Source organism: Cupressus sempervirens, chromosome 10 (assembly GCF_028749045.1).
Source record: "Cupressus sempervirens isolate cs-2001-9-10 chromosome 10, ASM2874904v1, whole genome shotgun sequence".
NCBI lineage: Eukaryota > Viridiplantae > Streptophyta > Pinopsida > Cupressales > Cupressaceae > Cupressus > Cupressus sempervirens.
Window position 1 is genome coordinate 696,997,515 of NC_143127.1, and position 288,358 is coordinate 697,285,872.

The following is a 288,358-nucleotide window of genomic DNA, read 5'->3' on the forward strand; positions in this document are numbered from 1 at the left end:
TTGTTTTGTATAAACTTTTTAAAAAACTGTTTAGTAAACTTGGTTACATGTTAGGTTTATTTCTCTTGGGTTCCTGAGTGGGGTGTTACTCATTTGGTAGATATGCATTCTGATGCAAGAGCATTGAGATTGGATTTTGGTGGAGTTATGATTTTCATGGTTAGGGATGTGTTGGAAACATATTGGAGAACCTTTCCTCGTGATTGCATAGAGATTAGATGGATTGAGTTGAAGTTTGAGTCATTTCACCTTGTTTCTGGAGATGTGTTTTTAGGTGCCTATTGCAGGCTATGTAACTAATTTTTTACAATGAGTTAGAGGATGAAAATTTTGGGGATTGAAGAGGGCCTATAATAATACCTATAGTTTGAAGTGCAAGTTTTAATTCAATTAGAGCTAGGAGATATCATGATTTTACTTAGGTATCAATTATTTCTATTTAATTGTTGTTGGAGGCCGACTTTTGGCATTTAATTTATGTATGGGTATTTAATTTGTGTTCTAGGCTGACTTGTGACTTAGATTGGTATAAGTAGGGGTTGTGGTGGAGTCTTTTATTCATTCATTGATGGAGTGATTCATTCAAAGGAGGAGGAGTGAGTGTGGAGAGCAGTTGAAGGGTGAGTTTTCCTGAGTCTATGGATAGAGCACCAAATGTGAGGCAGTTTACAATAGGATTGTAATGGAGTTGTGAGTCTATGGACAGAGTGTCAAATGTGAGTTAGTTTACACTTGGATCTTAGATGAAGTTGGAGCAGAGCTAGTAGTTGTGACTTGGAAAACAAAGAGATTGTTGGTGGGCTTGCGAGCACAAGTTGAGATCTTCCTTGGAGGTTTCTACCAGAGTGTGGATTTGGACTAGCTAGGGTTTGGATTGGATCCTGATGGATCTTACAAAACTATTATTGTAATTTCTATTGTAGTTGGCCATAACTAAGAAGGCCTTATAGTCCAACACATTTCATGTAACTGTTATTTTATAAATAAAGAGTTGTGATTTGGTATCAGATCTTGTGTTATTGCTTCTTACTGTTGTGTTTTCATTGTGTGGTTATTTTTTGGGGGCTATGAAATCTCCTCTCAAGATTCTCCCTACCTTGCACTACACCAGGTGGTATCAGAGTGAAGGTTTTTCTTGAGTGTGTAGATAGATCGCCGAAGTTGAGGCAGTTTGCACCAAGACTTGGGTTGGAGAAGTAGATTTGAGTTGATCTTGATTTGGTGGTGGATTTTCTCTTTGGAGTCCTAGATCTCTTGGTTGCAAGGTGGAAGATTTTGGTTCTGACTTGCAATTATAGAGGGCTTTTAGATGGATTGATGGATGCAAAGATGGAAGTTTGATCTTGTTGAGGCATGATCATAGAGAGTTTGTGGATTGCAGATTCCTAGTCCTAGACTTGTGATGTGGTTCTTGATTGTTCATGCGAGGTAGTAGGTTACAATCTGACTTGCAAATAATCCAATTTTTTCACAAGGAGCATGGGAGGGATTTGTTTTAGTGGGTTTACAAAGATCTTTGGAGATGGCTTTGAGAGGATTGGACCCTGAGATGATTGCAAATCTCTATGATGTGGTGGAGAGGAATTTTTCTAAGATGTCTGCTTGAGTTGAAGCTAGTTTAGCTAATCAAACTAAGAAGGTGGTTGCTTGGTTTGAAACTAGTGTAGATGATCAAGAGAAGGATAGGATGAGGAAGAAATTCCCTAGAGTTTGTGGAGCTAAAGTCTATTGATCTAGAAGAGATTTGTTTGGTTGGCTAAGAGACTTGTTCAAGAAAGAGGATGGCATAACAAGGTCGAAGTGGAAGAGGTTGGTTTTGTCAATTAGTTTGTAGAGCCTGATATAGAACCTAAAAAGAAACTAGATATTGTTGTTGAGTGTATTCCTAACCTTTTTGATGTTGGGATAGAAGTTTGTTTTTGTGATCATTTGGTTGGGTTTGACATGGAAATTGTAGAGCACTTGATCATAGATGATCTGATTATTATTGGTGATGAGTTGTGTGTTGTGGAGCATGTTGCTATGAGAAATGAGATTTCTAGTGTTGTGAGTTTGGCATGTGTTAATGGAGATCTACATGTTACTGCTGATGTGGAGTTTGTTGTTGTTGGTGTGGATTCACTAGTTGTTGATGTGGATGAGGGTTTGTTGATGAACCCTTATGTTTAGTTTGTTCCTAGGAGTGAGAATCTAATTAGATGGTTGAGATTCTAGTGTTTAATAGAGTGATGTAGATGTGGATGATGATCATATTGGTTTTCTTATCCTTGTTGGAGTGGAAGCCTTTGGTGAATATGAAGATGGTTGTTGCTCTCTCTTTGGGCATCAAAGTGTGGGACACACTTTTCTATTTACCTGAGGAGTCTGACGCAGGAGTATTGAGATTTGATTTTGGTGGAGTTATGATTTTCATGGTCAAGGATGTGTTGGAGAAACATTGGATAACCTTTCCTCATGATTTCATAGATATTGGATGGATTGAGTTGAAGTTTGAGTCATTTTACCTTGCTTCTAGAGATGTGTTTTTAGGTGCCTGTTGCAGGCTATGTAACTAATTTTTTACAATGAGTTGGAGGATGAAAATTTTAGGGATTGAAGAGGGCCTAGAGTACTACCTAAAATTTGAAATTAAACTTCTAATTTAATTGGAGCTACGAGATATTGTGATTTTACTTGGGTATCCATTTTTGGGTATTTAATTATTGTTAGAGGTTGACTTTTGACATTTAATTTGTGTTCTAGGCCTACTTGTGGCTTAGATTGGTATAATTAGGTTTTGTGGTGGGGTATTTTATTCATTCATTGATGGAGTGATTCATTCATTTAGAGGAGAAGTGAGTGTAGCAGCTAAAGGGTGCGTTTTCTTGAGTTTGTGGATAGAGCACGAAATGTGAGGTAGTTTACAACAGGATTGTGATGGAGTTGTGAGTGTGTAGATAGAGTGCCAAATGTGAGGTAGTTTACACTTGGATCTTAGATTAGTTGGAGCAGAGTTAGGGTTGTGGCTAGAAAAAAAAGAGTGAGGTAGTTTACTCTTGGACCTTGGATGAAGTTGGAGTAGAGCTAGTAGCTGGGGCTTGGAAAACAAGGAGATTTCTTGGTGGGCTTGCAAGCACAAGTTGAGATCTTCCTTGGAGGTTTCTATTAGATTGTGGATCTAGACTAGCTAGGGTTTAGATTGGATCTTGAGGGATCTTGTAGAACTATTATTGTAATTGCTATTGTATTTGGCCATAACTGGGAAGGCCTTACAGCTTGACACATTGCATGTAATAGTTATTTTATAAATAAAGAGTTTTGATTTGGTATCAGATCTTGTGTTATTGCTTCTTCTTGTTATGTTTCTACTACGTGGTTATTTGATGAGGGCTAGGACATCTTCTCTGGGGATTCTCCCTACCTTTCACTGTATCACATTCTCTAAGAATTTACATTTTGAAGGTTGAAGAGCTCCCTTTGCATGCATACAATTTATTAGGAACTCATCAAAGAAATATCCTAATTTTCTAGAAGAATGTTACGATAAAGCAATAATGCAAATAAGAGGAAAGAACTATCTTATCTTACTATAGTATGCTAGCATTGGTCTGTGTGTGTGTGTGTGTGTGTGTGTGTGTGTGTGTGTGATCAATCTCTCTCTTTTTGGCTTCCAACAATAAGGGCAAGGCGAGAAGTTTCTTGTATAGCATTTGGAGGTTAAAGAGGCTCCCATGTGAACAAAAAGACAGTATAGGCACAAAAATGCATGAAATATTGTTAGGATCTTTGGGAGGACTAATGATTTGCATTGTTGGAACTTTTCCAAATAATAGTCAGATTTTTTTTGTTAATCTTGTATTACAAGCTAAGAAATGTATCAAAGGAAGTTATGAAATTCCTTAACTACAACCTTATATATGAAAAATGGAGTTTAAAAATCATAGCACATATAGGATTTAATCAGAGACATTTATGTAATACTCTATGACACATCATGTAATCGAGGAGACTCAAGTCTTAATCATTACCTTGACCACAAAAATGGGAAAAATGTAAACAAGATTGTAAATTTTATTTTACAGGGAAAGATTAAAATTTTTCTTTGATCAGCTCTTTTCTACTAGTGCCTCTAGTGAATTGGGTTGTAAATGGGTTTAAAAATAAGAAAATAATAGGGCTTTGGCCTTTCACTGAGCAAATTTTCTTATATAAAAGATGATTATTTATTTATTATTTTAGAATTTTAAAGATATTGTCTTTGTTAATATATTTTGAAATAAAAGAGTTTTTTTACAATTATATTTTGTTTGATATATTAAATTTTCAATTTTAAATCTAATTAAATTAGTTTCAAAACTATTTTATATTCTTAATTTTTTCAATTTAATTTTTTATATTGTATACAATAGTTGATATATTAAACTTGTCATTCACATTCTCTATAAAGATTAATACACTACCTACCCTCACTATTGACTCTAGCTACTTCTCATGTCCTCTAGTAGTGAAATTGGGTGTTTTATGTTCATTTTTGCTTCTACAAACACTTCATCTTTGGATGAAAAATCTTATCAACATCATCAAGCAACCATCAAAACTATTTACATTATCAAATTTTTGTGAATTATCATAACTTCTTCTTATATCATCGCCCACTTTCATTTTTATTGGTGTATAGGAATCCCTATTTTATATAACACTTCCTATCATTTGATAAGTAGGAGATATTTTCCATAGCAAGTCAAATTATGGTATTTCTATCAGGATTCAACTATGCAATTTTTTGAGTCAAACTCGTAGACCCATGTTTCATGAGTAGTGGTTCACAATAACCAATCTCTCATCATAATGAATAAAAAACTCAATGCTAATTTCATCTAGGGGATGCTCATAAAGGTGAAACACAGATACTTCCAAGGAGGTCACCTATCTCAATACTACTCTAGGTCAAGCACATTGAACTACATAATTTCCTATGTCAATAAGAACAATTTACTGGAAAACTAATTTGTAAAACTTTAAAATATCTCCTAGTTATCAATTGGTAAGATAAAAGGGTCTTCCTGATAAATAATTCCTAAGGCACAATATTGCTAAAGGATTTCTAAGTGAGGTTGCAAGAAGAGTGGGCTTAACTAGGGAATATGCCTTTTAGTTAAGCGTTCTCAAGATGGAGTAGTATTGGGATTGGAGACCTCTTGAGGAGTCCCATCGCTTCACCTTTGTGAGCATGACCTAGATGCAATTAGTGTTGAGTGTTCCATTCATTCTCATGAGAGATGGGTGTTGTGAACAACTATTCATGAAACATGGTTCAATGCGTTTGACCAAAAAAACTACACACATGAATCCAGATAGAAATATCACATTTCCCTATCATTAGTGAACACAATTTGGTGAGTGGAGGTGTTTAACAAGGAAAAACATGTGTTAAAAAAAAAAGCCTCTTTGTGTGTCATACATATTTTCAACACCTTTTAGGGAAAAATCAAATCTCTTATTGAATTGCTAATACTGACATGATTTTATAATTTAATCACAACACTAACTACTAGTTTATATATTTTACAATTTTCATTTTTAATCACAATAATAATTAAACAAAAAAAATTAAACTTATATATAATTGATAATTAACTAGAACATCACCAATACAAATTTATATGCAATCATAAAAATAAGATACAAGCATCACATTCCCCTTGAGCGAATAAATAAGAAAGAAGGTGAAAAAAAATTCTAGTCTTGAATAACATGGATTTTGTGATTTTTTCCATTTGCAACCAACTGTTTCTTTGTCTTGTTTTCTCCCATATGTATATTATAAACTAATTTTTATCTAGATAGAATAAAATTATTGGTTACACTAAAAAATGAGTTTATAATATATATTATAAGAGTTTCATGCATAATTTTTCTCATCAAAATTCACTCTTAATTTGGAATGAAATTTTTATGTAAGCATTATTATTATTAATATAATGTATTTGTGTATAGGAATCCTTATTTTATTTAACACTTCCTATCATTTGATAAGTAGGAGATATTTTCTATAGCAAGTCAAATTATGGTATTTCTATCAGGATTCAACTATGTAGTTTTTTGAGTCAAACTTGTAGACCCATGTTTCATGAGTAGTGGTTCACAATAACCAATCTCTCATCATAGTGAATAGAAAACTCAACACTAACTTCATCTAGGGGATGCTCATAAAGGTGAAGCACGGATACTTCCAAGGAGGTCACCTATCTCAATACTACTCTAGGTCAAGCACATTGAACTACACAATTTTCTCTATCGATAAGAACACTTTACTAGAAAACTAATTTGTAAAACCTTAAAATATCTCCTAGATACCAATTGGTAAGATAAAGGGTCTTCTTGATAAATAATTCCTAAGGCACAATTTTGCTAAAGGGTTTGTAAGTGAGGTTGCAAGAAGAGTGGGCTTAACTAGGGAATATGCTTTTTAGTTAAGTGTTCTCAAGTTGGAGTAGTATTGGGATTGGAGACCTCTTGAGTCCCATCGCTTCACCTTTGTGAGCATTACCTAGATGCAATTATTGCTAAGTGTTCCATTAATTCTCATGAGAGATGGGTGTTGTGAACAACTATTCATGAAACATGGTTCAATGTGTTTGACCCAAAAAACTACACACATGAATCTAGATAGAAATATCACATTTCCCTATCATTAGTGAACACAATTTGGTGAGTGGAGGTGTTTAATGAGGAAATATATGTGTTAAAAAAAATGCCTCTTTTTGTGCCATACATATTTTCAACACTATTTAGTGAAAATTCAAATCTCTTATCGACTTGCTAATATTGACACGGTTTTATAATTTAATCACAATACTAACTACTAGTTTATGTATTTTACAATTTTCATTTTTAATCACAATAATACTTACACAAAAAAATTAAACTTATATATAATTGATAATTAACTAGAACATCATCAATACAAATTTATATGCAATCATAAAAATAAGACACAAGCATCACATTCACCTTGAGGGAATACATAAGAAAGAAGGTGAAAAAAAATTCTAGTCTCGAATAACATGGATTTTGTGAATTTTTTCCATATGCAAACAATTGTTTCTTTTTCTTGTTTTCTCCTATATTTATTTAGTTATCTCTTTGGGTTTCTTCCATAACAACATAGACATAACATAAATAATTGAGAATGAAATTTGAGTGGATTCATAATATAACAAACTTCTCATGACTATATTCTGTACACATAATATAATATTAGAGCATGTTTGTAGTATCACATCAAATCTAGATTACAATCCACTTGAACCTTTTAATCAAGAGAATTTGTTATTTTTGTTGATTCCACAATGCTAATCTAGAATATTTTCACAAACATCTATTATCATGCATTCTTATGGTATTATTTTGGTGGATTATCCTAAGCATTTCTAGAGCATGTGAAGATTGGTAAGAATGATTGATATGTTGCATTCATGACTGTGTTTATCATTGATGACAACATAGTTTGGTTTCTGTGAAGACTGGCAGAGTAGTAGATAGTGACCATGGTTGTATGAATAGAGGTTTGATGTTTAGGTCAAGAAAGGTTAAGCAAATGTTCTACACTATGTCCTAATGACAAGGTTAAGTGTGTATCAAGTAAGTCAAAGATATGCATGATTTATAAAGAGTAGTATACAAACAAAGTATCTAAGAATCAGTTTGTGATGAATGGAGTGTATCTCCTAACAAAAATAGAATAGTGATATGCAAAGTCAGACAGTGATAGAAGACAACCTAATGATGATGTCAGTGAGTGCACAAAGTTTGGAGTCACACGTGTGAGAATTTGTAAAGACTGTGAGCCAATAGTGTTGTGTAGTTGTGAAATAATTAATTATCTTAATGTGGTTCTATTATAATTAATTAGGAAAGCCTCAAGGGCAGCTCAAGGAATTTTTTTGAGGATATGGTATAAAGGAAAGATATTTTCCTTGTTTGAGTAGAGTGTGTGAGAGTGCATTGTGTGTGAGTGCGAAAAAGAGAAGAGTATTCGGTAAATGCATGTAAGCGATCCAAAGGATTATTGCATGCGAAGTTGGTGAAGTGGTATCAATATTAGAAGAATAAGAGTAGTTTAAGAAGATGAAGTACAATTACAGTTCATTTCTATTATTTTGTAAGAAATAATACAACGATCATTTGGATAGTGGGTTCGTTGGTCTTTCCCCTGAAGCTATTTGGACAATGGGTCCATTTTCCTTTTACAACTCCTAATAGGGATTCAAAGTCTCCTAACAGGGATTGATATGTACTAGATGTATTTCATTGACTCCTAATAAGGTCCATCCTCTAACAAGGAATATTTATATTAGTACATCATTTTGTGGGTACCATCCCCAATGGGATTTTTCCTCTGATCAAGGGTTTCTCTAGCTAACATATCTGGTGTTATTGTGTATGAGTATCTTGTTATGGTTGCTGATTACATTTCTCATATGGTTAAGGATTAATAATGTTGATAATTGTTATAATAGTTGTATAACTGATTCAAACCCCCCCTCTCATTTATATTTGTGGACTTTACATTCTAACAACATCTTAAACTCTTTAATTGAGTTTGGACCAAATATTTTGAGATCCAATTGTTAAATGGTTTATCTTGAAACAAAATCTCTCTCTCTCTCTCTCTCTCTCTCTCTCTCTCTCTCTCTCTCTCAATAAAGTCCAATACAACTGGGGAAGGTGGGAGTGAATCTATTGTATGCTTGATACAATTCTAACTTAACTTATCGAATCCAACTTCAATAATAATAATAAAAAGGAACAATGGCAATAGATATAACATACACAATAACACAATAATTTGTTAACTAGGGAAACCCTTGATCATAGGAAAAACCTCGATGGGGGATGGTACCCACAAAATGATGTACTACTATAAAATTTCCTTGTAAGAGGATATTATTTGCCTTAACTGATAATGCTATTAATGTATGTGAAAGAGTCATATCAATTTTTATATTGTCATTGATGTCAAGCCTTAATTGGTAAGACATTGTGTTAATTTAGTAGATTTCTAATACATGTGATAAGTTAAAGCTGATAAGTATGGTATTCAATGGGAACTTGAATGAGTTAGATCTCAACAATGTAATGTTAGTTTGATAATTTTACAATTAGGTAATGTTTGTGATTAAGTATTGAATATCATGTATGTTTAAGTTACACCAATTGAAATGAGTGGTGAATGAAGGAAAAATATATGAATCAAGCTACTATAGTTGATGATTAATGAGAATAAGGGTGGTGTTTGTGTTTTGGAGATGACCAATTTAGGTCTTATATTTTTAGAGGATATAATGTTGGATTTAGAAGGAAGGACTAACATAATTGAGGCTACCCTAAAGAGTATTGCTAACCAAAACTGTAAGATTATAAAAGCCTCAAATAAATGCATCAAGATTCTCTTGAACAAGATGGATATCTACTCCTTGGACAAGGATATTTTTGGATGTTGTTGATGAAGATGACTCCCCAGTAGACTCACAATTTTGGCCTAGAAAGAGGACTACATCCCATACTAGGAAGGAGTCCCCCTACCAAATGATGTTAAAGAGCTAAAGAAGTTTGTTGGGGAAATGAAGAAATTGGAGCTTGAGGAAGTGGAGTTTCTAAAGTTTCTAAGTTAGTGTTGTTTTTTCATGTCCTTTCTAGTCTTTTGGTCTTTTTGGCTATCTTTGTGTCATTCTAGTGTCTGGTTAGCTTTTGTCATGGCCATGCATATTTCTTGCTTGTTTATGTTTTTGTGTATAGACTCTAATGGATTATATCTCTAGCTCTATGGTGTAAAGGGATCCATAAATCCTTCAAAACCTATTTTCATATAATCAAAAACATTATTTGTCACATACTAGAATACATATATATTGACATCAATGATAAACTAAGTCATGAATGTAGCACATAAGAAATCATTCCAAGTGCCAATCACTCAACCACCTCTCAACGATCTCTCCCTTTAGTATATACATAAAATTCATGCTAAAATTCTCCCACTTTGGCATTGATGGCAACACATGATGAAAAACCATGAATGCTAAATGATCTTCCCTATTTGGATTGATGGATAAAAAAAGATCAGTATTAATTGGAATACTCCCCCATAGATATCACTCTTCTACTAAAAACTCTTCCCCATTCATATATCATCCATAAATGAATTTTGCACATGTTACTCTCCCCCATTGACATCAATGACAAAGGTTACATTATGCCAATCTAAGAATATGAAGTCTCTTGTTGTTATAATCATCTCCAAAAAAAATTGCAAAAAGGCAAAGAACCAACAAAATCTATTATAGTAAGATTTTGCACAAGAGTTCTTCACTAACTCTAACCAAAATAACTAGTGCTTCTCCATGGGAGTAGCATCAAGCATCTAGCCTAGAATGAATAGTGCTTTGATTATACTATATGGATGTAATTCTTGCATTAATTACTCTAAAATAGGTTGGGGAATTACCCCAAGAATACGTTTATGGTACTCAAAAGCATCTTTATCCAAAGGTTAAGTTAAGATATTTTATATTTGTTCCTTTGTACTGACATATTCTAATTTGATTTCCTTTTTAGGTACCTTTTCTCTTAGAAAATGATACTTAAAAGAAATGTGTTTAGTCTTTGAATGTAAAATTGGAATCTTTGATATACTTGCTGTACTTGTGCCATCATAATGAATAATAATAGGTTTTTTAAACTCAATACCTATGTCCTTTAACATCTTCTTCATCCAAATGACTGGATTATGATTATTTTCTACCATTACATAATCTTCTTCTATTTTATATTGTGAAATGCAATCATGTTTCTTGATTAGCCATGAAACTAATATTCCTCCCAAAAAGAATGCACCACCACAAGTACTCTTCCTACCATCCATATTACCTTCCCAAACTACATTAGTGTATGCACATAAAGTGAAATCATGTGATCTGTTATATCATAATCCATAATTTGATGTACCCTTCAAATATTTGAATATTCTTTTTACTATTGCTAAGTTAGTTTCTTTAGGATATTCTTATAATATTGCAACAATATGAACTATATTTTCTATATTTGGTCTTGTATGAGTTAGATATTGCAATCCTCCTATAATTGATTCATATCATGTTTTTATCATATTAGGAGACTCATTCTTACTTGACAATTTATAACCTCTAACCATGGGTGTATCAATTGGCTTACAGTTCTCTAGTCCAAATCTTGTTAATAAATCCTTTTGATACTTGGCCTATGATATGAAAATTCCATCCTCACTCCAATTTATTTGCAATGCCAAAAAAAATTCATCTCTCCAATCATACTCATCTCAAATTAATTCTTCATTTCCTCATCATTATTATTAAGGGGTGAAATGGAATATCTTTAATGGGATTTAGTCCTACACTTAGTGCCACTAAAGCATTCAAATTTGATGAAAACTCCTTTTCTTGAATGCTTGAATGCCTCAACTTTCTTTAACTCTTTGAATACAAAGTATTAGTGTAGCATATAAGTTGGAGATTAGATCATGGTTGGAAAATAAATCCTTCAAGTTTCCTTATATACTAGTTTTTTAGTGGGAAAATAATACAAGATGATCAAAGAGCAAGAGTTAACAATTTGGAACCCCAAGACCTTTCAAGCCCCAATCCCCACAATTAAGGGGAAAGAGGCCAATGTAGGTGAACCTCTTTTAGATTAGGTTAACCTGGATTGACCTATTCCTAAAGAGGGGAGTAGACAAGCCTCAAAAAACTTAGGATAAATGGATAGATACTCAGGAAAAGGTGGAAGAAAATTGGATAAAGAGGGGGGGACTCAAGAAAAAATCTATATGTGGTCCAGGAAGTCAGTATGAGATAGGTGCTAAATGGTCTTAAAAGATAAATGCATCAATTTTAAGATGGTACATTTAGCCCATACTTTAGTAGGAGTATGATTTGCCTCAAACTCACAATAAAGTAGATCAAAACCAAAGAGTTGATCTTATCATGACTTAGGATATAAAGACATCATCAAACCCCCAAGTGACTTTAGTCTTCATCATATCCAAAACCATAATAAGAGAGACAAAACTACAAAATGGGTATAGTTACTTTTCCAACAAGGTTGTGTGCCTTATTGTGAACCACACAAGAAGGTAAAAAATGAAAGGGGAGAAGGTCTCTAAAGGAGACAACATTAAATAGTCTAGCAAGTGTGTGTGGCATGCTAGTCACTCCATCAAAAGATTCAACTTCAAGGGAAATCCATGTCCCAAAAATAAGAATTAAAAAATGACCTAGGCACAATGATTTTTGTGTCCTGAAGGGATAAAAAAAAGGCCAGGATTCCCAAATCGTCTATATTCCAAAGAAGGATAAAAAGAAAGGATCAAGCCTCCCAAACCATCAATATCTTACAAAGAGATCCAAAGAGACCAAACCCTCTAAAATTTTCAATAGCTCTAAGAGACTGATACTACACAAAAGGAGATGAAGGAATACATGAAGCAATAAGGCATAGATTTGAGGATAACCTAGAAATCACACCAATCATACAAGGCTAAAGTACTCTAAGCCATACTCAAAATCTGCATTTGCTACACCATGCTAAAAAGTGAGATGAACATAGTGTATATCCCCACATTAAACTGATTACAAACACCTTAATGAGATAAATGACACTAACAAAAGCATACATGCATCCATTAAATATATTTCCACTATGAGATGCCCCCAAGGGAAAGAACATATCAAAGGAATGGATACATAACAAAAATAGAGAGCAAAAAGGGGTATACCTAATTTTGGGGTTAGTATAATCAAATGGTAATGTGCAATATTATATCAAATATAAAATATCATCATTCCTCAAAGGAAGTGGAACTAAAACATAATAGAGGAAAGGACATGTAGTAGTTAGGAAGAAGAGTCTTTTTGGGCTAGTAACATGGAGACCAAAAAGAATATGTGTCATCATGTCATAAGAAACTAAGAAGACTAAACAAGATTACTATTATGAACAATAGCACATGTACAACACAATATGTAACAACATATAGAAGAAGGGAGATACTAATAGAAGAGAGTGTATGATAGGTTGGATTACTTTATCCTCTTGCACCAACATAGAAACAAGGACCATCTAAAGCATTCTAAACAAAACATATAATAAAAATTACAACACAATGGAAAAGACATCATGAAAACACAGAGACTACCATGCTAAAGGAATTCCACCTCAAGCATTATGTGTCCCCCCCACCCCCACTCTCACTCTAAAATGCTAGGAGAAGGATGGAGACACATAAGAGAAATGACATCCAACACATTAGGAATCACAACTAGCTCCAAGCAAAGACTATAGTGAGAGTTACTATGCTCATCACTAGAAAAGATTGTGAGCTATGTAGAAATCATATTAGGAAAATCATAATCAATATCAATATATTCATCATCACTAATAGCATGTTCATCTTCGAGACTATCTTCCATAGCAAGATTAATAGAATCTATAATGCAAACAAAATCATCATGTTTATCCATTTACATAGTTTTTCATTGATTAAGTTATTCTAAAGAATCACACATGGTTTGATCAAAGGAAGGTAAAGGTTGAGATAAAAACATGGTCTAAGAAGGAAGAGAATGAGTATTAGCCTTAGTTTTAGCTTAATGATTCTTGTGATACTGACAATCATGTTGTTTACAAATGATTTTGCAAGATAAACTAGAAGGATTAGGATAAAATACCATAGGCTTTGAAGAGAAACAACTATAGGTTTAGGAATACTAGTTGAAGGAATAAAAGAAGGTAAAATTGGTTCATAAGTAGTGGCTAAAGATAAAAATGGACAATATAGGTCTAGGAGGATCACCTTTAGGAAGGATGAGCTCAAGAATCTTGTCTACCTTGTAACATTAATAAAGGCAATAAATAGGATTAGGGTACATGTGATTTTTTAATCTTAGCATAATCTTGAGGACACAAAGGTTTATAAAGGGAATGATTAACATTGACAATTTCTCCATTATGGAGAAACTTAATGCACTTATTAATAGGAGAATATATAAATTGCATGGAAGAGAGTCACAAGTTACCAAGATTAACTTAAAAATGATCATAAGTAGGGATTTAAAAAAGGTAGTATAAATAGCCATTTTTGTGAGAGTGATAGGAAGAGTAAAAGAGCCTTGAGGATGATAAATAAAAATATCACAAGTTTTAATCTATAAGGGAGATGTCTCATAAACATTTATTATAAAGATGTTCTTTAGTGATCACATTCATAACAAAGGAAGGATTAATCAAAACACCACAAGAAGTAAAATGAGAAACCCTAGCAATAATATAAAGAAGACCATTAGGTGTCTTATACATATTAGACTAAATAAAGGTGATAATAGGTATTTTCTTAGGTTTAGGAAGAGATGAAATCAGAGGTTGAGGTTGAGACTCAACATGATTGGCCTCTTATATCTTATCATCATAACTAATGTTAGAAGAAGAAGGTTGAATAATGACATTTGTTGAACATGAAGGAAAAGGATTACAATAAAATTACAAATTCTAGTTAGGAGTTGCAAAAAAAATATTTTTACTATTGACCTCAACATCTATAGATAAAGAATTAGAATTAATGAGGTCTTGAGTAACATTCTTTAAAGAAAAACAACTTTGAGTTTCATGACCCAGTTGATGATGATATTGACAAAAATTATTTGAATCAAATGACTTAGGCATAGGTTTTCTTATATCAATAGGATGGATAGGAGGAAGCTTAAGAATTCTAGCATGAATCAATTTAGTCATCACCTTAGATAAAAGTTTAGATAATTGAGTGTACTTGGAATCAAGGTTATACATAGAGGAAAAGGTAGTCATACATTTAGATGTAGTAGCCACTTGATAGAAACTGCATTGGTTGAATTTATTTTAGTGAATTTTTTGGGTTTGGAGAACTTGTTTTGATTACCATAGGCATCACTATTATCACTAGACACATGATCCATCAAAGTAGAGTTCTCAAGTTGACTCACTTGTAACTGGTAATGGTGAAACACTACACAACTATGTGAAAATAAGGTATACTCAACAAGGAGAGTCTTATCTCTAACATCTTTCTATAAAAAATATATAAAGATACATTGAATATCATGATTAGGAACATGATAGGATATTTGAGCATACAAGTGTTTAAATCTACCAATAAAATCTATAACTTTCTCATTAACAATTTGTTTGCAATGCAATAACTTAGTTAAAGAAACTTTTGAATCAATATTATTGTAAAATTGTTGAATGAAATCATTAGCAAGCATTTTAAAAGAATCAATAATACATGGAAAATTTTTATCCATAAGCCTATAGTCATAATAAAAGTCACTACATATAGTATGGAAAGTCTTGACATGAATTACATGATCTCCCTTATCATTATAAATCTCAAGATGAGGTACCTCAACTTGTTGTGGTATAACATCATGAAGGATATGTAAGGAAAGGGGATTAACAATGTCACAAGAAGGAATATTATACTTAGATTGAGTGAATTGAGCTACTTGTTGTTACAATGTAGTGACAATGTGAACCAAGCTACTAACATTAGGATTAGAAGATGCAATAGTAGTCATAGATATATTAGAAGTGTTAGAAAATCTATAATAAGAAGGAGGAAGGTGCAAAGATGTTGCTAGAGGATTAGAAGGAATGTGTGAAGGATTGGAATAGGTAAAAGGAATTGCATAATATGAAGGTAATGAAGAAGGCATGGAAGTAGGAGGAACAATCAAAAGAAGTGAAAGGTTAGGTAGACTAGCACTTAGAGGAGTGAAGACTTGTGTAGAATTCATCATAAGAGGTGTAGCATACATAGTAATTCTAGAAGGAGTAGTGGATATTAGAATAGAAGGTTCAATGGTTGTAGAAGGAGGATGATATCCTAACTCTTGAGAAGATTTTGTCAAAGTCTTAGAATGAGAATTGATAAGGTGAGATATACCATGAAAAATAGAAATGTTATTACTATCACTACTAAAAAAAGCTTATTAATAGCATCAATAGTGACACAACTCTCGAGATTTTGATGTTCTTTCATAAGAGAAGTTTCTAATTTATCAAATTCATGAGAGAGATTATCAACTTGTGAAGGAGTAACTCTCAAGGATTTATCTTCATCACATTATGAGTGAGAAGAGTTATGCTCCATTAGAGGACTAAGATCTTGACGAAAGATCTTAGTCTCATCATGAGTCCTAGGGAGAAAAGAGGAATCATGACCAAAGGAGCCCATTAATTGATGGATTCTCCTAATGATAATGTTATAGGTTGGACTTAGTGTAATTGAGATCATAAAATGGAAGATCACAAAAGGAAACTTTGATGAGAACTAACCACAAAAATTTGAAAAATAGCATAAAAAGAGAGGTCTAACCATACAAAATTTATAGATAAATCTATCTTTGAGATCAAAGAGAATGTAAGGGTTCACCAAAATAATGTAAAGACCTAAAGTTGAACAATCTAACTCCAAAAATAAGGGGGGACAAGTCGAATTCACCAAAATGTTAAGAGGTGAAATAGAAGTGCATGAATGGGATGTAGGCCTCCACTTCACATCACTAAAGCATTCAAATATGTGTGTAGGGAATGACAAAACCTCCAAATATGATCCTTTTTTAAATCCAAATTAGATTGGCAAGGCCCAAAAGGAAAGGCTATTAATATTGAATTTGAATTGTGGAAAAGAATGTAGTATAAAGAAAGACTTTCTTTGACATGTTTATGATATTGTGTATGCAAAATTGAACTAATTGCTGAAGTAATGTAAATCTACATGTCAAGTGTATACTATTAGCCCGATTAAGATACTCATGTTTATACTAAAATTGTGAATTTAAATGAAAGATAGAAAAATCACATTGAAATATGTAAAGGAAGTTGTATTTTATCTCTAAAAAGTGTGGATCTAAACCTATAACTGAAGATCTAACTTTAGATACCTAAGTAGAATGAAAAACCCAAAAAAACCAAGAAACTAATTTTTTGGCTAGGGAGAAAGGAAAGGCTGACTTGCTGGTACTTATTTTGAAATAATTCCCACAATGTCACCATGTTCTCAAGGAACTTCAACAAGGTCAACCTAAATTCATTAGAAATATTTTAGAGAATTGTTTCCAAATCTACAATCACAGTTTTTATTTCTTATTTTTGTACACATAAAGTAGAAGTTTTTGTTCTTTGGTGGATAATGAATTTCCTTGGTCAAGCCCTATATTAAGGAATCAACCTTAAATTAAGAATGTAAATGTATGTAACTGGAATAAGATAAATGTAAGGATTCACCTTTATTGTAAAAACCCTTGTCATTAAGGATTTTTCCTTGTTGTATGTTGTAGATGTTGGATTTGGTATGCAAATTCAGGATATCTCCACAAGTTACAACAGATCTACCAATATCACATCATGGAGCCACAAATGTAAATGTGAATTAATGAAGAAGATGATTAATTCCTCAATGTAGCTCTCCTCACTTGATGGCCAACACTATGCTAGATCATGAAGAGGAAATGCTCACAAAGAATCCTCTAGTGCTTGATGAAAACTCCTTTACTTGAATGCTTGAATTCCTTGATTGTATTGAACTCCTTGAATGAAAAGTATAAGTGTAGCATGTAAGTTGAATATTAGATCATGGTTACAAAATGAAGCCTCTAAGTCTCCTAATATACTATATTTCACATGGGGAATAATAGAAGTTGATTGGAAAGTGATAGTTAACAATTTGGAACCTCAAGACCTTTTAGGCTCCAAGTGCCATAATCATTGGTGAAGAAGTCAACATGGGTCAACCTTGTTTGGACTAGATCAACCTAGGTTGACTCATTCCTAGAGAGGAGAGAATATGAGACTCATAAAGCTTAGGATGAATGTAAAAGGATTTAGGAAAAGGTGGAAGAAAATAGGAGAAAGAGGGCATCGAGCACAAATCCATCCATGGTCTAGAAAGTCACTACGAGATGTGTGCTAAAAGGTCTTAAAATACAAGTTTGTCTATTTTAAGATGGTACAATTACCTCCAAAGATAATATCATGTACAAATACTTCAATGATTAACAAACCATCTAAATCTTCCTTAATTAAGTACATGTTACTATTTGTATTACCTTTCTTGAATCCCAAGATTATCAAGTGCCTGTTTTAGTCCATATAATGCCTTGTTTGGTCTGCAAATCTTGTCTTTTTCTTTAGTAAGATGAAATCCATTAGATTTTAATGTAGACCTCTACCTCATGTTAATCATTCAAAAATTTTGACTTAACATCCATTTGATATATCTTGAAGTTCTCATGAGATGCATAAGTGAAAAACACTCTTATTGCTTCAAGTCCTACAATAGGGGGAAAAGTTTCTTCAAAATCAATTTCTTCTTTCTATGAATATCCATTAAATATAAAATTTTCTTTGTTTCTTACAACTTCTCATTGTTCATTCATCTTTTTCCTAAATACCCACTTAGTGCCAATAACATTCTTATCTTTAGGTGTAGGGGCTAGTTCCCAAGTCTTTTTCTTTTCAATCTAATGAATTTATTCTCTCATTGCCTTCATCCAATATTAATCTTTACATTCCTCATTTGTTATATTAAATTCAACTTTTAAATCAAAAATAATTTTAATTTACTTTATTAATTATCATTACTCCCTTGTTTGTGCTTCTAATAATCTAATCTATAGGGTGAATTCTTTAAACATATCTAGGTATTCTCTACTCTGGTGTCCTTTTCTCTTCCCTATTCTCTTGTTCATGTTCATTACTAGGTTCTTAATCTATAAGAGAAAATAATTATTTGTCTCATATAATATTTCTTTTTCCATATTATAATTGTTAGGCCTTTGACTAGTACTAGATTCATTATCTAAATCATAATCGATTATCCTTTCTTGTATCCTAAATTTTTTGTCAACTCTTACATTTTCACTTTCATTAAGGATTTTTCCTTGGTGTATGTTGTAGATGTTGGATTTGGTATGTAAATTTAGGATATCTCCACAAGTTACAGTGGATCTACCAATATCACATCATGGAGCCACAAATATAAATGTGCATCAATGAAGAAGATGATGAATTCCTCAATGTAGCTCTCCTCACTTGATGCCCAACAATATGCTAGATCATGAAGAGGAAATTATCACAAATAATCCTCTAGTTTTTGATGAAAACTCCTTTACTTGAATGCTTGAATTCCTTGATTATATTGAACTCCTTGAATGAAAAGTATAAGTGTAGCATGTTAGTTTAATATTAGATCATGGTTACAAAATGAAGCCTCTAAGTCTCCTAATATACTATATTTCTCATGGGGAATAATAGAAGCTGATTGTAAAGTGATATTTAACAATTTGGAACCTCGAGACCTTTCAGGCTCCAAGCCCCATAATCATTGGTGAAGAAGTCAACATGGGTCAACCTCTTTTGGACTAGATCAACCTAGGTTGACTCATTCCCAGAGAGGAGAGAAGATGAGACTCATAAAGCTTAGGATAAATTTAAAAGGATTTAGGAAGAAAATAGGAGAAAGAGGGCATCGAGCACAAAACCATCCATGGTCTAGAAAGTCACTACGAGATGTGTGCTAAAAGGTCTTAAAATACAAGTGTGTCTATTTTAAGATCGTACAATTACCTCCAAAGATAATATCATGTACAAATACTTCAAGGATAAACAAACCATCTAAATCTTCCTTAAGTACATGTTACTATTTGCATTAATTTTCTTGAATCCCAAGATTATCAAGTGCTTGTCTAATCTCGCATACCATGCTCAAGGAGCCTGTTTTAGTCCATATAATGCCTTGTTTGGTCTGCAAATCTTGTCTTTTTCTTTAGTAAGAGGAAATCCATTAGATTTTAATGTAGACCTCTACCTCATTTTTATCATTCAAAAATGTTGACTTAACATCCATTTGATATATCATGAAGTTCTCATGAGATGCATAAGTGAAAAACACTCTTATTGCTTCAAGTCCTACAATAGGTGGAAAAGTTTCTTCAAAATCAATGTCTTCTTGCTATGAATATCCTTTACATATAAAATTTTCTTTGTTTCTTAAAACTTCTCATTGTTCATTCATCTTGTTCCTAAATACCCACTTAGTGCCCAAGTCATTCATCTTTAGGTGTAGGGGCTAGTTCCCAAGTCTTTTTCTTTTCAATCTAATTAAGTTATTCTCTCATTGCCTTCATCCAATATTAATCTTTACATTCCTCATTTGTTATATTAAATTCAACTTGTAAATCAAAAATAATTTTCATTTACCTTGTTAATTATCATTACTCCCTTGTTTGTTCTTCTAATAATCTAATCTATAGGGTGAATTCTTTAAACATATATAGGTATTCTCTACTCTGGTGTCCTTTTCTCTTCCCTATTCTCTTGTTCATGTTCATCACTAGGTTCTTAATCTATAAGAGAAAATAATTATTTGTCTCATATAATATTTATTTTTCCATATTATGATTGTCAAGCCTTTGACTAGTACTAGATTCATTATCTAAATCATAATCAATTATCCTTTCTTATATCCTAAATTTTTTGTCAACTCTTACATTTTCACTTTCAACTACTATTTATAAAATCTTATTATAACATCTATATTCCTTGTTTTTCAATGAATAACCAATGACTATACGTTCACCACTTCTAGGATTATACTTTCCTATTTCCTATTTTCTCTTGATATAATATTTGATTCCAAAGATTATAAAGTATTTTGCAATAGGTGTATGCCCAAAAAAAAAATCATAGGGTTTCTCACCAGTGCTTTGTCTAATGTAACTTTTTTTTTTGTATATACTATTGTAGTAACTACTTTTCTCTAGTAGATATGTGGCACATTTCCCTTAATAATCGTTTCTCTAGTTGCCTCACTTATTGACTTGCTCCTTCTTTCTTCTATATCATTCTATTGTGGTGTCTTAGGATTTGAAAGATGTCTCTTGGTTCTTTTATACTTACAAAAGATGTTAAATTTGTTTGATGTAAATTCTCCTCCTCTATGTGATCTTAAAGAGTTAATTCTATATCTTGGTTCATTCTCAATTTTAGCTTTCAAATATCAATCTCATTAAACACCTTAGATTTATCTCTAAGAAATTCTACCCACATCATTCTTGTAAAGTCATCAATAAAAATAATGAAGTACCTTTCACCATAAAATTCTTTAGTTCTTGTAGGTCTACACAGATATGTATGAACAATTTCCAATTTCTTTGATGTAGTGAATAACTTTCTTGGAAATGAGTTTTTCTTCATCTTAGCCATCATATATTCCTTGCCAATCATGTTAAAAGGTTTTATAATCTTTGGAAACTCTCTTATTACACAACTATTATATACCTTCACAATGTTATAAAACTTTATAGAAAAAATTGTCTTGTGCCATAGCCAAATGTCATCAATCTTAGCAACCAAAAATGTCATCTATGTAGCACTCAATTGAAATACATTCCCTCTAGTTCTTATACCAGTTCCAATCATTTTACCATGCTTTTCTTTGATAATACACGTCTTATGAGTTAGTTGCAAAAGATATCACTTGTGTAAAAGCCTTCCAACACTCAAATGGTTATGTTTTAATCTATCAACAAAATAGACGTCCTCTATGCTAGTTTTACCATCAAGTGTAATAGATCATTTTCCTTTAATAAGACATGGAGCATTATTTATAATTAAAACCACTCCACCATCATAGCTTTTGAATTCAAAAAACTTCTCTCTATCACATGTCATGTGATGTGAGTATCCACTATCTATTACCCAATTAGAATTTTTCTGTTCTACAAGTGATACAAGTTATTTTTCTTGTTTTACACAACTTTCTTCCTTTGTAGCAAAAAATCCTATTTCATCTTCATCATCAATGTCCAGAAAGTTTATCTCTTTGAAATCACGTTCATCATCTTCATCAACAAATAAGAAATCTTTCATAATCTTTGAATTGTAAGGCTATAGAAGCTTCACCTTCTATTCTCTTTTAAGACATTGATATGAAAAGTGACCAAATTATTTACAAGTCTAAAAAGAAAAAGCTTACTTACCTCTTCAGTCCCTTCTTGAAAATAGTGAAAGATCTTCCTCAATATTCTTGTCTTATGCACCTATGTTTGGCAATATCCTTACAATATCTCAACTACTACTTGCACTTTTAGTTAGTACTCTTTTATCATTTTTCACACTTGGTCTACAAGCAATTAGATCTAGATAAGCTATGTTTCAATTTTGATTCATATGCTTACAATTTCCTAATCAATATTTCTCTATTAAAATTTTGCATGATTGGTATAATCACCTCAATAGATAATATCACATTTTCATAAGAAGGGGTCAAAGATATCAAAATTTTATAGAATACCTTAATCTCAATCATAGATCTCCAAAAAAATTTAATTCCTGTAAAAATCTAAAATACTCTTCACATAAATGGTCTAACTGATTCATCTTCATGTACATAGATCTACTTAAATAGTCCATAATCCATCCTTTGCAAGGAAAATCTATACTTGATAGTGATCTTATTTATCACTTAAGCATCAACACATATCCTCCATTCTCCATTTTCCTTTGTTGCCAATATTTCTAGTATGACACATTTACTCAAACTCACACAAATCAACCCCTTCTACAAGAACCCATCTACTTGTCTATTTATTTCTCCACTTATCGCTAGAGTCATTATGTGAGTGACCTTATTTACAAAATTGGATCCTAAAACCAAATTCATCCAATGACTATTATTTCTTATAGGTGGAAACCTATCAAGCTCATTATCATATATAATATCCTTAAACTCATCCAATAAATCTATAACTTCTGTAGGTACATATTCTACTTCCTCTTTACTAGATTTTAGAATTAAAGAAAAATACATGTTGCTCCTTCAGTCTTTGTAGATCATGTAGCTTGCTCCTTAGCATCTTGGGAAGGTTGTTGCACATACTCTACCATTTACCCCTCCTTTGATGCTTCATCAGTAGCCCTTGGCTCTGGTTGCTCTTGTGGTGATGATTCCTTTTGAGCTTGTTCCTCTTTTGAACTCGGAGGTAGGGGAGTTACTAAACCCTTATCTACCACCGTAATCTATGGTGGAGATGGAGGAGTAAGATTAGGACCTTGTGAATCTGGCAGCATCTGCATCAAGTATTCCTATTGGAATTCACCTGTAGGGGTGTCTCCAATCTTATCGCCAAACAACTATATACCCATGGGCATGAAATCAAAATCTGTCATGGAGAAAACATCCTCACCTCCTTCCCTTTGCTCATTCACCCAGTGCTACACTTCATCTTCCAAAGAATAGAGTTCTAATGGTTATACTTGGGTAGATGGTCGGGTACTCATAGCACTCTTTCTTCATTCTAACTATGTAGCTTTTGCTAACCAAGTTCTTCTTTGTACGGGCACTTGTTCCTCCTCCTCTTTTGATTCTATTTCTTCCTCATCTTCTTCTTCCTCTGGAATAGTTTTAGAAATAGATGAATTAGGTACTAATATTCTACTAATTCTTTTCCTTTTCTTCATCTTAAACTTGATCCTTTTATGTTTATTGGAGATGAAAGGAAAAGGGGGCTCTTCTTGTACAGGAATAATGGAGGCTTCTAGAATTTCTCCCTCATTTGGTTGGCTTGACACAATAGGAGGCAACTAAGGTTCATCCTAGATTTGAGTAGCTCCAATACCTTATGACTCTTTTGAGATATGTTCCTATTGCTAAGGACACACATGTTCTATTTGAACCCTCTAAGGAGAGGTCCTCTTTCTGTTGTTCTTCCTTTTTGGAGGGTGATAATATCCAACTGGGCGATCAAGCTAGTAGACTGTCTCTAGCCTAATAGGAGACTGGAGTGCAAAGATAGGAATTGTAAATTTCCTTCCTTTACCCCTTTTTGGGTGAGCATGTGCATGGAATATTATAGTATTAGGAATTGGATCAAGTGGAAAAGGTTTCTTGATCCAATCCTTTATCATTCTAATGACATGTCTCGCTTGATGATTGATTTCATATTCTTCCTCTTTGTCAACCTCTACATTTAGAATGGATCTTTCAATGACTTTATCTACATTGAATATGGGATCCAGTATTTTTTTAGAGTCTTGTAGCCTTATCTCATTAGGGATATTCAAATGGAGAGCCTTTTCTACTAGATACAAAGTTATCCTACAATAGTCCCTGATGTAGACATCATAGTCATTTGTGGCATTCATCCAATGATCTTCAATGTCATCCTTATGGTGGAAGTCCTTTCTTGCCAAGCTTTCCATTTTACCAACATTGTCAAAGTATGGCTGAGGAGAGTTGTATTCTTCAAGAGGATAGTTCTCCCATTCCCACTCGAAGGTCAGAATATCCTATTTCTGCCTCACTTGATACGACCCAATGACCATCAGCCATTCCCAACATGGTCTCCATTGCCTTTTTATCTTCTCATAGTTTAACTCAATTTTCCTAGAGATCTCCAATAATACCAACTAGTCACTTGGGTATCTCAAAAGCTTCTTAGGATTGATGGATGCACCACCTACTCGAAGATATGCGAATATCTTGAACTAAATGAAGTAGGCTTCGAGAGCCATGATCTATGCTTTAGCTTCATCAGATAACCTCTTCCCATAGTCTCCCTCAATGAATCAAATGATTACAAAGATAAATGCATCATTCATGATTATGTACTCCTTACTCTATGTTGAGAGCTTCTTCTTCACCAACTAAGGGTAGACTATGTATGACCAAGCATTTTGGTCTTGCATACTACCTTTCTTGTACAAACCAAGATAGTTTTTTTCCTTCACTACAAGTAGGTACACCATATAAGAAGTCATATAAAACTTCTTCTTGTCCTTCACCATCCTCAATTGCTCACACAATTTTTCACTTAGTGTGGTGGCCCGATCCAGTGGTATACTTGCATGTCTTATGGTCTCAATGAAGTTGATCATGGATGTAGTGAGATGACTCTACTTAGGAGAATGATAGAGTATCTGATGTCATCCTTCACGTATCCTCGAGTCATATCCACTTTGCTGGTTATCTTTCCCCAAGGAGGCTTCTCAATGAGGTGCAAGGATTGTATAATGTAAATGGCCTCTTGTTGATGCTCCCTATACCATTTCTCAGTCACTTCATAGGAAAGTCAAATGAATAGTTTTGCTCTTGGTAGGTGAAAAAACTTCTCAATATTATTAGGTCACAAATCCAATACCACTTCCCTTGTGATGCTTTTGACCACCCTCTCATCGGGAACAAAATACTGTGATAGGGCCATGATTAATTCAACCAACTGCACTGACATGGGATGTGACGCTACACTCACTAATTCGAAATGGATCAATGCAGATACCAAGGCCAACCTCTCCATTGGTTTGTTACAAATTCTCAAGAAATCCCCTAAATTCGTGTGTCTGAGGTCGGTATCTCTGATCTCAGCTCTTTGATCTCAGCATAGTCATCATGGAATCTTGATTTTGAAAGTATGCCTTGGAACTTGAATACAACCAGCTTGGGTGCTACTTCGGCTTTGGATTCCATTTGGTTACATTACCTACACATTGCAAGAGAAAATGTTATTAGTCCAAAGATAGCTTGAAAGTTTACGCAAAAACATAAGTAAAAAAAAAAAGGTCCCCTTTGGGTGATTTTATTTTTATTTTATCTCCCTTTTGATTTTTTTTTTTTTTAAATATTTAAAAACATTTTATATATATATTTTTTAAAACATTTTTTTTTTTTTTTTTAAACATTTTTTTAGAAAAAGCAAAAACAAAAAAAGAATGGCGTGCAGTGCCATGCTACGGGTGAAGGAGGGAGCACTCACCATGTTTCTTGAAGGAGAATGACAAAATGATGAAGGGGGAAAGGGGGAGAAGGGTTTTTATAACCCCTCTCTTCCCCCCGTGTGCCAAGCAAAAAGGGCATCGTACCTTGGTGTGCATGTCGATGCACAGTACATACCTCGCTCGCGTGCACATGGGGTGAGAACAAAATTTATTATTATTATTATTATTTTAAAAATGTTTTTGGTGTTTTCTAATTTTTTGTTATTTTTTTTGATTTTTTGAATCTAAAATCTAGCTTTACCCGAATTTTCTTCTCTTGACTCTCAAACTGTGAGTCTGAGAGTCAAAAAAAGTAGGGAGTCCCCATTCCTAATGAGGAATGGGGCATGTGTTGTGAACACCACAATAAATAGCCTCAAAAAAAGGAAAAAATGACCAAGGCATTTCTTCATCAACAAACATTCTTCCAACGTGTGTCAAACACCAACCAAACTTTGAATTTCTCGAGTTTCTTTTAGATGACTCTTCAATTAAAATCTCAGAATTTGAAACCTTCAAGCTCAATGTGTGCATTGTGTATTCATTCCCTTTGATGTGCTAGGATGTAGTCAATCAAAGTTTTTTGACAACTCAAAACAATCTTCCACTCCTCCTAGCTCATCCATTCAGAATCTCCACAAAGACTTTTTATCAATCAATTGCTTAACTAGATGAGAGAATCAGTTCGAGGGCTCTTGACGGGATGCCACGTTCTTTTAATTTTTTGCCTTTTGAACAATTGCTTCATGTCATTCAAAATGTTACTTTTGATAAGAAAATGCTTTGAATACAATATACTTTGTTTTGAGAAAATATCTTTTGCCATTTTAGATCTTTAGAATCCTTCAGACTTAACACCATATTTTCTCCCTCTTTTTTTTTTCTTTTTTTTTTCTGTATCTTGACTATTCTTAGGCTATGTAGTCAAGACATCAATGTCATTTCTCAAATTAAATCTCTTGTGAACATCCCTTGAATTCCTCTTTTATAACTTTTTGGAAACTCTCATGCCAAAAAATGATCTTAAGAACCTTTCGAGGAAACCCCTCCTATTTGAAACAGTCAGAGTTTGGATCATCTCTCGTCATCTTTGATTTCAAATTGACAACACCTAAAATAATCAAATTGAGAACTTGTTGGCCTAGAGCTTCTGATTTCCAGACTAAAAATCTCCTATTTCCATAAGAAATATTCATTGCTTGCTTGGTATAAGGCACACAATTGTCCAAATCTTTTGACAAAGAAATACCTCTTCTTGAAACTGGAACCAAAGAGTGGTTAGTGAAATCTTTGAGAAAATCTCAAGTACACCTTACTCCCTAGGACTAACACAACTTTGAAAGGAAACACATGATTGAAAGCAAACATGCAACATGAAAAAAACCACACTTGCAGAAATAAAAATTCTAAGCTAAATGCAGAAAGAAAATCTAACTAATTTTTTGTTTTTCTTTTTTTCTTTTTTTTTAGGCTTCAAAATAATGTTTCAGAAATTACCCATTTATGGGTAAGGGAAGAAATTCCCCCTATAAATAACTAAGCCTAAAAGTGTTTTCTCCCAAAAATTTTGCGATTTGATAAGGGCCTATCCACAAGCGTTGAAACTTGGTATGGTTGCCTAGCTTTTCTTTTGCCTTATCCCAAAGTAGAACAAGGTTAGAAATCTTGAATGATTTGATCGCAACCCTTTTGTCGAACCATCTTTTCACAACAGCCTAATGTTTAGCCATATGCTCCAACACAACTGCCCATTTTTCATCCATCTCTAAGAGATTCATCAATCTAATTTGTTCTTTGTCAACATCTTCAGCATACCCACTCATGAATTTCAAAATCAAAATTTTGAGATTAAGTGGGAACATTGATTCTTGCCTGTAAATAAGCAAATATGGAGGAACTCCCCGAGGCATTTTTTACTCTCACTCGATCTATCCATAGGGCCTATTTGAGTTGCGTATGCCAATTCCCAGGATTCTCCTTCAATAAATTTTTTTATTACTGTGATCATGTTCTTGTTTGTAGATTTTGCTACCCCATTTCCTTGTGGGAAGTACTTTGAAGAGAACTTGATAATGACTTTGTTTTCAAATGCCCATTGGGTCAAGAATGAAGATGAGAAAGAAGATATGTTATCACACACAAGGGCAAATGGAATTCTAAATCTAGTAACAATGTGTTCTTCCAAAAAGTCTATCACCACCTTTGCAGTGCAATTTCTAAATGTTTCTGCTTCTGTCCATCGTGTGTAGTAATTAGTAGCTGTGTAAATAAATTCATGTCAAGTTGATGATGGTGGGTTGACTAGACCAATGAAATCTTGCCCCCACTTTGCGAAGGGGTGTATTTTGTACACAAGTTGTAAGGGCATTGTCAAATTACTTTGTTAGCACTAGTTTGATAGATATGACAAGAGCGTACATGCTCAAAAGTGTCTTTGAATATCGAGGACCAAAAATAACCTGATCTTAGAATCATATGGGTCATTGATTCTACCGAACCATGTCCTATACCATACTTATCATGAAAGTGTTCCAAGACTTCTTTTGCTTCTTTACAACCTAAACATTTCAGATAAATCCCTTCATAGTTTCTCTTGTACAACTTGTTGTCATGGAACATATAAGATTCACACTTCATTTTAAGTCCCCTACATTGTGAACTATTCATCCACTTTGGGTATTGGTCTTGTAGGAGATAATAAACAATATCTTGATACCAAACATCTATCACCACTCCCTAATTAATGTCAACTTGTGATACAACCATATTCTTTTGATCATCCTCATTCATTTCATTGTCAAACTTGAATTTCTTTTCATACACATCTTGGTTATCAACTATCATTTTTGACAACCCTTGACCCTTACTAATCTCATAGATTGAATTTTGAGATTGAATTCTTGAAGTATGGCCATCCACTTTCCTCTCCTTTCACCAAGTTCATTCTGCATCAAAAGCATCTTTAATGTTGGATCAAGTACAATTGCATACACCTTACTTCTAAGTATATAATGATGGAACTCCTTTACTGCCTTGATCAATGCAAAGGACTATTTATCAAGGTTTGAATATTTCAACTCTAAATTCTTCAAAGGGCAACTCATAAAAGCAATTGGTCTCTCATCTTCCTTTTCCCTTTTCTATGTCAGGATCCCTGCACAAGAATGTTCAGAAGCAAAGGAATAGATCCTGAAAGGTAACTCGTTATCTAGACTCACCAAAACTGGGGCCATTGAAATGGAAACCTTGATATTTTCAAATGACTTCTTTATCTCAGACACCCACTCTGTCTTAGCCCCCTTTTTGAGTAAGTCATTAAGGGGACGAACTATCTCTACAAATCCACTTATGAATTTTCACACAAAGTTTATCTTTCCGAAGAAAGACTTCAATTCTTTTTGACTGTGTGGAGGTGCTAACTTTAGAATGGATTCAACTCTATCTGGATCAATGGAGATTCCAACTTCAAAAATAACATGTCCTAGGAGCTTTCCTTTAGTAACGCCAAATGAACATTTGTTGGGATTGAGAGATATGCCATATTTACAACATCTATTGAATACCTATCTTAGATCAACAATGTAAGTACTTCGATCTTTTGAAAAGATAATCAAGTCATCCATGTAGATAACTATACACCTATTAATCAATCCTTTGAAAGCTTCATCCATCGCACATTGAAATGTAGCTCCTGCATTAATTAGTCCAAAGGGCATCCTTTTGTAGGAAAAATTTCCCCACTTAGTCATCAAAGTTGTCTTCAAATGATCTTTTCATCAACCATCACTTGGTTGTATCCTGAGTAACCATCCAAGAATGACATCATTTTTGAACCATTAACAATTTGTAATACCTCATCTAGAGAGGGTAGAGGATAGTTATCCTTTTGAGATGCTAGATTTAGGTTATGAAAGTCAAAACAAAGACAAGTCTCTCCTTTCTTCTTTCGCATGGGAACCAAATTTTCCACCCATGTGGAATGCCAGATAGGAAATATGATCTTAGCATCTAGTAACTTCTTTACTTCCTTCATGATTAGTGGTTCAATGAGAGGATTTATCGGTCTTTGTCTTTGTCAGAATGGTTTGGCATCGAGCTTCAATGAGATATCATGTGTGATAATATTAGGATCATACATCATTAATTCTTCATAGCTCCAAGAAATGACATCTTTATATTCGGTGAGTAGTTTAATCATATTCTCCTTTTCAAGTGGGTTGCACACTTTTCCTATTTGTACCATTCTTGGCTCCTCTTCAGTACCCAAATCGTATGAGTCACATTCTTCGATTCCCTTTTCTTGGGTTTCCTTTCTATTGAGCACTAATTCATCACGATCAAAGATGTGTTCTAGTTCAACCATTCCTTTTAGAATAGTGTTGGTTTTTAAATTTAGAATCCCATCTTCATCTTCAAGTTCATCATCTTCAAGTCTATCATCTGGTGTATCATCAATTTCTTGTCCCTCAAAATGGTGACTACACATGATAAACTCAAGTATATGTTGATTATCTTGAAAGACCTAAAAAATTTTGATATTATCAAGGATGGATGGAACAACAACCAATTCTACTAAAAATCTTTTCAACTCGGTTCTTTCAACTAGTTGCAATGCACTAGCTGAGATGGCAAGAGCATCCGCTACCATGTTCTTTCTTCTTGGAATGGACTTGATGTTTAAGGCTTCAAAGTCATCCAATATATCCCATACCCTTTTCCTACAAGAAAGTAATCTTTTGCCGTTGCAAGAGTATATGGATTTTACTTGTCGTATGACCAATTGGGAATCCCCTTAGATTTTAAGAGTTGTGACTCCTTTCTCTAGTGCAAAGAGGAGTCCTCAGATTAATGTCTCATATTCTGCAGCATTGTTAGTGCATCTAAATTGTAATCGATACGCGGCATAGAAAGACCTACCTTTTGGGTTGACCAATTCGATACCTACACCGGCTCCCATCTTGCACCTAGAACCATTGAAGCAAAGTGTCCAAATTGCATTTTCCTTGGGTTTTTTGACTTTATGCTTATTTGTCCTTAACTTCTCTTTTACTTGAGCCTTAAATGATTTTTTTCTTAGGAACCCATTGTAACTTTCTACATGCAGGACTTGATGAGTCCCCTTCATAATCTATAGATAGAGGAAGTGTGTACTTTTCTTGTTTATCTTGAATTTCCCCTATCATTTCTTTGATTTCCTCAACTTTAGGTTCAAGATGAATGACTACTGAAGTCCATCCTTTACCTCTCACATATCATCTTCTTCTTTTGACTTTGATCATCCCTAGAGGAGGAGAAGACAAACCTCCACCATATGAAGAGGTATCACTATATGACACATTTAGATCTTCACTTTCCTCTTTGATCTTTTTAGCAAGGTTGGATGAGTTCATTAGATCTTGGCTTTCTATGAGTTTAGCTATTGAGATCCTTTTATCCTTTTTTTCCATTATGTGTGTCAGTACCTTTGCAACTACTTCTTGGCAAGATGGGCATTCAAACTCAGAGTGACTAACTTTGTGTAACCGAAAAAATCCTAGAAGTAGGAGAATGCTAGGATCATCTTCTTCTCCTAAACATTGTAAATTAGTCACCATACTATCTATGAACTATGTCACAGTTTCACTTTTGGGTACTGGTACCTTGGATTCTTCTTTCTAATCTTGAAGTGTATTGTTTGGAACCATGTCCAATACCATCACTTTGTATGAACCCAAATCCGATTGTAAGAATGCTATCTCATTTGGGGCATTATAATCTATGATCATTGTTTTCAATTTGGGTTCAACATCTATCTTGATTTGATTGTTCAATCATTTCCATGGCAACCATAATTGAGTGAAGTCTGTAGAAAACCATCCTCTCAAACATTTCATCCATTCTCTGCTTAAAAGAAATCCATAAATTTTTGGGATATCTACCACATGTATGTCAATAATATCCTGGATCTGAGGGTCAACTATTAACCATATCTACACATCTTTCAATACACCAATGACTTTCACCTCTATTTTATCCAACTATATCACCACTTGATTAGAGGGTTGAGGACTAACTCTTAACCTTTGAGCTATTGATAATGGCATTACATTACATGAAGCTCCTGAATCAATGAGGAAATTTTGAAGGTTCTTCCCATATATCCTAATGCTAAGCAAAAATTGGGGTACCTCAACTTTGTGTTTGAACATAGTGGGCATCCCTTCTGCAGCATTCACTTGTTGTGATACTGTCCTTTGAGGGACAACATTTGTATTGTGGGAAACCTTTGTATTATCCAATGTTTTCATGAGTGCTTCTCTTTGTTATGATATTGTTGTCCTCCCTTTACTGGTCTTAACAGTGGCAGATTGTTACTTGCTCTTGGATGAGGTGGAGTTGATTGCAAACCTAGAGGAATCCCATCTGTTAAGGGATACTTTCTATTTCTGAGATTGTATGTATTCCAATTGTCATTTCAAAAGGCAAACATCTCATCATGTTGAAGGTCAGGTTCTTGGCTAAACGAGAATGAGAATTCCTCATTTTCTTGTTGTTCCACTTGTGGATTCTGTGTAAAATCATAGGATTCCAATAGCATAGCATTGAATTGAACAAAAGGAGGATTGTCATTTACTTGTGATTTTTGATTCACCTCCTAATTACCATCATTATTAGGCACATTTTGGCTATTGTCATACTGATTGATATAAACATATTGCATGTTGTTGTTGTTGTTGTCACCAAGAATGCTTCCATTATTGGGATAGGTGTTCCATTGTCAATTTTTCCTTTGGAAGCCATTGTTGCGATCAAGAGGATTGAAGTTGTTTCCCCCGCCATTATTTCCTACATTGTTGTTGTTATTCCCATTGAAGTTCTTATTGTAATTCTGACCAAAATTGTTGTTGTAGGGGCCAACGTTATTTATTTGGAAGTTGTTATTTTGTACATGTGACAATCTAAGACATGTCAATTCATTATTCTTCTATGACATAGCCTTCTTCATTTGATGAACTTCCAAAATAAGATTGTTATCTGTTTCCACAGGAACTGTTGCTTTCTGTTCAAAGAAAGCTATTTTTGGAGGCTCATATCTTGGATATGTTATCGCTTGATTTTGTGGAGTGGGTGCCTATTATAATGGAACTAGATTCATAGATATGAATTGGCTCAGCACTGTCGGTGCTCCCATGTGGTATGTTGGTATTGTAGGACTGCTTATGTTGGAAGCATCATTCCTCCTCCATTAGGATTGGCTTGCTTCGTAAACATGATTGCTTCTGCAAAGACTTTATCCAATGTGTCAATATTTGTTGCAAGAAGTCTTCTCAAAAAGATCACCATAAGAGGGTCCATAGCATTCAAATAAATCTAAATAGTAGCTTCAAGTGGTATGGTGTATGGCATTTCCAACTTGCGGTAGGCCATATGAAGCGATGGTTGAAGTGGGAAACTGTCTCAGCTGGGTCCCTTTTGATTGATATGAATTGTTGATGTATCACAACTGGATTGATGAATGTTTTGAATTATTCCAAGAATAATTTTTTGAATGTATCCCAATCTCTAATGCATCCAAGTGGTAAATTGATGTACCAATTGAAGGAAATTTCACCCAAAGAGTAGGGAAATAAATGAAGAACCATGCCCTCATTAGCAACTTGCTTTTGGTTGCAAATCTTCTTGAATACTTTGACATGATCTTCAGTAATTCAAGTCTCACCATAGATGAATCTTTTGCAAAACTTCTCAGGATTCTTTGGGAGGTCATGGAGTGCACCTCTCAATTTTATTGGTGAGTCTACAACATTTGTGAAAAAGGCCATTGGAGGGTTTGGTGGACCCAATAATGGTTGTTGAGGAGCAGCTATTAGAGCATGTAGTGGTCTACCAGGTGGTTGGAGTGGAGGTGGAGTTGAACAAGATGATGAAAGTTTGAATGGAACTGGTTGAACTCGAGATGTTCCCTTGTCACTACGTGGTTTACAGAAGTGGGTAAGCTTGAGGAACTTGTGTCTACTTGGCGTAGACCTTAATGCTTGCTAAAATGGGGATTTTGGATCAATATCCTCCAACTTCCATCAATTCTAGAAAAAGCACACCTCTCTATAGTACACTTTCTCACCTCTCTAAATTTTGTGCACCAAAAAGTTTTGTGCACCTACGCACTTATGAAGCTACAAATCTGCGTAGTTGTGGAACTATGTACCTACAAAGCTGTCGACTTGAATTTGTCAAAAACTCATGAAATTTTTTTGAACTTCTGTGAAGCACAGATTATTATAGAAGTGCAAAATTTTGAAACTTTAACAAATTTTCATCCTTTTTGGGAGTTAAAAGGGGCCCTCCTTCTAGCACCACTTCTGTTGGGTGGTCATTTTACACGAGGTCAATGGCAAGAATCCATTGCACAATTCCTCTCTTGAAAAGCTAATCTTTTTGGGATCAACTCCAAGGTTCAGTATTTGTCTTGCGATGTACCAAAATTTGCTTAGTTGAAGATAAATGTGATTATTCATGAGGAAGCCATTGCTAGTTTGATTATGATCTCAGAATGATGTAAATTTGTTTGCTGTCTCAAATTCACACACAAAAGAACAATATTTTTGTATTTTCTAGTTTTTTTATGAATGCAATTCTAATAATGCAACTAAAATGAGTTCCTATTCTAACAAGGGGTTAGCAAAGCAAATAACAAAACTGAAAGAAAATAACATGAAATTTAAATAACTTGAAATTGAAACCCTAAATGGACATATGCTACAGAAAACAACATGTTGTGAGTTAAACTTTTAAAGAAATTGATAGGAAACCAATGAAAATAGGAGCAGCACTTCCTAGAATCCATTAATACAATCGTCAATGAGAAATGTTAACAATCGTATGATATTTCACGTTTCATCAAATCACAAGGCTATAGAAAGTATGCTCATGCAAGACAAAAGGCTATGTAGGCACAGTTTCATGATCTCTTCTCAAGCTTGTTACATTAGCAGAATTCGTAAATCTATAGCAAACACCAGAACTAAAAGATCACACAACCAGAAACAATGCAATAAACCTTTGCCTTAATCACAATCTCATGAATAAAATTCACAAAACAATGAAACATTCAGGAAAGAATCACTACACTCCAAATGTGAGCACCAAAAGCATAATTTTATTGCATAATAATGGCAACCCTTGTTACATTTTACAATGGGGTATTTATAAGAAATCGTATCCTCAATTTGAGTTGAGAGTGAGAGATATCTTCATGCAATATAATGCTTTTAAAACATTAAAACAAACTAAATATATACAAACTAACAATTAATATGGTGCTTAAAGGGACTCCATCTATATTTATTCATTAATTGGATGCATGTGCCCTTAAAATGTCAAAAATAAAGAAAGCATGAGAGAGAAAGTAGGAGGAAGCCATCAGCCGAAGTGGAAGTGCATGGAGGCGCCAAAAATAGAAGTTGGTCCTTCACTAGGTGTGTGTCGAAGTTAAACTATGATTAGAATGCACTCTCGATGCATGGAAGGTACTATTTTTGGAACTAGCAGTTAATTATCGATGCACTTCTAAATTGCAGAGCTATGAACTTGAATGAAAATGTAGACCTATAGAGCTGCAGAACTACAGAGCTACATGAAGATGTAGACTTGCAGACCTCCATTGGGTGAAAAACTCAAAATTTTACTAAGTGTCAAAATTGAAATTTTGGCATCTAGGTTTTGTTCTTCTTCATCCCAAAGCTATGTTTAGATATTTGCCCTTGAATTTCTCTATCATCTCAGTAATTTTAGCCACATTTGGAAGATCTAAAGACTCATATTTATCCTTCACCTTTTGTCTATAGTTGTCCACCTCAATTCAAGTCTTTGCAAAGTCTCCAAGTTTGGTGTCCAACTCTAACAGTGCTTCCTCTATCCTAAAGGCTTGTCTGATATCTTCATCACTAAATGCTTCCTCTAATGTCTTCTTAAAATTCTCTACTACTATCTCAACTGGCAATAGCTTCTCTCGTTCTTCATCTTCAAAAATATCCAAGCATGCATCACTGTACAACTTTTTTGCTTCCAAAATTTGCTCTCAGGCTTGGTCCTTGAGCCAAGGGATCTCCTCATGTAATGTTTCCATCACTTTATCATCATCTGCTATCTTCTCTATCCAATCATCAATCAAGTCTAGCTCTTCTCTAGTATATACATCGATCAAAGTGCGGTACCTTTTTCCTTTTATGGCTTGTAGAGTCTACAAATCCTTGCTCCATGCCTGTACCTCATCCATTATACTAAAGTCCTATCTCAAAATTGCTACTATCTTATTCACATTCTCCTACATAGCATGCAATAACTTCAAATTTATTGTGATTGTGGTAACACCTCTATCCTCAAGGCTTTCTTGTCATTCCTAATAAGATTTCAAAAATGGATTGAGCTATACACCTTCCCCCTCTCTAAGAATGGTATTTAGAATCCCCTTGGGGTGCTTAGGATCAAGAGGACCAATGACTTCAGATAGATATCCCTTTAGGATCTCGACTTGCCTTTGAAGTGTTCAAAGTTCAATCTCATCTTGCTCCATGTGCTTAAGGACTTCTTTGACTCCCATAGTGATCATCTATCAAGCTGAGTCCTGTGTAGGCCTTCCTAACATAACATCCTTTACTTCATAATCCTCAAGGCTAATGGCTTCTAGATTTGTACCTTCAGGAGGGAGAATCACTTGTAAAAATAAATCCTAGTTTCGTATAGTAGTGACAAATGTGCATGGTGTTGCATCATGTAATGGAGACTTAGGTTTGTTCAAGATCTCTACAATATCACAAATATCATCCTCTGAAGCATGGAATTGAGGCTTAGCACTTCTCATTATCTCCTTTCGAAACCATCTCGAGATGTATTTCTCTATGACCTTAGCTCTAGATAATGAAGGGGTGTGTTCAACTAACTCCTTCCCTTTATTGCTCTTGCTTGGAGTCATCTCCTGTTGTGAGGACTCTCCTTTTGTAACTTTAGTGTAGATCCTATAGCTTGCTCCTCAACATCTTGGGAAGGTTGTTTCACATACTCTGCCATCTATCCCTCCTTTGATTCTTCATCAGTAGTCCTTGGCTCTAGTTGCTCTTGTGGTGATGGTTCCTTTTGAATGTGTTCCTCTTTTGAACTTGAAGGTGGGGGAGTTATTGAACCCTTATCTACCACCATAATTTGTGGTGGAGATGAAGGAGTAAGATCAGGAACCTATGTATCTGGTGGCATCTACATCCAGTCTTCCTATTGGAATTCACCTGTAGGGGTGTCTCTAATCTTATCTCTAACAAAATCTGTACCCATGGGCATGAAATCAAAATCCATCATGGAGAAAACATCCTCACCTCCTTCCCTTTGCTCATTCACCCAGTGTTGCACTTCATCTTCCAAAGAAGAGAGTTCTAATGGTTCTACTTGGGTAGATGGTAGGGTACTCATAGCAGTCTTTCTTCTTTCTAACTCTGCAGCTTTTGCTAACTGAGTTCTTCTTTTTAGGGGCACTTGTTCCTCCTCCTCTTTTAATTTTGTTTCTTCCTCATCTTCTTCTTCCTCTAGAATAGTTTCAAGAATAGATGGATTATGTACTAATCTTCTATTGATTCTTTGCCTTTTCTTCATCTTAATCTTGATCCTTTTATGTTTCTTGGAGACGAAAGGAGAAGGGAGCTCTTCTTCTATAGGAGGAATGGAAGGTTCTGGAATTTCTCCATCATCTAGTTGGCTTGACACAATAGGAGGCAACCGAGGTTCATCCTGGATTTGAGTAGCTCCAATACCTTGGGACTCTTGTGAGTTGTGTTCCTATTGTTGAGGAGACACATGTTTTTTTTGAACCCTCTGAGGAGATGTCCTCTTTCTTTTGTTCTTCCTTTCTGGAGGGTGATAACTTCCAACTGGGCGATCAAGCTAGTAAACTGTCTCTAGCCTAATAGGAGATTGGAGCACAAAGATAGGAACTATAACTTTCTTTCATTTACCCCTTTCTAGGTGGACATGTGCATAGGAGATTACAATATCAAGAAATGATCAAGTGGAAAAGGTTTCTTGATCCAATCCTTTGTCATTCTAATGACATGTCTCGCTCAATGATTGATGTCATCTCCTTCCTCTCTGTCAAACTCTGCATTTAGAATGGGTCTTTCAATGACTTTATCTGCATTGAACAAGGGATCTAGTAATTCTTTAGAGTCTTGTAGCCTTATCTCATTAAGGATATTCAAATGGAGAGCCTTTTCTGCTAGATACAAAGTCATCCTACAATAGTCCCTGATGCAGACATCATAGTCATTTTTGGCATTCATCCAATGATCTTCAATGGCATCCTCATGATGGAAGTCCTTTCCTACCAAGCTTTCCACTTTACCAACATTTTCAAAGTATGGCTGAGGAGAGTTGTATTCTTCAAGAGGATAGTTCTCCCATTCTCACTTGAAGGTCAAAATATCCTATTTCCACCTCACCTGATATAGCCCAATGACCAAAAACCATTCCTAGTAGGGTCTATGTTGCCTTTTTATCTTCTCATAGGCTAACTCAATTTCCTAGAGATCTCTAATAATACCAACTTGTCAGTTGGGTATCTCAAAAGATTCTTAGGATTGATGGATGCAGCACCTACCTGAAGATACGTGAATGTCTTAAACTAAATGAAGTAGGCTCCCAGAGCCATGATTTGTGCTTTAGCTTCATCAGATAACCTCTTCCCATAGTCTCCCTCAATGAATCGAATGATCACAAAGATAAATGCATCATTCACCATTATAAACTTTATGTAATTGGTTAACATTCTTTGTAATAGTCCTAGATCTTAGTAATCAAATTAACTTCCCCTATGATGCTTTTGACCACCCTCTCATCAAGAATGAAATGTTGTGATAGGGCCATGATTAATTCAACCGACTGCACTGATACAGGATGTGATGCTACAATCACTAATCCAGAATGGATCAATGCTAATACCAAGGCCGACCTCTTTATTGGCTTGTTGCAAATTCTTAGGCAATTCCCTAAATCTTTGTGTTTGAGGTCGATATCACTGATCTCAGCATAGTCATCGTGCAATCTTGATTTTGAAAGTATGCCTTGGAACTTGAATACAATTGGCTTGGGTGCTGCTTTGGATGTGGACACCATTTGGTTATGTTACCTACACATTGCAAGAGAAAATGTTATTAGTCCAAAGATAGCGTGAAAGTTTAAACAAAAACAAAAAAAAAGGTCCCCTTTGGGTGATTTTATTTTTATTATATATATATATATATATATATTTTAAACATTTTATATATTTTTTGATTTTAAAACATTATATATATATTTTTTAAATTTTAAAACATTTTATATTTTTTTTCTCTTAAAACTTTTTTTTAAAAAGCAAAAACAAAAACAGAAAGGCACGTGTAGCACCAAGCGGCATCGGCGCACGGCTGAGTAGCACCCAGCACATGCAGTGTGGGCATGGTGTTGGTGCACACAGTACTGAGCATGTAGAGCACGGATGAGTGGTGCCCAGTGCATGCATTGCCCAACACACGCAATGTAGGCATGTGGTACCATGCTACAGGTGAAGGAGGGAGTGCTCACCACGTTTCTTGAAAGAGAATGACATAATGATGAAGGGGGAAAGGGGGAGAATGGGTTTTATAAACCCTCCCTTCCCCCCATGCATCAAGCAAAACGGGCACCATGCTATTGTGCATGCGCGGGTGAGCACAAAATTTTTTATTATTATTATTTTAAAATGTTTTTGGTGTTTTCTAATTTTCTATTTTTTTGTTATTTTTTTCATTTTTTTGCTCTAAAATCTAGCTCTACCAAAATTTTCTTCTCTCAACTCTCGAACTGTGACTCTAGGAGTCGAAGAAAGTAGGGGGTCCCCATTCCTAATGAGGAAAGGGGCATGTGTTGTGGACACCACAACACTACATACCTTTTCTTCTAGTCTCTCTAATGACTTTATCTTGTGTCAAATTTCATCGATATTTCTTCTAATTTCTTCTAGTCTCTCTAATCACTTTAGCTTGTGTTTTCTAATTTTCTATTGTAAAGTTATTTTTTTGATTTTTTTGCTCTAAAATCTAGCTCTACCAAAAATTTCTTCTCTCGACTCTCGAACTGTGACTCCAGGAGTCAAAAAAAGTAGGGGGTCCCCATTCCTAATGAGGAAAGGGGCATGTGTTGTGAACACCACAACACTACATACCTTTTCTTCTAGTCTCTCTAATGACTTTAGTTTGTGTCAAATTTCATCGATATGATATCATTGAGTACCTCACCATGGTAGCTCTCAATGTTGAAATCCACCAAGGAGTGTTCATTGACCATGACCTTGTAGTCATCCTGTACCTAAGCAATCTGATATGGACATGGGTGATACTCTCTCTTGAGCTTTAACTTTGTGACTATCTCCTCTAACACCAAATTATTAATGCTCACATTATAAATAATCAAATCACAACACTTATCCTCACACTTGCACCTAGTGCAAAACAAACTCTTTTTTTATCTAGGTTTGTTCTCATCATTTAGCAAGACATTTTTGAAACTAAGACTTTTCCTCTTTCAACATCATTATAATGTGATGCTTGACATCTTCATCTACATGTGTGACTCTAGCCTGGCATTTATCTCTCATATGTATCCCTCCTTGGTGTTGAGGACATTCATAGGCTCTATACCCTTCTTCACTACAATGAAAGCAAGTTCCACAAAATCCTCCTCTACTTGGCCCTTTCCCTCTTCCTCTTCCTCTATGATCCATATTATTCTGAGCAAAGAAATGGTTAAAATTATTTCCCCTTTGATTCTGATCAAATAAATGTTTCATTTTTTTTCTACACTATACCTCTTCAATATTGGTCATTAGATAACTAGACTCAAATCCTTTTAAATATTTGGGCTCAACCATTAAGGTAACTGAAAATTTTCTCCTTGTCAACTTTTGCATGATGTGTCCGAATGACAACTCGATACAACTCTTCTATACACTCCTACACAAATATTCTTTCTTTCTTGAACTCTTGCATTTTCTTCAGAAGATTTAGCTCATAATCAACATGAATGAATTATCACTTCAATTTCTCCACCATTTGATCCCATCTTGTGATTTTATCTTTTCCTCTTCTATTTTTCTCCAAATGAATCTCCTACCACAAAATTCTTGTATGCCCTTTCAGCTTGGTCTTCACAAATTTGACCCTCTCAAGATCTTCAATTTCTTCATAATTAAAATATTCTTCTAGATCATTGATCCATTCGATCAAATCCTTTAAGTTAATATTTCTAAAAAATGTGGGGACTTCAATCTTATGTCTTTTTCCAATCATAGAAATGGCTTTGAAAAGCCTTTCATCCTAAGGATCCTTAGTTTCTTCTACTCCTTCCTATTTAACATGTCCTTCTTCGTCAAAATCCTACTTACTTTCATCTCTCACTACAATATTCACTCCTTTAAAATATCCTCTTGTAATTCTTTCACTTGTCTCTAGAATGCTCTAATTAAAACCCTCATATGTCACACCTTTGTCTATTCTTCCACAATTTCTTTATGGAGGCATTTTTGTGCTTATCACCCAAACACTCAACCATGGTCTTGGTGCAAACTACCTCATAGTTGACAATCTATCTACACACTCAAGAAATCCTACTCCTATAATGCTTGATGAAGGGAACTCTCCTTAATAACACAAACACATAACTAAAATAAAGAAATAATAAGTTATGAGAACATAAAGTTAGCTTCATATTATCTCCAAAAGTATGGAATTAAAATTTTAAAAAATAAGGCATGTAGAGCCACATGGACATTTTCCTTAGATATTTTTTAATGAAAAACCACCACCAATATCCCAAAACTTTCCTACACCCCTAAAAACCTTCTTTATATAAGAAATGTTCAACCACCCAAAAAGGTTCTAGAAATTTAGCCCTAGATGTTGAGGCCAACCAATCCTAAATTAATTGTATTTTTCATATTTTATTTCATTATAGTAGGCCCCAATAACTTTTGAAACTCAAAATAAATTTCATTTTCTTTGATTTCAAGTAGCACAAATTTTGGAGACCATAACTAGTCACCAGTTGTTTTGATTAATTATTATTAGCTCACTTCATAACTAACACAATCCAATCTACAACAGTTATTTTGCGCAACCTCCAACTAGCTGAGGTTTGACCCCCTTTAGGAGCCTCTAAAACCTTCAAAACTAAGTTCAATTTCTTTTTTTTGATCAGTTAGAGGCCAAATCCAAGATTCATTATTATTATTATTAGGTATTAATCTTGAGTAGATTCAAAACCAAGACCTCCCACATAGGAGGCTCACAATTTACTGTTGTGTTGTAGGCTCTTGCCTACTAAGTTCAAACTTTTTATACCCTATTGTCAATACAAAAAAAATTCAATAACTTTACAAATACACTTGATATTATAATAAAAATTTACTTATTAATTGATATATCTCAGTTGAACCTCTAGGGATGAAATTAAAACATTTTGTGCTCAAACGACCAACTTACTACAAATAGTAAGCATCCAGAAATAGTAATTCTGCACTAAGATAAGGGTATGTGCAAGATCCTGGTGTGCCAAAAAGTGGCAATGTGAAAAAGTGGAGTTTGAAAATTTCTAAAAGTATTTCAAAATATGCTCTAACTTTTTTCCACCCATCCTAATACCAAGCCAAAATGGTTGGGTCAATTCCCATGAATAGAAAGTGAGTCTTCATTTTTTCCTTCTAAGTGTCATAGTTTTCTCCATCAAAATTCAAACTTTCCTTCTTGAATTCCATGGATCTCCTTATGTTGTTCAAATTCTTGATCAAGGACCTAATTCTCTAATACCAGTTGTTAGAAAGTAAAGTCCACCAATACAACTAAGGGGGGTGAATTAGTTGTATGCTTAATCAAATTTAAACTTGACTTATCAAATCCAACTTCAATACACAATATTAAGAATAATGTCAAGAGATAGAAAATACAAAATGACACATTGATTTGTTAGTTAGGGAAGTCCTAGATCATAGTGAAAATCCTAGTGGGGTTAGTACCCATAAAATGATGTATTAATATAAAAGTCCTTGTAACAGGATATGACCCTATTATTAGCCAATTACATACAACCAACATATATGATACCTTGTTAGGAAACTTTGAATTTCTGTTAGAAGATTCTAGCCATCTTAGGAGCAAAAGAAGACAACTAAACCCATGATCCAAATTGCTTTGGAATTGTTACAAAAAATAGATCTCTAGGATAACATATCCCAAGTAGTGAACTGACCAATACAAAAACTTATTTTCTTGAACAGTTCCTTTTAAGTTCTCAATCCAATCATGTCATCATCCTTTGCTTATCTATGATCAAATTCACATCCTTAGCACTAATACACTTTCACAAATCACAATTACACTCTTACAACTAAGGAAACAACCTTTCCTTTATTCCTTGTCCTAAAAACTAATTGGGTCAACCTTGATGGCTTTCCCAATATACAATGAGTAATATAGGACCTCAATATGATATTATAATATGGTTTCACATGCTACAATACACTTTACAACTTCCAAAATAAATCTTAATACAAAAGTCAACTTCCAGTGAACATGTTACACATTTCACTTCAATGACCTCTAAAAAAAGATCTCCAACATCTACTATAATAGACATAGCAACATGTCTTCAACCATGATCTAACATCTCTTAAATTTATTTCATCTTACCTAACAGATATAATTGAATTACCAATAAATTGTTTCCCACAAATGGGCTTGCAACCAACCTTCAATAAATTAAATAACTCATCCCAATCTTCATACTAACTTGATCAAACATAGATGTAGCATCTGAACACATCCATAAATATGAATCTAATCCCATGTAGCTTAACTCATTATACCCAAACCTTTCTAATTAAATATATCTCGATGATGCACTGAACTCTATCTATTATATACCAAATTACATATATGTTAACATCAATGAAAAACCAAGTCATGAATACAACACATAAGTGATAAATCCAAGTGTCAACCACTCAACCATGTCTCAATCATTAGATCTACCTTTGGTATATGCTTAACATTCATGCTCTCTCTCTCTCTCTCTCTCTCTCTCTCTCTCTCTCTCTCTCTCTCTCTCTCTCTCTCTCTCTCTCTCTCTCTCTCTCTCTCTCTCTCTCTCTCTCTCTCTCTCTCTCTCTCTCTCTCTCTCTCTCCCCCCATATTATATACATCTCAATGTACCCATTCCACATATGAGTATAATTTCTAATTTAACATCCATTCTTCAATAATATGTTCTTATCTTATAATTATGATGAATGGTACTCTCCTTAGTAACATAGAAACATAGCAAAAATAGATAAATAACAACACGCTGTGAGAACATAGTGTTGGTTTCTTATTATCACCAAAAGTGTCAACTTAAAAATTTCAAAAATAAGATATGAAAAGTCACATGAGATTGTTTCTTACAATATTCTTTAAGTTAAAGCCATTGTCAATGTCTTCGAATTATCCTAGACAACCATATGTGCCTTCCTCATATAAGCAATTTTCCACCACATAAGAAGGTTCTAGAAATTTAGCCCTAAACCTTGAGGTTGACCAACCCTAACTTATTATTATATTTTATATTTTATATTTATTATATTAGAGTAGGCCCCAATAACTTTCAAAACTCAAAAGAAATTTTAAAGGTTTAACCCCCCTATATTGTGTAAGCTCCAGTAAGTTGAGGTTTGACCCCCCTTTCGGAGCCTCTTTTGTCCTTCAAAAATGAGTTCAAAGTTTTTATACCCTATTGCCAATACCAAAAAGCTTCAATAACTTCACAAATACACTTGATAATGCAATGAAACTTTATTAGTAGCCTGATATATCTAAAATAAAATCCACAATTGAAATCAAAATATTTTGTGCAAATGACCAACTTACTAAAAATGGAAATGTAGACACTTAAAATTGTCCTAAACACTATATTAATTGATTTGAGATCTCCCTTGACACTATAATTATTTATTTATTAATTAATTATATTTTGTCATATTCATCTACTTATTTAATTAAATCTACTTAATTAAATAGGTTCACTTCCCTAATATATTTGGATTTTTTAAAATACTTCTCTAATGTATTGAATTCATTTAGTACATATTTCCCTCATAAACCCTCTTTTAAATAAATTTCAATTTATTTAAATTCATCCACTTTAGTAAATTCTCTAATCCTATTTAATTTAATTCTAAACCTAGAAAAATCACATTTTTAGCCCTAATTAGTTGCTCACACATGTGTGAAATTCAAACCTTAGGGGGCCTTTTTTAATAGGCTTTGTCCCCCACTCATTTTTCTCTTTTATTGACTTTGTTTCCCACTCCTCCAAAGTTTCTCACATGTCTGTTAGCACACCTTGAGCCCCTCAAACCTTAGTGGATTTTGTCAACTTTTGCATGGCTTGTCCCCTAGCCCATGTGTCACCCTTGTGGATCCTATGTGGATGCCACCTCCTCAAGGTCTCCCTCAAGCCTATAAATATAGCCCTTGTCTCAAGCATTGATAATCTCCCTTCATTGTATTGCTATCATGCTAGTCTAATTCTTGAGAATCTTAGAGATTTTATTCTTAAAGCTAACCTTTGGTAGTTGTTTACATTATTTCAATTCTTGCATACCTTCATAGTAGCATAACATTGATTAGTTTACTTCTTGTATTCCATTTTTCATCTCACATCCTTTAGAATCCTCTTGAGAGAGAATTACTCATGGTCATCTCTTGAAGCATTATTGATCATTAGCATAGGTTCATAATTGCATTCTTGCATTCATTCAAGCAGATTTGATAGGATTCTCTATAATTGTGTTTAGGAGAGCACATCCACATCCCTCAATCTTGAGCACACCAAAAAGGTCTCTTGTGGGTGCCCTTTTTGAGTTGTTGTGATGTTGTGTGGGATCTTTTCATTGGTTGCATTATTTATAAAACTCAAGAAGACTAGTTGTATTTTGGTTTATTTGAATCTTGATATACATGTACAACTAACATTTTCTTGTTTACACATGCTCCCAATAGAGAAGGATTTTCACGTATACATTTTGGCACACCCGATGGGACGAACTTAACTATTTTGCTTCAATTTTGTTGTGGAATTTCTTTTATGTTTTACAAGTCTATAAGTTCACCTTACAGTATCGCATGATAGTATCTTTGAAGGAGGGTGACACATTCTTAGTATCACATGATACTATCTCAAATAGGAGGCGATACTTTCTCAAAAAAGCATCACTTGACCATACATAAAAGTATCGCCTGTCAATTATAGTTTTTATCATCTGCCTTAGTACAAAGTATCACCTGGAAATATTGTATAGTGTGAGCATGTAAAAAGTATTGTGTGATAGAGTATCAACAAATAGAATTGTCTGGTCAGTTTTAGTTGATTGTTTATGTTTTGAGCTTGATTTTTCAGGTCTTTGAGTTTCCATTTCTTGAGATCTCAAGTTTTTTATAGGCCTAACCTCTTGTTTTGTAGGGTTACTTCATTTTTGTTGTTAAAAAAAATTTGCTAACTAGTGCTTACAACATATGGGCTATTCTAAGTTGATTTATGTATATGAAAAATAACTAAAAATGTTAAAATAAAATTTCTCATAATTAAGCATTCATTTTGGGGATTTTTGGGTGATGTTAATCAAGTTGTTTGTTTGTAGCATTCTAGAAACACCTAACCATATTTCTTGCAAGTTTTTATTAAATTTTTATTGCTCTTGGGAAATGAATGCTAAAATACAATCTTGAGTGCCCTAAACAAAACACATTTTCATTGGAATGAATGTTAACACACAATCCTGAATGCTTAAAGGTTCAAAGAACATTGCAATGAACATTTAGACTTGGTGCTTTAAATGATTACACTCAATCTTGAATGACCTAAAGCAACTTTCTCTATCCATATCAATTTTTTATGTTGACGTCGATCGATTTATTTTTGTTGATGAACTTTTGATTTCTTATGTTGACGATATTGTTAAGTTGGAAAGAACATTGTATGCTATAAACACAAGTATCTTCAAGAATATATTACAAAACCTAAAGCTCCATTGGGAAAGAACATATTTCTTTTAAACCCAAGACCACTTATGTATTCACTCCTCTCATGCCTTTGGGTGATCTTGAGTGCACAAGAAATAAGTGGCCTTGTTTTACACTTTTTTAGGTGGCTTGCTTGGGGAGTTCATCACCCCTTGGGATGACCTCAACTCTAGCATTCTGACAAAGTATAAATATCAAGAGGTGAATAGAAAGACACCTCTCTTGGAAGTATAATCTTGTCATTCTTGGCTGAGCCCTTAAGAACTTTATACCTTTTTGAAGTGAAGCTAGAGATTTGGTTACTGTCTACTACTGACTATGTGGCATTATTTTCTTTCATCTATAGATTTGGGCCTCACGTACCTTGCATATATCAAGGACACCAAGCTAAGCTTTTATATCCTAGTCAAAACCTTATATGATTGTTGGTGTGTTCGAAATTCTTGAGTGTTCAAAACCCTCCCCATTTGAAGGGGACAAACCATCTAAACTTTTCTTGTATATATTTCATTGTATGCTTTGCATGTTATGTTTCAAAAAAATCCAAAAACATCATAAAATTTCAAAATCCAAAAAACATTTCAAAAAAAATTAAATAAATAAATAACAAAAAGAAGCTCTTGTTTTCCACATCACTTCTTCTATTCATCCATTTCATCACACTCTTCAAAATCTCAACCATCCTAATCACTACCTCATCTTCTTAATCATTCAATCAAATCTCTAATCTTCATCCTAGTCATGATTCAAAATCCAAATCAAGGTCCAATTCCCTCATCCAATAATTCATCCTCATGATTATTAATCTAATCCCTTGTAAAATTCATTCATTTCTTATCAATTTATAATTCAATCCATTTACATCTTCATCCAAAATCAATATTTCTAATTTCATCTATTCAAATATTCTTCTAATTCATTTTTTCATAAAATATTCCACATTGGACATAGGAGTGCCATCATAAACCATAGACTTTAATCCTCACTATCATGATTGATTCAAATCAATATCATCAATCATCGTTCTCCTTAATCAAGATTCAATCCAATCTTTAGGTAGAAATATTTTTCCAAAGTCTAATATTAAACCTTCATCCTTAAGAAAACTTGTCATAGTTGCACTCTCTCACTTGGGATCATTTGTCCATCACCAAGTAATGAGTCATCTATTTTGTATCATAGTCTTACTTGGGATCATTTTTCCATATCTAAGTGGAAGATGATATCATTATTCAAATCCAACATTCACTTTGTTTGCAATATCATAAGGTTTTTATTTACATCAAGGTTATCTCAAACCTTCATCCAATATCAAAACAAATACAATCAAAATCAAATCAAACACAAAGTCTAAAGTTTCTTCTAGTCCCAAGTTCATATTTTATTTCTCATAAAATCTTTCATCCCTCCTCATACTAAGTTCCATGGATAAGAATTGACTTAATCAAATGGTAGGTGATTTTCAAAGATAATACAAAGTTACACCTCCAACACAACCCCTATATCAAATCAATCCTCAAAATTACATTTCCAATTATAATCCATCTCACATTTATTATTCATCTACCTTTGACAAGGGAAATCTACCTCATTATGATTTATCCACATATAATTCCGGTCATAGCCCACATAATTCCTCAAACAGAAATGTCATTGCCAAAGAAATTGAGGAACTCAAAAATTCTATCTTGAGCCTAACAAGTCAAAAGAAAAAGTCTACCTTCAAAGACATATGTCCTCTTCCCCCATGCTTCCAAGAACATAACCCTCATGTCCCATCCAACCCAAATCCACCATGTAATTCCCCATACTTTTAGTGTAGTGTCCAAAACCATCATCCCAATTCCCTACCCATGCCTCAACCTCCACACAATCCTAATTCTCCAAAATCAACATCATCCCCACCTTGTAATAGGTTTATCTCACTAGAAACCTTGTCTAAGTACAAAAATAACAATAAAGTGAGTGCATCACCCAAAGCCATACACCCAATTCCATCTGAAGAACTTGTTCCAAAGCATGTAATTATGGATTCACCCTCTCCTTTAGATCCAAGCAATTCCCCATCCCATAATTCCCTTATCCCTCAAAATCCATGTATCCCTCTTAATCCATCTCATGATCCTCTTCCTAATCAATATCAAGACATTCCATATACCACACCCATTAATGATTTCATTTGTCTATATGCCTGAGATATTAGCAAAAATGCAAAGGTAGGTCCAAACAGAGGCCGAGGAAGTGACAGGAAGTGGTGATGTGGTGCTGACATCAGCAAGTGGTGAGTCCAAATTTGATGAGAAAATAGCCATCGAGGAAAAAAAAATCCATAAAAAATGACCCTTATTGAAAAAAAATTCAACCATCGAAAACATAGAGCCAGGAAAAGGGCCAGTGCCAGAAAAGAATTGGGTGGCCAAGGTAGAACATGTCTTAAAATGTTCACAAACTGCCAAAAAAAAAGGCATGTGATTGAAAAACCCTACTCCAAAAAGAGATGGAAATAATGCTAAAAGAACTAGTGAAGGATTGAAGAAGCCTCCAAACTAGGGAATGTTCTAGAAAATAGGAACAAAGAGTGATCATGAAGAAACATTAGTGAAGAATGAAGAAGCTGCAAACTCTATCAAAAAGATACTGTTGATCTATAAAACCTCCTCTAAAATAAAATCTGACTGGGTATCGAAAACTATAATATGCATCAAATCAAGAGGCAAACAAAGGCAAAAAACTGAACTCAAATATACAAATGGCATAAAACACCAAAGCTTGAAGAGCTGATCAATCAAAGCAAGGAAGCATGGGAAACAATAGAGGAACCCCCCAATGTAGACAAGGGTGAGGTGACAGGTGACTGAGAAGGTGGGCCAATATCTCTTGCAAAATAGAAAGAACCAAGAACATCGAGAGTGACGAAGAGGTACAGACACCTATAAAGGCATGTGTCATTGACACATCATGGGGCTAATATCATGGAAGGGACGCTCACTTGAAAAAAATAGAGGGCACTAAAAGGCAAACAACTATCCCCCCATGGCACTTTATAATGTAGTGTGAGTACAATAAGTCACAATGAAGAGAAAGATCTTGAAAATGCAAGGAGTGGCACTTTATCTCAGTGCATTTGCATAAACATGCTTACAAATAATATAAAAAATAATCCCAAAGGACAAAGAGCTGATATAATAGATAGTACAACCCAAAAGAAGAAATCCCATGCCACGAAAATGATCTTCGGACCTAAAACACCCAAGATATCCACCATAGTACAATAAAGAAAAAACCATAATAGAAAGAGCTTGGAGAAGAATCTGGAATACAAACTAGAATTTTTGGAAAGAGAACTAAACCATCTTTCAAAAAATATAATGTTTTTAAAAAACGGAGATGGGACACTCAAGTTATGCCCTTTGGAGTGAAAAATTGAACACCTAGATTTGACTACCCAAATAGGAACCAAACTATATCAAAACCAAAAAACTCCTACACCACTATCTTTGTCTTAGAACTAGCTTTCTAGTGCTTCTTTTAGATTAAAAAAAAAAGATGTTTGTATGCTCAAGTTACAACAAAAAAACCAACATGGCCACTGGAAATACATCAAAAAGATTAGTATTTTTAATAAAAAAATAATTTTAAAAACCTTTTAAAAAAGTTTCCACTGGTGAGCAGTAGTGGAGCGACGCTTTGGGTGGTGGTGGTGGGAGGGAGGTGCACTGTGAAGTAGGGCCACGGTGGTAGGTAGGAGGCATGACTGGTGGCGATGGCTCGCTGAGCAACATTGTCACTAGGAGCCACTGTGGTCAATGGGACCGCTGGTGGTTACCACCAATCACTAGTGGTCTCTATGAACGCAATAGCCAAACATGCCAAAAAATTCTTTTTTTTGTGATTTTTCACAAAAAAATTGCCTTGGAGTGCTTGCAGGAGGTCGTACAACCTTCTATGCAAAATGTTTTGCCCCTCAGATTAACATTGTCCAAAATAGACAAAATTTATATGGAAATGAGGGTTTTGATGCCTTCTAGATCTATTCATAAGGTTTGTTTGGCCTCAATCTACTTTGAAAATTAGTGATCCCCCTATTTTCTCAGGAAATACCTGAAAAACTCCAGATCTAATCTATCAAACCCTCATTCTCCCTTTTTCTCCAAATACCAACAAGCTACAGTAGATCTAGCTCTGATACCATGAAGGATTTGAGAAAATACACAATTCAAATCCATGAAGCCCTTGAATATCTATATATAAAAAACCTGTCACAAAGAAGAAAAAGACAAGAGGAGGCAAGGGTTTTCTCTGAAAACATGAAAATTGTATTCTTAGAAAGAAAATATGTAGAATTACAAAGAGATTAATCCTTATAAAAGGATATCAGAACCTTAAAAAGGTCTATCCTAGGTTGTATAATAATAATTAATAAAATAATTAATTATTATATGCATAAAGTTTAGCTTAAGAAAACTAGAGTTAATTAGGAAATATCTAATTACTCTAATAGATGTTCCTTCCACTTCATCCACTACTAGTTATCCATGTCAAGATCAAATCACTCCATCTCATGGTTCCATTTCCTCCACTCCATTATATGATTTCATTCCATCTCAAGAGTTAGCATCCATAGATTCTTCACTTCATGAAGACATTTCTTCTATAGAATCCACTAGCTCTCCTCCCTATCAAGGTCAAATTGTTCCATCTCATGATTCCATTCTATCCACTCCATTATATGATTTTATTCTATTATATGATCCAATCATTCCTTCCATCCCATTGTGTGATCCTCTTTTAAGTCAAGATCAAAGTACCTCTTCATATGCATTTCATGATCCCAATCCATCTCATGATCCTATTATCAATCCCTCTTGATTCCTCTCATGATACCAATCCTCCACAAGACTTTACCACACCTATCCAATCCACTCATGAACCCTCTCTATATGGACTCACATCTTGTATTGAAAATGATAAGTATCCCATTGAAGAAATAATGTCTCAAGATGTTGATACACCTTCCACTCCTTCCAAATCCCAAATTTCTCCATCCAAACCTAAGTATTCCCATCATCCATATTTCAAGTCCATTTTGGGTCCTTATATCCATATTCCTATTCCTTCCTCAATTCCATCCATTTTGGGTCCTTATGTTCCAAATTCAAACCCTTCATTCCTTCCATCCATTTTGGGTCCATACATGCCTTTGTACACCATATCCAATTATTCCATTTCATCCCCTCATGATCCTAATAAATATCAAGAAAGGAACACATCCTTGAATTCCTTCCCATGTTCACCATCCATAAGCTCTCCATCTCATATTTCCTCATGCAATGGTACCATGGCCAATGGAAGAAAATTGGATAACAAAGATAAAATGAATCAAGCCAAAAATCTACAAAAATCCAAGGATCAACATGTCCCCTCTAAAATACATGTTCAAAAAAAGAAAAATATGATCCAAAACAAAGAAAAAATCCAAAGGCCATAAAGGCTCAAAATTCAAAATTCAAAAATCATGTGGATTCTGAAGCTATTTAAAGAAACAATGATTCTGAGAGAAAGATTCAACATGGCATCCAAATTTGCTAATCCAAAGGTTTCCCTCATTCATAAAACCTCCAAACAACCATTTTCCAAATCCATTTTGGGTCCTTATGTACATATATTCACAATCCTAAATCCATCATCTCCTTCATCCATTTTGGGTCCTTATATCCAAAAAATTCAAACTTTCTCCATATCCTCCAAGATTTCCTCCTTTCCATCACCTTTCAAGTTGTGTGTCAATGATGATCTTTCCACCTCCTTCATCTCCTTGTTCACAAGTCTTCCAACCCAACATCCATCAACCATGTCTTCATCCAAATCACTCCACCCACTTAATCTAAACTTTGTTGTAATTCCTTGACCTCCATTTCCCAATCCATTTCATCCTTCTTTTCACTATTCCACCAAAATCTATGAGAAAATAGTAAAAATTGTTGGTCTTGGATTGTTTTTGACAATTGAGTGTCAACACACTTAACCAATTTTCATATAGAAGCTGAGTACACTATATGTGCTCAGCCAAAATTCCAATAGGTGTCGAGCATGATACAAGTGTTGAGTGACTTCAGGTATTCAGTGAACCATATGAGCCAATTTATATGTAGGTGTTGAGTCACAGTTGATACCAAGCAAGCCAGAATGCAATAGGTGTTGAGCAAACCAGAATCATATATGTGTTGAGCACCAATAATCCAATATGTGTCAAGTAACACAGAATCAACATATGAGTTTGTACCTTCACAAACTCGTATGTAAACTAATTTTGGATGAATCATGAAGGGATTAAAAGATAAGATCAAATCTTTTCATTTACCTATGCAATCAGCATGCAGCCAATAAGAAAAATGGAGAAGGCATGCAACCAATAAGAAAAGTGCAAGGAATGAGCAGGAAATTGTAGATTCATACCTAACCCTAAGTCTTTGAAATCCTTAAAAGGAGGATGAAACCCCATTGTATGTCTGGAAGAGAGTAGTGTATGGGTAAACTATAGAAAAATTCAAAGGGAAGTGTGAAATACTTAGAGGAATGGAGAAACGTTGTAGTATTCAGTTGATTAGAATAAAGCAAGGGCATTGAACAGATATTAGATCTTAGAGCATCAAGATTTGAGAGAGCAGATCAAGTGCCTGAATTCAGCAATCAAGGATTGTAAACTATCAGGTTTATTAATCTAATACTCTCTAGCAATTGTATTGGAAATAAAATCCTATGTTGATAGGTTAGCTTAATAGCTAGGTTGTAGAACCTTTGACAAGGTGATAAAATCCTTTAACAGGGTGACACTTCATGTAAAGTGTTTGTAAATCCTTTAAATAGGTCACTATTGATATAGTGTAAAGCCTTTAATAGGGCAGGCCTTTAACAAGGCAGACCATCAGAAGTGGTCAAACATTATTGCTAAAGTGATATTTTGTGGGTATCATCGCCACCCCAGTTTTACCTTCTCATTTTGGAGGGTTTCTGGGTTACCAAATTTGGTGTTATGTGTGTTGATTCATGTGTTTACTTTATGCTTTTTTGATATGTTTACATGCATACAATTTATTTTCAGTTAAAATTTTTTAAGGTTAAACTGTGATACTTTTGATTCACCCCCTCCTCTCAAAAGTATTTTTCCCATTTGATTATTCCAACAATTGGTATCAGAGCCTAGTTTCTCACAAGGAGAAGCCTAATAGCCTAGAGAAAAGATCTAAAGATGGAAGTCTTCAAACTTGGGAAGGTCATAGAGAATCAGGTGATTAATGTGCACCTTGCCCTACACAACTTGGAGGAAGCCAGAGAAGAATTGAGAAAATCCTTGAAAAGATGGAAGGATATAGCCATAGCTGAAAATGACACACACTACAAGGAGATTGACACCTCAAATCTATTTTCAAATGGACATTCCAAAGAGTTTGATGCAACAATAGTAGAGCTGATGGAGAAAAATAGAACTCAAGTAGAAGAAATCAAAATACTCAAGCTTGAACAAGAATCAGAAGCCATGATGCTTTGTGAAGTAACTGAACAAAAGAAAAGAGCCATTGAAGAAAAATCCATGATAGAAGATGACAAGAGAAATATCACTAATAGACTAGAGGAAAAGACAATTCAGTTTGAAAGAATCTCAAACATGCAGCTAGACACCCTAAGCCAGATGATGAATGCACATCATGAGCTGAATATGAAAGACATTGAGATCTCTACATTGAAGATGCAGAATGAACAATCGCAAAATGACCTGAAAAGGGAAAAGGAAATTGAAAAAAGCTTCAACAAACCCAATGAGGTAATCAAGTACTTTGAGCAGTTACTGAAATCACCAAGGGTCAGTAATGATACTTCAGGACTTGGTTACACCAGCACTGAACAAGGAGAATCATCCAAAACTGTAGAAGAGAGGAGTAACAAAGGTAAGAACACTAAACCTACTTGTCATTTTTGTGGTAAAAAGGGACATACTTCTAATGTATGTAGGAGCAAGAATGCCCATCAGCATGATAATCCTAAGAATGCAAGACATTGTCATAAGTGCAAAAAGCAAGGACATCAAGCACACAACTGCAGGACTAGGACTATCAGAACACCAAAATTTGAAGGTCACTACTACAATTGCAAGAAGTATGGACGTAGAGAATTTGAGTGGAGATCAAAGCCTATGTGGACATTAAATTAGGCAACAAGAGAAGGTAACCATGGTCATCACTATAATTGGGACTATAACACCAGGTATAATTGTCATTACTGTCAGGAATATGGACACATTCCTGAAAATTGCATAAGGACACATTTTAGAGGGAACTACAACAGATGGTTAAGTCAAACCACATGTTTTAGTTGCTTGAAGACTGATCATATCAGAAAGAATTTCCCAAAAAAATCAAAGTCACCCAAGTCAAAAGTCAACAAAGGAAAAGAGAAGGTAGATGTTGAACACATTAGAGGACAAATGAACAAGACTTGGAAGAAGAAAGATGAGTGCAGCTCATCAAATGAAGGGATCACTTCACCTGATAGGTCAAGTGGTCACACCTCCTCCAACTAAGCATGGATAGGTGTATGGGACTAATATACAAAGCTACATCATACATTAGTCCCAAGACAAACAAGCACTACAAAGAAGAAAACAACATGAGAAAAGATGCAAGGTTAAAACTTAAAATTTCTACAAGTGTTGTTGAGTTGTCCTCAGATGTTGAGTAAAGTTCCAATGCATGTCAAGCAGTTAGTTGTGATCGAGTTGATAGTTAATGCTGAGTTGGGGAATTTCAATGGAAGCCAAGTGAAGAGTAAATCTAGTTGAAGCTGCGTGATGGAAAAGCAATGGAAGCTGAGTTATGTTGAAATCTTCAAGAGCCGAGTGTATAGTTGTATGCACTAAGCATTTAATACTAGGTTCAAAAAGAGTATAAGGTCAATTTTTTTATCATTTCTCATCATTCAAATGTAGAGAAAGAATGAGAAGAGCACAAAAGTGATTGACAAATAGCATTGAAGCCTTTTGCATAGATTTCAACACAGATCAAGCACAAATTTCATCGATCTAAGGTATTCTTCAAGTGTCGAGTTGCAGAGTCATAAAGTTTTATATCTTTTGAAACCCTAGATTTTCAAAATGGATTCTAGTTCTAAAAACCCCAAGGAAAAGGAAGGTTTTAAGGTTTAGTTAGTTAGCAATGAGGTCAAACAACCAAATTTTAGGCCAATTCCAGAAGTCACTTATAAAAATGACCTTGCCGACGCATTATCCATGATTCAACCCAATGTCATAATGATGCAAGATGTCAGGAAATATTACAATTATAAGATAGGAGCAATAGGAGACCTAAAAAAATTTCAAGCATATGATAAACTGTGTGATAATAGAGTGTTGAAGGAAGAATTTCAAATAGTTAAGAAAAAGGGTTTAATCCATGCCCTAGTTTTCCCCACAATTTTCAAAATTGAGTGGATCAAACTTGTTCTTAGCCAAATTCATGATGGTTGTTTGTGGTTAGAAGGAAGACTTGTGAAGATAACGAAGAGAATAGTGTGTAGGGTTAGAGGTTTTCCAACCCTAGATCGGCATAAGACCCTACATAGTGATTCTAAAGAAGCCATTAAAAAGAACACCAGGGCTAAATGGAAAAAAAGGGGCATGACTATTGATACAATCATAGATCCCCTTCTAGACTTTGCTATAAGAATCATATCTCACAAATTCTATCAATCTAGCAGATTGAATAGTGTTCCTTGCATTGTTGTGGATGTGCCATATAAACTTGTCAAGAAAGATCATACATATGATCTAGTAGAGTTGTTTTTACAGCAAATCATGGAGAATCTAGGAGCAATTAAAAGATCCAAAGGTGCTCAGTGTAAATTTGGTTCAATTCTAGTATACATGTTTTTCTATGTTTTGAAAGAGTTTCCTTCTATTGGGAAAGTTAATTGGAAATCAAACAAGTTAGCCATTACTCAAATCAATGAGTACATTGAGCAAATGGGTGACAACTTTGAGGCTCAAATGACATGTTATTTTGAGGATTTCAAGAAATCCATGAAACAAAGACTGAGGATACCAGTTTCCCTAGTGGAACAACACATCAATGACATATGCTTCTTAGTTGACATTGATCACACTTATATCCAAGTAGCAGTTCCAGGTGTTAGATGGCTAAGACCATTGGGATATGAATTAAACATTGATGAAGCATCAACAGCAATCACAACATTGCTGGCATAAGACATTGATAATATTGCCAAACCTTTTAGAACATATAATGCTGTAAAGACCAAGGTGGAAATGGAGCTCAAGATAACCCCTATAATAAAGAGGAAAGATAAACTGGTGAAGAAGATAAATAAGAAATTTGGAGAAGGAATTGATGGGGTAGAAGAAGAAGAAGAAGAAGATGTCGAGGAAGATGATGATGAATAAGATGAACAGGGGCAAGGCCCATTGGAGATAACTCAAGGCTTAGGTGAGGATAAAGAGGAGGAAGAAGGTGCCGAGGAAGAAGAAGTTGAGGAAGCACCAGCTCAAGCCAAACTAAAGAAGAGAAAAGCTAAAGCTCATACTATAGCCTAGCCCAAAGCCAAGAAGGTTACAAAGCCAACTCAAGCCAAGCCAACTGTACCAATGACAAGAGCCTCAACTCAAAAGGCAAAATAACAAGTCAAAGAGAAGAAGAAGGCTATTGAGTAGACTAGTGCAGTGTAGAAGAAACCAAGGAGGAAATATGTTGCACAACCAGAATCTGATGATGAGGAAAGTACAAAATCAGAGGGCATTTACCAGTTTAGAGTGGTAAGCCATCCTCCCAAGTTAGTTATTGATAAAATCTGTGATAATGTTAGAAAGAATGCATATTTTTCTAGTTTGAAAAATGTTAATTTTAAGAAATTAAGTAGAGAAGATCAGAATAAGGTAGAAGAATCTGTATATGTCATGATGGCAGAATTCAAGAATACACCTCTTGAATTGGACAATACAATGCCTAAAGAATTATATGATATTATTGAAAATAAATGGCATTATTGTCTAAAGATGGAAAAGGAAATAAGAGAATCTACCTTGGCACAAGTGATGCCAGAATTGATTAGAGGTCAAATTGCGAAGGCTAATAAGAAACATGCAAGTTTGCACCAAAGGGTAGAGCCTTTAGCATTTTACAAAATAAAATTGAAGAAGTTGTCAATAAGTCCACAAAATTGTGGAAGTCAACATATTACTTGACAAATGACAAGGATGGAGAAGAAGAGGAGGATGCAGAAGTAAATAAGGTCGAGGCTAGGGAGAAGGAGAAGGAAGAGAAACAAAAGGAGGAAAATGAAATAGAGAAAGGAGAAGAAGAGAAGAAAGAGGAAGAGGAGAAATAAAAAGGTGAAGAGAAGATAGAGAAACAAGATGAAATGGGAACAACCAATGAGCAAGAAACTAATTAGAGTGTGCAAGACACACAATTGCCACCTCCTAGCCCTCCTCATATCATCACCACATCTGTAGATACTATAACTATGAAGGATGTTATTGAAAAATATTTTTAGAACATCAATCCTTTAACTGTAGATGATCTCAAGAAGATCCTTCACCAATCAACACTACAAGCACAATTATGCACAAATCCAGTATTGGTGAGTGTGGATGAGTTGTAAAAGGTAGTAGTAGATCTAATTAGAGATAAGGTGAATCCATAAGAACCACCCTCTACAATCCCTATAGCTAGAAGAGTTCAACTTCTCATGCCTCCAATAGTTGACACAGTTGATACCATGCAATAGAAGCCAAGTGTAGAAGTGGAGAAAGATATATCAACAGAGAAAATAGGATAGATTGCTATATCTAATCCTATAGTATAGATAATAGATACACCACAAATAATTTTAATAAATCAGGGGAGATTAGATGAGGAAAAGGACACATCAAAAGAGGAGGAGTAGGCCCCAATACAAACATTAGTAGAACTACCAACTACTGGCACTCCTACACAAGTCCTTTAGAAGCCGAGCACTGATGTAATGCCATTGCAAATTTTTGTAGAAAAATCAAGATCTACAAAAGTAACAAGGTTACTTCACTATGGAGACCCTGAGTTAGATGAGGAGATAGTCATACCTAGTTATGACTCAAAAACAATAAGCATTGAGCAAATCACTAAAATGCAAGAAGCATTGAATAAGAGAAAAAGACAAGAGATACTCAAGAAGGAGTATAAACAAAAGCAATCATTACATGAGATCAAGGACATCTTTCTAGATGCCTTCATCTTGCAAACACCTAATGAAACCAAGCCAATAATGGAACAGTTGTCAGATATTGTAGAATAGGTGACTAATGAAGACCAGGAAACCAATGTAAAACTCATGGAATGGTTTGAGAAGAAATTCCAAGGAAATTTTTATCCATTACTTACTGGGGGCAACAAGTTAGCACACTTACCACAAAAATCCTTCAAAATAATTTGGGTGTGCCCAGACCTCTCCAATGTGTATATATCATTTGTTCCATCATGACTATGAAACCTACATCTATGTTCCTAAAGTCTCTGCTATGTTGAGGGTCTAGTCCATGCAAATGAATGTTGTCATCTACGCTACTATAGCATTTGATGCATAACTCCTCTTGCAATATCAAACTAGGGTATGCTCTCCCATATAAACGCAACTGAATCCATCGACATCATGTAGTTAGGCTTCATGTAGTATAGGGATTCATTGTGAGTTTTTTGAGAAAAGGGTATTGTTTAATTCTTTTTCTTCCCCTTTTCCTTCTCGTGTCTATTTTTGAGAAAATGGGGCAAAATATATTCCTTTTTTTCACACCATTTCCTTGAGGGGGTACCCTCCTTCCTTGTCGTCACTATGACACAACTCTTGTGACTCCTCTCCTTGTTGGGACAACCTATATTTTCTTTCTTTGATGCAATGTTGTCCTAACACTACATCAAAGAGGAGCAAAATGTAGACACTTAAATTATCCCGAACACTGTATTAGTTGATTTAATATCTTCCTTGACACTATAATTGAATATTATTAATTAATTTTATTTTTTCATTTTTTTCTACTTATTTAATTAAATTTACTTAATTAAATAGGCTCATTTCCCTAATGTATTTGAATTTAATTTAATTACTTCCCCCTAATGTGTTAAATTCACTGAATGCATAGTGACCTCATAAATTTCCTTTTAAATAAATTCAATTTATTTAAAATCTTCCACATGCTTAAGTTTCTTAAAACCTAATTAAGATTAATCTAATTTAATCTTAATCTAACCTTTCCTCCACCAAAATTAATAAATGGTTTCATAAAATCATTTATTCCTCTCTTATCCATCCAAACTTTTAAAATGAATTTCCAATTCATTTATATTTTCCTCCACTTTAGTAAATTCTCTAATCATATGATTAAATTAAATCTTATTTAATTTAATTCTAAACCTAGCCTAATCACATTTTTAGCCCTAATTGGTTGCTCATACATGTGTGAAATTCAAATCTTAGGGGCCCCTTTTTTAGATGCTTTGTCCCTCACTCATTTTCCAAGGTTGCTCACACATGTGTGAACACACCTTGAGCCCTCAATCTTAAAGTCTCTTTTATTGACTTTTTTCTCCACTCCTCCAAGGTTTGTCACAAATGTTTGTAAACAAACCTTGAGCTCTTAATCTTAAAGTCTATTTTAATGACTTTGTCCCCCACATCTCCAAGGTTTATCACACATGTGTGTGAGCACACCTTGAGCCCCTCAAACCTTACTGGATTTGTTGAATTTTGCATGGCTTGTCCTCTAGCCCATGTGTCATCCTTGTGGCACCTATGTGGATGTCACCTCTTCAAGGTCTCCCTTAAGCCTATAAATAGAGCCCTTGTCTCAAGCAATGATCATCTCCCTTCATTGCATTGTTATCATGCTAGTCTAATTCTTGAGATTGTTAGAGATTTTATGTTTAGAGCTAACCTTTAGTAGTTGTTTACATTTTAATTTTAGATCATTCTCATTCTAGATTTGCATTGTTAGTTTGTTTATTTGCATCCACATTCACCTCCTTTAAATGCTCTCAAGAATGGTTGCTTTCATAGCCATCTCTTGAAAGCATTCTTGATCACTTAGCCTAAGCTCATACTTACATTCATTCAAATAGATTTGACGGGATTCTTTATAGTTGTATTTGGGAGAGCACATCCACATCCCTCAATCTTGAGCATACCAAGAAGGTCTCAATTGGGTGCCCTTGTTGAGCTACTCTAAGGTTGTTTGGGGACTCTTTTCTATTGGTCGCATTAGTTGTAAAACTCAATGATACCTAGTAGTTCTTTTTTTGATTTTAATCTTCATAAATGCTTATGCTACTAACATTTTCTTGTTTACGCGTGCTCTTGAAAAATTAGGTTTTCACATATACAAGTAAGCCACTAGAAATAGTAACTTTGCACTAAGATAATATTTATTGAAAAATAAATCTGAAATATTTGTGGGTGATGCAAGATTACCCTTACACCCAGGATGATCATGCATCAAACACCTGAGCTAATTTGAGAAGTGACCCTATCACATCTTAGGTGTTTAGAAGAAAACCAAGATGGTTAACCTCCTCTATTGTTAGTCATGATGAATCTTCAATACATATTCCTTTCCATTTGACTAGATATTCTTCACATGTCCCATATCATGTGTTATTTCCAACACGATAGTCTAAAATACCTTCAACCCCTTATGTAGCTAAATTAGTTAATAGAATACTCCATTGTGCTCATGTAACCTCATCCTCAACACTTCCTTTATGTTACTATGTGTAAGATACCTCCTCGTATGTAATTATCAAATATAAATTCTCTATTAAAATCGTTATAGGAGATTGAAATGGATATGAAGTAATGTTTTATGTTGTGAATGCCCTAACGAAAATTGAGATCAGTTGATACATCTATGTTTTAATACTTAGTGATTCGAGAGCTACTACATTATCTCAACTATTTAAGCTTTAAAATTTCACTAATGATGATACAAGGCATTTTCACCCAATGATGATGACGTTGATTATGGTACCTCAATGATTAGGTTATATGCATTTAGATAGTTCAGTATTCCTTAATTGATGATGTTTATGATGTTTAGGTATATGCATGCTTGATGATGATTATTTTAGTATTTTGTTCTGAATTAATGAATAATGTTATATTGATTATGTAATTATCGATGACTAAATGTGTGTGTCAAAATTAGAAAGGGTTATTTAAATGAAAGATTTATGTTTTGATTTATGCGACTATCCAAATAAGTTTTAAATATATGCATGTGATTTTTTCGAGCTACTGATGTGTGAAATGAGTGTGCAAGATTTATTAGCTAGAAAATCTAATAGAGAATCAGAACTGGACCCTATGTATTGTTTGTGGAAACCAGGGTTGAGTCTAATAAAAGATGCAGACCTCATTGTTTGTATTTTATTTGTATCGTGAATTGAATGAATGTATCATTCTGTAAGCATTAAGTGTTAATGTTTTGTAATAGTGATTTTATAGTAATGCTTGACACTCATGACTCGTATATGCATTTTAGCTTGATAGTTAGGGTTAACCAAGTAACCTAAAGATCTAAGTTGGACTAGGTTAGTTACCTTTTGGCTAATCGGGTAGTAATCGTGATTAATTACCCTATCAAGATTAGTGATTAATTTGCATTTTTGAGGGTTGTTAGGAAGTCCAAAATTTACAATTTTTTTGATAGGTCCCTAAATAGTCTTAGAGGCCAAAAATCATGAGAACTAAGTACCTAAGGAGTATAGGTATGGGTTGGGAGCATTTTCTACCTCTCTAGCCCCTTGTGTTGACTTTTATGGTCCCCCAAATATCTCATTTTTGCTTTATTGGGAAAATTGAATGTTTCACCATGAGTTGGTTAAGTTAAACTCCACCTTAAGGTTAGCCTTATGACAAGTTGAGTTAGAAGTCTCTAGAACCTTAGGCAAGTGGGGGAGTTATTACATTTTGACGGTGGTTGAGTTAGTATCTTATTTAGAGGCAAATTTGAGAGAGAATGAGTGTTCACCCAACCTCTAGTTTTAGAGAGCAGTTTAGGATTGAAGGAGAAGGAGAAGGAAGGGAAGCTCATCTCAAATTGTTCAATTGTTATAACCATATTGTGAAGATAGGAATCCCTCAGCTCATGTTGTTCATGTTGTGCTTCATGCTTAATCCATTTTGTTTACATATGTATGTTCGTGTGTTGGTTGAATATGTTTGGGAGGGATTGAAATAGTTTTTTCCTTAAATATTTTCCTTTGTTTTTCACTTCTATTTTTTGAAGGGATTGTATGGATTGTATTGGCATTACTCACCTTCAGATAGGGCAAAAGTGGCCATGTATGGGAGGAGGTCTTTAGTTGGACTCCGACAGTGCAGAGTCTCAAGACGAGGAGAGGGAAAAAGAGTAGGGTGTTATGGGCCCCTACTCGTCAGCGCAAACCATGTTTTGAGTTTTGGAATTTAAGAAATGGAAGAATGGAAGTTCTTGAGTTTATAGCCCCGAAAGGGCACCTGTTATGGTGTTGTGACCGACGTCTCCTGTTGGAAAAATCCACCTTCTCCCTAGTCTGGTTTAATGATGAACTTGTTGTGCAAACCTGGATGGGAATGAATGTTTGAAATTGTCTTCATGTTAAATTTGTTTATCTCTCGATCAGTTTTGTTCTCTCCACAGTTACCTTGATGTGTTTGTAGATTTTCAAAATGGCTACCCAGTTATGGAGCCAAGCAAGGAATTGAGAGTTCTTATTTAAATTCAAATATGTTGGGAGTTTTCTCCTCGTGATATTGATCCTATTGTAAAATGTGATTGTTAAACTTATTGCAAAAATGACTACGATCTCAGGTTTTCTTCCCTGTTTCTTTCCCAAGGGAGTCCTTGAATTAGATGATTGAATTAAAAAAAATTGAGTATGTTCCTTTCATATGATATTTCTTGCAATTCAATTATATGCATATGTTTATTTGAAATTGGATGAAATGATGTCTTACTTTTACTATGGCATTTTTATACTTCGAATTTGTATTCATTTGATTAGTGTTAATTAGACGAAATGATGAATATATATAGACTTCCCTATAAGTTCTTGTTAAAGATTCAATATTCAAATTTACGCTTTCAACTACATTGCATTTTACTTACTTGGAAAATTCAATGCTTAAAATGACGGACTACAATCCTAATTGAAACCATTTGTAAAACTACCTTAAATCACTCCTCAACTATAGGGAAATAAAAATATACAATTTAAATAAATCCACAAGAAAACTTTAGTGTGAAGGAAAGAATGTAGATTTCATATTCTTAGTATTCTCATTTAGTTACTAAATGCAATTATAGATAGGACCCTATGGTTCTTGATTAATCCAATGCACATTCTAATACATGTATTTAATTGCTCATTTTAAACTTGGTGGAATAGACCCACTTAATAAACCCCTAAGAGCAAGAAGACCTAGTAGAACTAATATTTTTAATCCATTGACCTCCTAGTTGTTGAATTGATTTTCCAATTCCTTGAAAATTAAATGGTGCATAGCAAACTTCTATTAGCCTTATGCCCTTCTCAACTTACAAATCCAAAAGTTATGAAAATGCTATCTAGGAAAGAAAATAAAGAGAGCAAGGGAAAGCCCCACAAAATGAATATTTCTCATACATTTCCTCGGAGAGCACATTTTCTCTTTGGAAAATGTATGGGCAAATATTAATGCCACCAAAAGTTAAATCACAGAATATCCTATGAAATATCCTTTCTTAAGTTTAGAATAGAAATAAATTAGAAAGCAAGATAAATAAAAAAATAAACAAATGCAAAAAAAAGAAGAGATTACTACAAAAAAAAAAAAAAAACTTTCAATCACCTTTTCAAACTCACCTATAAAACTTTAAAACCATAACTTCCCTTGTCCTTGCATACTTGCAAGATGACATCACCTTCCACTCCATAGTCCTTCCACTTTATGGTACATTGACTTGGAGAGTTGTGATGTTTGTTTAAAAAAGACAGCAAAAAAAAAGACAATCTCCTAAAATCATTAAATCTTTGCAAGCAAGAGCCCATGCATTTTCAAGTCATGTGGGGTAGATGGGTTAGGGGTAGTTAATGTTAGATAATAGTTAGTTGTTAGGAAAAGTAAGTTAGTTTTAATTTGTTAAATGCTAGAATTAGAATTAGTTGTTTATTATTATTATTATTATTTTGTATTATTATTTTAGTTAGTTAAATAAATTGCTAGTGAATTTGTATGTGTAAGAGTAGTTAGTATGTTTTAGTTGATGGGTTAATATGAAATAAAGTTGGTTGTTAAAGTGAATATGGGTTAAAGTGTTAGTGTATAGTAAGTTTAATTTAGAGTTAGATGTTAAATTAGTGGTAATTGTTAGTGAGTTAATAGTTTCATTTTAATTTTAATGTTAGACGTTAAGATAGTTAAGTTAGTAGTTAAGATTAGTCTTAGTTAGTTTTGAGTTTATTTATTAGATAATGTTGGTAGTTAGTGTTTTGAAATTAGATTTTAATAAGTTTTAAATTAGATAATGTTAAATAGAATATGTTAGGTATTAGAAATTAGTTAGTTATGTTATTTTTTTTATTATTTAGTTAAACTTAAGTTTTAAATAATGATTGATTTGTAGGTTTTAAATGTGTTGAAAGTTAAAGAAAAAAGAATTATTTTAAACTAAAATGGATTTGTTTGTTTTAGGAATTAATTAAAATTTAGATTGGCTAAATAATAATTAGATTTAATTCTTATTATGCAAGATATATTAGAGTGTTTTTTTAACTAAATCATGAATGAAAGCTTTATTTATAAAATCAATTGTTAGTTTAGAATTTAGATATGTTGTCTTGTAATTTTTGGAAAGAAGAATAGAGGGATATAATTATATATTAAAAAAAAAATTAAAAAAATTGATGGTGTGTTTTTGCCTGGTATTTTGGGCATGGCACTATGTTAGATCTAAAATTTTAAGTACTAGTGAAATATTCAATTTGTTTGGCAATTCTACTTCATAGGAAATTCCTAAATTATGCTTGTTCAGTATCTTGCATGGTCCAAACCTCTTCATCTTTAACTTATTATATGTTTCCATTCAAAATATTTCCTTTCTCAAACAAACCATGGCTTCATCTCCAATATGAAATTCCTTATGCCTCTTTTTTCATTTTCCTTAGCCTTGTACTAGTGGCTGATCTCTAATCTGCAACTCTGGTCAAGATTCCTTTGAAATATAAAGATCACCTTGTTGTGATAGATAAATCTTTGTTGTCCCTTATACTATTTATAGCCTTCCTCATTTGCACTATTGCTCATCATATGCTTACACTTCTTCATATTTGGATGTGATACAATACATTACATATATACCAATCCAAAACACAATTCATCAAAATCAGCTACACTACAAGTTTCACCAAAATCCACAAAGTTGGCTCAACTGCTAGCACTCGAGTTATAAAGACAAACTCGATGAGGTTCTGATACTCAACAACCATTGTTAACACTCAACATCATCATGCTCTCGATAGATGTAGAAGCTTGGTTCATACTAATCACTTCCAAGTAGTCTAAACTCGGTCAACACTTGTGACTCGGTGAACACTGTGAAACTCAGCATCTAAACTGAATTACTTGGTTGACACTGCATGGATTGGTCAACACTAATACTAAGAGCTTGGTATAAATAGAATCACTTGGTTGACACTCCTTGGCTCAGTCAACACTAGTTTCACATCACTGAACTGCAAACTTGGTAGACACTAGAGAACACAGTTGACACTTTGCAACTCAGTTAATACTATGAAGCTTAGTTTGTATTGTCACTGATGAACTCGATAGATATTGCTCAGTGTGAACTAAATGTAGATTTTGAAACTCGATAGAAACTGTAGAACTTAATAGTGATTGGATTACTCGATTAACACTATAAACTACCTAATAATCTTGGTAGTAGTTAACCAATTGACTAAGTATGAGTCACTAATAAAAAATTTAACCTTAATGTTAATGATCTCCCCCTTTGGCATTAATGTCAAAAAAACTTATCGATCCAAAATTGAATACTCAAAATTTTTAGGTGAAAACATTCCTTTTATCTCCATCTTGTGTCTTCAACTCAGTAACTGATGCAAGGAGGGATGAATAACTAAGGCCAAAGGCACATCCTGCTATCCAAACCACCTTGCAAGAGTTAACACAGTAGAAACACAACACACTGAACAACAACCAAAGGAGGAAGAAGAGAAAACACTTATTGATTCATCAAATAATTAGCATACGTGCCCAGCTATAAGGCCTTCTGGGTTATGGCTAGATACAAAATGTATTCAATATCAAAGATCCAACATCAAATTTGCAACTCCAGACACATATGCAACAAACTTTCCAAACTTTCACATTCTACTCCAAAATCCTTTCAAAACTCCTTAACACTAAGCCTAAACACTCTATATACTTGCCAAAATAGCTTATAGACCATTCTAGAACATTACATAAGAGGAAGGCCAACCCAAAAATTATCTAGACACATCCCAAGAAAATATCTTAACATAAATGTCATGATCAAAATAAATCTCGCAAGTCAGCTCGTGGAAATCACATCCAAATGCTAACACTCAGCATAAATAGGAAAACTCGACACATGAAGGGTCACTTGGAATACACTGGTTAACTTGGCACATGAATAGTCACTCGACATACACTAGGTAACTCAACACATGAAGGAATCTTGATCAACACTAGATTGCTATAGTAACTTGGCATCTACTAAAATTCAGCATCTATTAGAGCTACAGTAACTCAACATCCACTAGAGCTACAGTAACTTGGCATCCATTAGAGCTACAGTAACTCAAAATTCACTAGAGCTATAGTAACTTAGCATCAACATGCAGAATGAACAAAAATGAGTAGGATAACAAGGCAATACAGGATGCTCCTACATCAAACAATCGAGGTTGAAAGAAATGATTATACTGAATCATTGAGATGTCACAATTTGAATTGAATCCAACTCAAATTGAAAAATCCATGAAGCATCTTCAATAAGCCTATTCTTCCACTTCACCAAATATTCGTAGTAATCCTTTCCTCTTGTGCTCTTGTCAACTCTCTGATCCAATATCTATTAAACTTCTTCAATCTGTTTCTTAGGATAATCTTCTTATACAACAACTTCATCATCTAACTCATGATACTTATACAAATAAAAAATATTGAATATAGGAGATATATCCATGTCATTAGGTAACTTAACTTCATAAGCATTACCACTGTCAAACTTCTTCAAGATCTTACAAGGTCCAAATTTCTTCATCTTTAGCTTACTGTATGTTCCAATAGGAAATCTTCCTTTCTTCAAATGAACCATCACCTCATCCCCAACTTCAAAATCATAATGTCTTCTACACTTATTAGCATTCTCCTTATACTTTTGATTACTTTATTCCAATCTTAACTTCACTTCTTTATGCAAGGACTCCATAAAATCAGAAAATTCTTCTCTTGCAGTGCTTCTCTTTTTTCACTATCAACATCTCTCAAATATGATATACCTCTAGGCTACATTCTAGTAATAATCTCAAAAGGTGTTTTCCTTGTGCTCCTATTCACAGAATTTTTATATGCAAACTCAGCTTGTATCAACACTACTTCCTAATTACTTGGCTTATCTCCAACTAAACATCTCAACAAGTTACCAAAGCTTCTATTCACAACCTCTATCTATCCATCTATCTTTGGATGGAATGTAGAACTAAACTTCAACTCAGTACCCATCTTCTTCCACAAAGTCTTCCAAAAATAACCAACAAACTTACTGTCTCTGTCAGAAATAATACTTCTTGGTAATCCATGCAATCTCACAATCTCTTTAAAGAAAAGTTCAGCAACATGCTCAACATTTGATGTCTTCTTACATGGTATGAAATGAGCCATCTTAGAAAATCTATCTACCACAACAAATGTAGAATCATACCCCTTCACTGTCTTAGCTAGTCCAAGAAAAAAATCCATACTAATGTCACTCCATGGTTTCTTAGGAGCAGTAATAGGTGTATACAAACTAGTATTTTAACTTACTCATTTTGCAACTTGACAAACTCCACAACTATTTACAAATTTTTTAACATCCTTATACATCTGTGGCCAATAATACTTATCTTTCAATAAACTCAATGTCTTATCAATTCCAAAATGTCCAACCAATCCACCACTATGTTTTTCCTTAATCAAATTCAACCTTGTTGAACTTCTAGGAATACACAACTGAATGCCTCTGAACAACATACCTTCTTGAATGAAATACTCATCATACTTACTAATGTGATCTGTTAGATTTGGTGCTCTACACTCTCTCCATGCCTCAAAAAAAATTGGATTAGCATCATACAACTCTTTCATTTCATCAAAACTAAGAACTTTAACCTTCATCTTAGTCAACAAAGAACATCTTCTACTCAGTGCATCAACAAATCTATTTTAGATTACGGTAAAAACATTTTTGAAGGGACCCTGAAACCCTTTCACATTCTCAAAAAAGGAAAAAACAAGTCATCCATCAAGGAAGAGTCCTTATACCTACTAGAAGTAGAACCAAAATTAGGTTTTATAGGGACCTGAAACCACTAACAAAGTCTGAATAAAGAACCCAAGTTTTACAAGGACCTAGAACCATCAATACAGTTTAAAAACTAAAAGCCAGAAAACAAGACCAAACACAAGAACTAGAAGTAACAACCAGCAAATAGGACCTAAACAAGAACCCAACCAGAAAAGAAGAACCAAGAAACTATTGCAATTCTGTAATCATCTTAACTGCCTCCTTACCAATCTTAGCCATGTCTTGCATGGAGTTAGTAGCCAAAGAAATAGCACCAATAAAATCTTTCTTCCTCAAACTCTATCTTGTCCTCTTGCTAGGGCCCTTCGAAGATATGGTTCCTTCATTTTCTCTTTTGCCCAATGTCGTTGTAGTAGCACAGATGCTTGAGGTTACCTGCTCCATTTTTGTTCCACTTTCCTTGATAAGCATTCTAAGATTCTGCTCGTAATCCTTAAGTTTTTTTGGGATATCACCCATTTGCACCTCCATGTGTTGAATAATAGCCTGGTCAGCCTCTTGGTTATGTTGCAAGGTTTCCACTTTCTTCTTCAGCCCCATTATTTCATTATAAATCCAGGAGTCGACCTGAAGGAAAGAGTCAGCTTTTTGTTTGGCAGAGTGTAGGAAGGAAAGTTTGGTTTCCCTCTCCAGGGAGTCACCCGCATCATTAGTAGTGGTGTGTGCTAAGGGGCCAACTTTATCAATTTGTACCTCCCCATCCAGCGGCTCCTCCTCACCAGACTCTGCCTGGATATGTTTTCTTGGGACCTCCTTATCTTGTCCCTCAGTCTCCTTTACAAGAGTGAAAGCAATCCCCATATTTTCCTCCTCACTCAAAATGGCTAGATCATTTATCAAATTTTCTTTTCATTTATCACCTCTCGCAGATACAATATGAGTACCCTCATTATTAGACTTTCTCTGTTCTAAGTTATCCTCAGTAGTATCATCCTCTCTCCCTTCCTCATTTTTGTCTTTCGTATTCGGATAACCTTCTAGGTTAGAGCTAAACTCCCTAGCATCTGTCCCTTCCTCTTCCTTAAGGACATCCTTATCTGAGCCTTTAGTACTCTCCACCTCCATATCCTCTTCCACAATTCATCTTCGAGAGCTGGAGGGTTTTAGTTTAGCTTTAACTTTCTCTTTAACATTCTCATCAGTTTTACCTTTTAAGGGTTTAGGATTCTTATGTTTTCCAGTGGAAGGAGACGAAGCAATGGATTTATTTTTACAAAAACCCTCAATGAGCAAAATCATACCTTCATGTAAGATGGGTTGAGACTATTTCTTTCTATGGGCAATTAAACTTTGGAGCAAAGAAAACTGCAAATAGAAAGGGAAGGAAATTTTGTCCTTGTACCTGAAATGGTTAAGAAAGATAAAGTGAAATTTGTGCACCCTTTTATTCCTACCATCAAGGATAAAATACTCATGAATACAACCAAGCACATCACACCAAATACCTTTAATCTATTGCACATCAAAGAAGTCTCCATTCTTCTCCAATTGCATCTCTTCTTCATCCATCTTCGAGATTTTTTTGTAGGCTGCATTAGAAATATTGGTCTGCTTCGAGAATTTGATAACTTTCATGGGGAGACTAGTGACCTCGGAAATGAATTCCTCAATAAGCTTTACAGAGACTCCATGTAAAGTAACTTTGTCATCCACCCAATTTTTGAAGAAGGAGGTGGTGACATAGGGTTTGAATCCATGCAACCACTCCACATAGCTGAACACCTTCCCTTTCTGGAGAATCTTCCAAATTTCCTACCTAGCCTTCCATCATCACATTTTTTGGGCTCCTACTTCCTCGGTTCACCCTCCATATTACAGAGTGAACAAAAAACCAAAGACACCCAGATATCGATAGCAGAGAGGTTGAAGTGAGACCAATTTTTTGTGACATGATATCAAGGTTTCCTTTTTGATGATACGTGCAGAGAACACATTACCTTCACATGAATGTACCTCCTCAAGGATGGTAATCTAATAGTCATAAGGCCACTCCCACAAATCATTAAATTTCTAATCCAAGCAAATATTTCCCCCTTTGGAATGAATAACATCATAATTAATAATCGCTTTAAGATCGACATGCTTGTTTAATTCATCAAACCACCTCATCTTTTGCCCTGTTTGAACTGCATGATTTTCTATCCAATCAGTTACCCCATTGGATTCTCTATAAGTATGGGAAATGACCAGTTTTTCAAAATTTTGAAATAAGGTTTTTATTTTTATAACCATTGCCTCTATAGACCATGAGATAGAGTTTTTATTATTAAGGATATTAATAATATTCAGAGAATCACCTTCCAACCATAATTTGGAATACCCCAATCAACAGCTAAAATAGTGGTATAAAGGGTAGCAGTAGCTTCAGCAATATGGCTATTCGAGTGACCAATAGGGATAGCAATAGCATCAATTAAAATTTCCATATGATCTCTAAGAACACCTCCACATCCTGCTCTTCTCGGGTTACCCTTAGCAAGTCCATAAAAATTCCCTTTGATCCATCCATTAGGAGGAATAAGCCATTTTATAATCGATCTAGGATTATCAATTTTCAACTTAGATCCTTGAGATCTTAAAGGGTAATTAAGTTGGAAGGTTTGAGTAGGTTCCCTCTAGGACTTAAAATTCTCATTGAAGGCTCTGATGATATTCTAACCAAACACCCATCCTGGAAGATCTTTATTTCTAAATATATTGTTATTTCTTTCTTTCCATATGCCCCACCAAAGGTGGGGGAGGGTTAGTTTCCAAAGAAATTGAGCATCAGGATCCTTTGAGGGGCATCTCCAAGTCTTGAAAGAAAGATCCACATTGTTTTGATGGATCCATGTCATACCCCAAAAATTCAAAATCTTAGTCAAGACTTCCTGGGTATAAGAGCACCTCAAAAACATATGATCTCTATCTTCAAGTCCCTTTCTACATAAAGAACACCTATTTACCAAATTTATACCTCTTTTTTGCAAGTTGTCAAGGGTCGGAATTTTGTTTTGGAGAAAAGTCCAAAAGAAAATGTTAATTTTGGGTATGAGACCCTTAATCCAAGCTTGTGACCAGAGAGGTTGATTACTCTTATCCTTCGAAGCAAAGATAGAAGAGACTTTAAATTTCCCACTAGGATCAACATACCAGATAATCTCATCCTCAAGATAAGGGTAAAGAGAGATAGCATTTAGGGATAATTGGGTAATATTGAAGCCTTGATCAACATCAGTTAAATACACCCATGAATCATTATGCTAGTAATGACTAACAAGAAGGCCAAATCTCTGCTTGCATTGATCAATTAAGGCCTTCTCATGAAAATCTTCAATCAAGGGATGGTCCATAAGCCAGGTATCCTCCCAAAATTTCACTTTTAGCCCATTACCAACTTTCTAGGAACAACCTTTTTCTAAAGTTTTCTTGGTCCCTTGAATAGCTCCCCATATGGAGGAAGAGTGAATAACATCAGGAGAGTCAAGGTAATCTGGAATGGAATAAGCATTGAAGAGATACTTATGTTTCCAAATGGTACTCCACTCTTTGTTGTCATGGTGAACTCTCCACCCCTGTTTGGCTAAAAGGGCTTTATTCAAACTTCTAATTTTCTGAATTCCCAATCCCCCTTCACTGCAGGGTTTACATACTTGATCCCAAGCAATTATAGGCATTCTCCTTTTTTCCTTAGAGCCAGTCCATAGGAAGTTTCTTTGAATTTTATCAATTGACTCAACAAATTTAAAAGGAATTCTGAAAAGACTTAGAGCATAAGTAGGAATTCTTTGGAGACAAGCTTTGAGAAAAGTTAACTTACTAGCTTGGCTTAAAAGAATTCCTTTCCATCCTGCCAACTTTTTGCTGAATTTGTTATTAAGATCTTCCTAGAAAGCATCAGGGACCTTCAAGCCTAGGGGGAGCCCCAAGTAAGAGGATGGGAGAGATCCTATAGAAAATCCCAGGATTTTAGTAATTTTAAATTGTCTGTGGATAGGGGTGTTAATGAAGAACACAACACTTTTACTCTAGTTAACCCCTTGTCCGGAAGCAGCAGAATATAAGTGAAGAGCTTGCTTTAAAATCCTAGCTTCCTTCACTTCAGCCTTACCCATGAAGATGGTATCATCAACAAATTGTCCATGAGAAAAAATTAATGGATGGGAAGATGGTTGTAAGCCCTTAATCAAACCTCTTTGGACCAAGTCCCCAATAAATCTCCCCAAGCAATTAGCCATAATAACAAAAAGGATGGGGGATAAAGGATCACCTTGTCTCAGCCCGCGAGAAGGAAAAAAGAAAGGAGAAGAGCTACCATTAACCAAGTCTGCAATAGAGACAGTAGAGACCAATTGACAGATCAGACTCACAACCTTATGATCAAAGCCAAAAACAAGAAAAATATTGCAGAGGAAAGACCAATCCACTCTATCATAGGCCTTAGCAATGTCCACTTTCATAATGAAGCCCTAATTGTTAGAACAAGACAAGGAATGAATATTCTCATGAGTAGAGATGATAGAGTTAAGGATTTGTCTTCCAGGGACAAAACCATTCTGTTGTTCTGCAATAATCAAGGGGATCACCTGAACAAGTCTAGAAGTGAGAATTTTGGAAATGATTTTATAGAAAGAATTACATAGGTTGATTTTTCTAAATTGATCCAGAGAATCAGCCCCAACTTTCTTAGGAATAAGGCACAAAAAGGTGGAATTGATTTCTTTAAGCATCTATTTTGCCCCATAGAATTCCTTAACAGCATCACAAACATCTTTACCAACAACTTTCCAAATCTTTTGGAAGAAAAACATAGGGAATCCATCAGGACCAGGGGCTTTATCTCCTCCTAGAGAGCTAACAGCTTTGAGAATTTCATCATCCTTAGGAATTGAACATAACATTTTATTTTGTTCCTTTGTAATCAGTGGAGGAATCACTTTGAGGAATTCAGCCTAACTATCCACATTAATGTTGGAATTAGTCGTTGTAAGGGAGGAGAAAAAAGTCACCATCTCATTCATGATTGCCTTGTCTTCAACAATTTTCACATCTCCCTCTTTAAGATATGATATGTGAGTTTTGGCCCTATTTTCAAAATGGAGAGATGGAAAAACTTTGTATTTTTATCTCCTTCCCTCAACCATATCAATCGTGATCTCTGTCTCCAATAGATTTCTTCTTTAGTGATGATGTCATGGTATTGAGCGAGCTTTTCATTTTCTTCAAGGAGGAGATCAGAAGTATAACCTTCCTTCCAAATTTTTTCCTGTATATATAGAATTTCCTCCTTAATAGTAGTTTTATTCTCAAAAATGTTCCCAAAGCTGTTCTTGTTCAATTTTTTGACTTCCCTTTTAACATTTTTAAGCTTGGAAGCAACTCTAAAGAGGGCAGTGCCTTCAAAATCAATATTCCACCATTCTTTCAATTTAGTTTCAAACTGTGGGTGCTGCATCCACATCTTCTCAAATCTAAAAGGAAAGTTCTTCTTCAGGTTAATCTTCTCAGAAGTGAATATAAGAGGGAAATGATCCAATCCAATTTTTTGACAAGCCTCCAGCTTACAAATGAAGTCTTTAGTCCAATCAGGAGAAATAAGAGCACGGTCAAGCCTAGCTTGAATACATTGATTACCAACTCTCTTGTTGCTCCACGTGAATTAGATTCCATAGAGGTCCAAATCCATTAAGCCCTCATTATTTATGAATTCCATTAAATCCAATCTTCCTTCCAACTGAGTAGTGTTGCCTCCCATTTTCTCATGGTCATAAAGAGGGACATTAGAATCTCCCATAATGATCCATCGACCAGAATAGTCTTTACTTTTAAAATTAGAAACAAAATCCTAGACCTATTTCCTTAGATGCTTTGAGTTTGGAGCATAAATATTCACAATATACCAATCTTCCTTCTATTCTGAACTAGTAATTTTGGCTATCATAAGGTGTTTACTAGCAATCAAAATTGCTCTAGAGAAACAGTTCTTCTTCCATAACATCAAAGTTCCCCCTGATGCCCCTTCTAAACTGCTAGCATTTATTGAATAGTTTTTAAAAGCTTTAATTTGTTCCACTTTCTCTTTATTCATCTTAGCCTCTTGAAGCAGGAGAAAATCAAGATTTTGTTCTCTAACAAAATTCTTAACAATGTCCAGTTTATGAGTACTGTTCAACCCCCTAACATTCCAAGTTATGATCTTCATATCCAATTTTTAGGAGTAAAATTCAGAATAGTTTCCTGCCTACCATTAGCAATATTCTGCATACTTTCTAACTCTCTAGTTTTCTTAGTAGATCTTCTTCCAAGTTTATCCAGGGAACTAACATCTGGTTTCACCTTAGTGTGTTGTTCTATTCTTTTCCCAGTTTTTTTTGGATTAGAAACAGGAGGTTTTGCCTTGATATGCTAATCTATTTTGCTACTTCTAGTCTCTACCCCCTTAGTATTGTTCTTTTTTTAAGCCCTTTTCCTTTGGTTTGGTTTATGAATTGAGCCATTTTCTTTCACATCATCCAAGAACCATAGAAAGTTCATTTTCTTCCTGGGTTTGCACCTGAATCTCCCTGGATTGAGAAAAAGGAGTATCTCCTTCCTCAGGTAAATTTCCAATATCAGCCAAGATTTCACCATCCTTAAGCACAATTTTGTCATCAATATCTCCACATTTTTCTTCTATCCTCTGATAAATAATGATTTGTTTTGATATATTTGCCTGATTTTCCAATTCTTGTTCAGGTAAACTAGTTTCAGACTGTAAACTAGGACCTTCTTTCTCAGAGTTGGCATCCTCAGAAGCGAGCTCTTTCTTTGCCTCAACCTATGGAACTTGAAATTTTTCATTACTTTTTTGTTCTTGGCATTGGCCTTCTTTGGGTTTCCATACTTTCTTATGTTGAACCTTGTTTTTTTTCCTTCCAAACCACTGCTAGCCTAGTTTTTACTTTTGGAAGGGCAGTTTTTAACCAAATGCCCCTGCTTCTTACAAGCATAGTAGGAATTAGGCATATCTTCAAAAAGGATTTCTTGAGTTCTTTTACCCAACTTGGAAATCAGATCCACCTTTTCTGGGAGGTGATTCAGGTCTACCACCTTAACAAAAAGTCTGGCACATTGAAGTTTGGATCTAGAAGCCATAGCATTATCCATAGCCACTAGTTCTCCAAAAGAACTAGCGATACCTTTAAAGATGTCTTCATGCCAGAATTCTAAAGGAATTCTAGGAAGTCTAGCCCAAATGGGAGTGGTTAAGAAGAAAGAGACTGAAAGATCCATGTTGGGTTCCCATTTTTTAATGGTGAGAGAACTTTTACCAAAAGACCACGACCCTCCACAAAGAACTCTATCCATGTATTCTTTACAATTGAAGATAAATGAAAAGAAGCCATTCAACATGAGGGAAATATCTACCTCTCCTCTAATAACCCATTTCCTTTTCATCATATTTCTAAGAGATTCAAGATCTGGTCTAGCGCCTAAAAAGTTTCCCACTAAAGTGAAATCCATGGAAGACACGAAAAAATCAACTAAATGGTCTGGAATAAAAACTTGAAACTCACCTTTCTCCCAACAGGTCTTGGCAGTCACTAGTGGGAAGAGAGACTTTCTAGTTGGTTTCTTGCCAAACAGGGATGACCAAGTTTTTCATTCTGAGGCCCCTTGCTTCTGCCCTCCAAAGGACTTTTCCTTGAAAGAAACAACATTTTCTTTCTCCTTCTTGAGATCCTGTCCTGACACATGAAAAGCAGACAAGGAATCCAAAGGTGGGACACTGACCCCACACAAAGGTTTAGAATCACCCAAAGACTTTCCATTGTCCACATCAACCAAAGATTCTGACCTCATAAACTTCTTAGCATCCTCTATCATTCCCCCAAGGTCTATACTGCCAGCCAGATTCTCCCTGACCAGTTTCCCACCTGCATGCAAACCAGCTAATTCAAATTTTGAAAGAGCACCCATGGCTCATGCTGCTATTGAAAAGGAAATATTAATGCTTCCTTTGCACATATGTTGAAAATGCATCAACAAATATGTTAGTAACTCCACTCTTATGCTTAATAACAAATGTGAAACTCTATAAGTACTCAACCCACTTCATATGTATCTGATTCAATTCACATTGACTTTCCAAGTATTGTAAAGCTTTATGATCAGTATACATCACAAACTCCTTAGGAATCAAATAATGTCTCCACTTCTTCAATGCTTGAACAATAGCATAAAATTCTTGATCATACACAGAATGCTTCCTTTTAGCATCATCCAACTTTTCACTAAAGGAAGCAATAGGTTTACCTTCTTGACTTAATATAGCTCCTATTGCATTACCACTTGCATCATATTCAACTTGAAATACTTTGTTGAAATCAAGCAAAGTTAATACAAGTAATTTTGCAACCTTTTGTTTCAAAGTCTCAAAACTCTTATCAGCTCTATGTGTCCACATGAATTATTTTTTATCTCCCCTCATTGTCTCAGTCATAGCATTACAAACAACACTGAAATTATTTATAAACTTTCTATAAAAACTAGCCAAACCATGAAATGATCTTACCTCATCCACATTCTTAGGTGTAGGCCATTCCAAAATTGCTTTAACCTTCTCAGGATCTATCTTCAATCCATCAGCTAAAATAACAAATCCCAAATACACAATCTCCTCTTGCATAAAAGAACACTTTTTCAAATTAATCAGCAACTTTTCCTCTTTCAACCTCTGCAATATTTGTCTAATATGCTCAAGATGTTCTTTCATTAACTGAATATTAGAATATCATCCAAATAAATAATCACAAACTTACCCAAGAATCTTTTTAGAACTTCATTCATTAACCTCATAAAAGTACTAGGTGCATTAGTCAAACCAAAAGGCATAACCAACCAATCATACAAACCATCTTTTATCTTGAAAGAAGTCTTCCATTCATCACCTTCTCTAATTCTAATCTGATGATAGCCACTCTTCAAATCAATCTTTGTAAAATACTTTGCTCCACTCAAACAATCCATTATGTCATCCATCCTTGGCATAGGAAACCTATATTTCACTATAATTTTGTTAATAGCTCTAGAATTAGTACACATTCTCCATTCTCCATTCTTTTTAGGTGCTAATATAGTAGGTATAGCACATGGACTCAAGGTTTCTCTGGTCAAACCTTTTTGCAACAACTCATGCACTTGTCTATAAAGTTCTTCATTCTCTGTAGGTGTCAATCTATATGGTGCTTTGTTTGAAAAACTAGCTCCAGGAATTAGATCCATACAATGATTTATACTACTTACTAGAGGTAAACCATAAAGTGTATCATCTGCAACAATCTCTTTATACTCATTCAACAATTCTACAAATTCTTCTGGTACTTGGTCAATACTACTAGCTGTCAATCGGTCACCACTGATTGGCACTCAATTAACACTATTTTTTGGCACTTGGTTACTATTGACACAACTTAGTTTCTTTGGAATTATAGCAAAATAAACCTGATTCTTTTTCATTTCCTTTTCAAATTATTTCCCATTAACCATGCAAATTTTTACAATAGTACAATTAACCTCATCTGGTGTTTCAATTAAAGGAAACAATATTTGTTTCTTCCCATTCACCCAAAGAGTATATTGATTCAATCTTCCATCATGTATAGCATATCTATCATATTGCCAAGGTCTACTCAATAGAATATGACAACAATCCATAGGTATAATATCACACAAAACTTCATCAAAGTAATGTCCAATCTTGAACTTCACAAGGCATTGCTCACTTACCAATATCTTATGCTCATAATTGATCCATGAAACATGATAGGGTTTAGGATGCTTCAACCTTTGCAATTGCAACTTTTTAACTAGCTCTTCTGATGCCAAATTTGGAGAACTTCCATTTTCAATGATCACTTTGCAACATTTTCCAGCCATCTTATATCTAGTCTTGAAAACACTTCTCCTTAAAACAAGTTCCTCATCACTTCCCTTATTACATAAGATTCTTCTCACTATTAGATTTTCTCCAGCCTCAGGTCCACTTGGTGAGCCCTCATCATATCCTTGAATCACAACATTTCTATTACCTTGCCCACTTTAAAAGGATCTACATTCAAAAGATCTATGTCCCTCTTTACCACATCTGAAACAATTACCATGAAATCCACCTCTAGAATAAGAATTACCTCTTCCTCAGTAAGAATTAGTACCTGCTCGATAAGAATTGCCACTTTACCATTCGATCTTGCCTTTTTCATCATTCTTCCACTTAGATTTTCCTTTATCTTGTACAAAATTGTCAGATTTGCTACCTTCACCATAAGATCTACCTCTACCTCTCTGGAATCTACCACCTTTACCTCTTTGTCTTTGTTCATGCTTCTTTGTCAAGATCTCCTCAGTCTTCAAGGCATATTGGTATGCTTCTTCCACAGTTTCCAACTTCACAAAACTTATTTCATCTTGTATTCCAAATCTCAATCCATTTATGTACCTTGCAATTTTCTCAACATCATCATCCACATGTCTACATCTAATGTCCAAACTTTAGAATTCCTCAGTATACTCCTTCACACTCATGTCTCTTTGCCTCAAATTTTGCATCTTTCTCAAGAAGCTAACTTGGTAATCACTATAAAGGAATTTGTTCTTTACTTTGTTTACCATCTTTGGCCAGGTTCTAATATTTTCCTTTCCTCTCCTTTGTCTATCAATTTATAAATGCTCCCACCATAGTGAGGCATGAGCCTTTAACCTTGTAACAACAATTTTCACCATCCTATTATCAAGAGTGTTTTCATACTCAAAGAACTTCTCCATATCAAAGATCCAATCCAACACAGCATTGGTATCCAATTTTCCATCATAAGGAACAAATTCTATAATAGGCTTTGAATTTTCCCTAGACAACACTCTCAGCAACCTTTCTTCATCTTGGTCTTCTTCAAGTTTTGGATTAGGGTTTGGTGCTACTACTTCATCATCACTTACATAATCTAGATGTGCTCCTCTCCTCTGGGCTATCTCCATAGCATCTAATCTAGATGCAATTTGTCTCAATGTATCTAACATTGCATTATCAATATTTCCTCTACCTCGAACCATCTTTACAAATCAAGTTCCTACAAGATCGTAACCCTCTGCAAGTTATAGATCAAATCCATAGATCTGTAACCCTGCAACCCAATTCACTTAGGATTCTCCACAATCCAATCACCACAAGGAAAAACCTCAAGCTTTGATACCACCTAACACAAGGAGGGATGCATAACTAAGGCCAAAGATACATCCAGCTATCCAAACCACCTTGCAAGAGTTAACGCAGTGGAAACACAACACATTAAGCATAAACCAAAGGAGGAAGAATAGAAAAAACTTATTGATTCATCAAATAATTAGCATACATGCCTAGCTATAAGGCCTTATGGGTTATGGCCAAATACAAAATATATTCAAGATCAAAGATCCAACATCAAATTCACAGCTCTAGATACATATGCAACAAACTTTCCAAAATTTCATGTTCTACTCTAGAATCCCTTCAAAAACTCCCTAACTCTAAGCCTAAACACTCTAGATATACTTGCCAAAATGACTTACAGATCATTCTAGAATATTACATAAGAGGAGGGCCAACCCAACAATGGTCTAGACACATCCATAAAAAAGATCTTAACATAAATGTCACGATTGAAATAAATCTTGCAAGTTGGCTCATAGAAATCATGTCCAAATGCTGACACTTGGCATAAATAGGAAAACTCGGCATATGAAGGGTCACTCAGCATACACTAGGTAACTCGGCACATGAAGAGTCACTCAGCATAGACTGGGTAACTTGGCACATGAAAGAACACTCGATCAAGACTAGATTGCTATAGTAACTTGGCATCCACTAGAGCTACAATAACTTGGCATCTATTAGAGCTACAGTAACTCGACATCCACTAGAGCTATAGTAACTTGGCATCCATGAGAGCTACAGTAACTCGACGTCCTCCAAAGTTATAGTAACTTGGAATCAACATGCAGAATGAACAAAAATGAGTAGGATAACAAGGCAATGTAGGATGCTTTTGCATCAGTAACATACTCTTTTTTTGAGATTTTTCAAAATTTCTTTTGTAAAAGATGTTTTCTAATTATTTGTACATATATTTGTATAATATTATGTTGCTCCCCCATACATATGTCACATATATACACATAATATACTTCTTCTTAATATATATACATAATTCTCCTCCTTATATATATATATATATATATATATTTATTCTCCCCCTTTTTGACATAAATGCCAAAGGTGTATTCTACATGTTGATGCCAAAATGTAACAAGAAGTTAGAATGTACCTTCAAAATCAATGCCATTATCTTGTCCCAATTTTCTTGTAACACCTTACTTGCATGAAATGTAATATGTACTTTTGTTGATAACACCATCGTGTGATCAGCTATGAAGAAGTTATTGTCATGAATGAGAGTCTTGGCATGTGCAATGTGCTTCTGCAATGCATCCATGTTTGGAAGAATCATACCTTGCATGTCTGCATGTGTGGCCCTTATCTTGGCTTCTTCCCTTAGCAATTCTACTTGCAAATTTGTTAGATATCTGATCTTTGAATAGTGAGAAAAACTATAGCTTGGGTCAAGTGACAACTGATGTGCACTTGCCTTCAAGTCTTCATCTATCTTAGATAATATATCTTTGATTTCTTGAGTGAAGATAGATGTATCACACAATTTTTTGAATAATGAAGTAACATTATTTGTAGAGGTTTCTAATGAACTAAGAATACTAGAAAATTCTACTTGATTTATTGCAATTTTAAGTGTCAATTGTTCCAATACCTTGTTTTCAAATTTCCTCTCTACTCTTTGTAGCAACTTTTCTTGTCCATTCAAATCTTCATTCAATTTATGGACAAATTCTACTAATTGAACCAAAATAGGTTGTGTACTGTCAACCTCAATACTTAGTGCATCTACAAATGTGTTCTTTACATCTTCAAGCACTTGGTTTTCTCTACTCTTCTCTTCTCTAAGCTTCTACTACTTAGTTCTCTTTTTCAATAATTCATCCATGATGTTCATTTGATCAAAATTTAGAGTAGCGATATCCCAATTTAGATAACTATATCCTCATCTAGATCAATGTCTTATTCTTTACCTTTATCCTTACTTGAAACTTTAGTGCTCGTTTGAGACTTGTTCTCAACTATCCTTGTACTTGCTATATGTACACTTGGAATAGTAACAATAGTAAAAATAGAGGGGATAGCAACAAAAGTAGATATTTCACTGACAATAGAAATACCTTGTTGTTGTATTGTCAAATCTGATGATGGTGGAGGCACTAGTTACTCGGTAGATGAAGTGTTGATCACTTCAGTCAATATGGTACTCAGTTGAATAGGTACAAAGATTGGTTGGGTGCTTGGTGTTGCAGTGATTACCACAACCAAATTAGTGAGGCCATTATTGTTGTTTCTATCTTCTTTGGGTCAGTTTCCTCAATACTCTAAATCTCAGGGAGGTTCTCCTCTGTAGCTTTATGTTCTTTGTCCTCATCATCCAGATTTACATCATCTTTAGTTTCCACATCTTCTTCACCATTATTGTTTTCATCCTCCTTATCATCTTCATCATCTTTATTAATAACATGAACAAAAAAATGACTTGGGTGATGAAGGTTGTAAATGTTCTTCCATGTGGTAGTAGTTGTCTTCACCATAGATTCTATGTCTCTCATAACACAAGACATGTATTGAACTTAAGAGAGACTTTCTCCTCATTTTTCTTCATGGAATATTTCACCTCTTTATCATTGAGACTCAGCATGAATTGCCTCAGAGTTTTTTCATATATATCTTTTGTATTTTTCTTAGCATTTTCCCATCTTGGCTTGATTGCTTTCAAAAGATCATTTGGAATTTGTTGTGCAAGTTGATCAAGAGAGAATTTCCAGTTACCTAATTTTGACATCATCATGTCTTCAACTTGTTTTTTCTCATCTGCAGTCCTAGTTTTATATCTGAGTGCTTTGAAGTTTTCCATTCCACCTCCTCTTTCTATTTCATTTATCTTTTCTTGGAATATAGGTGGAGGCTTTTTGAAAATAATTTCCTCAACATCCTCCACACCTAACTTCAATTTCTTTCTAGATCTTAATGCTCTTCTAGTGAATACTATAGTAGATGACTTAGTAAGTCTGGTTATGATAACCTCACCTTTCTTCCTTATAGGCTCTTCTTCTTCAAACTTTTATTCTTCTACTTCATCCTTTGCTTCATCTTCTTCCATATCATCTCCTTTTCCTTTAGTCAACAAGAGAGTAGAACTTGCTTGCCTCAATTTTGCTATCCTCTTCTTTCCTTTGCTAACTACTTATGGAAGCTTAATTTCAAGTTCTATTATTGCCTTGGCTTCATCATAAGTACCAAAATATGTGGTCTTGGGATCCACAGGTTCATTCAGCAATGCCTCAATGATATCCTTGGTGTCATCAATGTTAACCTCATATCTTAGAGGCTTAACCCACACCACTCTAGGCCTGACTGCTTGAATGTACACTTTGTCACAGTCTACCATAAAACAAACATTATAATCTTCTACAAGTTTCTTTGGAATTTTATATCTGTTATTCATTTTTTCCTTGAATGAATCAAAATAGTTGTCCATGATACTAACAAAGTTTTCACCCGTCACTGCTATATATTCATTAGTCTGATATAACATGGTACATCGTTTCTATATACAACTGTGCATTTAGAAGGGAAAAAAAATTTGCACATAGAAGAATAAACAAGTCAAGAGTGAACCAAACTTATGCAAATTGTTCTTTGAATTCCTATTGCTCTCCATGTTCTTATTGAAATGATTCAGAATTAGCTCAGCAAGGTTGAAAGACATGTTGTTCTTTACTACCTTGAGAGCCAGATCAACTGCCTCACATGACACACTATTGAGATAACTAGAGTTATATATCTTATGGGAGATCAGATGAATTCCAAATTTTAGCTCCATGTTAGTTACATTGCTGATCTTCATTCCTCTTCCATCCCACTTAGTAAGAGTCTTCTTTTCCTGTTCTACCAAACTTAGGGTTTTGGTGGTCTTGGCTTTCTTCAACATCGAGAGCCCTATGATTCTATGAATCATTTTCTTTGAGATTCAAATAGGCTGATCCAACCATAACTACTTGTTGCATATATGGTTGATGATAAAATTGATCCATTTTATTTCAAAATCTCGGGGCATATATGGAATGTGTGTTAAACCTTTGGTCTCCAAATATTGATGCTCGAGTTTCAACACACCATTCACACATAACTTCTTCAAAGACTCATCCATCTCTAGGGTTACAAGTTCTTGAATTCAACAACATAATGTGAACGGATATCATTAATGAGTAATACCTTAGGTGGAATATGTGATAGAGCTCCAGTTGGGTCAAGCACTTATGCAATTATCAGACTCAACTTGAAGTTTGGTGCCTTCCATTCAATTCCATGAGTCAACATCTTGGATCCTTTCCTAGTTTTTCTACTGGAAGATGCCATGCTCGATAGGGTTTATGAAAACACAAAAATCTTTAGCAACAAACACATAGATTGCTTGGAAGCACATAAATTGCTCTTTGCAAATAGCTCTTCAAAAATTCATGTTGAAAAATGAATTTGATTTCCTTCCTTTTGACAAATTTCACTTTTGAAGTGCTAGAAATGCTTGGTACCATCGCTCATTTGGTGAAAAACTATCTTCCACTTGGTTCAACCTTAATGCTTGGAAGATTCATTCATAGCTCGGTGTCCACACAATGTTTTAGTGTATCCCGACCTCACTCGGTAGGGTTTTGCAACCCAACCTAGCTTGGTAAGGTCTTGAATTTTTGCAATCACTCGGTGATCCCTTTGCATCTTGAATGTTGATATCAATCTCTTCTTCTTACTGGTTGGAACTGATGTGAGATGTCTACTTCAAAGTCTTAGTTCCAGTTATTCCTATGGGAATTCAAGTTGAGATGCTTGAGTCACCCAACTCTTGAGTGACATCTGCTTCATGAATCAGACTTGCATTCTCATAAGCTTTTAGAATCCATCGTTGCATCATCTACTTTCTGATATTGTCATCTCTAACTTTCTTTTCATCATCAACTCTTCTAGTATTCATACAGTTCTTGGCAAGGTCTCCAATTCTATACAAATAAAACATGTCCTAGTGGTGTCTCTTTTCCTCATGTGATGTTTTACACAATTTGCTCCAATGTGCCCAAATTCTCCACAATAGTGGCATCTACACCATGTGTTGTAGTCCCATCCAAATATAGCTTTTACAATTTTATATGTTGGTTTTGCATTCAGAAGATTTGTGTCCTTGTTTGTTGCACTTGTGACATTTACCTTCAAACTTAGGTTTCTCCTTGCATTCACTTGCTCTATGACCATGCTTATTGCAATTGTAACACTTTCCATTGAATTTTGCTTTACCACTGCTCCAACATTTGTTTGATGCATGACCTAACTTACCACAATGATTACAAGTATGACTTTGATTCTTTTGAGCTCCTTGCTTGCATGATTCACCTTATTTTGTGTATCCTATTCCAACTTTGTCTTTGTGTCTATATTAACTTTTCTCATTCAATTAATTCATGTTTGCTTGAGATTTCAACATTCTTTCATTGGTTTTATTTTCAGTATTTAGATCATTTTATAATATTTCATTCTCCAATCTTAGATTCATGATTCTTTATTTTCATTAGTTGGTTGATCAATAAAGTCTACCTGTTGAAGGGATAGATGTTGAATTTCATTTTTCTTTCCTTCTATCTCTTCTTTGGCTTTGTCGGGACTTCACGTAGTCTTATTGACTAGATTTCTTTTTCTCTTTTTAGCTTTTTAACTTCTTGAAGATTGCAATTCTTTTCTAAAAGGTCTTTAATTGCTTCATCTAAATTTCTTTCTGGATAGATATCTTCAATTTTTTCTTCAGTGTAGAGATTCTCATTCATTTGTGCTGCAAGATCTTTTCTTCTTTTCAATGATTGAGAGAGTTGCTCCTTTTCTTTCTTTAGTTGACCAAAGGCTAATTCCAAATCCAACTTTTCATTGTCAATAGCCTTATCTAGCCTATATACCTCCATTGCCTCTAATATTTACTCAAGTTGATAAACTTTTTTTCTAGAACCATAAAGCTCTGATACTAATTGTTGGAAGTATGAGGTAGGAAACATTATTGAGAGGGGGGGGGGGCTAAATCAGGAACCAATAAAACTTCAACTTATTTCATCAATTAATCCTTCATATAATATTTTGATCTAATTGTATGCATGAAAAAATGAAAGCAGTAAAAAATTCATAACACTTTGACACAAGATATTGTAACCCAAAAACCTTCCAAATAGAAAGTAAAACTAGGGTGGGGATGATACCCACAAGCTTTAGTAATTCAGTATAAATTTGGCCAGTTAAGGCTTATAATTGATCACTTATGATGATCTATCCTGTTAGTAGTAATAAGAATTTCTTGGTCCACCTTGTGAAAGGATTTACAAAACATACAATGAAGTATGCACTCAATAAAGAGATTTGCAAAAGTATATTAAGTCTACCCTATTAAAGGATTTAGCTGATACACCTATTAGGATGAACCAGTGGCTAATCTCTAATCTGTAACTTTGATTTGCTGGGAGAGATTCCTTTGAAATATAAAGATCACCTTGTTGTGATAGATAAATCTTTGTTGTCCCTTATACTACTTGTAACCTTCTTAATTTGCACTGCTTCCAATCATATGCTTATACTTCTTCATATTTGGATGTGATACAATACATTACATATATACCAATCCAAAACACAATTCATCAAAGCTAGCTACACTACAAGTTTCACTGAAATCCACAAAGTTGGCTCAATTGTTGGCACTCAAGTTCTAAAGATAAACTCAATGAGGTTCTGATACTCGATAACCATTGTCAACGGTCGACATCATCATGCTCTCGGTAGATGTAGAATCTTGGTTCACACTAATCACTTCCAAGTAGTCTAAACTTGGTCAACACTTGTGACTTAGTGAACACTATGAAACTTGGCATATAAAATGAATCACTTGGTTGACATTGCATGGCTTGGTCAACACTAACACTATGAACTCAATATAAACTGAATCACTTGGTTGACACTCCTTCGCTTGGTCAATACTAGATTCACATCATTGACACTACAAACTCGGTAGATACTGGAGAACATGATTGACACTGTGCAACTCGGTTAATACTGTGAAGCTTGGTTTGCACTGTCACTGATGAACTCAATAGATAATGTTAGACATGAACTAAATGTAGATTCTAAAACTTGGTAGCAACTATAGAACTCATTTGTGACTGGATTAGTTGGTTAACACTACAAACTACCAAATAAGATTGGTAGTAGTTAACCAATTGACTAAGTGTGAGTCACTAATAGAAAAACTTGACCTTAATGTCAACAAGGTAATGACTGATATAACCCTATATTCTACTTTTCTCCTTTTTCCATCTAACATACTCTACAACTCTATACAACCTTCTTGATATCTTTCTATAGCTACAACTAGTAATAATTTTCACTAACCAGAACAATGGTTTTATCTCAACCAAAATGTCCAGTCAACCCTCTACTATGCTTCTCTTTAATGAGATTCTCTCTCATAGAACTCCTTGGAATGCACAATTGACTTCCTTTGAATAGCATACCATCTTGGATACTAAAATCAAACAACTTAGTTTTGTCTAGAATAATAAAAGTTGTACAAGCTTCACCAAAATTGGGATCTTTTGGATACAAACTCTTGAGTTAATTGAACCCAACAACCTCAACTTGCATCTATGTTAGAAAAATCTATCTCCTACTTAGAGAATTTAAAATCATGTTAGACTTCCCACTCTTGTGTTTCAAATTGAATATATAATTATATAAAAAATCAACTCTTTTCAAATGTTTTTGATTCAGTTTTCCTTGACTATTTAGATATTTCAAAGCTTGACGATTAGTATATAAAAAAACTCTTTAGGAAGAAGATAATGCCTCCACTTATTCAATACCTAGAATATAATACATAAATTTTGATCATAAACATAATATTTTATTTTGGCATCATTTAACTTCTCACTAAATTAACCAATAGGTCTACCTTTTAGGCTCAAAACAACTCCAATTGCATTACTACTAGCATCATAGTCTACTTGAAACACGTTATTAAAATTTGGAAGTGCTAAAATAGGGTGTTTTGTAACTTTGTATTTGAACAATTCAAAACTCTTGTCTTCTCCTTTAGTCCACTTAAAATTCTTCATATCCCCTCTCATTGTTTCAATCAAGGGTCCACAAACACTAATAAAACTCCTGATAAAAGTTCTATAAAATATAGCCAAACAATGAAAAGATCTTACCTCACCCAAACTTCTTGGAGTAGGTCATTCAAGGGTAGCCTTCACCTTCTCTAGGTCTATTTTTAGACCTTATGTTGAAATGAAAAATCCTAGATATATGAATTCCTTCTTTGCAACATTGAACTTCTTCAAATTAATCAATAAGTTATCTTCCCTTAGCCTCTAAAAAATGCTACAAATATGCATTATATGCTCCTCAAATGTCTTATTGAAGATTAAAAAAATATCATATAGGTAAATAATGAAAAACTTGCCCATAAATTATTCCAATGCCTCATTTATAAGCCACATGAATGTGCTCGGTACATTGGTTAGCCCAAAAGGCATGACTAACCACTCATACAATCAGTCCTTTATCTTGAAGGTTGTTTTCTATTTGTCTCCTTCTCATATCCAGATTTGGTGATTTCCGCTCTTCAAGTCTATCTTTGTGAAATACACAAATCTACTTAAATAGTCCATAATCCATCCTTAGTAAGGAAAATCTATACTTGATAGTGATCTTATTTATCACTTAAGAATTAACACACATCCTCCATTCTCCATTTTTCTTTGGTGTCAATATTTTTGGCAAACACATGTACTAAAACTCACACAAATCAACCCCTTCTACAATAACCCATGTACTTGTCTATTTATTTCTCCACTTACCGCTAGAGTCATTATGTGAGTGACCTTATTTGGAAAATTGGATCCAAGAATCAAATTCATCTAATGACTAATATTTCTTATAGGTGGAAATCTATCAAGAACATTATCATATATAATATCCTTAAACTCATCCACTAAATCTATAACTTCTGCAGGTACATATTCTACTTCCTCTTTACTAGATTTTAGAATTAAAGAAAAATACATGTTCTCATGCCTTATACCTTCTAGAAACTTTCTTCCATCAATTAAACAAATTCTAGCACTACTACATACCTTTTCTTCTACTCTCTCCAATGGCTTCAACTTGTGTCAAAATTCATTGATATGATATCATAGAGTACCTCACCATGGTAGCTCCCAATCTTGAAATCCACCAAGGAGTGTTCATTGATCATGACCTTGTGGTCATCCTACGCCCAAGAAATCTGGTATGGACATTGGTGATGCTCTCTCTTGAGATTTAATTTTGTGACAATCTCCTATAACACCAAATTATCAATGCTCCCACTATAAATAATCACATCACAACACTTATCCTCACACTTGTACCTAGTGCAAAACAAACTCCTCTTTTGTCTAGATTTGTTCTCATCATTCAACAAGATGTTTTTGACAGCTAGGACTTCACCTCCTTCAACATCATTAGAATGTGATGACTTGACATCTTCATCTACATGTATGACTCTAGGCTAGAATTTATCTCTCATATTTATCCTTCCTTGGTGTTCAGGACATTCATAGGCTTGATGCCCTTCTTCACCACAATGAAAGCAAGTTCCACAAAAACCTTCTCTTCTTGGTCCTTTACCTCTTCCTCTTCCTCTCTAATCCCTATTACTCTAAGAAAAGAAATGGTTAAAATTATTTCCCCTTTGATTCTAATCAAAGAAATGGTTCAATTTTTTTTCTACACTTAAAAAAATTGGTATGCCTCTTCAATACTAGTCATTTTAACTAGACTCAAATCCTTTTGAATATTTGGGCTCAACCATTAAGGTAACAAACAATTTTCTCCTTGTCAACTTTTGCATGGCCTATCCTAATGACAACTCGATAAAACTCTTAAATACACTCCTGAACAAATCTTCTTTCTTGCTTCAACTCTTGCATTTTCTTTAGAAAATTGAGCTCACAATCAACATGAATGAATTATCACTTCAATTTCCCCACCATCTGATCCCATCTTGTGATTTTATCTTTTCCTCTTCTATTTTGCTCCAGCTAAATCTCCTACCACATAATTTTTGTATGCCCTTTAAGCTTGGCCTTCATAAATTTGACCCTCTTAGGATCTTTGATTTCTTCATACTCAAAGTATTCTTCAAGATCATTGATCTGTTAGATCAAATCCTTCGAGTTATGATTTCCAAAAAATGTGGGGACTTCAATCTTATGTCTTTTTTTTATCATAGAAATGGCTTTAAAAAACCTATCCTTCTTAGGATCCTTAGTTGCTTTTGCTCCTTCCTATTCAACATGTCCTTCTTCAACTTCCTCGTCAGTTTCATCTCTCATTGCAATATTTATTCCCTTACATATATCCTCATGTAATTCTTGCACTTGTCCCTATAGGGCTCTAAAACCCTCATCTGTCACACCTTTGTCTATTATTCCATAATTCCTTCATGGAGGTATTTTTGCACTTATCACTCAAACCCTCAGCTATGGTCTTGGTGCAAATTGCCTCATAGTCAATGATCTATCTACACACTCAAGAAATACTACTTCGATAACACTTGATGAAGGGCACTCTCCTTAATAACACAAACACATAACTGAAATAAATAAATAAAAAGTATGAGAACATAAGTTGGCTTCATATTATCTCCAAAAGTATGGAATTAAAAAAATTTTAAATAAGACATATAGAGCCACATGGACATTTTCCTTAAATATTTTATAAGGCAAAACCGCTGCCAATATCCCATAAGTGTCCTATACACCTCTACAAACCTTCTTTATATAAGCAATTTTCAACCACCCAAGAAGGTTCTAGAAATATAGCCTTAGATGTTGAGGCCAACCAATCCTAAATTATTAGTATTTTTATATTTAATTTCATTAGAGTAGGTCCAAATAACATTTGAAACTCAAAAGAAATTTCAAAGAAATTTCATTTTCTTTGATTTCAAGTAGCACAACTTCTAGAGACCATAACTAGTCGCCAATTGTTCCGATTAACTATTATTACCTTACTTCAAAAATGACATAATCAAATCTACAACAGTTATTTTGTGCAACCTCCAATCATCTAAGGTTTGACCCCCTTTAGGAGCCTCTAAAACCTTCAAAACTAAGTTCAAACTTTTAATAACCTATTGTCAATACCAAAAAAAATCAATAACTTTACAAATACACTTGATATTGTAATAAAACTTTACCAATAACTTGATATATCTAAGTTGAACCTCTAGGGATGAAATTAAAACTTTTTGCACTCAAACGACCAACTTACTATAATACTATAAATAGTAGCAATTGTAAAGAAAAGGAAAAGGGAAAAATAGATGGATGTTGAGGGGGTTTCAAGGTCAGGGTCAGATATCTTTATTATTCCTCTTTCACCTATTCATCCCCAGGAGCAAGAGAAGGAGAACATTGGAGGAGAGGGTGGAGAAGTGATTATTAAGGGTAGGAAGAATGCATGGAGAAATTTTAATGTCAGAACATCCAAGATGGGGATTGTTAGGGAGTTGATGAATCCCCAAATTCTGGAAGAAAAATAGGGCTAGCTCTAGTTTGAAGAACTTATCGATCTAGCTATGGTGGCAATAATGGATAATGCTAGAGAAACATGCATGAATCTATTGAACAATGCTCATAATAGAATGATTGACAACTTTAGGTCAATCAAATGGCTTTATCATGAATTGGGAGAGGTGAGGGAGAAAATTAGCCAAATGGAAAATAGTAGGATGGAGCCAGGTCTGGAAGATCAAAAGAATAAGGAGGGTAGAATCAATTTAGTTGAGAAGAGAATCCTAAATTTGGAAAACTATAATCACAATCTGGCAAACCAGATGATCTCTATCCTCAATTCTATCAATGATAACATTTTGTCCCTTACTAGAATGTTAAAAGCCATAGGCCTGTTGGACGAGAGTGAGAATAAGGATAGGGAAAGAGCTAGGGGGGAAGAGGATGTGGTGACCAAAATTACTTTCAGTAGCCTAGATCAAGAAGCCCAGAAGAGTCAGAAGCAGATTGCTGAGGAGACTCACAAAGTCTATTAAGTAGCTCAGACGATGCAGGAGATGGAACGAAAGATAGAAGAGTAACTAAGTTTTATTTATTCCTGTCTTTAGCTATTAGGTTACCACTATTTTTTATTAAGTTGGCCTTTTTGTGTTCTTGTTTTTTGATGTAAGTTGAAGTAGCTTTTGTGTTGGTTGGGCTTTCATGCTTATTATCAGCCGTGTGACTTGTCTTTGTTTGGTTGGGCTTTATATGCTTATTATCAACCATGGATTTTGTTTTAACATTTGGGTTTTAGGATCCCTAGAAAACCTATTTTCCTTATCAAAAACTTACTACAAATAGTAAGCCTCCAAAAATAGTAACTCTGCACTAAGATAAGTGTATGTGCAGGATCATGGTGTGCCAAAAAGTGGCGATGTGAAAAAAGTGGAGTTTGAAAATGTCTAAGAGCATTTCAAAATCTGCTCTAACTTTTTTCCACCCATCCTAATATGAAGGAAAAAAGGTTGGGCCAAATTGTATCAATTATTTGATCCATTATTATGTATCTAATATCATATTGGGTATCTGATATGATATCAAATACTCAAAACTTGCAACTAGGAATTTAAAAAAAGTCGAGAGCAAATAAGGCATTTGTGACCATAGCTTGTTTGTATTGCCTCTATTTCAAGCATCAGATATAGGAATGGGTATACGTTATAGGTATCAATTAATTTGTTTTTTTTTTGGAATGAATTTTAATATAAATTAGGTATTTTTAAATAGAAATTGTTGGAAATTAGGTTTTTTTAATTGAAATTGTTGAAAATTAGATTTTTTAAAATAGAAATATTGTTTTACAATTTAATAGGTATGGTTCACCTGAATGATGACACTAAGCCATGAAACAATGTTCCTCGAAACCCTCCACCAAACAATCCAATACCCCCTCAAAACCGTCCACCAAACGATCCCCTACCCCCTCAAAACCCTCTTCAAATTGAAGATTTAATAGAAGAAAACCTCACTGAATTGAGGGGTTTACAAACCACATATAACACTATACTTGCATTGGCTCCCATGTTATCCATGTTAAATACCATAGTGGATAATATTCAAACACTTACTGATGAACAAAATGCTGCTCTTCACTAGCGTGAGGAAATGCATGAGATGTTTGATGATGGGTTGGACTATGATGAGGTTGAGGATTTAAGCATAACTAAAGATGGTATAGTTAACCTTTTTGTGGACCCAAAACTTGGTGAAATAGTAGACCACAAAAAGCCCAAATTGTCAATTAAAAGGTGCACACATGAGGCTATGCATGTGAACTTTTGGGATCATTGGTGAATATGATCGTAGGCTAGCCTAGGATCCCATTCGACCCATTGCATGGTGACATGTGTCCCTAGGGGTTGTAGGACCCCGAGGGACATAGGGTAATTGATCATATGGGTTGAATGGGGTCATAGGCTAGCCCACGACCCCATTCAACCCATTGGATGGTGACATGTGTCCCTAGGGGTCCTAGGACCCCTAGGGACAAAGGGTAATTGATCAAATGGGTTGAATGGGGTCATGTGCTAGCTCACAACACCATTCGACCCATTACATGGTGACATGTGTCCCTAAGGGTCCTACATAGGGTAATCAATCAGATGGGTCAAATGGGCTAGCCCACAACCCCATTAATCCATTGCATGGTGACATATATCCCTAGGGATCCTAGCTACCCTAGGGACATAGGGTAATTGATGCAATGGGTAGAATGGGATTGTAGGCTAGCCCATGACCCCATTTGACTCATTGCATGGTGACATGTGTCCCCAGGGGTCCTAGGACCCCAAGGGACATAGGATAATTGATCGTATGGGTCAAATGGGGTCATAGGCTAGCCCACAATCCCATTCAACCCATTGCATTGTGACATGTATCCCTAGGGGTTCTAGGGCCCTTGGGACATAGGGTAATTGATCAAATGGGTTGAATGGGGTCGTAGGCTACCCCACAACCCTATTCAAACCATCATGTCGTGGCATGTTTTCCTAGGGGTCCTAGGACCCCTAAAGACATAGGGTAATTGATCATATGGATCGAATGGGGTTATAGGCTAGCCCACGACCCCATTCAACCTATTACATCATGACATGTGTCCTTAGGGGTCCTAGGATCCCTAGGCACATAGGGTAATTTATGGAATGGGTTGAATGGGGTCATAGGCTAGCCCATGACCCCATTCGACCCATTACATTTTGACATGTGTCCCTAGGGGTCTTAGGGACATAGGGTAATCAATGCAATGGGTTGAATGGTGTCATAGGCTAGCCCACGACCCCCTATGACCCATTGCATGGTGACATGTGTCCCTAGGGGTCCTTGGGCTCCTAGGACCACTAGGGACATATGGCAATCGATGCAATGGGTTGAATGGGATTGTAGACTAGCCCATGGTCCCATTGGACCCATTACATCATGACATGTATCCCTAGGGGTCCTAGGAACCCTAGGGACATAGGGTAATCAATCATATGGGTTGAATGGGGTTGTAGTCTAGCCCACAACCCCATTCGACCCATTAGATGGCAACATGTGTCCCTAGGGATCCTAGGATCCCTAAGGACATAGGGTAATCGATCAAATGGGTTGAATGGGGTTGTGGGATAACTTACGACACCATTGAATCTATTATGTGGCAACATGTGTCCTTAGGGGTCCTAGGACCCCTAGGGACATATATAATCGATCAAATGGGTCGAATGCAGTTGTAGGCTAGCCCACAACCCCATTCAACCCATTACATGGTGACATGTGTCCCTATGGATCTTAGCTACCCTAGGGACATAAGGTAATTGATGCAATCCATTGAATGGGTTTGTAGGCTAGCCCATGACCCTATTCAACCCATTGCATGGCGACATGTGTCCCTAGGGGTCCTAAGACCTCTAGGGACATAGTGTAATCAATGTAATTAGTTGAATGGGGTCGTAGGCTAGTCCACGACCCTATTTGTTAGATTATGATGACTGATCAAGAAAGTACTGTACATACTTCATAAATAGTGGAAAACAAATTTGGGCCATGGTCGACATGATAGCTGACATATTATGGCCGACATATAGCCGACATGTTATAACCCTAAAGCGGTTTAATACTTGTATAAAAGGGTTTAGGGTTGGGTATTTCTTATTAATGTTGTGATGCGAAATTGGTTCTTGTGGTGGTATTGAGCTGTAAGGGATTACAGATTGTAATCAGGTTGTAATCACTGGATTGTAATAAGATCGGACTTGTTGTTTGGTGGACGTAGCCCAGGGATTGGGTGAACCACATTAAATCTTGGTGCCTTGTGTTCATTTCTGTGTGATCTATTATTTTTCTATTATTGGTTATATTTGCATGTATTTTTATTGTTTTATTTCTATCCATGGTTTATTCTAACAAGTGGTATCAGAGCCTAGTTGTCTTTCAATTATCCTCTGCAGGAAAGTCTCACAGTTAAGTGGGAGTCTCACAGTTGAGTGGGAGCAATGGCAAATGAGGGTAAGTTGAGGGTTGACAGATTTAATGGGCAGAACTTCCAGTTATGGAAGATGCAAATGGAAGACTATCTATATCAGAAGGATTTATGGAAGCCATTGGAAGGAAAAGCCAAGAATCAGGGAACTATGTCAGAGGCTGAATGGGATCTTTTGGATAGAAAGGCACTCGAAAGCATTCGGTTATGCTTGGCACCATCGGTGGCATTTAATATTACAAAAGCAAAGATGACAGAAGATTTGATGAAAACCCTAGCGACACTGTATGAAAAGCCCTCCGCTTCAAACAAGGTATTTCTCATGAAGCATTTATTTAATATGAAAATGGCAGAAGGGGAATCTATTGCAGATCATTTAAATGAGCTTAATACTATTACTAGTTAGTTATCTTCTGTGGGTATCAATTTTGATGAAGAAATCAGGGCTCTCTTGATTTTGTGTTCTTTGCCTGAAAGCTGGAATGGCTTGGTAATGGCGGTGAGTAATTCTGTTCTTGGATCTAGTACCCTAAAATATGATGATGTGATCGGTGTTGTTTTGAGTGAGGAAACTCGTAGGAAATCCTGAGGTGGATCTACATCAGGAAGTGCTTTGAATGCACAAAGCAAGGGCAGAACAACTGAAAGAGGAAGTAACTCTGGAAATCGTGGAAAATCAAGAGGAAAGTCAAAGGGGAGGAGGTCTCAATCGAGAGGACCAAATGATTGCTGGTACTGTGGGAAACCAAGGCACAAAAAGAAAGATTGTTGGAATCGAAAGAAAAATGAAGGAGATAAATCAGATGGAGACAAGGAGGCAAATGCTGTAAGTAACAAATCTGAAGAGGATGCTTTGCTTCTGTCTTTAGAGAGTGTTGATGATTCATGGGTTTTAGATTCTAGTGCTTCATTTCATGCTACACCTCATCAAGGTTATTTCATTGATTATGTCCAAGGGGATTTTGGGCTTTTTTATTTGGGGGATAATGAACCCTGTCAGATTGTTGGAAAGGGAAAAATTAAGATTAAGTTGCAGAATGGGAATCATTGGCTACTACATGAGGTAAGACATGTTCCAAAACTAAGTAGGAATTTAATTTTAGTAGGGCAACTCGGTGATGATGGTTGTGTAGTTACTTTTAATGATAAAAATTGGAAGGTTTCAAAAGGTTCCCTTGTAGTAGCAAAAGGTTTGAAAGTAGGCACCTTATATCTTTGTACAGGTCATATCGTTCCTTCTACTTTGATTTTTTCAGAGAAAAATGAATGTTCAGGAACAATTGCTGCAGTTGAGCAGGGAGAACAAATAGCTATTGTAGATTCTGATACAACGTTGTGGCACAATAGACTTAGGCACATGAGTGAGAAAGGTATGAAAGTACTTCATTCAAAGAAAGTTTTACCAGGTCTGAAATGTGTGAATATGGATTTCTGTGAAAGTTGTGTATATGGAAAACAAAAGAGAGTGAGTTTTGTAAAGACTGGGAAGGAAAAAAAAAAGGAGAAATTAGAGCTTGTGCATATAGATGTATGGGGACTAGCTCAGGTATCTTCTCTTGGTGGCTCTCATTGTTATGTTACATTTATTGATGACGAAACTAGAAAAGTATGGGTTTATTTCCTTAGACAGAAATCTGATGTATTTCAAACTTTTAAGAAATGGAAATGCTTGGTTGAAAATGAGACTGGTAAGAAATTAAAATGTCTCAGATCTGATAATGGTGGTGAGTATTGCAGTCATGAATTTGAATATTATTGCTTCACTAATGGTATTTGTAGACAGAAAATTGTTCCAAGGACTCCACAGGAAAATGGAGTGGTTGAACACATGAACAGGAATATAATGGAGCACGCAAGGAGCGTGAGGTTGCATGCTGAGTTTCCCTTACACATGTAGGTGGAGGCTATCAATACTGCAATATATTTGATTAATAGAGGTCCCTCTACTCCTTTAGGTTGTGGTATTCCAGAGGAAGCATGGACTGGTAAGAAGGTGAGTTATTCTTTTCTCAAGACCTTTGGTTGTGAAGCTTTTGCTCATATAGACTCTGAAAATAGAACCAAGCTAGAAGCTAAATCAAAGAAATGTGTCTTTGTTGGATATGGCATTAATGAATTTGGTTATAGGCTTTGGGATTTTGAAAATCTTAAAATTGTTAGAACTCGGGATGTCATATTCAATGAGAAAGTGTTGTACAAAGATCTATTGCAGCAACATGAGAAGAAAGACGATGATTATGTAGTGCTGGATGATACTCCAAAAGTTGATGTTCCAGCCATTGCTCATGATGTACAACAACTGCAACAACAAATACCACACACACTAGTGAATGTTAGACAGTCAACGAGGCAAATTAGACCTCCACAAAGATTTTCTCCCTCTTTGTATTATATTTTACTTACTGATGCTGGTGAACTTGAAAGTTATGATGAAGCTGTGCAAGTGGATACTAAGATTCAGTGGGAGTCTACAATGAAAGATGAAATGGACTCTTTGCTACAGAATAAGACATGGGATCTGTGCAAGTTTCCTGCAGGTAAAAAGGCTTTACAGAATAAGTGGGTTTACAAGTTGAAAGAAGAGGAAGGAGGTAAGAAAAGATTTAAGGCCAGGTTAGTTGTAAAAGGATTTGCACAGAAAAAGGGAATTGATTTTGATGAGATATTTTCTCCTGTTGTTAAAATGACTTCTATTCGTACTGTTTTAAGTCTTGTAGCTACTGAAGATTTGCATTTAGAGCAGCTAGATGTTAAAACAAGCTTTCTTCATGGTGATTTGGATGAAGAAATATATATGGCTCAGCCACAGGGTTTTGAGGTCAAAGGTAAGGAGAACTTAGTGTGCAAATTGAAGAAAAGTTTATATGGCTTGAAGCAAGCACCTCGGCAATGGTATCTGAAATTTGACAATTTTATGCATGAGCATGGATATAACAGGTGTCATTCAGATTACTATGTTTATTTTAAGAGGTTGGATGATGATAGCTACATTATTTTATGTTTATATGTTGATGATATGCTTGTAGCTGGGTCTAACATGGATCATATTAAGGGGCTAAAATGCCAATTAGCACATGCATTTGCTATGAAGGATTTGGGGGCAGCAAAACAAATCCTTGGTATGAAGATTTGTAGAGAGAGGAAGAACAGAACATTGATGCTATCTCAAGCTGATTATGTTGAGAAGGTGTTGCAACGTTTCTCTATGGAGAATGCTAAAGCTGTCAGCACACCTTTACCTGGTCATTTGAAATTGACTAAGGAGATGTGTCCCAAGACACAAGAAGAGGAGGATAAGATGTCCAAGGTACCCTATGCTTCAGTTGTAGGAAGCTTGATGTATGCTATGGTATGCACTAGGCCAGATATTGCACATGTAGTGGGAGTCGTTAGCAGGTTTATGAGTCATCTAGGATTTGAGCATTGGAATGTTGTCAAGTGGATTCTTAGATATTTGGGAGGAACATCCAATAAATGTTTACACTTTGGGGGCTCTACTACTGATTTACAGGGCTATGTTGACTCAAATTTGGCTGGGGATATTGATACTAGGCAGAGTACTACAGGTTATGTCTTTACTATTGGTGGGGCAGCCGTGAGCTGGGTTTCTAGGTTACAGAAGATTAATGCTCTATCCACTACAAAGGCAGAGTATGTTGCTGCTACAGAGGCAGGCAAGGAGATGATATGGCTTTAGTTCTTCTTGGAAGAATTGGGACATTCTTAGAAGGATAATTATTTGTTCACTGATAGTCAGAGTGCCATTCATCTTGCAAAGAATTTAGCTCTACACTCTAAGACTAAACACATACAGTTGCGGTACCATTTCATTCGGTCAATTTAGGAGGATGGACAGTTAAAGCTAGAGAAGATACATACCAATGACAATCCAACAGATATGTTGACAAAGGTTGTAACATGGGAGAAGCTGAACTCCTCTTCAGCTTCGGTTGGTCTTTTAGACTGAACATGAATAAAAGAACAGCAGAGTCCAGGGTGGCTTTATCCAGTGGGAGCCCCATGTGGTAGTGGTATTGCTACAGGATCAATCTCCAAGTGGGAGATTGTTTTTTAGTGTGGAGCCTGATCAGTCCCCAAGTGGGAGATTGTTAGATTATGGTGACTGATTAGGAAATTACTGTACATACTTCATAAATAGTGAGGTTCGGGGCATCACCCCGAAAATTTTTTTTGGGCCGTGGTCGACATGGTAGCCGACATATTATGGCCAACATATAGCTGACATGTTATAACCCTAAAGCGATTTAATACTTGTATAAAAGGGTTTAGGGTTGGGTATTTTTTATTAATGTTGTGATGCAAAATTGGTTCTTGCGACGGTATTGAGTTGTAAGGGATTAGAGATTGTAATCAGGTTGTAATCACTAGATTGTAATAAGATCGAACTTGCTGTTTGGTGGACGTAGCCCAGGGATTGGGTGAACCACGTTAAATCTTGGTGCCTTGTGTTCATTTTTGTGTAATCTATTATTTTTTTGTTATTGGTTCTATTTGCATGTTTTTTTTTTTTTAAATTTCTGTCCGTGGTTTATTCTAACACTATTCGACCCATTGCATTGGGACATGTGTCCCTAGGGGTCCTAGGACACCTAGGGACATAGTGTAATTGATCATATGGGTTGAAAGGGGTCATAGGCTAGCCCACGACCCCATTTGACCCATTGCATGGTGACAAATGTCCCTAGGGGTCCTAGGACCCCTTGTGACATAGGGTAATCGATCATATCGGTTGAATGGGGTCATACGCTAGCCCATAGCCCTATGCAACCCATTGAATGGCGACAAGTGGTCATAGGGGTCTTTGAACCCCTAAGGAAATAAGGTATTTAATGTGGTCATAGGCTAGCCCATGACCCCATTCAACCCATTGCATCACGACATGTGTCCCTAGGGGTCCTAGGACCCCTAGGGACATAGGTTAATAGATGGAATGGGTCAAATGGGATCTTAGGCTAGCCCATGACCCCATTTGACCCATTGTGTTGTGACATGTGTCCATAGAGGTCCTAGGACCCCTACGGACATATGGTAATCAATGCAATGAGTCAAATGGGGTCGTCAACTAGCCCATGACCCCATTTGACCCATTACATCACGACATGTGTCCCTAAGGGTCCTAAGACACCCTTAGCAACATAGGGTAATCGATTAGATGGATCGAATGGGGTCATAGGCTAGCCCATGACTCCATTTGACCCATTGCATGGTGACATGTGTCCCTAGGGGTCCTATGGGTCCTAGGACCTCTAGGGACATAGGGCAATCGATCATATGGGTCAAATAGGGTCATTGGCTAACCCACAACCCCATTCAACCTATTGCATGGCAACATGTGTCCCTAGGGGTCCTAGGACCCCTAGGGACATAGGGTAATTGATGCAATGGGTCAAATAGGGTTGTAGGCTAGCCCATGATCCCATTCAAACTATTGCATCAGGACATGTGTCCCTAGGGGTCCTATGACCTCTAGGGACATAGGGTCATCAATGCAATGGGTTGAATGGAGTTGTAGGCTAGCCCATGACCCCATTTGACCCATTGCATCATGACATGTTTCCCTAGGGGTCCTAAGATCCCTAGGGACATAGGGTAATCGATGCAATGGGTTGAATGAGGTCTTAGGTTAGCCTACGATCCATTCAACCCATTGCATGTGACATGTGTCCCTAGGGGTCCTAGGACCCCTAAGGACATAGGGTAATCAATCATATTTTAATTTAATAAACTATATAATACTATGCAATAATTTGTAATACTATGTAATAATATATATTTTAACAATATATCTAATAATATATATTTAACGTCTAAGGGATTTAGCTTATTTGGTTGAAGCAATGAGTTCTCATTATGGAGATCCTAATTCAAATCCGAAGAGGGACATCTTTGTGAAATTCTAAGTTGTGACTCTTGGTCTTCTATTGGTTTTATTTGTCTCATTGTAAAAGGTGGATTCTAAGTTGTGACTCTTGGTTTCCAAATGTTGTTTCTATTGTCCAGTTGCTTGAAAGGAGCTTGAATAAGTTTGTAATTCTCATGTTATTGCTTGAATGAGCACAAGATTTGTAAATGATATATATATATATATATATATATATATATATATATATATATATATAGTAGTATGATCCTAATATACTATCTAATCATATTTAATATTATATATTATATTATAACAATAAAATTGTTATATAATATAAAATAAAAATAAAAAATAATAATATTCAAATATATCATTATATATTAAATGTGAAAACATATATAAATATGTTTGTTCACTTTTTGTTTAAAATGTACAATTAGTTGCCACCTTCTCAATTTTTAAACTTTTTTGTTTTGCCATCACATTTCAAGTACTTGATTTATACCTAATCCACCCAATTTAGGTTTGGTATTTACCAAACCTCTTTGGTCAACTCAAAAAATGTGTTTGAGACTTCGAGTAACCATTTGACATTATTTTTTTCATCCAAATTCAATGAAATGAAAAGGGTTTTTTGATAACACTCTCAAGATTCCATTGATATAATTGGTGTTCAATTATGAGTTCGATAAATATTTATTAGTTAATTTTTAATGAAGATGCCTATAAACTATTGATTGACATACTGTTTGAAAAATAGATATAACTTTCAAATGGTGTAACAATTTTGAAATCCAAAAGTTACATCACATTTTATGCTTTGCCTAGTATAAGAAATTTTTTAAAATTAATTTTGTAAAGTTTTCAATTAGTTAAGGTGGTCAGACATGGGAGTTTTTTAATTCTGAAAAATTTATAGTAGAAAATTCATATTTAATTATTTATTTGGAATAAAAATACCCAAAAATATGTGTCACATCTAGGCATGAGTCTACTTTTTATATCTATAATTATATTAAAAAGTATTATCATTTTCTTTTGATTAAGGTGGTCAAACATACACCTACTTGTTATTTTTGCCCTAAAATTTGTGTAGTACTGCATTAAAATCTAAAATTTTGACAAATCAAATAAATTTTTCTCGAGATAAGGTCTAGTAGTTTAGAAACTACATTCGATTTCCTACATATTCTTTTCTTACAACTTTTTGATATAAAGCCCATAATTACTTTAAAATTATGTGTCACGTTAACATAACCCTAATTTGCTAGTTTTTCATTGCCACTTAAGGTTATAGTTTGGTTGACCATGATCTTGCACATATCCATACCCTTATTGAAAAATAAATAAAAAATATTTTTGGGTGGTGCAAGATTACCCCTGCACCTAGAATGCTTCTATATCTTATTTATTCATTTATTTGATATACTATTAGTAATTTAACACTATTCTTCAATAATAAGTGCTTCTCTTCTTATTAGTCTTTTGCTTTTAAAGGAAGGAGACTACAGTTTTGAAGTGGCTATTTTCAATTAATCATCAGTCAAAAATCGTGAATACATGTAAACACTCCCACAAAATTATCCATCATTCAATATTATCTATTTAACATAAATTCAAAGTTGAATATTTTAGATTTTTAATTGGCAGATGACTTTATTCTCAATAGACTTTTACATTTTTTGCAGCAGAAATTTCACAAAAAATACGAACCTAGGAGTTATTGTTAGTCGTGACAAGAGAATGATGCATGATAGAAACGTTTCCTATGCAAATTAGTAAATGTGGCTTCTACATGTTGTCATCACGAGCATGTGGAATTTTTTGAATAGACATGGCCACTGCATGGTTCCATGTTATGCATACATTGTCATTATTAAAATGTTCCAATTCAATTTATCATTTGTTGCAATAACAAATTTACAGAGACTTGATTTAGTTTTATGCAATACTTATTTCCTTTTCCCTTATTCAAATGTCTTTGTTTCTTTATTTGAATGAAAAAATTTAGACATGTTTTGAAATATTTTGTTAGAGTAATTTGAAAATTTTTCTTCCTTCCTCCCTATAAGGAAGCATAGTTTATTTCTCTATCTTGTTTTGGCTTTTTTGAAGTTTCTAAATATGTAATACATTTGTGCCTATCTAAATCTTATGACCTGATCCATGTTTAAGTCCAGCAACAAATTTGATACACTTGTGTCGCTACAAGAGGTGCGGTTAATTGTGGGAAAAAAATATCAGGGAAACCATTATATTCTAGTTAATTGATATTTTTAGGGTCTTGGATGTGATTATGTAAAAAATTAAATTTGAAATGAATGTAATTACTTCAATTGTTCCCACTAATAGTTATCTTCGAAGATTTGATTGTTATTTTATGGACTTTATATTTTTAATTACAATTTTGTTCTCATTAAGTATTTTATTTTATTTTTACAACAAAATTTTCAATCTTTGTCGAATAATTCAATCTCAATATGTATTCTTTGTCTAACACATGTTTAGTGTTAAGTATTCTTTCTTTGAATTTTTGTTAGGATTATTTGTATATAATAAAATGAGTTTATTCCTATTATCATCTTGTATGTTTGCAATTTGCCATTGTGGTGGGCATTTGAAAAAAAAAACTATTTGAGGATGAGAGAAGTAATAGAATGAACCTCAAGATGACTGCAAAGTTAGAGGGTATACTATTATATTTCTATTTTACTTTTATGTTTTAATACTAGATGTATTTAGGAATGTAATCTGATGAAAAATGGGTAGATTTATGTGGGCTTTTGCGTGGGATTTTCAATGGTGAGGCTGAATGAATTTATGGGTTGGCTTTTAATTCAGTATATATTGCTCTTTGAGAAAAAATATCACTTTGATTATGAATCAAACCATAATTTCTTTTTAGAGTTGGTTAGAGTGGGCCTTTTAATGGTGAGCCGAAATGAATTTATGGGTTGGTTTTTAAATTCAAGTATATATTTAGAGTATTGCTCTTCAACCTTTGTTTTCAAGGAATCTTGATGCATTGTTTCTTAATACTCATAGGTCTAATGACAATTGGAGTTAAAACTTATCGCAGGCTATTTCATATTGAAAAATGATAAACTCTTATTTTCATAAATCATTAATGCAATTTGTTGTGATCCCACAAAAGCCAAGAAATATCTACCACAAGTTCAAATAAAATGACAGAGGAAATGAAATAATTTTGCATGGTGTTGATATTGGCATTAGTAGTGGGCATGGAAGAAGTATCAACAACTATAATGGGCATAACATGTATGGTAGTCATTTAGGATGAGCCCTCGATGATTTTGATTGTGACTATTATGATGACGATGTGGTCAGGGATTGGGCTATTTTTGTTAATCCATTTATTTTCTTCAATGAGACTACAATTGAACTTTTCTCAAGCTAAAAAATCTATTATGCATGTACATATGATTATGTTGGAACATAATACTAAAATGCATATCTTATCAAGGAGGGACACTTGTTTATTAGTTAGTTGCCTCTTGAAAAGCTCTAAATCTTTCACACAACATTTTATTGTTTGAATTTGATATATTAAATAAGTTCTTCCATTTATTATTCACAACAATTTTCAATGAGTTCTTCCATTGTTTATTGACAACAATTTTCAATTGTAAAAATATACTGTATGTACCATGATCATATATATGATTCAATTGTTCAAGTTAAATTTGTATCCCTTCTTCCATACTTCCTTTCCACTCCCCCAACTCCCCCCAATGACTCTAGCTGCTTGCTCAACTCCCCCCAATGACTTTACATTTTTTCTCTATTCTCTTGCACTCCTCATCCTGATGATGGATCATTGTGTGTGATCCGAAACGTTGATGCTTAAAAATTACGACACAATCAAACTCCAGAAATTCTCATGATATTGCTCAACCCTTGTTTAATCATTCTCTTCACTAACTAACAACAAGGACTTACTAATTTGCCAATTTTAACCTAGCTAGGTTATTTAACTACGCTTGACCTCAATTAATGCGAAGTAAAGTTTTATTATCCCTCTAAAAGATCACGTATTCCCCTTCTACAATATCAAATGCTAGAAAGCTCTTTTTCCAACAAAGTGTCTTTTTCCAACAAAAGTGTCTATTTATTTATTTTATTGTTTGAATTTGATATACTAAATAAGCTTTTCCATTTATTATTCACAACAATTTTCAATTGTCTATGTACCATGCTCATATATATATAGTTAAAATTTTATCCCTTCTTTCACACTCCCCCTACGACTCTAGTTGCTTGCTTGCTAGCTCTAGTTGACTCATTTATTTGACACACCATTATAGTATTTCTCTTGGCACTAACAACGAAGACTTACTAATTGGTCAATTTTAACCTAACTAGATTATTACTTATTTAACTAGACTTGATTGGCCTCAATTAATTAGAAACAAAGTTCTATCAACCCTAAAGAACACATATTACACCTCTATAATACTAGAAAGCTCTTTTTCCAACAAAAGTATCAATTTATTGCACAACATATAAAATAATATACGGGAGGTTATCATAACTGATTTGGTGGTCAAGGTGGGACCGAGCGCCACCTCCAACACCCTCCAAATCTCTTCTTCCACAAAACTTGTCAACGTGTTTTTGGTTTGATCAAACGGCAAGTTTCCCCTCCTAATATCATGATTTTCTATTATATTATTATAATACTTCTAGATGACTTTCAAATATATACCAAATTAGGTCCTATTATCACAGATTCCCAAGCATCTTTACAAAATTAAAAAAACCTAGATATAAAAATATAATTAAAAACATTACTCGCAATTTCATATATATACGGATAAGGTCATGAAAAAGCACATAAGCTTTAGGTGAGATGACGTATGAAATCACATATGGCACTCCAGTGCACCTGAAAAAGCATCGTACCTATTGGCAAACTTTTTTGATTTTGTCAAGATGTTAATACCTCCAAAAATAATTGTTGAATCTGAGATACTTCATTCACACTTCGATTATTTCTTCTTCGTCAATCAACTAGTTATATGTGATCTTGTTTGAGCTTATCTTCGCTGAATTTTTTATTGGGGAGGTCAGGCTGCGAGGGCAAGGTTGGTTCTGAATCTCATTCTATCGCTTGGTATTGTGAATAAAATTCATCAATCAATCAATTTGTACTGTGATTCTTCAGATGATATCAATAGAGTAGAGTTCTCATTCTTTCAGGGGTCAGGTAATAACATGCCCATTATGCTGTATCTCTGCTTCTTTGTTTTTAAGGATTCTTGTCTGTTTTGCTTGCAGTCTGATGAGATTTGAGATGAGATGCGTGTTCAGGTCCTTTTGGCTAACTTGGTCTGTTAGACCTTTTGAGGTATATTTGTCTCCTTAGAAGATTGTTTCTATTGGTTTGCAGTTCTGGAATGATTCCTAATTGTAATGGTTGCTTTTTTAGATTCAGCTTTTCTCGAAAATGGTTGTTTAATTGCCTATATTGAAATTTCTTAATTGCCCTGATTTGACATTCTTTAAATTGCCTTGATTTAACATTTCATCTACTAGGCAGTTTTAGAATTTTTCGGTCGGTGATTGATGATCAGGTGAATTGTACATAGCGTCAAAATAAAGGTTTCAGAAGTAATTATGATTTTCTTTTCGAGGTATATTCAATGGCGCTTTTGTGGTCGGTGATGCCTTTCGCATTGTGGTTTTGCAGGGCGCTAAGTTGGGTGTGTCTGAATTCATTTCTTGCGGGTGCGTGTCTAAGTTTCTTAATTGTCCAGCATTTCTGTCCATTCGGGCGTGCAATTTTTTTCGTAATGGAGAACCAGGGTACCCAAGAAGGGAGGGAAATTGTTGGAAGACGTATTGAGCGCCTAAGCTCTCACTTGGGAGCGCGGGCCTTGATCAATGAGAATCAATTAGCCATGGTTTCGTGTGCCAAAGTAATGGTGAAGTTTCCTGTGAGCTCTGTAGTTCTAGCGGACTACATGAAGGGTAATCATATGGGTATCCAGGAGAAGATTTTTCAGTATTTCAAAGATCACCCAGAACTACAAACTCCGGTTGAAATATCCAAGGATGAACACAGGGAGCTTGCAATGAGACAGCTCAAAGGGCTCGTCAGAGATGCCGGGATTAGACCTCTCAAATATCTTCTGGAGGATCCAGCTCAATACTTCGCAATCACTGAGGCTGCAGGTGCCATCGATCTTTCTCTCGGAATAAAATTGGGGGTTCAATTCAGGTGTGCCTTTTTTCTCCATTTACTTTACGTGTTGATTCTATAGAACAGTAGATCTGTTTAGTTTTTTAATAGGAACTGAATGATTATGTAAATTGTATCTCAACTGGGGAGAAATTTTCCAATATATCACCATTGTGATTTCACTATGCCATTGATATCTACCGTCTTACTTGGGCTAAACCCTAGCAAAACTTCGCATAATATAAGGCTATAATTCCAATGTCCAGAATGTACCCACTCACCTATTTGGTCTCCACTTCAAGAATTTGGTAAGCTTTGTTGTTTAGTGAATTTCATAGTTCCGTCAAGTTTTGGATCTTTGGCACACGTTTTGCAGACAGGGCCAAGGAATTTGATTTTGGGATGGGAGGGAGACGGTGACTGGCACAGTGCCCTTTGCGTGTTTCCTATCCCAGTACAAGGCAGGGTTGAGGAGCAGAGCCTCCACCGCCAAGCTTAATTAAGGCCTTTGAGACCACATGGACTTTTATGGTGAATGCCATTTTCATAATTTGATCACCATTTTCTCCAATACCAAGTCGTATATCTGTCCTTTTAACCAAATCTTCATTTTTGAGAGAATTAATAATGAAGTCAAAGAATCTATCTTGTCTAAATGATTAGGGCCCCACAATTTATAAAGCTTTTTTTGTTGTTTAGAATGTGGATAGGGCCCATTAGACATTTGAGATTGGGCTTTGTGGCCCAAATAACTAAATGTTAACCGTCTTTCTTTAATTATTCTTCATCTGTTAAATGCTAGTCGTGAGGGGTGGCTGTAGGTTTCCAGGACTTTCAAGGGACATTGCTGTGTGGCCCAAGGGTCCTGGGGATGTCCCAATGTCCCTCAACATGCCCATTAGGATTAGGTGCCTTAGAAACATCCCTTTTCTAAGGGAGACATCGTTGGGATGTCTCCTACTAGGGGGGTGGGGGCTGGGGCGGGTGGGGGAACAGCAGAAGGCTGTCCTGGGAACATCCCCATCTAGAAATGCCATTTTTCCAGTGGGCAGGAAGGGGCTGCACGGGAGGACTTGAAACATTGAATTGCATCTTCTAATTTGGGTTTTTCTGTATCTCTTTGTTTTGGCTCTTTCTTGTTCCACTTGACTCTGTAGTCAAGATGAATGGAGCACTTAATGTATTCGTTTTCAAATATTTGCCTCTTGGAAGTGCTCTTGTCAATCCTTGGCTTTATGGGAGTTAGTATATATAAATAAATAGAAATGAGAAATTTTCAGGTCCTTGACACCAAAATGACAATAACCTCTTTACCAGGACATTTTTATGCTTTTGCATTATGATGATATTATTAGGGTTTATTCCACTAAACATTTTTGTAGCTGTCTTTTTGTAACTACTTAAATATTCATATATTTGCCAGAGGTACCTGCTCTGATCAATCGTGATGCATATTAGGCATTTCTCCTTATTATCATAAATATCTGATCTTTTGATGACGTCAGTAGGGTTTATTGCAACAAACATTATCAGATCTGTCCATTTGTAACTTGTTTCGAATGCACATATTCACCACAAGTGCCAGCTCTTATTAATTATGATGCACATTTTGACAAGTGAGGCTATCAATGACCCTCAGACTGTCATCAAGAATGTACCATTTCTTCTTTGTAAGATCTTTCTTCATTCATCTTTTCTGCTAGAGTGTCGTGCCAAAAACACAGCTATGAGCATTGGCATCCTTCTCAGACAGTAGTCATTTTCACTAATGCTCATAATTACCAAACCCCCGATAGAATGTGTAAAATTTCATGAGACTAACATTAATGATCGTGTTTAGTGAGTAGCTGATTCCATTTGTCTAGATTGACCATATGTTCCAGCTTTTTCTAATATATTTATGGAAAACAAGGCCATTAATCACCTCCTTGCTCTCTGATCGTCCAGTTTTTTTTCCTGTTTGAAACTCCATTATTGAATGTTTCTGGTACTCTTCTTTAGGAAATACCTAGGGTTTCTTATCTGTATGTGCTATTTAGTTACAGATTTCCCATCTAAATGTGCTAATTAGTTACAGCAGTTATTGTATTGAGCTATGAACTTTGTGACGCAATGCATCATTTATATGGGATAATTGAATTTGGGCAGTAGTGGGATGTAATGAACCAAAACCCTTAAATTTTTAGGAAACTTGATTCAAAAGGTCTCACCAATTATTGTCTTATTGTAAAACTTCATTGGATGCAGTCTTTGGGGTGGAAGTGTGATAAATTTGGGTACTCAGAAACACTGCGACAAATACTACGCTGCAATTGACAATCTGGATTATACAGGTTGTTTTGCAATGACTGAATTGCACCACGGTGGGTATAATAGTAATAATATTAATGCTTACCTGTTGGATATTATTCATGTAATTATATCATATTCATCATGCTGTAAATCCTTCAGGTTCAAATGTTCAGGGCATTCAGACGACTGCAACATTTGATCCAAACTCAGACGAATTTGTCATCAACACACCAAATGAGGGAGCAACTAAATGGTGGATAGGTAATGCTGCAGTCCATGGAAAGTTTGCCACTGTATTTGCAAGGTTGATCTTACCAAGTGAGGAATGTGCTCACGGTCTTGATATGGGAGTCCATGCCTTCATTGTGCCTATCAGAGACATGGAGTCTCACAAACCTCTTCCTGGGGTTGAAATCCGGGACTGTGGCTACAAGGTCGGCCTGAATGGAGTGGACAATGGAGCATTGAGGTTTCATTTAGTCAGAATTCCACGAGAAAATCTGCTCAATAGATTTGGTGACGTCTCTAGAGATGGACAGTATACAAGCAGCCTACCAACAATAAATAAAAGGTTTGCTGCAACACTTGGAGAGCTTGTTGGGGGAAGAGTAGGCCTTGCCTGTGGGTCCGTTGGGGTTCTCAAAATGGCTGTTACAATAGCAGTCCGCTATTCATTACTTCGACAGCAGTTTGGTCCTCCTAAACAACCTGAGATTAGCATTTTAGACTACCAATCTCAGCAACATAAACTCATGCCTATGCTTGCCTCTGCATATGCATTTCATTTTGCGACAGCATATCTGGTAGGAAAATACGCTGAGATGAAAAAAACACTAGATGAACAGGTCATTGCAGATGTTCATGCACTCTCTGCTGGTCTAAAAGCTTATGTGACTTCCTATACAGCAAAGTCTCTGAGTGTCTGCAGAGAAGCATGCGGAGGGCATGGGTATGCTGCAGTTAACAGATTTGGAATTTTACGGAATGACCATGATATCTTTCAAACCTTTGAAGGAGACAATACTGTGTTGTTACAACAGGTGAGATTTATGTTTGTACTGTATCTAGGCCCTTGAATATCTGTTACCAGTAGCAAGTCATTTACAGGACTATTTGTTGTTTCATGCAGGTTGCGGCTGATCTTTTGAAGCAGTACAAAGCAAAATTTCAAGGTGGGACATTTAATGTTACCTGGAACTATTTGAGAGATATGATGAGCACATATCTCTCAGAAGCAAACCCAGTTATTGCTCGACGAGAAGGAGAGGATCACTTACGAGATCCCAAATTCCAGCTAGATGCATTCAGGGTATTTCTATAATTCTTGGAGTCTTTTTATAAAATTTATCATCCAGAGTGACTGTTTTCCCATTGAAGATCCACCCTGCTTATTACTCTTTTGCATTTCTGTCATTCCAGTACCGGACATCAAGATTGCTACATAGTGCTGCAGTGCGTCTCAGGAAACACTCAAAGACTCTTGGCAGTTTTGAGGCATGGAATCGATGCTTGAATCATTTGCTGACACTTGCTGAATCACATATAGAGTCTGTGATACTTGCAAGATTTATAGAGATTGTTAACAGGTAGGCCTTTAAGAACAATAAATATTTTACACCATAGTTCTAGTTAAGTCTCAATAAGAGCAGTCATTCCAAATACTTATAAGCCACCTTATAGTTTCAAGATTCTAACCATACTTCTGGCTATGCAGCTGCAAGGACAGGAATGCCCGTGCAGTATTGAAGCTACTGTGTGATCTTTATGCTTTAGAACGTATTTGGAAGGATGTTGGAAGCTATAGGAATGTTGATTATGTAGCACCGAACAAGGCTAAGGTAGTTTCTTTTCTGTGTACATTTTAAAAAATAACTGAACTAGTTTTGTAGGCAAGTCTCAACCCCACTGTCCATTTTGTGAATATGAAATTCTTCACATTTCTAACTGTAATATTTTTTGGACTGGGTCATTTTCCTTGTCTGCAGGCAATTCTTCGACTTACGGAGTACCTTAGTTTTGAAGTGAGGAGTGTGGCAAGAGAACTTGTTGATGCATTTGGAATTCCTGATTTTGTTTTGCGTGCACCTATTGGCATGCAATCTGGGCAGTACACAGAATACACACAATTTGTTGGTTTCTGATGTAGAAATTGAAAGTTCAACAATAGGTTTAACTGTATTTGAACATTGGCTAGTTTTCCTCCAAAAGGTCATAATTTTAACAAAGGAAAAGAGGTGAAGATATGTGTTCTTCACAAGCATTTTGTCTTTATAGTTGTATGAGAAATTTGGCTATATTGTAGAGGAAGCTTGGAAACTGACCGGTGAATCTGATAGGTACTATGAAAAATGACCCCTTTAAGCTATGGCAGTTACAGACTACCTGTTTGTTAATGTACTTTGTACCTTGTCTTTGCCCATTGTGTTCACTTTTCCTGCAATATTCAAGATAAATAGAACAATTGTTTTTAGTTTTCTCTCTGTCACTGTTATGTCTCACATAAAAGCTTGGCACATGGCTAAACTTCATCTTGATCCTGATCCAAAATAATATCCATCAAGATTCAGTTGGGCACTAGGTTAGCGGTATTAGAGTAGGCCATCTTCATTGTGCGCTACCTAGTGGTATTAGAGTAGGCCATCTTCATTGTGCACTACCCATCAATTTAATTAGTGTATCGAAGAAGTGTCAAGCCTTGAGAATCATTAGAATACCTCTCAATTTTTTTGTGATGGCCAAACCAATGCAAGAGGAGATGCATATGGAAAAATCAAAAGCAAAATTGAAAAATCATTAATGATTTATAATCCATTTTCGGAAACTTCTTAACTAGGTGGTGTTGGGTGTTTGTTTTGCATGAGGTTAACGGCAGGAATCCATTGCGTAATTTCTCTCTTGAAAAGCAAATCTTTTTAAGGATCCACTCCAAGGTTCAGTATTTGTCTTGCGACGTACCAAAATTTGCTCAGTAGAAGATAAATGTGAGTGTTCACAACGAGGGCTTTGCTGGTTCTAAAAACTCTTTTATCTTGGAATTGAAGTAAAATTTGTTCGCTGTCTCAAAATATCACACCAAAAGAACAATATTTTTGTATTTTTCTATTTTTTCAATGCATGCAATTCTAACAATGCAGCTACTATGAGGTCCTATTCTAACAGGGAGTTAGCAAATCAAATAACAAAACTGAAATCAAATGACTTGAAATTGAAATTTCTAAACGGACATAAGCTACAGAACACAACACGCTGCGAGTTAAACTTCGAAAAAATAGGTAGGAAACCAATGAAAATAGGAGCAGCACTTTCTAGAATCCACTGATGCAATTGTCGGTGAGAATTTTTTAACAAATCGAATGATGTTTCACTCTTCATCAAATCGCAAGGCCACGGAAAGTGCACTCATGCAAGACAAAGCTATGTAGACACAAATCGGGTGATCTCTTCTCAAGTTCGTTACGTCAGCGAAATTCATATATCTGTAACAAACACCAGAACTAAAAGATCGCACATCCAGAAACAACGCAATAAACTTTTGGCTCAATCACAATCTCATGAATAAAATCCACAAAACAATGACACATTCAGGCAAGAATAACTACACTCCGAATGCTAGCACCAAAAGCATAATTTTATTGCATAATAATCGACAGCTTTGACTACATATTACAATAGGGTATTTATAAGAAATTGTCTCCTCAATTTGTGTTGATAGTGAGAGATATCTTCATGCAATAAGATGTTTTTAAATTAATAAAACAAATTAATTATATATAAACTACCTATCTAACTGGTGCCTAGTGGGACTCCATCCATTTTATATTTATTAATTGGATGCATGAGCCTTTACACGTTAAAAACAAAGAAATTATGAGAGAAAAACATGCGAAAGCTTCGAGTCAAAGTGGAAGTGTCTGGAGATGCCAAAATTAGAAGTTGATCCTTCACAGGGCGTTAGTCGGAGTTAAACTGTCGTTAGAATGCGTTTTCGATGCATGAAAAGCTCTATTTTTTAAACTAGCAGTTAACTGTCGATGCACCTTTGGAATTGCGGAGCTGCGTACCTACACACCTGCGCACTTCGGAAGCTCAATTCGCCAAAAAATCAAAGTTCTCAATTTTGAAAACGGTTTTTGGGTTTTGCTCAAATGTGGTTTTAGATCACTTTTTGTGTACACATTTGCCTTTTTTTGATGCACATAAACTTGAACTTCTGCTTCTTCGATCTAAAATCCCAAGGCCCCTGCGTTGAGTCTTGTCATTAATAGCTACATAAGATGAGGAACCTGTTCCGCTTCATGTGTCCAACTTGTTAGTGTAGTTTTTTATTTTTCCTATTTTGTTAAGTTTTTTTTACACTTTTAATAATCTCGCTTAGGTTAATAAAGCATGTCTTATTAGGTGAATGGTTGTGAGGTGTCACCTTCCTACATGTGAGCATCCATTAGCTATCTTGGGAAGATACTTTGCTATCTTTAGTCCAATAGATGGTTGCTCCTCATTGGTTGGTGTTGCCACCTCCTCCCTCTTCCTAGCCTATATAAGCATGCTATCTGGCTTGTATTTGCATATCTTGTTTTTGCATCCTCTTAAAGCTATTTTTCTTTTAGCATTTGCATTACTCTCTTAGAGACTAACTCTGTGTTGCTATTTTGATTTTGTATCATTTGCATTCATAGTTTAGATATTTTATTTTTTGCACTAGTTTTTTGGGTTATTAATCTTTTCAAATTTTAACACAATTTTTGCATCTTCGACCTTTGTCTTCTCTCCAACTGCCCTATTCTTCTTGGCGAGAAACCAAACGATCCAGATGATCAAATGTTTGAAACTTTTTCATATTTTTTCACAAGTTTTTCTAGGCATTTCTAAATAGCTTTTTTTGGAGGTCTTTTGCTCAAAATTTCAAGTTGAAACCTTCGTCGGTCCCTAAAATTGGGCAGTCGCAGGCTCTCTATTTTAGGGATTGAAATTAGATCTTCAGTTTTTCTTTCCAACAGTGTAACTAATTCTGCATTTCGAGCTCTAGGTCAAAAGTTACAACCCTTACAAGTTGAGAATATCTTTTTTACCTTAGTGACAACACCCAAAAATTCAAAAATTCTTCTAAGTAACAATTTTCCAGTTTTAGAATTTTTTTTCAACTTCAGAATCTTCCAGAGTTAATTTTAGTTTTTTTTTCAACTTTAGAATTTTCCAAAGTTAGTTTTTTTTCTTTTCAACTTCAAAAATTTTCAGAGTTGGATTTTTTTTTCAACTTTAGAATTTTCCAGAGTTAGATTTTTTTCCAACTTCAAATTTTTTTAGAGTTAGATTTTTTTTCCAACTTCAGAATTTTTCAGAGTTAGTTTTTTTTCTTTTCAACTTCAGAATTTTCCAGAGTTAGATTTTTTTTTTTTTTTCAACTTTGGAATTTTCCAGAGTTAGATTTTTTTCCAACTTCAGAATTTTCTGGATTTTTTAATTTTTTTTTTTGTTTTCTCAATTTTTTATTTTTTATTTTCCCGAATTTTGACTCTAAAATTCTAACTCTAACAAAACTTTCTTCTCTCGACTCTCAAACTGTGAGCATGGGAGTTAAAAAAAGTAAGGGGTCCCCATTTCTAGTAAAGAATGGGGCGTGTGTTGTGGACACCACAACAAATAGCTTCGAAAAAAGGAAGAAATGACTAAGGCATTTCTTCATCAAAAAACATTCCTCCGATGTGTGTCAAACACCAATCGAACTTCGAACACTTCGAGTGTATTTCGGATGACTTTGCAATCAAAATTTTAGAACTCAAAAACTTACAACTTAGTGTGTGCGTTGTGTATTCATTCCCTTTGATGTGTCAGGATGCAATCAATCAAAGTTTTCTAACAACTCGAAACAATCTTCCACTCCTCCTAGCTCATTCATTCAGAATCTCAACGAAGGCCTTTTATCAATCAATTGCTTGACCAGATGAGAGAATTAATTCGAGGGCTCTTAGTGGTATGCCACGTTCTTTTAAATTTTTGGATTTTTGAATAATTGCTCTATGTCTTTCAAAATGTTACTTTTGATGAAACAATATTTCAAACACAAGATACTTTGTTTTGAGAACGTATCTTTTACCATTTTAGATCTTTAGAATCCTTCAAGCTTAACACCATATTTTCTCTTCTTTTTTTCTTTTCTTTTTTAAATTCCTTTTTTCTGTGTCTTGACTACGCTTAGATTGTGTAGTCAGAATATCAGTGTCATTTCTTGGATTCGGTCTCTTGTGAACATCCCTTGCGTTCCTCTTTTAGAACTTTTTTGGAAACTCTCACGTCAAATAATGATCTTAGCAACCTTTCAAGGAGACCCCTCCTGTTTAAACTAGTCGGAGTTTGGATCATCTCTCGTCATCTTAGACTTCAAATTGAACAACACCTAAAACAATTAAATCTTTAAATTTGCAAAGTGTTGAGAACTTGGTGGTTTAGGCTTCTAATTTCCAAACTGAAAATCCCCTATTTCCACAAGAAATATCCATCGCTTGGTTGGTATAAAACACACAATTGCCCAAATGTTTTGACAAAGAAATATCTCTTCCTGAAATTGGAACCAAAGAGTGGTTAGTGAAATCTTAAGAGAAAATCTCAAGTACACCTTACCCCCTAGGATTGATGCAACTTTGAAAGGAAACACATGATTGAAAGCAAAATAGACAACAAAACCCAAACAAAAAGACTCGACTCAAAGAAAACTAACACCTCACTAGAAATACTAAAAAAGACTAAGAAAAAACAAAAACAAAAACTTATCTACAGAAAAACTTGAATAATAAGAATGTAGGGTAGTTGTCAGTAGATTTCTCATTATGTTCAATAGTAATGAACCACCCCACATAGTTCTCAAAAATGTTGATTTGTCTTTGTACTCAGAAAAATAAAGTTTGGACAATCTTGGTTCAAATTTCGAGCACAAATCACACAAAATCAAAAGTTGGGGTAACTCTTTATGGCCATGATTAATCCACAAACAAGTTCTCATAACTTTAGCATCAAATTCAAATTGAAAATCATCAAACTGAGAGGGACAATGGAAAGATATCACCTGATCTAGCGAGTCCCCCACCATAGGGGTACACTCACACATTGTAATTTCTCCTTCTGGTGGTCTCATCTCATAGTACACCACTTCACGTACACATGGAAACACTTTAGATTCCATTATAGGCTCCCTTGGACTAGAAAACTCAATTACCATCCTCCCTTTCGAATTACAGGATTCATTACTATCATCAACCAAGATGTTTTCTACCTCATATCCCAAAGAAGCTTGTTTAAAATCATACTTTCCCTCCATTGCAATCTCCCAAGTGAACAAGAAATCAGGGAAAATTTCTTCTGAATGGAATCCAAATGGATGGATTCTACATGACTCATTTATTGTATGGTTTGCTCTATATGTGGAATACCTGCAAAGAGACATTTCCTCTGTCAAGCTTGAGACCAAATTGAACACTCTTTCCATCTCTTCTAATGACATATCTTGCTTTGAAGGAGGCAGCTTATCATTATCCAATGGGGAACCAATATCACCGCAAGAAGAATTGGTGTCTTCTTCTTGATGACTTTGTGATTCAAAAATCTCACCAACCTCAGGATCTTCTGCATTTCCATCACTTTTTGCAACTTCATGGAGTTTTGGAACTTCAAAATTTCCCGCACCCTCAAGATTTCTTGGCATATCCACACTTATTGTGACATCAATACTTGGAAGAATTTCTTCATTGAATGGGAACAAAAACTCCTTTTGACCATCTTCATCATTTAGTCCTCCTATAGATTCATCATATGATTCAAACATCATTGCACTAAACTGCAAAGGTTGTTTCTCCATGATTTGGGGAGGCTGATCCGAAAAATCATTGTACCTGTATCTATTTTCACTTGGACTCATGCCTGGAATACCATTATTCTCATTGTTGCTGCTACTGTAAAGGCCAAAATTTTTGCTCTGATTTTGGGAATAGTTGTTTCGGGCAGAAAGTTGTCTTCAACAATCGCCTTGGTTTCTTGAGGAATTCAACTTTATTCTCACAAGTTCACTGGATAAAAGAGACATCATTTCCTTCATGGCCTTAAAATCTCTAGCCATATTGCTTTCTGCTTCAACGGATGCAACTGCCTTTTGGGACTCATACCTGGAATATGTAACTGTTGACATTGCAACAGCAGTAACCTGTTTTGTGAATGCAATAGCCTCTTTGAAGACCTTTCCAATGGTATCGATGTCTCTAGGTGGGAGCCTTCTTAAAAAAATAGAAGTTAATGAATCTATTGTCCCAAAATAGATCTAGATGGCAACCTCTTGTGGTATAACGAAGGGAAACTCCATTCTTCGATACATCCTATAAAAGTGATGATGAAACTGTGAAATAGTCTCATGGGGATCCCTCTTAATTAGGATGAATTGGTGATATAATATAGCTGGATCAATATAGATCTTGAATTGTTCCAGAAACTTTCTCTCAAAAGAGTTCGAATCCCTTATTGATGATGGTGGTAGATTGAGGTACCAATTGAATTCCATTTCCCCCAGAGTGTAAGGAAAAAGGCAGCATACCACATCCATATGCTGAATCTGGTTTTGATTACAAATCTCTTTGAAAATTTTAAGATGATCCTCTGCTGTTCGTGATTCTCCATAGATGAATCGTGGGCAAAACTTTTCGAGATTTTTGCGCAAGTCATGTAATGGTCCAGTTAGGTTCAAAGGTGAACTTTGGACATTGAAAAAAGACATGGTGCATAATGATGGAAATGTGTGAAGTGAAATGTAAAGTGAAAAATGATGATGAAATGTGTAATGCAAATGGGTGGAGTTCTTGGAATCCTTTTATCACTGTGATGCTTGTGAAAGTGACTAAGTTCTAACAACTTGTTTTTATTCTGGAAAAGCGCACCTCTGGAGAAGCACACTTTCTCAAAATAGTGCACCACAAAATTTTGCACACTTGTAGAGCTGCAAATCTACAGAGCTGCGGACCTACGTAGCTACGCACCTGCGGACCTGCGCACTTGCAGATCTGCGGACTTGCGTACCTGCGGATCTGAATTTTTGAAAATTTTAGAAGTGATTTTTGAACTTTTATGGAGTGCAGATTATTGCAAGGGTGCAAGAATTCCGAAACTTTATCAAATCTTCCTTGTTTCCAATAGTAGGTTCTTTGTTTTACAGCCCTCCTTCTACCGCCATTTCTGTTGGGCATTTGTTTTGCACGAGGTCAATGACAGGAATCCATTGCGTAATTCCTCTCTTGAAAAGAAAATCTTTTTAAGGATCCACTCCAAGGTTCAGTATTTGTCTTGCAACGTACCAAAATCCGCTCAGTAGAAAATAAATGTGAGTGTTCACAAGGAGGCCTTTGCTGGTTTTAAAAACTCTTTTATTTTGGAATTGAAGTAAAATCTGTTTGTTGTCTCAAAATATCACACCAAAAGAACAATATTTTTTTATTTTTCTGTTTTTTCAATGCATGCAACTTTAACAATGCAGCTACTATGAGGTCTTATTCTAACAAGGGGTTAGCAAAGAAAATAACGAAACTGAAAACAAATAACATGAAATCAAATGACTTGAAATTGAAATTTCTAAACGGACATAAGCTACAGAACACAACTTCAGAATTTTCCAGAGTAAGAGTTTTTTCCAACTTTAGAATTTTTTAGAGTTAGGTTTTTTTTTCCGAATTTTGACTCTAAAATTCTAACTCTAACAAAACTTTCTTCTCCCGACTCTTGAACTGTGAGTCTGGGAGTCAAAAAAAATAGGGAGTTCCCATTTCTAGTAAGGAACGGGGTGTGTTGTGGACACCACAATAGGTGGTTCCATTGACCTTGTCATCAAGTAAAGCTTTTGGTGGTTGAATTCTCCCTATTTTCAACAAAAATTAAACATTCCTATAACTAAGATATATATATATATATATATATATATATATATATATATATATATATGCTTCCATAAATGGCTTTCCCCGTGTAGAGATAATCGAGATTACACTCTTACATAATCTTTTTACCCATCAACAAGTGGTGGTAAGACATTTTTGGAGGAAGACCATATAAGAGGTAAATTGGATCCAATATGGGATGAATTTTCAGAATACTTTAAAGATAAGTGTTAAAGGTGTTTATGTTAAGTGTTGTAAAGGTGTTTATGTTAATTGCCACACACATTGTGTTGATTTTTGTTTTTCTTGTAGCTTGGAAGGTGGAGTTGCTTTAAAGCAATCAAGTTGGATGTTTAGCAATAGCTTTAGTTTTTATTATTTAAATAGGATAATTATGAGTTTGTGAGGTTGCATAAAACAAGAGTTAGCAATAGCTTTATTTTTTATTATTTAAATAGGATAATTATGAGTTTGTGAGATTGCATAAAGCAAGAGTGATTTTTTTTGTTTTGAAGTCAAATAAAGCAAGAAAAATTTCTTTCCTTGCTTGCTAAGTAAAACAACTGGACTCTATATATGTAAAGTTGTTGTAGCAAATTCTATTGTATTCTTGAAGAGAAAGTTTGTTGTTAGGTTGCATAGAAGATCCAACAATTGCAAGTTTTTCCCCAAGCTGGGGTTTCCTATGTGTGTTATTGTCTAATTGTGTTTGACATTTGTTATTTTTCTTTCGCTATTTAGTTTCAATAAATTAACCTAGAGTATTAATTGTTATAAATCATATAGAGCTTCTTTGTGTGAATTTATTGTGTAATTGATCTATAATTGGGTTATAAAAAATTAAAATGGTATTAGAGCTCTAAACTTCATATACAGAGCCAAGATTTGTGATGCAGATTTCAAAAGAAAAAGAATCAGTGTTTTTTGCCTCCAAGCTTTCTTGTGGCCATGGCAACTATTCTTCGATACGAGGACAAACCTGAGGGTGCCTCTAACTTCCTACAATGGAAGGTTCAAATTACATCTTTTCTCAAGGATAATAGGTTGTGGATCTATGCTAATATATCAGTGACTCCACCTATGAATGATCATATTGCTTTGGATTTGCATGAGGTCAGGGAGGCCAAAACTCAAAGAATCATTCTTGACAGAGTAAGAGATCATTTAATTCCCCATCTATTGGGGAAAGACGATGTCATGAAGAAGTGGGATACACTTACAAGACTATATTAGAGCGTCTACCAGAGTCATAAGATGACGCTGAAGGAAAAATTGCATAATACCATGATATCCAAAGGTGAGAGTGTGACCACTTATTTGTCCAAGATGATACAAGTCAGAGATGAGTTTGCTACTATTGAAGAGAATTTTTGAACATGAGTTGGTGTGTATAGCCTTAAATGTTTTTTTGAAGCACTAGGAAGTTTTTGTCAAGTGCATGGTTGTCAAAGATTGACTACTTGATTGGGCAAGACTTTTGGATGAATTTGCTTAGAGGAAATCCACGAAGGTTCTCATCAAGGAGACTAGACAAAGAAGGGTCAAGACAAAGAAAATCTCACTCTTATAAGCAAGGGTAAGAAGAAGTCTAATAAAAAGAAAATAAAAGGTTCTAAGAGTGAGCACAAGAAAGATTTGAGCATGATAAAATATTTTTGCTGCCATCGAATGGGTCACTATGTCAGTTGACATCTGAATAAGAATAAGAAAAATAAGGACAATCAGAAGAACCAAGTTGTTGCTACAGTCGAGGTGGAGGAGTGTGCATCATGATTTGAGAATGAGTTTTCACTCATCTCTTGTCTCTCAAGCTCAGTTGCCAACATGGTTTGGTAAATGGACATTTGGGCTTCTTGCCACGTGATGGGAGTCGGAGATTGTTTCACCAAGTTGGAGGAGAAGAAGTTGGATTTCTTTATTGAACTCAGTGACAATGCCAAGTACCATTCAACTAGTATTGGCACTGTCAAGTTTTAGAGGGAGTCTGGCAAACCCTTGTTGGTGGACAATGTGTTGTATGTTCCTGGCATTACAAAAGAATTTAATTTTAGTTTTTACTTTTGAAGACAAGGGTTACATTGTAACCTTTGAAATGGGAAAATTTTATGTTCCTCCCAAGGATTCCAAAGTTGCAAAAATGATTGGAGCTAGACATGGTAGCTTGTTCTGGTTACATTTTGAAACTGCATAAGCATTGCTAAGCAGTTGTAAAGGGAAAGGAGAATTGTGGCTTAGGAGGAAAGCTCATCTTCACCATGGAACACATAAAGTGCTTAAAGAAATTGTTACGGGGCTGCCTGAGATGACAGAAAAACACAAGGTGTGTAAGGGTTGTGCTCTAGGGAAATATGCTAAGACCAATTTTCCAAGAAGTGACAGTAGATCTGAAGGGATTTTGGATCTCGTACACTCAGATGTGTGTGGGCCTATGTCAACAAGATCCTTAAATGGGTATTCGTATTATGTTACTTTCATTGATGATTTCTCTAGGAAGACATGGATATATTTTATGAAGAACAAGGATGACGTATTTGGTACATTCAAAGAGTTTAAGGATCTTGTGGAAAGCTAGACATGGAGAAAGATCAAGATGTTGAGGTCCAATAATGGAGGTGAGTATACCTCGAATGCCTTCAAAGATTTTTGTATTCAAGAAGGTTCAAGAAAGAGTTGGCAGTTCCATACAACCCTCAACAAAATGGGGTTGTTGAGTAGAAGAACATGGTTATACTTGGAGCAACCAAGGCCATGCTTCATCATTAGGACTTGCCTTGGTTCCTATGGGAAAAATCTTGCAATACAACTATATATTTGCAAAATAGGAGTCCTCACAAAGTGTTGGGAAAATTTTCTCCAGAAGAGGCGTTTAGTGGTAAGAAACCAGATTTGGGCCATATTTGCATTTTTGGATGCCTTGTGTATTTTATTTCCCTCTAGGTGGTCAAAAAAGCCTTTTCCATATTCTTTAATAATTTGTTCATTTTTTGTGTTTAGAGATAAACCTAAATGGTTATAAGACAATCCATTTGCTTTAATATGTTCTTGCTTTTCTATTTCATTTGAAGGGATATCAATTATACACTATGTATTTCTAGTTCCTCTATTATAGTTGCTTATGGAGAAATCTTTTTCATTTTAGAAGCTTCATCAGGTTTAAGTCATTGCAACAATTTCTTTCATACTTCGTTGTGCATATAGTGAATTCGTTCATCATATCCCTAAAACTCTCATATACTCTTCTATTTATTGAACAATCTCTACCTATGGGTGAATCAAATTATTCATGATGGATGTGGCATTAGTGTCACAAATTCCTCTAATATCCTATTCCTCATTCATTTATTCAAACCTTTTTGCTACCATTTCTAAAATATCATTACATAGATTTTTCATTCTTACCTGCAATTTTGTATTTGGTTTTATCAATAAGAGGCAAGTGACCATTTTTTATTAATTCAAAATTATCTACAATACCCTATTCAAGTGCAAGCACCAAGGGAAAAAGAACAAGGTTCAGAAAACCCTCGGTGTAGCTCGAAACAAAAGTCCTCTACAAATAATAATGTCATATTAAGAGAATTGAAGAGGGAATACCCTCTTTTACAAATTATAAGAAATGTACAGTTTATAATTTGGTTAAAATACATTTAGAAGCAGTGTTACATTGATCTCTTTAGTAGAGAAATTACATAGTATCTATGTTCAACATAGACATTAACCCCTACTTGATATCCTTTATAACGTCTTCAAAGGTCTTTGAAGCCATGTGAAGAAAAGAAAACTGACAGTTGATCCTGAGATACAACCAATACTTGCCAAGAAATAACTACAACAACCCTTTCTCCAAACTTGATAGAATATTAGAGCCTTAATTTAAATCCCAACTTTGCAAATAAAGAAGCTAGCTATTAGATCCATTCATTATCCGAGCAATATCCTTAGAGAATGATCAAATTCCACATATATTGAATTTAACTTGTAGATTCCAACTCTAAGCATAAAAAATTTAGAGTATTTTTAATTTTGTAGTTAAAGTTTAAACTAAATCAAGATTCAGAGCTAAGTGAGTATACTATTGTCCTTGAGTATACCATCATAGGAAGAGCCTTAATATTGTGAATGCAATAATAATACTGGTCATCCATGCCTTCTGAGATATTTTTTCTATGTACATACATATATTATTCCTTAAATAGCAAGAGCGTTGTAATATCAATATTTCTGATAATGGGCCATCAATGCACTCTTCTTATAGGAAACCAAAGCAATATGTAGAGACAAGACGAATCTAATGCAAGATTTAGTAAAATGTATTAAATGAGAATTACTTTGTACAAGCTTCATGTAGGAGCATCCTGGGTTTAAGGGCAATCTTGCATTACCCAAAAATATTTATATTTCTAGTTTTCTTGATTTTGTGTTTTCAATAAGGGTTATTCCTGTACAAAGTTGCTATTTGTGGGAGCTTGTTAATTATAGTGAGTTGATATTGTATGCTTAGATTGTTCTAATATCATACATGGAGGTTCAACTTTGAAATATCATCTTGCCATATGAATGTTATTGTCATATCATATGTATTGATGCAGTTAGTGCAGATTTTTTGTATGAATTTTGGTTATCCAAACTTCAAGTCTAGCGATGAAGGCCTAAATGGTTCTGAAATGAAGCAAAACCTTGAAAGAGACACTTGCATATATGGTTGTTGTACATCGCTAGCTAAGGATTTTGGAATGGGGTTATAATAGCTCATCGGTTCAACAGATTGCTAGTTATGGTCTCCAGAAGTGGACCTATCTGGAAATGTAATTTATAAATTTTCTTGAGTCTATCTTATGTAATAAAGTGTAATGAAATGAGATATAATATGAGGATGGTCATCCTCATGAGTTAGAACTTTGTGCCTAGAACCTTCTTGGGTGATTAAAAGTGCCTATATAAGAAAGGCTTATAGGTTGTCTAAGGCAATTCTAAGTGATAGTCGTAGCTCTATCTTACAAACTATTGTAAGGAAGGTGCCCCAATTTGCATATTATAACTCTATAATTTCGCATTTGCGACAATAATAAGAAGCCCATAATTTGTTCTCTCAATTTGTGTCATTCTTTGTTTCTGTTGCTTCTTGTCATATTAAGGGGAACACCCTTCATAAAGTGGTATCAGAGAAAGATTTTCTAAGTGTGTAAACAAATCACCGATTAGGTGACAGTTTGCACCAGGACTATTGTTTTGGCTAAGCATGTGGACATATCATCGATTGTGAGGCAATTTACACTAGGGTTTCAATAGAAGCACAAAAATACCTCAACGAAGAGAGCATGGTGGAAGAGTCATAGGTGTTATGCCTGAGGGTTTTAGAGCCCTCTAGAGACAAATGCAAGCATTGGAAGAACAAATGCATAGAGGAATAACTCTTGTTGTAAGACATGAAATTTTATAATATATAGTCCACCAATATAACTGAGAGGGGGGGTGAATCAATTATCCAAATATTATCATCAATTATCAACCTTAATAAAACTTAACCATATGAGTAATATAATAAGAAACCTCAACAAGATACTCATGCACAATAACACCAGATATGCTAATTAGGGAAACCCTTGATCAGAGGGAAAACCCCAATGGGGATGGTACCCACAAGATGATGTACTAATATAAATAGTGCTTGTTAGAGGATGGACCCTGTTAGGAGTCTATAAAAACATTCAATCCATATCAGTCCTTGATAGGAGACTTTAAATCCTTGTAAGAAGATTCCAACCCTGTTAGGAGTTGTACCAAACCTATTAGGAGTTGTGGAAGACAAATGGACTCACTATCCAAATAGCTTCAAGGGAAAGATCAATGAAACCATCATCCAAATGATCTTTGTATTATTCCTTGCAGAATAATAGAATTGAACTGAACTTCTACATCCTCTTTCTATGTCTTGTCAACCAAACTTCTGCTCCTCCTAATCACAATACTAGATCATGAACTTTGCATCCAATAATCCTTTGGATCGCTTAATTGCATTTTCCAAACATTGCTCTTGTTCACACCTCATTGATCACTTCACAAACTTCATATATATTTACAAACAAGAAAAACATTTTCTTTTATACCAAGTTGTCAAAAAAAATCCTTGATTCAATATTGAGGCTTGCCCAATTAATTATCATAGGACCACAATAAGATAATTAATTATTTTTCAATCATGATAGCATAGTTAGCTCATAGTCTATACAACTTCTAACACGTGCGGCTTGAAGACTTGCCCACTTACAGACGTTATTATTACACTATCCTCTACAATTGTGTTACTTTATGTCTCTAGATTATATCTCTATTAGAAGATATAATATGATCATCAGAACTACAACTATGTAACTTTGCATCTCAAGATCATATCTATGTTAGAAGATATAATACGATCATTAGAAACTACTTTTCAGGTACTCTATTTTTGCACTTACTCTAAGTAAATCACATAAAATTTCTGTATCTTTTCGACTTAGGTTACGTGCACTTAACCTTGTCATCGAGACACTGTGTGGAACATGTCCTTGACTTCATGTCATCTGATTGTCAAACCTTTGTCCATACAACCATGATCTATCTTTGCTACTATGTTAGTCTTCACTAAATTATTGCTATGTTGACATCAATTACAAACATTGTCATGAATGCAACATGTCAATGTTCTCCAATGCTTAGGATACTCCCCCAAAGGAATACCATCAACATTCATGCTAACATGAAAGTGAGGATGAAGAAGAAGAAGAAATTGTTGAAGAAGAGGTTGCTTTGAACCCAAAAGAAGAGAGGCTTTTTAGGGTCATTTCCAAGATTGGGAAATCTTAACTTAGAGGAATTGATTGATTGGATCAATGAATTAGAGGAATACTCTAAGAATGAAGATATTGATGATCTGAATAGGGCAAAATTTGTAAAGTCCAAACTGAAGGGTCATGCAAAGATTTGGTGGAAGGAGATTCAGTTGGAGCAAAATAGAAGAGGGAAAGAAAAAATTAGAAGATGGGACTGGATGATAGATAAATTGAAGTGACACTTCATACCTATGGATCATAAGCTTGATCTATTGAAGAAAATGCAAAGGTGGAAGAAATCAAGAAGAACTATTCAAGAGTATATCGAAGAGATTTACCGAGTTCTCATCAGAAAATGTCATGTACAAGATTACAAGAAGAAAGCTGTCCATTATCTTAATGAGTTGAGGTTGAGAATTTAGGAGCAATTGAGTTTGGTTTGAATGAATAGTATTGAAGAGGAATACCAGTGTGCCCTAAGAGTTGAGGAAAAGTTTAACAAGAAGTTTGATAACAAAAATAGTGGAAGACCTAGTGAATGGTCTTATGGATTTCGAAATGATGATCAAAAGAATAAGGATTAGGCCAGTAGTAGCAGTTAGAAATAGAGGAGAAAAAATCCAATCATTTCCATGATCAAAACAATAGAGATCAGAAAAGAAGAAAAAGACGGCAAGGATCTACAAGAGGAGGTTTCAATGGAAAATGTTTTCACCGTGGAGAAGAAGGGCATAAAGAATTTGAGTGTTCCCAATGCAAAGTAAGGACTAATAGAAGAATATAAGGCTAGACTAGAGTAGTGAATGTTGATTAAGATACCAAATCATCACACTCTGAAGATGTTGAAAGAGGGGAAGTTCTAGTTAACAGAAGAGTTTTTATGAGTGGTGAGAATGAACCTAATCAAAGGAGTTTGTTTTGCACAAGGTACAAATATGAAGATAAGTGTTGTGATGTGATCATTGATGGTGGAAGTATTGATAATCTAGTGTCAAAAAAAGGTCAAAAAGTTAAATATGAAGAGGCAAAAAAACCCACACCCATAGCGTATTCCCTAGGTGTAGGATGACCACAAGGTCCTAGTCAATGAGCAATTCGTAGTGAATTTCAAGATTGGGAGTTACCAGGATGAGGTGCTATGGGATATCATACCTATGGACATGTGTCATATGTTTTTGGGTAGGTCGTGGAAATTCGATAGACATGTTGTACATGATGGGCATGCAAATACCTACACTCTGACAAAGGATGGAGTAAAGCATAAGTTGAAACCATTGAAGGAGAAAGAAGAAAAGGTATGTAGTGTTGCTAGAATATGTTTTTTTGATGGAAAGGAGTTTCTCAAGGTATGAGGCATGAGCATATGTGTTTTTTTGTAATCCCAAAAGATGGTAAAGAAGAAGTTGAGGAGGTACCTGCAGAAAATTAAGATTTGTTGGGAGAGTTTCTTGATATTGTGTTAGATAATGTACCCTAGGTGCAAAATATCTATCACCAAATGGACTCGATTCCAAGAGCCACTTTTCAAAACAAGGTAGCACACAGAATGAGACCAACCTAAAGTTAAGATTTGAATAGACAAGTTCGTGAGTTATTACAAAAGTGGTTGATTTGAGAGAGTCCATTTTTTGTATTGGTAGTATTGCCACCTAAGAAGAATGGAGAATGATGTGTACAGATTCTTAAGCTATCAACAAGATCATGTAATAAAGTACAAATTTTCATTACCATGGATGGATGATATTATAGACTTGTTTGAGCAAAGCTATGCATTTCATAAAGGTAGACCTGAAGGGTGGGTACCATCAAATTTTCATTAGAGAAGGTTATGAGTGGAAGACTGCCTTCAAGATAAGGGAATGATTGTACAAGTGGTTAGTCATGCCTTATGGGCTAACCAATACACCAATCACTTTTATGAGGCTCATGAATGATGTACTAAAGGATTTTCTAGGTAAGTTTTTTATTGTTTACCCAAATGATATTTTGATCTCTAGTAAGACATTGGAGGAGCATTTGATGCACATTAGTGAGGTGTTTGATAAGTTAAGGGAGGAAAATTTGATGATAAACTTGAAGTAGTGTAGTTTTGTGAAGGAGTTGGTGTACTTGGGTTTTTAGTATCAGTATGTTAGTGAACAGATTTTTCCTTCAGAAAGAAATGTAGATAATGACTCAATATGCTCGAAAAGAAGAATAAAATGTACAATAGTTAGATGATTTAAAAATATTGATAACTCTCCTATGAATTAAGAGATACAACTCCCTCTTAGAAAGATTTAAAATGAGTTAGATGACTGGTTATGCTTTTTACCTAAAGGCATGAAGGTTTTCTGACATTTGGTCATCACTATGGGATGAATGCGACTACAAAGATTAAAACTAGAATAAAGAGAGAAGGAACAACTAATAGTCATAAGACCATTTATTCAATCCCCTATATGTCACATAGAAAATAGAGAAAAAGGTTATTTTATTTTTTAATTATGAACAACCACAAGATTGCATTCAAAACGTGAAAAAAGTAACCATATGATTGAGTTCAGTCCAAGAAATGGATATTTAGACCATAGGATCTGATACATATAAATCTCTATCCATTTTGCACATATAACAATAAAAACCAAAAGGTTGTCTTGTCCCCGTGATTACAAATGAACTACAAAAAATAAAATTAATTCCCCCTATCCCCTTTTACAATTAGAAAATAATTCTTCCCCTAGAAGCCTATTGATTTCTAAAAAAGAACCCTCAACATTCCAAACTCTTCCCATTATATAGTCTCTTTTGTGAAATCTTATTCAGTTTCATTTGTAACTGAATCTTGGGAACTTCCCTATTACCCATTTTCAACTTCACTCTTATGACATAGTAAATGTAGTTTATAATGTTACAAATATGACACTCGTATGATGCATACTTTTGTATCTAAACAAGTGGTAACACTTTATTTGTTGCCCAGAAAGCTATCTCATAGAAATATTGTTGCTTGTATGTCTCACTGTCACAAGCTTATGGTCAAGGCTCCTATAATGACACCTTGCCACATCAATTACTCCATTGGACTCTTAAAAAAACCCCTCATATTCTGCATACCATTTCTATGAAGTTCCATGACCATATGTGTCACTGGAATCCTTGTATCAAGTCTATGACCCTATCTTTTATGCATCAGTTAGCCTCTACTTTGATTTTTGCAATCATGTGTTTTCCTTCTAAATAATCAATCTTGGGATGCGAATGAGCTCATTGATCATGACCATGATATGTTGCACTCTCAAGATTGAGGCCTTTATCATTCTCCATTAATATTTTAAATTACTCTCAATATATAGTGGTATTAAATGTGGTGTTACACTGTGTGTTTCAAAACTTGATGTTGCATAAGGCATTCTCAATAGGCGATTTATATGATCCTTCATTATTCATCATTAGTGGTCATTAACCACAATGGTGAAGAGAATGAATTTATGATTTTTGATGTTTTTTTGGATGTGTTATAGTTTAGGGAGAAACTTCAAACTATATATACTTGTACATATGTCAACTCCTGCCCTCATAACCAATAGAGCATAGAAGTTGCATTGACATTTTTTCAAGCACTTCATTGTTGTTCTCCATGCAAATATCACCAATTACTATTGAATGTCTATCAGGCTTCTGGAATACCTCGTTATTGGATATGGCTCGACATTATGTCAAACAAGTTGCAATTCACCTCTATGTTCCATCATAGTTGATTGGGCAACCTTTTGTTTCGAGCTAATACCACAGAATGGTCTTTGTGACTGATTTGTCAAATATATGTTGCTTTCACATAAATGTTTATTCAACTTCTTCCATATTTTTAGGTAGCTTCTCACACTTTACTAATATTGAGGGGTCAACATTGGAGTTACCAACATTATGGGCATCACACAATCATCTTCAATGATCTTTTTGATGCCATCAATTTTTGGTATTGGGAATTAGTCAATTGTGTTGATCATTTAATCAAATGGTTATTATCCTTCACATATGAGTAACTAACCACCTCATATTTACTTATTCAAATTTGTGCTTCTATGTTCACATCTCGAAATGTGGTGGCTCTGTGATGGAGTTCACATATATCTTTATGAAAAACATCTACCATGAGAGAGTTGGCTCTTCAATCGATTGACACTTTATCAAGCAAATAGCAAGTATCCTCCACATGTTCCCAACCCCAAGCATTCCTTTTCATTTGAGAATGGTTTGGTGAAAATTGCCTCCTCTTAAATCTTTGGTGGTTACTATAGTGCAAGGAGTAATTTCTAGGGTCACTACACAATCATAACACAAACCTTATTGAGGAAGTTGTCGATGAAAAGATAGAATCAAGGCTAAGTGTCAATGCATGGTGAAGATAGTCGTAACATCTCTCATTGTCAATCATTACTATTAGTGCCTTTATGAAAAGTTATATGCACTTGAAATGTGGCCCTCTTTGAATCTTTTGAATTGGGGTTTTCCTTAAAATTGAAACCCAAACTGGTTCTCTCATAGCCTCTTAGCCGAGCCTTTCCCTAATTTGATTATTTCCATCATGTGTTTACTATGGGATTTAGTTTATCAATTGTGACCTTGCTTGTTCTCATATTTTCCACTTTTGGAGAACATAACATCACCTTTCTTAAAAGTGAATGGTTAAGCTCTCTTCATACTACCTTTGATGACACATTATATTGTCTTCACTATATGCATTTTTGCAAAGCAATCCATTTTTATGCATGCTCTTCAATTAGAGAACTCTTATGATTTTGAAGGATCACAAGTCAAAATTAAATTTGAACCACAACTTTGAACTCAAACCAATGAAATTTGAACTCTGGTGTGTGAACTTGAATGTTGTGATTCTAAATTGAACCTTGAGTCATTATCTTTGCATTGTCTTTTCCTTTTGAACTAGGATTTGAGCTCAAACTCCTGAACCCATGAATTTTAACATTGAAGTTGAACTTCTCAAACCAATGAATCTACATCTTGAACTTTGAGCTTTGAACTTTGAAATTTGAGGTTCAAGTTCAAGTTCAACATGCGCATAGAACACTTCTTCTTCATAAACCAAATTTTTATAAAGGAATTGTTAGTAGCAAAAACCACAAGAAACTAAAATCAATTCTCCGTAGAACCAATTTGCAAAGTTTAAAAACATAAGTGCTAAAAGCATGCTTAAAGCTGACTTTGACTGGGGATATGGGCCATAAGGGACATGAAGAATCTAGAAATCCTCTAGTAGGAGACTAATGCTTGTCCATTGGGGAACAAAGTCTAGAGAAATAAAGGAATGGGGGCTACTTGCAGAGAGAGAGAGAGAGAGAGAGAGAGAGAGAGAGAGAGAGAGAGAGAGAGAGAGAGAGAGAGAGAGAGAGAGAGAGAGAGAGAGAGAGAACCATATACCACCAAAATAACCAAAGCTACTGGCAAGCCAAAAGCAACTAACTAGCTACACTAAACACCACCAAAATCTCAAAGAGCAAAAATATTTACAGATATATACAGGTGAGAAGATCTCACCACATGATCAGAGCTGAAGAAAACTTACACAAATCCATTCATTGGCTGCGAGAAGAAAAATCCTTTTCAGAACAACGAATTGCATCAACATGGCACAACCCAACACTGCCTCCATTTGGAAAATTGTCCATCTTGGTAACTCAAACTGATTATGTGTAGGAATCTTATCAACCAGTCACCACACACAAAGAGCCACATCTCATCATGAAATTCTCAGTTTTCTCAGGCCTTCTGCAAATAATTTTCAAGCCCCTTCCCAACAACCCACTAAAACAAAACTTGTTCAAAAAATTTTGAGTTGAGGATTATATCATTTTCAATATATATTTTCTTGGGTTCAACACAAGTAAGAGGCTTTTCATAATTCAAAGCACCCTCAAAATAGAAGTGAGCTTCTTCAAACATAGGGTCAATCTTGGCCAAGATAAATTCATCATCCTTTGTTGCTAATACGTCTGAAAATTGTTTATCTAAAATAGAGAAATTGGAAGGGCTTATACTTGGAGTTTCATAAGAGGAATTCTTCCTTCATTGACTAAGATAAAGTGGGACAGAACTTCTTCATCATGAGGCAATATATTTTTTGAAACCTTCAATGGTCCTTGAGATTGTATTACTTTGGAGACATTAAGCTCTCTCTACTGTATACTTGTTTTAGCATTCTCTATTCTGAGAGGGAATAAATAATCCTTCCCACCTGAAGGTGATTCCTATGTTTGGAAAAGAGGATTTTCTCTAACAGTGACATCCTCATGAAACCCCATTGGTAGGTATAGTGGGTTAAGCTCACTCTGAGTCAATTTATCCTCTTGTTCCTCTAGTATTTTAGGTTGTGACCATTTCTCTAGAGATGACAAATACTGAAATAAAAAGGATTCATATTCTACCTCTCCATCAACTTGAAGATGCCTTTGATTTCTTCCCCATGAATATTCCCTTTGTGATGATGATCAACCATACTTTCCTAATCAATGTTGATGACTAAAACTGCATTAGGAGCTTCAAAAGAAAAAGGTCCAAATATTGGATAAGAGGTAACCATTGGTAAGCTTGCATTCAACTTATTTTCATTGAGATCTTCCTCTATAGGAGGCGCACTTAGACAATTCATTAGAACATCTTATTGAGAAATATGTCTATCATTTCTCTCAATGCATAAACACCAACTCTTTTCCATATCAAAGGAATTGTTTTCAGCGGATGTGGGATTTTGAAAATCCTTGTCATTGTACTCAACATGTAGATGATATACCCCAGACACACTATTGGGACTGTTTTCAATTACAAGAGGTATTAGCAAATCTTATGCACTAAAAATTGTCGTATTTTGACAAATAGGGGCAGGGGGTGTTGACTTTGTTGTTTCTAGAACAAGCCTTTTTGCTTTAGGGTTTACCTCCAAATGATATTATTATTCATAGATAAAGTCCTTCCTACAAAGGTTTATCACATTTTGTTCCACTAATGATCATATCATCATCCAACAGTGTACCATGAATCAAAGGTTCTCTACTATATAGTTTTTCTCTTCCTATCTTATAACAACCATCCACTGAGGACTTAAAGTTATCACATATAAGCTCATCTTCTAATTTCAAATTCAAACCTGAGACTTTTGTGATATCATTTTGTTGAAACCAAATGGATAATAACAAATTATCCTCAATTACAACAACTTCTTGCTTAGAAATTTCAAAATCACACGCCTTACTCCTTTTGAGATGGAATCTAACCTCTGGATGCAATGCCACAATAAAGATTGACAACAAGTTAGCTTGGTTGGGTTGGTTAACTTGTGGATTCTTTGTCAAAGTTCGGTTGAATCTATCCAAAAAAATTCTTATCTCCTCATATTCTCCTTTCTGAACCTTGAAAAGTTGTAATAATAGGTAGCCTACATCAAATGACAGTTTAAATCTCACAAGGAATTTATTTTTCAACACACTCCAACTAGTGATGCACCCACTTTCCAAATATTGAAACCAAATAGCAGCATTTCCAACAAGGGATCCAACAACTAGATGAACATACACATCCTCCTCTAAAACACAAAGAATCCCATAGGCTATGTTAAATGTTGGATCTTGATCACCTCATCCAGAAAACTCAGGAAAGTATCCTTTTGATCAGGTAGGCATGGATGTAAAATGAAGCAAACCAAAAGGACCAAAATTTGGTTGTCATGATTGAGTCACATTTAAGGCCATGTTTATATTGGACTTCTTTTACCAAGTAGAATCAGAACCACCAACCTTCATCCTCAGGAAGGTACCTTCAGATATCCAAGGAAAGAAAGCAATGGAACTTCGTTTTCTCTCCCTAGTAGAGTTGCCAAAAATCTGTTGGTGAATAGATTTGTCCTTCGGAAAGAAATGTAGATAATGAATCAATATGCTCAAAAATAAGAACAAAATGTACTAACAGTTGGATGAGTTATCATTCATAACACTTCTCTAAATTGAGAGGTACAACTCCCTCTTAGAAAGATTTACAATGAATTAGATGACTGATTATGCTTTTTACCTAAAGACATGAAGGTTTTGTGACATTCGGTCATCACTATGAGACGAATGTGACTACACAGATTAAAAATAGAATAAAGAGAGAAGGAACAACTAACAGTCATAAGACCATTTATTCAATCCCCTTTGCATCACAGAGAAAATAGAGAAAAATATTATTTTATTCTGCAATTATGAACGACCACAGGACTGCATTCAAAACATGAAAGAGGTAACCGTATAATTGACTTTAGTCCAAGAAATGGATATTCAAACCATAAGATCTGATAAATATAAATTTCTATTCATTATGCACATATATCAAATAAAAACTAAAAGGTTGTTCTATCCCTGTGATTATATATAAACTAACGGAAATAAAATTAATTCCCCCCACCCTCTTTTACAATCAGAAAACAATTATTCCCTCTTGGTAGCCTATTGACTTATGAAAAAAGAAGAACCCTCAACATTCTAAACTCTTCCCATTATATAGTCTCTTTTGTGCAATCTTATTTAGTTTCTTTTGTAATTGAATCTTGGGACTTCCTCGTTACCCATTTTCAAATTCCTCCTTATAACAGTATAAACATAGTTTATAATGTTATAAGTATGGCACTCGTATGATGCATAATTTTGTATCTAAACAAGTGGTAACACTTTATTTGTTGCCTGGAAAGGTATCTCATAGAAATATTGCTACATGTATGTCTATTTGTCACAAGCTCATAGTCAAGGCTCCTAAGATGACACCTTGCCAAATCAATTATTCCATTGGGCTCTCAGACAACTCCCTCATATTCTGCATACCATTTCTATGAAGTTTCATGACCATATGTGTCACTGGAATCCTTGTATCGGGTCTATGACCCTATCTTTCATGCATCTGTTAGCCTTTATTTTGATTTTTGCAATCATGTATTTTCCTTCTAAAGAATCAAGCCTTGGATGTGAATGAGCTCATTGATCATGACCATGTTTGTCACACTCTCAAGATCGAGGCCTTTATTATTCTCCATTAATATTTGAAATTCCTCTCAATGTATAGTGGTATTAACTATGGTGTTACACCGCGTGTTTTGAAACTTGATGCTGCATAAGGCATTCTCAAATAGGCGATATATAATATCCTTCATTATTCATCATCAATGGTCGTTAACCACAATAGTGAAGAGAATGAATTTCTAATTCTCGACGTTGGTTTGGATGTGTTATAGTTTAAGAAGAAACTTCAAACTATATGTACTTCTACATATGTCAGCTCCTGTGCTCATAACCAACAGAGCATAGAAGTTGTGTTGACATTTTGTCAAGCACTTCATGGTTATTCTCCATGCACATATTTTCAATTACTATTGAATGTCTATCAGGCTCCTGGAACATCTCCTTATTGGATATGCCTCGACATTCTGTCAAACAAGTCGCAATTCACCTCTATGTTCCATCATAGTTGATTGGGAAATCTTGTGTTTTGAGATAGTACCACGGAATGGTCTTTGTGATTGATTTCTCAAATACATGTTGCATAATTTTCATTCAACTCCTTCCATCTTTTTAGGTATCCTGTTGCGCTTTACTAAGATTGAGGGGTCAACATTGGAGTTACCAACATTACGGGCATCACACAATCATCTTCAATGATCTTTTTGATGTCATTTGACTTTGGTATCGGGCTTTGGTATTGGGAGTAAGTCAAATTGTTATTATCCTTCACATATGAGTAACTAACCACCTCGGATTTACTTATCCAAATTTGTGCTTCTATGTTCACGGCTCGACATGTGGTGGTTCTGTGATTGGTTTCACTTGTATCTTTATGAAAAAAATCTACTATGAGAGAGTTGTCTCTTAATCTATTGACACTTTATAAAAAAATAGCAAGTATCATGCACATCCATGTATTCCTTATCGTTTGAGCACAATTTGGTGACAATTTCCTCCTCTTCAATCTGCGGTGGTTCTCGCGGTGCAGGGAGTAATTTCTTTGCATTTAGCCTTATTATGATAACTCATTCTATCCTATCAGGTCCACTTGTGATTCAACATTGAAAACTACTCTGACTAATATATGTCCAGGGTCACCACACAATCGTAACACAGACCTGATTGAGGAAGTTGTCGTTGAAAAGATGAAATCAAGGCTAAGTGTCAATGCATGGTTGAGATAGTCTTAACATCTCTCATTGTCGATCATTACTATTACTGCATTTGTGAAAATATAATATGCACTTGTTGCATAGCCCTCTTTGAATCTTTTGAAATGGGGTTTTCCTTAAAATTAAAACCCGAACTGGTTCTCTCATAACCTCTTAATTGAGAATTGCCCTAATTTGATTATTTCCATCGTGTGTTTACTATGCGATTTTGGAAGAACGCAATATATGCTCCAATCTTAGTTTATTAATTGCGACCTTGCTTATTATCGTATTTTCCATTTTTGGAGAATATAACATCACCTTTCTCAAAAGTGAATGGTCAAGCTCTCTTTAGATTTCCTTTGACCACACATTATATTGTCTTCACTATATGTGTTTGTGCAAAGCAATCCATTTTTATGCATGCTCTTCAATTAGAGAACTCTTATAATTTTGAAGGATTACGAGTCAAAACTGAATTTGAACCGCAACTTTGAACTCAAACCAATGAACTTGAACCTAAAACTTTGAATTGTGTTATGTGAACTTGAATGTTGTGATTCTAAATTAAACCTTGAGTCATTATATTTGCATTGACCTTTCCTTTTGAACTGGGCTTTGAGCTCAACCTCCTAAACCAATGAATTTGAATATTGAAGTTGAACTTCTCAAACCAATGAATCTGCATCTTGAACTTTGAGCTTTGAACTTTGAACTTTGAGGTTCAAGTTCAAGTTCAACATGGGCATAGACCACTTCTTCTTCATAAACCAAACTTTTTAAAAGGAATTGTTAGTAGCAAAAAACACAAGAAACTAAAATAACTTCTCCACAAAACTAATTTGCAAAGTTTAAAAATTCGAGTGTTGAAAGCATACTTATATGGTAAAAGGTCTAAAAATGGACCTGAGAAAGTCAAGGATATCCTTGAATGGCCTACTCCAAGGAGTTCAACCAAGGTAAAGATCTTTTCATGGACTAGTTGGTTTTTATAGAAAATTTATCAGAGGTTTTCATAGTTTTGAACATTTGACTGAGATAATGAGAGCAAATAGAAAAGAATTTAAGTGGACTATAGGAGCAGATAAGAGTTTCAATTTGTTGAAATTGAAAGTTATCGAGTAACCTGTTTTAGCACTTCCATATTTTAATAAGGTGTTTCAAGCAAGCTATGATGCTAGAGGTATTGCAATAGGAGTTGTTTTGAGTGAAGAAGGTAGACCTATTGCTTATTTCTATGAGAAATTGAATGATGCCAAATGAAAGTAATATGTTTATGACCAAGAACTTTATGCTTTATCTTAGGCATTGAAGAAGTGGACATGCTATCTTCTTCCTAAGGGGCTTGTTTTGTATACCAATCATCAAGATTTGTAATATTTGAATAGTCAAGGAAAATTTAATCAAAGGCATTTGAAGTGGGTTGAATTTTTATAGAGTTATACATTTGTATTAAAACATAGGAGTGGGAAGTCTAATAGAGTTGTAGATACTCTTACTAGAGGACAACTTTTGCTGACAGAAATTCAAATTGAGGTGGTTGGTTTCAAGGAACTCAACAATTTATATATGGAGGATCTTGATTTTGGTGAGGTTTGAAAAGCTTGTACAAAACCTATTACACTCAATGGGATAAAGTGGTTAGATTTCATAATCCAAGATGCTATGTTGTTCAAGGGAATTCATTTGTACATTCGTAGAAGTTCCATGAGAGATAATCTCATCAAGGAGAAGCATAGTGGATGATTAGTTGGACACTTTGGTAGAGATAAAAACATTACTTTGGTTGCTAAGAATTATTACTGGCCACATTTGTAGCAATATGTGAAGAATTTTGTACAAAGTTATAGAGTATGTTAGATGGAAAAATGAGTAAACCAAACTACAGGGTTATATCAGTCATTACGTGTACTTGAGAAGCCACGGGAAGATGTTAGCATGGATTTTGTTCTTGGTTTCCCAAGGACACAATGGGGGCATGCTTCAATATTTGTGGTGGTTGATAGACTTTCAAAAATGGTACATTTCATTCCCTGTAAGAAGACTAGTGATTTGCATGTGGCAAAGTTGTTTTTTAGAGAAGTGGTAAGACTACATGGTCTGTCCAAGAGTATAGTTTCTGATCACGATACCAAGTTTGTTGGGTATTTCTTGTATACATTGTAGAATAAGTTAAAGATAGATTTGAAGTTCAATTCATCCCATCATCCACAAACTTATGGACAAACAAAAGTTGTGAACCAAACTTTGGGAAATTTGTAGTGATACTTGGTTGGAGATAAGACAAAGGGTTGGGATCTGATTTTACCATAGGTAGAATTTGGATACAATAATTCTCTCAATAGGAGTATTGGTGAGTCACCATTCTAGATTTTACATGGTAGCATCCCCATAAATGCTTCTAAATTGAGGCAGTTGGATAAAGGAGATTTAAGTAGTGTTGAAGCAAAAGATTTTGTTGAACATTTGAAGAACGTCTATGAGGAGGTGAGGAAGCACATTAATAAAGCTAAGGTTTTTGTGAAAAAGAGGTATAATTAATTTCATATTGGTGATGAATTTATGGTTCATTTGATGAAGGAGATATTTCCAGTTGGTACATATAATAAGTTGAAAATGAAGAAGTTTGGACCATGCAAGATAATGAAAAAGCATGATTCTGGAAATGCTTATGAAGTAGAGTTGTCTGCTGAATAAGATATTTCACTAGTATTTAACATTTTAAATTTGTCACAATATTATGAGGGAGGTGATGGAGATGAAGTTGCAAAAGCAAAGTGGAGTATTTCAGCATCTGCTTCAGGTGTACAAGAGATTGAGGAGATATTGGACAGTTGTGAGGGAAGAAATATAAGGAGCAGAACATATGAAGAGTATCTAGTCAAATGGAAAAGGAGACCAGTGGAGGATTCATCGTGGCTAGCATAGGAGGAGGTTAACCATCTTGGTTTTCCTTTAACTACCTAAGACATTACAATGTCACTTCTCAAATTATATTGGGTGTCTGATATGGGAGCATCATGGGTGTAAGAGAAATCTTGCATCGCCCAAAAATATTTCTATTTCCATTTTTCTTGGTTTTGTCTTTTCAATAAGGGTTACTCATCTCAGATTTTCTATTTGTGTGAGCTTGATAATTGTAGTAAGTTTATTTATATGCCTAGATTATTCTAATCTCAGATGTGTAGGTTCATCTTTGACATATCATCCTACAAGATAAATTTTATTGTCATATCATATGTATTGATGCAGTTAGTGCAGATTTTTTCTATGAATTTTAGCTATCCAAACTTCACATCCAATGATGAAGGCTTAAATGGGTCTGAAATGAGGTGAATCCTTGACTAGTAGGCAATTTCCCAATCTGAAATTGTTGATCACTAGCTGAGGATTATGGGATAAGCTTATAATATCCCATCAGATCAATGGTTTTCTAGTTATGGTCTCCAAAAGTAGACCCATCCGAAAATGTAATATGTAAATTGGCTTGAGTTGCTCTTATGTAATAAAGTGTAATAAACTGATATAATATGAGGTTGGTTGGACTCAAGAGATAGGATTAGTTTATAAAACCTTCTCTAGTGGTCAAAAGTGCCTAAATAAGGAAGGGTCATAGGATGTATAGGGCAATTCTAGGTGATATATTGGAAACTACAATTGAGACAATTGTTATATTGTCATTGATGTCAGACCTTATTGGTAAGATAGTGCTATCTGATTTGAGTGCCATATCAAGATGATTGATGAAAATAATTTGAGAAGATATACATAACAAAAGGACCTAGAAGAAAGGTTGAGTTATGCAAGGAGCTACAATAGTTACTTGATTAGTTAGAGTTTGATAAGATAAAGTGATTGTTTAATCATGGTACAAGTAAAGAAGAAATTTGTACTGAAGCCTAGAAGAAGTGATCAAAGAATTATCAAATGTGTATGCTTGACTAAGAAAAAGAGTAGAAGATTAAAGAACTTGAATTTTATGCTGAGTAATGCTAGTGTTTATCGAGTGCTAGTATAAGCTGACCAAATATATTGTTGACTAAGCATCATTATTGACCCAAGTGTCAGTGTATGTGTTGAATAGAAAAGTTAGTAGCAATTGACTAACCTAGTGATGTCTGAGTGTCAGTATATGTGACAAACAAAAAAGTAAATAGTGACTGAGTAACCCAGTGATGGTCGAGTGTCAGAATATAGTGTTGGTTGAGGGACAACATTTGATAGAAGATGAGGAAATCATGATTTCCAACTGACATAGTTGATTTATTTGAATATGTAAAGTATGTTGAAGAAAATGATGGATGACCTAGAACATTTAATTCAATGGAAACTATATTTGAGCATTCCTATGCAAGAATTCAAGGCAAATTTTGGCAAAGTTTCTAGAAGAGAAAAAAGGAGATGAAATGTTGGAAAGATTTAATGAATCTCACCAAACCCTAAGATCTACGACAGTGTTTAAGCAAAAAAAGACCGTAATTACCTATTTAAGGAGGTATAAGGGTTGACCTAAAGAGAAGTTTGGAGTAGTTGATGATGCTATTGATTAGAAAACTCGAGAAGAAGGTTGAGAAGAGTTAAAGTGTGATTGCTTGAAAGAGTGCCAAGAAGTTCAAAGACAGAGATGACAATGGAGACTAGTTAGTTGATCAACATGTGAATTGAACTGTGATCTATATTTGTAAAGTGAGTTATATTTTTTAGATCAAACCTATTGTTACTTTCTAACCATTGTATCAGTATTGAAACCATTTAATCAAGGTTGACCTAATAGTCATATATAAATCCTTTAATCAATGGTATTCTAGTGGAATGTTCTAAAGTCCTCTAATAAGACAACCCCTGATAGGGTGATTAAATCCTTTAGCAAGGTCACATTTAACAATGTTTTTTGTAACCTTTAAGTGGGATGGCTCCTAACATAGCTCACTTCAAAAGAGTGTAAAATTGGTGACATGTTATTAGTGTTTTTTCCCAAATTGGTTTCCACATTAAATCTTGGTGTCATATTTGTGTGAATGTCATTTGAGATGACATTAAAGTTTGATAATTATTAGGACAATTGACTACAAGTTTATGTTATGTATTGTTTACTATAGAGACAAAGCTAGTGAATGTTTAGATCTAAAGTATTTGAAGTGACTAAAAGTTCAATTGGTACATCAGAACCTTGGATAATTGATTCACCCCCCTCTGAGTTATTCTAAATTATTCTAACAATTGATATCAGAGCATTGGTGCTTATAGAGAAAATTTTGAAGGCACTTGGAACTAAAGATCAAATGTATAGAAAGGAGGTGCCAAAGTTGAACAAAGAGAACTTCCCTGCATGGAAAAGTTTGATGAAGTTGTGTGTAACAAGAATTGGAGATAGTGCAATATACTTTATAGAAAATGCATATGTGGCAATAAAAACAGTTCCTATGATAGCTCAATAGATGAAAGAGAAGTAAGAATACAAGTAGACTATGCTAGAGATTGCATCAGCCATCAAATATATAGAGTTTGATGACATAAAGGATTGTACTAGTGCAAAGAAAATGTGGGATATGCTATAGACCATCTATAGAGGAGACACAAATGTTTTGAGAGAAAAGTGAGAAAGCTTGAGAGGAAAATTTGATGAAATGATAATGATGGAAGGTGAGAATATTGTACAATATTGTGGAATAATCAAAGATGTGGTAAATGATAAAGAGGAGAAAATGGAAAAGTTGATGATGAGACTATGATTAGAAAGGTATTGAGAACTCTACTTCCTATCTATGCTATTAGATTTTTTGCAATACAAGAATGGATATGTATCCCTAGTAATAACCTAACCTTGGAAGGTATAATTGGTAGGCTTACTGCTTTTGAAATGTCAAATTTTGGTAATTTCACTCCTACTTCTGTTGAATCTACTTTTAAATCACAATTGATTATTAATAAGAAAGGAAAAGGAAAATGTGTGAATAGCGACAATGATGCTTCTGATGATGAACTTGATGAGTTCGAAGCACTTACGGAAAGAAGAATTTTAAGAGGAAAAGGAAATACGAAGGTAAACTTCCTCTAATCTATTTTTCATGTAACAAAGTTGAGATATTGCTCCAAGGTGTCCTAGCAAATAATACAAGTATGAGAGAAGGGAAAGCTAGTAAAAAGGAAGAAGAGATGACCAAGATAATAGGAAAAACAAGGACTACAAAGACAAAGGTAAAAAATTTGTTACATTCATGTAGGAGAAACTAATAATGAGTCTAAAAGTAATGATGAAGAATTTTTTTATGTTTCTATGAAAGAAGATTCTAATGAGGATGAGAAAATTGAATTAATTTCATATGTGAGTAAAGGTGATAGATGGATAATTGATTGTGGTTGTTCACATCACATGATTGGTGATAAAAATAAGTTTAAAACTATGGAACCATACAAAGGTAGTTGTGTTAAGTTTGGTAATGATTTACCATTTCTTGTGAAAGGTAAAGGATCAATACAACTGTCTGACAAGATCAAGTGTGATAATGTTTATTGGGTTGAAGTACTTAACTATAACGTGTTGAGTGTTTAATAGTTGAACAAATTAGGATACAAAGTTGAATTTCATCACAGAAAGGCCAAGATATTTGATGCTATTAGTGAACTGATTGGAAGTGATGATTGGACAAGAAGTAACTTGTTCTATTTAGATTTATCTGATGAGACATGTTTTTTTGCACAAAATGAAGATATATTGTTATGGCATAAGAGGTTATGTCATGTAAACTTTGATAATTTGGTAAGCATTAGTAAGATGAAAAGAGTAAGAGCGTTACCAAGATTGAAGAAACTTGATAATGCTATGTGTAACAATGCCAATTGGGAAAAATGACTAATTCTAGTTTTAGAATCAAGACCTATTCATCTAATAATATTTTGGAAGTTGTTCATGTTGACCTTTGTGGACCTATTGGTGTACAAAGCTATTGTGCATACAAATATTTCATTCTATTTATTGCATGACTATTCTAGAATGATGACTGCAATGTTTCTTAAAGAAAAATATGATGTTTTTAGTTGTTTAAGTGGTGTTTGGCTAGAGTTGAAAAGGAAATAGGTAAGAGTTTGAAGTTCTTGATATCTGATAGAGGAGGAGAGTTTAACTCGAATGAATTCAACATATTTTTCAATGATAGAGGAATCAAAGGACCCCTCCCCAAAATGGAATAGATGAAAGGAGAAATAGATCAATCATGGGCTGTGCTAATGATGGAGAAGAATATATCACATAAATATTGGAGAGAAGTTATAAGTACAATATTTAATACTTTGAACAAAGTACAAGTCAAGAAAGGTATAAATGTTACATCCTTTGAATTATGGTATGGGTATGCACCTAATGTGAAGTATTTTTAAGTTTTTAGAAGAAAATTCTATATACTGAAGGATAATAGAAATAGAAAAATTTATACTAAATTTGATGAAGGCATATTACCATGATATTCCACTTAAAGAAAATCTTATAAGTGGTTGAACTCTAGCACTAACAAATTTGTGGAAAGTGCAAATGTGAAAGTTGATGAATAGGAAAAAAAGAAGTTGAATGTAGGACAGGACCTAAAGATTACAACACATTCATTTATATGGATGAAGGTGTTCCCTACACCTTACCTACGAAAGAGAATAAATTTATCGAGTAACAACAAACAATGAATGTCATGCTGCAACAGCAGGCTACTGAGCAATAGATTGTGGGTGCCAAACATTAGTAGAATGATGCCAAGAGACATGTAGTAGATGTTGAACATCAGGAAGACAATGTCAAGCAAGTAGAACCTGAACTAGATCCTGAAGAAGAGATACAAAATAAACTTGATGTCAATTTTCAATATGAACCTGTGCAAGAAGAAATAAGGAAAGAACTTGTACTAGAAATATATGTGAGAAGACACCATGCACTTGAACAAATCATTGGAGATAAAGACTCTAGAGTTATGAAAAGGAAAGGACTTAGAAGTGATACATGTTTACTTTCTAAAGTTGAACCTAAATCAATAAAAGGTTCTTTGGAGAATGAAGATTAGATTCAAGCAATGAATGAAGAAATTGAATAGATTGAGAGGAACAAAACATGGGCATTGATACCTAGACCAAAGGACAAGAATGATATAGAAACTAAGTGAGTGTTCAGGAACAAGATAAATAAAAATGGAGAAGTCACAATGAACAAGGCTAGAGTGGTATGCAAATGATTTCACAAGAAGAAGGAATTGATGAAGGGGAAACATTTGCTCTAGTTGCAAGATTGGAAGGAGTTAGAACACTACTTGCCTATTCTTCTTACAAAGGATTTAAAGTGTATCAAATGGATGTCAAATCTACATTTCTAAATGGAATACTTGAAGAAGAGGTTTCCATAGAATAGCTAGAAGGATTTTTAGATCCTGGTAAGAAGAACATGGCATGTAAATTGCACAAATCTCTATATGGGTTGAAACAAGCCCCTAGAGCATGGTATGAAATGTTGCACAATTATTTGATAAAGATTAGATTTGCAAGAACTAATGATAAAAAAAAATTGTACTTGAAGACTGGAGGTAACAATGAGATATTGCTAACTAAATTTTTTGTTGATGATATCATATTTGGAGGAAGGAATGCATTATGAAAGTCATTTGCAGATGAGATGAAGAAGGAATTTGAAAGGTCTATGTTTAGTGAGATCAAATTCTTTGTTGATTTACAAGTATATCAGATGAAGTTAGGGATCTACGGTACTAAATTAAAATGCATCAAGGAGATACTAAAAACATTTGGAATGGAATATTCAAGACTGGTTAGCACACCTAAGGTTATAGGACATAAGCTATCTAAAAATGATGTTTCATCTTATGTGAACTAGACATTATTGTTGAGATCTTATTGAAAAGATCGCTGCTGAGAGAGATTACTGAAAGAGGGAGATTGTTGTAAAAGACTATGTGTTTCAATCATTATTTTGTCACTAATGTCAAACCTACTATTTGTTGGTAATAAAATTTCTTATAAGATTCAACTACTATTACTTAGTTGATTGATGAAGAGGATTTGATCAATAAGAGGTAACAATAGCACCTAGAGGAAAGGTTGAGTTATGATTATGTAATGAAGTACAAGGATTAGTTAAAATAGTGATGACATGATGTATCGATAATCTACTTAAGGTTACAAAGGCTGGTTACACTTAGAAACTTTAGAAGAACAAGTTACAAAAAGTTTGTCTTCCAAGCTTGATCGAATGTATAGTAGGTGCCAAGAAAAGTCAATGCAAGCCAAGTAGAAATTCAATTGGAGCTGAGTAAAAAAAAATCTAATGTATGCCAAGAAAATTTTAGTTGATGCCTAGCATTAGTAAACTTTAGTTGATGTCGAGTGATTACATGATTGATGCTGAGAAACGTAGTATGTGCTGAGCATTAGAAGGTTGATAATGTTGAGTTACTACATTATTTAAAAGATCAAAGATTCACTAAATTTGAGCTAACAAGTTTGTTTTCTTGAATTTTGTGAACTAGGAGGAAGATAAGGATGATGAGATGGTGGCATAGAATTTGAGGTAAACCATTTTTTAGGCAAATTCAAATGGATTCTAGAAGAAGTCTCTAGAAGAAAGATGGAATATGGGGTTGATAAATTGTATCCTACCCAATCTATCCAAACCCTAAAATGGACAATGGAAAATAAGCAGCAAAATATCTTAATTTCCTATTTATAGGAATGTCTAGTCATGAAGCAAATAAGAGAGAGGAGAGAGTTATGTACGAGAACCTAAGGGAGACAAGGAGTCAAGGGTTTTTCTTCATCAAGTGACCTAAGAGAAGAATTTGCAATGACATGCTAAGCAAGAAGGCTTAAGGAGATTAATGCTTGAAGGGTGAACAAGCTATCAGAGCTACAAAGTATAAAAGCCAAGCAGAATTGAGGATTGAATAGAGATCCATAATCTGCAAGAAAAGTTGTAAGTTGTATCATATCAAATCTCTATTGTTACTCTCTAACAATTGTATCAGTCTAGGGTAAATCCTTTGCATTAAGGTTGACCTAATAGTCATTTTTAAATCCTTTAAATGGGTGGCATTCCAAGTGAATCACCTAAAGTCCTCTAACAAGGCTCACTCCTAATAAGGTGATTGAAATCCTTTAACAAGGTCATATTTAATAGTGTGTATTGTAACCTTTAATAGAGTTGGCCTTTCATAGGGCATCACTTCAGAAGAGTGAAAAGGAGTAGCATGTTACTAGTGGTTTTTCCCAAATTGGGTTTCCACATAAATGATTGTGTCAAGTGTGTTAATGAATCTGTTATCTTTCATGCTTTACATTTCTACAAGTTGATTTGATAGTAATTTGTAAGTTTTGGTAACTACATTATTCTATGGATGCATGCATAAGTATGAACATTTTATGGGTTCACTAAGTGAAGAGAAAGTTTTATTTATACATATGGGCCTTGAATAGTTGATTCATCCCCCTCTCATTTATTCTAAAGAATTTCAATAATTGATATCAGAGCCATCTGCTTAAGAGGACTAGTTTGAAGGTACTAGAAGCACAAAGATCAAGATCTCAAAAAGAGATGTACCCAAGCTTAATAGAGATAACTTTCCTACATGGAAAAGTTTGATGAAGCTACACCTTGGAGGACTTGGAGATCATGTGCAATCTACCATCTTAGTGGAGCATGTAGATCCAACTGGAACCCTAACTACTAAAGATATCAAGAAGAAGAAAGAACACAAGCAGGCGATGTTAGAGATTGCCTCTGCCCTAAGCTATGCCAAATTTAATGATATCAAAGGCTATGACACTGTAAAGAAAATGTGGGATGCCCTCCACACTATCTATGGAGGAGACAAAAATGTTCAAAGAGTCAAATATGAGAGTCTTAGAGGTAAGTTTGATTATATGAGAATGGAAAAAGGTGAGAATATTTCTCAATATGTTGCTAGGATAAAAGAAGTTGTTAGTACAATAAAAGGAGGTACTAGTCATATAGATGATGATAATGTGCTAAGCAAAGTCTTGAGAACACTACTACCTATTTATGTTATTAGAGTTTTTGCAATTCAAGAATTGAGATGCATTCCAGGAAATGATTTAACTCTTGAAGGTCTGGTAGGTAGACTCATTGCTTTTGAACTATCTAACTATGACAATTGCAAACCTTAGAGTCTTGAATCTATTCTCAAAGCTAAGTTGTTATTGAAGGATTCTAATGAAAAAAAGCAAAAAAAATAAGAGAAAGATAAAATATGTGTCTAGTGATAATGATATAGATGAGGAAGATGTTGAACAATTGGAAGCACTACTCGCAAGAAGATTCCACAAATGTAAAGGCAAGTTCAAAGGTAAGTTACCTATCATTTTTTTCAATTGCAATGAGATTGGTCATAGTGTTCCTAGATGTCTAGAGAAGAAGAACTACAGAGGTGGTGATGAATACAAAGGTAGAAGAAATGAAGACAACAAGGATTACAAAGATAAAGGCAAGAAGTCATGCTACATTGCTGAAGAGGAAACAAAGGATGATTCAGATGATGAAGTAGTGTATGTTGCCATGAAGGATGAATCTGATGAAGATGAGGCAACTGCACTTGTGACTTGTGTGAACAAAAATGATAGATGGATCATTGATAGTGGATGTTCACATCATATGAATGGAGATAAAAGTAAGTTCATTACCTTAAATTGTTATGATGGAAATAGCGTAATATTTGGTAATGATGTACCATGTTTGATAAAAGGCAAAGGTTCTATCAAACTCACAAATAAGATTTTATGTGATAATGGTTACTACATTGCAGGACCAAACTACAATTTGTTGAGTGTGTCACAACTAAACAATATTAAATTTGAAAACAAGATTGCTAGGATATATGACACAAATGGGAAACTAATTAGAAAAGATGATCAAACTAGAAGTAATCTATTCTATCTTGATATAGAGGATGCTAAGTGTCTTGTTCTAAAATTTGATGATGTATGGTTATGGCACAAAAGGTTATGTCATGTTAATTTTGATAACTTGGTTAGTATCAATAACATGAAGAAAGTTAAAGGATTGCCTAAGTTGAAGAAGATTGATAACGTAATGTGCAAACAATGGCAACTAGGCAAAATGACAAAATCAAGTTTTCAAAGTAAAACTTATACTTCTAAAGAAATACTAGAGATTGTTCATACTAACTTGTGTGGAACAATTGAAGTGAAAAGTTACAAGGGAGATAAGTAGATAATGTTATTTGTTGATGATTATTCTAGAATGATGAAAGTCATCTTTCTGAAATAGAAATTTGATGGTTTTCAAATGTTTAAATGGGACCTAGCAAGAGTTGAGAAGGAGATAGGTTAAAGTCTGACATTTTTGAGATCTGAAAGAGGAGAATTCACATCAAATGAGTTTGAGATATTTTGTAATGATAGAGGAATCAAAAGACAGACATCAGCATCCAAAACCCCTCCACAAAATGGGATTGTTGAAAGAAGAAATAAGTCCATAATGGACTATGCTAGAACTAATACTACATTTAACCTCAGTTTTATACCAAAATTTTTGACCATCAATTAGAAAGGTTTAGGTTGGTCAGATTGTAGAAGGAAAACTTTCATTTTTTTAAAATCTAATGGTCGAAATTTTGACCAAGACGGGTTTAACTTCAAAATGAAAAATCATTTTTGATTTCATTAATGTTTGATGGAGCATGGGAAGGAGCTAGAGCTGGAGCATGGTGTAATGGTTTCCTTGAATTTTCCTAAAATATTCAGAATCCATACACTTGAATCCTCAGCATACTTATTAGTATCCTGCATTGATTTGATTAGTATAACAAGTTACTAAAGTCTTACCTATGATTCCTCTGTAGCATATCATGATACAACATATCATCATAAGGAACTTGGGAGTACACCTCACAATTAGTGTTTTTGTTGGATAGCCCTTTTGATGCCCTTGGGGAAAAATCGTGTCACATTCTTATGCTACCTGGAGTAAACCTTATATTTAGTTTAATGACATCTTGATATTAAATATTTGATCTGGTGAGATTGAAGGATGGACATTAATTTAAAAAATGTCACTTCTTGCTTAAGTAATTGCTGATATAACATGCAAGTTTAACATCCTCCAAAAAAGTATCTATGCACATTTTCTTTTGACATTGTGTGCATGTGTAGGTATATAGTAGGGAGGATAACACTCGAACCAACCCGTGAAATTTCCTTTGGTGATTTGTGTCCCAAAGCTCAAATATGGATGTGGTTCCCTCTAGAGGGATCTAAATTTACTCCTCCTCATTAGTCCATTGAGTTTAGATAGAAAGATTACTGTCCTATTATTTGTAGGTCAGTTGTTCTTCATACTTAACTGTCTAGGCTTCTGATTTTGTAGGGATGAATTTTGCATGGTGTACATACTGATAAACGAATGTCATTTCCATAACGATGCCATCTTCAATGCAAGAATATGTTCATTTGTGTTTGGCTAGGATAATACTAGTATATGTTGTATATAATATATTCTTGTAAACCCTATTTAAAGATATTGTAGGATGTTTTTATTGAGTCCCAATTTTGCAATTATAGATGCATATATTTATCTATTTGATTGTTGTAGAGCCTAAGTAGTGTTGGTGTTATTAATTTTTCCTTGTAATGGGAGAAAAGAAGAGTAAAGATTTTTTCTTGAAGATATCTAGTGGCAAAAGGTGCAATGCTACTATGAATTAAATTGTAGAGTCTGTGTCAAAGGGAAAGTTGGAAGCACACATACAATACACTTAACTTCTTTCTTGACTTCTTAAAGAACTCAAATGTGCTAAGCACTTTTTTTCGTCACATTTTTGTTTATTGATATTTTGCAAATATATTACAATATCTTATTGGAGGTTTGAAAGTGGACCTCTATGATACATGCCTTAATTTATTTTTTCATGCATTGAGGAACTTGCATCTTAGAAGGAGAGTAATATAGGGTTCAACTAAAGAATACATGGAAACTTGAGTGTTTTAATCATGAATGCTGGTAGATAATCAAGAAAAATAAAAATGAGAAGTTTTCTATGCTTGACTCAATCAGAATAGCAAATATGATATTGCATTGATAATATTGTGATGTAGATAATGCATTTGAACAATCGATCTAGAAGTTTTATGCACGCTTTTAACCAATGTTTTCTAAGCTTACATGATTTCTTATATGATATCCCATGATATAATTTTGTTTCTTCTTGAATTAAAATGTTCTTATTTATGTAGGGTGAATAAAAAACAAACATGTTTGTGTTCCCCTCCGCCTACTGCTAGTCTAGCGATGGTCCAAGAGAGTTGAATTTCTTTTTATTTTCCTAATATTTGTTGTCAATTGAAAACAATGCTGAAATGGATCTATCTTACTGCCTTCGTACACTTAAAATAGGTGATATGCTAAAGGTTATCATTAAAATGTTTTCCACATAAAGTGGAGTATCATAGATCCATATTACATCCACAAGCACAAGATGATTAGTGTTTAAAGGATGAGGATTTCTATTTAAATCACACATGAAATTACCTCTATTACATTACCCCTACAACTGATCACTATGTGCATGGCTGAGCTTCTTTCTTATGCTAAGAAACTCAAAGGACATCCTAAACATAATTAGTAAGAAGCTAATCAAACCTATATGGTAGTTGACATGGTTGAGCTTCTTGCCTATGCTAAGTACTCAAAGGACATCCTAAGCTTAATCATTAAGATGCTAATCAAACCCATGGTGGTGGGGGTTGAGCTTCTTGCTTATGTGGTGTAACTCAAAGGACATCTTTAACTTAATCATTAAAATGCTATTCAAACCTATGGTTGTTGCATGCCATGTTTTTTAGGTTTTTTAGTATTTGGCATTGCTTAATTGGGTAGGTGATGTAAATCATTACATGCACAAGCACAAGAGGGTTCATGTTTAGAGGATGAGGGTTGGTATTTAAATCAAACATGAAATGACCTTTATTGCATGGCTCCTATGTCGAGTAACTCATTAGGTGCATGGTTGTGGATGGCTCCTATGCTAAGTAACTCATTATGTGCATGGTTGTGCTTTTTGCCTATGCTGAGTAACTCAAAGGGACATCATAAACTTCATCAATAAGATGTGTGATCAAATCTATCAAGTTTGTGGTAGTTGCAGGGGTTGATCTTCTTTTGTATGCTGAGTAACTCAAATGACATCGTAAACTTCTAATCAAATCTATGGTAGTTTCAAGGGTTAAGCTTCTTGTGTATGTCGAGTAACTCAAATGACATCTTAAACTTAAATCATTAAGATGCTAATCGAATTTGTGGTATTTGTGGGGGTGTTTTTAGGTTTCTAAATATTTGACCAACCTTAGTTTGGCAAGTGAGCTCTAGTTAAATGATATTATTACATCCATAAGCACAAGCGAGCTATGATATATTATCAAGAGATTGACTGGGCAGATGAAAGTAGGGCATTTCTAGATTGAGGACATTTACGTAGCAGTGCTAAGTAGGAAAAATGTTCTTTCCTCTACTACCATAGAAGATGGCATTTTTTCACTTGATTATGCATCCATAAGTTGATTGCCACATTGCAATAAAAATAATCTCCATAACTTTTGCAAGAGGATTGGTTGAGAAAAATGTAAACACTTCCATCATTTTAAAAAGGGAAGATATTTTTTTGAATATCATTGGAGAATAAACGAGGTAACTCAAATTTCTAGAAAGCTAAATCTGGTTGTGTTTTTGTTTTTGGTTTTGATAATAGCAACATTTTTTCATAAACCTATCATAGGTAATCATGCTTAGGATCATTAATGTACCATCTGTCCATGTGATTTTTCACTCAATAAATTTTGACCTATATAAGCATATACCTAGTCTGGTACACCTTATGATTGGCCTTGAACATATATCAAGATGGTTGTTGAATAGTGAATGCACATAACCTTGTACATTCAAACATATTGATTTTTGAATTGTGAATGATAATATATTGAGACACCTTTTGCATGCTTTTTGCTAGTCTCATTAACAAACTATATTTCAATGATTCATTTTTTAGTTCATGGATCCATTTAATGAATATATTTCAAGTGTTGGAAGTGGCTTGATCTGAATAGGACCTAATGGATTATTATAGGCTTATAAATCATTTGATATGATAGATGGATCCAAAACCAATCATAGTCCAAAGTTTGGATTTTTACAATGCTTGTAAAGCAATTCAATAAGAGTTAGAAATTCAAATTTTAGAAATCTAATGACTAGTTCAAGATTATGAGGGAAACTTGATCTAAGGCCTTTAATGAGTTTTTAATGAATCGAAACTTGCATGGATTGGTTGGGACAATTGAGAGACACTTAACATTGCATGGTCAAGGCATGGGATGAAGGGGAGTGCAAATTGGATTGGAATTCAAATGCAATATAGCAATTGATTTTTGGAAGGCATGGGATGAAGGGGAGTGCAAATTGGACTAGGATTCAAATGCTATAAAGCAGTTGATTTTTGCATTTTTCCTTTGTGATTTTGATTGGTCATTTGTTTCTCATGAACTTCTAATGGTTAAGGAATACTAGTAGACTTTCCTAGAAGCATTGCATGATTTAAAGACACTTTAAAAGCATTTTCCTATCACTTGTTGTTGACAAGGTTAAAAGCATTGCATTTGAATAATATTTTTGTTTTTTATAGAAAGCAATCATTCCATGAGTGTATTGATATGTTTGACATGGAATGATCATAAAATGACATGTATGATATGATACTAATTAAATTTTTCAAAGTAATGTTGAAAGTTGGTGATCATTATATGTTATCTAAAATTTGAAGTTCACATGTAATCAAGAAATTCATTGTGATATGGGCTCTTATAGGGTTTTAAATGCAGTACCTCGGAGTCTTAGTTGAGCAGTTATGAAAAATTATTTTTGTTGAGATAATCCTCATAAAATGCTCTTTTTTAATACCATTTATCAATGTTTTATAAGCCATTTGTAGATCCATATGCAGATCATTGGGTATCGTGAACTATAAAAGATTCTTTCTTTTTAATCCCTACAATTTGTTATGGCAGTAAATATTCGATAAGTGTAATATTTGAATATTTTTGCATATATAGATGCATGAACCATCAAGTATGCCATTTTCTTCTAATTCAACACTTGCATATCCATAATTTCCCCAGTCAGAGTGGATGTAGATGCAAACATGATTGTCCTGCAATATGGAGGAACCTAGAGAACATGCCCAGAAAAAAAGAAAAAGAAAACACTTGGCCCCTGTTGAAGGCTATGGAGAAGCGAATTCTCAGGTACTTTAAATCACTTTACTACAACCATGTTAATCTTATCAGATTTTTGCATTTCATTTGAAATATAAATTTTTAGTTTCTGGATTTGATTGTGTATGTTTTTTAAGCGTCAACATTTCGGATCACACTCTGTGATCAATGTTTTGGATCACGGAATATGATCCGAAACATTGATGCTAAAAAAACACACAACCAAATCTAGAAACAAATAAAATTATACAATCACGTTCAAAATATATTGATAATGGATTTTTTAAGAGGTACAGAGACACTTAACTAGTTTTTATATGAATGTTTTCTAACCTAGAATTCTCTCAAATGCCAAATCTATGGGATGATGAACTACAAAGTGTTTTTTAATTAGGGCTTGGGAAAAATATGCAACTTGCATTCACCCCTTAACGATTTCAAGGTCTTTTCATATTTTTGACTCTGAGTAATTGGGTGTCCATTTATCTTTGTCTTCAATACAGAGCATCTTATATTGTCTTCAATATAGAATCTCATTATATATTGAATGACTTGCAAATGCAATATTTGATTTTGTAAGACATATATTTGGATATGTTTGTGAATCAATTCTATATGGATTGGATGAGTACAATTGCAACCTTTAAACGAAATAATCATATGCTAATTGCAACTTTACAAAATTAAATATCCAAGTTTTACTACTTTCTGCACTACACACAAAAAGCAACTTTACAATTTGAATTGGTGATGAAGAGAAAAAAGGGTTTCATGATTGGTTGAATTCAATTGTTTTTAGTATTGTCAAGACTGACAAGATGAGAAGTAGCCATTGTAGGCAAGAAGAGTATACAAGGAAAATGTTCCTTCCCTGTTCATTCTCTTAGGAGTTGCTCTACATGTTGCACTTTTGCTTTTGATCTCCATTCTTCTACTCTTTTGTGGGCTATCAACATTTTCTTCATTAATTTCTCTTCTAAACTTGATCTCATCTTTTCCATTTTCACCTACCACACACCACAAATTATGACTTGTAGAGGATTAGGGTTTTAAATGGTGTAATACCCATTTGCAAATGGTTGTGAATGAACTCTTGTTCAAGTGAAAAATGGATGTTACTATGAATCTCTTTATTGATAAATCTAATACATCTACAATGAGAATGTAATAGAGTATGCTTCTTTTATTCTTGATTCCATCTACTATGTCATCGATGCACATGGGAATAGGTAGTCATTGTTATGTTCATGGAAGTGGACACATATGCTTAAAACTATGTCGACCATGGAAAACTAATGCTCAGAGTTTGAGTAATATAAATGACTTAAAAAAGAATGCACAATTTTACCTCAAGTTTGCTTGATTCAAATCTGGCTTTGGTAATCTAGAGGTTTACCCAAGCTTTAATTCTTGCTTCTTCTTTTGAGTTACAAGACAAGTCCAAAACTAAGCAGGGGAGAAGCCATAAATCCATCATGTGCCTTCTAATTTTACTTCCTCTGGTAGGAACTCTTGCCTTTTCTCTGTTGTTGGTAGGGATTTTTTTTGTGGAAGCATCAAGAGAAGGTGCATGTGGAGGAGGAGGAGGGTTTTGGGACATCTCCCATGATGTTCACTTTAACAGAGTTACAGTTAGCAACAAAAAATTTCAAGCATTTTTCCTCCTACAACCTATGGAAATATGGCCATATGGATGTCTCCCATTGTTATTATCTCTATATTGGCCAGATTTCCATTGCATCTCTTATGAAAAAAAAGAAAATCATCCCAGCTTGAAAATGATTTCACACTTTTAAGATCAAATAGCATCCATTTCATGGGTAGATTTGTTACATAATGCACACAGAAGCTCATCATACAAGTTGAGCTGGGGAAGGTCCAGATGATCTTTGTCATCATTATGGCTATGATGCCATTGTTGATTATGAGGAGTATCATCAAAAATGCTACCACCAATATACTGTGAATGTGATGATGAATAATATGGGCTGAATATGATATCATTCTTCATTTCAAAATTATTTGAATCATCATTGTGATGGTAGACCATAAAATGTGATTCAAGCTTCTCTTCTATAATCAATTTATTGTGATATTAATTGATCATAGGTCCAAAACATGAAGCTTCTATTTCATGTGCATTATAGAGTTGATTACATTGTTTGCCTGCATTAAAATCTTTAATTTGGCATTGTGAGGGGCTAGCATTCTATTATAAACTCTTAATGCACATTCCTTTCCACTGTATGTATCAAAAATTCATGACAACATAGTTACTTCTGTAATGTTACAATTCAAGGGAACTTTGACGCTTCAAGATTTTCTTAGTATTGGTTCTAGATGACTTGTCCTATAACTTGGAGTAGGAGGGATAGTCTACTAAGTGTTTGTCATTATTACTTCAGTGGTATCAAATAAAAAACAAACCAAATCATTGCTGACAATTATATGAGAAAATGCATTAATTGAGACTGGTGTGTTTACAAAATAATGTATCTTCCATAAAATTGTATCGAGGCCTTTGGGCTTGAGAAGAGTTGTACAATTTATTGTGTTGAGTATTTGGTTTGTTGCTTGAGCATTTTTTTAGAGAGGTTGTCACAAACTACTACAATAGCTTAAGTGTTTGACAAAATATCCTTGCAAGAAATTGTGTATAATTTGGTTCAATTATAGACGAGAATCTTATACAACCACACATATATGATAGAATAGGCCTTTTATTGTCTGTTCATTTGATTCATAACTAATGATAGGTACATTTACTTCTTTTTTTTCCTAGACCAATTGCACATCCAAGCTGGCACAGATTATTGCAGCAATGTATAAAGCCTAGAAAATTGCAGTGTCTACATTTTTGCAGGGATAAAGTTCTTCAATAATAAATCCTAAACATTTGACATGCGGCCCCAATGTTAGAGTTGGCTTCTATTTGAATTGGGGGATGTAACTGGAAAGGTTAATGACAATATTGACATCATATATGCCTACGTGAAATACATACACAGATGAGAACAATATATATATGGTCTGCTATAAATTCCAAAGTTTCTTTTGAATTGAAAGCCTCAATACATTTGAATCTAGGTTATAAGTCCCAATTTAAAAATTTTGTTACATTATTATAGTATCTATGATAAGAAGTATTATTTCTATTTATTGTTTATTATATATGATTTTAATTATGGAAACTGATCTGTTGGAAAAATCACATGTGTGAAACATAATGGCATCACTAAGATTGTTGTAAATTGAGATAGCAAAGATTAATTTAGGCTTGCATTGTTCCAACCCGTACATTTAATTTATGGTTGTCTAATTATAGTTCCAAAGGTTAGGATTGCAGAGCAGAAGTCATGTGAAAAAGGATGATAGAATATAATGAATTTATGTGACATGGTTTTTTAATTAGATAGAGGATTTCTTTTCACTCTCTTAGCATACACCTTGACAACTTGTAACAATTTAAGAAACAATTATAGGACAACATTTTCCCAATGGATGTGGAGACTTGCTCTATGCAAGAGGATGCTTGTAAGTGGTCTTCTTGTTGCAGTTGCTAGAGTAAGGGTTGGAAGTTTGATATGCCCCCCTTCTTCCAATCCCTTCCTTTTATATTCCTAAAGAGGTGGGCTCTTTTATATTGAGGTGGAAAGGAGGTTCACATAGAGGGAGCAGTTAAACTTTAGGGGTGACCCTACTCTTATGGAAGATTTTGGGTACCATTTTAAAACCCAATGTTAAGACTGAGGGAACCTTTCAAAATTCCCTTGTTTTTAAGGAAGCTTAATATTTCTATTGAACATGTGCCCCTTGTGGCCTTAACTTGTAATACCCAAAAACCATGTTGATATGTTGGTGGTAGCATTTCTGATGATACTCCTCATAATCAACAATGGTATCATAGCCATAATGATGACAAAGATCAACTGGACCTTCCTTAGCTCAACTTGTATGATGAGCTTTTGTGTGCATTATTTAACAAATCTACCCATTAATTGGATGTTGTTTGATCTTAAAAGTGTGAAATAATTATTAGGCTAGGGTGATATTTTATTTTTGTCATAAAAGATGCAATGGAAATCTGGCCAATATAGAGATAATACCAATGGGAGACATCTCCTACAATGAATAAAAGATGTATATGGAAATATGGCTAGAAGAAGTATCCAACAACCTATTTCTTCTTAGGGCTCTACATGTAATAGTTAAAGAGGATGCGATGCTACCCCTAATTGGACATTGAAGAATTGCTTAGTCCATAGCCATTAGATCAATAATGTTGACCAAGATAAGATTAAAACCTTATTCAACATGCTTTCACTTATTTTTTCTACTTCAACTTCTACATCAGCACTCACATAGGGGATAGGAGCCCACAACAAAGATGAAGACCATTGGTCTATAGTGTAAGTTAATCAGTGATGAAGTGAACAATGAAGAAGTTCCCTCTCCATAGCCCTTACAACCATAATGTTGACCTCATGGAGATTAGAAACCTTATATTAATTTGTGGCTTTGACCCCAAAAGCTTTGGCTACATTAGCATCACTCACATAATTGATCGTGCCCTATGTATAAATGTCCATTTGTTCTAAGTTGTATCAAGAAATTATTTCTTATCCTTTTAAATCTCTGCAAAAATAAAGTTGGAGAAGGAGAATTTTTCTTCTCAAAGGTGTCCTCTGATTGTAAAGCATCCATTCCAATATCTATTGTTGCAAATTAAATGGCTTGGATAAGAAACAATTGCTTGATATAGCATTAAAAAAAAATTGACCAAACATTGTGGAAATTTCTATCAATTCTTGAAAGATTTCTACAAAGAATTGGTCAAAATTTCCACCAATTATTTAAAAAACTTGACCAAACATTGGTGGAAATTTTAACCAATTCTTGATAGTTTTCTACCAAGAATTGGTCAAAATTTCTACCAGTTCTAAAAAAAAATCAACCAAAAATTGGTAGAAATTTTGACCAACAATGACAAATCAGAGCTAGCAAAAATTAAAAAGATTTGATGAATGTATTGGTAAAAATTTCAACCAACCTGTAGGTTGGTCAAAATTTTGATGAGAAAATTTACCACGAACAGCTTGGTTGAAATTTTGACCAACCTAGGTCAAAATATCGACCAAAATTCATCAAAAATTGAGTCCAAATTTACTAGTGAATGCTCATGATAGAGAAGAGTGTTTCTCTGAAGTACTAGAGAGAAGATGTAAGCATAGCTATCTATACCTTGAGTTGTGTGCAAATTAAGAAAGGTACTCATTTAACACCTTTTGAACTATGGTATGGATACTCACCCAATGTAAAATACTTTAAGGTATTTGGAAGCATGTGTTACATTCTTAAATATGTTAGGAATGGTAAGTTTGATACGAAAAGAAAAGAAGGTATATTCCTTGGCTACTCCACAAGAAGTAAAGCTTATAAGTGTTTGAATACTAACACTAACAAAATTGTGGAAAGTGCAAAGGTGAACTTTGATGAATATACAGAAGTACATGAGGATGAACCTATGAAAAGGTCAGAAGAATACAAATCATTTGTATACTTTTATGAAGGAATGTCTACTGAAGAAGATGTTGCAAATCAAGTTACAAATCAATAGCAAGTTACACTGACTTTCAAGTCACAACCTATGAGTATCGAGTTGCATTCAGGAACTGATTTGCATTAAGATGCCAAGTTACAGAATGAAGTAGATGCACATTTTGATTCTAAAGCTAGTATACATGAAAGAGATGCTAAGATACCTAACGGGGATGCACTTAGTGATTCTGAAGCTGAAAGAGAAAATGAAGAAACAAGACCTGAGCTAAGAATGTCCAAATATGTTGAAAGACATCATCCTACTACTCAAATCATTAGAGATAAAAAATACAAGACCAATGACAAGAAATAGATTGAGAAGTGAATCATGTTTTTTGAGCATGAAGGAGCCCAAATTAGTAAAAGATGCATTAGAAGATGTTCACTGGACAAAGCCATGGAAGAATAGATTGAACAAATTGAGAAGAACAAAATATGGAGTCTAGTTCCTAGACCTGAAGACAAAAATGTGATTGGTACCAAGTGGGTATTTAGAAACAAGCTAGATGAAAATGGTGAAGTCATAAGGAACAAAGAAAGATTAGTTTGCAAGGGATATGCACAAGAAGAAGGAAGTGACTATGGAGAGACATTTTCCCCCATTGCCAGATTAGAAGCAAGAACTCTTCTTGCTTATGCTACATACAAAGGTTTCAAAATTTATCAGATGGATGTTAAATCTGCATTTTTGAATGGCATATTAGAGGAAGAAATTTACATAGAACAACCAGAAGTTTTTGTTGATGTTAACAATAAGAAAATGATATGTAAATTGCACAAAGCCCTATATGGTTTGAAACAAGCACCAAGAGCATGGTATGAGAGACTTCACAAGTATCTTATGAAGATTGGATTTGAAAGGACTAATGATAACATTAATATGTACATAAAAATGGAAAAAGGAAAAGGTATTTTGTTATCTGAAATATTTGTTGATAATATAATATTTGGAAGTCAAGATGCTTTATGTAAGGATTTTGCAAATCAGATGAAGCATGAATTTGAGATGTCTATGTTTGGAGAGATCAATTTTTTGTGGAATTGCAAGTATAGTAGCTTAAACATGGTATATACATCACTCACTCAAATTATGTCAAGAAAATATTGAAAACTTTTGGATTGGAGAACTCAAAATCAATAAGTACACCTATGGTGATAGGACAAAAGTTGTCAAAGAATGATAATTTTACTGAAGTGAACTAACTAATGTACATGTCTATGATTGGAAAATTGCAATATGTTGTATACAATAGACTTGATATTACATTATCTATATGGATAGTTGCAATATTCTCTGCAAATCCTAGGGAGAATCATTTAATGGTTATAAAGAGAATAATGAGATACCTGAAAGGAATAGAAGAGTTTGGTGATGGGGAGGCTTGGGATATACTAACTAGCCTATGCTCCTGATCCTTAATTAGGATCTAAGTGTTGTTCTGACACCTCTAATGATGTCTAAGTCAAGAATTTCAACTTCTCAACATTGCAAGTTTGTTCTCTAGCAACCAACTCCCTAAAGGATTATAAGGGTCATCTAGGTTTTTGCACCTTTACAAGTTCTAACAGGGATTTTAATGAGTTTTAAGGAGGTTTTACAACCTATTTCACATGACCAAAGTGATAGAAAAGTTGGGTTGATACCTGGTTGAAGACTTTCTTCATAAACAAGGCTACTAGAGGAGCCCCAATTAGGCCTCCTTGCAGATTTCTAGGACATTTACCAACTTTCCCTTAAGGTTTCATCACAACTAGTAATAAAAACAATTTCAAGAAATGACTCATTCTCAAAGATTTTTGGGGTCTCAGGTCTTCAAATAACCTACAACAATGATGCCAAAAACAAGGATTTTTAAGGGTTTTGTAGCCTCCCTATTGTCCCCACTTTTCCAACACCTTCCACAGCTTTCAAGACCCCTCCTTTACAACATAACACCTACTAACACCATTCTTGAATCCCTCCAAAGGGCTTGGCATGGAATCGATTCCTCTACCTGTTAGGGCTATTTTTGTGCTATCTACTCATTGGTCAAGTGTTGTTGCATGCACCTAGGGCAAGGAAAATAAATTTCTTGCACGTGCATCCAAGGGCCTTACATTTGTATATATAAAAAATAGGGTTTTCACTTTAAGATTCAAAGGATTCCATGGTTTTTCCACAATGGAAACTAAAGATACAACCCCTTCTTTACGTGACCCACCAAAACTGGCAGAATACTATATAAATGAAAAGAATTTAACAAAATACTTGCCAAAACTTGAAAGATCTAAAATGCTTGCATAGGGAAGTATTAACATTGTACACACTATTCCATCCAAAAGAGACCACAAACACTTCTCTATTCCCCTCAAAAACTAAAATAAACTAGTAACTATCATTGTTATTCAAGGCACAATCTATTGTTCTATACAATGGCATTCTTGAATCCTTGGTTTAGGTTTTCTCATGACTTTAATAGTCTTCTCCATGGGGTGAGTTCTTGGTTAGGGCTTCTTAGCCTCTTGGTATGGTTAGGTTACATTAATGAGACTGTTTCTTATCAAATGAAAAAAAAAATTGACACTTTTTAAGAAACTTTTGTTGCTTAAAGCAACCTTGCTTCTATGCTTCAATGACCCCTAAGGAAAGCCTCCTAAAGAACTCTCATGTGCTCAAACTCAACCAAAAAAAACCTAAGATCTAAACCTCAATGATTTCAAGATGGCAACATTCCTTGAATCAATGTACCATTTACATGGGAAAGACCATCTGAACATCTAGGATCTTGACTAAACCTAGACACACACAAAATGAGCTTGAAGCTCTTATTCTAATTACATACTTCATATGAGAAGTTCAACACAACAAAAATGTGTTTATGGGAGCCCTTGGAAGGGTGATCCTACACCATTTGGTCTATATTATGAGAAGAATAAAAGGTTTGAATTGAGAAACTACACTGATGTTGACTGGGCTGGAAACATAGATGACAGAAAAGCACCAGTGGAGGAGCATTTTTCTTAGGCAAGAGACTAGTTACATGGACTAGTAAGAAACAAAGTTGTACTTCACAATCTATTGTTGAAGCTGAATATGTTGTTGCTATTGTAAATTGCACAAACATTGTATGGATCAAGGAGCTACTTAGAGGAATGAAGGAAGAGATCATAGAACCAATGATACTTTATTGTGATAATATAAGTGCTATCAATATATCAAAGAATCTAGTAATGCACATAAAGACAAAGCACATTGCAATCAAGTATCATTACTTGAGAGAGTTAGTTCAAGATAAAGAGGTGAAGATGGAATATATTAACTCAAAGGATCAAATTGTTGATCTCTTCACAAAACCATTACCTAAGGATGATCATGTGTATCTAAGAGGTAAATTAGGGGTGATACCCTATCAAAGGCTATCTAAGAAACAAGAGGATTTCTCTAATCAAATAAGTTGATATTTATATGTTACACATTGATGCAGAGGACCTTACTTTAGGAGCTTCTTGAAGTAATTAAAATGTTGAAACTTCAAAATAGTCACAAGCAAGGTGACAAAGGGAGTAATTGAAGAAACTACAAAAGCCTATATCTGCATATGAAAAGATTATATGTCTTTGGCATTGTTGTCAAAGAGGGAGATATTGTACTGACCAAGAGCTAGTAAAGATAGGGAGATATTCTATAAATCAAGAGCCAATAAAGATGGGGAGATATTCTATTGATCAAGAGCCAGTAAAAATAGGGAGATATTCTATTGAGCAAAAAGGACAAAAGAACATTAGATTGATCATCATCAAAGAAAGTGTATCAGAGGAAGAGTATCAAGAGATTTTTATCAAAGAGATAGAGAATATTATTGATCTTAGAGGGAGTTAATTTTTTATGTTTTTGATCAGAAGAAAACACATGCATGATGAGGAAGATAAAGAAAAATGTAAGAAAGAGGGAGAAATCACAATTCACCTAGTAAGAAGGAGATACAAGATGAAACTTAGAGGGAGTTATAAGGAGTTTTGTAACCTAATTAAAAGATGGAATTTGCTGATAAAGAGAGGAATTTTGATACAAGTTTTTCTTTTTGGTATTGTCTTACTATTTTAACCTAGTCAATTTAGTTGAACAAGATGTTCATCATTTGATTGACTTGGTTCATCAGTTTGGTTTGCCATCATTGCTAAAGAGGGAAATTATTGATTTCTGATTGAAAAGATCATTGATGAGAGAGATTACTGAAAGAGGGAGATTGTTGAAGAAGACTATGTGTTTTAATAATAAAAAATTCATTGATGTCAAACCTTTTATTTGTTTGTAAGAATATTGCTCATAAGATTCAAGTATTATCACTTAGTTGACTGATGAAGAGGATTTGATCAGTAAGAGGTAACAATATCACCTAGAGGAAAGGTTGAGTTATGATTATGTAATGAAGTACAAGGATCAATTAAGATAGTGATGATGTAATGTATTGTTAATCTATGTAAGGTTACAAAGGTTGGTTACACTTAGAAACTTTAGAAGAACACGTTACACAAATTTTTTCCATTAGATTGCAGTGACTGATTAGGAAAGTACTATACATACTTCATAATTAGTGGGGTTTGGGGCATCGCCCCGAAAAAAAAAATTTGTACTATTCACCATTTGTAGAAATTTTTTTGGTACTATTCACCATTCGTAGATTCGCCACTAAAGTTATGGCTAATTATGGCCGACATGTTATAACCCTAAAGTAGTTTAATACTTGTATAAAAGGGTTTAGGGTTAGGTATTTTTTTCATTATGTTGTGATGCAAAATTGGTTCTTGCGGTGGTATTGAGCTGTAAGGGATTATGTATTGTAATTAGGTTGTAATCACTAGATTGTAATAAGATCAAACTTTCTGTTTGGTGGACGTAGCCCAGGGATTGGGTGAACCACGTTAAATCTTGGTGCCTTGTGTTCATTTCTGTGTGATCTATTATTTTTTGTTATTGGTTATATTTGCATGTAGTTTTTTATTTCTATCCATGGTTTATCCTAACAAGTGGTATCAAAGCGAGTTTGTCTTTCAGTTATCCTTTGCAGGAAAGTCTCACGATTAAGTGGGAGTCTCACGGTTGAGTGGGAGTAATGGGAGATGGGGGTAAGCTGAGGGTTGACAGGTTTAATGGGCAAAAATTCCAGTTATGGAAGATGCAAATGGAAGACTGTCTATATCAAAAGGATTTATGGAAGCCGTTGGAAGGCAAAGCCAAGAATCAGGGAACTATGTCAGAGGTTGAATGGGATCTTTTGGACAGAAAGGCACTCAGAAGCATTTGATTATGCTTGGCACCATTGGTGGCATTTAATATTACAAAAGGAGAGATAATAGAAGATTTGATGAAAACCCTAACGACACTGTATGAAAAGCCCTCCGCTTCAAACAAGGTATTTCTCATGAAGCGTTTATTTAATATGAAAATGGTAGAAGGTGGATCTATTGTAGATCATTTAAATGAGTTTAATACAATTACTAGTCAGTTATCTTCTATGGGTATCAATTTTGATGAAGAAATTAGGGCTCTCTTGATTTTGTGTTCTTTGCTTGAAAGATGGAATGGCTTGGTAATGGTTGTGAGTAATTTTGTTCCTAGATCTAGTACCCTAAAATATGATGATGTGATCGGTGTTGTTTTGAGTGAGAAAACTCGTAGGAAATCCTCAGGTGGATCTACATCAGGTAGTGATTTGAATGCATAAAGTAGGGGTAGAACGACTGAGAGAGGAAGTAACTTTGGAAATCGTGGGAAATCAAGAGGAAAGTCAAAGGGGAAGAGGTCTCAATCAAGAGGACCAAATGATTTCTGGTACTGTGGGAAACCAGGGCACAAAAAGAAATATTTTTGGAATCAAAAGAAAAATGAAGGAGATAAATTAGATGGAGACAAGGAGGCAATTGTGGTAAGTAACAAATCCGAAGAGGATGCTTTGCTTCTATCTTTAGAAAGTGTTGATGATTCATGGGTTTTAGATTTTGGTGCTTCATTTCATGCTACACCTCATAGAGGTTATTTCATTGATTATGTCCAAGGGGATTTTGGGCTTATTTTTTTGGGGGATAATGAACCCTGTCAGATTGTTGGAAAGGGAAAAATTAAAATTAAGTTGCAGAAGGGGAATCATTGGCTACTACATGAGGTAAGACATGTTCCAAGGCTGAGTAGGAATTTAATTTCAGCGAGGCACCTCGGTGATGAGGGTTGTGTAGTTACTTTTAATGATAAAAATTGGAAGGTTTCAAAAGGTTCCCTTGTAGTAGCAAAATGTGTGAAAGTAGGCACCTTATATCTTTGTACAGGTCATATTGTTCCTTCTACTTTGATTGTTTTAGAGAAAAATGAATGTTCAGGAACAATTGTTGTAGTTGACTAGGGAGAACAAATAGTTGTTGTAGATTCTGATACAGCGTTGTGGCACAACAGACTTGGGCACATGAGTGAGAAAGGTATGAAAGTACTTCATTCAAAGAAAGTTTTACCAGGTCTGAAATGTGTTAATATAGATTTCTGTGAAAGTTGTGTGTATGGAAAACAAAAGAGAGTGAGTTTTGTAAAGACTGGGAAGGAAAACAAAAAGGAGAAATTAGAGCTTGTGCATACAGATGTATGGGGACCAGATCAGGTATCTTCCCTTGGTGGATCTCATTATTATGTTACATTTATTGATGACGAAACTAGAAAAGTATGGGTTTATTTCCTTAGATAGAAATCTGATGTATTTCAAACTTTTAAGAAATGGAAATACTTGGTTGAAAATGAGACTGGTAAGAAATTAAAATGTCTCAGATCTGATAATGGTGGTGAGTATTGCATTCATGAATTTGAAGATTATTGATCCACTAATGGTATTCATAGAAAAAAAATTATTCCAAGGACTCCATAGGAAAATGGAGTGGCTGAACGCATGAATAGGACTATAATGGAGTGCGCAAGGAGCATGATGTTGCATGTTGGGTTGCCCTTACACATGTTGGTGGAGGCTATCAATACTATAGTATATTTGATTAATAGAGGTCCCTCTACTCCTTTGGGCTATGGTATTCTAGAGGAGGCATAGACTGGTAAGAAGGTGAGTTATTCTTTTCTCAAGACCTTCGGTTGTGAAGCTTTTGCTCATATAGACTTTGAAAATAGAACCAAGCTAGAAGCTAAATCAAAGAAATGTGTCTTTGTTGGATATGGCATTAATGAATTTGGTTATAGGATTTGGGATTTTGAAAATCATAAAATTGTTAGAAGTCAAGATGTCATATTCAATGAGAAAGTGTTGTACAAAGATCTATTGGAGCAACATGAGAAGAAAGAAGATGATTATGTAGTGTTGGATGATACTCCAAAAGTTGATGTTCCAGCGATTCCTCATGATGTGCAACAACTGCAACAACAAATACCACACACACCAGTGAATGTTAGCCGGTCAATCAGGCAAATTAGACCTCCACAAAGATTTTCTCCCTCTTTGTATTCTATTTTACTTACTGATGCTGGTGAACCCGAAAGTTATGATGAAGCTGTGTAGGTGGATACTAAGATTCAGTGGGAGTCTGCAATGAAAGATGAAATGGACTCTTTGCTAAAGAATAAGACATGGGATTTGTGAAAGTTGCTTGCAAGTAAAAAGGATTTACAAAATAAGTGGGTTTATAGGTTGAAAGAAGAGGAAGGAGGTAAGAAAAGATTTAAGGCTAGGTTAGTTGTAAAAGGATTTGCACAGAAAAAGGGAATTGATTTTGATGAGATATTTTTTCATGTTGTTAAAATGACTTCTATCCGTATTGTTTTAAGTCTTGTGGCTACTGAAGATTTGCATTTAGAATAGTTAGATGTTAAAACAATCTTTCTTCATGGTTATTTGGATGAAGAAATATATATGGCTCAGCCATGGGGATTTGAGGTCAAAGGTAAGGAGAACTTAGTGTGCAAATTGAAGAAAAGTTTATATGGCTTGAAGAAAGCACCTTGAAAATGGTATCTAAAATTTGACAAGTTTATGCATGAGCATGGCTATAACATGTGTCATTCAAATTATTATGTTTATTTTAAGAGGTTGGATGATGATAGCTATAGTATTTTATGTTTATATGTTGATGATATGCTTGTAGCTGGGTCTAACATGGATCATATTAAGGGGCTAAAATGCCAGTTAGCACATACATTTACTATGAAGGATTTGGGGGCAGTAAAAAAAATCCTTGGTATGAAGATTTACAAAGATAGGAAGAAAATAACATTAATGCTATCTTAGGCTGATTATGTTGAGAAGGTGTTGTAACATTTCTCTATGGAGAATGCTAAAGTTGTCAACACACCTTTACCTGGTCATTTAAAGTTGACTAAGGAGATGTGTGCTAAGACACAAGAAGAGGAGGATAAGATGTCCAAGGCACCCTATGCTTCAGCTGTAGGAAGCTTGATGTATGCTATGGTATGCACTAGGCCAGATATTGCCCATGTAGTGGGAGTCGTTAGTAGGTATATGAGTCATCCAGGATTTGAGCATTGGAATGTTGTCAAGCGGATTCTCGGATATTTGAGAGGAACATCCAATAAGTGTTTACACTTTGGGGGCTCTACTACTGATTTAAAAGGCTATGTTGACTTAGATTTGGCAGGGGATATTGACACTAGGTGGAGTACTACAGGTTATGTCTTTACTGTTGGTGGGGCAGCCATGAGCTGGGTTTCTAGGTTATAGAAGATTAATGCTCTATCCACTACAGAGGTAGAGTATGTTGCTGCTACAGAGGCAGCCAAGGATATGATATGGCTTTAGTTCTTCTTGGAAGAATTGGGACATCCTCAGAAGGATAATTATTTTCACAGATAGTTAGAGTTTCATTCATCTTGCAAAGAATTCAGCTCTGCATTCTAAGACCAAACACATACAGTTGTGGTACCATTTCATTCGATCAGTTTTGGAGGATGGATAATTAAAGCTGGAGAAGATACATACCAATGACAATCTAGTAGATATGTTGACAAAGGTTGTAACAAGGGAGAAGCTAAACTCTTGTTCAGCTTCAGTTGGTCTTTTAGACTAAACATGAATAAAAGAGCAGCAGAGTCCAGGTTGGTTTGATCCAGTGGGAGCTCCATGTAGTAGTGGTATTGCTACAATATTAGTCTCCAAGTGGGAGATTGGTGTTTAGTGTGGAGCCTGATCAGTCCCCAAGTGGGAGATTGTTAGATTGTGGTGACTGATCAAGAAAGTACTGTACATACTTCATAATTAGTGGGGTTCGGGGCATCGTCCCCAAAAAAAAAATTTGGTACTATTCACCATTCGTAGAAATTTTTTTGGTACTATTTGCCATTCGTAGATTTGCCCCTAAAGTTATGGCTAATTATGGTCAACATGTTATAACCCTAAAGCGATTTAATACCTATATAAAAGGGTTTAGGGTTGCGTATTTTTTCATTATGTTGTGATGCAAAATTAATTCTTGTGGTGATATTGAGCTGTAAGGGATTACGAATTGTAATCAGGTTGTAATCACTGGATTGTAATAAGATCGGACTTGCTATTTGGTGGACGTAGCCTAGGGATTGGGTGAACCATGTTAAATCTTGGTGCCTTGTGTTCATTTCTGTGTGATCTATTATTTTTTGTTATTGGTTATAGTTGCATGTAGTTTTTTATTTTTGTTCATGGTTTATCCTAACATTGTCTTCCAAGCTTGATTGAGTGGATAGTAGGTGTCGAGAAAAGTCAGTGCAAGCTAAGCAGAAAGTCAATTGGAGCCAGGTAAAAAAAATTCTAATGTATGTCGAGAAAAGTTCAATTGATGTCAAGCATCAATAAACTTTAGTTGATGTCGAGTGATTACACAGTTGATGCTGAGCAACACAGTATGTGTTGAGCATCAGAAGGTTGATAATGTCAAATTGTTGCATTATTTAAAAGATCAAAGATTCACTAAATCTGAGCCAACAAGTTTTTTTTCTTGAATTTTGTGAACTAGGAGGAAGATAAGGATGATGAGTTGGTGGCACAGAATTTGAGGGAAACCATTCTTTAGGTGAATTCAAATGGATTCTAGAAGAAGTCTCTAGAAGAAAGATGGAATATGGGGTAGATAAATCGTATCCTACCTAATTTGTTTGAACCCTAAAATGGACAAAAGAAAATAAGTAGAAAAATATTGTAATTTCCTATTTATATGAATGTCTAGTCATGAAGCAAATAAGAGAGAGGAGATAGTTATGTGCGAGAACCTGAGGGAGACAAGGAGTCAAGGGTTTTGCTTCATCAAGTGACCTAAGAGAAGAGTTTGCAATGGCATGCTAAGCAAGAAGGCTTAAGGAGATTAATGCTTGAAGGGTGAACAAGATATTAGAGCTACAAAGTATAAAAGCCAAGTAGAATTGAGGATTGAATAGAGATTTATAATCTGCAAGAAAAGTTTTAATTTGTATAAGATCAAAGCTCTATTGTTACTCTCTAACAATTGTATCATTCTAGGGTAAATTATTTGGATTAAGGTTGACCTAACAGTCATTTGTAAATCATTTAACTGGGTGACATTCCAAGTGAATGGCCTAAATTCCTCTAACAAGGCTCACTCATAATAGAGTGATTGAAATCCTTTAGTAGGGTGATGTTTAATAGTGTGTATTGTAACCTTTAACAGGGTTGGCTTTTCACAGGTTGTCACTTCATTAGAGTGAAAAAGAGTAGCATGTTACTTGTGGTTTTTTCCAAATCTGATATCCATGTAAATAATTGTGTCAAATGTGTTGATGAATCTATTATGTTTCATGATTTACATTTCTACAAGTTTATTTGACAGTAATCCAAAAGTTTTAGTAACTGCATTATCCTATGGATGCATGTATAAGTATGAATTTTTTATGGGTTCACTAAGCAGAGAGAAAGTTTTATTTATACATCTAGACCTTGAATAACTAATTGACACACCCCCCCTAGTTATTCTAAATAATTTCAACAATTATATAGATCAATGATTGGAAAACTCAATATGTTGTTCACAACAGACCTGATATTGGCCTAGCAGTTGAAATTTTCACAATATTTTTTGCAAACCCTAAAGATAATCACGTGATCATAGTGAAAAGGATACAAATATATCTTAAAGGAACATAAGACTATTGCTTATATTACAAAAAGAATGACAAGTTTGAACTGAAAGTATACACTGATTATGATTGGGTATGCAATGTTGATGATAGAAAGAATACAAGTGGTGGAGCTTTCTTTCTAGGTAAGATACTAATCTAATGGACAAGAAAGAAAGAAAATTTCATTTCACAATTAATAGTTGAAACTAAATATGTGGAAGCAACACTAAATTGTTCAAATATTGTATGGATCAAGCAATTGTTGAAAGGTATGAAGGAAGAGATCATTGATCCAATTGTTACCTATTGTGACAACACAAATGCTATAAATATATCAAAGAACCTTGTAATGAAAACAAAGACCAAGCATATTGCTATCAAGTATCATTACTTGAGAGAGCTCATTCAAGAAAAAGAACTGAGACTGGAGTATGTGAACACTAAGGAGAAAATAGCTGATATTTTCACAAAGGTTTTACCTAAGGATGCTCATGAATATCTAAGAGGTAAATAAATGGTGATTCTTGTAGCTAAGGCTACTTAAGATTAGATGGAGATCTACATCAAATGAGTTGATCATAATATGTTGCAAGTTGACGCAGGAAATCATACTTGAGGAGTTTCCTAAAGTAGTGAAGGAAAATGAACATAATATAGTATCAGTCATAAGACCAAATGAGAGATGGTGAGTAAGATTCAAATATACTGACATGAAGACATCTACATGATGAATATGTATGAAAAATATGAAGCATTTTTGGCATTTTTATCATAGAGGGAGATAATATTTAGATACTATTGAGTAATAAGAAAGTGGGAGAATGTGTTGTGGTTTTATAACGCATGCCCCATTTATCTTAGAAATGGAGACCCCCTAGTATATATTTTTTATCTTTTTAGATCCCTTGTCTAGGGTTTGAGTCTTTTTTAGGGTTTTACCAGGAGTTTTTTCTTAGTCCAACTCTCTGCTACAAAACCCATTTGTGAATATTCATAAGCTCAAGGATCAAGCCCAAGAGCAAAATTTGGAAGTAGAGAGACATTATAGCAATGTGTGCCTAGACATTTTTGAAGATGATTCAAGGGATAAACTTATGACTATACAATTAGTTGTTAAACAATTTTAGAGGAATTTTGGAGAAGTTTCCACTGATCAAGATATCAAATAGGCATTTAAGACTGAAGAGGCATTGTTAGAATTGGATGTGAAATTGGGAGATTTTACAGAGACTCGCATAGAGATTGGCAACTATCAACAAAAAGTAAAGGATAAATATGATGCTTTATATTTTTTGGATGCAACCCAAGTGATGGATATTATAGAGAAATTCAAGAGCAAATACCTAAACATAGCTCTGGTATGAAGGGGAAGAAAACTCGGAAGCTAAAAATTTAGTTTTCTCACTTGGTAAAATTTTGCATTTTTTTGGACCTATCTTCCAAGGTGTGCGAGGTGCACTTCTTCCAAGGTGTGCTTCTTTAAAGGTGTGTTGAAAGTTTTTGAAGAAGATAGAGGTGCACCAATAGTTAACTGCCTGTTCCAAATTTAGAGCTTTTTGTGCATTAGAAACATATTCTGACAGTAGTTGAACTCCTACAAACATCCATAGAAGGTTGAGCTTCTATTTTTTTTTATCTCTAGAGACTTCTACATCATCTAATGCCTTTATTTTTCTTATTTTCTCATGATTTCTTTGTTTTAAGATATGTAAAGGCTCATGCACCCATTAAATAATGTAAATAAGGGTGGAGTCCTACTTAGCACCAATTAAAGAGTCAGTTTCTACATAAATATATTTGTTTTATTAGTTTAGAAGCATATGTTTGCATAAAGAGATCTCTTAGTCTAAACACAAATTGAGGAGATGATTTCTTATAAATTCAGGAATGTAATATGTATTCTAGACCATTATTTTGATGCAATAATATATGTTATTGGTGCTCTCATTTAGAGTGTAGTTATTGTTGCCTGATTGTGTTATATTTTGTGAATGTATGTTCATGGAGTATAACGGAGTTAATATTTTTGTTGTGTTATTTTTTTTGAGTGATCTTTTAATTCTAGTGTTTTCCATGTGTTTACAAATTCTACTGATGTACTTAGTTAGAGAAGAGATCACCCTGTTGTTCTTGCATAGCTTTTTGTCTCATGTGAGCACACTTTTTATGGCTTTGCGATCTAATGAAAAGTGAAACATCTTACAATTGCTAAATTCCCATCAATGATTGCATCAGTGGAATTTAGGAAGTAATACTCCTATTTTCATTGGTTACCTATAGATCTTTTCAAAGGCTTAACTCACAAACATGTTGTTTCCATGGCTTATGTCCCTTAGGGATTTACTTTTCAAGTCATTTTCTTAAAACTCTTGTTACCTTATCTTCATCATTTTCTTTTAAAAACACTTGTTTCATTTAGGAATTCATAGAGTTGCATAATTAAAAATTGCATTCATTAAAAAATAGAAAAATAGAAAAATATATTTATTTTTGTATGGTTACTTTTTTTGAGATAGCAAGAAGATTCAATATTTTATTTGAAATTGGTCAGAACCAACAAAGGCCTCCTCACAAACACTCACATTTATCTTCTATTGAGCATATTCCAGTAGGTCACAAGATCACCCAAAACCTTGGAGTCGATCCCAGACTAGCTTTTCAAGAGAGGAGTTCAAAAGTATTCCTGCAATTAAGCATTGTGCAAAATGATAGCTCAATAGAAGTGGTGCTAGAAGGAGGGCCCTAACTATTTGAAATAGAAGAAAACAACTTGTAATTTCAAATTTTTCCATTTTTTACAAGTTCAAAAAAATTTCTCAACTGTCGAGGTTTTGAGGTGCACAAGGTTCCAAGGTGCGTCATATTTTTTAGAAAGTGTGCTTTTGCAGAGGTGCATTTTTTCCCAAATTGATGCAAACTAGAAGATCTTGATCCATCATCTCCATTTCAATGAGCTTTAAAATCTTCACCCGGTGCACATGATTTCCTCGAACTTACCCACTTTTGCAAGCCTTGCAATGACAAAGGATTCCCTTGAATTCTACCACTTTCATTCAACATTTCATCATCTTCCTCAGTTCTGCCTAGACAAAAACCACCCATTATTCCACCAAATCCTCTAATGGTCTTTTTTTTTGCAAATATTGTAAACTCACCAATCAAGTTGATAGGTGTACTCAACGACCTTCCTAAGAATCCTGAGAAGTTTTTCCCAAGGTTCATCTATGGAGAGACAAGGACTATTGAAGATCACATCAAAGTATTCAAGGAAATTTGCAACTGAAAGTAGATTGCTAATGAGAATGTGGTTCTTCACTTATTCCCCTACTCTTTGGGAGAAGTTTCCTTTAATTGGTATGTTAATTTACTACCTGGATGTGTTGGAGATTGAGATACTTTCAAAAAATTATTCTTGGAACAATTCAAAACTTTCATCAACCTAGCTATGGTAAATCATCAATTCATATCAATCAAAAGGGACCCAACTGAGACGATTTCATGCTTTAACCATCACTTCCATATGGCATACCACAAGCTAGAATTGATATACACTATACCAGTTGAAGCAGCAATTTAGATTTATCTGAACGCTATGGACCATCTTACTACTCTTTTCCTATAAAGACATCCTACAGTGAATATTGACACATTGGACAAAATCTTCTTGGAAGCAATTACCTTTACAAAGCAGGCCAATCCTAATGGAGGAGGATTGATGATTCTAGCTCAAGCTATTAGAATGATTGCCAAGATATCCTTTTGGAGCACCTGTAATGCCTAGCCAATTCATACCAATAAATCTATTTCCATCATAGCAGGCACCTGCTCCACAAATCCCAACTATAACATATCTAGGATATGAACCTCCAAAAGCTGCTTTCTTTGAGAAAATGGCAACAATTTCTGCTAAAGCAGACAACAATTTTGCCTCTAAGTTTGGTCAGATGAAGAGAACCATGTCTCAAATGAATAATGAGATGACTTGCTTGAGGTTGTTTCAAGGATAGAATAATAACTTTCAAAGAAATAACATTGGTCCTTACAACAACAACAACAACAATTACAGTTAGAATTACAATAGGAATTTTAGTGGGAACAACAATGCGGGAAACAATAATGGAGGAAAAAATTTCAATCCTCCCAATCACAACAACAGTTTCTAAAGACAGAATTGACAATGGAACACTCATCCAAACAATGGAAGCATTCTTGTAGATAATAATAAAAATAATGCTCAATATGTGGACATCAATCAGTATGACAATGGTCAAAATGCACCTAACAATGATGGTTCATATTAAAATGGAAATCAAGAAATGAACCAGAATTCACAAGAAAATCATAATGTGCCTCCAATGCAATTTAATTCTATGCTACTAGAATCCCATGATTCTACATAGAATATAGAAATGAAACAACTAGCCAATGAAGAATTATCCATTCCATTCAGTCAGGAACCAGATATGCAACCAAAAGAGATGCTTTCTTTTTTAAATGAAAATCAAAATACTTACAATTTGCAAAGTTGAAAAGGACCTATGACAGAAGGGATTCCTCGAGCATTACAACTGACTCCTCCCAATCCAAGAGCGAGTAACAATCTAGTACCAATCAAGTCCCCCTATGGAGGACAACAAAATCACAATCAATGAAATGTGCCTACAATCTTGAAAAATCCCACCTGGTCTACTGAAAAGTATAGTGTGGTGGAAGATTTGAAATGAACGAAGGCCAACATGTCCATGTTTGACATGCTACAAAATTGTCCTCATCAATGAGATGCACTAATGAAAACTCTTGATCATAGAAAGATATCATATAATACAAGTATTGTTCCTCAAAAGATAGTAGCTCAAAAAGTCAATACTTCGGAGGAAATGCCAACTATATTTAAAGATGAGGTTGAAGTGCCCCCATTTTCGCTTAGCATCAAAATATATGGGAAGAATCTTCATAATTGCCTAATTAACTAGGAGCTTCTTGTAATGTTATGTCACTATTGATAGCACAAATGTTGGGAGTCACTCCTTAGGCTTCTAATTGAATAGCGATACAATTGGATAAAATGGAAGTAAAATTTATTGGTGTGTTGAAATATGTTTGGATACAACTGATAGTTGATTCCTAAATTCAAGACATCATTGACATATATGTGGTTGAGATTCCTGAGACATACAGATTTCTACTAAGCAAAGAATGGAAAATTTTTCTAAGAGGATGGTTTTCTATGGATTTTACTCAATTATGGTTACCATGGAAAGGGTCGAATTATTATATCAAGATAGATGTGGAGCCAAAGTTAAAAATAATGATTACAAAATATAATGCACCAAATTAGGTTGCATTCTTACAATTAGATTCAAGCTCTTATAAAGTAATGGCTTTTGATACAACTTCAACTAATCACAATGGAAGATCCACGATTCCCATCTCAAAGGAAGAAATTGTGATGCAATTCATAGATAGTATACGACAAACTTACAATTCCTAGGAGAAGAAGTTGACCCCAGTATTCTACTTCTCCCAAGATTTTGTAGATTGTGTAATGTTAGTCATTTAGAGTTTGAATATTTACATTGGCAAGAAGCAATTGCTAAAGTATTGATGCAGATAATGGAATAAAGAGTGGTAACATTCCATAAAAAATATCCACAAAAAATCAAATTTCTATGCACATATCTAAATTTGTGGAAAAAGTTGAAGAGGAAATTGAAGATCTAAATGCATCATATAGTGATACTTCTTTAGATGGTGGAGGTTTGTCTTCTCCTCCACCAGGAATGATCAAAGTCCAAAGAAAGATATGATATGTAAAAGGTCAAGGATTGACTTCAATATTCATTCATCCTAAACCCAAAGTAGATAAAATTATAGAATTAATTGGGGAAGTTTAGGATAAACAAGAAAAGCATACACTTCTCATATTGAGGAGTAATGATGGAAAACCATCAATTCCACCCTACGAGAGATTACCGTGGATCCCCAAAAAATAATACTTTCAAGCCCAAGTAAAGGAAAAGCTAAGAATGAATAAGAATAAATCTAGGAAACCCAAAGAAGAATTGATTTGGACACTCTACTTCAATGGTTCCAAATGCAAATTAGGAGTTGGCACAAGTATTGAGTTAATCAACCCAAAAGGTAATTCTTTCTACAAAGCATATTGATTAGATTTTAGATGTCCTAATAATATTGTAGAGTATGAAGCATTGATCCAAAGACTTCTTTTTACACTAGAGAAAGGAGTCGCGACTCTCATAATTGAGAGAGATTCTTAGTTGGTTATAAGCCAAGTGAAATCGGTATACTCTTGCAATGATAGGAGGTTGCTTGCCTACAAAAAAAAGAGTATGGGATCTAATGGATGATTTTGAAGCTTTCAACAAAAAGTCCATTCCAAGGAGGAAAAACATGGTAGCAGATGCCCTTGCCATTTTAGCTAACACATTACAACCAGTCGAGAGAAAAGAATTGAAAAGATTTCCATTAGAATTGGTTGTTTCCCTGTCTATCTTAGACAATATTATGAACTTACAAGTCCTTTAGGATGATCAACATATACTCAAATTTATCATGTGCAATGCCCACCTTAAAGGGTAAGATATTGATGAAACTCCAGATGAAAAACCTGAGGATTATGAACTTGAAGATGAAGATGGGATTCTCAACTTGAAGACCAACACTATCCCTAAGGGGATGGTTGAATTGGAATGCATTTTTTTATCATGATGAATCAACGCTTAACAAAAGAGTGGTCATAGAAAAATGGATCAAATAATGCGATTCATATAATTTGGGTACCGATGAAAATCCTAAAATGGTAAGGGTCGAAAAGGAATGCAACTCAAAGTAAAGGGAAGATATGCTCAAATTTCTTATATAATATAAGGATGTCATTGCTTGGAGCTATGAAGAGCTCAAAACATATGATCCTAAAATCACTACGCATGACATTCCATTAAAACTAGATGCCAAACCCTTTTGTCAAAGGAAAAGACCTGTTAATCCCATTATTGAACTGTTAATAATTAAGGAAGTTAAGAAGTTTCTTGATGCCAAGATCATATTTCCCATTCACCATTCTATGTGGGTGGCTAACTTGGTTCCTGTGTGGAAAAAGACTAGAGAGATTCGACTTTGTGTATATTTTCATAATTTGAACCTAGCATCTTAGAAGGATAACTACCCTTTTCCCTCACTAGATGAAGTACTATAAATTGTTAATGTTTCCAAGATGATGTCTTTCTTGGATGGATATTTGGGATATAACCAGGTAATGGTTAATGAAGAGGATATTCTAGAGAGGGCCTTCATGACCAAATGGGGAACTTCTACTTATAGAAGAATGCCTTTTGGGATGATTAATGTAGGGGCTACATTTCAACAAGCCATGGAGGGAGCTTTTTAGGGATTAATAAACAAGTGTATAGTCATCTACATGGATGACTTAACTATCTTTTCAATGGATCAAAGCACTCACATTTCTGATTTAAGATATAGATGTCATAAATATGGCATATCAATCAATCCCAAGAAGTGTTCATTTGGGCTTACTAAAGGAAAGCTCCTTGGTCAAATCATCTCTGAAGCCAAAATCTCCATTGATGCTGATAGAATTGAGGCCATTCTAAAGTTTTCATCTCCTTACAGCCAAAAATAACTTAAGTCTTTCTTTGGGAAGATAAATTTTGTGCAAAATTTTAGAAGTGAATTTGTAGAGATAGTTTGCCCCCTAAATGATTTACACAAAAACGCAGCAAAAAAAAAATGGGTTCTAGAGATTAAGAAATCATTTGAGGATATCAAAGTGACCATTTCCACAGCCTTAGTACTGGTGAGTCTGTATTATGGACTACCTTTCAAAATATACTCTTTTGCTTCAGAACATTCATGTGGCAGGATTCTTACACAAAAGAAGGATAAAGAAGATGAAAGGCTTATTGCCTTTATGAGTTTCCCTATGAAAAATGCTAAGTTAAATTATTCTAACCTCGATAAATAGTATTTTTATTTAATTAAAGTGGTAAAGAAATTATGCCATTATATACTAAGGAGTAAGGTATATGTGATCTCATGGTTAAGACATTACTAATCCAAAATTAACTAGGTGAAAGGTGAGGAAAATGGATGGCAATCCTTCAAGAATTTGATTTAGAGATTCAAACCATGAAGTTCATAAGAGGGCAAAGATTATAAAAAATGATAGCTGATAGCTAGATTGAGGATGAGAAAAAATTCTAATTTGATGGTGAAATAGGGATGGAAGATCAGAAGAAGATTATAGTATCTCAAGTTGATATTGACCAAGGTATAATAACTGATGTTTGGTACCAAGATATTGTTTACTATCTTGTACAAAATTAGTATCCCAATTGGATGAATAGTTCATAGTGTAGAGAACTTAAAATGAAGTGTGAATCTTACATGCTACATGATAGAAAACTATACAAAAGGAACTATGAAGGGATTTACCTAAAGTTCCTAGGATGTGAAGAAGTAAAAGAAGTTTTGAAACAATTTAATGATAGGTATGGTATAGGGCATGGTTCAATAGAGGCTATGGCCCATATGATTTTAAGATCAGGTTATTTCTAGCCCACAATCTTCAAGGATACTTTTGAACATGTGCATACTTGCCACATTTTTTAGACTAGTACTAATAGAGAAAGACATCCTACAATGCCATTAAAACTAGTATTCAAGATAGGACCCTTTGCAAAGTGGGAGTTGGATTTCATTGGTCTAGTAAACCAACCATTGTTAACTAGACACACTTTTGTTCTTACAGCTACTAATTATTGTACCCGTTGGACACAAGCTGAGACTTTCAAAAATTGCACGACAAAGGTGGTTACAAATTTCTTGGAAGAACACATTGTTACCATATTTGGGATGTCATTCTTTCTAGTGTGTGATAATGGATCATCTTTTGCATCGATATTCCTTAATCAATGGGAACTGGAAAACTAGGTTATTATTAAGTTCTCTTCAAATTATTATTCACCAGGAAATGGTGTGGCCAAATCTACAAACAAGAACTTGATCATGGTAATAAGATGTTTGTTGAAGGAAAATCCTAAAGATTTGCATACTCAACTCAAATATGTGTTATGGATAGATCAAGTCAAAGCCAAGAATGCTTTGAGAACATCTCCATATTTTCTCATCTATGGACAAGAGCCAATATTCCCACTTAACCTTAGGATTCCTATTTTGAAATCCATGAGTGGGTACACTTAAGATGCTAATAGGGTTCAGATTAGACTAATAAATCTCTTAGAGATGGACAAGAAATGGACAACCACTTTGGGGCATATGGTGAAACATCAAGATGTTGTTAAGAGGTGGTTCAACAAGAGGGCCATGATAAAATCTTTTAGAATATCTGACCTTGTTCTACTCTAGGACAAGGAAAAAGAAAAGTTGGGAAGCCACACTACGTCTCAATTCTTGTGAATTGGTCCTTATAAGATCATTGAAATTTTGGGAGAAAATACTTTTAGGATGAAATTCCTTATAAGGGGAATTAGTTTCATTTCTAGTCAATAGAAAATTCCTGAAACATTACTTTGAGGCCCAAAAAAAAAAATCCCTTTTCTGCAAGTGTGTTTATTTCTGCAAGTGTATTTACATTCAGTTGTGTGTTTGCTTTCAGTTGTATGTTTTCTTTCAAAGTTGCATTAGTCTGGGGGTTAGGTGCACTCAATATTTTATCTTGACGTATCTCATTTAGACCATTTTGGTTTCCATTTTTGGGAAAAGGTATTTCTTTGTCAAAACATTTAAATAATTTTGTTTCTTATACCAACCGAGGAATGGATGTTACTTACAGTAATAGAAGACTTTCAATCTTGAATTCAGAATTGCAGATCAACAAGTTTTCAACACTTTGCAAATTTAAAGATCGATTATCTTAGGTGTTTTTGAACCAAATTTGATGGCAGCAAGGGATAGTCCAAACCCTATTAGTTCAAACAAAAGGGTCCTCTCAAAGGAATTTCTAAGATCATTATTTGGTGTGAGAGTTTTCATAAAGTTCTTGAAAGAGGAACAAAAGGGATATTAACTAAAGATTGAATCTGAGAAATGACACCAATGTCTTGGCCACACAATACAAGTGTGATCATGGTATAGAAAGAAGAAAAAAATGGAAATGGTGTTAAGAATGAAATATTCTACAAATTATGAGAAAGGTAATATAACTATAGGGATATGCACTCTAAATAAGCTATCTAGTATCAAATCAATTGCTACATCAAAGAATCAAATGTTGACATGCAAGTTACATGAAGAAAATATTTAGAAGGTTACCCAGGACTTCAAAAGGAAAGTGATAACCCATTAAGAGCCCTCATGACTAATTCTCTCGTCTAGTTAGATAAGGGATTGATAAAAATCTTTTGTGAGGATTCCTAATGAATGGACTGGAAGGGTGGAATATTTTTCCCAAATTGTCAAAATCTTTTGATAGATTGCATTCTAAGATTTCAAAGAAAATGGATACATTGAACTTGGAGATTCAAGATTCTAAGGTTTTAACTATGAAGTGACTCAAAATATGCTTGGAGTATTTAGGATTCAGTTGGTGTTTAACACATACTAGAGGAATTTTTGCTAATGAAGAAATGCCTTTGTCATTTATTCCCTTTTGTCAGGGCTATTTATTGTGGTTTCATAATGCATGCTCTATTTCTCCTAGAAATAGGGACCCCCTAGTATATTTTTTAGCTTTTTAGATTCCTAGTCCAAGGTCTGAGTCTTTTTTATGGTTTCACCTGGCTTTTTTGCTTAGTTTGACTCTCTTCCAGAAAACCCATTTGCCAAAAACTAGAAATTTTGAGAGAAAATTGGATTTTTTATCTAAAGGTGCACACTAGCACACCTAGCAAACATAGTGCATCTTTTAAGGTCTGCTAGTGCACTAAGGGCACTAGTGTAGTAGCATTTCTCTTTAAAAGTTCTCACTTGCACACATATGTAGGTGTGCACCTCCAAAGATGTGCTCCATCTTGGGCCTATAAAAGCTAGGGACCCCGCCCCTTTCCTTCCTTTATTTTCTCCCTCTATCCTTTGGTGAGTGCACCTCCACACCTCTAGAGGTGCATTATATTCTGAGACCTACACACATAACAAACACAAAAAATAATGTTAGAAGGTGCACACCTATCTAATATGCACACCTTTTCTCCCCTAAACACTTAAAAAAACCTTATGACACAATCACCAATGAAAGGTGTGCATGTGCGCACCTATCCAATGTGTGCACATGTGCACCTTTCAAATGCAAAGCATCCCCTTATGCAAAGTAAGGGTGTGCACATAACACATCCCATAAGGTGCACTATGTGCACACCCTTTTCAACACAAAGGATTTCTTTATAAGGGTTCGCACCTAGCATACCCCAAAAGGTGTGCTATGTGTGCATCCTTAGTATTGAGGGATGCCTAGAGAGATAAGGAACACCTAGCGCACCCTATAAAGTGCACAAGGTGTACCAAATTTTCTCCATCAGAGCTTAAAATAGGTTTTAGGTGTTTTATGAATAGTTTTTAGGATTTAGGATTTCTGGGTATGCTTTTGTCATAACTAGTGTTTGTTTTAATTATTTTTTTCAAACTTCTAGAATAATGGATGTCTATTTTGGGCAGATTAAATGGCTTCCTCCTCATCCTCCCTCACTACAAAGATAGCTCCAAAATTGGTGGTCTTCAAATTTTAAGGTGTTCCAGCAAAGTCACGCTTTCAAGATGCATATTTAGAGATCCGAGACATTGAGCTAGGCCATATTTACTAGAATGCATTCTTAGTCCTATGCAAAAAACCAACCGAGAGGTCTCCAATGGTATCTGCACTCATCAAATCGGGGCTAGTAAACATAGTGACACACCCAGTTTTAGTATGGTCTTCTGAGTTGGTTATGGCATTAGCAAAAAACTATGTTTTAGAGGCGAGATTTGTAAAAAGTATAATTGGAGAGATCATCCTAGATTTGAGGTCTAAGAACATCAAGAAAGTTTTCCATGTTCCAAGGGAAGATCAATAAATAAGACTAACATATCATCAAGTAGAAATATGGTATAGAGAGCATGAAGAGGAAGCATCAAAAATCATTCAATCCTCATATTTCATTAATAAAACTCCTCTTGGATGAAATGTAGGAAAAATATATATGACAAGAGGTTATATGAAAGATGATATTTGACATTCTATAGTGCTCCTAAGTACAATCATGGGATTACCAGTAGCAAGACACCTGAATATATGGATGGTGCACTTCATTGAAACCATCAAAATGATAAATATGCCTATTGATTGGGCCTCAATTATTAGTGAGAATTTAGATGAATAAATAGTGGCAATCAAAAAAACCCAAAGGTTCTATATGACATCTTATTTAGTGTACCTGTTAGCTAAAAAAGAAACACTTTAATTAGGGTTGTTCAAAAAGGGAAAATTGTAAGATGCTAATGCATGGCCTTATGTGGTATACCCCCAATTGGTGAGGAAAAATATTTTAGATCACAGCAAGGAATACAAAATAGTAAATGATTCCTTCATTTTTGCAATCATTCAATTCATTAAGGGAGATTATGTGAAAAGGATGTCAAAAGAGGCAGTGAAAAAGATTATAGAAATAGGTGCCTATTACATCCAATACAAGATATTCACCTATTTAAGGGTAGTAGGTGTAACTATGAATCCAAAGAATCTCCCTAGGTATCCATGTGATAGACTCATATTACTAGAGATTTCACGACAACTCTCATCTACATATGAGAGAGTAATGAACAAACATAAGAAGAACTAGGTATGGCCCATCACTATAGGTTTTTTTAGTGTTAAATAGAAGTAGGATTATAACTCTCCTCATCCCCATTTTGATAACATTGGCAGAGTTCAGTACTTGGCAGGAAGACAATTCCAACATGAAGATACCATAGAGGATCATTGGATGAACGTAGTGGATGACTACAAAATCTAAATAAGGGATTATTGTAGGATGACTCTCTATTTGGTAGGCAATTCCTTGAAAATGAAGGTCCCATTAAAGATTGTATAGAAAGATACTAAATAGGTTTTAGATTCCTCGTATAACAGATATAAGATATTTGATTGGCCTATCATGAATGCAAAGATTGATAGAGAATAAAACATAGATATCAATCATAGGGCAAGGCATATCATCTAGTTAACCAAGGAATGGACAAAGAGACCATTCAAGATGGATCTGATTCCACAAACTATAGTTTTCCAAACTACAACCCACCTAGTGAAAGGTAGAGGAGTGAGGTGATAGTGCCAACATCTATAGCTCAATCTCCAATAAGGTCAAAAATAGTGCATTAGCTTGATAGAGAAGTTGGATAAGAGTACATAAGGGTAAAAATAAAAGAAAATGAACTCCCCCTTAACAAGTTGAACCCGAAGAGGAGGCAACTCAAGCACCTAGGAGGCAAGCAACAAAGAATGTAGAAGGGGTAAAAAATATAGAAGCCATCCAAACTCATGAGAATTCACTAGTGCCTTTGCTAGAATAAGGACTTGGAGTTCAAATAGAAGCATAAGAAGTATCTCCACCTGTACAAGAGGAAGAAACCTCTCCATCGGCTCCCAAGAAAAGAAAGATAAAAACTCCAATTAAAAAGACAAGGAGACAAAAGGTGATAAGAAAGGTTATTCCTTTTCCATAAGTTCCATAAGTTATTCCAAAGGAAGAAGAATAGGATGATGAATATGAAGAGGATAACCTTCCCTTGAGTCAAAGGACTCATCTTACTAGGGCTACAAAGGTATAACAAAGAAGAATTTTTACTATAACACCACCATCCATTCCTACACAACCTATTTAGGTTATGACTTCAAAGGATGGGTTGCAATAATGGATGGATGAGCAAGAAGATCAAGGGGGTGATGTCTTTAAAATGTCAAATTTTGATTTCATGCCTATAGGCACTGAACTTGTACGAGATAAGATAAGGGATACACCAAAAAATCAACCTCCTCAAGAGGATTGAAGTTAATTGTCATCTTAGCCACAAGGACCTTTAAGTGCCCCACCATCACCAAGTCAAGGTTTATCTTTCTTAGATAAAGGTTTAGTTGCTTCTCTTCCTCCAATCAATGAAGAATAGGTAAAAGTTGAATAGATAGAAGAGCCACAATGAGGACCCACTAATGAAGTATCAGATGAGGGACAAATATATGAGGAACCTCAATAGACTTCTCAAGATATAGAGGTGAGGGTTGTGGACTCAACAAACATAGATATGCCTAATGTGGATCTCTCACAAAAGGAGAAGACTCTAGAGAGGAGTGATAAGGGAAAAGGCCTAGCGTTACAAGCTCCTTCTTCATCTAAGGATAAATATTTGATGGAAGATACTCCAAGATGCTTGAGAAAAGAGGTGATGGTTAGATACAAAAGGTAGTTGTATTGTACTGATGAAAATGGAATGATAGAATTAATTGAAGCTATCAAGAAACCTGAGTTACCCATAGGTGATGCACGAACATTGGCCTTTGTGATGAGTGATCAAAATTAGGACTTGTTTTCCCATGTTTCTATCCCTCCACTAAATCCAGATATTGAGGATTTGACCCCAAAGGATTATCAAATCAGGAAAATCTTTCTTGAAAATCTCACTATGGATACTATCAAATTAATGGTTACTACGAGAATCAAAGAAGTGTTTAGGCACTTGGAACAAGATGAGTCTAAATTGTTAAACTTTCAGAAGTAGAATGAAATCTTGAGATGTTATTTGAGTGGAGTATTTGGTCCATTAAAATCTTGAAAATCCTGAGGAAACTCTAAATGTGGCTCTTGATAATAGGGATAAGGAAAAGGAGACTATACAATTAGATTCGTTTTTGAAGGCTTGTCATCAATGACATGAAATTTTTGAAGAAAAAGGTGTGCACATTATACAAAGAAATTTTAAACTACTACACCACATGAAAAATAATGTAGATAAGCTAGTTGCTATATTGAACCAGGATTTTGGGTTAATGGATGAAGTACATACTTGTGGTAAAGACTTGCAAGCATTACAATCAATAAAGGGTCAGAGGTATTGCATGCTAATGGATGTATATATTGTAAATGAATTGGATAAGAAAGATGATTGGATAGAGAAGATTGTGGATGGTAATAAAGTAATGGAAACATTACATGAAAATATTCATAAGCTCAAGGATCAAGCCGAAGAGTAGATTTTGGAAGCAGAGAGACATCACAATGATGCTTGCCTAGACATTTTTGAAGATGATTCAAGGGACAAATTTATGACTATACAAGAATTTGTTGAACAATTTCAGAATACATTTGAAGAAGCTTCCATTGATGAATGTACTAGACATGCATTTAAGACTGAAGAGGCATTGCTAGAATTGGGTGTGAAATTGGGAGATTTTGTAGTGACTCGCATAGAGGTTGGCAATTATCAACAAAAAGTAAAGGATAAATATGATGCTGTATATTTTTTAGATACAACCCAAGTTACAGAGATTATCAAGAAATTCAAGAGCAAATACCTAGACATAGCTTTGGTATGAAGAGAAACAAAACCCATAAGCTAGAATTTTAGTTTTGTCACTTGGTAAAATTTTGCATTTTTTTAGACTTGTCTTCTAAGGTGCACAAGGTGCACTTCTTCCAAGGCGCACTTCTCCAAAGGTGCATTGAAATTATTTGAAGAAGATATAGGTGCATCGATAATTAACAGCCAGTTCCAAATTTAGAGCTTTCCATGCATCAGAACACATTCTGACAATAGTTTAAGTCCTATAAACATCCAGAGAAGATTCAGCTATTATTTTTGGCATCTCCAGAGACTTCTACATCATCTAATGGCTTTCTTCTTCTTATTTTCTCATGCTTTCTTTGTTTTAATACATGTAAAGGCTCATGCACATATTAAATAATGTAAATAAGGGTGGAGTCCTAATTACCACCAATTATAGAGTCAGTTTGTACATAAAAAGATTTGTTTTATTAGTTTAGAAAAAAAATGTTTACATAAAGACATCTCTCACTCTCAAAAAAAATTGAGGAGATGATTTCTCATAAATTCAAGAATGCAATATGTATTCCAAGCCATTATTTTGATGCAATAATATATGTTATTGGTGCTCTCATTTGGAATGTAGTTATTCTTGCTTGAGTGTGTTATATTTTGTGAATGTATGTTCATGGAGTGTAATGGAGCCAATAGTTTTGTTTGTGTTATTTTGATTGAGTGATCTTTTCATTTCTATTTTTGTCACATGTTTACAAATTCCATTGACATACTTACTTGGAGAAGAGATCACCCTATTGTTCCTGCATAGCTTTTTGTCTCGCATGAGCACACTTTTTGTAGCCTTATGATCTAATAAAAAGTGAAACATCTTACAGTTACTAAATTCCCGTTGATGATTGCATCTGTGGAATTAAGGAAGTGTTGCTTCTATTTTTATTGGTTACCTACCAATCTTTTCAAAGGTTTAACTCATAGACGTGTTGTTTCTATTGCTTATGTCTATTAGAGATTTACTTTTCAAGTCATTTGCTTCAAACTCTTGTTACCTTATCTTCCTTGTTTTCTTTTACAAACACTTGGTTAATTTAGGAATTCATATAGTTGCATAGTCAAAAATTGCATTCATTAAAAAATAGAGAAATACCAAAATATATTTCTTTTTGTGTGATTAATTTTTTTGAGATAGCAAGTAGATTCAATATTTTATCCAAAATTGGTCAAAACCAGCAAAGGCCTCCTCATGAACACTCACATTTATCTTCTACTGAGCGGATTCCAATAAGTCACAAGATTGCCAAAAACCTTGGAGTTGATCCTAGATTAGCTTTTCAAGAGAGGATTTTGGAAGAATTCCTGTCATTAAGCATCATATAAAATGATAGCTCAATAGAATGTATGTGAGGTGTTTCCAGCAATACAGAGGAAGTTGATTGATTTCATGATCTGATATGATAGAGGGCATTTATGTGTTGAATTTCATAGTTGCATGGATGAGAATTAGAATGAAACTGAAAGAGATAGATTGTTGGTCATAGAGATAAGAATTAGAATGAAACTAAGGATATTAATGAAGATTTGATACTAAACACAAAAGGAGATGCTTAAAGTAGTAAATGTTTTGGATTTCATGGTAACTAGAGGTGTTGACATCAATGCAAAAGAGGGAGATTGTTGAAAACTAAATTAATACAATTGTTATGTCGTAATTGATGTCAAACCATATTGGTAAGATAATGTTATCTTATTTGAGTGTCATATCAAGATGATTGATGAGGAGGATTTGAGAAGATAGGCATAACAAAAGGACCTAGAAGAAAGGTTGATTTATGAAAGGAACTACAATGGTTACTTGATTAGTTAGAGTTTGATAAGATAAAGTGATTGTTTAATCACGCTACAAGTGACAAAGATAGTTGTACTGAAGCCATGAAGAAGTGATCAAAGAATGACCAAATGCATAGGCTTGATCGATCAAAAGAGTAGAAGATTAAAGAACTTGAAGTTTATGTAGAGTGATGCTAGCTTTGACCTAGTGCAAGTATAAGTAGAGAAAATATATTATCGACCAAGCATCAATATTGATCAAGTGTTAGTATATGTGCCAAGCAAAAAAGTTAGTAACAACCAAGTAACCCAATAATGATCGATTGTTAGAACATATTGTTGGACGAGGGACAACATTTGATAGAAAATGAAGAAAACGTGATTTCTAGCTGACATGGTTAATTTTTGAAATATGTTAAGTGTGTTGAAGATAAGGATGGATGACCTATAACACTTTATTCAAGGGATACTATGTTTGAGAATTCCTATGCAAGAATTCAAGGTGAAGTGATCAAAACATAATCCAAGATAATGTAGAAGATGTTGGCACAAGCAAAAATGAGAAAATACTGAAATCTATTTTTTACTGATTTAAATTAAGAATTCAGATTACATTACTTGGTGGAGAACCTACGGTATTGTGAGTTAATTGAAAAACCATTAAAATGCTACAATAGATTATTTGCAAGCCAAAAGTGATCCATTCCATTCAATAATAGAGTTTATACAAGTATGATAGATCCCAAGGGTCATCACTATCCCTTGGAAATGAAAATGAAGAGTCCACAAATAATTAATTACAAAATAAATCTGAACAATTATAAAAGCTACAAAAATCTATATTAAAAAATATGTCTACTTGTAGAAGTCATCACTTTCTACTCCTAGCTTGAAATCACAAACCATTAGAATTTCTAGAAAGATCTTTTAGAGTTCCACATTTTGTGTCAGAAGTCTTAAGCATAGCACTATGACTTCTTGGCCCATTCGAAGCCCAAAAATCCTTGAAGGCCTCCAAAAATGTAAAAGACCAAAACATATAAAATACCAAAAAAATAGATTTTGGTATTTTCTCATTTTTGCTTGTGCCAACATATTCTACATCTTCCTGGATTGTGTTTTGATCATTAATAGTGCAAAACAATATAGAAGATTAATAGCCCAAATGGGTACATTTGTGTTATTGATGATTTTTCTTAAGGAACAAAAGAAAAGTGTGTGTAATTCTAATTCCATTGTGTCTATCACAAAAAAACACCAAAGATCAATGGATTAGATTTTAACAAAATATTAGAATGTGTTTGAGTTACCAATAGGGGTACCCTCACATTGCCAAGTTAGACACTCTATTGATTTGATACCAGGAACCCCATTGCTTAATGAGCCAGTGTATAGGAAGTTAGTTCTAGAAAATGATGAGATAAAAAGGTAGATACAAGAATTGATTCAGAAAGGACATATCCACCCAAGTGCATCTCCCTATGATAGCCCAATTACTCTTGCAAAGAAAAAAGATGATACATGGAGGCTTTATATTCATTATAGATCATTGAATAAGATAACTATAAAAAATAGATATCCAATTCCTCAGATAGATGATCTCTTAGACCAACTTAGAGGGGAAAAATTCCTCACTAAAATTGACTTGAAATTTGGATGCCATCAAGTACCAATTGATCCAATAGATGTATGGAAGACTTCTTTTAAATCCAAAGAGGAATTATTTGAATGGTTGGTGATGCCTTTTGGCCTCATAAATTCCCTAGCCACATTTATGAGGATGATGAATGATGTGCTTGGGCCATTCACAGACTCTTTTGTAGTTGTGCATTTGGATGATATTCTAATTTTTAGTAAAACATGGGAAGAACATCTGCAACATGTGCAACAGATATTGTCTACATTGCAAGACCATGGACTCTATGCAAATAAGGAAAAATGTTATTTTGTTATAAAAAGTATTAAGTACTTGGGATATGTTATTGATAGTGAACGTGTTCATGTTGATCCTAAAAAGATCCAAGTAATTAAAGATTGGCCTGCTCCAAGGAATCTCACAGAGTTGTGTAGCTTCTTGGGGTTAGCTAACTTTAATTACAGATTTGTGTTTGGATTTTCACATTTGTCTTGGCCTTTGAATTAGTCATTAAGAGGAGGTATGAAAGAAAATTTCAAGTGTACAAGTGCTCAAAAACAAGCATTTGAGGAGTTAAAACAAAGGTTATGTTCTACACCTATTTTATCTCTTCTTGATTTACAAAAATCTTTTGAAATTCAAACTAATGCATTAGAATATTCCTTAGGAGTAGTCCTCATGCAACATGGACATCTAGTTGCCTACCATATGTAGACACTTAAAATTGTCCTAAACACTATATTAATTGATTTAACATCTCCCTCGATACTATAATTAATTATTTATTAATTAGTTACATTTTTCTTATTTTTCTACTTATTAATTAAATTTATTTAATTAAATAGGTTCATTTCCCTAATGTATTTAAATTTAATTTAAATGCATCCCTTCTAATGTGTTAAATTTATTTAATACATAGTGCTCCATAAATCCCCTTTTAAAATAAATCTTATTTATTTAATTCCCTCCATTCCATTAAATTCTCTAAACCTATGATTAAATTAAATCTTATTTTATTTAGTCTTAAACCTATCCTAAAACCTAGTCTACACTCATCACTCTCATCCTTCTAAGCCTGCCCACTTCTTAATCCCACTTATTTATTCGAAACACCTTATTAAACCCCTTTTAGCTCCTAAGTGTGTGCTCACATATGTGTGAGAAACCCTTCACACTTCTCACACCTCTCACACCTTCCACACTTCTTACACCTTTGTCCCCATCCCTTCCTTCAAGTTTTCTCACACATGTGTGAGAAAATTTTGAATGTTGACCTTTGCATGACTTGTCTCCATGTCTCCCTTGTGGCACCTATGTGGATGCCACATAGATGCCACCTCTACAAGGCCTCTCTCAAACCTATAAATAGAGCCCTTGTCTCAATCATTTTACATCTCCCTCATTTGCATTGTTATCATGCTAGTTTGTTGTTAGAGCTCTTTAGTGATCTTTTAGAGCTGCATTGTTACTAACCTTTGGTAGTTTCTAGATTTACATTTTATTTTCATTGTTATCTTAGTTTGTTTCTTGCATCCACACTCATATCCTTTGAATGCTCTCAAGCATGGTTGATTCCATAGCCATTTTTTGAAGAATTCTCCACTCATTTAGCATAGTATCATTTTTATATTGCATTTCTTACCAAGGGATTCAAATAGTTGGTTTTGGGAGAGCACACCACATTCCTCCAATCTAAAGCATACCAATAGTGCCTCTTATGGGTGCCTTTGTTGAGTTTCTTTGAGGTTGCATGAGGACTTTGCTTTTCGGTTGCATTGAGTTGCAAAACTCAAGCATAGTGTTAGTTGTCTTTGATTTTGTTTTGAATATTAGATGCTTGTATGCAACTAACATTTTTTTGTTTACTCTTGCTCATGATAGGTTAGGTTTTCCTACATACACCATAGTGAGACTTTTTTTGATATAGTGCATAGATATCCCACTTATGATAAAGAATTATATTCTATTGTTCAAGCTTGCAAGCAGTGGAAACATTATATATTGGGAAAGGAGATGATCATTCACACATATCACAAACCCCTTCAATTTTTGCAAACACAAGGCAAATTACATAATGATAGGCACCAAACATGGTCAGCTTATCTGCAACAAGTTCATCTCAACATTCATCATAAGAAAGGAAGCACCAATAAGGTAGGAGATTGTCTGAGTAGGCCACCAATTGCAAGAATAAGTATGGTATTAGAATTGTGTGGTCACCAAACAGAAAATTGGGACCACTTGTATGGATAGGATAATGAATTTTTTGATGTTTATACTCAGCTTGTGGAAGGTAAACATGTGAATGATTATTACCTACAAGATGGAATGCTTTGCCTTTTTGGCCAGATTTGTGTTCCTAAGGAAGAATGTAAGTGGTTAATATGGGAATCTCACTACAGTAAGGTTGTTGGTCATTTTGGAATAGTTAAGACTACTGTTAAACTACAAAAATATTTTTACTAGCCAAGAATGAAAAATGATGTGATAGAATACATTCAAGCATGTATAGTGTGTGTTATTGCAAAGCCTACAAATCATAAGTTGGGTTTGTTAGAAATGCTTTAGAATAACTGAGAGAGGGGGGGGGGGGGGGGAGGGGGGGTGAATTAGTTATTCAAGGTTCAAATGTCCTAATAAAACTTTTTCCTCAAGTAAAGTGAGCTCATTAAAATGTTCATTCATCCAAGCTTAAACTTTTTCTACTTAGCAAGTTACCGTAAATCAACATGCAAACATAACACATGAAGAATCAACACATAACATAGTGATTTATGTGGAAACTCAATTTGGAAAAAACCACTAGTAACATGCTACTCAATTCACACTTTTCTAAAGTGATGCCCTGTGAAAGGCCTGCCTTATTAAAGGCTACAACACACTATTAAATGTGACCTAGTTAAAAGATTTAACCACCTTGTTGGAAGTGGGTCTAGTTAGAGGACTTTAGAACATTCACTTGGAATGTCACCCTGTTAAAGGATTTTAAAATGGTTGTTAAACCAACCTAAGTCCATAGGATTTTATCCTAACTGATACAATTGCTAGAGAGTAACAATAAGGGGTTTTGACCTAATTACAATTCACAATTTATCTTGCAGATTTCAGATCTTTGTTCAACTCACAACATTTGCCTGGCTTTCAATCTCTTTCTAACAACTTGTCCTCCTCTCAAGCTTTGTCTCCTTGAGTCTTCATGCTCAATGTACTAGTGCAATCATCTCTCTCTAATCACTTATCGAAGCAGAGTCTCTATGCTATGTTCTTCTTTCTCATTGATTCCTTCTCCTTGACACCCTTCAACCACTTCAAAATTTTGCACACTAGCAACTCTTGCTTCTTGGCCTGTGACTCCTTAAATAGAAATCTAGAATCCTCTTTCCTACTCGATTCTTCCCTCCTTTAATTTTGGTTCGAATGGATTAGGTAGGATTCAATGAATCTAACCCATATCTTGTTCCTTCTAGAAACATCATGAAGAATCTTCCAGAATTTTCCTTAAAATGGTTTGCCTAAAAATTTGTGTCTCCAGCTCATCATCCTTATGCTCCATCTCGTTCACAAAATTCAATGTAACAAACTTGTCAGCTCAGATTTGGCAAATCTTTGAATTTTTCAATAATGCAATAGCTCAGCACTATTGAAATTCTAGTGTTCGACACATACTGTGTTACTCAACATCTACTACATTTTACTGATGCTCAACACCTACTATGGATTCACTCAGTATCCACTAAGTTTTCTTGATGCTCAACACCTAAATTTTGCTTGGCACCTAAACACGCTCAGCTCCTTCTGTATCACTTGGCATCAGCTCCTTCTGTATCACTTGGCACAAACTAGATTTTGCATTTTCTTGGCACTAATTAAAAATTTTCTTGGCTCTAACTAGCTTGCTCAACACTCACTAATGAACTTAGTTAAGCTTTGTAGTCAACCTTTTTACAACTTATACTTCTAAAGTTTCTAAGTGTGGCCAACATCTATATCTTCAAGTATATTGTCAATACATCATTTTACCACTGTCTTAACTGATCCTTGCACTTCATTACAAAACCATAACTCAACCTTTCTCTTAGGTGATTTTGTTATATCTTTTTGATTAAATCATCTTCATCAATCAACTAAGTGATAGTACTTGAATCTTATAAACAATTTTCATTCCAGCAAATAGTAGGTTTGACATCAGTGACAAAACAATTATTGAAAACATTCTCTATCAGCAATCTCCCTCTTTGCAATCAATGTTCTTCTTAGAATGATCTTTTCAATCAGATTTCCAATAATCTCCCTCTTTGACTTTGATGGCAAACCAAAATGATTAAACATCAGACCAAACTATTCAACCAAGTTATCAAGATGCTAACTAGGTTAGAACAGTAAGTCAAATGCCAGAAAAAAAAATTTTACCATCAGTTTTCACTTCTCCCTCTTAGTTGTTTTTTCCTTTTTCTTTTCACTATTCACTTTGTTCTTGTGCTACTTCTGACTCCCTCTTTCATTCTTCTTTCTCCCTTTTTATATTTTTCATGTTCTGCTAGCTACTTCTCCCTTTATCCAATTGAATATTGTTGATCAATTTCTGCTCTTTGCTCTTTCTCCTCAAATGTTGTTGATCAGTTTTTGAACTTTCTCCCTCTTTGACAACAATACCAAAGACATACTAATTCAACATCTTATCATGCCAGTATAACATTTTTTGGAACTTTCAATTTCTCCCTTTGTCACCTTGCTTGTGATTGATTTGGAACTTTAGCACTTTGATTACTTTAGGCAATATCCTAAAGTATCATCTACATCAATTTTTAATATTTCAACAATCCACTCATTTGATGCAGGGAAATCTTTTTTGTTGCTCAAATAACCTTGGATAGGGGTATCACCCCTAACATACCTCTAAGATACTCAAAAGCATCTTTAGGTAATGCTTTTGTGAAGATGTCAGCAATCTGTTCCTTTGAACTAACATATTCCATTCTCACTTGTTGTCTTCCACCAATTCTCTTACATAGTGATACTTAATTGCAATATGCTTTGTTTTGGCATGCATCACAGGATTCTTTAATATGGTGATGGCACTTGTGTTATCACAATAGAGTATCATAGGTTCAGTTACCTCTTCCTTCATACCTTACAATAGATGTTTGATCCATACAATATTAGTGCAGTTAATAGTAGCTACAACATAATTAGCTTCTATTGTTAGCTATGAGGTACAACTTTTCTTTTCACTGGTCCAAATAATTAATCTTTTTCCTAAGAAAAGTGCTCCTCCACTAGTGCTTTTTCTATCATCAATATTACCTCCCCAATCTGCATCAGTGTAGGCTCTTAACTCAAAATTGTCACTCCTCTTGTAATATAAACCAAATTCATTAGTTCCTTTTAGGTACCTCAATATTATTTTTACTACCATAAGATGATTCCCTCTTGGGTTAGCAAAAAATCTGGCCACTATTCCAACAACTAATGCAATGCCTAGTCTACTATGCACAACATACTGCAACTTTCCAATCATTGATCTATACAATGTATGATTCACTTCAACAGATCTATCATTCTTGGATAACTTATGTCCTATTACCATTGGTGTAGTAACTGGTTTTGAATCTTCTAATCCAAATGTCTTGAGTATCTCCTTGATATATTTTGATTGGGTCACAATTATGCCATGCTTTAGTTGATGTACTTATAATCCAACAAAGAATTTGATTTCTCCAAACATTGACATCTCAAACTCATATTTCATTTGGTCAAAAAAATCTTTGCATAGAACATCTTTTCCTCCAAATATTATATCATCAACAAAGATTTTAGATATCAGAATCTCTTTACCTTTTTCTACCTTGATATACATGTTGTTGTTGTCATTTTTTCTTTCAAATCCTATCTTCACACGATATTTGTGCAGTCTCACATACCATGCTCTAGGTGCTTGCTTCAAACCATAGAGTGCTTTGTGTAGTTTGCAAACCATATCCTTGTTGTTGTCATCAACAAATCCCCCTAGTTGTTCTATGTAGACTTCCTCTTCCAATATACCATTCAGAAAAGAAAACTTTACATCTATTTGGTAGACTTTGAAACCTTTGTAGGTAGCATATGCAAGTAGTGTTCTTACTCCTTCCATTCTTGTAACAGGGGCAAATGTTTCCCCGTAGTCTAGTCCTTCTTCTTGTGCATAACCTTTGTAGACTAGTCTAGCCTTATTTCTTGTGAACTCGCCATTCTCATCAAGCTTGTTCCTAAATACCCACTTTGTACCAATTACATTTTTATCAGTTGATCTAGGAACTAGGGTCCAGGTTTTGTTCTTCTCAATATGATCTATCTCTTCTTACATAGCTTTATACCAGTCATCATCTTATAATGCATCTTTCACTATTTTGGCCTCAATCTTGCTCAGTAGGCATGATTCATTCCTTATTTTGTTCCTTGTCATTGGTCTGGCATCCTTGCCACCAATGGTTTGTTCTACAAGGTGATGTCTTCTCACATATCTGGATAGTCTTGGTTATGTCCTTCTTTCCATGTTTGGTCCTTTGGCTTTAGAGTCACCTTGCACATCACTTTCAAGTGTTTCATCATTTCTTCCATGTGTACTAACTTCTAAGTCAGAATGTGCATTATCTTCATTCTGCAACTTGGCTTTTGAATGTAGCTTAGCATTCACTGGTTGTGACTCAACTAATACTGAGATTTTTTTGTTGATTTCTAACTTGATTGGCAATTTCATCTTTAGTAGGCTTTCCTTCATAGAAATATATAAAAGATCTATACTCTTCTAGTTTCTTAGATTCATCAACTTGGACTTCTTCATGCTCATCAAATTTTACATTTGCACTCTCTGCATATTGTTAGTGTTAGTATTCAAACACTTATATGCCTTACTTCTAGTGGATTATGCAAGGAATATTCTTTCATCAATCTTTGCATCAAACTTGTCATTTCTAGTATCTTTAAGAATGTAGCATTTACAACCAAACACTTTGAAATGATTTACATTAGGTGAGTAACCATACCATAGTTCAAAAGGTATTGCATTTGTACCTTTCTTGATTTGGACTCAATTCAAGGTGTAAATAGTAGTACTTACAGCTTATCTCCAGTACTTCATAGCAACATTTTTTTCCATCAACAATGCTCTAGCACAATCTATCACTGATCTATTCCTTCTCTCTGCAATTCCATTCTGAGATGGAGTTCTTGGTGCTGATATTTGCATTTTAATTCCTTTGTCATTGTATAATGTCTCAAATTATTTTGATGTAAACTCTCCTCCTCTGTCTGATCTCAAGCACTTCAGACTCTTTCTTGTTTCTTTCTCAACTCTAGCCAAATACCACTTGAACATTTGAAATGCATCAGATTTTTGTTTTAAGAACATAGCGGTCATCATCTTAGAGTAGTCATCTACAAAAAACATTATGTATATGTCTCCTTGGTAGCTTTGGACTTATATTGGTCCACATATGTTTGTATGGACTGATTCTAATACTTCTTTGAAGTTGTAGGTTTTGCTTTTGAAACTTGACTTGGTCATCTTTCCTAGTTGACATTGTTTGCACGTTGTATTTTCAGGCTTCTTTAGTTTTGGTAACCCCCTGTCTTTCTTCTTTTTTTTTGATACTAATTAGATTATCAAAGTTAAAATAACACAACCTTTTATGCCATAGCCACACATCATCAAGTTTTACAATAAGACAAGTTGCATCTTCCATATCGAGGTAAAATAGATTACTCCTAGTTTGTTCACCTTTTTCTATTAGATTTTCATCAGTATCATAGATTTTGGTAGTTTTGTTTCCAAATTCTAATTTGCAACCTACATTTCCTAACTGTGATACACTTAGCAAATTGTAGTTCAATCCTTCAACATAATATGCATTATTACCAAATCTAACACTATTTCCATCATACTAAGTAAAGGTAATAAACTTACTTTTATCTCTTGTCATGTGATGTGATCATCCACTATCTATGATCCACTTGTCATTTTTGTTCACACAAGTTATCAGTGTTGTTGCTTCATCTTCATCTAATTCATCCTTCATGGCTACATAGACTACCTCATCATCATTATCATTAGAATCTTCTTCAACAATGTAGCATCTTTTTCCTTTTTCCTTGTAATCTCTACTATCATCTTCTCTTTTGTTCTTGTACTAATTTCCTTCTTTGTAGTTCTTTTTCTCTATACACCTTGCAATGATATGTCCTATTTCATTGCAATTAAAACATATGATAGGCAACTTACCTTTGAATTTACCTTTGCCTCTATGAAATCTTTTGGCCAATAGTGCTTCCAATTGTTCCATATCTTTCTCATCAGTGTTGTTGTCATTAGATGCATACTTTCCCTTTTTATTCTTCTTTGATTTCACCTCCTCAATGTCTTTCAATGTCAGCTTTGCCTTGAAAGAGGATTCAAGATTTTCAGGCCTGTAATTATCAAATTTGGACAACTCAAATGCAGTAAGTCTTCCCACTATACCTTCAAAAGTTAGTACATTTCTTGGTACACATCTTAATTCCTGGATGATTGAAAATCTAATAGCATAGATAGGGAGCAAGGTTCTTAAATATTTTCTATTAACAATATCATCTTCTAATTGATCACCCAAACTTCTTATTGCACTTACCACTTCTTTCATTCTAGAGGCATATTGAGCAACATTCTCAGCTTCCTCCATTTTCATGTCATCAAACTTTCCTTTGAGGCTTTCTCTTTTTGTTCTTTGAACATTCTAATCTCCTTCATATATATTTGACAAGGCTTTCCACATCTTGAATGTAGAATCACATCCCTTGATGTCATCAAATTCAGCATAGTTGAGTGCAGAGGCAACCTCCAGCATTGCCTAAATGTGCTCCTTCCTTTTGTTCAAATCATTTGCAGTAAGGGGTCCAACTAGATCTACATGTTCCACTCCAATTGAGGTTTTTTCATAGTCACTTATTGATCCAAAGTGCAGCTCCATTAGAATTTTCCATGCAGCAAAGTTATCTCTATTGAGCTTGGGAAATTCTCTCTTAGACATCTTGATCTTCCTGCTTCTAGTACTTTTAAACTAAATCAACAGATGGCTCTGATACCAATTTTTAGAAATGCTTTAGAATAACTAAGAGGGGGGGTGAATTAGTTATTCAAGGTCTAAATGTCCTAATAAAACTTTTTCATCAAGTAAAGTAAGCCCATTAAAATGTTCATTCATCCAAGCTTAAACTTTTCCTACTTAGCAAGTTACTGTAAATCAACATGCAACCATAACACATAAAGAATGAACACATAACATAGTGATTTATGAGAAAACCCAATTTGGGAAAAACCACCAATAAAATGCTACTCAATTTTCACTCTTCTGAAGTGATGCCCTATGAAAGGCCTACCCTATTAAAGGCTACAACACATTGTTAAATGTGATCTGGTTAAAGGATTTAACCACCCTGTTAAAAGTGGGCCTAGTTAGAGGACTTTAGAACATTCGCTTGGAATGTCACCCTATTAAAAGATTTACAAATGGCTACTAAAACAACCTAAGTCCATAAGATTTTACCCTAACTGATATAATTGCTAGAGAGTAACAAGAAGGGGTTTTGACCTTATTACAATTCATAACTTATCTTGCAAATTTCATATCTCTATTCAACTCACAACATTTTCCTAGCTTTCAATCTCTTCATCTCTGATAGCTTGTCCTCCTCTCAAGCTTTGTCTCCTTAAGTGTTCATGCTCAAAGTAGAGTCTTTGTGCTCTATTCTTCCTTCTACTTAATGTCTTCTACTTGACACCCTTCAACCACTTCACAATTTGGCAAACCAACAACTCTTAATTCTTGGCCTATGACTCCTTAAATAGAAATCTAGAATCCTTTTTCCCACTCAATTCTTCCCTCCTTTAATTTTGGTTTGAATGGATTAGGTAGGATTCAATGAATCTAACCCATATCTTGTTCCTTCTAGAAACATCATGAAGAATCTTCCAAAATTTTCCTTAAAATGGTTTATCTAAAAATCTATGCCTCTAGCTTATCATCCTTATCCTCCATCTCATTCACAAAATTCAATGTAACAACCTTTTCAGCTCAGATTTGGCAAATCTTTGACATTTTTAATAATGCAGTAGCTTGGCACTATTGAAATTCTAGTGTTCGACACATACTGTGTTACTCGGCATCAACTATATTTTACTGATTCTTAGCACCTACTATGGATTCACTCGGCATCCACTAAGTTTTTTGGATGCTTAGCACTTGAGGTCTACTCGGCACCTAAACATGCTTGGTTCATTCTGTATCACTCGACACACACTAGATTTTGCATTTTCTCAGCACTAACTAAAAATTTGATCAACTCTAACTAGCTTGCTCGGCACTCACTAATGAACTTAGTTAAGCTTTGCAGTCAACCTTGTTACAACGTATACTTCTAAAGTTTCTAAGTGTGGCCAACATCTGTATCTTCAAGTATATCATCAATACATCATTTTACCATTGTCTTAATTGATCCTTTAACTTCATTACAAAACCATAAGTCAACCTTTCAGTAAGGTACTTTTGTTACATCTTGTTGATTAAATCCTCTTCATCAATCAATTAAGTGATAGTACTTGGGTCTTATAAGCAATTGTCATTCCAACATATAGCAGGTTTGACATCAATGACAAAATAATGATTGAAAACATTCTATAACAATAATATCCCTCTTTGTAATCAATCTTCTTCTTATAATGATTCTTTCAATTAGATTTCCAACAGGGTTTATATTTATCACTTCCTATTCTAGATAAACCTTGGCATTTAATTTCAATGGATTTTGTGTCAAGTCTTCCTACCACTAAACATTGGCATGATTGTGTATATGTTGTAGTAGATAGATTTTCCAAAATGGCAATCTTGGTGGCCTATAAAAAGTTAATCTCTGTAGAAGAAACTGAAAAACTCTTTTTCAGGCATGTTTGGGTTCATTTTGGACTACCAAAAACCATTATTTCAAATAGGGATACTCAGTTTCTCATTAAATTTTAGTCTTCATTATGGGAAATGATGGACACAAAACTAACAAAGTCTACTTCATTTCATCCTCAAACAAATGGTCAAATAGAGGTTGTTAATCAAATGATTATTCAAATCTTGCATATGCATCACTCCAAACATCCTCACACATGGGATGAGAGCCTTCCATATGTGCAACATAGCTACATAGGGCAATTCATAGCTCAACTAGGCAATGTTTCTATCCCAGTTATGCAATCTAACTTAGTACCATGCTTGGATAAGGAGAAGGACAAAGCTATGAAGTTCATTAATAAAATTCATCATTTGTAGTAGCAGGTTCATGAAATTTTGGAGCAGACCACTAAGAAGTATAAACAAAGGCATGTTCAACATCGAACTCCTCATAATTTTCAGGTTGGGGATAAGGTATGGTTGCATTTACAGAAGGAACATTTACAAGGCCCTCATAGAAAGCTTCGTCCTCTTCATTATGGTCCCTATAAGATCATCAAGAGAGTTGGTGAAAATGCATTTGAACTCAACTTGCCTCCATTTTTGGGTGTTCATCTAGTTTTCAATGTAGAACTATTGTAGCCATATTTCCCTCCTTTAGTAGACATTGCAGATGTTGCTAAAGAAATTAGTCATATAGAGTTGAATCCAGAACTTGTTAATGCACTCAAAAGTGACCAAATTGTGGAGGTTTTCATGAAGAATTTGAGGAAACAAAAAATTTATTTATATCGTGTGGTGAAAGCAGGACAATTTATTCAACAGGGAAAGTGGCTTACATGTGAACAAATCCAACTTCATTTTCTACATCTGATGTAAACCCTGGATAAAATGGGGCCCATTTTCTCTCAAGGGGGAAGGAATGATCAAAACATAGTCTAGGAAGATGTAGTAGATTTTGGCACAAGCAAAAATGAGAAAATATCGAAATCCATTTTTTTGATATTTTTTATGTTCTAGTATTTTGCATTTTTAAAGGCCTTCGGGGCATTTCTAGGCTTCAGCTAGGCCAAAAAGTCACAACACTATGCTTAAGACTTTGTACACAAAATGTAGAACTTTAGAAGATCTTTCCAAAAAAATTAACAGTTTGTGATTTCGAGCGAGGAGTAGAAAGTTATGACTTCTACAAGTAGACATATTTTTTAATATAGATTTTTGTAGTTTTTATAGTTGTTCAAATTTATTTTGTAATAAATTATCTGTGGACTCTTCATTTTCATTTCCAAGGGATAATGATGACCCTTGGGATTCATCATACTTGTATAAACTCTATTTTTGAATGGAATGGATCACTTTTGGCTTGCAAATCATCTATTGTGGCATTTTAATGGTTTTTCAATTAACTCACAGTACTGCAGGTTCTACACCAGGTATTGTAATCTAAATTCTTAATTCAGATCATGAAGTTTGGAGAAGTTTCTACAAGAGAAAAGAGGAGACAAAATTTTGGAAGGATTTGATGAATCTAACCAAACCCTAAGATCTACAATGGTGTTTAAGTAGAAAAAGATAAGAATTTCCTATTTAAGGAGGTACAAGGGTTGACCTAAAGAGTAGGTTGGGGAAGCATTACCAATTAGATTAGATACAGATGGCAATAGAGGTCAGTCAGTGGATCAATATGTGAACCAAACTGTGAGTTGTGTTTGTTAGATAAAATCGGTTGCTACTTTCTAACCATTGTATCAGTATATAAATTCTTTAATCATGGTTCACCTAAGTCATATATAAATATTTTAATCAAGGGATCATTCTAATGGAATGTTCTAAAGTCCTCTAACAAGGCCACTCCTGACAAGGTGATTAAATCCTTTAACAAGGTCACATTTGATAGTGTGTTTTGTAACCTTAAATAGGGTTGGCTTCTAAAAGAGGTCACTTCAAAAGAGTGAAAAATTGGTGACATGTTACTGGTGTTTTTCCCAAATTGGGTTTCCATGTTAAATCCTAGTGTCATAATTGTGTGGATTTCAGTTGAGATGTGTTACTATTAATGTTTTATATTCTAAAAGTTTGATAATCATTAGGATAATTGACTGTAAGTTTATGTTACTAATATTTTACTATTGAGACCGAGCTATTGAATGTTCAAAGCTAAATTATTTGCAGTGATTAAAAGTTCAATTGGTACATTAGGACATTGGATAAATGATTCACCCCCCTCTCAATTATGGTCTCCAGAAGTGGACCCATCTAAAAATGTAATTAATAAATTGTCTTGAGTTGGTCTTATGTAATAAAGTGTAATGAAATGATATAATATGAGGTTGGTTGGCCTCAATAATTAGGGATCAGTGTCTAGAAACTTCTTGGGTAGTTAAAAGTGCCTATAGAAGTAAGGCTCATAGGTTGTCTAGGGAAGTTCTAGGTGATAATCATAGCTCTATCTTACAAACTATTTCAAGGAAGGCACCCATGTGGGTTTGCATATTGTAATTATATAATTTCACATTTGTAGTGATAATAAGAAGCTTGTATTTTGTTCTCTCAATTTGCGTTGTTCTTTGTTTTGTTGTTTAGTGTGGTATTAAGGAGAGTTCCTTTCATCAAAGATAAAGTTGAGTGAAGGTCAAACAAATTAGGATTCAAGTGGAAAATTAAGTTTGAGATGAAGCTACCTAGAACCTCTTCTACTATAGGTCTACTTATCCCTCCACACCTACATATGCCTTCAAAAAAAAATGTTTGTAAAGCATAACTAGGAGCTTATTAATACTTAAGTCAAAGATATCCAACTACTAACATAGAAAAGAGGACTCATATTGAGCCTATTGTAAAACACTAAAATATCACATGATGATCATTCCAAAAAATAGAAGTCACCCAGAAAGTTTTATGAAACTTGTACTTCAAAGATTAATAGTACATTGAAATAAGTTCATGCCGATATCAGTAATAGTTATCAAAAAGTTGAGTAAAGATGTTTATGTTCAAATTTCACATTCTCCTAATTTTTCTTCAATATTATATCAAAATATATCTTTGAAATATCTTTTAGTCCAATCCTCTTCAATGAGGTCTAGAACGATGAAGGAGAAGAGTAGGAAATAAAGGTTTCTTTTATAGACCTCTCTATCCTCCCAAAATCCCATCAAGTCTCCTATAAAGATAATAGGATATACAGGAACTAGCTCTCCCCTAATATATAGAATATTGTAGTTAATTACCAAATGAATCATGATATATGTTCTAATATTCATTAGGATTGTTTCCAAACCACCCAGTAAGTTATTCTTGAATAGATTTGGATAGAGGCTCGCAATGAGGTCATTGTCTGCATAGAAATACCTTAAAGATACTATGAACATGGTGATAATGTCCACATTAGAGTGGATCCTATTAGGGAATTTTATTTTATTGAGTCGCACATGAAAAGGAGACAATAAAGCATGACAAGGACAAGACAACCTAGCTAAGGCCCTAAGTGGGAATTAAATGTGAGAGAAAGTACACTTGATGAATCAAGCCAAAGATTCATAATTTATAACACTATCATTTTATTTTTAAATTAGATGGGTAAATTTTGGTTTTTATTAATATTTTTAATCATTTATTAACTAAGTTGGGTAGGGGTGGGAGAAGAAGATCGTTTCAATAATGCCATCTACACCCTTGTTAGCTTAATTAAATCTACAAGGCTATTTCTCTCTCTTTATATATGATTGAATATTGTTTTTTAATTTTTTTTTGCTAACTCTAGGACCTTGGTCATTAAAGTATTCAATTTCCAACTAGGCATTGATTGCTTTCTGAAAGTATTAATCACTATGGTTGAATCACCCTCAATTTCAACTCAATTGAGGTTTAGCTTCGAGCAGGTCTAAAGGCCCTCTATAAGGACTCTAAGTTTTTATTCATTATTGGTTGCCTTGCTTATTAATTTGGAAAATTTTACAAGAAACTATCCATGATCATTTTTGATCCAACGTTCAATACTTAGTACTCCTAGATTGCTTCTAGAAGCATCATCAAACTTTTGCTTAACCTAGTTCTACATAGGAGTAGACCATACACATTGAGCTCATTTTCCTTACCCTCCTTACTTCCCTTGCCTTAAAAGGGGTAATTTTTAATCCTAGCCATGTATTTCACATCTTATCATCCCAAGGAGAACTTGACATTATTGTCTCACTGTGATTTATGATTTTACAATTTAGGGTTTCAATAATAGAAGCCTCTATTTTTATAGTAAGTAAGCCATAGGTCATACTAATTTTTTTTAAATGATTATATTTCTTTCTTTCCATAATTACCATAGAATGATTCAGTGGGATATGATCCATAAACAATAAAAGATGCAGCTAGAGTTCATCTTAGGCCACTATTGTAAGAAGGACAAAATTTAATTTGTAAGGCCAATTTATAGTTCATTTTTTTATAGAACCAATACTAGAGAACATATGCATATGAGTAGTTTAGAAGGATATGATTATCATCTTCCTTAACTAAGTAACATAGGGGGCATCTAGAGGGCCCTTCAAATCCAATTCTCCTAATTCTATTTGTAGTAAGAATTGTTTTTTGGAGTGCTAGTGAGGAGAAGGCGGCAACTTTGGGAAAATATAAGGGTCCCAACAAAGGGACTGAGACATTTCCACCTCAGGATGATTTATAAGAATATAAATATATTTATAGCCATCTTTAGAGTTATATTCACCATTTTTGGATCCATCCCAAATCAACATGTCCTCTTGTCTAGTGAAGGTGATATTTATTTCCTTTGGTAATGCTTGCAAGCTATCAACTTCCTCAAAAGGAATATTGAAGGTGGAAATTAGCTTTCATTTCCAACCTTTTGAAGATTTGTCATATTTTTCCACATAATTTATTAAAAAGGGGCCCAAAGTATTTTCTAGAATCATTATAGAAGACTAAAGATTTTCCATATTTGTGATTATTTGATAGCCTCTCTAGTAGTCAATCCAGAAATAGACTTGATCCCCTTCGCCTATTTTCCATGTGACTTTATTAAGGCTAATGAATCTACATCGAAGCATAAAATTCTACGAGTTAGACCCACTTGGGGGGTTTTTACTTCTAAGAATACTAAGAGAATCATTTGATTTCACATATTTATTGTAAAGAAATTTGGCCCATTTTAAATGAGGGAATCTAATTATTCTCCATATAAGTTTAGCTCCAAGGGTCATAGCTTGGTCTCTCATATTTCTGACACCAAAGTCTACCTCTGTCCTAGGTTAGTAGACCTTGTCACATGCCAGGAGGGATACTTTTTTCTTACTCTCAGAGCCTTTCCAAAGGAAATATTTTAGTATTTTATTAATGCTATCTTATTTCTAGGCTGGCAGATTTAGAACTAAAAGTTGAAAGATTGACATACTAGACATAAGTGGATTAAGCGAGGTGATTCTTCCTACCAAAGATTACCCATTTCCTTTCCAGGATTGAATCTTGGCTTTGACTTTTCCAATATGAATATCCTAGCTAGAGGAGATTATTTTTCATGTTTCTAACTAGATGCCCAGATATCTACAAGGAATGGATCCTTTTTTAATATTTGAAGTTATTTTAATTTAGTTTCCAAGGTTTCTTTAGTATTGAAGAAGATAATTTTTGATTTGGTTAGGTTGATTTCCTATCTAGATGCTAACATGTAAGTTTGGAGAACCTTTTTAAAGGATTTGGCCTCCCTAATACTATGTTCCCCATATAAGATTGTATTATCAACCAATTGTTGGTGAGTTGTACTCTCTTCCTCATTGGATAATTTGACACTATTAAGAGAGTGATTAGATTTGAAACTACCAAATACCCTTCCTAGAGCTTCTAATATAAGGATGAAGAGGACAAGCAAAATAGGTTCCCCCTATCTTATACCTTTAGATGGAGACAAAAATTCTTCTGGAGTTCCATTGACCAAAATAGAAAATTTAGGAGTGAATATACATTCAAAGATCATATTAGTCCATTACATGGAAAAGCCAAAGGCTTGCAAACATTTACATAGGAATTTCCAATCAACCTTGTTATAAGCCTTGCTAATATCAAGTTGATGAGCATGCTTGAGCAGCAATTGTATTGAAGAGAATGGATGAACTCTTGGGAAATGACTATACCATAATAATTAGATCTTCTTAGAACAAAGCATGTTTGTTCCTCACTGATGAGAAAGGGAAGAAGTCTTAATATTCAATTAGCCAATATTTTGGAGAGATATTTATATAGAGTATTGCATAATGAAATTGGCCTATAGTCCTTGATACTTTCTATAGAATATTGCTTGGGAATGAGTGCTAGAAAGGTGTGGTTAACTTCTTTGAGTAAACCTCTAGAGTTTTTGAAACCTTCTAAGGCCTCAATGATTTCATTCCCCATAAAATGCCAACATTTTACAAAGAAGCAGGCTACGAGGCCATCTGGCCCTGGAGATTTATTAAGGTCCATCTCAAAAAGAGTTGTTTCCACCTCTTACTTAGATATTTTACTTAGTAAGGCTTTGTTTTGATCTTCCAAAATAAGTTTACGGATATTACAAATAAAGGAATTTTGAAAAGCTAGAGAAGATCCTTCTAGATTGTTTTACATATTTTTATAAAAAAGATATTACCTCCGAAGCAATATCATAAATATTTTCTAAAACTATATTTTTATTGTCTTTTATCTCTGAAATTTTATTAGTGGGTCTTTTTATTTTGGTGCTATTATGAAAAAAATTGGTTGTCTCCTTCCCTCAACCATGTTTCTCTATATTTTTGTTTCTAGAATATTTCCTCTTTGGCAATGATGTCTTTTAATCTTAATCTAAGGTCTTTCTCCCTAAGGCATAAGTATTCATCCATACCTCTCATCATAACTTCTGAATTAACCTTGGCTAAGTCTAATTAAATCTTAGGCTTGATAAAAAAGATATTTTTGAATTTAGTTGTATTCCATTGAATTGGATTTTACTTAATAATTTTGAGCTTCTACACTACTTTATACATGTTGAACTAAAAACCTTCAAACTTATCCACCACTCTTCAATTAAAATGAGCAATGATTCATCCTTGAACCACATTGATTCAAATTTGAATGGGTTTCTGGTAGGAGTACCCCCTAATTCAAATGTTACAAGAGTCGGTTAATGATTTGACCCAGAGAAAGGAAGAATTTTAAATTCTAGATGAGAAACCTCATTGGGAATATTTCTTGATATGAAGAACCTATCAAGTTTCTCTACTATTTTGTTAAATCCCTCTCTTCTATTATTACATGTAAAAGAATAATCCTTAGATTTTATTTCTAACAAGAAGATTGAGTTATCTAGTAATTAAAATCCAATGATCATTGTGATACTTTAACGAAACCACCTCTTTTTTCTATAGAGGAATATATTGTTGGAAATGATTGAAAAATCATGAATGAAGAATAGTGGAACTAGTAAAGAATGTTTTCGATCATTATTTTTTCATTGATGTCAAACTTGCCACTTGCAGGAATGACAATTGCTTTAGTGATCCAAATACTATCAATTGGTTGATTGACAAGGAGGTGGCAATCAATAAGATGTAACTAGAGTACCTAGAGAAACGTTGAAGTTATGATGTTGTAATGAAGTATAAGGATCAGCTAAGCCATTGATGAAATAGTGTATTGATGACATACTCTAAGATAGAGAGGATGGACACACTAAGACATATTAAAGATGTAAGGATTAACTAAGTTCTAGTTAGTGCCGAACAGATTCTCAGTTGAAGCCAAGCAAGTTCAACTTAGTGTGTGCTGAGTGATCTTCAAGTGTCGAGCAGTCTTCAGGTGCTGAGTGAAGATCAGGTGTCGAGTAACACATAATTCTTTAGGTGTCGAGTAGCAGAAAAAGATAATGGATGCCGAGTAAGTCTTCAAGTGTCAAGCAAAGAAAAAAATGCTATAGGTGTTGAGTGCCAATAAATAATAATAGAAACTGAGTAACACAGAAGGAGCTGAGCATCAGTTAACCAATGATGTCGAGTTGCTGCATTATTTTGAAAAGTCGAAGATTCGCCAGATCTGAGATGACATGGTAGTTATCTAGAATTTTGTGAACCAGATAGAAGATAAGAATGATGAGTTGGTGACACGAACACTATGTAAAATGTTTTTTGTGAATGCTAATGGATTTATCATGAAGTTTCTAGATAGAAACAAGATATGGGACAGATACATTGTATACTACCTAATCCATTGAAACCCTAAAGTTGGAGAGGGAGATTTGAGCAGGAAATCAAGAATCAAACTTCTTTATAAGGAGCTACAGGTCAGAGATCAAATGAGTATGCATGAGAGGGATTTGTTCATAAGTGTAATCATGTGAAGAAGCCAAGAGGAGTAAGAACAGAGCATCAAGACTCTAAATTGATTGAGTGACCAGAGATTACATTGGCATAACGAGTGGAAGAACTCAAGGAGATAGATCTTGAAGGGTGAACAAGCTGTCAACACTACAAGGGAGGAAAGCCAAGCAAAGAAAAGGGTTGAATAGCGATCTAAAATCTGCAAGGTTGAAGTTGCAATCTGTATCAGGTCAAAACCCTGCTAATAATTTCTTACCATTGTATTAGATATTGAAACCCTACATTGCTAGGTTAGTTTAATAGCTAGGTGGATAAGCCTTAGGAAAAGGATAAAAAGATCCCCAGGAGAAGGATAAAGAGATCCTTAGGAGAAGGATAAAGAGATCCTTAGGAAGAGGATAGAAGATCCTTAGTGAGGGATGAAAGATTCTTTTGAGTAGATGACTGTAAATCCCATGGACTTGGGTGAGCCTAACAGCTCTATGTAAATCCTTTAACAGGGTGACATTCCAAGTTGAATGTTCTTAAATCCTTTAACAAGGTCACATTTAATAATGTGTTGTAGCCTTTAACAGGGCAGACCATTAGAAGTGGTTGAAATCAATTGCACAATTATTTTTTGGGTATCATCCCCACTCCAGTTTTACCTTCTTATTCTTGGAGCGTTTCTGGGTTATCAAATCCTTAGTGTTATGGTGTGATGCATGTTTACTTTTCATGATTGTTTAATGTTCAATTGCATGCATGATAATTTTAGTTAAGTGCCATTAAAGATCTGTAGAAAAAGTTGTATTCGACATCATTGGACCTTGGATAACTAATTCACCCCCCCTCTCAGTTATTCTAAAGAATTATAACATATATTACATTGAAGTCCCCTACCAATATATAGAGGGGAGGTAGAGACTACGTAAAATGGATTATTTTTTATAATAGGCTTCTTTTATATGGTGTTGGAGAAGGCCCATAAATATTAATTAGGGTATATTGAAGGTTATAATTTGAAGATTTAACTTGAGAAGACATATGCTATCTCCCTATTATTAGGGGAGAAACATTGATGATACAAGGATTCCAAATAATTGTCAAACCTCTAGAAGCCCCTATGGTTGAGATTCCAAAGATATCTCTAAAGCCCAGCCATTTCTCAAAATAAATTAACTCCTTCTGATTCATTTTAGTTTCTTGTATAATCATTATATCTAGTTTATATCAACTTAGAATACACTTCAATAAATAATGTTTTTTAGGGGCATTGAAAACCCTAAAAATCCATGTAATGACCATCATTTCACCTTTGGAAGGAACTTCCCCTTCCCTACATCAAATAAGTTAGTCAACTTGGTTTGGCCTTTAAACTCTATATCTTGAGATCTGATTTCATTTAAAGATTTCCTGCCTCTCTTTTTATATAGCTTTGACAAGTTTAGATAGGCTAGGGGTACTTGATATTGTTCTAATCCTCTTAGATTATCTGAATCCCCTATGCTTAGCAAATCATTCTTGAGCTCCTCATGAGTATAACCTTCACCCCCAAGTTCTAGGAATTTCCCTATTATTCTTTCTTTCTCGACAATAAGACCTACCTTAACTGAATCCTCGGTAAAAAAATATTGATAAGTTTTTCCATGAGATTTTCACCAAAAGCCTATTTTTCCTCCTCACTCAACCCATGGTTGGAGGACCTATTACTATTATTTGATAGAGAACCCCCTTCTACAGAAGGTGCCTAAGAGGTTGTTTAAAGGGGAGCAAGGTCCCGTCATTATTCTACACCTAAGGAGGGGAAGGGATATACAACCTATCTCTATCAAATCCTTCCTTATTTGCTAGAGTAGGATCTTGATAAGGAAATACAATATGTACTACCATAAATGGCCTTGGGTCATCACAAGTCAAAGATTAGGAGGGTGTTATGGGATCCACTTCTTTAACAATTTCCCCTTCCTCTAAGATAGGGTCTATAGGGATGCCCTTAACACTATTGGCAAGAGGGGATGCTCTATCAGAAACAATAAACCCTCCACCCAAAGGATTCAAGGAGATGTTAATATCAAGGGTGGTTATTGAAACCCCTGAGGAATCTAGATTTTTTAATTATTTAGATTTATTGCATTTGTTACATAGGGTGGCTTCCATATTATTCTATCAAATATTTTGCCTCTAAAATTTTCTGGATCCAGGTAGCATACAAACTTTTTGTGATTAATATTATTTTCTCAAAACTAATAGTTGAGAATTCTATTCAAATTAACAATTTAACATTATTAGAGGAAACAAAATCATCGTATAAACCTCTAAAAAATATAAGAGAGTTTCCAATACAACTAAGAATGTCACTCTATAATAATTTTACCGAAACATCTCTAAGTTGAACCTATTTTTAAAAAATTACATTATTGAAAGAATATGGATCAAAGTTGGGTTCCTATTTTATGCATTTTAAATGACATCCTTTTAGAAAAATTGGATCTCCATACAAATATTTTTTCCTTAGCTCTAAAGAGAAACAATCTAGGGAAAAGAACATCGTTTTTTAGAGAAGAAATTCTTACATGGTCCTCATAGGAGGTTTCAAGCCAATCTTGCACTAGAGTTCTAGTTAAATCCTTTTAGCTCCATTTGGAATATAGGCCATTCATTTAACAATATTCCTAGAGCATGCTGGTGTAAATATCATTAAAGATAAGAGTTTAGAGTTAATAAGAAGGCAAGATATGTGAAACCCTAGGGGGGTTTGATCAATTCCTTGTCAATGTCATTGGGGTTTGAGTAGATTTCTCTGGATTTTTACCCTTGTTAAGGATTTTTAGATTATGAAGAATTGAGGGAGATCCCTTGCTTTTTCTAGAGGGACCCAAAGGAAATGCCCTTGTTGCTTTACATAAAGAACTAATGGGTGAAACCTATATTTTGTCATTCTTAGAGTAGACATTAGGGTCTCCAATAATACTATTTAAGGCATCTTCCCTTTCTACTCTTCTTTTTTAACACCATGAGCCATTGAAACTATGTTCAAAATTTTAGAAGCAAAACTTAGGTCACCTTTCCTCTTTGTTGAATTTGGATAATTATCCATCAATGCAAAGAAAGAATTCCAATTTGGAATTTTCTCCTATGGTAGGGTATAAAAAGAGCCATACTTCGAAGATGAGAAGAAACCATCTAGAGGATCCAAAGAGAAAGAGACTGAGCCAGTAGGTGGTTGCCAAAGCCATGTGTGAAGAGCAGGGTGAGCTCACATGTGAGACATTATCATGTATTTTTATGATCATTTGTTATTTTCTTTCTATTTGATTGTGGATTTTCATGATGATGTTATGTGCAAGATAGCTAATATTAACAAAGGGAAAGAGCTACATAAAATTTTGTGTTTCTAATACTAGATTCGTGCATTAATTCTTATTCATTGCACTTTCTTAAATTACCACTATATTTGTATGTTTTATTCTAAGGGAATTAATCCAATCTATTCACAAAAGATCCAGTGGATATGTTGATGTTTCCTTCTTCGAATTGACTTGATCATCCTTTACCTCTAAATTGATTAGTGGTGCATTAGTATTAAAAGAACTTTCTTCTATCCCATTTTTAATGTTTGTTTTCCTTTGTCTATATGCATCTAATTGTCTATAGAAGGTTCTTTGTTTTCCTTACCCACTTCAACTATTTTACCTTCTTCAATTTCTTGATATGTAGATACCATATTTGTAGAGAACTAGTCCTCATATAAAGGAATCACAATGTGGTTATTATTGGTACTCAAGATAACATTATTGTTATTTCTTATGTCTTTATAATTGTGGAGGAAAAACATTCCCCCATTTTTAAATTAAATGTTCTTGTTTCTAGTTATAAAATTTACCTTACTCTGAAAATGACTATGTCATTTACATAACCTTTATAAATAATGGGACTAAGGTTGTAAATGGATCAATTTTCAATTATCTCTAGGGATTTTTAATTTTCTATGTTTATGCTAACATTGATCAATTTTTTTCCTTCAAAGAGTTTAAATAATTATTTTCTTTGCCTATTAAATTTTCCATTAGATTACTTATGTGTCTAAGAGTTTTACTATGTAGTAATTCAGTAGGAAAGTTTTTGATAACAACCCAAGGAGGCATAAATTTCAAAGCAAAATCCCTTGTGGTTAAAGCTAGATCTCCAATTTAAAAACCTTATACAATAACCTTCATAAAACACTAGAGGATCATTTGATGTAACAATGAGTTTTTGAAAGATTTATTTCTACAATATAGATAGTTAAATTATTGGAGAGTAAAGTAATACCTATTTGGCTTCCGAAAGCTTTAGAAATGATACCCACCATAGAGGAAGGAGGTCCACCCCAGAAAGTGCATAAACCATGTTTCCTACAATATATATATCACTTGGGACTGTCATATTGATATTGTCTCCCTTCTTCCCACCACAACCAATATCGTTACTTGAATGCCCTTACTTTTACAAATTTAGGGTGTTTACTAGGAGATCAAACAATTTTTTCTTCCAGTATTTCTACTTCCTAACTGAAAGAAATCCTTTAGAGGGTTTTTTTTCCATCATCTGATTCATTTTTATCCAGATACTATTCTTCTATATATTTATTGTTCTTTGAGATTCAGATAAGTTCAGAGATTGATTAGGGATTTTATCCACCCAAATATTCTTCCTGGAAGAAGCATGTGATTTATCTATTGGAAATGAAACCACTATGTGGTTTCCTAAAGGCATTTTATTTTCCTTGGATGTTATCACTTGATTGTTAGTGGTGATAGAAGTTATCTACAACTTGATACCTTCCCTTCTCTTCATTATTATCCAAATGAAGCTCTCTTTGTGATTTTATACCTTGATCCAACCATTATTTTGGACTTTTTGATCTGAATACTATTATAAAGGCACTAGAGCTCCATTTTGAAAAAGATCTGGAGGGCATTTAACTCTTTTTATATGCTTACTGAACATGAAGGATTCTTTGTAATTCCTCTTTGAACATTTTCATTTTTGTTGTTTTGATTTTTTCGTCCACCTTGCTCATTAGGGGTTTTAGAAAGTACTTCAAATTTGTTTAAGCATACAAGTGGATTAGTTTTTACCTGACACCCTACCTTTCCATATTCAAAATGATTAGGGGTTTTCACCTTTATTTTTATAGAGTAGGGTTTTCATAGATTTGTTTACATATTCCTACAGAATTTCACATGTTTACCAAAGTTTGTCATTTTTCAATTAAATTATTTTTAAAAAATTATTCATAAGTAGTAAGTTTTTTTTTAAATTTTAATTATACTTTTTTTTTTAACAAAGCTTTTGCAAAATGTTATTAAGGGTATGAGGAAATAGATTTTTAAACTAATTTTAAATTAAAATTCTAATACTTTTATTTATTAATCACCAATATTAAGATTTTTTGTTTTAATTATCAAATTTTGAAGCATTTAAGAAAGACATTTCAAATGAAGTCATATTTTTTAAATTTTATCTTTAAATTATAATATAATTTTACTTTTTCTATCTTCAACCTTTTAGTCGTAAAATAAAAATGAACAAAATATAAAATTACTTTTATTTATTCATAAATATTAAGATTATTTTTAATTTATAAAATAAATTTTTATTTGAGATAGAGATATATTAATATATTTTATCAATGTATAATATTATCAACTCTCTGCCTCCTCTAACGACATTCACAAACTACGATCCAACACCAGGTCATTCTCTATTCATGTGATTTGGGCTCACTGATTTGTCATTATTTATCAAATATTGAAATCTTTATTTGGTTTTCACTTGATCTTATTGAAGCCTTCTTCAGTGACATGAGTCACATTAGAACTGACATTGGAAGCATGCTACCATTTGAGAGGAGACCTGCAACATGGCGATTGAAGGAAATGGACTAGATCTAGGTTTGAATCAAGAATGGGTCATTCTTAATATTAACAATAACAATAATAATACCCACTTCATCTCCTCCATCAATTATCCTATAGAGGGTATACCGATGATGGTTCCTATTTGTAATGGAGGCACTAATTCATATCTTATTCAAAGCCAGTCAGATGAATTACCCATCTTATGCAAGAGATAGAGATATGATAACCACACCTATACAACAATGACAATAATCATCTACACATATTCAAAAGAATCATCTAAACAAATCAATATGAATCACTCAGCAAAGTCAATGAATGACTTTGGTGTTGACCATCACAGCCTAAGATACGTGAAATAGGTTTCACACTTTATGAAGACAAGATCTAGATAATCTATTTATAATCTAGCAAACAAAATCATTACTAATTTACCCTACAAAATAGATTCCAAGCCCTAGCTTGGGTTTCACTAGGGAAATCGATGTCTATTAAAATGATTATTGATTCAAAAGATAAATCCATCCCACCTTATAGAAGAGGGATCCATATTCCACCATAACTATCTAAGATCCACACCACAATAACAATGGATTCCACAAAAAATAAGATTTGGATCATAGTCGAAAGAAAAACAAGCAAAGAAACAAGATTCAATGGAGACAAAGGTGTGGACCAAGGTTGGAAAATAATTTAAAAGTGGAGATCTTTGCAAGTCAATGTAATCAAAAAAAGAAGAAAAATAAAGATGATCACTAGGCCTTTCACAAAGAAACCAAGGAAAGAAGAGAAAAATTCACTATCATAAGCAATTATTTCTCAAAAAATTGGTGGTTTGAATGTAAATCCATAGGGATTTTCACAGTTTGGAATAATCTAAATTTGAAAAAACACACTCTAACAGAATGGTTGAAGGTAGGTTGCAAGGGTCAAGTAAGTATTATATCTCTCTCTAATTATTTAGCATCCTTATATTGTAATAATAAGAAAATCAAAGACATACTACTAGATTCTCGACATTTTCTTAAAGGATATAGTGTAAACTTATGCAACCAGTATCCCAATTTTGATGAAACTCATATTAGTAAAATGAATTAAACAAATTTGATTATAATTTTAAAAAATTTAATGTAACTCGATCATATTCATATACTTAAAATAATTGGTAATTATGTAGGTGAATTTCAAGGACTAGAATCTAGCTTTATAAAATGCAACACTATTAAAATCCTAGTTAGTATGAAAACTAAAATTCAAGATTTAGACCCAATAAAAATGATCACCAATAGATATGTTTACAAACTACAACCTAGGTTATACCAAAATAACATTGTTTGGTCTAGAATATAGATATAATGATTATAATTTTTACTCAATTGTGTAAGCAACATCATATTTAAGGAAATCATATATTAATGGTAAAAAGGAAAAAGAACTAGGGGTTATTTGTAAAAATTCAAGAGAAGATGGATGTCAAATTCTAGGAGATCCAAAGAGCACAGGTAAATTCCTAGTAAGAATGATGCAATCTCTAGAACCAGATATTTAAGAAGGAGAGATAGTGGAGGTGGATGTAACCCTAATCATAGAAATCAATCTTGATCAATATTATTTAGGAACACCCAAACAAGAAGAGGATTACTCAAAAGAGAGAAAAGGAAAAGGAAACTATCAAGATAATAAAATATGTGGTCTAATAGACAAGGGAAGGATACAACAGAGAATGAAAGATGTTTCCTAGATAAATCAACCATAGAAGATAAGATTATGATGCTAGAACAATGTAAAAAATGTATAAAACAAAATCTATTTATTGAAGACATAAAAGAAAACATCATATTGCACAACAAGTTGATGAAGGACATAATTTTGATACATAATGACATTTGCAATCAACTTATTCTATGGGAGAATGATAATAACCCCCACATAAACATAAAGGATCAACTTTTGGAAAATGATATAAGGTTAAATCTAAAAACATCACCATTGGGGGTTACAATATGTGAAAGTTGAAAAATAGGTGATGGTCGATTAGACAAAAATCTAATATCAAGGATAGATAACCAATTTCTACTTTCTAACAAACAGATGTATAGAAATAATTTGATAGAGCCTCTAAAATAGACATTGTATAAAAAAATTGAAACTAATTTTGAGCAGAGATTGAACAAGGATCTTCCTTTAAATTCACCAGAACATGAGGAAGATATTAAAATCAACCATCTAGCAGCCCAAAGAGGCATAAAAGAAAACAATTTAAATGGGGCTAAAATCGTGAACTCATTAAAAATAGATATAGTAAGAGGGGAAAGAATAAGACACAAATGGCCAAAAATGAGAAAATAGCCTAGGGTGTTAGAACATGAGATTAGTATAGAAGATATCAATCCATTGTTTAAAAAATGTAGAAGTAGAGAGTGCAAGAAGGGGAACTCGAGAAATAGGAAGACAACAAGATAATGAGGCTACTAATCTGAAAAAGGAAAAATTAAAAAAGAATCAAAATTTGTATAAGCTCTGGAAAACACCAATCAGAGGAAGAAATTTCCTCGAAGAAGAAAATATGATTGGTAACCAACATGGAAAAGAAAGGAAAAGGGAGAAAATTTTCACTTCTTATCTTGAAAAGGGTGAAATTAGAACAAAATATCTTCATAATCAATTAACAGAAGTTGAGGGAACAACATTGAACAAAGTAAATTTAGAGGATCAACTTGAATCCATCATCCTGTGGATGAAATTGACTTAGATGAAGAAGACTCCCTTGAGGATCTCGATGTTGAAGAAGAAGATGAAGAAAGTGAAAATTTGTTGAAGGAAAAAATATGGTTAATCGAAAGAATCACGAAAATGGATAAGGAAGAATTTAAAGAAGAGGATTTAGAGGATAATATAGCATAACACAATTTAACAAATACCAAGGGAAGTAGTGAGTCAATATCATAAAGAAAAAAACATAGTCTTAGGATCCTTAATAGGAATAGGGGAAGATAGTCAATTGGATATATAATAACAATAAAAGGGTAAAATATTGTAAAACAAAATGAAATGAAATCTAATTCATCCTCCTAAGAAAAAATAGAGAAAGATAAATTGATTGTAGATATATTCCTATTGAGGTGGAGACATTTTTGAGGCAATTTGAATTGATAAATTAAGATATACTAGATAAATGGGACTTGGATAATCTATATAGGAATAAGCAAAAAAAATAATGAAATTGGGACAAATTTGGATCCAGGAATTAGAAGAATTTCAGCAAGATAAAGATAAAAGAAATGGAGAAAATAGTCAAATTAACAAAATTAATAGGCAAAGAAATGGACAAGGATGATAGAGGATTTAGTAGAAAAATTATGAAAGAATTAGAAAAAGAACACTCTAATAAAGTGGAAGATGAATCTATTGGTGTGGAAAATGCTAGTAACAATCTAGACAATCTCGGTATCTTGGCAAACTTACAAGGTTTAGAACATCCAATATATAGAAACCAAAGTACAAAAAGAGGAAGCAAATCTTTAGCTAAACTTGGAGTAGCCATAGCGTTGGCTAGCAACTAGAAAAAACTTAACAATCTTATGAAGGTAGGGAAGAGGAAGTTCCTTCCCATAGAGCCATGAAGATAAAAACATACAATGTTAGGGCCCTAAATGCCCAAAACAAAAAATGCTTTCTCAAGCATAGTTTAATATTAATTCAATTAGATAAAGTATTAATACAAGAATTGAAACTTAACAAAGAAGGAAAAAAATTTAGAAGAAAATTAAGTTCTTGGAAAATGGAACTAGTTGATTCAGTAGGGGCTTTGGGTAGGATAGGTATTATATGGGATCCAAGGATGGTAAATTTTAGTCCACTTGTATCCAATAATAATTGGACAGAGGAGGGGAGAGAGTAAAAAGCTTCAAAAACAAAATTCAATTCCTACTTATTAATGTGTACAGGCCAACACCAACAACAAATAAGAAAGAAATTTGAAATGAGATTAGCAATTATTAAGAGTTGAATCCACAAGAAATTGTTTGCAATGGAGGATATTTTAATGTAGGTGTAGATTCAAGAGAAAAAGTAGGTGGAACCACAACGAGTAACTAGGTCATGTTAGATTTTGAAGCATGGTTTGCAAAAGACAACCTTATTGACATTCCAACATCTAACACGGTCTTTACATGAAATAATAAATGAGTTAGCTTTTGTAACATAGAAGAAAGATTAGACATATTTATATTTAAAGAAAATTTAATATCTTTTAATCATGCTTTCAATACAATCATTCTAACTAATGCAGGATCTGACCGCTATCTAGTTAGATTAGAATTAAGTGAATCACAAAAACCATCAAGAAATCAATTTAAATGTGAAAAAATGTGGTTTTTAGATAAAAAAGTTCATAATAATATATATCGATGGTGGCATGAAGATAAATTTGAAGGATCAAGGATGTTTTGTTTCATAGCCAAATTGAAATCATTAAAAGAAAAAATAAATAAATGGAATAAAGATCATTTTAATGATATATTTAAAGAAAAAATAGAGAATGAAGAAGATTTGAAAAGCTTAAATGAAGAAAACATTAGAGTAGGAATGGATAACGAAAAATGTACCAAAGAAAAATAACTTCTAGCTAAATAGGAAAATATACTAGCAAAAGAAGAAATATTTAGGAAACTAAAATCAAAAGAAACATGGTTGTTGGAAGGTGATAGAAATACAGGAAAAAACATAATAGTGCTATTAATACAAGAAATATCAATACAATAATAAAAATTAAAGATAATTCAGGAAGGGTTATTGAAAATCTAAATGAGATAGCAAAAACCTTTATGAATTATTATACATATATCCTTAATGATCTTGAATTGAATCAAATTTAATACCTCAAAATAAGATGTTAGGTTCTATTCTAAAAATAATAACTACAAAAGATAATAAAAAATTAAATAGGAAATATATCAAAGAAGAAATTAAAGAAGTTCTTTTTCATCTTAATCCAGATAAATCCCTAGACCCTGCTGACTTTCAAGCTTTTTTCTTTCAAAGATGTTGTAATATTCTAGGAGACAACCTTTGGAAGGCAATTGAGGCAACCAAGAATTCTAGATCCCTTCTAACTAAAATTAACAATACATTCTTATCTTTAATTCCAAAGAGAACTGAACATTTAGATCCATGATATTTTAGGCCCATAGCCTTATGTAATACAATCTACAAAATACTCTCAAAAGAACTAGAAAACAAACTTTAAAAAGTACTACCAAAGATCATTTCAAAGGAACATATAGGTTTTGTTCCTAATATGTCAATTCAAGATGGTATTATCACATTCCAAGAATTAATTCATTATGTAAAAATTAATAAGGAATCTTGTATGCTAATGAAGTTAGATATCCAAAAAGCCTACGATAAAGTAGACTAGAGATTCTGATGTAAAACACTAGAAGACCTTGGATTCCCTTGTCAATGGATCAACTTAATATTGTTGATTTCAGATTGGTTTTGATATCAGTGTCAACACACTTAAACCATTTACTTAGTTCATGCCGAACTAGTAATACATGTTGAGCACAACACTTAAATATTAGACTATGTCGAGTTGTAATGAGTGTCAAGTCACTCATGTGTCGAGTCACTCAAGAGCCAAGTAGATAGACCATGCCGAGTGATTCAAGTGTCAAGTAAAAAATTGATGCCGAGTAGTTCAAGTGCCAAGTTAGAAGAAGAAATAAATACATGTTGAGCGTTAGTAAGTTCATATGCCAAGTAACACAATGTAGATATATTTGTTTGCAATGGCACAAACAACTATGTAAACTATTTCTAAGCTGACTTAAAGATAGATTTTGATCTTTTGTAGATAAGGACAAATCTATATTTGAATTCCTAATGTAATTGCATGCAACCAATAAAAAAATAGGAAGGTTTAAGTGGAAAAATGGATGAATCTCAGCCATAGATTCATACTAACCCTAAGCTACAAGAGTCTACTTAAGGATGATGAAACCCTAAACTTTTTAATAGTGTAGAAGGGGTGAATGACAGAATTGAAGGAGCAAACAAGATAGTTTGCATAATATTCAAGGTGACTTAATAGCAAGAGTGTATTGCAGAATTAGTTTGTGAAGAACAAAGGATAGAGAAGGATACAACATTGATATATTAGATCATGAAGGATCAAATCATAGATTGTGCAGAGGTGATATGTTATCATGAAAGGAAGTGTTAATCGCAAGATCTATGTTGAGACATTCTAACAGGTGATTTTAGTTAAATCTCTTAACAGAGTATTCCTAATAAGCTATATTAAATCCTTTAACAGGGTGGCATTCCAAGTGAATGACCTAAACTCCTCTAACTAGGCACACTTCTAACAAAGTGCTGAAAATCATCTAACAAGGTGGGACTTCATAGTCTTTGTAAGACTTTAACAGGGTTGACCATGATTCATGGTCAAACCATTGTAACCTTAATTAGCTACACTTTATTGCTATAGTATTAAAGATTTGTGGGTGTCATCCCCACCTCATTTTTACCTTCTCACCTTGGAGGGTTTTTGGGTAGTCATATTTGGTGTTATGTGTGTATTTGATTACATGTTTACATGATTGATGCATATGTTTTACATGTTATTTTAGTTTACATATTGAATGCATGAGATGTATGAATGGTGAAAGTTTTATGGGTTGAAGTTTAAACTCCCAATTCACACACCCCCCCCAAAAGTTTACCTTTCCTACTTGTAATTCCAACAATTGGTATTAGAGTCCAGTTCTGTGAAAGAGAAGCTTTGAAGCTTAGAGGAAAAGATTTTGAAATGGAATTCTAAAAATTAGGAAAGATTATTGAGAATCAAAGAATTGAGATACAACTCATTCTACATCAACTTGATGAAGCTAGAAAAGAATTAAGGAAATCCTTAAAGAGAAGAAAAGAAATTGTCATTGCACAAAATGACACACAATACAAAGAAATAAATACTACCAAGCTATTAGCCAATGGTGACTCCAATGAATTTGATGTAGCAATTGCAGATCTGATGGAAAAGAATAGAGTACAAGCTGAGGAAATCATAAATCTCAAGCTAGAGAAAGAATCTCAAGCAATGATGCTATGTGAAGTAATTAAACAAAAGAAGAAAGCCATGGAAGACAAAGCCATGATTGAAGAAGAAAAAAAATTATGGCCAACAGATTGGAAGAGAAGTCAATAGAGCTAACTAGGATCTCCAACATGCAATTGGATACTCTAAGCCAAATGATGAATGCTCATCATGAATTGAATTTTAAAGACATTGAGATAACTACATTGAAGCTTTAGAAGGAACAACTGTAGAATGATCTAAAAAGAGAAAAATAAATTGTTGAAAGCTTCAATAAGCCAAATGAAGCCATCATATACTTTGAGCAATTATTGAGATCCCGTAGATCCAACAATGATACATCAAGATTAGGCTACACAAGTATTGAAGAAGGAGAATCATCCAAAGTTGCTAAAGAAAGAAACATCAAAGGTAAGAACTCCAAACCTATGTGTCATTTTTGTGGTAAGAAAGGACATATTGCTAATGTGTCCAGAAGCAAGAATACAAATCAGAATGTGAAGCCTAAGAATATGACTCATTTTCATAAGTGCAACAAAAAAGGTCATCATGCAGATGAATGCAGAACCATGATCATGTATGCACCAAGATTTGAAGGATATTGCTACAATTGTCAGAAATATGGACATAGAGCCTTTGAATGTAGATTCAAATCCATGTGGTCTTCAAAAAAGTCAGAAAAGGTAAGAAGCCATGGAAACTTTTATAATTGGGATTACAACACAAGATGAAGTTTTCATTATTGCCAAGAGTATGGAGCTATCCCTGATAATTGTATTAGGACACACTTCAAAGGCAACTAGAAAAGATGGTTAAGTCAAACTGCATGTTTTAGCTATTTAAAGATTGGTCACATCAATAAGCATTGTCCAACTAGGTCAAAGGCACCAAGTTGTGAGTTCAACAAAGGAAAAGGAAAGGCAAATGTTGAGCACATCAAAGGTGAGATGAACAAGACATAGAAAAAGAGAGATGGTTGCAGTACATCAAATGGAGAATGGATCACTTCACCTAATAGGTTAAGTGATCACACCTCATCAAACTAGACAACCAAGAGGTATGAGGGATTGATATTCAAGTGTTATATTATAAATTAGTTCCAAAAGAAGATAGCATTGAAAATAATACATTAGCATGAATAAATATGCAAGATGTTGTGGAAAATTCAAGTTAAATCTTTAAGTTGTTGTCGAGCATGAAATGTTTCCTATTTATGTCGAATGGAATGCTAAGCTAATGTCAAGTTGCCAAACTAGTCAGTTGATGCCAAAATCATAGTAGTTGTTGAGTGATGGTAATATCTATATATGTTGAGTGATTATAAAATCATGTTGATGTTGAGCTTACAGTTGTACAATCACTAAGTATTAAATGCAAGGTTTTTAAAGGGTATTTGATCAATTTCTACTCATTATTTACCATTTCAAATTTGAGCAAGAGCAAGCAGAGAGAAAGGTGATTCAAAAACTTGTTCAAGGAATTTGAAAAGATCTCACTAATGATTTCACACCAATTCTTTGGATTTTCAAAGTATTTATCACAAGTCGAGCTACGCAGTTTACTTTTACAAAAACCTTAGTTTAACAGAATGGCATCTAGCTCAAAAAATGTAGAAGGAATAGAGATTTTGAATGTTCAACTTGTTAGTAATAAAGTGAAACAACCAAATTTAAAGGTAATTCCTGACATAGCCTACAAACAAGATCCTTCTGGCACTTTGTCAATGATCCCACCAAAAGTCATTATGGTGCAAGATATTAAAAAATATTATAATTGCAAAATAAGAGAAATAGGAAACATGGAAATTAGAGAAGCATATGAAAAATTATGTGAAAATGGTTTTCTAAAGGAAGAATACAAAATTATTGAGAAGAAGGCTTTAACGCCCTAGATTTTCCCAGTGTATTCAAAACTGAATGGATTATAATTATATTGAGTTGAATACATGATAGTTCCTTATGGATCGAGGGTGGGCCAAAAAACATTACCAAAAGACTAATTCATAGGGTTATTGGTTACCCAACCCTAGATTGGCCCAAGACTCTGAGGAGTGATTCCAAAGAAGTGATAGAGAAAAACACCAGAGCAAAATGGAACAAAAGAGGCATGACAACAGAAACTGTTACTAATCCATTGTTGAACTTTGTTGTTAGGGTAATCTCTCACAAATTCTATCAATCTAGTAGATTGAATAGTGTACCCTATATTGCAATGGATTTTGGCTACAAAATTGTGAAGAAAGATCATACTTATGATCTGGCTAAGCTTCAACTACAACAATTGATGGAAAATCTTAGAGCAATCAAAAAAACCAAGAGTGCTCAATGTAATTTTTTTTCAATCATTATCTATTTATTCTTTTATGTGCAGAATACATTTCCCTCCTTTGGTACAGTAAGCTAGAAAACAAATAGGTCAAAAGCAATACAAATCAATGAGTTCATTGAACAGATGGGAGAAAACTTTGAAACCATCATGACAAGCTATTTTGAAGACTTTAAGAATTCAATGAAGTAGAGACTTAGGATACCTTTTCCTTGGTTGAAAGATATTATAATGATATATGTTTTCCTATTGACATTGATTATACATATGTGCAAGCTTCCATACCAAGGGTTAGATGGCTAAGACCCTTAGGATATGAGATCAATGTTGATGAAGCTTCAGCATCCATGGCAACACTCCTAACAGAAGAAGTTGACAAAAGTGCAAAAATCTTTGGAAACTATGATCTGATGAAATCAAAGGTTGAAATGAAAATGAAGACAACCTCTACACTCAAGAAGAAGGATAGGCTAGTGAACAAGCTTAAAGAAAATTTTGGTGAAGGTGTAGACGAGGAAGAAGAGGAAGAAGAGGAAGAGGAAGAACAAGAACCTCTTGCATTGACTCAAGGCATGGGAGAGGATAAGAAAGAAGAGGAAATAGAAGGTGTCAAGGGAGAAGAAGCCGAAGCACCTACACATGCTGAGCCAAAGAAGAGAAAGGCTAAGGCATAGCCAGTGGCTAAGGAAAAGAAGAAAATTGTTAGACCAAGCCCAGCCAAGCCAATAACACCTACCACCAGAGAAACTGTACGAGCCACAACACAGAAGGCCAAGGAGAAAATAAGCAAATAGAACAAGGCAGCCAAGTGCAAAAGAAAAAAGAAGAAACTATATTGCACAGCCTGACTCAGACGAAGAAAGGACTGAATCAAAAGATTCAAGCCAATTCAAAGTGGTAAGTCACAAACCACAATTTGATCTTGAAAATTTGTGTGAAAATATAAAGAATAATGTAGATTTATCTGGTTTAAAGAATAATGATTTTGAGAAACTTAAAAGAGAAAAGAATAATCAAGTGGAAAAGGCATTTTATTCAATGATGTCTAAATTTAAGAACACTCCACTAGAATTTTCCAACACTATACCAAAGAGTTTATATGATATTGTTGAGAAAAAATGGCATTACTATTTAAATTTTGAGAAATAGAATAGAGAAACAACTTTAGCCCAAGTAATGCCAGAGCTAACAAAAGGGCATATTTCTAAAGAAAATAAGAAATATGGAGGAAGGTTCATACCAAAATGTAGAGCCTTTAGCATTCTTCAAAACAACATTGAAGATGTGGTTAAGAAGTCAACCCAAATGTGGAAACTTATCTATGGATTGACAACTATGAAACAAGGAGATGAGGACCCCTTTGAGGGTAAGAATGATGATGATGACAAAGAAGATGACAAAGAAGAAGAAGAAAATATAGCTAACGAGGAAACTGAAAGTAAAGATGATGACACAACAATAGCTTAACAACAACAAGATGAACAAGGTGTACAAGACACACAAATGTCGAGTGTCAGTTCCCCTCCTGACATAAGTGCAACTGTAGAAACCATAATTGTCAAGGATGTCTTTGATGCATCAGCTCAGAACATTAATCCATTGACTATAGATGATTTAAAGAAAATTCTAGACCAATCTACACTCCAAGCACAATTATTTAATAATCCAATTTTGGTCAGTGTAGAAGAACCTCAAAAGGTAGTAACTGAGGTCACAAGGGATAAGTTGAATACACAAGAAACACCTTCTACCATCCCTTTAGTTACTTAACTACAACCTTTAACTCAAACAATAGTAGACACATCTACTAAGGTTGATACTAGCATTAGAATTGACACATTTGAGTAGACGCTGACTGTAGAAGAAGAAAAGGGGACAACAATATAGAAAACAAGACAAATAGATTCATTTGAACCTAAAGTACAAGCACAAGATGCTAGTCATATCATTTTCATAGATCAAGACAAGCTTAAAGAAGATGAGCAAACACCAAAGGTAAAGGAGCAGGAAGCCATTTAGGCATTGGTAACCCTACCAACATCTAGAACTTCTCCTACAAAAGTTCTTTAGAAGTCAAGTATAGAAGCTATACCATTGCAAATCTCAGTGCCAAGCTCAAGCTCTTATAAATTTGAATAGGTATTTCACTATGGAGATATCACTCTAGATGAAGAGATAGTGATTCCTAAATATGACTATGATACAATGACAATAGAGAAAATAGGCATTATACAACAAGTCTTAGACAAAAAGAAGCATCAGGAAATGCTCAGGAGAGAACATAGGCAAAATAAAGCTCTTCAATACATTAAAGACATTTTTTAGATGCATTCAGCCTACCAACTCCTGAAGAAACCAAGCCACTAGTGGAACAATTGTCAGACATAGTGGAAAATATAAATAATGAAGAACTAGATACTAATGCTAAACTTCTTTAATGGTCTGAAAAGAAATTCTAGAGCAAGGTAAATGAAAAGATATCTGGTGATATAACACTCACTCAAGTTGCATTGGAAACAAAGGTTGAGGATGTGAAGAAGGTACTTGAGAATATATTCTTATTGTACACCAAATTGTGACCCCACACTCTTCACCCATGAGACCAAACATTCCATTCTAAGCCTTGAGAGAAACCTAAACATATTAGGTACTTAGCTACCTCAGAACCTAGCTCAGAGTGAGAAGCATTTTCATACATTGCTTCAAACATAAAGTCAATTAGTTGTGTTAACAACAGAAGAGGCTAACATTAGAGCCAAATTGACAAGTATACAGGCATCCCTCACCCCCTACATGGAAATACTCCACAAGGAACTATGTCATGCAGAAACTCTACTGAAGAAAGACCCCAATCTTTCTACCCTATATGGCCTTGTACACCCTGATGCCAAGCTAGCTATCCAACTCAAGTCATTGGATGTTGCATGTGACAACTGGGATGCAACTCTTAAAATCATACTAGAAGTCCATAAATCATTTTTGGACAAACACGTTATACGTGTATAGCCCATTTGACATAAGTGTCAAAAAGGGGGAGAATAAACTAAGGGGGGGGGGGGGGAATATCCAAAGGGGGAGAAACATCAAAAGGGGAAGAATGAAGAAAAAAGGGGAAGCCAAAATAGAGCATGAAACAAAGCATATATCAGCTATGACAGAGCATATCAAATGAAAGAGTATCAAATACATTGCATTGGAGTCAAAAAGAGCACAAATTTTGGATACAAAGTAGACACATTAACTCAAAGGGAGTTATCAATTTTGAGGTATATAGATTATTGCAAAAAAATTAAATTAAATTTTTGAAATTTTATATATAAACCAAGTTATGGATATGTTATGCTCAAGGAAACTAAGATTGATTAGGTATATTTAAGTGTTTTTCACACTCATGTCAAAGGGGGAGATTGTTGATCTCAAATTGGTTTTGACAAGTTAGTGTCAACACACTTAAACCATTTACTTAGTTCATGTCGAACTAGTAATACATGTTGAGCACAACATGTAAATATTAGACTATGTCAAGTTGCAATGAGTGTTGAGTCATTCATGTGTCGAGTCACTCAATTGCCAAGTAGATAGACCATGCTAAGTAAACAACTTATACCAAGAAGTTCAAGTATCGAATCAGAAGAAAAAATACAATGCATGTCGAGTGTCAGTAACTTCATATGCTAAGTAACACAGTGTAGACATATTTGTTTGTAATGGCACAAACAACTATGTAAATCATTTCTAATTCAACTTAAAGATAGATTTCAATCTGTTGGAGATAAGGATGAATCTATATTTGAATTCCCTATGTAATTGCATGCAGCCAATCAGAAAAATAGGAAGATTTAAGTGGCAAAATGGATGAATCTTAGCCATAGATTCATACCTAGCCCTAAGCTGCCAGAGTCTACTTAAGGAGGATGAAGCCCTAAACTTATTAATGGTGTACAAGGGGTGAATGATAGAATTGAAGGAGGGAACAAATAGTTTGCACAACATTCAAGGTGACTTAATAGCAAGAGTGTATTGCAGAATCAATTTTTGATGAACAAAGGATAGAGAAGGATACAACATTGATATATCAGATCATGAAGGATCAAATCATAAATTTTGTGGAGGTGATCTATTATTAGGAAAGCAAGTGTCAATCACAAGATCTATGCTGAGACATTCTAACAGGTGATTTCAACTAAATCCCTTAACAAAGTATTCCTAACAGGCTATATTAAATCCTTTAACAAGGTGGCATTCCAAGTGAATGACCTAAAGTTCTCTAACTAGGCACACTTCTAACAGGGTGTTGAAATACTCTAACAAGGTAAGACTTAACAGTCTTTGTAAGCCTTTAACAGGGCAGGCCTTTTATAGGGCAAAACATGATTCATGGTCAAAGCATTGTAACCTTAATTGGCTACACTTTATTTCTGTAGTAGTAAATATTTGTGGGTGTCATCCCTACCCTAGTTTTACCTTCTCACTTGGAGGGTTTCTAGGTAATCATATTTGGTGAACTATGTGTGTGTTTGATTATATGTTTATATGATTGATGCATATGCTTTACATGTTATTTCAATTTACATATTGAATGCATGAGATGTATGAATGGAGAAATTTTTATGGGTTGAAGTTTAAACTCCTGATTCACCCCCCCCCCCCCCACCAACCCCCTCTCAGAAGTTTACCTTTTGTACTTGTAATTCCAAGAAATATACAACTTTATTTTGACACCAAAATATCCCTTCTCATAAATGGTACCCCTAAAGTTTTTTTTAGCATATCTAGAGGAATAAGATAATGAGATCCTATATCACCTTTTCTCTTCATTATTATGACATAAGCTTTTGGCAAAGCTATAATAAAGGCACAAATTGAAAGGAAAGTTAGAGCATCACATTAATCAAGGAGGTCCCTAAAATAACGAATCAACAATTTATAGATGACACATTTCTACTAAGAGAAATCACTTTGGAAGAAGCTCAAAATTTTAAGAAAATGATAAATAATTATATGGAAGCATTGGGTCAAAAATTAAATGCTAACAAAATAGAGATTTTCTTTATTAATACCAAAGAGGAAGTGAAGAGAGAAATTAGTAGAATAATGAGATTCAAAAAAGGAACCTTTCCATGTAAATACCTTAGTATTCAACTTGAAAAAGGCATTAGAGAAAGTAAAGCTTGGGATATGATTTTAGAAAAATTGGAATAAAAAATGGGAAGTTAGAAAGGGAAATGGTTAACTAAACTTGGTAGAATGGTTGGCTGTGATCAAAGAATTTTTTTTGCCCATCCTCACATATCATATGTCATGTATTCCCCTACCCAAAGGTGTAAAAAGGAAATTAGACTCCAAACTTAAAAAAATCTTTTGGCAAGGTAATATTAGAGTTAAATATGGTCCTCTAATTCAATCACACACTTTAACATGATCATTTCTTGTTAGTAACATCCTAGAATAAATATGATATTATTCATCTAACAAGTCTACACAAGGTGATCTATTACCTTCTAACTAAATGGGGTTTTACTATGTGCTCTCAAAATCAAGAGTTCAATAACCAGACCAAACTAGTACAAAGGATTTGAATGTTCAAATTAATCTAAGAATAATGATAAGAAAATTAAGCTGAATGAATGCATTATAATCTAGATGATAAGCATATAAAAGCAATGGAGGTTCGAATGCAAAATGCTTGAGTAATCAATCCAGTAGTGGTTCGATATTCTTCACTTGCATCCTTTTCAAATGAGAGGTCAAGGATCTCTTTTATAGAATTTTGGACCCAGTCAATGGTCAAGATTAAACTAGGTGTATGGTTTAGATCAAATGAGAGATTGAATCTTCCATTTTTTATGGAGTTGAATGAGATGAATTAGGGGAGGATATTGATCCATTCAAATATGAGCTCATAATTATTATTCTAATTAAATAAATAATTAGTTTCAAAAATTATGATGTGTATATTTAATTAAATAAATATGTTTCATTCTATTTTCATGTGAGATGAATTAGGAAAGTATATTGATCCATTCAATTATGACATCATAATTTGATATTCTAATTAGTTAAATAATTAGTTTCAACAATTATGATGTGTATATTTAATTAAATTGATATGTTTAATTCCTTTTTCATGTGTGTTAGCTAAAGAGGCTAGATTTTAATTTAATTAAAGAGATAGGACTTATAATTAAATTAATTCAATTAGTATGTTAATTTAGCCAATTTCATTAAGTAGTTAGGAATTAAATAAAATGTGTATTAATACTTAGAGATTCTACGCATTTGACACTTAGATCGAGTAAAGATAATTAAAACCAAAAATACCTAGTACAATAAGACTTGATTAATCAAGAAATTAATGTTGTAGGATTGATGCACTGAAATTGGTTTAGAATGCCAATGTGCCAATTTAGGGGTATTACATTTGTCCATCTTTGAATATATGTGTGAGCAACTCATTGATTTAAAGAAATTGAAAGTTTGAAGTATAGAACAAGAATTGAGATTGATTCTGAGATTGATGACATGGAAACCAATTGATGGAAATTTTAAGGTTATCTCTGGGATGAAGCTTAACCCTCCAGAGTCTAGATAGAACACCTAGATACCAGTCCAAGAGAATAAAGATTATCAAAATTTGTAGGATCATTTCCAAAATGAGACTCAATCCTTAGGAGTCAGAGTAAGAATGCCTCAATACCTATCCATTAAAAGATGACAAGATTAATCATGATTCATAGGATATCCCCAGAACAAGGATTAATCCTCAAGAGTTAGGGTTAGGAATGCCCTAATACATGTCCATTATATGATAATTGAAAGAAATCTTAGGATTATCTTCATAATGAAGCTTAATCCTCCAGAGTCCATATAGAACACCTAATTATTGGTTCATAAAGAAAAAGATAACAAGACCTATCATGAGTTGTAGCATTATCCCCAAAATGAGGCTTAATCCTATGGTGTCCAAATAGAACATCTAGATAAATGTCCATCAAGTTATGACAAGGATTTTTATGAGTTTGATCAACTAATCAATAAGCAAGATTAGATAGCATATGATGCTAGATAGAGGGAACAAAAATAACCTGAGTAATGAGATGCCCCTAGAGATTAGGATATTATATTTAGATTTTGTTGAAGCCAAATTTGAAAGATTCAATGATGTAATCATCTTAGAATAGTAAGGGAAAGCAATATATGTAAAGATATTGATGGCAGAATAGATTCAGAAGAATAAATAATAGATTGGAAGATCATGTAGAAAATTTTAAATTTATCCAAAGTGGTTCAAAGGTTTGGTTGACCTAGTCTGACCAAAGTTGACTAGAGTTTACTTTTTTTGGAAAATCTCAAAAGAATTAGAATATGCAAAATTGGGGATATTTCAAAAAAAAATTGTATAAGAAAAATAGACTATACAAGTGTTCGATTGCATTGGTCCCAACATTTAAAAATTTGATTTTGAGTTGTTTAAGTGTGTCAAATTTTGATTTTGATCTCGGTAATGAGTTTAGAGCAGTTCCCTTAGCTAGGGGGTGAATTTCACGTCCACCGAAGCAAATTCAAAAAATAAGAGCATTTTTAAATCATTTGATCATTTGTCTTTTGTGGAGATGAAGCTCTGAGGTGAAAATGGTGGTCCTAGTGCATACCCACATATTTGAGTGATCCAGGCATCACAGTCGATCGGTAGACTATAGAGCACCCGTAAGTAGTCGATAAACCTCATGCTTGTTTCAAATTGTACTTATTTTGAGTAATTTTGTAGTCATTTGAGGTCATTTTTAAATAAGAAAAATAGACTATACAAGTGTTTGATTGCATTGGTCCCAACATTTTAAAATGTATTTTGAGTTGTTTAAGTATGTCAGATTTCGATTTTGATCTCAACAATGAGTTCAGAGCGGTTCCCTTAGCTAGGGGTGAGTTTCAGGTCCATCAAAGAAAATTGAAAAAATAGGTTAAAAACTATAAAAGGTCCCAAAGGATCATTTTTAAATCATTTGATCTTTTGTCTTTTGTGGAGATGAAGCTCTGAGGTGAAAATGGTGGTCCTAGTGCATACCCATATATTTGAGTGATCCAAGCATCACAAGCAATCAGTAGACTACAAACCACTAGTAAGTAGTTGATAAACCTCATGCTTGTCTCAAATTGTATGTATTTTGAGTAAGTTTTTAGTCATTTGAGATCATTTTTAAATAAGAAAAATAGATTCTACAAGTGTTTGATTGCGTTGGTCCCAACATTTTAAAATGTGATTTTGAGTTGTTTAAGTGTGTCAAATTTTGATTTTGATCTCGACAATGAGTTCAAAGCAGTTCCCTTAGCCAGGGGGTGAGTTTCATGTCCATCAAAGAAAATTGAAAAAAAGGTTAAAACCTATATAGGGTCCCAAAGGATCATTTTTAAATCATTTGATCATTTGTCTTTTGTGGAGATGAAGCTCTGAGGTGAAAATGGTGATCCTAGTGCATTCCCACATATTTGAGTGATCCAAGCATCATACTCAATTAGTAGACTACGAACCACCCGTAAGTAGTCGATAAACCTCATGATTATTTCAAATTGTACATATTTTGAGTTTTTTTTTAGTCATTTGAGGTCATTTTTTATTTGATAATGTTGAGTTCTCGCATGAGTAGACACAAAAATGTGCATGAAGATATGCTAGAGCAACACAATCTTGCATCAATAATGGGCTTTTTCACACATGAGGCACACCCATGTCTCACACGTGAAACCCTTGATAAGGGTCAATGTTCATATTTACTTAGAGAAAGCTTGTGTGAAGGAGTTTCCTCACGTAGACCAAGGAGATTCCTCACGTGAGAATATATCTCCTGGGTGTGATATTGTAAAACATTGCATGAGTGTTTGGGAAATTTTGGAGTCAGTTGTGTCTAATTTTTTTGTTTTTAGGTTGTTTAGCCTTGGCATGAGTCATCGTATCATGTTTATAGGGTGTCTGTGTAGCAGTAGTATGAAAATATCATGTTTTTATTATGATTGCATACTAATTGTGCTACATTTTCTATGTGTTTACAGGTTGAATTTCCAGATGTGGGTTTCAAATCACATTATCCAGCCATCAGGGTAGTTATTAGATAGTTAGATGTAGTAGATTTTACATACATTGATTCATTGGGTCTTGTACATATCTGTGGTATCCCTGACCTATAGGTGAATTATGGTTTGTTGATTGCATTGGTGGATTATTTCCATTCAGAGATGAACACCTTCCACCTACCACTTGGAGTGATTTTATGGATCATTTCCATTCAAAGATGAACACCTTCCACCTACCACTTGGAGAGATTTTATGAATCATTTCCATTTGGAGATGAACACCTTCCATCTACCACTTGGAGATTTTCTACAAGATTCTATGGATCCCATTCCATGGTCCTCGAATAGAGTATGATACATAGTCATGGCCTGGTACATTGGTAGTGAGGGCCATATTTGAGAATGACATCATCATGGGTAGGGTCATCCCATGGGAGGAGTTGGTGTAGGTGGATGGTCCTACACATAGATTGGCATTAGTACTAGGAGCATTCCTTATTTGCTACCTATTGCCTAACAAAGGCTAGCATAGGCTAGAGTTTGGATGGGGTTGCATGTTGTAGTGGATATTAGAGAAGCTAACACATTTTGGGTGGGGTCAATGCATGATGGCCCAAATGTTCTATGAGATGTATGAGATCGTATATAGAGAGATGAAGAGCATGGCAACAAGGGTTTATGTATTGCAGGTGTGGGCATGGGAGCACTTACCCATCACTAGATCGATATGTGAGGACATGAGATAGTCTCACAAGCCCTATATATGTAGATATAGGGGATAGATGACCCAATCCACAATGGGTAAGACTAAGTAATGGAGGGCTCAACTAGATGATCTTGTAGCAGTTGTATGTTGACCCCAGCAAGAGATAGAGGTGGGGGATGATGCCTGAGCGTAGTTAGGGTATATGTTCACCTCTTAGCCACTAATTGGATGATTCATTCACATGATTGAGTAGCTTCCTTTGACACATGTGTGGAGGCATTATGGTCATCTATAGGACATTGCACAAGAGTATTGTGCATACGCCCACTTCACGGATGAAGGTAAAGAAGCATTGGTCAATGAGATAGATCCTATGAGGTCTATGATAGATGTGTGAGGACTCGTGTACCGACCAATCGGGATTACATGCCAATAGTAGCTAATGGAGGGATGACTTCCGAGTTCAAGGAGCATTTTTTGAGTTATCCCTTTCATCATTTCATAAACCCAATTGGGATGGCAGTACCACTATAGCCAATTCAGGCTCCTCAATAGATAAAATAGTAGCCATAGTAGTAGGGACCTCAACAAAGGATGATGTAGATCCCTATTTGGCCTCAGTTGATGAGGGTAAATCTAAGTGCTAGTGGTAGTGAGTGAGGAAAAAAGAGGCCTTAGAGAGATGGGAACCTTGGGTTGCATCAGAGGTGATGCACATAGGCAAAAAGTGGAGGACCATCCTCCATAGCAAGAAGAGTAGGGAGGAGGCAATGAGGAGATGTAGGATCAACCTTCTCCTGACCCACAGGGTGAGGATATACTTACACAAACCTAGGATGCTATGAGGAGATCATGAGATCATGTGAAGATAGTGTAGTGACTGCTTGGAGAGCTACAATTTTAGGTTGCAATGTGAGATGCACATTTGGTAGAGAAGGATCAAGAGATTTTAGAGCTGTGAGAGAATCTAGAGTAGTAGTGGGACTAGGTTCAAACACATATAGCAAGATCAACATACTATTATGTGGCTTATTTAGGTGTAGTCCCAAAGGCATTAGAGAAGGTTCCCCATTTCTTATAGTACGTCAAAACATTAGAGGGTGCACGACCACCAACTAGATCAGATGGTCCTCCTCCTCTACCTGGGGATGAAGGGAAAGGATGTAGTTAGCCCACTCTATTATTCTAGTTTTGATAATGGATATGAAATGTGTCAACATCCTTTTGTAGTATTTTGAGATCGACAGTGCATGAGTAGCACTCATTTTTGTATCGATGTACATTTTCACTCTGTTGGAGATATATACATGAGAGCTTGTGTTTGATATCATTTCATGTGTCATAGTTTTGTTTCTCTTTTTATGTTCATACATGAGATGTTTTCTTATATGATTTTTTATTTATGCAAATGCATATGATGGATGCATAGTTGAGATATATGTTATTATGAAAATTTGATGAAGTAAATATAGAGATGTGATGTATATTGATGACATGATTTAATGATGTGTAGATGAATGATATGATAATGTACAAAAAATATGTATTAACATCTCATGTAGGTTTTAAAGTTGTTTCTCATGATAGGTGTTGCAACAAATCTATAAAGATGGACCAAGGGATCAAATGCTTGTGTAGTTAAGATGAAACATGATGCATGTGCTAATCTTATATTGGTTTTGACAAGTGATTGTCTATACACTTAATTCATTTACCTAGTTCATGTCGAACAAGTAACATATGTCGAACACAACATGTAAATTTAGAGCATGCTGAGTAAACAGTGAGTGTCAAGTTAAGTGTTGAGCAAGATAGTATATGTTGAGTGATTTAGGAGCCAAGAAAGCACTGCATGCCGAGTGATTCAGATGCTAAGTGACAACATTAAAGTCATAGTATGTGTTGTGCAGGAGTGACTTCAAATGTTGAGTAACACAATTTTTTCATAATTGTTTGTATTAGCACAAACTATTGTGTAAAATGTTTTTGACCTGACTTAGATTAAATTACAATATTTTGGTGACAAGGAAGAATCTTAAGTTGGAATAACTATGTATAAAATGAACCCAATTAGGTAAAAGGAAGGTTTAAGTGATAATATGGATGAATCACAGCCATTGATTCATAGCTAACCCTAAGTCACCTAGTTCTTCTTAAGGAGGAAAAACCCTAAACTTCTTATGCAAGTGAAAGGGAATGAGTGAATGATCAAGGAGATTTTTGTATGTGCAAACTAGGACATTCATGGTGATCAAGGTATTATGATCTAAATTGTAGAATTGGTTAAAGGATAATAGAGGATGGAAACAGTGAACAATAGAGAGACATCTGATCAAGAAAGATCAAGTACACAGTAGATTAGAGGTGATCTATCATCAAGCATTAGAGTGCCAACCATAGGATCATTGTTGAGACATTCTAATAAGTGAATTAGTTAAATCTATTAACAGAGTATTCCTAATAGTCTACATTGAAATCCTCTAACAAGGTCCTTACTTAAAGGTGAGTTGAAGTACTTTTACCAGACACACTTCTAATAGGTTGAGACCTAATAGTTTTTCTAAGCCTTTAACAGGGAAGACCTTTCACATGGTAGATCATGGTTCATGATCAAACATTATAACCTTTAGTGGATATACTTTATTACTACAGTAGTGAAGATTTGCGAGTGTCATCCCCACCCCAATTTTACCTTCTCATTGGATGGTTTTTGGGTAATCATATATGGTGTCATATATGTATGAATGCTTACTTATTTACATGTTCTAGATGTATATGCTTTACATGGTATTTTAGTTTACTTATTGAATATGTGATATAGATGTGTGGTAAATATTTTATGGGTCAAAGTTTAAAGCACTTATTCACTACCCCCCCCCCCCCCCCCCAGACGTTTACCTTTCCTAATTGTAATTCCAACAATTGGCATCAAAGCATAGTTCTTTGAAAGTGAAGCTTTGCAGCTTTGAGGAAAGATCTTAGAAATGGAAGTTTACAAGTTGGGAATAATCATTGATAATTAGGGAATTGAAATACAACTCATTCTACATCAGTTGGATGAAGTAAGAGATGATCTAAAGAAATCATTGAAGAGAAGGAAGGAAATTTCTATTGAGGAGAATGACACACAATATCGAGAGATGGACACTACTAAGCTATTTGAAAATGGATACTCTAATGAATTTGATGCAAGAGTTGCAGATCTAATGGAAAAGAACTAAACCTTAGCTAAAGAGATCAAAAATCTTAAAATAGAGTGAGAATCACAAGTCATATTGCTATGTGAGGTGACTGAACATAAAAAGAAAGCTATAGAATACAAAGTCATGATTAAAGATGACAAAAGAGTTTTGACTAGCAAACTAGAAGAGAAATCATCAAAGGTAACTAGGATTGCTAACATGCAATTAAAAACTTTGGGTCAAATGATGAATGCAAACAATGAACTGAATGCCAAGGACATTGAGATAACAACACTAAAGTTGTAGAATGAATGGTTGAGAAATGACCTAAAAAAGGAAAAGGAGTTTGCTAAAAGTTTCAATAAACCAAATGAAGCTATCAATTACTTTGAATAATTGATGAGGTCCTTAACAATGATACATCTGGTCTAGGATACACAAGTACTAAAGAAAGAGAATCATCCAAAAGTAATAAAGAAATAAGTAACAAAGGTATGTACTCAAAACCTACTTGTCATAATTGTGGTAAGAAAGGACATACTGCTAATGTGTGCAAAAGCAAGACTATAAGTCAGAATGCTAAGCAGAAGGACATGGGTCACTACCACAAGTGCAATAAATAAGGTCATTATGCACATGAATGAAGAACCAAGACCATGCACACTCAAATATTTGAAGGATATTGTTATAATTGTCAGAAGTATGGACATAGAGATTTTGAGTGCAGATCCAAATCCATGTGGTCATCAAACAAGTAGAAAAAGGTAAAGTATAATGACAACTCTTCTAACTCAAATTATAACACAAGGTATAGTTGTCACTACTATCAAGAGTATGGACATGCTCCTAAAAACTATATTAGGACACACTTCAAGAGTGACTACAAAAGGTGGTTGAGTCAAACCATATGTTTTAGTTTTTTGAAGACTGCTTACATCAGTTGATATTGTCCAACAAGGTCAAAGGCACCAAGTTGTGAGTTAAACAAAGGAAAAAGCAAGGTAGGCATTGAAAATGTAAGAGATGAGATTAACAAGACATGAAATAGAAAGGAAGATTGTAGCACATTAAGTGTAGAAGGGATCACTTCACCCAATCAGTTAGGTAATCACACTTCATCAAACTAAGAAATCAAGAGGTATGTGGGATTGATATTCAAAATAGATACCATACATCAGTTCCAAGGATTTAATTTTGAAAATATTACATATGCATGAAAAGAGATGCAAAGTGTTATTGGGAATCAAAGAAAATATTTAAGTTTTGTCAGTTTTTCATGTTACTATCGAGTAAGAAAAGTCTCTTATGGATGCCAAGTAAAATATTAGTGGATTCCAAGATATCAAAACTAGTTAGTTGAGGTCAAGCTCGTAATTATTGTCAAGTAAATGGAAATACATGTGGATGTTGAGTGAGCATGAAATCAGTTGATGTTGAGCCTACAACTGTGTAAGCACTTCACATTAATTGCAGTGTTTTAAGGGCTATTTGATTGATTTTCTCTCATTTGACATCATTTAATTTCAAGAAAGGAAGTGAAGAGCTAAAGGCGATCTAGAAGATTACCATCTAAAGAGTTTGCAAAAGATTTGAATGAGCGTTTGACACCATTTTGTTAGGATTTTTAAGGTAGCCATCATGTGTTGAGTTATGTTGTTTCATGTTTTGCAAACCATAGAATTATGTGATGGCATCTAGTTCTTCCAAAGGGAAAGGAGGTTATAAATGTTTAGTTAATCAAAAATGAGATTAGGAAACCTATCTTTAAAGTTATTCTAGATATAGCATATAAACAAGATCCCTCTAGTGCATTATCTATGATACCACTGCATGTTTTAATAATTCAAGATGTCAAAAATTGTTATACTTGTAAGATTAGAAGTATTGGTGACATGGAAATAAGAGAAGATTATGGAAGACTTTGTGAGAATGGGGCTTTGAAGGATCAATACAAAATTCTTGAGAAGAAATGGTTAACTCATGCCCTAGATTTCCCAAATGTTTTCAAAATTGAGTGGATAAGGATTTTTTAAAGCATAATTCATGACAGCTCAGTATGGCTAGAGAATGGGTTGGTTAAAATTACAAAGAAAATCATTCATAGTGTAATAGGGTATCCAACCCTAGATTGGCCAAAGACTATGAGAAGTGAGCCATAGGAAGTCATTGAAAATAACATAGGGGTTGTGTTGAACAAAAGGGGAATGACAATCGATATAATCACAGATCCCCTAACAGCCTTTACAATGAGGGTAATAGCACATAAGTTTTATCAGTCAAGTAGACTAAATAGTGTACCTTGCATTGTAGTAGACACGAGCTATGAAATTGTGAAGAAAGATCATACTTATGATCTTGCTGAGTTGCAGTTACAATAATTAATTGAAAATCTGGGAGTAATAAGGAAAGCAAAGGGTGCTCAGTGCAAATTTGGATCTATTTTAGTATTTATTTTCTTCTATGTGCAAAATACATTTCCTACTTTTGGCAAGGTTGCATGGAAGACAAATAGATCAATTGCAATATAGATTGGAGATTTCATTGAACAATTAGAAAATAACTTTGAGTCAGTAATGACTAGTTATTTTGAGGATTCCAAGAAATCTATGAACAAGAGATTAAGGATACTAGTCTCACTAGTGAAGAAACATTATGATGATGTTTGCTTCTTGGTTGACATTGATTATACATATGTATAAGAAAAAATTCCTAGAGTGAGATGGATAAGGCCATTAGGATATGAGATAAATTTTGATGGGGCCTCTGCACCAATCACAACATTACTTGCAAAAAAAGTGGACAAAGAAGCCAAAGCATTTGGTAACTATGAACTAGCCAAATCTAAAATTACTGTGGAGTTGAAGAATGCCTCTATAATCAGAAAGAAGAAGAAATTAGTGAAGAAACTAAAAACCAAATTTGGTGAAAGAGCCAAGGAAGAGGAAGAAGAAGATGATGATGATGAAGAAGAAGAAGAAACACAGGCTCAAGCACCACTGGCACTAACACAAGGTCAAGGAGAGGATCAACAAGAGGAGGAGATAGAAATTGTAGAAGGTACTGAGGATGAGGAAGCACCTACTCCTACTAATAAGAAGAAGAGCAAGGAAAAGACACCTACAATGACAAAACCAAAGAAGGTTTCAAAACCAAGTCCACCCAAACCTACAACACCTACCATAAGGACTAGTACAAGAGTCAATGCACAGAAGGCTAAAGACATAGCCGAGCCCAAAAAGCAAGAAGGTGGACCACAGAAAAGACTAAGAAGGAAATATGTTTCTCAGGTGAAATCTAATAAGGAGAAGACTAAATCTTATGACAATAGCCAATTCCAAGTGGTGAGTCATAGTCCCTCCTTAGACTTAGATGACTTATGTGAGAACATTAGAAATAATGTTGAAATGTCAAATCTCTCTAACATTGACTTTGATAACCTTGGAAAGATTGAGAAAAATAGAATAGAGGAGGCAATATATGCCATGATGGCTACTTTTAAGAAAAGTCCTCTAGAAATTTGTCAACTCCATACCTAAGAGTTTATATGATAGAGTTGAGCAAAAATGGCACTATTGTTTAGACATAGAGAAGAAAATTAGGGAGATAGCCCTCGCTCAAGTTATGTCAGAACTTAGCAAGGCACAAATTTCTAAAGCCATAAATAAATATGTTAAGATTTGTACTTAAATATAGGACATTCATCATATTATAGAACAACATAGAGGATGTTGTACTAAAGTTCAAAGAAATGTGAAATATTACATATGGGTTAGCCACAACCAAAGAAGGTGAACAAGAACCTATTGAGGTAAAAGATGATGAGGAAGATGACAATGTAGAAGACATAATTGGGGGAGGCGCTGATATGGATGTTGATAATCAGGCAATAGATGAGGAAAAGCAGCAACCAGATCAAAGTGTACAAGATACACAAATGTCAAGTATCAGTCCTCCACAGGTAATAAGTACAAGTACTAAAACTGTCACAATCAAGGATGTTTCTGATCCCACTGATTAGAACATAAATCCCCTAATAGAGGAAGATTTGAAAAGAATACTTGACCAATCCACACTTTAGGCCAAATTATGTGACAACCCTGTGTTGGTAAGTGTTGATGAAATTTTGAAGGTAGAGTCTATGACTGCAAGGGAGGAAGTGAAAACACAAGAAACATATACAATTACTCCTCAAGTCATAAGTGTACATCCTTCACCACATTTAGTTGTTTATCAAATGAAGGAGACAGTAGAGTGCACTGTCAGTACACCCATGGATAGTACTCCAATCTCAAAAAATGCACAAGAACCTGAAAAAGACAAGGTTGAGACAATTGGAGAAGATAAGGTGGAAACACTAGTCAATGATGAGACACCAAGTCAAATAGGTTAGGTGGATGTACCTACACCTCCAGCATAAGACCAAGATGTAGCTAAAATCAAAGATGTAGGAAAGGACAAGCTTGAAGAGACAAATTTGATAACCAAGTTGAAGGAGTTGGAAGCAATACAAGCATTGGTAACATTACCAGATTAGCAGCTCCTTCCATTCAAACTCTTCAGAGGCTGAAAAAAGATGCAAAACCCTTGTAATTCTTAGTGTCGATTCCTAGTTCATCAAAGGAAGAAGAGGTAATAACTTATGGAGATGTTAGCCTAGATGAAGAAATTGTATTTCCTAAGTTTGATTATGCAACAATAACAATTGATTAGATGGGTATGCTAGGTAGAAGAAAGCTTTGATTGAGATCAAAGAATTTCTTTTAGATGCATTGAGTCTACCTACTCCAGATGAATCGAAGCCAATGATTGAACAATTGACCAACATAGTGGAAAAGTAAGTAATACAAATCTAGATATTAATGTCAAATTGTTAGAATGGTCTAAGAAGAAGTTTCAAACTAGAGTAACTAAAAAGATATCTAGTGAAATTGCACTCACACAAGTTGCATTGGCAACTAAGATAAATAGTGTGAAGAAGGTACTAGAGAAAATTTTCTCACTATACACCAAATTGTGTAATCCTACACTCTTCACACAAGAGATAAGGAATCGCATCCTAAGCTTGGAAATTCAATTGCAATCATCCAGAGCTAAATATCCCATGAATCAAGTTCAAACTAAGAAACATTTTAGGACCTTCTTGCAAACCCAAAGTTAGTCAGCAAATTTACAAGTAGATGAAGCCAATATCAGGGCTAAACTGATTAGCATCCAGTCTACATTGACTCCTCATATGGAGATTCTACACAAGGAGTTAGGCTATAAAGAAACACTCATGAAGAAAAACCCCAATCTTTCTACATTAGATGGCTTAGTACACCTCGCTGCCAAGTTGGCCATCCAAATCAAGTCTTTAGAGGTAGCATGTGATAATTGGGATGCAACTCTTACGATTATTCTTGAGGTCCATAAATCTTTTTTGGACAAATACAATATTTGTGTATAACCCATTGACATCAGTGTCAAAAAAGGGGAGTAAGAGCTAAGGGGGAGCAAGTAAGAGAAAGCAAAGAGTGGGGGAGTAAGAGAAAATAATGGGGAGTAAGAGAAAGCAAGCACAAGAAAAAAACAGAGAAAGAGTATTAGTTGTGGCAAACCTACTCAACAAGAGAAAGAGAATTTGATACAGAATAAAGTATAGAATAGTTCAAACAACTTAGGGGGAGTTATAAGATTTTGAGGTATAAGTCATGTTGAAAAATTTTCATATTTTGAAATTTTGTATAGAAGCCAAATAAGAGTTTATGTTATGCTCATAAGAATAAGTGTATTAATGCATGACCAAGTGTTTTTGACACCCATGTCAAAGGGGGAGCTTGTTAATCTTAGATTGGTTTGACAAGTGAGTGTTTATACACTTAAGTGATTTACTTAGTTCATGCTAAACAAGTAACATATGCCAAGCACAAAATGTAAATTTAGAACATGTCGAGTAAATAGTGAGTGTCGAGTCACTCAAGTGCCAAGCAAGATAGTATATGCCAAGTGATTCAGGAGCCAAGAAAGTAGTGCATGCCGAGTCATTCAAATTTTTAGTAATAGCATTGAAGTTATAGTATGTACCGAGTACTAGGAACTTCAGATATCGAGTAACACATTTTTGTCATAGTTGTTTGTATTAGCACAAACTACTATGTAAACCATTTTTTAGCCAACTTAGAGATTGAATTACTATATTTTGGTGATAAGGACAAATCTTAATTTGGAATCCCTGAGTATAACATGCACCCAATTAGGTAAAGGGAAGGTTTAAGCAAAAATATGGATGAATTATAGTCATTGATTCATACCTGACCCTAAGTCACCTAGGTCTTCTTGAGGAGGACAAACCCTAAACTTCTTATGCGAGTGAAAGGGAATGAATGAATGATCAAGGAGAGTTTTGCATGAGCAAACCAGGACATTCATGGTGATCAAGGTATTATGATCTGAATTATAGAATCAGTTAAAGAAGAATAGAGGAAGGAAGCAATGAACAACAGAGAGACATCTGATGAAGAAGGATCAAGTACACAGTAGATTAGAGGTAATATTTCATCAAGTATCAAAGTGCCACTAGTAAATTTGAACTCAATTTTTGATGAATTTTGGTCAAAATTTTGACCCAAGTTGGTCAAAATTTTGACCAAGCAGTTTGTGGTAAATTTTCTTGTCAAAATTTTGACCAATACATTCGTCAAAAAAAATTAATTTTTGCTAGCTCTGATTTGTCGTTGTTTGTCAAAATTTCCACCAATATTTTGTCAAAAAAAAATTAGAATTGGTGGAAATTTTGACCAATTCTTGGTAAAAAACTATCAAGAATTAGTTGAAATTTCCAAAAATGTTTGGTCAAAATTTGTTTAGAATTGGTGGAAATTTTGACCAAGTCTTGCTACAAAACTATCAAGAATTGGTCAAAATTTCCACCAATGTTTGGTCAAATTTTTTTTATGTTGTATCAAGCAATTATTTCTTATCCAAGCCATTTAATTTGCAACCTTTTAAATCTCCGCCAAGATAAAGTTGGAGCCAAAGAATTTTTCTTCTCAAAGGTCTCCTCTAATTGTAAAGCATCCATTCCATTATCTATCAGTTAGCGGCCCTAATTAGTTCATTCAACAGAGTCAAGCATTTGGAATGAATGCTAGCAAACTAGAGAAGGGTGAGAAAGGGGAAGGGAAAGGGACCTATTGGATAGGGAAAGGCCATGATTCAGTAGCCTCTATCTAGCTAACTATAAAAGCAATAGGGGTGTCCCACTGTGATGGATGGAGTAAAAGGTAGAATGCAAGGTGATTAGTATTAGCAGTGGGAGAAAATGTCTACTACGAAAGGTGGGATTGGTTATTGAGAAGGAGGGACTGATAATACAAATAATGGAATGGACACTTTATAATCAAAGGAGACCTTTGAGAAGAAAAATTCTCCTGCTCCAACTTTATCTTTGCAAAGATTTAAAAGGTTGCAAATTAAATGGCTTGGATAAGAAACAATTGCTTGATACATCATGGAACAAAGAAGAACATAAAAATATAACATGGACATGTATTCTTTGAAATGAAAGCATCCAAGAATGTAAGCAAAAGCAGAACTATTGAAGTGTAACACGCCTCATTATGCACTCTTGATATTGCCAAAGTTGACAAAAAAAATTTCAACTGTAAATAATGATATATTATATAATCAAAGTAACAAAGGAATTTCATATTCATGGTAGTCGATTTTCAAAGTACAGTACAGTACAGTACACAGGTTGAAGAAGTAAAGTATCCTAAACTGAACACCACTATATGAAAATTATGCATTTTATCCCACAAGAACTTTTGCACTAGAACAACTACTTGTGAAGTTTACTAAAAAAAATAGGGCATAACATTTATATAAAAAAGAGATAACAAAATTTCATTAAAATATAGCATATGACCTGTTGTGTGTGTTGACTATGGATGTTCATTTGCTTTGCTTTGTAAGATGACTTGTAGCATTTAACTATGAGTAAATCTAAAATAAAATGTTTCTAGAACTGTGCATTCTACTTGGCATTTGCTAATAACAATAGTTATAAGAAAGATCTCTTTTTCACTATTCTATGAAATTATGCATAAATATCTGTAGTATGTTGTCATTCTTCACTTTCCAAGTTGGATCAAATAGATTGTTAAAGATGTGACTCCATTCCTAAGATTTTTCTTGAAGACTAGACTCCCAAACATGGATCTAAAGACAATTTTGTCTACATGGTCAATCTATAATGTAGCATCCTCACATAATTTTATAAATTTAAGTCAATAAAATCTGAAGTTCATGAAGCAAACCTAAAAATAGTAAGATCTCTATCTCGCTGTACTAAAAATATTGCATAAATATCCTTTAGTATTTTTCCATTCTTCCCTTCCCAATATGGATGAGATAGATTGATACAGATGTGACTCCATATCTAAAATTTTAGTTGATAACTAAACTCCCAAGCATGAAACTAAAAACAAAATTTTGTCTACTATGTGAATCTATAATGCATCATCCTTACATAATTCTATAAATTTATGCTAATAAAATTTGCAATTCATGAAGCAAACTAGAAAACAATAAAACGACCATGTCCATGCTTAGAATTCATGACAATCACAATTTCAATAGCAAAGACCAAATGAAGAACTCACCCATAAAATACTAGCTAGACTAATTTGAATTATCAATTGAACAAAAAATTAATCTTAAGCTAAATATTTTTCTATCTTCATTTATATTTTATAGTATCCTCCTTCCAAGTAAGGAAGTGCTTAAATGCCTTTGATTGGGTAGGTTTAACTTGCAGAGATGAACGTAGAGAAGATGACTCAAATCTGTCTAACTGCAACATATGATTTCTATATAAAAGTACATCAAAATTGAACCTAGTATATGCTAACCAGCATACAATCAAAAGCATTTTTTGGATAATTATATTTTTCATTAAGACAATTAACAAAAAATACCTTGATATCAAGCATACAAATGAAAATAGCCATTAATTTTGAGTATTCATTTGCACATAATCAAATAATCAACCATAATCTATAGTTTCCATCAAGTTATGGCATTTTTTATACAAATGAAAAGTCCAGATATGAAAAAAAATGTGTAATAGGATCCATATGGCAGATAAGCCAAATAGCATCTCATAGACTTGACCAAAAACACAAAATAGTGCTCTTCAAATTTTCCTATTAACGTCTTATAACAAATTCCAAGACTTGTCAATTTCTCCTTGTTGAATTTATCTAAACATTGAAGGTTTTATATGTAGAAACTTTCTAATGCCTAGAAGTCTCTAATACATAAAGCACATTATCTAAGTTTTTGTTGAACCTAATTAACCACTTTTAAATATTGCCTCATCTAATGATGAATTATGTAGTTTTATCTGAAAATTTGATTCGAAAAATTCTACACTATTTCAAGTTGTAAAAGAAGTGTGCTAATTCAAAATCAAATATTTAAAAAGCCATCTAACCTACAACCAATGAAGTGACCAGAAGGCTACAAGTCTTGTTTGTAAAGGATCTTTTCTTCTTTCTTAACAAAAATGAATCTACACTCTGTATACTAAAGCATTACATAAATCACTATAGTGCAATAATTGCAGCCACATATTCTTGAATATAAAGCAACACCAACCATACATTGCTCTGAATGCATCTTGAAGTTCAATAACTAAAAAGAAATTATTTTCCAATCACTAACCGCAACTTCAGTTTATACATGAGATTGGTGTGTACTATTGAGGAGCTTTGCTTCCTTTTCAAAAACATTGGCAAGGATGGACACATATCTTCTTAAAATTTTGTATTTGAGAAGGAAGATTACTGACACCCCCTTTCTTCAAAATAAGCCAGAGCTTGTTTATTATATTCCATAGCACCATGTAATGAAGTAAGAACTAGAAAGATTATCTTTAGATGAGCATGTTCTCTTTCTCCTCTACACAACTCAAAATCACCCTAAGCCTAGAACATTAGGAAAAAATTATATGCACTTGAACATATATTTATAACAAAACAGATTGGAAAACAAAACTCTAAGAACAGTAAACCCCGACAAAGGAAAAATAGTAAAATCACCATTTCGCAAAACAATTGAAAACAGAACTAATATAGAAAAATGTCATGATTTTATAGATAAGGTATTATTCCTTCTAGAACTACCTTATAAAATATTTTATGCTCAACTTCAAGTCTCACAGGATCAAGATTATCCACTCAAACAATGTTGTCAGCAAATTTTTATGTGTCTCCGTCACTTTAATAGGCTAGGATTATTTTGGCTTAGTTGAAAAATGAAAATTGATATTTAAATGTGATTATTATCTATATGAATTTCTACTTAGTCTCTTCAATTTACACAATATTATAAGTGGTTTCCTATAGGTTATTCATCTCTCAACTGGCTTCAAGATTTCATTAGTGAGCATGGTTCACTACACTCATTACACATTGTGTATGCAAATTAAAGGCCAACCACTTCTTAGGAATTGAGTCTATGGAATTTTTCTACTCATTGTTAAACCAACTATTTTGCCTTATTTTGAATATCATCAATGCATCCTACTAGAATCATCCACAACAAATTGGATAGGAAATAACTTATAAGTGAATAAATTGTAATGAATATATATATTTTAAGATTTGGTAGTGGCTAAAGAGAGCATATACAATGATAAAATTGTAGACAACACATGTTCCCTTATTCTGCAAATATGCCCTAAAGAGACTAAACAAAATCACCAGTTGACCCCCATGGGAGCGTAGAATCATCTTAAAACAAATAGCTCATCCACAGATTACAAGTAGCATAAATTTGTGAGGAATAAGAAATTTATTAACTTTAAATACCTTCAATAATGTTATATGATCTCCTACATTTCCTATGTGGAAACTCATCCTAGCATTATCTGCATACACTTTCTTATCTTTTGGACGATAAAATATTAAGCTTCCCACTGATAGCATGGAAGCACTTGTGATGATCTCTTCTGAACATTTATATTTATCTGACAAGACTATCATTTTGGATAGCATAGGATCCAAGGGGAACTCTACCATCCAGAGTCCTAATTTTGTTAACTCACCCTTGTCATTTAGGGTACCAAGAGCATAAATCTTCTCAAGTTCATAAAGCATCATGATGATGTGTGTGTTTGTGTGTGTGTGTGTGTGTGTGTGTGTGTGTGTGTGTGTGTGTGTGTGTGTGTGTGTGTGTGTGTGTGTGTGTGTGTGTGTGTGTGTGTGTGTGTGTGTGTGTGTGTGTGTGTGTGTGTGTGTGTGAGAGAGAGAGAGAGAGAGAGGCGAGGTGAGAGAGAGAGCAGGAAGTGGAGGGGTGTTAGAATGTAAGACTATTGTTCAACGCTGACCATGAACAAACATAAAAAGAAAACAAAAGCTTGCACACACCAAAAATATAGTACCTTGACTAATCCAAATAATACATTTTCCAAAACAATTTTCTCATGAGTTTCGTCAACCATCATAACATCATAAAATATAGCATGCAGTTGAAAAAGACGTTACTTCTGACAATATTTGGACAAACAAATATGTGACCTACTAAAAAAAGTATGTGAAATATAGCATTCCTTCACGTTCTAAAGAAACCTATCACTTGCTAGATCAGGTTCACCCAAGGATTCTTGGAGTAGCATCCCATCAGTCATGTATTTAAGAATTGATTTCTTAGACAGTCTTCAAATCGAATTGCATAACCAACCTATAAAATAATGCACACTAGACAACTCAAACCAAAAAATGATGGAATGCACAAAATTTTGCAAATAATACTCTTTCAACTAGGCTACTGAGGACCGTAAGACATCATCCTCATTCTATCAGTAAGCACATCAAATAGTAGTCATAAAAGATTAAGAAACATCCTCATGGCCTAGTTTAACACCGATTTCTTCTGCCACTTGAGCAACTACACTCATGGTTGCAACCCACCTTGGCCAATAAAGTTAAGAAATATTTGAAATATCCTAATGAATTTTAAATTATCTATTAAAAAATAGTTCGGTCAGATAAAAAATGGATGATAAAATTAATACAATAATTTATAGATTATATGCATGCATATACATCAATATACATTATGTATATTGATGCATATATATACATATTAAATACCAAATCATTATATTGATTACAATAATTGCTTATCATCCACAATAATCTGATTATGATTTTCAAGTATAAATCTAAATCATTGATCTCTTTTAATTCATTTCTATTGCCTCTTATGTGTATTAATACCCAATCGATATATGAGAAAATGTTATAAATAACATATCAGACCCGAGTATTATTATATATGTACACATTATCGATGATAATCTGCATTAGTTTCATATGTATTATTGCCAATTTAAATTAGTATTGTTAAGATAACTAACAATTGTTATTTGTGGAGAGACATGTCTATTCATTGGCAGGTCCCTAATGTGCGCACTCACACACACACACACACACACACGTAACTTTCCCAATCAGAGTACAAGGCAATCATAGGAAATAATAGTTTAGAGCCATTCTAGACTTCGATCTCTATCCATATTTAGTTTTGTCAATACAATAATCAGAACTTAACATTATTGTTTAATACTCATTTCAATATTGTGAAGTATAATACTGATCTTATTCTGATTATAATCTACAAGAGAAATAATAAAGTAGTAAGATTATTATTCAAGAAAATTGAAAAGAGATACATATTCAGATCTACAATAAATATAGTCAACATTAACATTATCATTACACTCTGCATACCAAAGCATTACATAAGATTGACAAGATGAGAAGCGGCCATTGCAGGTGGGAAGAGTATACAAGGAATAGGTCCCTTCCCTCTTCATTCTCGACATGTTTTGTAGTCTTTGGGAGTTGCTCTACATGTTTTGGTTTTTCTATTGATCTCCATTCACTCCTCTTGTTCAAGTGAAAAATGGATGTTAATGTGAATTTCTATATTGAGAAAAGAACATGACATAGTATGATTCCTTTATTCCTTATTCCACCTACTCTAGTGTATATGTACATGGGCATCTGTAGTCATTGTTATCCTCATGGAAGTGGGCACATGTGCCTAAACCTATGGCAACCATGAAAAACTAATGCTCAAAATTTGAGGGACATAAATGAATTGGAAAAAGAATGCTCAATTTTACCTTCAAATTCAGCTTTAGCACTCTAGAGATTTACCCAAGCTTTAATTCTTGCTTCTTCTCCCTAGTACCTAGATTTGGACTTAAACTATTTAAATAATTGCTCAAGATTTTTAATTTCCATAAGTCATTCATGGAAAATAAAATCTATTTTATCTAAGCCAAACTTAAATCGAACTCAATATCAGACTCTATATCCTAACTCAAAACTATATGATTGAATTTCATAAAACTAGTGGGCTTTGAAAGTCCAGGCTTTGGACATAATCTCAAGCATTCAAAAATCCCAATATTTGAAAATCTTCAACCAAATTTCCTCACAAAGCTGAAAGAACACCTTGGAGATTATTGTCTGGCATTGTTAATCTACCTAACTCTTGGGAGATCTAGATTTGTCTACGGATTATAGATTATTCTTTTAAAGTTAATGTTTATGGTAAGTTGTCATATATAGACAAGAAAATAGGCAAATGATCAATGTGTTGTCTATCCAATGCCCTAGATGCAAATTTGGCCATACTGTCATACTTTGGTCACACATTTAACCATACTATCAAGCTTTGGTGCTAGCCCAAAAAACCCTTGTTTCAAATGATTTTAAAAGAAAGAAAGTGTATGTTATGCATCAACCAATTTTCATATTCAAGATGATAAAATTAAAAACATATAAAGCTTCAATTGTATCAACAATCTTCAAGATTTTGATTCAAATTAGTTGTGCAGTGTTCTACTTACACATAAAATGAACAATTTATACCAATTTTAGATTTATATTTTTGGAGATTCAAAAATGAAATTATTATCCTATATTTATTGGTAAAATCTCTTAATTTGCATTTAACTATTAAAATATTTATAAGCTCTACTATTAGCTCAGTTTGGGTATCGTTGCATGAATTTTTGAGGCCTGAAATTGGAAGGAATGGTTCCTTCTTCACAAAACTTAAAAAATTTACAAAAATAATGTCTACTTCCTATAGTATTGACAATCAAAAACTAAAGTTGTTCAGAGGTAAATATTTCCCCTTTACCATTCTTAGATTTTCCTTTTGCTCTCTTTGCTCGCATATTCTTGTATGCTTGTCTGAAATTGATAATACACTCATAAAAATATATTTCTCTAACATTACGAATTAAAATAAAAGGGGGGGAAAAAAGAACAAATAAACTACTATCTAACTTTTTGCATCACACTGCTCTTTCAGTTCCTGCAACTAGACACATAAATGTGAGGAGTGAGGACATAGGTCAACTATACTTATGTAGTATCACTAATTCAGAAGATACTTTGACAAAACAATAATATTAGATTTATCATTTTTATGTTTCATATGTGTTCTATGAGGAAAGCTTCATCCTTAAAAGTAATTTTCATGGCAAAACAATGATCAAGTATCTAAGATCATTAGTTCAAACTTTTAGGTCCGTGGTGCCAATATTGTAGTATTGTTCTTATTTCACTAAATTCGCAAAAAGCTATGTCATTAAGTCCAACACTTGCCCCCTCCCTTCATTTTTATTTTATTTTTTCTGTAGTATATAAAGGGTGAGATTCCTAGTGACCCTTTCTATAGAGATCTAGGGTAGGTGGACAGAACATAGTAGCGAGAAAGGAATGAAGGGCCTATCACATTAATTGAGAGGGGAGCCATCCCAATCCCACAACTTCAGTTCTTATCATAAAAAGTGGTACATGGCTTGTGTGCTATTTTCATTCATAAGTTTGGAATTAAGATGTCAAACTTGTGTTTCTCCTTCTGATAATCCCCTCCTCTTTTCATTGGAGGCCACATTGATGAAATTGAATCTCCAAACTTTAGAGAGTTCCCTTTGAGATTCTATCTAGTCTACATTATGGACATTATTAAATTTAAGAAGCTGATGGAAAAGAATCATATTTACTCTTCTTTTTGGTTGTTTAGAGGTTAAGTTTGTAATAGTTGCTTTCCTTTTCACACTTGAGGTTCAGTTAATGTTTTCCGCTTGTCAAATAAAGTGGCAATGTAGTTAAAAGCTCTAGTAATCTTAACTTAGAGCCATGACTTTGTTAGAAAGTAAGGTTTGAACTTGAAATTTCCCATAGCCTGGGTCAACCTCCAAACAAAACAAGAAACTGTCTAGGACCAAGAGCATGTTTACTAAGAATAGCAATGTTTTTCAAATCACTTCCATTGAAAGCACTAAGGGAAAAAAACAAAATAGAAAATTGCAACGAATAGGTATTAAATACTTGTAGAAAGGTTAATAAAGTAGGTATATTGGTAAATTAAGGAGAAAATTATTAGAGTGGGAAGCTAAAAATAGGATCATGAATGAATTAAGCCTCATGGAAAAACAAAATTTAAGACAAACAAGAACACACCCACCCAAGAGAAAGCAATTAGAATAATGTTCACTGATACTTAGAATTTACAATGGCCTATGTTATAGCCTTTGCCTGTTTCTGGCCCCTCCTAGGTATGCCAAAATATATACCCAGCACTGCAAGTTTGTTCCTAGTACAGCTAAGACATAACTGGGAAAATTCATCGCCTAAAGGAAAAACCCTATGTACCCATGGCAAAGCCTAGAAAACATGCATTTTCACGAAGCAAAAAAATTAAGGAGAAGATTTTTTTGGACCAACTAATTGGAGCTAAGGTCCATCTATTATCTTCTTACAGATGTTTTTTATTTGTTTTAGTCACAGTGAAAATGTCAGCTTTGCTGTCACCAATGCTTTTTTTCTTTCACGGTTAAGCTCTTCAAATATTATTTTCATAAATCAAAAAATGGCCATGAGAAGGTTTTGTCTAGGCATGAACTTGTTTTGTACATATGAATTTTGAGTAATATCTATAACATATCCATCCCTTTTTTTTATATGTGGAATCTCATTTTGGCCTATGTTAACGAGATGTCTAAGATTGTAGGTAGATATGTGAGTCATCTAGTGAATACTTAAGCAATATGAATATAAATAACTTATCTTGTTTCAACCAAAAAAATAGGAAGCTACTCACAAATTTTACAATGTAGCTTTAAGATACCAAGTTAGCAAAACATTAAAATAGTATCAACTTTTTTAATTTGTTGGGGCAATGCATCTTTGAGCACTCATGATCAAAACTGAATAGTTATAAAATTTCTCACATTTGAGGATTCTTTCCAAATAGAAGTGAGCAATAGAATCTCCACTAGTTATAAATTTTTCATCTCACTGCTATCCAAAAGAATCAAGTAATTGTTTTGCTATACAAGAAGCATGGAGAAACATCAACTATTTCTTGTTGTAATAGACATCACATCAGTGAGTCATTTCTTACTCAATTTTAAACTTGAATTCATCTCAAAACATTCACACCTAACCAACCATCAATCCTCAATGTACCTGAATCATTGTTCAATTCAAGAAGATGGGACACTTGTGCTAAAACTTGTTGTATAGGCTTTTAGTTTTAGTCACATGGCACTAGGAAGGCATCATATTACTCCATCTCCAATCTCTCCATAAGGATGCAAAACTTTCGTATTCAGTTTTAAAAAGTAAATTGAGCAATGGCATAGCTATGCTTTAGCTAAGAGACAAGTTGGTTCAAAAATATAAAAAATATAGATTATTACCTCTTTGTTTTCTCCTAATGCTGCTCTTGCCTGCCCACATCTTTTCCAAGCCTCACTAGTTGATGGATTTGATTGTATTGCCTTACCAATGCAAAACCAAAAAATTTGACAATAAGAATACTCAATTGGATGATAGTATGTAGTGTTTACTTTTCAACCTTAGAAAAATCTAAAATTGCAATTTCAATATTTCTTTGAAACGCATATGCAGTTCCTCTTCCTCTGAAGGTAACAAATTTACAATAGCTTCCAAGAGAAACATGTGCTTTGATGTAATCTCTACATAGTCATCTAAAACTGATCCATTTTCATTTTTAACATCTTTTATTTCATTGTCCTTTAAAACTCTAGGTAACCATCAAACAGTGTAAACCTTCAATGCTTCCCTATTAGTTCATGCGACATTCTTCCCTAGTTTTAATGGAAACTGTTACTCGCTAATACAAATCAATATCCATTTCACAAATGTCCTTGATCCACCAGTTCTTTGGAACATAACGATGTTTACAACTTTGATTTCCATTCCACACGGGACTATTAGCTTTGTAATGCAAGGTTGATCACTAACCAATTTGCCTCTTGCAGAAGTGAAGGACCAATCATCCTTTGCAGGATCAATTGATGTCTTAGCAGCTATTGAATCAATACATCTTCCAACCACCTTTAGGTCCTCTGACCATGGTGATAGCAGTTTAGTGATCTACAAGACAATAATGAAATCTTTCTAGTTGTGAAAAATACTGGAGCTAAAAAACACCTCAATTTTATATATTAAATTACCCTTCTCCATTACTTATGTCATTCCAAGATACTCTACAACATAAAATATGGCAAGTACATTATAGGCATTCAAAGTAATAACAATTCCATAGTAGAATTTGGCACAAATTTCAAAACTTGCTGGCCCTCTAGGAAAATTAGGAAGATCCAATTCATTATCCTCTATCTCATGGGATTTTGGTACCAATCCCTGTAAGCAGATTCTCTTTGACAAGAGGGGGAACTGCACATGCAATTTTGCAACTTCAATTGATTACTAGGCGATGCAGTAAATCAATGGTGAGAAAGAAAATATTCATTTTGAAAGAGAGTTCTACCAACACTAAGGTTCTCTGGATCTTCTCATAATATAGAATAATTTGCTTCAATTGGAGCCAACATCAAAAATTTATCTACTATAAACCATTTTAAAATGCCAAATTTACCCATTGAAAGCTACATCATTAAGAAAGTTTAGACCACTAGATGGATAAAAGACAGGAAAATAATTAGCAGATCATCTAATAGGATAGAAGAGAATATAAAAGATATTGTAGTATGTGAGTAAATTATCCTGACACTAAGAGAATACAAAACTCACTAAACAAGTCTCCTGTGAATAAGCATGTCGAGATAGCAAACAAGTTCCAAGACAAACAGATTTTCTATAAATGCTAGGAAACAACTTTATGAGAAGAGAGATTTAAAAACACTATTATATCAACATATCATATTGGAAAATGGATTTTTCATTACCTGTGCCTGAGATGATTAAAACAGTTGTTGTCCATTTATAGGTGAAAGTGAAACTATTTAATTATTATTCTGAGCTCATTTATGGGATATGATCATAGTATATTTCTTATGAATAGTAAAAAATGCTAGAAAAGTTTCATCATTGATATCTAAATGGTTTTAAGAAACAATGTATCTAAGACTCTAAAGTGAATAGAAGGAACTGGCAAAAGCATTTGGAAAAGCACAAATTGAGAAACTAGTATATAAGTTGTCAGCTTTTTCAAATATTAGGAGTTTTTGTATTGAAATCCACAAATTAACAAATATGGGGAAAATAAGTTCAAAGTTTGGAACTCTTCAATAAATTTGTAAAGTGACATTTCCTATCTGCAAATAATTTGGAAGACAGATGACCATCTCGAAGATGTTAAGTCAAAATGCAAATATGAGGTCAACAAAGGACTAGCACCAACCACAGCACTTAGCAGGAAGTGAGAAGACTTGATCTCTGTAATGAACCCAAGTTAAAAAGATGCATCCCCAATCCATTTATAGTGACAAAAGCATAAGTGAAAACCTAATATGGAACTCTAGTATCTATATTTCAAATAGACTCAAATAGACTAAAGATTAAGTCTTACCAGAATATTATTATTTGGAAATGCAAATAAAAATCAATAATGATATTTTTCTCTATAATTTGAAATAAGGTAATAGATCTAAAACAAAGTTCAAAAGGATATGAGCACTAAAATGATTATTATATTATTTATCAAATAGTAAAATAGTCTATATCTTGAACTAAGAGACTAGAACTTGGTTGTTTGTATCAAATAGATCTCTACAGGATTCAGTTTGTAATAAAAAGTGATTGAGGAACAAAGGAAACAAATAATTACCTTGTGTAGATAGAACTTTTCACCTTTAATTTTTACAACAATGTTACTTGACAGCTCCATTGTCACATGTCTACACAAAAAGATCATTCACTTAAATGATATATATTGATAAATATTGTACCCCAATGTACATAAAAACAATAAATTTTATCATGATTTATTCTCTAAGGTTCAGAAAAGAAAATCTTTTATGAATGAAATCTCATCTAACTCATGTCTTGTTGTGGAGTGGAACACATGATGGTTTATAATTTTAAGGGATTCACTAGCTTCCGTAGAAAAATAGGTCACCAGCTTGGCAAGGCACTTCCTATACGTACTAATGACCTCCATATTTTCTCAAAATATGTGTGATCAATTTCTATGGTACCTAGGTTTATTTTGGTCAAAATACCTAACTTTGATGGACTCCACACCATAGGAAAAGGATTTTTGATTGGCTTATACCAAGAAAACCTAAAACCATTTGTTTTGCTCAAAATACTTGACTTTGACAGACACCACACCATAGGAAAAGGATTTCTAATTGGTATATACCAAGCAAACCTAAAACATTTATTTTGCTCAGAATACCTAACTTTGACAGATTCCACGCCATAGAAAAAGGATTGATGATTGGCATACACCAAGAAAACCTAGAACATGATAGTATTTATCCCATGATGTAAAAACAAAAATCCAAAGGAAAAACTAATCAATTAAGTTCAGAAGATCCAGTGAACCTCAAAATAGCCATCAGTACACTACTTTCTCAATCTGTAGAGGAGAAAAGAAAAATCTAGACTATAAACCAACCAAATCTAATTATTTGAAATTAGTACTCATCCTTTAATAAAATCATAACCAAAAACTAAGTAAAACTGGGGTCCAATCTCACTTCATGAATTCTCAAAAAGAAAATCTTCACCAAATTGTCTCCACACTATTGCAAATGTGGGGAGAAAATAGTAGAGTGTAAGGTCAAATTTGGAAATTCCTTCGCATCTCACTCTCATTAAGATATTAAAGATAAGAAATGAAATTCTCTCTCTCTCTCTCTCTCTCTCTCTCTCTCTCTCTCTCTCTCTCTCTCTCTCTCTCTCTCTCTCTCTCTCTCTCTCTCTCTCTCCCCCCAAACAAATGAGATGGAACATCCACCCATGGAGCTAAAAAAACATTGTGTGCACTGCTCTTGTTTTCTCTTCTCCCATCTCCACTTCTTTCAACAGACTTCAACTCTTTCTTAGAGCCATTCAAAACAATGGACTTCAACTCATTCTTACAGCCATTTAAAACAACTAATACAAAACATTGATCCACATGGTTTTGAAAAATCTATGTGAGTAGTTCCCATGGGGCATCAATATAATGTTCAAGCCTTGAAAAATTTTATAGATGTAAAACTACAATGGAATATTAACAATTTTATCAGACAACCATCAAGGTGTGAAATTCAAACAAGTCATTATTCGTTGTTTCTCATATGGACATGAGACCAACACCAATGCTGAATTGAAAGAACGTAAAACTATTTTTAAATACAAATATTAATAGTAAGAGATGAATCAAAGAAATGATCAAATTAATCTAAATCCTTTTTCTTCTAATTGAAGAGACAATGAAAACCAACAAACATAAGGAAAATGAACAAAGATTCTCCATTGAATAAAATGACGTTGAACATACCAAAAGGGATATTGCTCACCCTAAACTTCCAATGTCAATGCCAGAAGAATGAGCTCATTGATGTGGATGATGGAGGTGGTTGGAAGCCATAAAATTTTTTAGAGAAACATCCTCTAGATTTTATTGCATCATCCAAGCAGAGGTAATAATTTATTTTGATGGCATAACAAGCGATTTATGTGGAATCTGTAAGAGAATCTCCATAGAAGTTGAAGAACCTAAAACCATGCCCAAAAATGAAATGGAACTCTTACTCTATAGTTTTCAATGTGTGAATTCAGAGGGAGTGGTGGGTTGTAGATTGAGTTCGATAGTTGGGGGTGTGGAGGGCAGATTCGGCTACATCCTAGTGTCATTGTAGTGCAGGGGCCTAGTTCTATTCTACCCCTACTATTCTTCACCCTAGGCCTGCATGCAAGGAGCCCAAGTGTATGCAGCCAGATCTGCACAAAGGAAAAATGAGTAAAGCCCACCCATGTAAATGAATCCCAATTTTTTTTTGCTTGCACTCATACCCGCAAATGAATGATTTTTTTTCTATTTTACCCACGAATGAATGAAACATTTTCTTTTTGTTGGTTGAAATTCAACTTGGGAAAACATAGGTTGGTCAAAATTTTGACCAAATCGAACATAGAATTTTTATTTTTGACCAATGTAGGAATGAAAACAAAAAAAAAAGAAGGAATCATAACTTTGGTCAAAAATTTTGGTAGAAAAACAAGTGCAAATGTACTAGTTTACTAACTGCAAGATCATTACTGAGACATTCTAATAGGTGAATTAGTTAAATCTCTTAATAGAGTAGTCCTAACGGTCTATATTGAAATCCTCTAACAAGGTGCTTACTTAATTGTGAGTTGAAGTCCTTCTACCAGACACACTTCTAATAAGGTGTGGAAATCCTTTAACAAGGTGAGAACTAATAGTCTTTGTAAGCCTTTAATGTCAGGGCAGACCTTTCACATGGTAGATCATGTTTCATGATCAAACATTGTAACCTTCAATGGATATACTTTATTACTACAGTAGTAAAGATTTGTGGGTGTCATCCCCACCCCAATTTTACCTTCTCATTGGAGGATTTTTGGGTAATCATATATGGTGTCATATATGTGTGAATGCTTACTTATCTACATATTTTAGATGTATATGCTTTACATGGTATTTTAGTTTACTTATTGAATATGTGAGATGGATGAGTGGTGAATATTTTATGGGTCAAAGTTTAAAGCACTGATTCAACCCGCCCCCGCCCCCCCCCTCGACCCCCAAAAAGAAAAAATTTACCTTTCCTAATTGTAATTCCAACAACATGGAAGAAACCATTAACATCTCAAAATGAAGAATACAAGTAAGAAGTAACTATGATTATGTTCTAATGCAATTTTAGGATGAAATGCAATCCTATGCTAGATACAATCCTTAGGATTGGTTACTGAACCTGTAATTTAATTTTTATCATAGAGCTTTTATTAAGGCCATAAAATGCATACAATCCTCAATGAAATTACAATCATGAGAATATGAATATGACATTTGTCTTAGTTTTTTTGGAATTAGATGTAAGCATTAAGGCATAATAAGCTAGAATGACCAAAACACCTTTTCCTGTTAATGTAGAAAGTGAACATAAGCATCAGAGCATAAATGCTAGGATGAATAGAATGTTTCTTGCATAGAAGCACACCAAACACACAAGAGATCCTTCTGATGCTAAGTAATCAGCAAGTATTTTTTCCATGATGACCCTTGCATTCGTAACTTGAGACAAGAAAGTGATAAGTATATTCACAGTGACCTATGCATTCACTTCATAGGATGTGTATCAGTATGTTACAATAGCATAGAGAATTCATACAAATAGTCATCTAAAATGAATCAAGATACACATGGTCATCCAACACAAGATAGAGGCTCTTATAGTGGACACCCATTTTATATGTATCATTTAGATCATTGGAACAAAACTATCAAGCAGAAAATAAAATAAAGATCATTCCCCCAGTCCTTGCTTCTCTAGTCAAATTATATATCCTCAAGTTTCTCAAAGGGTAATGATAGAGAAAAATCAAAACACTCAAAAAAAAACTCATCATAACTCAAACTATGTGAGTGTTTTCAATTCAGTTTCAATATCGAGGGATTGATGTGAAGTATTGATGTTCAAAATGTATGTGTAAGAAATATCTTTAGTAGTGGGATGATAGTAGAAAAACTCAGCTCAGACAACTGATGACTGACATTAGAGAGAAATCTTGATTGAGAAGAATCTCATTAGTAGACTAAGCGATAGTAGATAGATATAGTTAGGACAACTGGTGACTGATGCAAAAGAGATGTTCTTCAAGAGGGATTTCATTAGTAGACTAAGTGATAGTAGATAGACATAGTTGGAACAATTGGGGACTGACATGAAGGAGATCCTATAAAACCATAGGGTGTTTCCCCCTAGACTATGACAATTTCAATCCATGTAGGTTCGAGCAAAGTCTCAAAGATAATTGAGAGTGTATACATGAGTAAAATCAGAAAACTAAAGAAGGAATGTGAAATATTGAAAGCAAGAAAGCAACTATACAAGAGCTAGAAGATGCACTATAGTATGTAACATTTGAAACAAGAGGCACCTATTTACTAGGGTTTCACCTTCTTGGCAGAGATTCTATTTTTGATACCATGATGCATGTTTGCCAAGTTTTCATCAATGACACTTTTCTTGTTTTTCAATTTTTTTGTTCTTTTCTCTTCTTCTTTTTTATTTTATTTTATTTTTTATTTTTTTCAGTTTTTTGGTATTTTCAAGGCACCTATTGCTAGGTTTTCACCAAGATAATAGTTTTTTTAGGACTTTTTGCAATTTTTAAACTTTTTTTAGGACATTTAGATATGTAAAAAGAGCTTCAAAAGCATATTAGAAGAGAAATATTGTGTGATTTTGAACTTTGAACATAGTTCTTTGAGATCTTTGTTTTTGAATTGTCCTCCATTATCAATGGTGATGAAGGATGGTACACCATACCTACAGATGATGTAGGTGAGAATGAATAGAGATACAATTTTTCCATTGGCCTCAAAAAGTGGGAATGCTTCTACCTATTTTGTGAAGTAGTTTGTAGTTGTGATGATGAACTTGTGTACATTCAAGGAAGATGGATGAATCTGACCCACCAAATCAAAGGCCCATTATTGGAAAGTCCAAATTGTAATAAAAGGAATTAGCTCCCTTGTTGGAGCATGAATCAAATTTCGATGAAGTTGGAAATGTTTACAAGACTTGGCATATTTGATTGCCTCTTTCTCGATTTCCATCCAATAGTAAGTAGCTCTAATAAGTTTTTGAGCTAGTATCAAACCATTTGAGTGTGATCCACAAATACCTTTGTATACCTCAATTAAAAAATGTTTTGACTCTTTGGGTTCTAGACACTTAAGGAGTATACCATCAGGACCTCTCCTAAACATGTCATTAGCGATGATGACATATTGTGAAGCATTTCAGATAAGGTGATGTTTCTCATTCTAGGTTAGAATATTTAGAATAATCTGGTCCTGTAAGTAAGAGTAGATGTGATGGTAGCGAGATAAATCATGTCCTATCACAGAATAGATCATTCAAGATTCACGGGAATCATAGTCAGGGGAGGATAATATCTCCACCAAGAATTCATGTTGAAAGTCATTTTCTAGCATTTGTAACATAGAATCTAGAGTGGTTATTGCATTGACCACCTTTTTATCTGCCCAAGGAATCTATTGGAAAGTAACGTGTGCAAAGTATTTTTTAGATCATCAACCATTCTCTTGTAAGGTGTAAATTTTTTATGTTTTTTTTTATAGATATCATTGACTTGATTGATCACCAACTATAAGTCACCAAAAATATTCAATTCATCTACCCTCTGTTCAACAATGATTTTCATCCCATTGATCAAGGCTTCATATTCAACAATATTGTTTGTACAAGGAAATAGAATCTTGTATGCCTTAGGTAAAGAATATTTTTGTGGTGTTATGAATAGAAGTCTTGTACTAAATCCTTGTTGTGTGAAGGATCCATCAAATAACATAACCCATATTTGGTGTGTCATCAATAGAATAGAGTCAAAAGGAAATTCAACATCCAATGAGTGGTGACTTTGCAACAGTTTCTCTCCTAGTCAATCGGTGATTTCTTGTCCTTTGATAGCTTTCTATTCTACATATTTAGTATCAAAATCACTCAAGATCATAACCCATTTAGCCAACCTTCCTTTTGTAGTAGCTTTGTTGAGTAAAAACTTAAATGAATCAATCTTTGCAATTAGTCTTGTAGTATGAGAGGCATGTAGTGCCATAGCTTCTGGGAAGCAAAAATGACTACCAAGAAAGCCTTCTCACTAATACTATAATTCATCTCGTAGGAGATCAATGTATGACAGGGATAATAAATAGCTTGCTCCTTGTTGTTGTTGTCTTCTTAAGTCAGTAAGATTTCTAGAGATGAGTCAGTTGCAGAGATATATGAAATAAGTGGCTTCCCATGAATAGGAGGCATTAGTACTTGCAGATTAGTAAGTTAGTGCTTGATCTAATTTAATCTTTGATTGTAATATGTGTTCCAGTTATATTTCTCGCCCTTATTCAAATTTTAAGTGAAAGATTATGATTTATCTTCTAACTTTGATATGAACCAGCAGAATAGATTGAATTCTTCCTTGTAGCCCTCTAATTTAACTGATGTTGTAAGGTGGAGGCATTTCCATTATAGCTTGAACTTTTTCCAAATCTACTTCTATTCCCTTTGCAGACATAATGCATCTAAGTAGTTTTCCTGATGTGGCACTAAAAGAACATTTCTTAGGATTTAATCTAATACTAAATTTCTCCATGTGATCTGTAATAGGTCCCAAATCTTGGAGATGAGTGCTTCGCTACATAATCTTGACTAAAGTATCATCAACATAATCTTTCATTTTTTAATGCATCATATCATGGAATATTGTTGTAACTGCATGTTGATATGTTGCATTAGCATTCTTTAAACTAAATGACATTACATTCTACCAAAAGGTACCCCATGCACAAGTTAAAGTAGTCTTCTTTTGGTCTTATGGCACAATTTTGATTTGATTGTAGCCAAATAAATCATCTATTAATGAGTAAATTTCATATCTAATCATCATTTCTACTATCATATCAATGTTAGGTAGTGGAAAATCATCCTTAGGACATTATTTGTTGAGACCTCAGAAATCAGTACACACTCTAATAGATTTGTCATGTTTTGAGACTAGAACTATATTTGATGTCCATTTAGCATACTCAATGGCACAAATAAAACCAACTTTCAAATTTTTTTCCAGTTCATCTTTAACAAGAAGTGTTGCATGAGAATACATCTTTCTAAGTTTCTTTTTAATAGGTTTCACTCTTGGTGCAATAGAAAAATGATGCATGATAAGATTGGGATTTAGACCTAGCATATAAAAGTATTTTCATGCCAAGTTGGTCTTCTTTTCCCAAAAGAAAGCAATAAATTCTTCTTTTTCTTCAGCAAATAAGGATTGTGCAAGATGTATAATATGAGGATGTTCCTAAGTTCTCAAATTGATTGGTCATATTGGTTCAATTAATACTAATAATCTCTCCTGGAAGTGACTTGGAAGTGCATCAAATGTCTCATCCTTAGGTGCCTTAAAGAAGTTTTCACCTTTGGATACTTCTTTTGTTTTTATTATTTTTGGTTTTGATACTACCACAATGTGGTTTTCACCATGAAAGTGTCTATTCCCTTTTCTTTTGATTGTATGAATGAGATATTTGATGTCATTTTTAGTCATATTGATATTGTGTTCACTGGTGGAAGATGCTATTGGTTCAATAATGTGGAGATAAAAAGAAAGAGCATAATCATTCTAGAATGTAGGGACTTTACTAGATGTAGTATTTGAGTTCCATTCTATCAACTCGAGATAAGTGAGTGAAAGAGAAGGGGTGAGTTCAATTTCATTCATAGTATACTCATCAAATGCATGAACAACTAAGTTGAGACCTAGAGTGATATCATCCAAAGATATGTTTGAGTTCCTCTAAGTTTTAACAACATCAATTGAGGGTATGTCAATATTAGTAGAGTGAGACTCATTAGACCAAACCATAGACTACTCTCCTACCTTGATTTGGTTTTCATATGTGAACTTTGTCGATATCCTTATCAGAAGTTGCATTTGAGAGAGAATCAAATTCATACTCTTGAAAATTAGTGCTACATGGATTCAAGTTGTAGTATTCCCCAACTTTCATGGGTACCCATTATCCAATTTCATTATCATCTTTATTTTGACAAATTCATTCAACAACAAGAGAATGACTAGACTCACCTTGTTCCTTTTGACTTAGAGGAGCATCCGTAGCATTCTCAGAATAATCACTATCAACTTTAGCAACTACTAGCACTTGGTATAAAGTCATTAGACTATGCAAAAAATGTAGCAAGATCTAGTGGAATGGGGTAAGGAAAAGTATCCTCATCATTAGAACTTTCCACTTGTTTGTTAGAATCAATTTGTGACTCGTGTTCAAATGAACTGTCAAATTTAGGTACAAATTTGTTGATCCTTAGATGAAAGAAAACTTTCTTGAAGCCTAGGCTTGCTATGTCACAAGGCCTTCTAGATGTTTCATTGATTGGATCTATCATTCCTTTTTTATTACATCCTATAGGACCATTTCCTTTATAGCCAAGGCAGTTTATCAGTTTAAGACCTAGTCCATACTTTTCAGGAGTTATCTCATGAGATTGGTCTGTGAGATCTACTAGAACATCTTCTTTGTATAACCAAGAAGCAATATATTTGTTTTCATCTTCATCTTTTAGAGGTAAAGTGGCTTGTATAAAGGCACCATTGAACACAGTCTTAGGTGATACCACAAAAGGTCTCTTCATTTTAGACAGTCTCCCATAATGATTGGGAGATTCAAGCATAGATGTCAAAGACTAAACTGGTTCAATGTGATACTCACCCATTCCACTTTCTATTAACTTAAGAGTCTTCTCCATTTATTTGATTTTGTTGATATGATTATATATAGACTCTCTATTGGTAGGAACAAAACTATCAGCAGACTTGAGCATGTTACATGTGTAACTGGTATTAGCAAGTATGGTAACTTTTAATCCTTGGAATAAAAACTAAATGGATTGGTGATATGTAAAAGATACTACTTTCATTTCATGAATGTAAGGTCTTTCTAATAGTATCTTGTATGCTAAAGGGATATCAAAGACCTAATAGATAACATCTCATTCTATAAGACCAACTTGAAGAGGCAATGCAATAAGAACTAGGAATTTTTCATTCTACCTCATCATATGCTTTAATGGAGATTTTGTGGCGAGGATCAATAGACTCTTCATCGTAACCCAAATGTTTAAGAAAATAAGCAAAACAAATTTTAAGACCAGCTCCATTATCCATAAGCACATGGTGGACACTTTTTTTAATGGATCGTGACTTCAATATGCAATGATTAATTGTGAGGATGACTCAAAGAATTATCATCCTCTTCAAAAAAGAACAAATAATGAGGCAAGTTTAGGTGACCTACCATGGATTGAAACCTATCAAGATCAAGATCTTGAGTTATGCTTGCCTTGGTGAGGGCTTTGTCAAGAATTGACCTATGAGCAGACAAGATTTTAAGTAGTTCAAATATAGTTATTTGAGCTTTCATTCATTGCAATTGTTCAAGGATATTATAATTTGTAGTAGTGTAGGATGTTACAATTTTTGTGTTCTTTCCAGATGGACTAGCATCAGGTTTATCTTTATGGTGACCAACTTTAGGCGCAGAAGGTGCAGAGCCTTTGAGTACTATCTTAGCATGAGAACATGTGACAACATTGGCATAGAATTGTGATTTTTTTTTATTAGATGTGAGAGATGTAGCACCTCTTAGAACAAATGAAGTCTTAGGTTTTGTATTTTCTTTTTTCCCTTTGATCATAATGATATCACAATATTCAGAGCCTAAAGGTTCAACCATGTTGATACGTTATCAACATTGGTATATGTATAGTTGACATTGTTGTTTTTATGTTTAGAAATTTCTCCCTTGTCATATGGAGGAAATGGTTCCTTAAAAGTTTTATGATATGAATTCTTGTAATGTCCATCCACAACTATTTCACTATCATCAATGAGGTCTTGAACCTTATGTCTTAGATTAATATAGTTGTTTGTCTTCTGGTCCTTGTTTTGATGGTATTCACAATATGCATTCTCATTTCACCATGTAGATCATGTTTGTGGATCATAAGGCCAAGAATTATCAAGTGGAGTAATGATCTCATTTTGAAGTATATTATTGTAGACCACTTCAATAGGTTCACCCAAAGGCGTGTATTCATGTTTGGGTCAAGAACCCAAAATGAGCTCTTAGCTTTATTTCCAAATGTCTTGTTGTCCATAATAGATAGTTCAATGGTTTTAGACACATGTGTGTTATCTATGAGATTAAAAGCTTCTTTAAGAAGTTTGGGAGTGATATTGTCCACCATTCCATCATGTAATACTCTAATTTTTTGTTAACATACTTGGACTTGTCTTTGCTAGAGGTAGACCCTTGTTTGATGTCTTTTTGAAGGGTTAATTTGCCTCTCTTTATAATGAACTCATCTATGTGGATACCTTGTATAATCATGTATTCAAAGGTATGTGGACCTTGAAGGTGTATTTTGTATCCAAATTTTGGTAAGAGGTTATCCATGAAAATATCAAATTTTTCAGTCTCAAGGATCTTACGTGAGTATTTGATGTACAATTGTCTCCATCTTTGGAGGAATGTTAGGAAATCTTTAGAGGAATGTTAGGAAAGGTTCTCCAACTCTCTTTTTAAGTTTGCAAAGATCTCTTATGTTGATTAGATGTTGAATGTTGTGTGAATATTATTGGATGAACATATTAGCAATCTCATCAAAAGTATTAATTCTAGTAGGTAATCATGAAAACCATTCCATAGCTTGGCCACCCAGACTTCATGGGAATAATCACATGAGATATGTTTGATTGTGTATGAACTCCATGGACAAAGAATCAAAATCCCTTAGGTGATCTTGGGGATCAGATGTTCATAAGTACTTGTCATATTTTGGTAGCTCAACTCCTCTAGGAAAATGAAGCATGTGTTAATCCTTGTCAAAAGGAAATGAACAAATAGCATCTAGCGTGTATTGTTTAGCCAATTTATCTTTGTCTTTCAAAATTTTTGCTAATTTCTCTTGCATGGCTTGGAGTTTTTTTTGTAACTTGGAGCTTTTAGATTCCTCTTCTTGTATGACAATTGTTTCAACAATTTAGTTTTGAGGTAGTTCTTCTTCTTCTTGAGTAAGTTTGAGGAAATAATTTTCTTTCTCATCATTGAGCAAGATTTCCATCATTTTTTGGAAGTTTTTATCTTTATGACATTTCTCTATGTCTTCTGGGGGTATTTTGTCAATATTCCCATACTCATTTGTATAGGTGTAAGGATCCTTGAGCCTTTCAATTATTTGGAATTCCTCTCTATTTTCTCTCCTACTATTTTTATCTGTTTCTTGATCTTGATCTTCCAATCTAGCAATGTAGAAGCTTTCAACTTTTTAGGATGTATAGGTGTTTAGAATAGAAGTTCATATGTTCTATTTAAATATTTAGGTGTCTTGTCAATGTCGAGGTGTTATTGAAATAATGTATTCCTAACTTATTGTAAGTTTAAGGAAAAGACTCTTTGAGCACTAGGTTGACCAACAAGTGAAGGAGACTATGATGATCCTTCACTATACTTGGACTGTATGTATAACTAGGAATGACCTCCACCAAAATTCCTATCTCTATCTCTACCTTGTCTAGGTCAATGGGGAGGAAACACGTTTCTACTCCTAGTTACAAAAGTCATAGTCAATGACTTGTTATAAAGTTTAAACAAGGACCACACTTTAGAACATTGTCTCAAAGTAAGTAAGTAAGTGTGATGTATACCAAGGTACGAGTAGTCAAAGGAATGGCTAGAACAGATGAAAGATTGACTATCATGATACAAGCGATATCAACACAATAGAACAAAGAGAATAGTAGAGTAACAAGACTTATTCATATGCAAATCACAAGTAATCAACCAAGCAAGTTGTCTGAATTGTAGACTATTGCAGAAAAAGGAATGACTTAGTATACTTGAACAAATACTAGATGTGGACCAAGTTTTGATGAGGAAGATTAAAATAGCTCAATGTGTCAGACAATTTTTTGATAAACTTGTGCAAGAAAATGACTCTGAGGAGAGTAAATGACATAAATCAAGCAAGCTAATGCCTCTGACAGACAATTTATGAGCAATTTTGATAGTATAAGAACTAAATCTTGCATGAGGATCTAGGAAGACCTGCATGAGGAAGTGTGCAGATTACGTGAGTAAAGGGAACAAAATTTTCCAAGTTCTTTTATCATGCAAAATTATGTACTGAGTTGCATGAGGAAGTGACAGATTTCTAGGTTAACCAGTTTTTGACCAATTTGACAGTGTTTTGGTACAATCTTGTGGGAGAGATCTCAGACTCCTAATGCAAGGAAGTACAAAGTATTATGTGCAAAAATGTATTTTGACAAATGCAAAGGTCCTGACTCACACAAAATTTTGTAATAAAGTAGGTGAGTAAAGATTAAACTAACAAGTTTGGACCATATTTGAAGAAGCTTTGATAAGTTCTGACAGGTTTTGGACATATTACAGACAATGTTTGTGTTTTTCAATCAGATTTGGACATCATTTTCAGATTGACATTGTTTTGGGATTGATTTAGCAAGTAGACAATTGGTTTTCAGACTTGTTTGTAAAAAATAGACAAGAGGATACAAGCAATAGTCGTAATGAATTCAATCAAGGACAAAAAAACGTGGAGGGATGGGGGAGTCTTGATATTGTATTTGGATAGACTCAAAAAAGACACTTTTAATCCTTATAACTAAAAATGGTAGAGGCAACAAAATCCTTTTCTCACAACTTATGTGCATGTGTTCACCTCACACGGCCATGTCACCCCACTAGAGGATGCCCATGTTTTTGGTGTATTCCAAGAACTCAATAACATGTATGTTCAAAGGTTACCCTTGAGGCAAGGGCCAGTGTCATATACCACCTTCCAACATCCAGGTACATTCCTATGGTGAGGATCTAAAGGACAAATTCTTCCCCCTCCTTGCACATAGATTATGACTCGTTTTAGAGGTGAAATGGGTAGCAACTAACTACAAAGTTTTTAATAGTCTATGATTCACATTAATCCTCGATGGCCTCATGAATGAGGTTAACAAAAACAACCCACACTGACACCTAAAAGTGCACATATTTGACTAGCAAGACTAGGGGTGGCACTGCCCAGTACAACAGATAGAGCCTCCTTTTGATATGCGATATTAGAATCAAGAGAAATAAATCAACATGGATTTGGAGTCTTTGACTCTACAAAGCTTCTTTATTATAGTGAGGTGGAATCATTGACATTAGGTTCATGTTCACTTGGGTCATTCTAGAGGTTGGATCACTTTAGTAGACCCTCTAAAGGTTGAATTAGACTTGGTTCAGATTCAAGGGTCTAAGTTTCTGATTTTCTCAAAGGGAAAAGAGAATACTCTTCTACCTTTTCACCTTAACCAAATGTATGTGTAACACATTCTTCATTGATCTATCTTATCAATCCCAACTTGTATTATTCTAGGGTTTTGATTTTCCCAAAAGGAAAAGAGCATTATCCCTTCATTGAAAGATTCATTTGGGAGAACCTCTACATTTCTTTCCTTGATTGGGTACTATCTTCCAAAGGCATCTAGGTTGTTTATTTACTTTTGGGCATCACTTCCAAGTAGCAAAGAACATAAACCCTTATTCCTTTGTCTAGAGCCCTACAAAGTTCACAAGTCCTATTAAACTATGTGAATTGAAAAGCATGTAAAAAGACACATTGTTTAAGTGGATTTGAATTATTCTTTGACAAGCGGTTCTTTGAGAAGCATCTTTCAATCAAACCATTAGTAAAGTTTGTATGTTCATTTCAAGGTATCTTTGGCAATCATCCTGCAAACCACTATTATGTTATTTCAAAAATTAGAAATCATAAATACTTGTACTTCATAAATAGAGATTAGTATAGAATTATTAAGATAGATTAAAAATGCAAACTTTTGGATTCTCTATTGTCAAGTCTCGTGTGAGACTATATACCAAGCCGCGTAAGGAAGTACTTTGTGCCACACGAGAGAATGTTATCACCATGCAAGCATATACTTTGGCAAGAGGAACTAAAAAGAATGGTGTGAAATTTTAGATTTCTCACATGAGAAAGGATCTTTGCACACAAGATTTCATTATATTGTATGGAACATAATCTAGAATGTCTAAAATGAAGATAAATGAGGCCAGAAAATTGGTTTTTTGGCCCCACGGTGGGTGCCAGAAATGTGTGTGTTGAATATGGTCCTCTAATTCAACTACACACTTCAACATGATCATTGTTTTTAGTGACATCTAGAATGAACATGAGATTCTTCATCTGATATATGTGTACAAGGTGATATGTTTCCTTCTAACTAGATGATATTTTACTATGTGCTCTTAGAATCAAGAGTTTAGTAACCAGACCAAACTAGTATGAAGGATTTGAATGTATAAAAATGCAAGATTAATCTATGTTTTTGAGATTTTTTATGTAAAGATATGAAATAATCTATATGATATTCAAATTAATCTAAGAACAATGATATGAAAATTGAATGCATTGTAATCTAGATGATAAGCATGTAAAAGAAATGGAGGTTTGAATTTAAAATGCTTGATTGATCAATCCAAAGATGGTTTGATACTCTTCACTTGCATCCTTTTCAAATGAAAGGTCGAAGGTCTCTTTTATAGAATCTTGGACCTAATCAATGGACAAGATTAAACCGTGTGTACGGTTCAGATCGAATGACAAACTGAGTCCTCCATTTTTATGGAGTTGAATGAGATGAATTAGGGGAGAATATTGATCCATTCAAATATGATATCATAATTTAATATTCTAATTAGTTAAATAATTAGTTCAACAATTATGATGTATATATTTAAATAATTCAATATGTTTAATTCCTTTTTCATGTGTATTAGCTAAAGCGGGTGGATTTTAATTTAATTAAAGTGATAGGACTTATAATTAAATTAATTCAATTAGCAAGTTAATTGAGCCAATTTCAATCAGTATTTAGGAATTAAATAAAGTATTTGATTAATACAAATTAGGGATCTTCTACATTTGACATTTAGGTCAAGTAAAGATAATAGAAACCAGAAATGCCTAGTACAATAGGACTTGAATGACCAAGAAATTAATGTTGTAGGATTGATGCACTGAAATTGGTTCAGAATGCCAATGTGCCAAATCAGGGGTATTACAAGTACTAGAGATAAGAAAAAATAAGATTTGATAAAATGGGGAAAAAATGTAGACTTAAATAATTTGGAGGCCTAGGCATAAAAAACTTGAGTTGGCAAAATGAGGTGCTAGGGGAAAAACTTATCTGGAGAATGTTTAAAGCACATGTAATAGTAAATAGGCCAAAATTTAATATCATAAATATTTAAACAATAACAATCCTTTGTCTTTTTTTAGAACTAAAAATCCTCCAAAGGTTCAATATTTTTGGAACTTTACATGAAACTACCACTCATTATTAGCTAATAACTTAACTTGGGATATCATATTAGGCTAGGTTGCTTTATTTTGGGAAGATTCATGGCATGGACTCTCTTCTCCAAATAGTGTAAATGTACCTATAAACATTAAAGATACTCTATCGACTATGTGGGGTAACAATGTGAGTGATTATAAAATTTAAATTAATGATAACCATTATTGAGGATGGTAACAAAAAACCCTAGATGAAACTCCACTTTTATCACAGGAAAAGTACATTTTAAATCAAATTTTAAAAATTAGTCAAGAAAATCATAAAGATAGGACAAATAAAATAATTCAGGGAGCCTCAAAACACATATTATAAAGTCAAACTAGGGTACGAAAAGATAATAAATTCTCAACAATGAGATAAGAGTGACATCCCTCTAAATCTATGTTGGGATCTAGCTTGTCTTCTAAAAGTAGGTATCTTCCTTTGGGTTACTTTTCAAAATAAAATTCTAACAATAGATAGGTTTACCAAGATGGGTTTTGAATGATTTGAATTATTTTATTAATTCAGAGGATAATATTAATAGAAGAAATAGTGGTATTGTTGACACATAATGAGCCATATGAAAACTTATATTCATTCATAATACTAAAAATTATGTACAATTATGGAGAATCTCATAAGTGAGATGTATGCCTAAGATTCAAATCAATTTTTGGACAAACTCGTGGATGAGATGTATGTACAAGTTCATAAAATTTGGGTTATCCCATGAATGAGATGTGTACCCATGAACTCCATAGGAGGTGTACAATCCTGTGGATGAGATGTATGCCCACAAACTCCATATACAAGATCTGGTACAAATTGGCAATCTCAACAAATGATATGTATCTCCATATCATTCTAATCTTAGATTCAAATTGAACCATTTTATACATCTTCAAGGATGTTGAAAAAGTTATTCGATTTACATTCCTATTAGAAGCTGAATGGACAACCAAAAATTGGAAGGTATGATGGAGCCCAAAATTCTAGTCTCCATTTTTTATCTTGAAGAGTGAGTAAATATGAATTTGGAAAAATAATGGATTCAAAGATTTATGTTCATATGAAGGGCTTGCTAGCCAGAGATAGTTTTATGACAAAATGTTATTGATTTCATATATCCTTGCATATACCTAGACGTAATCATGGAAATACATTTCTATCAATAATGAATTAGCAAAACCATTTCAAAAGGACCTTTTCAATGATGCAGAAGGACTATTCTGGAGTCATGATTTTTGCAAGGATGGTAAAATGAAAAATCTGTTCACTTATCAAATTTCCCTGCAAACCATGTTCCTGATTCAACAGTTGGTGTTAGCATACAAATGAGTATAATAGAATATGATGTAGTTTATATAAAAATATTTAAATCACCATAATAATGCTTATATAAAAACTATGATATATGGGTGCACATAATCATCATATGAATGAAGGTTTGAGAAAGTATGCATAGCTAATGTGAAACAAGTTCAGAAGATACACTTGTCTCTAGTCTATATGCTAGTGCCACCTTTTCAATACTTATAGATCTAGAATGGACAATTATGAAATACATTAGTAGTGTATCTTGAACCTAATCAATTCACTCAGGAACAAACCCACAATAGAAGAAGATACAATTCAAGTATTTTGGATATGTCATCTAATTGTTAGATGTTATTGGAAGTATTTCCTTAAAGAATGATGTACAGGTTCAAAATTATTGGGAGTATACAACAATAAAGGATATGATTATGTGGGAAATCCTAACAAAATAGAATGATATAGTGTCACTAAAACTCCACTCTAAAGTGAGGCTCTTCACAAGGAATGGGAGAAATTTGGAAAATATAATCATGTGATTGAATTTGTGGCTCAATCATCGTAGCACATAAACAAGAGAAAGAGACATTTGAAACTAATATTCATCATCATGAGCCAAATAAATTTGTATAGGAATAGATGTCATAGAAGAAGAATTTAAAAAGATATAGAAATAAATAAATTTATTTGTTTTGGTTTGATTACTAATATTTATCATGTCATGTTTGTTGCAGGTGTCTAAATAATGGAAGGAGGACTTGAATGAAGCTCGGGGTGACTCAAAACTTATCCATGATCACCATTTCTCTCGGAAGTCTAAGGTACACTTGGCCACACCATTTTCTTAGATATATTGCACGATTTGAAGCTTGTGAATAGATGAGTTATCATATCTAAATGGAAGAGGAAGGGCCTGTGCATTTTCCATGTTATAAGAACAAATGCCAATGAAATATTTGCTTGAAAATGTTTAATATCCAAGTAGCATCAAACATTAAAAGAAGAACCTGGACAGAAATAATATGGTTAGTAAAGGTACAAGGAGGAGCATTTTCTTATGTTAATAGGGAGCGTGAGTTGTGCATATTACATAAAACATGTTTTGGTCACCACTTCAGAGTATAAGGCACATAATCTTAACTATAGCTTATACCAAAATAAAATTGTATATTAAATATCGGTTGGCTATTGGTTTTGAAAAGATACAAAGGTTAAATTAATGCCCTTTCATTTTTTATAAATAGGAGATTGCAAATCAAGAAAAGATATAATTCATATTCATATATACTAACCAAAAAAAATCATACTATACATGCGCATTTGATGTATTATATTCTTTCATTCGCAAATGAATAAATTTTTGAACTAAGCTCGTGAATTCATATTATTAAATAAATATATTCATATGTGATTTTTGAACTAAGCTCATGAATTCAGATTATTAAATAAATATATTCATATGTGTTTTTGGAGTCAAACCGCATTGGATGGATCATTTGTAAGTAGTGTCTTTGGAGCAATTTTATTTCTGGCATGATCAATAAGAAATATTTATTTTGTTTGCATGAAGATTTAGAATTAAAATATTATAAAATTTCATACTTTAAAATTAGTATTTTAATTTTATAAATAATTTATATGATAGATAAGTGAATAGGATCAATTATTGCATTTTAAAATCAAACATCATAGATATTGTGAAACATTTAATTGTTTCAAAATCTATGTCTAGTTTTTCTTCGAACCACAGGAGTTAAAATCCATTCTAGACTATTTTAAAATTGTGTCCAAATATTTGATCTATTTTATCTTGATTACTAAATTGTTTATAATTAATGTATGTAGAGTTTTATAAAGTTGTATGTTTTAAATTTATAATACTGACTCTATCACCCTTTAGCACTGATCTTTATATTTTTCATAATTCACAATCCATACACTGGCAATTATTTCATATCTTGCCTTTGAAGAATTAATATATTCATTTGTTGCAATAATCTATACTTATTCTTATTTTAAAAAATTCATATATTTATATTCATTATTCTTAATTTGTAATTTGCAAGTTAAAAGCTTTATATAATTCTTATCATTTGGAAAACTTTTGTTGCATTCATATTCTAACCAATCTACTATAAGCACCATGGGCTTAAGTGTTTTGTTCAGGATTAGGTATACTCACCTTGGTTTTGTAGAGCCAAAAGTGTAGGGGATTTGGATCGCATCGATCAATCCCATCAAGTTGGCCATAACTAGTTGGATATCCCAACATTGAGTTGGCAAGACTCGTAGGATTCCAATCTACGATTTTCGGAACCAATGAGGTCATTGAAATTGATTAAGTATTAATTAAAGCTCATTTTTTAAATGTTAAATAATTTATGATCATTGAAGGTCCATCTAGATGCCCACTTTGCAAAAAATAATCTAAAAAATATGAACACTTGCTTTATGACCATTCATTTGTTAAGAATTTTTGGTATTGGTTATGTAAGAAATTAAATTGGAACTGCATTCCTTGATAACCTTTTTTTTAAGTTGGCCAAAACATGGTTGTTCTAAGGTTTAAATTAGTATATGAAAAATGTCCCCTTCCATACTCCTATGGGAACTAAGGAAAGAAAGGAATAAAAGAATTTTCTACAATAAAAAGATGGATATAACATCCTTTTTTAATAAACTGAAGTCTTGTATTATTGAGGTAGTTAACAATATTCTCATAACTCATATAAGGAAGAAGGTTCCTTTTCAAATTGGGATGCAAAGATATGTAAAAATTGGTTTAAACTAATTAATCCACCAATGATATACTCAAAATCCAACAAGATCTCTAGGAAAGAATGTAAATGAGAACCTCCTCCTGTAGGATGGTCAAAGTTAAATTTTGATGGGGCTTCTAGAGGTAATCCAAGACCAACATGCTTCAGATGTATTAATTGTTCAAATAATAGTTCATGCCTAACCAAACATTTAGGATTATTGTCAAATAACTTAGCCAAATTAGAGGCCCTGATAGAAGGCTTAGCTCTAAGTAGAGAGGTAGGTATTAATAAATTAGTTATCAAAGGATACTTGCAAACTATGCTAAATGCATTAAGAAAAAGAGAGACCCAAAATTGGATCCTTAATTCTAAACTTGAATATGCCCTAGCCATTGTTGATCAATTTGAAGAAACAATACTAACACATATTTATAGGGAAGGTAATAGAGAAGCAAATAATATTGCTAAAAAAGGAGGGAATGGATAAGAGGTTCTAATAAGACAAGCTAATATTATAAGTATAACTTAGACACTTATTCTTGTAGCAAAATTGGTTTAGAACTTTTGCTGTCAAAATAACATGTTAAATTTAGTTGATTTCATGGAAGTTTAATGTTTTTGATAAGAAAAATAGGTTTTACATGGATCCTAAAACCCAAAAGTTGTTACATATCAAAGGGCTAAAAATAAACAACAGAAGCCCAGAAATAGTACTACGGCCAACCAAAAGGCCAAAATGAAAGATAGGTAAAAAGCCAAAAATCAAAAACCTACAAAAGCTAAAAAGACCAAAATATAGATAATAATAATCTTTTGCTTACTCCTCCACCTTTCTTTTAAGATCCTGCACAGTTTTCGCCACTTCATAGGCTTTCTGAATCTCCTCAGCCATTTTCTCTTGGTTCTTCACGCTGGTTTGATCCAAGTGGTTAATGGTTATGTCTATAGTAGTCTCCTCATCCATCCTATCTTTGGCTTTGTCCTTTTCCTCATTATCCTCCAGAAAGCCCCTAGCTTTCAGCTTTCTAGCAAGAGAAGCAATGTTATCATTTAGAGAATTCATAATAGAGATCATCTGGTTTGTCATGTTATGGTTGTAATTCTCCAAATTCTGCATCCTTTTTTCAACCAACCTAATACCATCCCCCTAATCTGTCGATTTCCCATGCTCAAACTTCTTTATTGGCTCTCTAGTTGTCTCATTCTTTTTTCAACTTCCTCTAGGTCATGGTAAAGCCATTTAATTGACCTGAAATTGTCAATCATGTTATTTCTAGCATTATTAAGCAAGGTCATGCCCACTTACCTCGCATTCACCAACGTCGAATCAATGAGTTCCTCCATCTAGAGCTTTCCTTCTTATTCTTCAAGGATTTGGGGATTCATGACTTCTCTCACAATCCCCATCTTTGAGGTTCTGACATTGAAATTTTTCTAGGCCATGCACCTATCTTTAATAACCACCTCTCCACTCTCTTCCTCCATTTTCTCCTTTTCATGCTTCTAAGGGGGAGTTGGGAATGGAGGAAGGGCAGAAATCTCTGGACCAGTATCCATTTTCCCCTTCTGAGGGAATGTCCTCCTCTTTCATCCTTCTCTATTTCTTTTTGGGATTTTCAATAGGCTCCTCCCTATTTACATCCTCCTCCTCCTTATTCTCCTCATCAGTATCCATGTCCTCTCCTTCCTCATTATACTCTTCATCTCCCTGACAAGTAGTTTTGGGCCCATGGCCCCTAGGGCTTTTCTTGCATGGGACTTTAGTTGAGGTAGGCATTTTCTTAACATCTTCCCTAACCTTCTTTCTAGACAAGATATAATCTTACTCCTCCTCTAAGCTTATACTCTAAACATCTTCCATATCTAATGAGAAGCTAGAGCTCCCCGTCTCCTCAGAAGAAGCCACTGCTTGAGTGAGGGATTTTCTTCTAGATTGAGCCCTTAAATGCTCATAAATCAAGAGAAGTAAATCGTCATGTAGGGCCAGGTTAGAAGTAGGTTTTTTCTTGTGCCCAAAAATGTTCTTATGCATGGAAGTATATAACTAAAAAGGAAAAGAAACCTTAACCCCATAATGAAAATGATTGAGAAAAATAAAGTGATGGGTTCTAACCCTATCAAATCTTGTATCCAGAGAAATATACTCAATAATGGCCCTTAGCACATACCTCCAGAGCTTCTTAATTGAGTTCATCTCCTAGTAGGTCTCACTTTTGACCAGTTCCTTTTTCTCTTTTGTATTCTTGGTGAAATCCTTCACTACATTCACAGACACCTTTTTGTCTCTGTAGAACTTCAATCCCTCATCAGGATTTTTAGGAACATGGGAAATGATTTCCATAGTAACTTGATACAAAACCCCCATCAACTTTGACCCTATCATCCTTCCATAAATTTACCATAATATTGGTAATCATTGGGTCATATCCATGGATGTAATGATCCCATCTTTTGGCCTTCACGTTCTCCAAAGTCTAAGTGGAGCCTGTAATGTCCCCATTTTAGCAGTTGACCAAGTGTGTGTGCGTTAGCCTTGTTCTACAGGGTCCCGAGGGCTAACGAAGGGTTCAATGGGATCCTGGAGTGTTTTGGCCTAGTCGTTTTCAGTTTGGGCCAAAACAAAGTTGATTTACTCAGTTTCAAGCATACTTACTATTTTTAGTAAGTCGGCAGGACACAGTGCAGGTCAATTTTGGTGATCGGATTCGATACTCCTTGGTGAAAGCTTTTCGATGAGCTATCACTCGCATTATTCGGAGTCCGATTGCTAATACATTTTAGTGCCTGAAGTTTTATTAAAGTAACGTCTAATTTAATTGTAAAATATTAAAGTGTTACTTTAATATTTATTTTATGGTGATGTGTACCCAAGGGAGACATAAAGGGGTATTTTAATATATGTTTTATATATTACACATCTTTTATCCCACATTGCCCATATGAGTTGAGCGGACCCTTGGAAATAGAATAAAAGGAAGCACTTGTGGCTTCATTAGACAAGTTGAATATGAGAAGAAATTGGTGTGTGAGTTGCAGCTTTGTTCTTGGCATTTGAGGACGTCTATCCTCTCTTGTAACATTCTAGACGTCATTCCCTTGGGGTTTGGCCTTTGGAATTCTTTCTTATTGGCTTTAGTATCAGGCAGTTTAGTTGCATTTTTGGCTACAGGCAGATTTGATATTTTGCTCATATCTTCTTCACTACTTGTCTGACGCTTATGCCGCTTGGAGGGAATGGTATTATGAAGGTAGTGGACTGATTGGAGGATAAAGTATTGTAGCAGCAAGTTCGTAAGCATGGGCTGGAGTATTATGACAATATTGTTGAAGTAATTAGTGAGTTGATAAATCTGCCATGTATTTGGTTTTATGAATTCTGAAAATAACATTTTATTAGCAGCAGTTCATTTCCACTTTGCATATTGTTGTAGTTTCTCTCTTGTTTATGTTGTATGATACCAATTCCATGCATGAAACACAACAAACAAATAAACGTTTGATTTCCAGAGTTATAAGGGGTTTTAAGAGGTTGCATGCAAACTGTTTGACAAAATTCATTTCAGCAAATTGGTTTAGTTTTATGGGACATCCAGGGGTGTCCATTACAGTGGTATCAGATCTATAAGTCCTGCCATCTTGTGGAGATCATATTGATAGCCAGATAAAGATGTATATTAGTCCAGATCAAGATGTGATGTTCAGACAGTTATTGGGTACATTAGAGAAGGGGCAACGTATGCAACAGGAGCAAAATAGGCAAATGGATATGATGTTGCAACTTATGGCTAGACAGATGGGCATCAACATTGATGATTTGTATGCTGCCCCAGAGCAAAAGGTAGTTGATTCCTCAGGTGGGATCGAGACACGTATAGAACCAACCAGTTATGATGTTGGTGATGTGGGCATTTTGACAGAGTCAATAGAGACATGCGTGCAAAGTCAGGAGACCACATATGAAGCCTTGTCAGGGGATGATGATGTAGCAATAGTGGAATTAGGAGAATGCAAGGGAACTGTCATATCAACAACCACTTCTATGTCAGTTGAACCATCCAATGAGGAGTTTAATGGTATAAATGCAGTGGTTGATGTATTTTCTAATGAAGCCACACATGTTAATGATTATGAGTTTTCATCAACTACAAATTCAGTTCAATTTTCTGTTGCAGCAATTAATGTTGTTCCTATGTCCATATATTTCCATGTGGCAACACCTATTGTTGATACAATTAGCATGAGTACATATGGTTCACCTATAGGTACATCTTTTTCAATGCGTGATGGTGATAATATGCATTCCAGTCCAATATATATTATGTGGATGGATACAGGGAAGAAAACGTTTCATGGATCTTCTATGGAGTTTCCTTATGGTGACATTCTAACTTCATCAGCACAAGTTTTGAATGCTAGGCTACAGGGGTTGGTTCTGATGATGCGGGTTTGCAGTTGGTTTAACTTCCATATGGATATCACACATTACTTCAATTGGGACCCAGGTGGAGGTTGGCGTTCATTATGTTACTTAATTGCTTGAGGACAAGCAATTTCAAGGAGGGCGGATTTGTAATGATCCCATCTTTTGGCCTTCACGTTCTCCAAAGTCTAAGTGGAGCCTGTAATGTCCCCATTTTAGCAGTTGACCAAGTGTGTGTGCGTTAGCCTTGTTCTACAGGGTCCCGAGGGCTAACGAAGGGTTCAATGGGATCCTGGAGTGTTTTGGCCTAGTCGTTTCCAGTTTGGGCCAAAACAAAGTTGATTTACTCAATTTCAAGCATACTTACTATTTTTAGCAAGTCGGCAGGACACAGTGCAGGTCAATTTTGGTGATCGAATTCGATACTCCTTGGTGAAAGCTTTCCGATGAGCTATCACTCGCATTATTCGGAGTCTGATTGCTAATACATTTTAGTGCCTGAAGTTTTATTAAAGTAACATCTAATTTAATTGTAAAATATTAAAGTGTTACTTTAATATTTATTTTATGGTGATGTGTACCCAAGGGAGACATAAAGGGGTATTTTAATATATGTTTTATATATTACACATCTTTTATCCCACATTGCCCATATGAGTTGAGCGGACCCTTGGAAATAGAATAAAAGGAAGCACTTGTGGCTTCATTAGACAGGTTGAATATGAGAAGAAATTGGTGTGTGAGTTGCAGCTTTGTTCTTGGCATTTGAGGACGTCTATCCTCTCTTGTAACATTCTAGACGTCATTCCCTTGGGGTTTGGCCTTTGGAATTCTTTCTTATTGGCTTTAGTATCAGGCAGTTTAGTTGCATTTCCGGCTACAGGCAGATTTGATATTTTGCTCATATCTTCTTCACTACTTGTCCGACGCTTATGCCGCTTGGAGGGAATGGTATTATGAAGGTAGTGGACTGATTGGAGGACAAAGTATTGTAGCAGCAAGTTTGTAAGCATGGGCTGGAGTATTATGACAATATTGCTGAAGTAATTAGTGAGTTGATAAATCTGCCATGTATTTGGTTTTATGAATTCTGAAAATAACATTTTATTAACAGCAGTTCATTTCCACTTTGCATATTGTTGTAGTTTCTCTCTTGTTTATGTTGTATGATACCAATTCCATGCATGAAACACAACAAACAAATAAACGTTTGATTTCCAGAGTTATAAGGGGTTTTAAGAGGTTGCATACAAACTGTTTGACAAAATTCATTTCAGCAAATTGGTTTAGTTTTATGGGACATCCAGGGGTGTCCATTACAGTGGTATCAGAGCTATAAGTCCTGCCATCTTGTGGAGATCATATTGATAGCCGGATAAAGATGTATATTAGTCCAGATCAAGATGTGATGTTCAGACAGTTATTGGGTACATTAGAGAAGGGGCAACGTATGCAACAGGAGCAAAATAGGCAAATGGATATGATGTTGCAACTTATGGCTAGATAGATGGGCATCAACATTGATGATTTGTATGCTGCCCCAGAGCAAAAGGTAGTTGATTCCTCAGGTGGGATCGAGACACGTATAGAACCAGCCAGTTATGATGTTGGTGATGTGGGCATTTTGACAGAGTCAATAAAGACATGCGTGCAAAGTCAGGAGACCACATATGAAGCCTTGTCAGGGGATGATGATGTAGCAATAGTGGAATTAGGAGAATGCAAGGGAACTGTCATATCAACAACCACTTCTATGTCAGTTGAACCATCCAATGAGGAGTTTAATGGTATAAATGCAGTGATTGATGTATTTTCTAATGAAGCCACACATGTTAATGATTATGAGTTTTCATCAACTACAAATTCAGTTCAATTTTTTGTTGCAGCAGTTAATGTTGTTCCTATGTCCATATATTTCCATGCGGCAACACCTATTGTTGATACAATTAGCATGAGTACATATGGTTCACCTATAGGTACATCTTTTTCAATGCGTGATGGTGATAATATGCATTCCAGTCCAACATATATTATGTGGATGGATACAAGGAAGAAAACATTTCATGGATCTTCTATGGAGTTTCCTTATGGTGACATTCTAACTTCATCAGCACAAGTTTTGAATGCTAGGCTACAGGGGTTGGTTCTGATGATGCGGGTTTGCAGTTGGTTTAACTTCCATATGGATATCACACATTACTTCAATTGGGACCTAGGTGGAGGTTGGCGTTCATTATGTTACTTAATTGCTTGAGGACAAGCAATTTCAAGGAGGGTGGATTTGTAATGATCCCATCTTTTGGCCTTCACGTTCTCCAAAGTCTAAGTGGAGCCTGTAATGTCCCCATTTTAGCAGTTGACCAAGTGTGTGTGCGTTAGCCTTGTTCTACAAGGTCCCGAGGGCTAACGAAGGGTTCAATGGGATCCTGGAGTGTTTTGGCCTAGTCGTTTCCAGTTTGGGCCAAAACAAAGTTGATTTACTCAGTTTCAAGCATACTTACTATTTTTAGTAAGTCGGCAGGACACAGTGCAGGTCAATTTTGGTGATCGGATTCAATACTCCTTGGTGAAAGCTTTTCGATGAGCTATCACTCGCATTATTCGGAGTCCGATTGCTAATACATTTTAGTGCCTGAAGTTTTATTAAAGTAACGTCTAATTTAATTATAAAATATTAAAGTGTTACTTTAATATTTATTTTATGGTGATGTGTACCCAAGGGAGACATAAAGGGTTATTTTAATATATGTTTTATATATTACACATCTTTTATCCCACATTGCCCATATGAGTTGAGCGGACCCTTGGAAATAGAATAAAAGGAAGCACTTGTGGCTTCATTAGACAGGTTGAATATGAGAAGAAATTGGTGTGTGAGTTGCAGCTTTGTTCTTGGCATTTGAGGACGTCTATCCTCTCTTGTAACATTCTAGACGTCATTCCCTTGGGGTTTGGCCTTTGGAATTCTTTCTTATTGGCTTTAGTATCAGGCAGTTTAGTTGCATTTCCGGCTACAGGCAGATTTGATATTTTGCTCATATCTTCTTCACTACTTGTCCGACGCTTATGCCGCTTAGAGGGAATGGTATTATGAAGGTAGTGGACTGATTGGAGGAAAAAGTATTGTAGCAGCAAGTTCATAAGAATGGGCTGGAGTATTATGACAATATTGCTGAAGTAATTAGTGAGTTGATAAATCTGCCATGTATTTGGTTTTATGAATTCTGAAAATAACATTTTATTAGTAGCAGTTCATTTCCACTTTGCATATTGTTGTAGTTTCTCTCTTTTTTATGTTGTATGATACCAATTCCATGCACGAAACACAACAAACAAATAAACGTTTGATTTCCAGAGTTATAAGGGGTTTTAAGAGGTTGCATGCAAACTGTTTGATAAAATTCATTTCAGCAAATTGGTTTAGTTTTATGGGACATCCAGGGGTGTCCATTACAGATGACTAGGCCAAAACACTCCAAGATCCCATTAAACCCTTCGTTAGCCCTTGGGACCATGTAGAACAAGGCTAACGCACACAAACTTGGTCAACTGCTAAAAGATGGGATCATTACAATGGAGCTTGGTGATGTAGTTTGTGATTCCACCATTTTCAAGCTTCTCCCATACTTTAGTTCTTTGCTTCCATTTTTCTACCTTGCCTACTGGTTCTTTCCTACTTCGTTCACCCACAATCTTTGTATTGTAAGCACTTTCTATTCTCATAAACTTTGTCCTCTATTTCCCTTCCTCAATCCATTGTATACTCTATTGGAAGCCGCTTTGTTTTTCACTGATTTGTTTTTCAATATCACTAAAATGGTAAAGGAAATAAGCAACCCATAAAACGTGTCAATTTGACATGGAAAATGTCATCTTCCTGTTCCATTCGTATTTACCATAATTGCATTTATTACACCAATACTATCATTTATTTCCATAATTAACTTAGGATTTCACCCATACCTCCCTGGATTTTTTCCAGATCAATTAGGCTTTTAGCACCCACTAGAATATTCCCACTGGTGTTACATATTATCACCGTATCTTTCTTTACTACTTCATTGGAAAACCAATCAGCCATCGAGTTTGCCTCTCTATACTCATGACTAACATGGATGCATTCAAATTTGCCAAGTGTTATATGGATTTCTTCAATGATATTAGCAATCATCCAGGCTAGATGGAGAGAACCATTGATACATCTTATAATGTTAGTAGAGTCCCCCTCCAACCATAATTTTTTAACTCCCACATCCAAAGCTAATTTAGTAGTGTGGAGAGTTGCAATGGCTTCATCATAATGGTTTGTCTAGTATCCCAAAGGGTAGGAAAGAGTAGCAACCCCTCCACCATGAAAATTTCTAATTATACGTCCACATCTTGAAGGACCAAGATTCCCTTTAGCCGCACCATCAAAGTTGGCTTTATGCCATCCCTTAGGTGGTTTTTTCCATTTCACCTCCTATCTTTTAGTTATGTTGTCCTTTTCCTTTTCCTTATTCTTACCACCATCTTCAATGTCTCCCCCCTTTCTTATCTATAAATTTTCCTTCATATTACTATTGATTTTATCCACTAGCACATAAGAAAGTTCCTCCCTATCTCTGAATATTTGATTATTTCTTTCCTTCCAAACTCCCCAACAAAAGTGAGGCAAAGTCTAGGTGCTTATAGCCTGCAAATTTGTGCCTTTATACATATTATCCCATTGACAAAATAATTCCAACTGGCTTGCACCAACTAACCCCAAATTTCTTCGTAAGCATATCCAAAACTTCCATGGAATATGAACAATGGATAAAGATATGATTAATTGAATCCAATTGATTTTTGCATAGAATACATCTATTTGGGATATACTGGCCTTTCTTAATCAAATTATCCAGAATGATAATTTTATCTTGCAACACCAACTAGAAAAACATATTAATCTTAGGGGTAAGGCCAAGCAACCAAGCCTTAGCCCAAGGAGGTTTCTCTTTCAATCTCCAAAGGGAATTATATCCTAAAGCCATCGAGTAATAGCCATTAGGATTATCCTCCCATATTAATTCATCCTTCTTATTTTTTAGAGTCATTGAATTTAGCATCACCATTATTGGCTTAAGATCATTCGAGATGAGAGATAGGTTTCTCCATCCTTTGTCTATTTTATAATCTCTAACTTTCAATGCAAATTTCCTAATACAAATATTTTCCCAGTTTCCATAAATAGGATTGTTAATTAGAGGATCTTAAATCAACTAGTTATCATACCAAAAGAGGATGTCTACACCATTACCCACTTTCCACTTGGTCTTAGCATTAGCCAAGTCTCTTGCCTTAAGAATACCATTCCAAATGACCAAACCATTCAAGATGTCAGAATCATTAAGAAAAAACTTTAGAGAAGGCCTCCTAATATACTTATCCATTAAAATGTCTCTCCATTCCCCTATACTACTGAATATGTGCCAAATCTTCTTAGCTGGAAGAGCCTTATTGAGATGTCTTAATTTCCTAATTCCAAGACCTCCATAACTCTTGGGAAGACAAACATTATCCCAAGCCACTAGAGGGTACCTTTTATGTTCCTCAAGGCTAGACCATAGAAAATCTCTCTTGATCTTTTACATTTTATCAACATATTTGGCCAGTATTCCAAAGAGGCTTAGGGCATACATTGGGAGATTCTAAAGAGTGGATTTGACCAAAAGACATTTTCCAGATTAGCTAAGAGTGGAACCTTTCCACCCAACCAACTTCTTACTAAACCTATCAAGAATCCCATTCCAAAAAGAATCAGGCGGCTTAGTTCCCATCGAGAGACCAAGATAGCTAGTAGGTAGCTTGCCAACCCCACACTCAAGAATCCAAGAAATCTTCCTTTGTCTTTCGATAGGAGTATTGATAAAGAAAACTATTTTTTTTTCCCAACTAATGAGCTGGCCTAATCCTCTGATGTACACATCCAGAAGTCCCTTCATCACTTTAGCCTCCTTGACTGAAGCTTCCCCTCCCATGATAGTGTCATCCACAAACTATTGATGGGTAAAAGAAACATTCCCTAAAGAAGGCTTGATTTCTCTTAGCATCCCTTCCTGTCTTTTCTTTTCAATCAACCTATCAATACACTCAACCATAATAATGAATAGAATGGGAGAAAGAGGATCCCCCTGCCTTAAACCTCTCAAAGGTTTGAAGAAATTATAAGGAGCCCCATTGATCATAATGGCAAGCAAAGAAGTAGAAATAAGTTTTCACACCTCTTAGTCAAAGCCAAAAGCTTGGAGAACATAACCAAGGAAAGTCTAGTCCACCTGATCATAGGATTTGGAGAGATCCAACTTAAGTAGAAGTCATTCTCTTCTACCTACTGCCAATGAATGAATGACTTTATGGACCATCATGATTGAATTCAAAATCTATCTTCTAGGGACAAAAATCATTTTTTGTTGGGATATGATCCAAGGAAGAACATTAAGGATTCTAGTTGTCAACACATTCAAAATTATCTTATAGAAAGAATTACAAAGACTTATGGGCCTAAATTGATCCATTGAATCTACCCTTGGAACTTTGGGAATGAGAACCAAGAAAGTAGAGTTAAGTTCTTTAAGAAGACTCCTAGCCCCAAAAAATCCTTGTACAGCCTTCACAACATCATCCATAACCACCTCCCAATATACTTGAAATAAGAAAGTAGGAAAACCATCCAGTCCTAGGGCTTTATCTACTGGTAGAGAGAACAACGCTTGTTTAACTTCCTGAGCTTTAGGAATCACCCTCAACATTTTATTGTGATGAGGTTGAATGAGCTAGGGGAGACATGAAACTATTTCATTTTAATCCACCACTGATAACATGGGATCTCAGGAAAGAAGAGAAGAGAAAAAAGAAACAGCTTTAGTAAAAATATCATTTTCTTGTGTCAAAATAGATTGATCTGGTGTTTTGATCACCCTCTTTAAGCCAGTTAATTCTTATTTTTGTTCCTAGAAGTTCTCTTCTCTACTTATAATGTTGTGCAAATCAGTAAGAATTGACATCTCTATATTCCTATTCTAATCATTATACCTATTCTATTGAATAATATCCTGAATAGAACTAAGCTTAACTGACATCTCCTCTTTATCCTAAAAAATATGACCAAAATTTGTCTTGTTCCAGACTTTAATCTTACATTTCACATTACTC

The 288,358-nt window shown here is 34.3% G+C and overlaps 1 protein-coding gene and 1 pseudogene across 4 annotated transcripts; one reads left to right on the forward strand and one right to left on the reverse strand.

Annotated features, from left to right (window-relative positions):
- Positions 1-107,100: 107,100 nt before the first annotated feature.
- ACX2 (acyl-CoA oxidase 2) lies at positions 107,101-113,227 on the forward strand. 4 transcript variants are annotated; one of them, XM_089803113.1, is made up of 9 exons: positions 107,101-107,353; positions 107,547-107,616; positions 107,959-108,489; positions 110,698-110,813; positions 110,902-111,782; positions 111,872-112,051; positions 112,162-112,328; positions 112,457-112,580; positions 112,728-113,227. In XM_089803113.1, exons 3-9 carry the CDS (start codon positions 108,062-108,064, stop codon positions 112,881-112,883), a joined length of 2,052 nt encoding a protein of 683 aa, XP_089659239.1. In that variant the 5' UTR covers positions 107,101-107,353; positions 107,547-107,616; positions 107,959-108,061; the 3' UTR covers positions 112,884-113,227. The 4 variants fall into 4 exon arrangements, with proteins under 4 accessions (XP_089659239.1, XP_089659237.1, XP_089659238.1 ...); XM_089803111.1 differs by lacking the exon at positions 107,547-107,616 and having other exon boundaries at positions 107,103-107,353; XM_089803112.1 differs by lacking the exon at positions 107,547-107,616 and having other exon boundaries at positions 107,318-107,475.
- A 141,846-nt stretch (positions 113,228-255,073) lies between these two features.
- On the reverse strand, positions 255,074-257,360 carry LOC149535747 (phototropic-responsive NPH3 family protein NPY3 pseudogene; annotated as a pseudogene).
- Between the last annotated feature and the right edge of the window lie 30,998 nt (positions 257,361-288,358).

Coding starts and splice junctions, on each gene's coding strand:
- ACX2 (XM_089803110.1), top strand. CDS start 107,912: ATGGCGCTTTTGTGGTCGGTGATGCCTTTCGCATTGTGGTTTTGCAGG. Junction 108,490..110,697: donor AAATTGGGGGTTCAATTCAG/GTGTGCCTTTTT, acceptor CATTGGATGCAG/TCTTTGGGGTGGAAGTGTGA. Junction 111,783..111,871: donor ATACTGTGTTGTTACAACAG/GTGAGATTTATG, acceptor TGTTTCATGCAG/GTTGCGGCTGATCTTTTGAA.